General features: G+C 57.5%; 31 protein-coding genes across 43 annotated transcripts; 13 read left to right on the plus strand and 18 right to left on the minus strand.

Annotated features, from left to right (window-relative positions):
- Nucleotides 1-243: 243 nt before the first annotated feature.
- TMED3 (transmembrane p24 trafficking protein 3) lies at nt 244-2,955 on the plus strand. The gene is made up of 3 exons (XM_030457425.1): nt 244-453; nt 905-1,153; nt 1,823-2,955. The coding sequence occupies exons 1-3, from the start codon at nt 274-276 to the stop codon at nt 2,054-2,056; spliced, it is 663 nt and encodes a 220-aa protein (XP_030313285.1). The 5' UTR covers nt 244-273; the 3' UTR covers nt 2,057-2,955.
- Nucleotides 2,956-3,747: 792 nt separating this feature from the next.
- LOC103536011 (gonadotropin-releasing hormone II receptor-like) lies at nt 3,748-5,853 on the minus strand. Its single transcript, XM_030456667.1, has 4 exons — nt 5,811-5,853; nt 4,855-5,411; nt 4,351-4,555; nt 3,748-4,202 (listed from the first exon to the last, which is right to left on the minus strand). The coding sequence occupies exons 1-4, from the start codon at nt 5,851-5,853 to the stop codon at nt 3,748-3,750; spliced, it is 1,260 nt and encodes a 419-aa protein (XP_030312527.1).
- A 1,913-nt stretch (nt 5,854-7,766) lies between these two features.
- On the minus strand, nt 7,767-8,704 carry LOC115598806 (mesoderm posterior protein 1-like). The gene is made up of 2 exons (XM_030456668.1): nt 7,888-8,704; nt 7,767-7,801 (listed from the first exon to the last, which is right to left on the minus strand). The coding sequence occupies exons 1-2, from the start codon at nt 8,702-8,704 to the stop codon at nt 7,767-7,769; spliced, it is 852 nt and encodes a 283-aa protein (XP_030312528.1).
- Nucleotides 8,705-12,693: 3,989 nt separating this feature from the next.
- Nucleotides 12,694-21,061, minus strand: ANPEP (alanyl aminopeptidase, membrane). Of its 2 annotated transcripts, none has more exons than XM_030456936.1 (21): nt 20,920-21,061; nt 18,023-18,880; nt 17,665-17,810; nt 17,441-17,577; nt 17,230-17,356; nt 16,990-17,144; nt 16,801-16,914; nt 16,566-16,709; nt 16,427-16,492; nt 15,798-15,863; nt 15,477-15,649; nt 15,313-15,389; nt 15,074-15,207; nt 14,930-14,985; nt 14,699-14,846; nt 14,518-14,609; nt 14,290-14,400; nt 14,026-14,193; nt 13,799-13,939; nt 13,319-13,400; nt 12,694-13,215 (listed from the first exon to the last, which is right to left on the minus strand). In XM_030456936.1, exons 2-21 carry the CDS (start codon nt 18,613-18,615, stop codon nt 13,060-13,062), a joined length of 2,886 nt encoding a protein of 961 aa, XP_030312796.1. In that variant the 5' UTR covers nt 18,616-18,880; nt 20,920-21,061; the 3' UTR covers nt 12,694-13,059. The 2 variants fall into 2 exon arrangements, with proteins under 2 accessions (XP_030312796.1, XP_030312797.1); XM_030456937.1 differs by lacking the exon at nt 20,920-21,061 and adding an exon at nt 20,203-20,314.
- Nucleotides 21,062-22,668: 1,607 nt separating this feature from the next.
- On the minus strand, nt 22,669-27,639 carry LOC103536008 (adaptor related protein complex 3 subunit sigma 2). The gene is made up of 6 exons (XM_030457404.1): nt 27,493-27,639; nt 27,099-27,190; nt 26,888-26,999; nt 25,977-26,048; nt 23,468-23,575; nt 22,669-23,363 (listed from the first exon to the last, which is right to left on the minus strand). The coding sequence occupies exons 1-6, from the start codon at nt 27,559-27,561 to the stop codon at nt 23,235-23,237; spliced, it is 582 nt and encodes a 193-aa protein (XP_030313264.1). The 5' UTR covers nt 27,562-27,639; the 3' UTR covers nt 22,669-23,234.
- A 1,562-nt stretch (nt 27,640-29,201) lies between these two features.
- ZNF710 (zinc finger protein 710) lies at nt 29,202-46,733 on the plus strand. Its single transcript, XM_030456790.1, is given in 6 exon segments — nt 29,202-29,260; nt 42,849-44,292; nt 44,921-45,112; nt 45,492-45,666; nt 45,855-45,875; nt 45,878-46,733. Coding segments are annotated over 5 exon segments (1,953 nt in total). The 5' UTR covers nt 29,202-29,260; nt 42,849-42,876; the 3' UTR covers nt 46,027-46,733.
- A 583-nt stretch (nt 46,734-47,316) lies between these two features.
- On the minus strand, nt 47,317-51,302 carry IDH2 (isocitrate dehydrogenase (NADP(+)) 2). The gene is made up of 11 exons (XM_030456791.1): nt 51,181-51,302; nt 50,257-50,348; nt 49,719-49,884; nt 49,232-49,392; nt 49,004-49,147; nt 48,738-48,874; nt 48,471-48,622; nt 48,266-48,378; nt 48,101-48,198; nt 47,913-48,005; nt 47,317-47,658 (listed from the first exon to the last, which is right to left on the minus strand). Exons 1-11 carry the CDS (start codon nt 51,269-51,271, stop codon nt 47,574-47,576), a joined length of 1,332 nt encoding a protein of 443 aa, XP_030312651.1. The 5' UTR covers nt 51,272-51,302; the 3' UTR covers nt 47,317-47,573.
- A 6,352-nt stretch (nt 51,303-57,654) lies between these two features.
- SEMA4B (semaphorin 4B) lies at nt 57,655-64,669 on the plus strand. The gene is made up of 14 exons (XM_030457346.1): nt 57,655-57,848; nt 60,063-60,223; nt 60,367-60,429; nt 60,538-60,636; nt 60,734-60,845; nt 60,981-61,097; nt 61,193-61,350; nt 61,793-61,974; nt 62,050-62,200; nt 62,324-62,534; nt 62,622-62,737; nt 62,900-63,063; nt 63,152-63,246; nt 63,367-64,669. Exons 1-14 carry the CDS (start codon nt 57,746-57,748, stop codon nt 64,140-64,142), a joined length of 2,508 nt encoding a protein of 835 aa, XP_030313206.1. The 5' UTR covers nt 57,655-57,745; the 3' UTR covers nt 64,143-64,669.
- A 1,382-nt stretch (nt 64,670-66,051) lies between these two features.
- On the minus strand, nt 66,052-68,397 carry CIB1 (calcium and integrin binding 1). Its single transcript, XM_030457430.1, has 7 exons — nt 68,298-68,397; nt 68,118-68,152; nt 67,555-67,657; nt 67,148-67,295; nt 66,750-66,868; nt 66,574-66,662; nt 66,052-66,314 (listed from the first exon to the last, which is right to left on the minus strand). The coding sequence occupies exons 1-7, from the start codon at nt 68,382-68,384 to the stop codon at nt 66,293-66,295; spliced, it is 603 nt and encodes a 200-aa protein (XP_030313290.1). The 5' UTR covers nt 68,385-68,397; the 3' UTR covers nt 66,052-66,292.
- A 91-nt stretch (nt 68,398-68,488) lies between these two features.
- GDPGP1 (GDP-D-glucose phosphorylase 1) lies at nt 68,489-69,701 on the plus strand. Its single transcript, XM_030457048.1, has one exon. The coding sequence runs from the start codon at nt 68,503-68,505 to the stop codon at nt 69,571-69,573; it is 1,071 nt and encodes a 356-aa protein (XP_030312908.1). The 5' UTR covers nt 68,489-68,502; the 3' UTR covers nt 69,574-69,701.
- Nucleotides 69,702-71,332: 1,631 nt separating this feature from the next.
- On the plus strand, nt 71,333-78,895 carry TTLL6 (tubulin tyrosine ligase like 6). Its single transcript, XM_030457046.1, has 12 exons — nt 71,333-71,443; nt 71,910-72,040; nt 73,019-73,175; nt 73,403-73,546; nt 74,563-74,648; nt 74,765-74,990; nt 75,207-75,391; nt 76,501-76,689; nt 77,138-77,315; nt 77,639-77,830; nt 77,998-78,346; nt 78,782-78,895. Exons 1-12 carry the CDS (start codon nt 71,423-71,425, stop codon nt 78,868-78,870), a joined length of 1,947 nt encoding a protein of 648 aa, XP_030312906.1. The 5' UTR covers nt 71,333-71,422; the 3' UTR covers nt 78,871-78,895.
- A 279-nt stretch (nt 78,896-79,174) lies between these two features.
- Nucleotides 79,175-79,860, plus strand: NGRN (neugrin, neurite outgrowth associated). Its single transcript, XM_030457050.1, has 3 exons — nt 79,175-79,303; nt 79,376-79,486; nt 79,568-79,860. Exons 1-3 carry the CDS (start codon nt 79,179-79,181, stop codon nt 79,839-79,841), a joined length of 510 nt encoding a protein of 169 aa, XP_030312910.1. The 5' UTR covers nt 79,175-79,178; the 3' UTR covers nt 79,842-79,860.
- Nucleotides 79,836-81,403, plus strand: HDDC3 (HD domain containing 3). The gene is made up of 4 exons (XM_030457049.1): nt 79,836-80,008; nt 80,571-80,626; nt 80,695-80,935; nt 81,218-81,403. The coding sequence occupies exons 1-4, from the start codon at nt 79,897-79,899 to the stop codon at nt 81,346-81,348; spliced, it is 540 nt and encodes a 179-aa protein (XP_030312909.1). The 5' UTR covers nt 79,836-79,896; the 3' UTR covers nt 81,349-81,403.
- Nucleotides 81,404-81,482: 79 nt separating this feature from the next.
- On the plus strand, nt 81,483-87,124 carry VPS33B (VPS33B late endosome and lysosome associated). 2 transcript variants are annotated; one of them, XM_030457358.1, is made up of 23 exons: nt 81,483-81,636; nt 81,878-81,958; nt 82,035-82,093; nt 82,197-82,246; nt 82,420-82,487; nt 82,698-82,743; nt 83,030-83,124; nt 83,501-83,608; nt 83,680-83,776; nt 83,894-83,971; nt 84,181-84,254; nt 84,609-84,695; nt 84,772-84,862; nt 85,055-85,129; nt 85,546-85,610; nt 85,681-85,735; nt 85,805-85,851; nt 85,934-86,066; nt 86,222-86,295; nt 86,412-86,513; nt 86,615-86,690; nt 86,771-86,887; nt 86,985-87,124. In XM_030457358.1, the coding sequence occupies exons 1-23, from the start codon at nt 81,541-81,543 to the stop codon at nt 87,062-87,064; spliced, it is 1,854 nt and encodes a 617-aa protein (XP_030313218.1). In that variant the 5' UTR covers nt 81,483-81,540; the 3' UTR covers nt 87,065-87,124. The 2 variants fall into 2 exon arrangements, with proteins under 2 accessions (XP_030313218.1, XP_030313217.1); XM_030457357.1 differs by having other exon boundaries at nt 82,032-82,093; nt 86,985-87,123.
- Nucleotides 87,125-87,557: 433 nt separating this feature from the next.
- On the plus strand, nt 87,558-92,553 carry PRC1 (protein regulator of cytokinesis 1). The gene is given in 15 exon segments (XM_030457354.1): nt 87,558-87,616; nt 87,732-87,864; nt 88,086-88,208; nt 88,335-88,568; nt 88,649-88,819; nt 88,951-89,100; nt 89,284-89,374; nt 89,377-89,430; nt 89,512-89,648; nt 89,858-89,953; nt 90,092-90,238; nt 90,547-90,657; nt 90,912-91,022; nt 91,358-91,543; nt 92,250-92,553. Coding segments are annotated over 15 exon segments (1,833 nt in total). The 5' UTR covers nt 87,558-87,605; the 3' UTR covers nt 92,328-92,553.
- A 14-nt stretch (nt 92,554-92,567) lies between these two features.
- On the minus strand, nt 92,568-98,320 carry RCCD1 (RCC1 domain containing 1). Its single transcript, XM_030457355.1, has 7 exons — nt 98,129-98,320; nt 97,342-97,690; nt 94,638-94,759; nt 94,306-94,410; nt 94,051-94,200; nt 93,937-93,966; nt 92,568-93,786 (listed from the first exon to the last, which is right to left on the minus strand). The coding sequence occupies exons 1-7, from the start codon at nt 98,283-98,285 to the stop codon at nt 93,533-93,535; spliced, it is 1,167 nt and encodes a 388-aa protein (XP_030313215.1). The 5' UTR covers nt 98,286-98,320; the 3' UTR covers nt 92,568-93,532.
- Nucleotides 98,321-98,376: 56 nt separating this feature from the next.
- Nucleotides 98,377-104,862, minus strand: UNC45A (unc-45 myosin chaperone A). Of its 2 annotated transcripts, none has more exons than XM_030457352.1 (20): nt 104,791-104,862; nt 104,388-104,549; nt 103,879-103,915; nt 103,603-103,778; nt 103,405-103,497; nt 103,028-103,195; nt 102,638-102,806; nt 102,267-102,437; nt 101,985-102,156; nt 101,475-101,775; nt 101,246-101,340; nt 101,026-101,167; nt 100,713-100,853; nt 100,440-100,567; nt 100,183-100,249; nt 99,926-100,039; nt 99,654-99,769; nt 99,457-99,574; nt 99,224-99,379; nt 98,377-99,001 (listed from the first exon to the last, which is right to left on the minus strand). In XM_030457352.1, exons 1-20 carry the CDS (start codon nt 104,800-104,802, stop codon nt 98,741-98,743), a joined length of 2,799 nt encoding a protein of 932 aa, XP_030313212.1. In that variant the 5' UTR covers nt 104,803-104,862; the 3' UTR covers nt 98,377-98,740. The 2 variants fall into 2 exon arrangements, with proteins under 2 accessions (XP_030313212.1, XP_030313213.1); XM_030457353.1 differs by having other exon boundaries at nt 104,388-104,546; nt 104,791-104,822.
- A 404-nt stretch (nt 104,863-105,266) lies between these two features.
- Nucleotides 105,267-106,391, minus strand: LOC115598807 (protein shisa-like-1a). The gene is made up of 3 exons (XM_030456669.1): nt 106,328-106,391; nt 105,608-105,830; nt 105,267-105,492 (listed from the first exon to the last, which is right to left on the minus strand). Exons 1-3 carry the CDS (start codon nt 106,389-106,391, stop codon nt 105,267-105,269), a joined length of 513 nt encoding a protein of 170 aa, XP_030312529.1.
- Nucleotides 106,392-107,267: 876 nt separating this feature from the next.
- MAN2A2 (mannosidase alpha class 2A member 2) lies at nt 107,268-115,280 on the minus strand. 5 transcript variants are annotated; one of them, XM_030457348.1, is made up of 24 exons: nt 115,191-115,277; nt 114,646-114,800; nt 114,300-114,554; nt 114,004-114,148; nt 113,735-113,906; nt 113,211-113,338; nt 112,942-113,115; nt 112,470-112,656; nt 112,211-112,388; nt 111,872-112,074; nt 111,599-111,781; nt 111,292-111,406; nt 111,111-111,178; nt 110,785-110,950; nt 110,358-110,591; nt 110,144-110,266; nt 109,943-110,057; nt 109,721-109,854; nt 109,474-109,615; nt 109,173-109,306; nt 108,856-108,933; nt 108,389-108,583; nt 108,204-108,314; nt 107,356-107,811 (listed from the first exon to the last, which is right to left on the minus strand). In XM_030457348.1, exons 2-24 carry the CDS (start codon nt 114,775-114,777, stop codon nt 107,659-107,661), a joined length of 3,525 nt encoding a protein of 1,174 aa, XP_030313208.1. In that variant the 5' UTR covers nt 114,778-114,800; nt 115,191-115,277; the 3' UTR covers nt 107,356-107,658. The 5 variants fall into 5 exon arrangements, with proteins under 5 accessions (XP_030313211.1, XP_030313210.1, XP_030313208.1 ...); XM_030457347.1 differs by lacking the exon at nt 115,191-115,277 and adding an exon at nt 115,060-115,179; XM_030457349.1 differs by lacking the exon at nt 115,191-115,277 and adding an exon at nt 115,038-115,179.
- Nucleotides 115,281-115,489: 209 nt separating this feature from the next.
- FES (FES proto-oncogene, tyrosine kinase) lies at nt 115,490-121,441 on the minus strand. 3 transcript variants are annotated; one of them, XM_030457111.1, is made up of 19 exons: nt 121,369-121,441; nt 120,452-120,703; nt 120,204-120,377; nt 120,036-120,132; nt 119,724-119,907; nt 119,305-119,442; nt 119,102-119,221; nt 118,897-119,019; nt 118,642-118,828; nt 118,480-118,557; nt 118,101-118,256; nt 117,672-117,794; nt 117,385-117,438; nt 117,125-117,243; nt 116,856-116,950; nt 116,614-116,737; nt 116,326-116,483; nt 116,049-116,171; nt 115,490-115,928 (listed from the first exon to the last, which is right to left on the minus strand). In XM_030457111.1, exons 2-19 carry the CDS (start codon nt 120,674-120,676, stop codon nt 115,786-115,788), a joined length of 2,421 nt encoding a protein of 806 aa, XP_030312971.1. In that variant the 5' UTR covers nt 120,677-120,703; nt 121,369-121,441; the 3' UTR covers nt 115,490-115,785. The 3 variants fall into 3 exon arrangements, with proteins under 3 accessions (XP_030312971.1, XP_030312970.1, XP_030312969.1); XM_030457110.1 differs by having other exon boundaries at nt 118,101-118,310; XM_030457109.1 differs by having other exon boundaries at nt 118,101-118,325.
- A 1,536-nt stretch (nt 121,442-122,977) lies between these two features.
- On the minus strand, nt 122,978-135,050 carry FURIN (furin, paired basic amino acid cleaving enzyme). Of its 4 annotated transcripts, none has more exons than XM_030457114.1 (16): nt 134,917-135,050; nt 132,881-133,264; nt 129,952-130,050; nt 129,702-129,797; nt 129,254-129,382; nt 128,930-129,006; nt 128,499-128,587; nt 128,089-128,261; nt 127,200-127,412; nt 126,821-126,921; nt 126,630-126,733; nt 126,385-126,502; nt 125,553-125,732; nt 125,345-125,469; nt 124,795-124,911; nt 122,978-124,701 (listed from the first exon to the last, which is right to left on the minus strand). In XM_030457114.1, the coding sequence occupies exons 2-16, from the start codon at nt 133,058-133,060 to the stop codon at nt 124,133-124,135; spliced, it is 2,370 nt and encodes a 789-aa protein (XP_030312974.1). In that variant the 5' UTR covers nt 133,061-133,264; nt 134,917-135,050; the 3' UTR covers nt 122,978-124,132. The 4 variants fall into 4 exon arrangements, with proteins under 4 accessions (XP_030312974.1, XP_030312973.1, XP_030312972.1 ...); XM_030457113.1 differs by having other exon boundaries at nt 134,718-134,976; XM_030457112.1 differs by lacking the exon at nt 134,917-135,050 and adding an exon at nt 133,773-133,843.
- Nucleotides 133,577-137,811, plus strand: LOC115598808 (collagen alpha-1(I) chain-like). The gene is made up of 2 exons (XM_030456671.1): nt 133,577-134,870; nt 137,189-137,811. The coding sequence occupies exons 1-2, from the start codon at nt 133,577-133,579 to the stop codon at nt 137,809-137,811; spliced, it is 1,917 nt and encodes a 638-aa protein (XP_030312531.1).
- A 35-nt stretch (nt 137,812-137,846) lies between these two features.
- Nucleotides 137,847-140,903, plus strand: MFAP1 (microfibril associated protein 1). The gene is made up of 9 exons (XM_030457116.1): nt 137,847-138,079; nt 138,172-138,391; nt 138,662-138,791; nt 138,978-139,165; nt 139,472-139,580; nt 139,660-139,820; nt 139,958-140,117; nt 140,198-140,287; nt 140,368-140,903. Exons 1-9 carry the CDS (start codon nt 138,001-138,003, stop codon nt 140,548-140,550), a joined length of 1,320 nt encoding a protein of 439 aa, XP_030312976.1. The 5' UTR covers nt 137,847-138,000; the 3' UTR covers nt 140,551-140,903.
- A 153-nt stretch (nt 140,904-141,056) lies between these two features.
- HYPK (huntingtin interacting protein K) lies at nt 141,057-141,970 on the minus strand. Its single transcript, XM_008504553.2, has 4 exons — nt 141,764-141,970; nt 141,576-141,631; nt 141,431-141,482; nt 141,057-141,345 (listed from the first exon to the last, which is right to left on the minus strand). The coding sequence occupies exons 1-4, from the start codon at nt 141,947-141,949 to the stop codon at nt 141,250-141,252; spliced, it is 390 nt and encodes a 129-aa protein (XP_008502775.1). The 5' UTR covers nt 141,950-141,970; the 3' UTR covers nt 141,057-141,249.
- Nucleotides 141,971-142,739: 769 nt separating this feature from the next.
- Nucleotides 142,740-147,461, plus strand: SERINC4 (serine incorporator 4). Its single transcript, XM_030457399.1, has 11 exons — nt 142,740-142,799; nt 142,912-143,052; nt 143,416-143,594; nt 143,739-143,818; nt 143,901-143,994; nt 144,062-144,273; nt 144,514-144,609; nt 144,683-144,809; nt 145,088-145,160; nt 145,389-145,717; nt 146,134-147,461. The coding sequence occupies exons 1-11, from the start codon at nt 142,752-142,754 to the stop codon at nt 146,348-146,350; spliced, it is 1,596 nt and encodes a 531-aa protein (XP_030313259.1). The 5' UTR covers nt 142,740-142,751; the 3' UTR covers nt 146,351-147,461.
- Nucleotides 147,462-148,652: 1,191 nt separating this feature from the next.
- On the minus strand, nt 148,653-149,327 carry SERF2 (small EDRK-rich factor 2). Its single transcript, XM_030457398.1, has 3 exons — nt 149,244-149,327; nt 148,956-149,064; nt 148,653-148,849 (listed from the first exon to the last, which is right to left on the minus strand). The coding sequence occupies exons 1-3, from the start codon at nt 149,248-149,250 to the stop codon at nt 148,786-148,788; spliced, it is 180 nt and encodes a 59-aa protein (XP_030313258.1). The 5' UTR covers nt 149,251-149,327; the 3' UTR covers nt 148,653-148,785.
- A 101-nt stretch (nt 149,328-149,428) lies between these two features.
- On the minus strand, nt 149,429-151,601 carry LOC115598888 (peptidyl-prolyl cis-trans isomerase FKBP8-like). The gene is given in 8 exon segments (XM_030457397.1): nt 149,429-149,733; nt 149,850-149,953; nt 150,145-150,222; nt 150,300-150,472; nt 150,548-150,765; nt 150,910-151,004; nt 151,007-151,248; nt 151,367-151,601. Coding segments are annotated over 8 exon segments (1,182 nt in total). The 3' UTR covers nt 149,429-149,696.
- A 2,237-nt stretch (nt 151,602-153,838) lies between these two features.
- On the minus strand, nt 153,839-161,442 carry PDIA3 (protein disulfide isomerase family A member 3). The gene is given in 17 exon segments (XM_030456777.1): nt 153,839-154,249; nt 154,502-154,559; nt 154,766-154,845; nt 155,338-155,466; nt 156,198-156,306; nt 156,814-156,996; nt 157,489-157,523; nt 157,525-157,615; nt 157,740-157,856; nt 158,296-158,425; nt 159,131-159,188; nt 159,190-159,239; nt 159,619-159,760; nt 161,062-161,088; nt 161,090-161,141; nt 161,228-161,312; nt 161,315-161,442. Coding segments are annotated over 17 exon segments (1,533 nt in total). The 5' UTR covers nt 161,382-161,442; the 3' UTR covers nt 153,839-154,129.
- Nucleotides 161,443-163,313: 1,871 nt separating this feature from the next.
- Nucleotides 163,314-174,369, minus strand: LOC103538232 (creatine kinase U-type, mitochondrial). The gene is made up of 9 exons (XM_030456672.1): nt 173,876-174,369; nt 166,911-167,109; nt 166,458-166,553; nt 166,119-166,340; nt 165,533-165,618; nt 164,512-164,635; nt 164,232-164,366; nt 163,764-163,889; nt 163,314-163,563 (listed from the first exon to the last, which is right to left on the minus strand). Exons 1-9 carry the CDS (start codon nt 174,367-174,369, stop codon nt 163,447-163,449), a joined length of 1,599 nt encoding a protein of 532 aa, XP_030312532.1. The 3' UTR covers nt 163,314-163,446.
- On the plus strand, nt 173,554-215,990 carry PPIP5K1 (diphosphoinositol pentakisphosphate kinase 1). Its single transcript, XM_030456775.1, is given in 32 exon segments — nt 173,554-173,593; nt 178,039-178,208; nt 178,487-178,661; nt 180,211-180,406; nt 180,488-180,578; nt 181,159-181,244; nt 182,010-182,164; nt 182,957-183,058; nt 183,293-183,455; nt 184,272-184,357; nt 184,359-184,393; nt 184,837-184,938; nt 185,067-185,153; nt 185,600-185,675; nt 185,905-186,014; nt 186,856-186,941; nt 187,340-187,468; nt 187,974-188,095; nt 188,825-189,007; nt 189,618-189,759; nt 190,359-190,582; nt 191,442-191,569; nt 192,066-192,180; nt 193,323-193,430; nt 195,107-195,223; nt 195,431-195,595; nt 196,675-196,765; nt 201,386-201,508; nt 204,453-204,515; nt 213,122-213,259; nt 213,675-213,788; nt 214,269-215,990. Coding segments are annotated over 30 exon segments (4,173 nt in total). The 5' UTR covers nt 173,554-173,593; nt 178,039-178,208; nt 178,487-178,514; the 3' UTR covers nt 214,958-215,990.
- Nucleotides 215,991-221,055: 5,065 nt separating this feature from the next.
- MAP1A (microtubule associated protein 1A) lies at nt 221,056-232,128 on the minus strand. The gene is given in 4 exon segments (XM_030456778.1): nt 221,056-221,211; nt 222,164-222,396; nt 223,471-230,802; nt 230,805-232,128. Coding segments are annotated over 4 exon segments (9,030 nt in total). The 5' UTR covers nt 232,114-232,128.
- Nucleotides 232,129-264,198: the final 32,070 nt, after the last annotated feature.

Here is a 264,198-nt window from a genome sequence, read left to right on the forward strand (position 1 = left end):
CATGTAACAGCACGGAGGTTTGATGTCGTCACTGTTAATAAAGAGCTCATCGATGGCCGCAGAGCCGCAGTGGGGGAAACGCGGGGGCGGGGAGGGGGAAAGAGGGGGAGAGGGGGAAAGCAGGCACCGGGTTCGAGGGGGTCCGGTGCCGACCGGGGGAGGTCCCGGCGGGGGGAGGTCCCTGCGCGGGGCCGCCTTCAGCGGAAGCGCCGTCGGTGCGGGGCGGGCGCCACGTCAGGCGGGGCGGGGCCGGCGCGACGCGGGTTTGGCACGATGGTGAGGGTCGCGACGGTGCGGGTGTCGCTGGTGCGGGTCTCGCTGCGGGCTCTGGTGCTGTGGCTGTGCGCGCTGCGGGCCGGCTGCACCGAGCTGACTCTGGAGTTGCCCGACAGCGCTCGGCGCTGCTTCCACCAGGAGCTGGAGCGCGGCGTCAAGTTCACGCTGGACTACCAGGTACTGCCCTGCCTGTGCCCACCGCCCTCTGCCCCAGCCCCGTGCCCCTGCTCCCCCACCTGTGCCCCCCCCGCCGTGCCCCACAGGCAGGGCTGCAGCTGCACCCCTTCCGATCCCCGCCCCCCCAGCCCCCCCCACGCTGCACCGGGAGCTGTGCCCAGCGCTGGATTCATGCCCAGCAGTGCCCAGCTTAGAACCGGTACCTGCCCACAGCTGCCACAGGAGCCCCTGACCCATCCTTGATGGCTCTCAGCCTGTCCAGACCCCCAGCTCAGCTCCAGACACCCCCCCTCAGCTGTGGGCCCTATGGGGCACAGCTACCCTGACCCCCATCCTGGCCCCATGGCACGACACCAGCTGCGGGCAGGGCTGTGCACACACCGTGGGGCTGGGCAGAGCTCCTGGTCCAGAGGCTTTTGCCACGTAGTTTGGCCAGTGCCACCCTGTGCAGGTGATCAGTGGGGGACACTACGACGTGGACTGCTACGTGGAGGACCCCAATGGCCAGACCATCTACAAGGAGACCAAGAAGCAGTACGACAGCTTCCCACACCGCACTGAAGTTGAGGGCATCTACACCTTCTGCTTCAGCAACGAGTTCTCCACCTTCTCCCACAAAACTGTCTACTTCGACTTCCAGGTGGGCGACGAGCCCCCCATCCTGCCCGACATGAGCAACCGCGTCACTGCCCTGACACAGGTGGGTCACAGGAAGGTCCTGCCACAGCTCCTGCTAATGAAATTTAATTAAAGAATTGTTTGGGTTGGAAAAGACTTTTTAAATCATCCAGTGCAACCTCTAACCCAGCACTGCCAAAGCCACCACTGCCCCGTGTCCCTCAGCACCACATCTCCGAGGCTTGGAAACCCCTCCAGGGATGGGGATTCCACCTGGGCCAGGCCCTGACAACTCTTTCCAGGGGGAAATTGTCCCCAGGCTCCAACCTAAACCTCCCGTGGCACAACTTGAGGCCAGAAGTTCCTCTTGTGCCATCCCTTGTTCCTTGGGAGCAGAGCCCAACCTCCCCATCTCCAACCTCCTCTCAGGGGGTTGCAGAGAGCCACAAGGTCCCTCCTTCAAATGCAGAAGTGCCAACTGCCATCCAACCGTCCCACCACAGGCAGGGACAAGGGTGCTGATCTTGGGCTGAACCCCCACAGTTTCCTTTCCACATAGAGGAAGCACAACATAGCTTCCCCATCCTTCACCAGGGCTCTGAGTTGTTCACAGCTCCCTCCACCAACCCCAGCTCCAGCATTCAAGCAGAACCACTCTTGTGTGAGGGCTGGCAGAGTTCTCAGCTCCCCCAGGTAGCCATGGCCTGAGCTGTACTGGGTCAGAAGCAATGGGTCCTATATGTCCCCACAGATGGAGTCTGCCTGTGTCACCATCCACGAGGCTCTGAACACAGTGATCGACTCCCAGACTCACTACCGACTGCGGGAAGCGCAGGACCGGAGCAGAGCCGAGGACCTCAACGGCCGGGTCTCCTACTGGTCTCTGGGAGAAACCCTCATCCTCTTCGTGGTCAGCATCGGGCAAGTGATGCTGCTCAAGAGCTTCTTCACTGAGAAGAGACCCAGCAGTGCAGCTGCCACCTAGAGCCCCTCTGTGCCAGGGGGGGCCAGGCAGGAGGACATCTCGGGGTTCACGGCTCCCTCTGGTTTGCACAAGGAGCAGGGGGGGATGTGACACTGCTGAGCCGGACAGAAAATGGTCACCAAGCAGGGGCATCCCCAGCCAATCCCCTCCACATCACCCCCAGCTTTGCCTTCACTCACTGCACCTCCCTGCCCCCTCACCTGGCTGTTCTGTACCCACTTTCCAGCCCCCTGGGAAGCAGGTGGGCAGCTGGGGTCAGCTCCACACCCCAGACCCTCTGCTGCACCCTCAGCCTGGCATACAGGGAGGCTGGTGAGAGGACAGGTGATGTGGATCCCCCAGCACCCACCTGCCTGCCCTGATGTGGGGCAGAGCTGCCCAGTGCCTGTGGGCAGGGCAGGGGGCAGCATGGTTCCCACTTTGCCCAGGCTGGCAGCAGCGTCCCGGGAGCTGCTGACACAAAAACAGGGGTGAGGTTTCAGCAGGGGCTTTTTTGCTCAGTGTTTCCCTTTGCTTTGCCAGCCCCTATCCTCACAGTGAAGCATTTCCCCGGTGCTTGACCCCCACAGGAGCAGGCAGCATGCCCTGTACAAGGTGGTATTCTCATACTTACACAAGTCCCTGCCCAAGGTTTATGTCCCCCCCGCCATGTCCTGCCATGCCCAGCAGACCACGGGGGTGGGCACAGCTCTGCCCCAGCCCTGCTGAGGAAGCCCCATCCCCACCCTGGCAGCAGCAAAGGTGCTCCCTTTCCCTGGGACCACCAAGCAGAGACCCCCTCAAAAGCCCTTGGGAGACCACCCTGTGCAAGAGCCCAACAGCCCTGGGGTGGGCACGGGACCCCTCCTCCAGAGCCTGTTCTTACTTTGCCACTTGGTAATAAACCCCTGTGACCGTGGTGCCTGCCAACATCATTGGGCATCCCCATCCCACCACTGCCCAGCTGCCTGTCTCTGCCTCCTCGGGTGCCTGGTTTCCCCCTGGCATTGATCCAGGGGGGCTCAGCCCAGCTGCTCAGGGGCCCAGGCACCCACAACCCCGGCTGGGGGCTGCAGCAACCCCTTCCCCACCTCTTCACCTCTTCCCCACCCCCAGCAGCACTGGCCTTGGGGCAGTTGCCAGAGCAGCCAGGCCCCCATCCCTGTGCCTCACAACGACCTTGGGCTGGAGCCAAGAGCTCCCGTTTGGAGCAGGCAGTGCGGGCTGAGTGACACCAGCAGGGACATGGGCAGGACAGGAGGTGGCTCTCGGACACTTTATTTCTGTGCTGGGCTTGGCAGGCACAGAGAGGTGACAGAGGACCAGGGGGCACCCATGCCAACCCCACCATCCACAAAGGAACATGGTGCTGTGGGAAAATATGGATATTAGGAATCATTTTAGCCTCAAAAGGGTTTTCAGGCCCTGGCCCAGACTGCCCAGGGCAGGGGTAGAGTCCCCATCCCTGGACAGGTTTCCAAGCTATTGAGATGTGGTGCTGAGGGACACGGGGTAGTGGTGGCTTTGGCAGGGCTGGGTTAATGGACTGGATGATCTCAAAGGTGTTTTCCAACCCAAACGATTCTATGACTCTGCAAAAAGAGCAGCAGGACCCCACTATGGCAGTGACCCATACCCCTCCTGCCTTCCCAATTCTGCTACTGGTGCCCTCCCACCTGCAGCTCCAGTGCCCCCGGGTGTCCCTACCTGGCTCAGAGGGAGCTGCTCTGGCAGGACCAGTGCCCACGGGCAGCCCGCTCTCGGTGGTCTCCCACTGCCTCCGCCCCCCCGGGCCCCCTCTGCTTGGGTGGCAGGGAGGAGGAGGAGCAGTGGAAGGAGCCGGTGGCCGGGGAGGGCGGCTGGGGCTCGGGGGGGTGCCCACAAGGGCAGCCCCAGCCTCTCCGGAAGCGGATGGTGAAGAGCCCGTAGGTGATGGGGTCCAGGCAGGCGTTGAAGAGGCCGAAGATGAAGAGGATGTGGGAGAGGGCAGGCGAGACCCTCTTCTCCATGGCCCGCGGGCAGAACCAGTACCACAGCCCCAGCAGGTAGTAGGGGGTCCAGCAGAGGATGAAGGAGGAGACGATGACCAGGCTCATCTTCAGCGTACGCATCCGAGCCCGAGGGATGTTGTTCCTGGAGCACCGCAGCGACACATCCCGGGAGGAGACTGAGGGCGAGGGGGACACTTAGCTGGGGACAGGGTGTGCTGAGAGGGGGCTGGGGGGGCACTACACAGCCCCAGCCAGGGCTGTACTCTGCTGCTCCCATCCCAGGGTCCCTGCCAAGCCCCCTGGGGATGGGGTCGTGGCACTCACAGAAGCTGGAGCCCATGCGCCGGGAGATCTCCAGGAGGATGCGGGCATAACAGCAAACCATGATGAGCAGCGGCAGCAGGAAGAGGCAGGAGAAGCCCACCATGTTGTAGAGGGTCTCCTGCCAGGGCTGGGGGAAGCTGCCCTGAGTCGTGCACTGGGTGAAGTTGTGCGGGGCGGGGAGGGTGACCGTGCGGAAGAGGAACAGCTGGAGGCAGAGCAGAGGTGGGACAGCAGCCCCCTCCCCAGGGCCATGGGGTGACAGGGACCTCCCAAAGTGCTCCAAGCCATGGGGTCAGACCCTCCCCATGGGAGCAGGACCCACTGTGGCCCCTGTGCCACCACTCCCAGGAGACCCAGAGCTGGGCAGAGGGGGCTTCACTGCCAGCTCAGGTGCCCCCTCTGTGCCCTCTCCACCCCTGTCCCACTGTGGTGCCAGCCCTGGGAGCCACCCTGGGAGCTGTCACCAGGGCAGGGGGACAGTGAGGAGCCCCCGGGGACAGGTACCTGCGGCACCGAGAGCCCGGCGCTGAGGATCCAGGCGAGGTAGAGCAGGATGCGGTTCCTGCGGCGGGCACGGGCGATGGCCAGTGGGCGCAGGACGGCGGCCTGGCGGTCCAGGCTGATGACGACGGTGACGAAGGCCGAGGCGTACATGGCCACCAGCCGCAGGTACATGAGGAGGCGGCAGGCCAGGTCACCCGCCCGCCACTGCAGCGTGATGTTCCAGATGGCGTCCAGCGGCATCACCGCCACCGTCACCAGCAGGTCAGCGGCAGCGAGGTGCAGCAGCAGCAGGTGGATGTGGGAACGCCGTCCCGTACCCCCAGGCCCCCGCCGCGTCCCCGCCGCACGCAGCACGGCCAGGTTGCAGCCAGCCGAGATGGCAAAGAGGGTGAAGGTGATGGCCACGCGGGCCTGGGCAGCGGGGGAGAAGGTGGGCAGTAGAGGGGGCTCCTCAGCCCCCCTGGCCTGGGGGCTCCTGCAGCCCCACTCAGGGGGGGACAGACTTCCAGTGCTGATGTTCCCCATTGCAGGGCCTGGGTCCAGCTGTCCCCTTCCTGCTGTGACAGGCAGATGGGCAGTGCTAGCCTGCCTGGAACAGGCCTGGGGTGGGGGCTTGGAGCAGGGGGCAGGCCATGCTTGGAGTAGGAGACCCCATCCCCTGTATCCCTCCACCAGGACCCCCACCCAGCTCACTGTGTTTCTGTCTTCATCTGCTCTCTGCTGCCACACTGCTCCCCCAGGACTCCCCAGCCCCAGGGAGCTGCAGGTGGGCCTTGGCACCAGGCAGAGCAGGGAGGACACCATCGCAGCTGACCCCAACCCACTGCCTACCCCAGCCAGTCCTGTTGCCCACCCATCCCCTCGGGAGCATCCCCTGGTCCTGCACAGGGACCTTCTGAGCCCAACACTGGAGACCCATCGGGGGACCAGGCACCCACTCCCCCCACCCACCTCACCTCCAGCTGGGGTCTCCTGCCCAGCACCTCTCAGGGGGGCCATGCTGCCGGAGCTGTGTGCCGAGGGCTTCTGAATCCACACCGAGCCGGGGGTGGGAGGGAGGAGGGGTGGAGCAGGTACTGGGGGCCGGGGTGGGGCTCCCCTTCACACCAGCACCCACAGCCACCACCGCTGGCAGGGGCAGGTGGTGGGATGGATGCCCTTGGTGGATCAGGCTGGTCCTTGAGGCAGCTCGGAGCAGCTTCAGTCTTTACCCACCCACACACAGATGTAACCCTGCACCCTGCTCACTCAGACACCAAGCAGTGCTCCCTCCCCCCCCGCCACATACACGTAAGGGCACCCCGTGCTCACACACATTTTCCATCCCAAATCCCATCCCTAGCTGGCCTGACCCCTGCTCCAAACCCACCTCAATCCCCACGAGTGTCCCCACGTGTCCCCCGGTCCCTGGTGAGGCATGGGGGCTGCAGCTTAGGGTGGGCAGGGTGGGCTGCTTTGCATCTCAAAGGCTTCGCACCCCTCCCGGCAGAGGGAATTAACGTTATTAGCAAGTCATTTCACAGCTAAGTGGGGCTTATTAGCCATGCAGACCCCCTGCCCCCAGCTCCCCCGGGGGAAGAGCCCCTGGCCCTTAGCACCCGATTGCCAGGCCCCACCGGGGCTCCTATAAGGGACCATCCAGACCGGGCCGGCCTTGGGCTTCTTCCACCCCGTGGAGCCGGAGGGCAGAGGCGCCCCATCTGCAGCCCTACAATCCCGACCCTCTGCGGGCTCTCCAGACAGATGAGCTCCCCAGCCCCCCCAACAGAGCCCTTCCCCCGGACCCCAAATGCCCCTATTTAACCCTGCGCTGGTAAGAGGGTCTCACCTGAAACGGAGACGGGGGGGTGCGGGGCAAGCGATGCTCAGCTCACAGCGAGCGTCGGGGTCGGAGGGTGCTGGGGACCACCACCCTTCCCGGCCGGTGGACAGGCCCCGGACAGGGGATGTTTCTCCTGATGCCTCCTCCCCAGTCTCTTTCCCAGATATTCTCCAGACATTGCCCCACTCACACACACACACCCCCGAGCCGCGGCTCGGTGTCACTCCAGCTCCGGGATCCGTTCCCGAGCCTCGGCCCTTGGCTGACCCCTCTGAAGAGCGGGACTGTCCCTCTTGGCCACCCCCAGGTCCCAAACCTGTGCCCCAATCCTGTACCCCTGCCCTCCACCCCCTGCCCGCGGAAACTGACAGGCGGTGACACACACGGGGGCACAAGGGTTTATTTCTGTACAGCAGGTCCAGATCAGCTCCGGGCTCATGGGAAGAGGCGGAGGGCTGTCCCCCAAACCTCCCAATGTCCGAGAGGAACACACGCTTCCCCGTGGCTGCCGACATCCGGACGGCGCTTCGTGGGGCCGCGTGTCCCCGGGGGCTGCGGCGCAGGAGACGGGGGTCTGGTCGGGATCAGTCCCGGGGCTGCGGTGGAAGCAGAGCCTCCAAGAGAGAGAGCAGGTCCATGGAGAGGTCCTGGGGGAGCAGAAAGTGGGTGAGGCGGTGGGCAGGGGTCCGGGGGAAGCAGGAATGGGGACAGACAAACCCACTCACCCCGGCAGGGACAAGCAGGACCACGGCCTCACCTCTGTCCCAATAGACACGAGGAGGACGGGGCCACCGCTCCTTTCCCACCCCCACCCAAGGGTGTTGATACCCCAAAACCAGTCTCTACACCGAGCCAAGGGCTTGAGGGGCTCTGAGCGGGCCGGGAAGCAGAGCCCTGCTCCTTGCCAGCCCCGTGCTAGAGGCTCACGCACCCCCCACGCACCCCGCCCCGCAACGCACGTACCTGGGTGACTGTCCCGACATCCACTAACTCAGGCAGCAATAGCCCCGCGTCCAGGAGGGGGTCTCTAGGGGCGTCCTGGAGGGTCTCTGACCCTGCGTGTTGGGGAGGGGAGGGCCAGGAGAGCTCGTTAGAGGTGACAGCCCCGTGCAGCTCCAGAGGTGTCTCCGTTGCAGGGATGTAGGGGGACGACCCCCAGGCCGATTTTCCCATGTCGAGAATCACGTGAAGCTCATCGCCGGGGGTCCCACCAGTGGGGATGTAGGGCGGCGACCCCCAGGCCCCCATCTCCATGTCAAGAACTGCGTGCGGCTCTGTGGGGGTCGTCGCAGCGGGGCCATAGAGGGGTGACCCCCAGATCACCGTCTCCTTGTCGGGAACCCCAAGCATCTCCGGAGGGGTCCCCGCAGAGGAGCCGTAGGGCGGCGAACCCCAGGACGTCATCTCCGTGTCGGGAACCCCAAGCAGTTCCGGGGGGGTCCCCGCCACGTGAGGTGACCCCCAGGCCAGCGTGCCGGCGGGTGCAGCATCCCGCGGGGCTGGCGGGTGCAGGCGGGGGTCCGGGGACTGGCAGCAGCCCAGGCCCTGGGGACAGAGGGGGCAGTGGCGGGGGGCCGCCCCTCGCCGCCGGGCCAGCCCCCCCTGGCTGAGCCCCAGCAGGGCCGAGAGGTGGGCGATGTAGCGGATAGCGAGGCGCAGGGTCTCGATCTTGGTGAGGCTCTGCCCGGGGGGGGCCAGGGCGGGGGGCAGGTAATGCCGCAGCCGCAGCAGCGCCTGGGCCAGGCGCCGCATCCGCAGCTTCTCCCGCTCGCTGGCGCTCTGACGAGGGACCCCCGGACCCGGGCCGCGGATCCCCCTCCTGCCTCCATGGGCGCCCCGAAGGCGGGGAGCGGCGGGGCCGCGGTGGGGACCCCGGTCAGCGGCGGGGGGCGAGAGGCCGCAGGAGTCGGGCGAGGCGGGCGAGCTGCTGCTGCTGTAGCCCTCGGGGTCCGGGGGTCCACGGCAGCCCCAGCCCTGCGGCAGGGCCGAGGTGTGGAGCGGGAGGCCGGGGGCTGCTGAGTGGTCCATGGCTGTGGGGGCCGTGTGCTGGAGACCCCTGCCTTGCCCGGCTTTATGCGGGGCTGGAGGTGTGAAGTGGCACCTTCGTGGCCGGCATCAGCAGCACTTCAAAGACTCGGGGTGGGGGGGGGCGAGGGGGGCTGCGGGAAGGGGCTTTGAACAGGCGGGTGACAAATTTTACCCCAGCGGTGTGAGGCTGGTCTGTGCTGCCCAACCCCGGCCCGGACTTTAGGAAGGGTCTTGGGCCTCACGCGGGTGCTGTAATGGGGTCTGCAGGCAGCTGGGCGTTCGATCTGCCATGGGGTCCGCAAAGAGCTGGCGGTGGGGTCTATGCTGAGGTTTGCAATGGGGGCCGTGGTGGGGGTCTGCAGTGGGGTGTGCGATGTGCCAGCTCCGGGTGTACTTGTCCCCCATCATGCAGTCTGTCCCTAGCCGGGCACCCGGTGCCCAGGGTGGTTTTGTGGGACCCTAGATCCCGGTGCCGGGGGGATCCGACCCGCCCTCCCACCTCAGGTCCCCCGCAGCCCCCGCTAATGGCGTTTCACACGCTGACCCTAATGATCTCGGCGTGGAGCCGCGGCCAAGCCCGGTACCGGTGAGTGCTCGGGAGAGCGGCAGGGACTCCCCCGGGAGGGGCGGGTCTGGGAGGTCCCCCCCCGCCGCGTTCCCAGGCCCCGCAGGTGTCAGTGCTGGAGGGTGCGAAGGTTTCCAGGGAAACCCGGCTCAGCCGAGGGAAGGAAAATCCATCAGGGAGAGGGCGGGGGAGCAGGATCACCACCCCGGCACGGAGCCCCGGCAGCCTCGAGGTACGAGACCCCCACACAGCGCTGGGCACAGCACAAGGGGCACATAGGTGGGCACCAGACACACACCCCCTTCGCCCCCCCAACAGCGTGGGTGTGTGCTCAGCCCCGGGGCACAGTGGTACCAACGCACCCCTCGGCGCTGACCCGGCCCCCTCCTTTTCCCCACCCCCGGTTCGCAGCTTGCCCCCTGGGTCTCATTAGTTGATGAACTCCCGGTAATGAGTTCTGTGGCCCCGCTGCGCAGACGCTTCCCACCTCCCCCCGTGTTTAGACAAGTGCTGGAGTGCGGCTGGGCCGTGACAGCGCCGGCCGCGGGGTCAGAGCCCCCCGAGCGACAACCCGCAGCCCCTCACCCTTCGAGACAGACGGGGTCACCCGTATCATAGAGACATGGAATCGTTTGTGCTGGAAAAGACCTTTCAGATTATCCAGTCCAACCACTAACAGAGCAGCACTGCCAAGGCCACCACTACCCCATGTCCGTCAGCATCGCATCTCCACGGCTTTGAAACCCCTCCAGGCATCGTGGGGACTCCACCCGTGCCCTGGGCAAACTGGGCCAGGGCCTGACAACCCTTTGCAGGAAGAAATTGTCCCCAGTCTCCAATCTAAACCTCCCCTGGCACAACCTGAGGACGTTTCCTCTTCTGTCACTTGTCCCTTGGGCTGCAACCCACGGGGTCCAGGGACACCCTTAGGAAGGGAGCCCACTGGTCCCACCACCAGTGTCTCCCAGCCCAGTTGCCGCATCTCCCTGCCCCTCAAAGCAGTGGGTGGAGCTGGGACCCCCGGGTTGGGGACAGCTTGGATAGCGGGGACACCTCAAGGACTGGCTGCTCAGGGTCAAGTCCCTGCTGCCCCTTGGCAGAGCTGCTGTGCGGGGCTGAGGGGGCTCTGGCAGGGCTGGTGGGCGCATTAGCATCTCTCACGGCCGTGTGAATTGTTCTCCGCACACTTCCCAGCGCCGGGCAGCGCCAATTAAGGGTCGGAGGAGTCAGAATTCTCACCTCTGCAAATGGGACCAGCATTCCCAGGCTCCCGGCCGGTCCCAGCCCGGCTCTGTAGGTTTTGACACCTCCGGGCGGTCACAAAAGTGTCACCTCTCCCCTAGCCCCTCTTAAAGCCGGGGCTACCCGGGTACCCTCAGGCACGGGCGGCAGAACGGACCCCAGCCATGGCCGGACCCCCAGGCCCGCTCCCAATCCGGGGTCTCCGACCCGCGGCGGGCTCTGCCGTCCTCCAGGACGGGGTCCTGGCCAACGCAGTCTCCCCATCCCCTTCTGTGAAGCCCTCCGACACGTCCCCGATTCCCCCGCGGGGCCGGCGGGCAGGGTCCGGGGGGCGATGGGGCGGCCCAGGTCCGAGGGTCCCTCGTCAGAGCGCCAGCGAGCGGGAGAAGCTGCGGATGCGGCGCCTGGCCCAGGCGCTGCTGCGGCTGCGTCATTACCTGCCCCCCGCCCTGGCCCCCCCCGGGCAGAGCCTCACCAAGATCGAGACCCTGCGCCTCGCTATCCGCTACATCGCCCACCTCTCGGCCCTGCTGGGGCTCAGCCAGGGGGGGCTGGCCCGGCGGCGAGGGGCGGCCCCCCGCCACTGCCCCCTCTGTCCCCAGGGCCTGGGCTGCTGCCAGTCCCCGGACCCCCGCCTGCACCCGCCAGCCCCGCGGGATGCTGCACCCGCCGGCACGCTGGCCTGGGGGTCACCTCACGTGGCGGGGACCCCCCCGGAACTGCTCGGGGTTCCCGACACGGAGATGACGTCCTGGGGTTCGCCGCCCTACGGCTCCTCTGCGGGGACCCCTCCGGAGATGCTTGGGGTTCCCGACAAGGGGATGGGGGCCTGGCAATCGCACCGCTCCATCCCTGCGGCGGGGACCCCCCCGGAGCTGCACGGCACCCCTGGCTCAGTCCCAGGGTGCTGGTCATCACCACCCTGCAGCCTAAGAGCGAGGACCCCGCTGGAGCCCCCTCTGGAACTTGCCACGGCCACAGGCACTGGCACAGTCTCCTCCTGCTGTCTGGAGCATGAAGCTCCCCTAAAGCCCCCCGGGGCAAGACTGACGGACACAGGGACCCACGCGCGCAGCTGCCAACTGCCTGCACATCGCCAGGTACGCACGGACCCCTCCCCACCCACCTGCCCCGCACCCACCACCCCCGGGGGAAGCGAGGCTGGGGGAGAGCCGGGGATGGGTGGTCCTCGTGTGGTGCAACAGTGAAGCCACCTGCACGGTGTGGCTGGGGTCTCGGCATGGGCTGGAGGACACAGCACAATGGGTGTGGAGCTGGAGAGGGGGGTGGGGGGCACGAGGAGGGCTCACGGTGCCACCCCACGGCCACTCACCTGACACAACTCTTTCTGCACAGCTCGGCAGCCCAGCGGCCCTGGACAGGCTGGGGTCCCCGGCCGGCCGTGCAGCCCCCGTCCTACCCAGCTGCCCCCCAGCATGGCACTGGGGGTGGTGGAGCTGATCCTGCACCCCCGGCCGGAGAGAGAGCGGGAGATATGGCACGGAGCCGCGCGGGAGGGACACGGCGTATGGGCATCCCATTAAAGCTGCCGTGCTTCCCTGCCCCCAGACTCATTACTGCGGGACCCCCGAGGCTGGCACGCCCACCCACACAGGCAGCCCCCTCCCAGCTCATCCCGCAGCTAGGAGTGTGTCCCCAGAGCTGGGGTGAGGGAGGGACCCTTCACCCAGGGCCTTCCCTATCCCCACTGTCCCCTGGAAGCCCCCTCCCCTCCCTGGAGTCCCGTGCCTGAAGTCCCCTCCAGGATTTGGCATCGGGGCTGCGAGAAATGTCCTTACGCTTCTGGGACCGCCCAGTTCCGCCCCCTCGGGGACCCGAGTAGCCCTCATGGGACGGTCCCGGTGGTCGGGCTGCCAGTACCCCTCTTGCCACGACCCCGCAGAGGGATCCGGGGGAAATGGGGACGCCAGCCCCCCGCGCCGAGCTGGGGCCCAGCAGGAGAGCTCGCACGCAGCCGTCAGACGGAGGGGCCGGGGGGGCTGGCGTCGGCAAAGCCCCCAGAGCCACTTAGCACCAGGCTCCTAACGGCCCGGGGGGCTCTGCCCCCGGGGGCCCCCTGCCCACGGCGGGCTCCCAGGCGCTTCCTGCCCGGGCCCTGGTGCAGCTCCCCCTCCAAAAGGCCGACACCCCTCAGGATCCCCCAGGCATCCCCTCTGCGCCGTGCAGCTGGGGGCTGACGTGCAAACTTTTATTTACACCCCCAGATCTTGCACAAGCCCGCAGAGCCCAGCCCGCAGCCCAGGGCAGCCGGGACCCCCTCTTCAGCTCCCCGCCCCCGGTTCGCTGCCCATCATACAGGCACGGCCCCTGCCCCTCCCGAGCAGCGAAGGACCCGGGAAGGCCACGAGGAGGGAACGTCTGGGGCTGGGGACCGGAGATGATGGAGCGAGCGGAGCTGGGGAGCGGGTGAGGGTCCGGCTGCAGGACGGCGGGCTCAGCCCCCCCCCCACAGCCCACCCCACGCTCCCCGGCAGCTGGCTCGGGGGGAGGGCTGGAAGGAGAGTGGTCGGGGGCCGGAGTCTCCCGGTTAGTTGGAGAGGGCCCGGTTGAACCAGGTCAGCACCTTCTCTTGATTCTCCTTCACCCACACGATGTTGGCGCGGGTTCTCTCCAGCGCCTGCTCCAGCGCCCGTGTCCCCGAGCCAAAACCGATGTCCTGGTTGTCTTTCTTGAACTGCTCCAGCTGTTGGGGGACAAGAGGAGCTGGAGCCGCTGTGGGGCATCCCGGTAGCCTGCCGGGTCGAGGGTCCCTGGTAGCTGGTGTGTACCCCCCCCCCCGATCTCACCTGCTCCAGCTCAAATTGGGTGGAGAAGCGCTGGGTGGTGGAAAGGATCAGCCGGGAGAAGGAGAAGGAGCCACCCCCGTACCTGGGAGAGCAGAGGGGCGGCTGAGCAAGGGGGAGAGCAGAACAATACCGTGGGAGTGGGGAAGGGGGAGGAAGGGACGGTGCCATTCCCTAAGGGACACAAGGGGGGATGCTGTCCCCCCACAGCTGTCCTCCCACAGCTCCCTGCAGTCCCTATAGCTCCCCAGAGCTCCCTGCAGCCCCTGCAGACCCCACAGCCCTTTGCTGCTTCCCACTGCCCCCTGTAGCCTGACTACAGCCTCCCACAGCCCCCCCATAGAGCCTTACTGCCCTCCAAAGCCCATAACAGCCCCCAAAGCCCTCCAGAGCTTATCACAGCCTCCCTATATCCCCCTGCAGCCCATCACAGCTCCCCACAGGCCCACAAAGCCCCTCACAGCCCCTGCAGCCCCCTCTCACTGGCTGAAGAGCGTCCTCCAGTTGGCACGGATGAAGTCCCAGACCAGGGGCTGCCCCACCACATTCCCCACGATGCTGTTGATGGTGGAGGTCGCGTCCTGCTTGCGGATCTTGGTGGGGTCCAGGCTGTACTGCAGGTACCTGGGGAGGGGGCCACACTGACGAGGGGGGGCAGGGGCAGAAAAGGGCTGAGCCACAGCACCCACCACCCCAGACCCTGCACCCACCGGTTGAGGATCCAGGGGTGGGGGCTGCAGGAGAGCGCGGTGCGGAGCTTGTCGGCCTCAGACACCACTTTGGCCTCTTTGAACCTGGCCCAGAGGAAGTCCCAGGCCTCCTCCCCACCAGTGGCCACTATGCTGCAGTAGATGGCCGAGCGCAGGTTCTGGGGGATCCTGTGGGGCAGAAGGAGCCACATCAGCTGGGAAACCTCCCCCTGACACCGTGGTGCCCCCAGCCAGGCCACCCACTGTGGCACCCAGGGGACTCACGGGTTTTTGGAGGCATCTTGCTGCCACTGTCTGAAGTAGCTGGCAGCGAGTTGCAGGCAGTCAGGAACACTGTAGGAGCAGGCTGTGCTGATGGCATTGATCTGGTTGTACCTGGGGACAGAGGGGACCCGCGGGGCTGAGGACAACTGCAGCCCACTATACACTGGGTGACAATTGTGATGTGGACACCACAGGGGTCCAGCCCAACCCCAAGGTGGAGGCACTCACTGGTCCATCAGGCCACCGGAGATGTTTTGCCAGTTGTTGGTGATGTTCTTGTAGTGGCTGAGGAGTGGCGTCACCTGCTTCTGCATGTACCTCTGGGGGGGCAGGAAGGGAGGCAGTGCCCATCAGCCCTGGCAGCACCCCCCTGCCCATCTCGGGGCACAGCCCCTTGCCCCCTGCTCACCGTCATCACCCCGAAGACCTCACTGCGGTCAAACATCAGCCGGAAGTAGTTGAGGTTGTTGAGGGCTGCCTGCCAGGGCATGTAGGCTGTCTCCCGGCTCAGGAACAACGTCGTGTCCAAGGCCAAGGTCACACTGATGTGCTTGGCCCTGCCAGGGGTGAGGCCTGTGTCAGCCACTGCCCACCGCCCAGCCCCTGTCCCCCCATGCCCCAGCCCCGCAGCCCCCCTCACCGGGCCAGGTTAAAGGCATCATCGATGATCTGGGCACGGTTGATCACAGGGATGGCCTGGGAGAAGGTACAGTCAGCATCTCAGGGTGGCCCTGAGCCGGGTCAAGGGGCGTGAGGGTCCCCACACAGCCCCCCACCCACATACCTGGTGGTTGGTGGAGAGCTGATTGAGGAGCTGGTTCCAGTTCTCCTGGTTGTAGTTGACACGGAAGTAGCCGGTGACATCGATGTTCAGCAGGAGCCAGCTGGTGTTACTCACCTTGAACTGGTCAGTGGTTTCTGTGGGGGAGAGGAGGGTCTGCCAAAGCTGCTCCCTCTAGGGGACCCCCACCTTGGCCAGGGCAGGAGAGAGGGCAGCGAGACCCTGAGACCCTGGTCTCATACCTGAGACTTTGGTTAGCCAGTATCTGCCCTGAGCCTTCTCCTGTGTCATCCAGGTGATGGGGACAATCCAGGTGTAGCTGTGCCAGGGACAACCAGGCAGTGGGGACCATACCCTCTCCCTCCCCCAGCCCCCTGTGCTGCAGCCAGCCCCCCAGCCCACTCACTTGAAGACAGAGGGTCTCTCCACCACGGAGGTGGGGTCCAGCAGGAAGTGGCTCTGGGTGGCGGTGCCGGTGCGGGTGTCCACGGTCACCACGGGGTAACCCATCTGCAGCGTCCAGCGGTCCATGATGTTGCTGATGGAATCAGGCAGCGTGTTGTTGCTCTTATCAACAGCCTGCAGGGAGGGTCATGCCACAGGTCAAAGGAGCTGGAGGGTCTGGTGGGGTGGAGGGCTCAGGATGTCCCACTGGAAGCTCTCTGGAGCCTCCCAGGGAGGAGGCTGGGTTGGAGGAAGCAGCCAGGAGCTGCCATCCCCCTCCTACCTCTTGCAGATGAACCCAGAGGTCTGCATAGATGGTGTTGTTGTAGGCGAAGGTGTGGAGGTATGACTGTGGGAGAGCACCAGGAGAGATGGGTGGGCAAGGGCAGGACACAGAATCACAGAGGCACCAAGTCACAGAATTATGGAATCGTTTGGGTTGCAAAAGACCTTTTAGATTGTCCAGTCCAACCTCTAACCCAGCACTGCCAAAGCCACCACTGCCCCATGCTCTCAGCACCACATCTCCAGGGCTCTGAGACCCCTCCAGGGATGGGGACTCCCCCTGGGCCAGGCCCTGACAACCCTTTCCAGGGAGAAATTGTCCCCAAGCTCCAACCTAAACCTCCCCTGGCACAGCTTGAGGCCAAAAGTTCCTCTTGTCCCATCCCTTGCTCCTTGGGAGCAGAGCCCGACCCCCCCTGGCTCCAACCTCCTCTCAGGGGGTTGCAGAGAGCCACAAGGTCTCCCCTCAGCCTCCTCTGCTCCAGGATCAGCACCCCCAGGGCCCTCAGCTGCTCCTTGTAGGACTTGTAGTCCAAGGTCAGGGTGCAGGACACCCACAGAGCACCCTGTCCCAGGACACCCCCCTACACCAGGGCTTGGTGTCCCCCAGCACTGGCAGAGCCCCACCTGCAGCCCATCCTTGAAGACTGTCTCGTTGAGGAAGTCAGAGACCATCCGCAGCACCGAGGCTCCCTGTGGAGACAGAGAGTGAGACCCCAGGGGCACCCTGCAGCCACCCCCCGGCCCTGGGATCCCCCCGACCCACCTTGCTGTAGGCAATGCTGTCAAAGACCTCACTGATCTGGGCCGGGGTGTTGATCTCCTCCTCGCGGAATGAGAGGGGGTGGGAGGTGCTCAGGGCGTCCGTGGCCATCACCACGTGCACCTCGTTCAGCACCATCAGGTCCTTCTGCAGGGGGAAGGACCCAGCAGCCACCTCAGCCCTGCTGGGTTGGACCCGGGGCGGTCCAACAGGTCCTGCAGCGCTCCCCAGCACTTACAATGTTCCAGGAGGGCTCCGCCGAGTCAGCACCCAGGTACTCCACATAGGAGGCAAAGCCCTCGTTCAGCCACAGGTCATTCCACCAGCGCAGGGTCACCAGGTTCCCGAACCACTTTTTGGGGGCACACAGCACCCGTCAGGGGGGTCCAGCCAGCTGGCAGGGGCAGGCAGGGGAAAGAGTGGGTACCTGGTGGGCCAACTCGTGGCTGATGACGGTCACCACCCGCTCCTTGTTGCCAATGGAGGAGTAGGAAGGGTCAAAAAGCAGAGAGTTCTCCCTGTAGGTCACCAGACCCCAGTTCTCCATTGCACCCGCATTGAAGTCAGGGAGACCAACCTGGTCTGGGGGACAGAGGGGCCCTGTTAGTGCACTCCTGACAGGAGGGCAGACTGCCCAGCAGCTTCCCCTGTGGCCCCAGGCACCCACCAGACTTGGGGAGCGGGAACTTTTCGTCGTAGAGACTCTCATAGAAGTTGAGGATGGGGCCGGTGACATTGAGTGCATAGTCACCCTGGCCCTGGGCAATGGCCTCAGGGCGGCCCCAGATGCGAATCTGGAGGGGAGAGATTTGGGGCTCAGACCCTGCCTGGGGTCCAAATCCCCAGGCAGGCAGGCGTGCCCCACACCCCCAGCTCACCAGCACGTCCCCAGACATGCTGTGCACAGGTTGGAACTGGCTGACGATGAAGGCCAGCAGGTAGGTGGACATCCTGGGGGTTCTTTGGAACTCGGTGATGTTCCAGCTCTGCCCATCTATCTCCTGCCGTGAGGTGCCTGTGGGGAGCAAAAGGAAGTGGGTCAGCCTCCAGGTCCCCCTTCCTCCCCAGACCCCCCTGCCCAGGCTCCCCCCACCCCACTCACTCTTGACTGGCATGTTGGAAATGGCCTCGTGGTCGGAGGGGTGGATCAGTGTCACTGAGAAGTTGGCTTTCATGGCTGGCTCATCAAAGCAGGGAAAGGCTTTCCGGGCATCCGCTGCCTGCATCTGAGTGGTGGCCACCACCCTCCTGCAAGCCCACCCTGTCATCACCCAGAGGTCTTGGGGGAGACTGCCCCCCTGGGTCCTTCCTCTCACCGCACTCCCATCCTCCCTGGAGCAGCACATGGATGCAGGGGGTGCAGAGTCTCCCTGACACCCACCTCATTTGTAGAGGTGCCCCAACCTCATCCCATGCCCTCTGTCAGCCCCGCACCCCCCAGCCCCCTGCCCTCCACCTACTTGACACCCGACCCATCGACATATTCGCTGCGGTAGAAGCCAGCCAGGTCGTCAGCCAGCTCCCCCGTGAAGATGCTGACAAGTCGGTAGCGCTGGCCCTTCCGTAAGGGCCCCTCCAGCTGCACCACCAGGTACTGGGTGGGGGTCTCCAGCCAGGTTGTCTTGATGGCGGGTGCACTGGAGCCATCCACCCCCTCCAGCGAGGCGTGGAAGGACGCCTGCATGGTGTAGTTCAGCTTGTTGCTGTGGATGAGGATGAGGTCGGTATCCTCCACGCAGATGAAGACCACACTGCTGTTGCCCTTGAAGATGTACATGCCGCTGGGGTCAGGGGCCAGGAAGGGCTGCAGGGTCACCTGGTAGTACTCGGGCACCAGCGTGGCTGGCAGCCTCCACCGGTTCCAGGGGTTGTTGGGGGCGGCCGTGGTGGGGGGCGGCGCAGCCGTGGTGGTGTCATCTGTGCTGGGGTGCAAGTGCTTGTCCTTCTCCTGGGCATACACCACTGAGAGGGCAATGATGGTGGCCACAGCCCCCAGGCCCAGCATGATGGCCACGATGCCCACACTCTTGCTGATGAAGAAGCCGGCAGCCATGGCGAGGCTGTGGGAGCAGTGGTGGCAGAGGAGGCACTGCCAGCCTTTTAGCCTCTCGCTTCCACCAGGTTTATTGGTTCGAGTTAATTGGTGAAGGATTAAACGACCATCGGGCTCGGGAGGGGTGATGATCCCAGAGATGCGCTTCCCTCTCACCCCCCTCACAGCCTTGCCCCAGCTCTAACACCCGTGGGGTGGAAAATGGGCACTGGGGTCTTGCACCATGGGGGTGGGCATGGGGTCCCTGCCCAGCACCAGCCGGGCCCTGCAGAAAGAGGGACAGAGCAAGCAGTCACAGCTGGTGGCCATGTCCTCCCCCTCCCCATGGGGCCCAGCCACAGCATCGCTCCCGAGTTCACCTCCCAGTGCCAGGGTCTGAGGTGCTGCCAGGGGGTCCCTGCTGCCCCCCTGAGGGACGCACACCTCACCGGCTGCCCACGCACTGGGGGAAGAACCGTGGGGTCTGGGGTGTGTCCCGGGGGTCCGCAGGAAGGCTGGGACTGTGCCCGGGAGGGACCCACCCTGCCGAGTGCCCTCTCAAAGTCCAGGGTTGCAGCAGCGCCTGGCTCGCACTGGGAGGGCAAACTCCAGCCCACGGCAGCCCAGCCCCACCGGGCACGTGCCCAGGACCACCAGCCCTGGGGACAAGAGGAGCCCGCATGTGCCGCGGGACACACCCAACGCCCCCCGCCCCTTCCCCCCGGGCTGACCGACGAGCTGGGGGGGCTCGCCCCAAGAGAGTTTGTCCCTGGTTGGGGGGAAGCAGCCCAAGCCCCCCGCGTAGTTCGGGGGGGGACAGAACGGGCGCACAGAGATCCGCGGAGCGAAGTCCCCGGGCGGGGCGGGCGGCCGCTCCCCCGGGATTGGAAACTGCCCTTCCCGGGATCCCGGTGTCCGGCAGGAACGGGGCAGAGCCGGCCGGGAACGGCAGCCCCGGGAACGACCGAGTGGTGTCCGGGGGAACAGTGGCAAGTCCCGGGATGCTGCCGTGTCTCCGGCACTCCCCGGAGCCCTCCGCCCCTTGAAATCCCTGCTGATCCCTCCCGCTGCCCCGCACACACTGGCCCAGCGTTACCAGCACCCCCCCGAGCCCCCTCCCCAGGCTGCCCATACTGCCCCCCTGCTGCCGCACCACACCTTCTCCCCCAGCGCACACCGGCCCCTGGTCTCCTCGCTGCAAAGCCCCCACGGACACCTTCTACACGCGTGTTCCACGTCCCACACGCAGACACCCGCGGTACAGATATTGGTGTCACTGACGGGGACGCCCCCCTTCCTTGAACCCCCCCAAACCTATACCCTCCCGTGCACACAGCCCCGAGCCTTCCATAACCTCTTCCACCCCCACGGCTCCCCCACAGCACATCGGGCTCTATAACCCCTCCCTCACACGAACCTCATGCCCCCCCGCCTGCCCCACACCCACTGTCCTACACTCATAACCCCACACCGGCCCCACCCTGCACCCAACCCGTTCCTTTTCCCGCTCGGCCCAAGGACCCCCATTGCGGGGCCCCTCAGAACCCCTGGCTTGGGGTCTGCCCCCTCCCCCGGGGGGTCTGAGCAGCGGCATCGCTCCCCACTCACCTTCCTGGGTTCAGCTGCGGAGAGCGAGAGGCAGGGGGGCTCCGGCCCACCCCGTGCCCCTGGAGGCACCCAGGACTGCGCCCTGCCTGCTCCCCGCTCTCCGGCTCCAGCTCCGCTACGGCTCAGCCGCCCGCCGGAGGAAAAGTTTCCTCCTGAAGCTCTAAGGGAAGTCCCGAACCTCCTCGCCCCCTTAACCCCTGGGCTGCTGGCCGGACCGGGGGCGGGGGGGGCACAGCCTGAGGCAGCGGGCCAGGGCAGCGGGGGTGCAGGGAGGCGGCCCCCAGGCTGAGCACGGGGCATCCCATCCCATCACAGGGTGAGGGGTCTATGCTGGGCTATGGTGCCTGCAGCCCCAGGCAGAACAGGACTCCCCAGGACTGCGGGACCCCCCATCACCCCAGCTGGAGGCAGCCTGGGAACTGCAGTACCCCGCTACTGTGGACAAACTGCCCCTGCCCTCCCAGCCCCTACACCCCAGAACCCAACCCCCCCCCCTCCCCCCGAGGTGCTGCTGGGGGTCCTCTCTAACCAGCCTTGACCAGCACCCTGATCCCATGGGGGTGGCAGGACAGTGGATGAACCATCACCCAGCAGCAGCCAATCCAGGCTGTGCCCCCTCCCCAGAGCACCCAGAAACACGTGAAGTGGTGCCCCTTCCCCTTCTGAGGGGGACCCCCACTCAGCCCCCCAGCCCAGACCCCTGTGCCCCAGCCCTACCTGACACCCCCTGCCTGGGTAGCGGAGGGTTCAGGGATGTTCCAGTGGTCCTTATGGGCAAGCCGTGGGGTGGTGGTTGGGGTACAGAGGGTTTGTGGGGTGCAGCAGCACCCCGAGGCAGCCAGACCCAAGGGTCTCCCCATGCCGGGAGTGACCCAGCACTGCCAGGGCTCTCCCGGTGCTTGGCAGGGCGAGGGCAAACATTTGCCTATTGCAGGGCAGGTACCTGCGGGGGGGCTGGGTGGCTGCCAGGCTCCATTGCCAGCTCTCACCCCCCACCAGGCTGTGTGGGGGGGGAGAGCTGGAGTCGGGGGACAATCTCCAGCAAACCCTGGCTGAGGGGTTTCTTTCTCAACAAAATCCAGGAGCACCCACCCGTGCCAAGGCTCAGCCCGGCTGAGGAGGGGAAAGGGGCCACGCTCCAGCCCCATCTCCCATCTCCAGACCACGCAGGCAGCTGGGACAGAAGAGCCTCCGGGCAGCCCCTGCCCTGGCCTTCCCTGTACAGGCTGCGTCCCCCCAGCTCGCCCCGGGGTGTGGGAGGGGGCTGGTGGCCCAGTTACAGCCCTTTGGGGACACGGGGCTATTGCAGGGTACCCCAGCCCAGGGCAGGAACACTGCTGCCAGCAGCAGGAGCCACGTACCACCTTCAGTGGTGTCTGCTTTGCCAGGCCACTGAACAGTAGGACCAGGACATGGTGGCCCCATGGAGCCAAGGCTTGCAGGGCCACCTCTGCTCTGGCCAAAGCAACCACAACCTGATGGCTGCTGGGCTCAGGGCTGCAGCCCTGGGTGAGGAAATGGGGTGCAGACCAGCCCATCCCTATCATCGCTTCCACAGGGCCAAAGGGAAGGGGCACAGCTAGGAGCACCATGGGGCTCACCCTGCCCCGATGCCATCCCCAGCCTCCTGAAGACCCCTGGGGCTGGGGCAGGATGTGGGAAGGGGCAGCAAGGCAGGAGCTGCTGCTGGAGGCAGAGGTGCAACAAACATCTCCCCACTGCAGAAGGAAGCACGTGTGGCCAGCCACATCCTGCACTGGGAGCTGCTGGTGTGGGGCTTGACGTGGGCATGATCCATGGCAGCCAGGATCACCTGCCCCTGCCCCCCCTGGCACCCCGATGTCCTGGGTCTGGACTAGGGTGGGATGTGGGAACCACTCTGAGTTTCTCCCCATGGGGTAAGATGGGGTTTTCCCTTCCAACCACCCCCGTGCTTGCCAGACCCCATGTCCCAGCCCCAGCACACAGCCCGGACCACCTCTCCCCTGATCCCAACACCGCAGCCCACAGGAGGAGGAGATCTGGCAGAGAAGCAGCAGCAGGTTGCCCAGCTCCTTGACTTCCAGCAGCTGCCTTGGTGGCCCGTGGCCAGTGGGGGAAGAATTAAGCTGCAGGGAGGGGAAAAGGCAAGAAAATTCCTTCCAGGCAGAGTCAGTGTTTCCCTGCCAGTGGAAGTGCAGGCAGAGCCCGGGGAGCAGAGCTGGAGCAGGGAAAGGCAAGGAAGGGGCCCTGAGCCAGCCCCAAGGCTGGTGACCAGATGGAGCCATGGCAGAGCCAGGGCCACCCTGAACCCCCCCCAGGACAAGTGAGATCAAGGGCTCTGGGGCAGGGAGCAGGAAGGGGGGCTGCAGGTCACAGCCTGTCACCCCAATGTCCCAGGGCAGGGGACACCACTGTCACAGGCCCCCCAAAGTCCCTTCCCAGCACTCCCCAGGGCTGGGCTGGCAGCATCCACAGAGACACAGGTTCACAGAGTGGTTTATTAGGACACAAGGACAGGTTCCAGGATATGGGGACAGGTTCCAGGATATGGGGACAGGCTCCAGGGGATCCCAACCCCAGGAACTGGCAGCTCTTCTCCCTGCAGCTTTGGGCACAGGCTTGCCCATCCAGCAGAGGCACCTCTTGTCACCAGTGTCCCCCAGTCCATCCGTGCCACCAGTGGCCCCGGAGCAGCCCCGAGCAGGCTTGTACCAACCCCAGTGAGCAGGACCAGGAAGCTGTGGGGAACCAGGGACAGGGGACAGCCCGACACGGGGAGGACAGAGGGGAAAGCAGCTTCCAGCTGGCTCCAGGTGCATTTTTACAACCAGGAATGCCACAAAGTGCTGGGAGAGGCTCTTCCCCCCACAGCATGGGGAGGGGGGGAAAGGAAGGACCACTCTTGTTGTGAAGAGCTCAGGTCCAAGGTGAGAGATGAACAGACAACCCCCCCACTGTCCCCCCACCCCTCCAGGCCCCCCATGTGCCCGCTGGGCAGAGACCCAGCAGGGCAGGGGGAGCTCAGGGGGGGCTCAACTCCACTCCCAAGCTCACATGAACTGGGACAGGTTGGGCACTTTGATGTTGATGTCTCCGATGTTGATGTTGCGGGGGATCTCGGGCAGGTTGATGTTCTTCACCGCCGAGACGGCACGGGACGGAGCGGCCGAGAGACCTCCCTGTGAGCAGAGGGACCCGTGACCCCCCCAGAGCCCCCCCAGGCAGGCAGAAGTGGGATACACTGGGGATACTGGGGATTCACCAGCTCCAGCCCCCCGCTCACCTCTGCCTTCTCCAGCTTGCTCTGGGCCTCCACCTGTGCCACGATCTCGTTCATGTTGGTCTCCAGCACCATGCCTCCTATCACCACCTCCTGCAGGATGTGGTGAACCTGCAAGGGGGGGAGAGAAAAGGGAAGGGAGGGAAGGGAGCCCATGTAACCAGCTGCAGGGTCTGCTGGATGCTGAGGAAGCATGTTTGGGGCTGAGGGACACAAACCCAGCCCTGTCCTCCTGTCTTATCAGCCGCAGGGGTCTGGCAGCCAGCTCTAGAGGGCAGGACTAGGGGAGATGGAACAAACATCACCCACCAGACCACTGGGCCCCTCCAACACCTCCACTGGTTTGCTCTCTCCCTGAGTCACAGCTGGAAAGCGTGCTGGAGAGGGGCCCTGGGGCAGCTAAGACCCGGGATCCCCAAGGGCCACCAAGACCCCCAGGGCCCCCCAGACGCTGCTTCCCAGGACCACTTTCATGGATACCCAGCAAGCCAGGCCAGAGTCCAGCTCCCTTGCTTTCTCTTAAGAAAGATGAGACATGCACAAAAAAGAGCCCGAAGCTGCTCGGAGGTCCTGTTCCCTCCCCAGGGCCCCCCAGGATGAAGCTGGAGGCAGTGAGCATCACAGCTCAGGCTCACCCAGCCCCCCTGCACTGTCAGCAGCTTTATGGGTCTCTGGTTACTTCCCCGAAACAGCCTGTTCCTGGAGGATGGTTAAGTTATTACATCGTTTTATGGCTTCACAAGGGCAGGCTGTGCCTGTAAACACTGGGTGGCAGGTTCTGCTGGGGTGACAGGGCAAAAACAGAGCAAGAGGAGAGAACCTGCTTGGAGGGAAGGGACTGTCCTGGCCGGTGCTGGCAGCTCCCTGCAACAGGAGAGCATCTGGGCTGCAGGAAATGTTGTTCCTTCAAGATCTGGCTTAAGCCCAAGTTGGCCCAAAACCAACAGGGCAGAAATCCCAGGCCAGCTTTGTTTTGCAAAGTGAAGCACGGTGCTTCCTGAACAATCCCAGTCCCCACCGGGACCCTGCAGCTGCTCAGTGAAACTCCAAGGTAGAAAGCAGGAGGGCAGGAGCCTCCCCCTGAGCCTCCCCTCAACAAATGGGTCCCAGCACCTCTCAGGCTGCTGCTCCTGAAGATGACAGTCCAAGGGTGCTGGTGTCACCAGTGTCCCAGAACCACCCAAGCCCTGATGGCCCCACCGCCTCCCCAGGACTGGAAACTCAGAGCAGCTCATCTCCTGGGTGCTGTGCTGGGTAAGGTGTGTCCTAAGGTAAGAGCAGAAACCCACAGGACCCACAGTCCCAGCTGGAATCCCTGGGGTCAGGGACATTCACAGCCTCTGCTCAGCAAACCCATGCTTCCCCACTGCCATCAGCCTCGTTCCAGCAGGGACTCTGAGAGGCTGCGGGGCCATCGGCACCATCACAGCACTGAAACCCCAGCCCAGGCACCCAAGGGGCTGGACCTGGGGACCCACAGGAGACCCACACACATTCCCAGCCCCCTGAACACCCCCCGGCTCTGGGGAGCTTGGTCCCCACCATGTGCCCTGAGGTGACACGGGAGCTGCTCCTTCCCCACACTTCCTTCTGCCAGCAGTGATAAGGACACTGGTGCTGAGAAGCTTATCAGCTCAGTGACCTGCTGGGTGTTCACAGCTGGGCAGAGGAGGAACTCAGGCTCCTGCTTCACCAGAGGATGCAGATCCCCTCCGGGGAGGATTCAGTAACTCCATTCCTCTGCTGAAGTTCAGATGATGGAATTGCCCACAGAAAGGGAACATTTTACAGCCTAATTGACTTTTTTTTTTTTTTTTTTCCACTCCTCCCTGTTGCTGGCATGTCTTTTTCTTCAACAAAGCAAGACAAGCCTTATCAAGAGGCACAGGTCAGCCAAACCTCTCTGCTCCCTCAGCACAGTCCTGGCTATCTCCAGCCCCATCTCGGAGATGATCAAAGCCGACGGTTTCCGCCCAAAGCTTCTCTCCAGCTGAAGAGGAAGCACTGCAGGCTGTGGCCCAAACTCCCAAACTCGAGTTTACCAAACACACCATACACAGTCCAAACACTCTCATTGTTCCTTTTTTTTTTTTTCTTCCTGGAGCTCTGGTGGAACAGTAACAGGGCTCTGAGTGGCATGAGGCACATGAGCCAGAGCCCACACAGCTCCATCACCAGCCCCTGCTGAAGACCAAGAGCAAAGCCTTGGAACAGATCCCTGTATCTTGACTGCAGTGACACAGTGTTGGTGGCAATCATCAGCCCAACAACCCCCAGCACAGCCAGCACAAGGAGGGGTGCCAGCTGACCCAGGGAGGGCCCAGGACAGAGCTGAGCCACTCAGATCTCTTGGAAGACATAACTTCAGCAGCTTATGAAGACTCCATGCTGAAAACGTCCTACCCAGGATCTCCATTTTTCCCCAGAAAATGCCTCCTGACACACCAAAAGCTGCTCTGGGAGCACAGGCCCCGGGGAAGGAACTAGAGGAGCACATGGAGCCCAAACCCACCTTGTCCATGTGGAAGATGAGGTCCAGCTCACAGACATTCTCAAAGCACTTGTCCAGCGTCTCCACAAACACCTGGGGTGGCAGGAAAGGGAGGTCAGGACATGAGGCCACTGCAAAGAGCTTTCTGCATACACCCTCACCAGAAACTTGTCCCTAGGATGTTACCCTGAGCAGGGACAAAAACCTCTCAACAACCTTGTCACTCTTTGAGGGGCAGGAATTGCCTGTCCCCAGGCCAGCATGGACAGGACCAGCCCAGGATCCATCAGGGAGCTGGGGAAGGGCCTGGAGCAGAAGTCTGCCCAGGATCAGCTGAGGGCCCTGGGGGTGCTGATCCTGGAGCAGAGGAGGCTGAGGGGAGACCTTGTGGCTCTCTGCAACCCCCTGAGAGGAGGTTGGAGCCAGGGGGGGTCGGGCTCTGCTCCCAAGGAGCAAGGGATGGGACAAGAGGAACTTTTGGCACAACTCAAGTTGTGCCAGGGGAGGTTTAGGTTGGAGCTGGGGAACAATTTCTCCCTGGAAAGGGTTGTCAGGGCCTCCCTGACTCCGAGGTGAAGTCCCCATCCCTGGAGGGGGTGGTGGAGATGTGGTGCTGAGGGACATGGGTCAGTGGTGGCCTTGGCAGTGCTGGGTTAGAGGTTGGACCACATGATCCTAAAGATCTTTTCCAATCTGAACAAATCAATATTTTTTTTTTTAATAAATCCATTTAATAAATCCATTTACTTCCCCAGCTGCTCCCATGCAGAAGAGCTGGGATCAGCTCCCTCTCCCCACCGCAGCCCCTGAACAGCTTCTCAGCTGCTTCCAGGAGGTGCCAGAGACACAAAGTGCACCCAGAAGGTGTTGGGGGGCTACACTGCCCGCCTAGGTCCGCAGTTGGGGTGTGGGTACCCCGGTGTCAGACCCACCTGGATGAGGTCCAGGATGCCCAGCTCACTTTCTGAGGAGTCCACGCAGAAGACGAAGTACAAAGTGGCGTAGTGCCGGTAGATCAGCTTGTAGTCAGAGCCACCAAAGAGGCTGTGGGGACACGGGGAGAGGTGACAGGTCTGGGATGGGGGCGACAGAGACACCGGCCAGGCCGGGGAATGCCCCCCCTCATCAGGGTGCAGGGGTTACCTGCCACACTCCAAGAAGTTGCAGATGTGGTCATCCCGCTTGAGCACCAGGTGGAAAATCTCACGGATGATCTGCTGTTGGACCTCCTCTGCCTGCACCGAGACCGGGGTGCGATGGGTGGGGGGTCCCACATCCCCCGCACCCCCACAAAGGGATGCCAAAAGATGGGGGGCAGCCCCGGCCCCTCCACCTGCCTCGGGACCTAGGGGGGCAGCCTAGGGGTCATGGGGCATCCCGGGGAACCCAGCCGAGATCCCCGGGGGGGGATCCCCAGCCCCACCCCGGGCCCCGGTACCGGCTGGCCCCAGCCCCCCACCCCGGCCCCCCAGCCCCACACCGGGCCCCGGTACGGGCTGCCCGCAGCCCCCCCGGGCCCTCAGCCCCCCGCCCGCACCAGGTGCTGGTAGAAGCGGACGAGCCTTGGTTTGCCGTGGTTGTTGAACACCAGGATGGCGTTGATCATCCCGGCGCTGGAGCGGGGCCCGCCCGCGGCGTCCCCGGCAGCAACCCCCGGTCCGCCCCGGAAGCGGCGGAGGGCACGGGGCGGTGCTGCGGGCAGCGGGGGCTGGGCCGGGCGGGCCACGGGGAGCTGCTGGGTACGGATCGGGACGATACGGGGTGCGGGGTCTGCACCGGGCTCACTCCGAGCTCACACAGGAGCACGCACGGGGCTCACACCGGGCTCGCTCTGGGAACTGCATGGAGCTCATCCTGGGACTCGCTCCCGGCTCACATCGGGTCCGCACCGGGGTCACTCCGGACTCGCTCCGGGCGCACATCGGGTCCGCACCGGGCCCGCTCCGGGCTCGTTCCGATCTCCGCCACTGCCCCCGCAAGCCGCCAGGGGGCGCACCAGCCCAGGAGCGATGGCGGGAGGGGCGGGGCTCTGAGCAGGCCACGCCCCCTCTTAAGGGGACAGCGCCCCCCGGCCCCTGCCCCACCGCCGGGACCTCCGCGCTCCTCAGCTCCGATAGGCTGCGGGGCCGCCCGATCAGGCATCCTGATTGGGTGCACACTCGACTTCCCTCGTCCTGATTGGCTGAGTCACCTGCAGCCTTATGTCTCTTCATCCTGATTGGCTGGCGCCTCGTCTCTCCTCATCCTGATTGGCTGGCGCTCCTGTGAGGCCGCTGTGGGGCTGCCCCCCAACAGGTGGGTGGGCTGGGGGCTGCCCCCCAGCTTGGGCCACCCCAGCGCCCTCCAGCCGCAGCCGTGGCACCCGCCGGGCAAGCCCTGGCCCAGCCCCACTCTGGGGAGAGAAACTCCGGTTTTGGTCAATGCTTCCGTTGGCCAAGCCAGGCCAAGCTCCATCACAGCCATGGTCCGGCTGGGGCTTGGCCACTGCGCTGGGGACATCAGGAGCCACCAGGAACCAGCGGCGAGAAGGCAGTTTTTCACCCCAAAACACACCAAAAAATCTCCAAAATGGAGAACTGCATCTACCGTCACACAGCCCATCACTGTCACCCACCGCCCCAGGACCCGCCACCTTCTGCCACCACCCCTCTCCCCACCTTCACACAGCGTGGATGACCCCCCCCCCCAGAGCTACCAGATTCTGGCATCACCCCCAGTTTTGCTATTTTTTGGGGGGGAGCCACCAGCGGGTACAACATCACCCCTGAACCCCCAATTCCGCTCTTTTTTGTGAGTGGGTGACTACCAGCTGGTGCCACACCCCCATCATGGTCTTTTTTGGGGGGCTCTGGCCATGTTTCCCCATAGCCGTGCAGATACGGGGGTCCCACTGCCCATCACGGCCCCACCCCGAGCACCCCTAAAGCCAGGGAGGATGACCCCCCTAAACCTGGGGGGTGAAAGAAGCCCTGGAGGGGGGCTGTTGGGGCTCTTGTGTGGAGGAGCTGTGCATGGGAAGGGGGGGATTGGAGCCCCCCGCATTCCCAGCCCCCCCCCCGGCAGCTTTGTTCCCCGGGGGCGGTCCCGGCTTGTGGGGGGTGCGGGGAATCAGGGTGGGGGGGGGGGTCTGGGTGCTGCTGGAGGGGGAAGCGGGAGGGGTGTGGGGGAAATGAAGGGCGGCCGCGGGGCCGGGTGAGGAGGAGCCGGTTTTTACATCCCTTCACGTCAGCCCTTGCCTCATTCCCTCCTTCTCCTTCCTTCCTGCGCACCCAGCGCCGGGCCCGCCGCCGCCCCGGGAGCCATCGGTGAGTCCTGCCTGGGTGTGTGCCCCCCCCGGGAACGGGAGATCCCACACACCCCCCAAAAACACCATCAGTCCGCAGACGGGGCCATCGCCGTGACCCCCCCGCCCCCTTTCCCAGCCACGGAGACGGGAGCGATGGCGCCGGGAGGGACCCGGGGCCCTTGGGGGGGGGTCCCGCTCCGCACATGGATCCGAACCCCCCCCTTCCCCCTCTCGCCGTGTCGCCACTCGCAAACTTTCTCCGTGAGGCCGAAAAAGTTGGTTTTTATTTTATTTTGGGAGGGGGGTCCCGGCTCCCGGCCGCGGGGTCGGGACCTGTTGAGGGAGGGAGAGGCGGCGGCCCCCCCAAGGATGTGTCGCCCCCCGCCCCGGGTTGCGCTTTGCGCGGGCGGTCTCGGGGAACCGGGGGATCCCCCCTTGGGATAATGCGGCTTTGGGGGCGCCGAGAGTGGGTTGGGGGTCGGGGGGGTGGCCGAGCAGCACCCTGGGGCCCCCCTCCCCCACTGCCACCCGTCCTTCTCGCGGGGGGTGGGAGATAAGGGGGAAAAGCTGGGGGCGTCCTGCTTGCTCCCGAAGTCTGGGGACAGTTCGCAGGTGCTGGGGTCCGGCTTGGGGAGGTCTGTCCCGACTGTGCCCCCCGTATCCGTAGCGATGGAGGTTGAGTGCCACGGGGGGCGGCGGAGGAGGGGGCTGAAATGAACGGGGGAGGGGGTGACCTTGCGGGGAGGAAGTGACCCTGCGGGGACCGTCCTGGCCCGTCCGGCACCGGGCCGGGCCCGCTGGCGCGTTCCGTCCGGGATTTCCTGGTGTCGGGGCCGCTCGATGCCCCCGGCAGGGTCTGGGTCTGAGGACGCGGGACCGGGGGGGGAGAGGGGCTCACCCGGGACGGCCTGGCTGTGGCTCTCTTTTCATCAACAGGATGCGGCGGTTGAATTAGTCATAATTAATTAATTAGTCAATCATTAGTAGTTTCTTTGTAAGCAGCCCAGAGGAGGTGGAGTGGGGGGCAGCATCGCACAGCCCATCGCACCCAACCCCACCAGCTCTGGCCTCGGCTCGGTGTCCCCGGTGTCCCCAATTGGAACCAGCCTTACCCAGCTCCAGACACCCCCGTGTCCATCCCGTCTCCTCCAACCAGCGGGCCGGCCACAGCCATGGCACCAGTGTGTCCGAGGCTGGAGCAAGACCCCAGACCCATGTTGTTCCTGGGGTCAGGGCTCTCACTGTCCCCTTTGGTGGCTCTGGGGGTCACCAGCTCCTTCAGCTTTTGTGAAGGGACCCCCCTTCTGCCACCCCTGAGTGACAGTCCCCCACCTCTGTCCCAGGGTCATCACCCTCACCAGAGCCATCACAACAGGGTCCAGGTCACATCCCAGCCAGGCTGGGCTCCTCTTCAGTGAGGAGGCTCCATTAGCACTCTTTTTGAACAATCATCACGTTATATCCCTGAAACCTGGTAAATTAGATCACAGCAACTTGATCTCTGCTGCACCCTGGGGAACATTCCCAGCCCGCACCAGGGAGGGGTTTTGGGGGCTCTAATGTGGGTATCGGGTGGGAGGAGTAGGGACATCTTAGCCAGAGCCCAAGGAGCTGCACTCCTCTTGTTCCTTTGGGTATGGTTTAAGCACTGGGCAAGTGTCCATAGCTGGTTTTGTTGGACTGCAACACAAAAGGTTCTTCATTGATAAAGGAGTTCAGGACCCCCGGTGTGGGGAGGGGTGAGCTGGCTATGGGACCGGCAGCACGGGGGCTTTGTACCGCAGGGAACGGGAGCCAGGGTGCTGCCCACACTCCTTGTGTTTGTTTTACATTTATTCTTTGTTGAGAAGAGGGCCCTGGTTCCCCATCTGGGTGTCCTGTGGGGCCTCCCTGGTGTCCTGTGGGGCCAGGACCGGGGCAAGGGCTTTCCCCCCCCAAAAAACCCATTTCTGTTGAAATCAGGAGGCAGTGGGTGGAATGTGTGGGCCGGTGGGGCAGGGTGCTCTTGCTGGAGTGACCTGGAGAGAAGCATGATTATAAGTTTTCCTGGCCCTTTACTCCCAATGCCTGTCGGTCATCTGAGTGACAGTGAAGGGTTTCCAGTCAGAATAAAGAGAAGCAGCGTGCAAGCTTCTTGCCTAGAAATCTCTTTGTGGAGCTTGCAGCTTCCACTGTGCCCTTGTGCTGTCACCATCCTCTGAATGTTTGCAGAACAATCTCCACAACGTACCAGAGGTGTTTTGGTAAAGGAGGAGTGACCAGAGGGGTGAAGGCTCCTTGGTTTATAGATGCCAGGTCTCCAGGATCACTGGAACATTCCCAACTGGGAAGAAAAGCCTCATCTCCCACCCTTCCTTCCTTCCTTCCTTCCTTCCTTCCTTCCTTCCTTCCTTCCTTCCTTCCTTCCTTCCTTCCTTCCTTCCTTCCTTCCTTCCTTCCTTCCTTCCTTCCTTCCTTCCTTCCTTCCTTCCTTCCTTCCTTCCTTCCTTCCTTCCTTCCTTCCTCGGCCACCTCTAATCTCACAGCAGAGAACATGAGGGAGAGAGTCAGTGTCTGGATTGCTCTTCAGTGTAGGGAAAGAGAAACTTAGGGGAAGTTCATGTGAAACTCCACAGGCCTTGCTCCTGGGATAAAGGAGATCGCTGGGTGACGGGGAGCAGCAGGATCTGGGCAAGGGCAGTCAGATCAAGGTGTGTTCTGCAGCCCAGGGGCATCACAGTTATTGGCTTAAATAACCCAAGACATAATTCTTCATTTGAAACAGTCAATGTCCTCCTTGGGGCTGGGGTCTGCAAGGGTTCTGTGCAAGTCTGCAGCAGTGAGATGGGGAACAAGAGCTGAGGGGTCTTGTGGGCAGCAAGCTGGAGGGTCTGAGGTGGCAGGACCCAGGGGGGGTCCCGGGGCAGTGGCTGGCGGGGCAGGGGCTCTGGGGGATTGTCACTGGGATTAGTGATGCACAAATTGTACTGGAAGAGGTGAATGGGAAACCAGTGAGATTCTGGATTGCCCAAAAAGTGGCACTTGCTTTGCAGAAGCAGCACAGGGGAGGGGCAGGCCAGCACAGTGTTGGTGACATGTCCTGGGTGGCTGAGTAGGGACCTAGAAAGGAAGAAACACTGTGATTGTTCTTCACCTTACAAGGTTAAAAATTTACAGAATCAACCACAAATTGGACCTGAGCATTTCTGGGGCAAGGAGCTTTGGGACACAGTGCTGATGGGGGGGCTGCAGCTTCTGGTGGGGAGCAGGGGGGACAGTGCTGCTGGAGATGCCCCCAGGCAGGGGCTGAGGCAGGGGCTGTCACTGCATGAGCCATGGGGAGGGGTCCAACATGGGCATGGCAGCAGTTCAGGGTCCTCTGGCGAAGAGGAGAGGAGCTATAGGGAATGCTGGTGAGGACAGGGGTGGCAGCAGAGACGTGTTGGTGGAGAATGTTTAATAACGGGAACCCTCATGGCTTTTTTTTTTTGTTTTGATCTATTCCCGAGTGGGCCCAGGGGTTGGAGGCTCCAGTGCTACAGGGAGAGATGTGGCTCCCAGTGGGTGTTTAATGGATACAGACTGATGGAAAGGAGGAAACTTGACCCAAGTCAAACCTCTTCTTCACTCCTTCCCCTCTCCTTGTCGAGTCCCCCCAGCATGGGAGCAGGCGGGGAGTGGGGGCACAAAGGAGTTTGACTAAGAGGGAAATATCAGCCAGTCCTTTAAAGGCTTCATCTCAGCACAGCAGTTTGGGGAAGGACGTGTTTGAGCTGGGGGAGCAGCACGTGGACACGTTCATTGTTTTACTTCCACATCTTGGGTACACGGAGCCACGTTTCTGCTCAGCGCCGGACGGGCGTGCAGGGTGGTGGGAGCTGGAGGGGAATGTCATGGGGAGACCACCAAGAGCTGGAGCAGAGATCAACCTCTGGGGTCTGCTGATGTCCCTCCCTGGGAATGGCTGTGTCCCACAGCCAGCACGGTGGCAGGGCTGGGTTTGTCCCCTGGCTGGGGAAGAGCTGGGATTGCCCCAGCCAGGGAAAGCCCCCCAGGGCTGGAGCCCCCCCATGGGGCACCTGGCAAGAGGGAGGAAGGACAGGCAGGGCTGCGGGAGGAAGAGTGCTCAGCAGCTGACTCTAAATTTATCTTTCCTGTTTCTTTCAGCCTTGTCTTGTGTCCGTGCTGTGAGGGGCTGGGTCACTTCTCCCCTCCCTGCCCTTTCTGGTCACTGCTCCGTGCTCTCCAGCTCCTAACGAGCTCCCTGTCCTTCCCCTGCTTTTTCTGTCAAAGCTGTCATTCTGTCAGTGCTCCCTGGCCTCTGCTTTTCCCTTTCTTCACCCTTGGTCTGTTCTCCCAGCCCTGTGCCAATCCTGGGGTCTCAGGGCCCTTTCAGCAGGCTTGGGGACAGCCCCTGGCCGGGGGTGTCAGACGCTGGGCTGGGGCATCCCAATGTCCCCATGTATTCTGGTAGGTATTCCAGGAGCTGGATCCCATTCCTGCCAGGACACACACACACAGGGACTCTGGCACCCTCCTCCCTCAGGGAGGACTTTCCACTCTCCATGCTGACCCTTTGACCATCTGAAACAGGGGCACCACGAGATCTCAACTTTGACATCTCCCTGCCCTGTGCCAGTTGCAGTCTTGGGGGCTTTTTGAACCATCTGAGAGATGACATTTTCAGGCAGACACCAACCTCGCTCCTCAGTGTGCCCCTCAGATGTTGGTGTTCATTCTCCTGTGCTGTGCTCACCTCACTCTGGGTCCACCAGCTCATTGCCAGCTTCTGGTGCAGACCCAGGGCTGGGGTTTGTGGGGACAGGACAGGTGCTCTCCAGAGAAAAAACCCTTTCTAGAACACAGAACTGAAAGAGCTCTTTCTGCTGGTGGTGCTCAGCCTCTGTGCTGAATTTCCTCTCCTCCTTCCCCATTTCATGCCTTGGCCGTTCAGCTTGTGGAGCCCACTGGGGTAATTGGGGAACTCGTCTGCAGAGAGCCAGCCTTGATTTATGGGAGCTGGAGTGGTTTGGGTTCATTCTGTGATTATCAACAAGGGACACATATATAAGCAAATTATTTCAACAGCTGAATATTCTGTATATTTATAGGATTTTCTTGCTGTAAGAAGAAGGAGTAGACAGTACAGTGGACTGTGATGGAAAAGGGGACTGGGGTGGTGCCATCCATCCATTATCCCTCTGCCAGGGGCCTCCTGTGTGCAGATGTGTCCCACACCAGCTCGAGTGCCACTGCCCCAGCCACCTCCAGCCAGGTTCCCAGTCCAGGGATTTTTTTTTCCTTTAATGACAAATTTCAGTATTTTGGGCCAGACTTTGTGTTTCTGGGGCTCAGGACCAGGGCAGGGCACACAGAGGGAGTTCATGGTATGTGGGCACTGGGGGGCTAGAAACCTCTTTTAGCTGAGCTCTGAGGAGCTGAAAGCAAGGGAGCTGTCTGGGGGTGTCTGCTCCTTTCCTGACAGATCCCCAGGCACAACCTGAGCTGGGATTTCATCAAGAGTCCCTCCCATCCCAAACCACTTTGCAAACACATCTTGTTCAGCTGCTCAGAAGAGGATCTGAAACCCTCCTGGCTTGCAGAGCTGGAAGTACCATGGTGTTCACAGCTGCCAGGACTGCCCCTGAAAGGATGCCACACATCCAGGATCACTGTTAGGGCAAAAATCCTCCTTCCCCTCCAGCCTTGGACTTTTCCCTGCCAGTTGGGCTAAAGTTGGGGTCCATTGGTTACCCCTCCCCTGCACCAGGAGGGGTAACATCAGAGGGGGGGCTCGGAGGGGCATTTCCCAGCCCATTGTTGAAGGGAAGATTGAGTTTGTCAGCACCTCACTCCCAGCCCTCAGCTGCTGTTGGGGATTTCTGGCTGTGTGTGTACCCGGGCAGTCCCTGTTCCTCCACCCAGGCAGCCCCAGGGCTGCTCTCCTGCCCAGGCCTGGGCAACCTGCACATGGGAATATCAAACATAGATGAGAAGTGTTCCCAAGGATATGGGCAGCTTTCAGAAGGGAGACTGCCCTCCAGTTGCAGGCGGTCTTCCCTCCATCCTCCTACCCCAAGAGGTCACTTCACATCCCACCAGGCACCTCCTGTGCCCCTCACAGCTCCTGTTTATCACATTATTGGGTGTTTTCCCCCTTTTACAACCAGCCAGCAGGTTACACACACAAGGATGCTTGAGCTCCTGCTTGTTGGTTTATCTGACTTCCAGCCATTTTTATTGCTCAGTTTATCATTAACCCCCAGCACGGGGGATGCTGAGAGGGGGGCTGCTGAATGACTGTGGTCCAGGCTTGGGGTACTGAGGGGGTGAAGACCCTCAGCAAGGCCCCATCTGATGTCTCCTTACTGGGGGGTCTGTGGGTGCTGCAGTCAGAAAGGGGTTTGGGATTCACAGGGGGCTGTGCTGGGCACCTACCCATTCTTCACCCCCCCAGCACCCACCCACCCTTTGCTCAAAATCAGGCCCCAGTTTTGTGTCCATCACCACCATCCCTCATCTTTCTCTGCAGGGTTAAGGGGTGACCCACATCTCTGTTTGCCTTCCACGGCCACACTGGTTCCTTGCTCCCTGGTTTTTCCCTCAGCACAGCATGGTGGCTTTTCATCTGGGGGAGCTGATACCCAGGCTGGACTCTCCCAGAGCCACTTGGAGCAGAATTTAATTTACTTTTTTTTACATATCTGTGTGTGTGATCACTGGGAGAGGTATTTTTAAAAGTAACTCAGCGTCTCTTTCAGGGAGTTAGCAGAGAGCAGATTTATTTTCTGCTGTGCTGAGAATTAACTCCCCTTTTCTTCCTCTTCCCTCTGCCCCCGCTGGAAAGAGAGAGAATGCAGAAAAGAAGAAAGGATTTACATTGTGGTGGTGATTGGCACAGGCTGTGAATGAGAGGTCATTTCATCTGGCTGTTTCTTTTCAAGCGCTCTTTTTTCCATGCACACTGTATTCAGGCTGGGAGCATTCTTTCTTTTCAAAGCTTCTCTGTCTGTCTCTCTCTTCCCCCTCCTTTATTTTTCATCCCTTTTCTTTACTTTTGCTGTCCTTTCATTCTGTTTTTCTCCACCCCCTTGGGGCTCCATTTTTTTCTTTCCTCTTTCCTCTATTCAGTTCCTTTTTTTTTTTTTTCTTCTCACATCTTTTCTGAAAAGCTCTTCTATTTTGGGAGAGGAAAGGGAGTATGTTGGAGAGAAGTCGTTGCAGCAAGGAGGAACTTGAAAGTCTTTTTTTCCCCTGTTTATTTCACTTTAAAGCAAAAAAAAACTGTTTTCCAAGGGAGAGCTGGGTTTCTGTGCAGAGGCTTTGAGGGGTGGCTGGGCTGGGATTTCTCCCTGCTCCTCATCACAAACACCATCCATGCCAAACTGCCCAGAGCCCCATGAGGCGTGGGGAGCTCTGGAGTCAGGGGTGGTTTCAGTGGGGCTGTAGGAGCAGGAGCAGCCCCTCGTCTCAGTCTGGGCTCACCCCACACCTTTGGTCACCAGTTCCTTGTGTCTGGTCACTGTTTCTGTCACTGGGGCTCCTGTGTGAGTCAGCAGCAGCAGTTTGGGTCATGGCGTGACAATAAGGTCTGGAACAAGAGCCCAAGAGCCTGGTGACACTGGAAGGAGGATGGGGACAGAGAGGCCACACCTGGGTTATTTTGAGGGGGAATGTTATCCTTGAGTGGCCTCTGGGAAGGGTGGGATGTGCTGGGTCCCCAGGGTGCCTGCTGGCCATGGACAGGCACTGTGTCAGGTCTGGGGGATGTGGGGCTTTGGAGCACTGGAGGTCCCCATGGGTTCAGGTGGTCCCATGGCAGGAAGGGTCTCATACACATCCCAAAGTCCACAGTGACAGCAGCCAGGTCTCAAGGGAACATGCTGATCCCTGAGCTGTTGCTCCCCAGGTTTGGTGCCACCCTCGAGCAGAGCTGCCTGGGCACATGGGCTGCCAGCCAGCTCCAGGCTTGGGCTCTGTGGTCTCCTGAGTTGTGCTGAGGCTCCTGAGTGGTCCCTGGGTCCCCCGGGCAGTGACTGCCAGGGGTTTGCTCCAGGAGCTGAGGTCTGGTGAATCTCACCGTCTGGGCTGTGGCTCCGCTGGTCCATGGTCAGTGGTGTCCTGAGGAGCCTTCCCTGGTCCCCTGGCCCTGCATGGGAAAGTAGGGAGGGCCTTGCCAAAGTGCAGGAATGTCATCCTCAGGATGGTGACTGCAGGGCCAGGGCACGGGCAGGGATCCCAATCCCTCATTTGGGTGGCAGAGGGAGCGGAGGGGCCGGTGGCACATGGCATTCCTGAAGTCAGCGTTTTTTTATTTAAAGTGAGATTCAGATAATTGTAACCCCAAGACAGAGAAGGCATTGTAGAAGATGAAAAGGGAGAGAGAAAGAAAGGAAGCAAAGGACAGAGGTTTGGAACAGGGAGGGAGATTAGGAGATAGATGAAAGAGAGAGGAGAAAGATAAGAGGGAGAGAGGGGACAGATCTCCGGCGCGAGATGGGCGTTGCCAGGGAAACGGGGAGAATGAGGGAGCGAGGGAGGGATGGAGGAGGGATGGAGGAGCTGGGGGTGCTGGGGGCGGGGAGCAAGGGAGGGATGGAGGAGCAGAGGGATGGAGGAGTGGAGGAGCAGAGCAGTGGAGGGATGGAGGTGGGAAGTGTATTTTCAGCAGAGGGAGGAACAGGAGAGGGATGTCCTGGGTCAGCCTGTCTGCTGTGGCACCACAGCAGCACTGGGGTCACAGCTCTGTCCCCGCATGGTGACCAGCTCTGCCATCTGGGACAAGAACCTCCAACAGAAACATCTCCAGGGCAGGGCAGGGCTGAGGGTGCCACTCCTGCCCCATCAGCTGTCACATGGGCCTGAACTCGTCATTCTCCCCAGCTTGTTTTTCCACCTAATCTTACTAAAGAATGTAATCATTTTTAGTGTATTGTGCACTGCAGCGTGGTACAACATTTAATTCCTCCACCCAGAGCCCTCCACGCCGTGCACAGGGTGTCACATCTGTCTCTCCCTGTCGGGAAGCACATTAATTAGCTTACAGCAAGTGTTTTTTTCTGTTTTCCAGAGAAATCATTAACAAAAGTTTTCCTTAAAAAATGGAGTTAGATACTATCTAATACGGAGACACTGACTGAATGAATTTAGCAGTCGTTTTAGGCTTTTTCCAAACATGGCATTTCTTTGGCAGCAGCAGCACCCCAGCATCCTCTTTCCCTTTTTTTTTTCCCTTTCTTCCTGTTCTTCAGAACTTTGCCTCTTTCTTTAAAGCTTGGTTTATCCGTGTTGGATGTCAGTCTTGAGGACAAACACTCTGGATGGTTTTATGAATAATTTTAGTTGCTTGTTGTGATTTTCAGGGAAAACAATTTTTCTGTTTAGAATTTCTGTGGGGGCTTTGAGCAGCATTATGTGGAAACTTAAAAAAAAAAAAAAAAAAAAAAAAAGATGAAAGAACTGGTTTTCCCTTTATTAAATTTAAATGAAAGCTTCTTTTAAGAAAGGATAAAATAAAATCAAAGGTATTCTCACAAATATTACAGATATGGTGATAAGCCATTTTCTGTTGAAAACTGTTGAGAAGTTTTAACACCCCCCTCGCCCCCCTTTGCCCTCCCCCAAGGCCACCCCAACTTCACACCTCATCTTTGGCTCTGATCTAAGGTTGGGCTCAAGCCCAGAAAAGGAGCTTCCACAGTGGGGGTCCCAGCGTGGGGGTCTCAGAAAGGGAACGTGCAAAGGGGGTCTCACAAAGGGTCCCACAAGGGTGTCCAGCAGCCCCCCAGCCCTGGCAGTGCTGTCTATGGGGTGGGAGCCACCAGAGCTCCGGGGGGTTCTTCTCCCTGGCCGTGGCAGGGCAGGGATGTGGGTTAGGACCCTCAGCCCCCCGGGTTAGGACCCTCAGCCCGGGGTAGGACCCTCAGCCCCCCAGACTTGCCAAGGGGCAGGCGTGAAGCTGAGGAGCTCTGCAGGAGGTGCCGGGAGAGCCCTGTTGTGTGCTCAGGTTGCACCACTGGTTTTCTTTTGGGAGGGAACAAGTCCAGAAGGTCCTCCCAGGTGTCTGTTTGTTGGGTTTGTCCCACAGAGGGGTAGAGTTGGCTTGTCACACAGCTGTAAGGGGGTGGAGGTGAGCTGGAGGGGGTAAGGCTGCTGCTGGTGCCAGCTGAGCCTTGGCATTGCTCATGTGCTGACACTTGATGGGGCAGAGATAAGACCAGAGGAGGAGGTTCCTGGCAGGGGGTGCTGGTTCCTGCTGATGGTGCTGAAGGTAAATGTCAGATCCCACGGAGTTTGGGTGCCTTTGGCTCCCTTTCCTGTGGGAAGAGAGGGGAGAGGGAGGCACTGATTGTGAAATAGAGCCTGGTGGCAACAAAGGCCAGGTGGGACAGGGGGAGTGTGGCAATGGAGCTGGGTGAAACAAAAGAGTTCAGACAGGGAAAGGAAATGTGTCCCAAGAGGGACAGCTCTTAATATGGTGCAGTGGTATGGCTGCAAAACTTGAACTCCAAGAAGAAATGTTTTTTTTGAGGGGGGGGGTGAGGAGGACGTTGGGCAAATGCTGCTGAGGGGGCAAGGGGGTGTCTGGTGTAAGAGTCAGAGGCTAAGGACAAGAGGTGAATAGAAGTAAAATCACATGAGGATTTAAAAGCTATGTAAAAAAAAAAAAAAAATACTTATTTCAAGTTCCTAGGGACCTGGAGGTGAGTGAGGAGCTGGTGGAGGCTCTGAGAAGGTGGCCAGAGTGGGCAGAAGCCCCAGGGATGTGCCAAGGCAGAGCTGGGCTCTTCCCATCTGCATTGAGAAAGACAGGAGGAGAAGAGAGATCACACTGAGACAAAACCTCCCCAGAGTGGGAGGAGAAATGCTGAAAGAAAAATGAATTTCACAAGGGAGGGGAGCGGCTGCTGCCACCCTGGGTGTGTCCTGCCCACGAGTGCTGGAGATGGGACACAGGAGTGAAGGGACCAGGAGATGGGGATCAGGAGACCGGGAACATGGCTCAGGTGGCTTTTGGAGGGGATGCCAACAAGTGTGTGTGTGTAGCTCCACGTGAGGGAAAGGTGCAGCCGGGTGAGTGTCTGCATTGGCAAAGGAGCCAGAGAGAGCCTGACCCTGAGCCAGAGGGGTTGGGTGAAGCCAGGAAGGGTCTGGTCCCAGCCACAGCACGTGGCAGGGGCAGCTGAGTTTGGTGAGTGAGACCCTGTCCAGCAGAGCCATGGGAAGGATCTGGAGTCTTGAGACAGGGAGGAAGAGAAGTTGCTCTTGCATTACTGGTGAGACCAGTATTAAGGCACAAGCCTCTCAACAGTGACACAGCTCTTCCTCAGGAATGGATCTGGGTGTTGTGCACAGGGCGCAGGCATGGACTTTGCCCCCACGGAGGGGACAGATAGAGGGCAGGAGGGGAAGGGTGAGCAGAAGAGCACAAAGGCACACGTGCCTCGTGGTGCAGCTCCGTCACTGCCGGGGCCATGCGTGTACTCCAGGAGATTTGAAAGGATCAGTGTGGAAGCAGATTGTAGTGTATATATGGGGGGTTTTCTTCTTTTTTCTTTTCCCCTGAAAAGGCATGAATTTGTTGAAAATGGGGTGATGAAATGCAGCTGTTTGTCAGCAGCCAAGGAGAGATGTGATGAGGAAGGGCTGAAAAGGCGAGCAGCTCCTGGCTGGTGCAGAGCCCAGTGGTGGCAGGAGGGAGCAGAAGCTCCCTGGGGGTGTCAGGGTGTTTCTCTGGAGCTGATGACTTGGCCTGGCTTGGCAGCGAGTTGGGAAACAGCATTTCCAGGAAGCTGCACAGGGAAGCGAGAGTGAGATGTGGAACAGAAGCATCTGTCCTGTTCCCCATGCCCTCCCTGCCCTCCACGTGTCACGTACTGGAGTCTCTGCATTTGATGGAGAAAAGTGCAAACTATTTTGTTTAAGGCAAGGCTTTTATTTTCCTGCTGAGAGCCTGGGGGAGCGGAAGCCATGAGTTACTTTCTTCTAAAAGCCTTTGGTTTAGGGTGGTTGTTCTTAAAACACATCAGTGCTGGGGGCAGGAGCATGTTCTTTCAGCTCCCTTGTCTTCTGGTGCTTGTACCTGGGGGAAAGCACCCAGAGCTGGGCTGAGGGTGTCTGGCTGGCCCCTCCACATTGCTGGTGACTTGGGGGGAGCACTTGGGTCCCTTCTCCCCTCTCTGATCCTGGCAGCTGCTGCAGGACCCCCCATGCAGGATGGGTGTGGCTGCTTGTGGCAAAATCCCTGGGGAAAAATGAGAGCTGAACTGTGCAGGAAGGGACACGCAGTGCATGGGGACATGGGCACTGCCCCAAACCAGGGAGGAGAACCAACCCCAAGACCCAACCGAAAGGCTTTCCCTCTGCTCAGCCTCCTCCAGCTCCTCTCCCGGGCTGGGCAGCAGGATCCCAGCCTCTTCTTCCTCGCCATCCTTCCTCCCACCCCTCCTCCTCCTCCTCCTCCTCCCCCCGCCGCCCTCCCCCGCTCCTCGCTTTGTTCCGCTGCCTCCGCATTTTCCCTCCCCCCTCCCCATCCTTCTCCCTCTATCCACCTCCCCCCACTCTCTTCCTCCTCCTCCTCCTCCCATCCTCTTCCTCCTTCTCCTCCCCCATCCTCTTCTTCCTTCTCCTCCCCCACTCTCTTCCTCATCGTTCTCTTCCTCCCCACTCTCTTCCTCCTCTCCCTCCCCCCCATCCTCTTCCTCCTCCTCTCCTCCCCCATCCTCTTCCTCCTCCTCTCCTCCCCCCATCCTCTTCCTCCTCCTCTCCTCCCCCCATCCTCTTCCTCCTCCTCCCCATCTCCCTACTGTCCCGCAGGGCTCCGCACATGGGCTGCAGCTGAGCCCCTCCCCTCCATTCCTGGCCGCCCCCTCCCACACTCCCACAAGGGAAGGGATTGCCCAGGCAGGCAGGGACACTTGGCTTGGACCTTTCTCCCGCCTGGGCAAAGGCCGGAACCAGAGGCTCGAGGGTGCTGGGCTGAGTCCTTCTCCCCTTTCCCAGGGGGAGATGTCCCAGCAGTGTCCTGGTGTGGGCACAGGGAGGACATGGAGGCCACACTCCTTTCGGGGCCATCCAGCAGGAGCAGGCAGCTGCCTGTGCTCTGCCTGCAGCTGTATTTGCCGAGGTGCTCCAGCAGCTCCTGGGCACGGCGTGGGGCCATGTGGGTGCCGTGGTGAGGGGCAGATCCACTTGGTGACACTGCTGGTGACACGGGTTTCTCCTCGTAGGGAGCGGGTGTTGAGCCCACAGTCGCCTCTCACGCCGTGCAGGCGCTCCTGGGACTGCGACATAATCCGGTTTAGAGTTTATTCCTGTTTTACCTCCCCCATAGGATTCCTCTTTGTTGTAGCTGCAGCAATAATTATATTTAGGAGAACATCCTTCACCGCAGGAGGAAGCAGCAGCCTCCACGCTTGTGTCTGGTGGCAGCTCCCTGCCTGTCCTCACTGGGGCTGCTGGGGGACCCTCACTGCACCCCGACCATGGGGGAGTCCCGGGCAGGGGACCTGTGCTGTGCTCACCCCTTCGGTCTGGGGTTTGCTGGGGACGGCGGTCAGGAAAAGGGGTGCTGCTGGGGCGACCCTCGGCAGGGCAGGGGGGCTGATGCTGTCTCTCTCCCTCCCCAGCCATGGCAGCGTAGGCTGGCGGTGAGAGATGGATCGGTTCAGCGAGTGCGGGACGCAGACGGAGGCCGTGGTGGTGCTGTCCCTGGCACAGGCTGCTGTGCTTGGCCTGGTGTCTGACAATGAGCTGCTGGGGGCCACCATCAGCCCCGACGGGTTCTTCCCCAGGCTGGAGGGGGAATTGCCGGACACTGCCGGGGCCGAGCCCGGGGAGCCGGAGGGTGAGGGACCGGAGGACGAGGCCTTGGAGACAGAGTCCTCCCTGGAGAAGCACGCCCGGAGGAGGAAGCGCCCGCCAGTGAGGTTGGTGCCCAAGGTCAAGAGCGAGAAGACGGAGGAGGAGGAAGAGGAGGAGGAGGAGGTGACGGTGTACGAAGTGACCGTCCCCGGGGAGGAGGAGGAAGAGGAGGAGGAGGAGGGCAAGCAGGAGCATAGCCCCCCACCCCCTGCCCCAGACCCCAGCCCGGAGCAGGCAGTGCAGAGCAGCGCCCTGAGGATGATTGACCTGGGCACCTTCGGCAGGAAGCCCCGGCGGCTGCGGCACCTGCGCCGGCACACGCACCAGGAGCCGGAGGGCACCGAGCGCCGCCCCGGGGGCACCCCCCAGGCTCAGGGTGGCACGGTGGGGGCTCTGCGGACCCGGTGCCCCTTGGAGGTGGGTGCCCTATCCCCCGGCGAGGCCGAGGCCCCCGCACCGGCATCCCCGGAGCCGGTAAAGAGCGAGCAGGTCTCGGGCTGGCAGGAGGCGGGGGAGCTGGAGGCAGCGGGTGCCACCAGCGAGCGCAGCAAGAAGGCTCAGCTGGACCGTCTGGACATCAACGTGCAGATCGATGACTCCTACCTGGTGGAGGCCGGAGACCGGCAGAAGCGCTGGCAGTGCCGCATGTGCGAGAAGTCCTACACGTCCAAGTACAACCTGGTGACCCACATCCTGGGCCACAACGGCATCAAGCCCCACTCCTGCCCGCACTGCAACAAGCTCTTCAAGCAGCCCAGCCACCTGCAGACCCACCTGCTGACCCACCAGGGCACGCGGCCCCACAAGTGCGGGGTGTGCAGCAAAGCCTTCACCCAGACCAGCCACCTGAAGCGGCACATGCTGCTGCACACCGACATCAAGCCCTACAGCTGCCGCTTCTGCGGCCGCGGCTTCGCCTACCCCAGCGAGCTGAAGGCCCACGAGGTGAAGCACCAGAGCGACCGCTGCCACGTCTGCGTGGAGTGCGGGCTGGACTTCTCCACCCTCACCCAGCTGAAGCGGCACCTGGCCACGCACCAGGGCCCCACGCTCTACCAGTGCCTGGAGTGCAACAAGTCCTTCCACTACCGCAGCCAGCTGCAGAACCACATGCTGAAGCACCAGGACGTCCGACCCTTCGTCTGCACGGAGTGCGGGATGGAGTTCAGCCAGATCCACCACCTCAAGCAGCACTCGCTTACCCACAAGGTAGGAGATGGGGCACCCTGAGGGTGCTGCCTGTGCCCTGCCTGACAGAGATGTGCTGGCTGTGGATGCAGGCGCTGGTGGAGAGGGGTGGCCCAGTGCCCCGGGTCCTAGCCAGCCCTGGACCAGCTCAGGCAGGGCTCTCCATCGTGCTCCATGCTGGGCTGGCCTCTGCACGGCAGCCGGCCCGGTCCCCTGGGTGCTCTTTGCTCAGATGCTGCCGCAGCACTGACCCCATACTGGGGTTCTCCAGGAGTAGGAGTGTTTCCAGGGTGGGTGAAATGATGGCACCCAAGGTGAGGCAGGATCCTGCCTGCTGCAGGGGGAATGACCCCTGTGGCAGCACAGGGACGGCCCCAGGATCTCAGCAGTGCAGATGGAGCAGGGAGAGGGGAGCAGTAGGACAGCCACATCTCCCTCTAATCCCTGTGGCCCACCCCAATGACAGTCCCCTAACCTCACCTTAGCAAGGACTGTCTCCCTTAGGTCCCCGCTCCACACAGTGCCCAGCACCACTTGTGTGACCCTCACTCCAATGGGGTCCTTTCAGAGCCCCTGGCAGCACCATGCCCTGTGCCCCCAGCGCGGGGCTGGGCTCTGCCCCTGCCCACAGCTCTCAAACCCCTGGCAGGGTGTGAAGGAGTTCAAGTGCGAGGTGTGCGGGCGGGAGTTCACGCTGCAGGCCAACATGAAGCGGCACATGCTGATCCACACCAGCGTCCGGCCCTACCAGTGCCACATCTGCTTCAAGACCTTCGTGCAGAAGCAGACGCTCAAGACCCACATGATTGTGCACTCACCAGTGAAGCCCTTCAAATGCAAGGTACGGGCAGGGGCTCGGGGGGGGAGAGCAGACCCTGGGGGGTGATCACGGGCTGGGGTGTGCTGGGCTCCATAGACTTGGCTCGTCCTCCCTCGCATGCAGCACAGCAGTTTTGTGGTGCCTCCCTCTGTTCACATGGGCAAACAGCTCATCTGGGCTCCCTGGCACAGGGCAGGACAGACGGTTCCTCACAGCATCCCTGAGGCCTCCCAGGGCAGAGCAGGAGGAGGGAAGGGGCCCCACTGCTCTTGGGAGTTGTTGGGACCCCAGGAGCAAGGTTTGCCCTGGAAAAGCCATGTGCCCGTGGCAGCTCTGGCCACGGCAGGCAAGCAGCCAGCACTGCCCACCCTGTCTGATGGTGGGAACGGTCTGGTGGCAGGTCTGCAGCAAGTCCTTCAACCGCATGTACAACCTGCTGGGCCACATGCACCTGCACGCCGGCAGCAAGCCCTTCAAGTGTCCCTACTGCTCCAGCAAGTTCAACCTGAAGGGCAACCTCAGCCGGCACATGAAGGTCAAGCACGGGGTGATGGACATCAGCCTGGACAGCCAAGGTGGGTGCAGGTTGTGCTGCGGGATGAGTTCTTCCCCACCACGGTGGCTGCAGGAGCAGGGCTCTGCTGTGGCCCAGCAGAACTGCAGCTCCTGGGGGGCTTTGGGCTCTAAACCCAGGGAGGGGGTTGCTGCTGGCTCTGGACCTTAGTGCCAGTCTGTCATTGGGTGTCCCCATGCTGAACCGTAGATCCCATGATGGAGCTGTCTGGGCCGACCACACCGAGCTGGATGGGCAGCAGGAGATGGATGACTTCGAGGAGGAGAACTCTTACGGCTATGGGGGAGTGGGCAACCCCCCGGATGAGCATGCCCTGACCCAGCAGGCCATGAAGGAGATGGCGTACTACAACATGTTGTAGCTGAGGCTGGAGGGTGCTGCCGGGGGGCTGCTGCCCTTGGCGGGGTGAAGGAGCCGCTGCCGGGGGGCTGGCACCATCCCGGGAGGCTCCAGCCCGGCTTGGACGAGACAGGGATGGGTGGGGGGCAGAGGCAGGAGCTGGGTGGCACAGCAAGGCAGAGCCTGGAGAGCCCCAGCTGAGCTCTCGCCATCACCCAGCCCCTTCCCTCCTCCCAGGGAGCTCCGGTGGCTCCCCTGCCCCTTGCTCTGCCCCACGGCGGGGGGCAAGCTGGGACCCTTGCCCCTCCTGCAGCCCCCGCCAAGCTGCAGGCAGGGGAAGGTAGGTCCCAGGCTCCGAGGAGCATTACTGATTGTTCTACCTCCTGGTGCAGCCCGGTTCCCTGGGGGGCAGAAGCCCCCCTGCCTGCCGTGGGAGGGGGTTTGCCTTTCCCAGTGTCTCCGTCCCACCCTGGCACGGGCACAGTGGCTGCACGGGGCTGGGGGGGCACACACAGAACAGAATATTTTCTTACAAACTAGTGTCAAAGCTCAGCAGATGCAGGGGGCTCCAGGTGTGGAGCAGCTGCAGCGAGCGCAGTATTTAAAGGCCGGCAAACCCTGTTCACCTTGAGCAAATTATGGTATTTTGAAAGTAATTTATTTTTTTCAGACGTGCCGCGTGGTTGGATTTATCTTTTCACTGAGTTCAGTTTCCTTCAACCAATGTGCTTTGTAAACTTGTGTGATGTGTGTGGTCTGTGGGGTGGGCTGGGGACCCCCATGCTGGTTCCACACCTTCCCTGCCTCGGGGTGGGGACCGGGCAGGACCCACAGCATTGCTCTGGTGCCAGGCAGTACCCCAGTGGGCACTGGCACCTCTGTCCATCCCACCACACCAACCACCCCATCTCTGAAAGCCCCAGGCTGACTCTGAGGGGTGGCACCCCCAGCCTGGACATCACCTCCCTTCACAGGGCCTGAACCCCCTCAGTCCTGTTACCAAAAAGCTGGGACATGTGTCCTGAGCTGGGCGAGACCCCCAAACTGAGGGTCTTGGTTGCTGCAGGCAGCAGCCCTGGGTGGTGGGATGAGATAGGAGTCCTGGGACAGTGCCAGAGACATGGCCATGTCACCGCATTGTCCCCTTCTTGAGACACAGAGCCATCAGCAACCCCAGGAGTACAGCCCTGCTGTGTTTCAGTTGTTTTTCACCTCGGTTTGGAGCACTGTTCTGCAGCAATGCTAATAAATTCAATTTATTTAGCCCCTCCCATGCTGCCCTCCCCCCAAAAACCATGCTGCCACCATGTGCCCTGGGCCAGTGAGGTGTTTAATGGTTGCTGGCATGGCTTGTAGGGGGGTACATGGATCAGTACTGGACAAACACCCCCCAGATCCCACCCCCTACCCCAGCCCTACATATCCTGGCTAGGAAGGCTTTAAAAACATTTGATAGAAAACTGCTTATAAAAATTACTGGACTGTTCCTGAGCCCTTCTGGTGAGCTGGTGGCACCGGGTCCTGTCCCTTGGAGTGACACCGAGGCCAGGTGGCCCCCACACCCCCCCTCTACTTGCCCAGGGCTTTGTCCAGGTTGTTCTTGATGGCGTCCAGGAAGTCAGTGGTGTTCACAAAGTGCTCGTTCAGCTTCACACTGCAGGGGCAGAGAGGGGATGGAGGGGTCCTGTGGCCAGGGGGCCCCTGCCCACCCCCACTGCAGGCCTGGCTGTGGGGGCAGAGCCCCTCTGACAGCACAGGATGCAGCCCCTGTGTGGCTTCAAGCACGGCCAGACCCCATCAGCTGTAAACAGACACCATGAGTCCTCCCCTGGGACTAGCCAGTGGCCACCCACCATGGCCAGCTGGCCCTCATGGCCAGTGGCTGCTCCACCCCAGAGCCACACGTACTTATCAAGGCCGTGGATGCAGCTGGCGAGGTCCTTGGTCATCGTCCCGCTCTCCACCGTCTCCACACAGACCCTCTCCAGTGTCTGGGCAAACCTGGGGGAAGCAGCACGGGGCACAGCTCCAACACCCAGCGCTGCAGACCCCCCCTCACCCTCTGGGGTCCCTCCTGGTGCCCCCACCCTGCTCACTTGATGAGGTCGGGGTTGGAGTCCAGCTTGCCCCGGTGCTCCAGGCCCCGCGTCCAGGCGAAGATGCTGGCGATGGGGTTGGTGCTGGTGGGTCGGCCCTGTGGAGAGGGGGGCTCAGCAGGCAGCTCGCCACAGGACCCCCCGCCGTGGGCAGTGCCCACCCACCTTCTGGTGCTCCCGGTAGTGGCGGGTGACAGTGCCATGGGCTGCCTCTGCCTCGATGGTCTTCCCGTCCGGACACACCAGCACCGAGGTCATCAGCCCCAGGGAGCCAAAGCCTGCAGAAGGATGGGTGGGGGTCCTGGGTGGGCAACTGTGGGCAGCCCACCCCACAGTACCCCACACATCCCCAGCCTGCCCCACGCCACACCTTGGGCCAGGATGTCAGACTGCACGTCCCCATCGTAGTTCTTGCAGGCCCAGACGAAGCCGCCCGAGGACTTCAGCACCTGGGCCACCATGTCGTCAATGAGCCGGTGCTCATACCAAATCTTCAGCTTGCTGAACTCTGTCTTGTAGTGCCTGGGGGCCCGGGGTGGGTGTCAGCTGTGTCCTGCTCACACCCCTCGGCATTGGCCTCCCCAGGAGGGGCAGCCCCCCATAGCAGCTCTGCCCCCCAGCTACTTCCAGCCCATACTTATCAAAGATATCCTGGAAGATGTCCTTGAAGCGCCCATCGTAGGCCTTGAGGATGGTGTTCTTGGTGCTCATGTAGAGGGGCCACTTCTTCTGGATGGCATACTGGAAGCAGCTGTGTGCGAAGCCTGAGATGGACTGCAAGGGAAGGACACAGGCCCCCGTGGGACTCCCATCCCACCAGCCTGGGGACAGGTCCCCCTGCCAGGGATAGCAGGGCATGCTGGCCCACGGGAAACCCCCATGCAGCCCCCAAGCCCCCGTTACCTCATCCGTGTTGTACATGCCCATGCCCACACCTCCACCGGGGAAGCTGAACACCTCCCACTCCTTCACCCCGCTGCCGTCCTTTGGCGTGAAGATCATCTTGAAGGTCCCTGACTTGCTCACCACGAAGTCGGTGGCTTTGTACTGCGAGGGGCAGAGCGGAGCATCAGGCAGGGTCTGGCAGAAGCTACCAGAGCCCCCGTGCTGCAGCCCCTGTGCCGGGCTCACCTGGTCACCATGGGCATGCCTGCCGATGGTGATGGGCTTGGTCCAACCGGGCACCAGGCGTGGGATGTTCTTGCAGATGATGGGTTCCCGGAACACCGTGCCCCCCAGGATGTTTCGGATGGTGCCATTGGGGCTCTTCCACATCTTCTTCAGCTTAAACTCTGGGGTACACAGAGGTGAGGGACCCCGCCCACCTACTACCTCCAGCCCCCCCCTGCTCCTCTGTGTCATGGGCTAATGCCACAGCTCACTGCTGGGCAGCCAAGGAGGGACAGCCAGCATAGGCTTGTGACCAGAGAGCTCAGACTGTCCCCAGCCCCACACTCACAGGGTCTCCAGAGCTCCCCCAAGCCCCCCTGGGGTGTGGGGGGAGGCACAGTGTGCAGCTCCCAACCCTCCAAAGACCTGAGCCATTGAGGGGAGAATCACTGCTGACCAGGGGTCCAGGCACACACAGGGGGCTCAGAACCCCTTTCCCCCTGCCCACCTTCCACCCTGGCCTCATCTGGTGTGATGGTGGCACACTTGACAGCCACACTGTACTTCTGGGTGGCCAGCGCCGAGTCTATGGTGACCTGGTCATCCGTCTTGTCCCGGTGAGGAAGTCCCAGGTCAAAATACTTGAGTTGGACGTCCACGTTGGGCAGGATGAGCTGGGGGGCCCAGAGAGCGTCAGGGGGGGGACGGTGCAGGGTGCCCAGGGAGCAGCACAGCCAGCCCTGGCTCCCAGCCCCAGCTGCTGCCCTGGGACCATTCCCCTTGCCCTGGAGTGTCCTTCCTTTCTGAGACTGTCCCCCCTGCCCATCACAGTCCCCCCTGCCCAGGACGGTCCCCCCTGCTCAGGATGGTGCCCCCTGCCCAGGAACCCTTCACTTCCAGGTCCCTTTGGAAGCTGTTTCTGTTTTCACCACCTCCTTCCTGCAGACAGACGATGGAGAGAGGACAAACGGGTCGGACATGGCCTGCCCAGCCCCTGTCCAGCACCCACCTGCTCCACTGCTCCCCAAGCAGGCCCTCCCCATCACCTTGTCCTTGATGAAGGCCCAGATGATCCGTGTCATCTCATCTCCATCCATCTCCACCACTGGGTTGGCCACCTTGATCCGCTTGTTGGCATCTGGGGAGCAGTGGGACTGGGTTAGGGGTGCACACCCAGATCCACAGCTCATCACCTTTTTGGGGACAGGTGATGTCCCCTGGGGACCACGAGGACCTGCTTGGGTGCAGAAGGGGACAGGGACTAGGAGGAAACCCCCCCAGGGGTCAAACCCGGCTGTGGGTTAGGTTATAAAACCCCACGTGGGGCCGGGACCGGGGGCAAACCCCCACCCCCCCCGGGTGCAGCTGGGCTGGAGAACACGGTGGGAGTGGGATCAGAAGAAAAACCTCCTGGAGGCCAAATGTGGCCGAGGAGCCGGCGGGAAAAGCCTGCGTGGGACCGGGACTGGGGACAAACCCCTCTCGGGGCTAGACCCAGATTAACGTTGGGGTGCAAAACCTGCCGTGGAACTGGAACATGAGCAAAGACGGGGGTCAAACCTGGCTGCGTGTGGGGCTGCAAAACCATCGTGAGACCGGGAGCACAAGCACACTCCCCCCCAACCCCCTGGGACCAGACACGGCTGAAAACGCCCCCGTGGGACTTAGAGCAAATTTTTCTGGGGGTCAAATCTGGCTGCGAGTCGAGCTGCAAAACTCCTCGTGGAACCGGGACCAACCCACGCCCCCCTCCTGGACCAGACTGGGCTGCTAACCCCCCCCTGTGGTTGCAGCAGCCTGCAATAACCATAACCGGTTGCAATCCCCCCCCTTCGCCCCGGGCCCGGCTATAAGCGGGCATTACAGCCCTAGATGCAACCCCCCCACAAAACCCCTCTTGGCGGTCGGGGGGTCGCCCCCTCTGACACGGGTGGTTAACCCCCCCACACCTCCAAGACCACCCCACTCACAGTGTCGTCGCTGCCCCACGGCGGTGGCGGGGAGGGGGCAGTGGGGCAGGAGGCCGAGGGCGGGGGCGGCGCGGAGGTAGCGGGCGGCCATGGCGGGGCGCGACGGGGCGGACACGACGGGGGAGGTGGCAGCGGAGCGGGGACGCGGTTCGCTCCTCCCCGGGGCGGTGCAAGCCCTGACCACTCCGTGGGGCCCCGCGAGGGGCCTCACGGGGTGGTCTGGGCCATTGCTTCATCCCCTCCCCCATCACACAGGTTGGGGAGTGTCTCACAGCCCGCCTCGGGTGGGTGAAGTGGGGTAAGGAGGTGACACTTGGTGCTGGGCGCCAAGGCACGAGGTGATCAGTGAGGCAAGGATTATCTTTCAGCGGGGTCCTTGGGCAAGGGCGGGTGTCACGTGTGCCCCTCCCCTTCCCACCCCTCACATTTCATCATGTGCCCCCCCAAAGACTGGCGGGCATCCCACCACGTTATGTGTGCCCCCATAAACATTGTGGGTATCCCCCCTCGACATGTGTGCCGTCAAAAACACAGTGGACATGCCCATCTCTGCGTGGTGTGGGGTGCAAGGACTAAGGCGTCTGACGGTGGTCCCTGTTCCATATCTGGTGGGCCTGAGGGGGACACGCAGGTTGTTCCCACGGCTTGGAGAGGGTTCGTTTTTTCCCTACAGAGCATCGAGCGATGCCACATGCGGGCAGCGCGACCCGGGGACTGGCACTGCCACCATTCCCCCTGGGGCGACTTTCTCTGATCCCAGCACGGAGGAGATTGCGGGGGGTGAGGGGGGTGGGGGTCATGCACCCGAAAGAGAAGGCCGGGGGAAGCCAGGCGGCGTGCTGAGAGCCACTGGCCCCGGAGGTTCTGCTGTCCCTCTGGCACTGGCCAAGCCCAGGGCTTTTTTTAGCCTCGAGGGACAGTCAGATCCCGCTCTCGGAGGAAAAACAGCCCCGCCGGAGCTGGCAGCCCCCCGGCAGAGGGGCTGGGGGGAGCGGGGGGAGGGCCGGGCATTCTGACGTCTGCCTGGCTTTAACATTAACCAGAGCAGAAGCCGCGGGGCTGGGGGCTGGGCTGGCACCCACTGCTGCGGGGCGGGGCGGCAGGGTCCGGGGCGTCCCTGCTGCCCCCCCCGTGTCACCCTGCAGGACCGGGCAGTGTTGCCCCCCAGCAGGGCAGGGCCCGTGGGGGCTGCCCTCGCCCCCTTCCTTCGGTCAGAGCCGTCCGGTGGCCGCGGCTCCGGCAGGACGAGGTCAGGCCAGCGCGGCAGCTGTGACCCCCCCTGAGGAAAGTGGCCATGTGGCATCGGCCCAGGAACCGGCTGCCCTCGGACACAGCGGCCATCCCTGGCCCCAGAACAGTCCACACGCCCCAGGCCGTTGCCAAACCAGCTTCCCCCAGCGTTCTGGCCCCGCAGGGGGGGAATCCCAGATGGCTGGGGCCGAGCTCTGGAAAGTAGTATGTCCCGGGAAAGCTCTTGCTCCTGCGGGTTGGGGACACCGAGAGCCCCACCAGACCGTGAGCAGGGACCCGGAAAGGAGTGGGTTCTGTCCAGGCATGCACCCTGCAGGCAGTCCCACACCCTGTTTCCGTGTGTGACCCCCGAACACGGAGCTCCCCCCACGGGCACTGCTCTGAGCTGCTGGCCTGTAGGCTGGGGGGCTGCATGGTCCCCCGGGCAGCTCTCTGCCCCCCAGGGGCTGCCAGGCTCTGGTGTGGACGGGAGCAGGGGCACAGCCCTGCCACCACCCTCCCGCCAGGCCCTGGGGTGCAGGGAGCAGACAGCTGCCTGCTGCCACAGATCAGTGGCATGGCCAAGGGCTGCCTGTGCCGCAGAGGGCGAGGTGGCAGGGCTGCTCTGGGGACACGATGACACGTCGGGCCGAGCAGCCGGGAGCTGCGGGGGGGCTGCCCGGAGGGGCAGACGGCAGCGCTCGGGAGCAGGAGGAAGGATGGGAATAGCACAGCTGGGAAGGGTGATCCGGGAAGGGGACCGCAAGGCCACGGCTGGCTGGTCCTGGGACCCTGCCGGGACCCCTGCCAGGACCCCTGCCCGGCCCCCCACTCCGCTCACCCCTCTCTGCATGGCCACCTCCTGTCCTGCCCACCCCTGCCAGGGCCGTGGGCTCCTCTCACACCCCACGGGGGCAGCATGCCCACCCTCTGCTCTCTCTTCTCAGGCTCCAGAGCCGCTGTCACCCAGCCAGGAGCCTCCAACTCCCAGCGTGTCCCTGTGGGGACGCCTGGAGCCGTAGGCTACCCAAACCGGAGGAGAGCCGTGTGTCACCCCATCTGCCCCGAGCCTGGAGCCGCCCCAAGGCTCCTCGGGCAGAGTGTCCCTCACCCCCCGGCCACTCCTGGAGACACGTGCAGCCGCCCGGGGTGTCCCCGCAGCCACCCCACGGGACACTGTGCCCGCCCCCAAGGCCACGCTGGCTGTGCGGGGGTTGACCGGGTGGCACGCCGCCGGCCAGCTGGGGATGGGCCAGCAGTAGCCCAGGACCACCATCACCCCCTTATCCCTTGGTGCCCCCCTCCCCTGACGCTGAGCCACGCCTCCCCCCCTAGCTTCTGCACCCCTAAACTGGGGCTGACCCCCCCGAGCCAGGGCCAACCAACACCCCAGCCCCCGGACCCCCGCTGCTGGTGGCAGAGCGGAGCGGTGGGGGCGGTCGGGCGGAGCGGCCCTTCCCTTTGTTGCCCACGGCGGGCGGAGCAGCCGGAGCCGCCCGGAGCCGCCCCCGCTGCCGGCGGGTCCCGCCGCCGCCGAACGGTGAGAGGCAGGGGGGGAGTCTGGGCGGGGGTCAGCGGGCACGGGAGATGCGGGGGGTGCGGGCACGGGAAGAGGGAGTGGTGCGTGTGCAAGGGGCGGCTTCATACGAGTGGGGGGAGGATGTGTGCGGTGGACGCGGGGGGGGGCGGCGTGTGTGGGAGGGAGTGTGCTCGTGTACGGGGGGTCCCCGATGGAAGTGTGGGCGGGGGGGTGGCTGAGAGCCGGGGAGAGTGCGTGCCTGTGCATGTGTGTGAGTGTGCGTGTGTGCACGTGAATACGTGTGTGCACACCGGGTGCAGGCCCTCCCGGGGTGGGGGCGCACTGGAGCCCACCCCGCAGCGTAGGGCTCCCGTGGGGTGTTCCCAGCCGTGTGTTTGCCGCCTGGGGTGTGTGCAGCACGTCAGCTCCCTGCGTGTGTTTACACGCGTGTCGGGGCGCGTCATGCGGGGCTTGGGGTGCGCGAGGGCATGCAGGGAGCTCTGGACGCGTGTGCTCGAGGCCTTGTGTGCACACACAGGGTCAGGCATGGGGCACGCGTGTGCGCTGTGGACATGCCCTGGACCCTTGCAGGGGGCACACTGGGTGCGTGTCTCAGGAGTGCTGCCCGTGACCCCAGGGGTCACGTATTGCTGGGCCAGGACCCCCTGGTTCCTGCTCTCCAAGGGGGGGTGCTCGCTGTGTTGCCCAGTGCCAGCGGTGCCTGACAGCAGCAGAGGGGGCTGCAGTTTCTTGGGCATCGTTTGGACACAGACAGCATGTGGGTGCAGGCAGGCGCTGGCACATATGGGGGAGCTGAATCCTGGGGATACCCCGTGGTCTTCATAGCCCAGCTCTGAGGCAGGGCAGCAGTAGGAGCAATGGGATGGCTGGTTTTGTGCAGTCACCACCAGTCTGGGTCCAGGGGCTGTGGGAATGGCTGTGTGTTGCCCTCAAACAGGCACCTGGGGATCCTGGCAGTGGGGTCAGAGCTGGCTGGGGTGCATGGGGGCAGCCAGGCTTTGTGTGGAGGGGCAGAGAGCAGACCAAGGCCCATGAAAAGCCCTTGGCTCAGGCAGGGTTCCCATGGGATGGGGAGGATGCCCCAAGGTCCATGTGGGGAGCCCACAGGAGGCTCTGCAGTGGGGCCAGCACTGGGCTTTGCTTCCCATGTCCCAGCCCATGTTCCTTCCCCTCATCCCAAGCAGGACCATTCCTCTGCTGGGGTGCAGTGAAGCAGAGCTGGCGTGTCCACACTGCATCCCTGGCATGCTGGCCACGGCTGTGCCATCGACTCCAAGGGGACACACACACTCCAGAGGGACACACGGCCATTGCTGGGCTGCTGGTGCTGCACAGCTGGGCTGGGGGAGGCCTGCAGGGCTGCGGGTGTATGTGCAAGCATGGGCTCATGCGTTGTGCAGTGACTCGGGGGTTCGGTGCTGTCTGGCAGCCAGTGGGAGGGGGCCAGGCTGGGGGCAGGTGGGAGAGCCCTGCAGGGGAGTGGGGGAGATGTGGGTTGGCAGGGAGAGCCTGGGCGCGTGGGCTGTGTGCGAGCCAGAGCAGCTGTGAGCAGGGGATGTGCATGCACTGCTGCCTGCAGGCTGCGGGAGCAAGGTGTGAGCACTCAGCAGCAGCAGCAGCAGCAGCAGCAGCGGGGTGCAGGCAGCAGTAATGGGGTGCTGCTCCTTGCAGCAGCACTCGGCTCCGTGCCCGGTTTCCCAGGCCCCTGCGGGAGTGGGGCGGAGGGCGCTGGCGTGGGAATGGGGTGCAGGAGCTGCCGCCCCGCCTGCCCGGTGACCCCGGGCCATGGGTTTTGGTGCTGCCCGTGCCCGGCCCCCCCGAGCGGTTTCCCCATCCTGGGCGGGCGGGCCGGTACCGGTGCGTGCTGGTGCCTGCTGAGCGGTGCAGGGCAGGACGTGGGGCAGGGTGCTGTGGGTGCCCCCGGCGCCGCCCGCGCTGGCAGCTGCGTGGGCAGGGAGGGGAGGAACGGGGAGTTTGGCGTAAACAGCCGGGCTGCCAGCAGCCGTGGGGAGTGACACGCTTAAAGGCACAGGCCCTGGCCTGGCTGCTGCCTGCTGCCTGCCGCTGCCCTGCCTGGGCTCCTGCCTGCCTGCCCCCCTCTCTGCCCCCCCATGTGTGGGGGATTCATGCCATCGCACCAGCGTGTTGACATGACACTCCTACTGCGCAGGCAATGGCGAGTCCCCAGAGTCCCCCAGGGACACACAGGGTGCTGCAGGGCCGTGGCTGCGGGGCAGGCGTTTGCCCCCACCCCATTCAGAGTGACCAGCTGGTGACGTAGAGTGCCCTGTCCTGTCTGTGGCATTTCCCAGCCAAAGGGTGCTGATAAGGTGGGGTGGAGCTGTCGGGGCTGTCCTTGGCCCAGGAAGGAACGTCGGCCATGGAGTGGGGAGGGAGCTGAGCCCAGGGCAGAGCAGGGGCACTTCCACCACCCCTAGGTGCCAGGTACACCCCACAGAGCCAGTACCATCCCACCGTGCTGAGTGGTCAGAGCCCCCTGCGTGGGTGCAGCCATCCCAGCATTGTGAGGTGCCCTTGTGCCTGCTGGGGGGCTCATGGAGGGTCCTGTCAGCAGGCTGGTGATGGGCTCTGGGGCCAGGGCTGGCTGGGCAGGGTGGCCTGGGGCTCTGCTGCCTGTGGGGAGGGCAGTGATGTGGTGGTCCAGGCTCAGGATCACTGCTTGCTGGAAGAGAGACCCTTCCCCCTGTTGCCATGGCAAAATAAGCAGCTGTCATTAATAATGAGTTGCCATGGCAACTGCTGGACGAGCGGGTGATTCCCTGGGGTCTGCATGCACTTGTGCCAGGGGGCTGCAAGCCCCACCCATACCCAGCCAGGGTACAGAGCCCACCATGGGCCAGGGCAGAGGGTTCTGCCCAGCAGCTGTAAGCCCAATGCCATCCTGCGGCTCTTTCATGGCTGTGCTCATCCCACATCCTGGGCGACAGGCCGGTGGGACAGGCAGGGATACTTGTGCCCCTGGCTGCTGCCCGGTGTGGACACAGAGCTGGCGAGCGTGTCCTCGTGGGGTAGGCTAGCACCCACTGCCCGGCTTTGCCGTGTCCCCTGGGAGCCCTTCGTGCCCTGGGGAGGGCAGGGAGTGCTGGGCTGTGCTGGGGACGGGGACATGTCCCACACAGAGACCCTAGCCCGCTGCAGACAGGGCAGCTGGGAAAGCCCAAAGCTTGAGCCGAGGGGTTGTGGGAGCAGTGCTGGGAGCCACGGGCTCCGCCAGCAGCTTTGGGGCAGAGCTGTCTCCAGGACAGACACCCCGAGACAGTCACCCCTGGGACAGACCCTCCCCCCCTAGTTCTTCCCGCTGTAGGGACACGAGTGTAGGTGCGGGGGACCCCCACTAGCATAAAGCACTGGTCCCTCCGTACCGCACCCAACTGTTGCTGGAGGGGGTGGGGGGCAGGGGGTCGGGGGCACAGCCGGCAGCCCGGGCAGGTCGCGGGGGTGAAGCTCACGGCACCGCCGTGCCGCGGGAGCGGGTCTGCGGGGCGGGGCGGGGGCGGTGCCGGCGGGGAACCGGCCGCCTCCTCTTCCGAGCAGCCCGCCCCGCCCGGGGCTCGGTGTAGCCCGATCGGTACCGGGCGGTGGGGCTGGGTACGGCGGGGCGGGGAGCAGCCCCGGGGTGTCGGGCGGGAGGTACCCCCCGGGGCCGGGCCCCGCCGCTCAGCCTGTCTCTCCCCGCAGGTCTGCAGCGCCCGGGCGGCTCAGCGGGAGGTGGCGGAGGCCCGGCCCAACCCAACCCGGCCCGGCTCGGCTCTGCCCGGCTCTGCCCGGCCCGGGATGGCGGCGCGGCCGGCGCTGCCCGTCTTGGCCCAGTCGATGCTGGCGGCGGTTCTGCTCTCGGCGGCTCCGGAGCCGGTCCCGCGGGTCAGCCTGCCCTACGGTGAGTGTCTGCCCCGCGGGGCTGCGGCGGGCTCCCCCACTCCCACCCGGGGCGGCTGAGCACCCCCCGGAACTCCCCCAGTCCCCCCGGCTCCCCACGCCGCGGGACAGGGTGGCCCCGCGTGGGAACAGCGTGTGACACTGATGGTGCTGAGGCTGCACAACACCCGAAGAGGGGCTGGGGGGGACGGCTGGGGCACACAGCGACACCGGGGGACACACAGCAGTGGGGTGCAGGGACTTGGGCTTGTGGCTACACTCCCTGGGCACTTGGGGGACCACCGTGGCCCAGGGGCTGGGGTAACTGTGCTCTCTGGGGACACGGGGGGATGCAGGGCAGTGGGGTGCAGGAGCTGTGGCTGGTGGCTGTGCTCCCGGGGGGACACGGGGGCGACACGAAAAAGTGTGGTGCAGGGTCTGGGGGGTGGTGCTCCCTGGTGACATGGGGACCATGCTGTGCCCAGCCTCAGGCTGCTCCCGCACCTGCTGCAGCCCCCCAGGGCTTGGGGCTGCACTGGGGCTGGGAAGGAGAGGCCCTGTGGGGGGGGCCTGGCCTGCAGCCCCACCTTGCCCTGCAGAGCTCCCCAGCAGCAGGGGCAGCAGGGTGGGCTCCAGGGCAGCTTGGGCTCAGCATCAGCAGCTGCAGGCCACAGCTCCTTTGTCCAGCGCTGGGGCTGTGTTTGGCAGGGGCCGCCCACATGTGTCTGGGCTGGTGGCTAAATCCAGCTGCCAGTGGCCCATGGAGCCCATCCCGTGCTGGCTGCCGGCTGGGCGGCCCTGGAGGGTGCCGTGGTTTGGGCCGGGCCAGCGCTGGCAGCGTGGTGCAGCAGCTGGGTGGTTCTTCGTGGTTCTTTGGTGTGGACGTGGCCCCACCACGTGCCCCCCCCCACGTGCCCCGTGACCACCAGTGTAGTGGCACCAGCAGCTCTGGGACCCGCTGAGCTGGGCGGGAGCCCTGGGAGCCATCGGGACAGCCTGGCTCGGCATCGTGCCACACGGTGCCACATGGCGTCGAACTGCACTGCCTGGCCCTGCCTGCGTGGACCTGTCCTGGACGGGCACCGCCTGCGGGGGCCACAGCTCACAGGCCTGAACCGGGGGTCCCAACCCAGTCCCCAGCACTGCAGGGGGCACGGGTGCATTGGGGCTCATGGGTGTTGGGCAGGAGGAGCAGGGAGCTGCTCCCCTGGGAGCGCTGGCTGAGCCTCCAGCAGGTTTGTCTGGAAGAAGCAGGTCTTGTCCTGACAGGTCCCTGGCAGCCGGCACCGGTTCCCGTGGCTCCCCAGGCCAGGCCAGCTCTGCAGGGCCACCCCTGCCCCTTGGCTGTGCTCAGCATGGGCCTGGCACTGGGGGGCTGCATCCCCCCCCTCTGTGCAGCACAGGTGCTGAGCTGGGGTGAGCCGGGTCTCCCAGGACTGGGGATTTGCCACCATGTCCAGTGGCATCTGGGGCTGGTGGAGTGACAGGGCAGGGGGAGAGGAGCAGGGTTCTCAAGCCCTGGCAGTGATTTGGATTTCACGGGGCTGGCAGAAGCCCCAGGCCTGTCCTGGCAGGGTCCAGGAGCCAGAAGGGGGTCAAGGCAGGTGGAGGTGTCCCTGGTGTGCGGGGTTCAGGGAGTTGGCAGCGTGAGTCAGCCCGACGTGTCCCGCTGACACAGCCGTGCCCGTCTGATTCAGGGCAGCTGCGGGAGGAAAGGCTTCCTGGGCCCGGCCACCCCTGCAGGATGGGATGGGATCAGCACCCCGTGACTCACCTGGCAGCTCTGCCCTGGTGTCTGGCACTGGCAGCCGTGGGGACTGGGGTTGGTGTCCAGTCCTGGTACCCATCCCTCCCTTCTGTGAGCTCAGGGGTCCCACAGGGCTGAGCCCTGGGGGGTTTGGGCACATGAGAGCAGACCTGGCAGTGCCGTAGGCAGGGCGGCTGCAGCGGGACCTGGGGCTGTCTCTGGGGCTGGGAGGAGCCCGTGCTTTGTACCGCAGCAACACGGGTGCTGCCCACAGGCTCTGTTGTGGCCGCCAGGGGTTCTCAGCAGTGACCCTGTGGGCAGAGCCAGACCTGGTGCTGGTGGCTCCAGGTGGGCACGGTGTGAAGCCGGAGCAGCAGTGCCAAGCAGGGGGGCCAGGAGCAAGCCATGGCCTGAGAAGCCCAGGGCTCAGGTGTTGCCCACACGAGGCCGTTGTCCGTGGCTGACGTCGTGGCTCTCCCTTCTTCCCAGACTCGGCTGAGCGGGTGGTGCAGCGGTTCAGGATGCCCGGAGTCTCCAACTACACAGCCCTGCTGCTCAGCCCGGATGGTGGCACCCTGTACCTGGGGGCCCGTGAGCTGCTCCTTGCTGTCAACACCAGCCACTTCCATCCTGGAGCACCGGCACGCAGGGTGAGCCCAGGACTGCAGAGACCCCAGGGCTGGGCTGGGGCTGGGCTGCCTCGGGCAGTGGGTGCTCAGCTCCACTGAGGGGGGGAGGATGTTGATGCTAGGGCAATGTTGGGGGGCTCCCAGTGACTGTCCCCTCTCTGCAGCTGCCCTGGGGTGCGGATGAGGAAAAGAAGAGGCAATGTGTGTTCAAGGGCAAGGACCCTCAGGTGAGCCCAGCTGCTGGTGGGGGCCTGGGGGCTGCGGCAGGGGCTGGTAGTGCCCACACTGGGCACTGTGCAGGCAGGGGTGCTGAGCGGGTCCCCTCTCCCCTGCAGAGGGATTGTCACAACTATGTCAAGATGCTGCTGCAGCTGAACAGCACCCACCTCTACACCTGCGGGACCTGTGCCTTCAGCCCAGCCTGCACCTACATCGTGAGCACGGGGAGTGGGGCTGCGGGTGGTCCTGTGCAGTGGGGGGGGTTCCTGGGTGCTGGGGGAACTGCTGGCTCACAGCCTTGTCCTTTTGCAGAACGTCCAGCACTTCAGCCTGGAACGGGACAGGTCAGGGAAGGTGTTGCTGGAGGATGGGAAGGGACGCTGCCCCTTCGACCCCGAGTACCGCTCCACGGCCGTCATGGTCGGTAAGGACCCCCACCCCAGACCCTCGCCCACTGTAGTTCTGGATGCTCAGCCAGGCTGAGCCAGGGCTGTGCCAAACAGAGCCCGGCGTGTGCTGTGGCGTGTGCCGGATCCCAGCGGGAGCGTCTCTTTGGCAGATGGTGAGCTCTACGCTGGGACTGTCAGCAACTTCCAGGGCAACGAGCCCACCATCTCCCGCAGCCAGGAGAGCCGCATCGCCCTCAAGACCGAGAACTCCCTCAACTGGCTGCAGGGTGAGGGGGACAGGGTCAGGCTGGAGTCTCCACACCCCATGGGGATGGGGCCAGCTCCAGTGACCATGCCGTGCTGAGTGTCCCTGTGTCCCCAGACCCCGTCTTCGTGGGCTCAGCATACCTGCGTGAGAGCTTGCCCGCCGGCAACCCTGAGGGTGACGACGACAAAGTCTACTTCTTCTTCAGCGAGACTGGCAAGGAGTTCGATTACTTTGAGAACACCATTGTGTCCCGCATTGCACGCGTCTGTAAGGTGGGTGGCACAGGTGTGCATGGGGGGCCGAGCCCGAGGTGTCGCTCACTGCTGGGGTGGGGGGATGTAGGACCACCCTGCACAGCTCTGGCCCCTGGTTTCTGGGCCCAGCACCCGTGGGAGGCCCCTCTGGGGCAGTTACATCTGTGGAGTGCCCAGCCCAGGGCTGTGGCTCGAGTCCACTGCTCCCACTGGCCCCGCTGGTGGCAGTGACCTGTTCCCATCTCTTCTGACCCCTCTCTGGAAAGAACATGAACCCCGTTCTCCTCTTGGGTCCCATATTCCTTCTCCTGGGCACCCATCACCTGTGCCTCCCTAATACCGGGTCTGTTCCGCCGGGGTCTCACACTGCTGCACAGACAGACAGACAGACTCCTGCTCTGCTCACCTGGCCCTGTGGGGGTCCCCATGGCATCATACTGTGACCCTCTGCACCACTCAGGGGGACCAAGGTGGGGAGCGGGTGCTGCAGCGACGCTGGACCACGTTCCTGAAGGCACAGCTGCTCTGTTCCCACCCCGAGGATGGCTTCCCCTTCAACGTGCTGCAGGACATCTTCGTGCTCACCCCGGGGCAGCTGCACTGGAGGGACACCCTCTTCTATGGGGTCTTTACCTCGCAGTGGTGAGCAGCAGGCAGAGCTGGGGGCCTGGGGGGACTCATTGGACCCTGACACAGGCTTTGCTTCTCCCCTCCCAGGAATAAGGGTGGTCTGGGCAGCTCTGCTGTCTGTGCCTTCCCCATGCGCAGCGTGCAGCAAGCCTTCGCCGGGCTCTACAAGGAGGTGAACCGGGAGACACAGCAGTGGTACACAGACACCGGCCCTGTGCCGGAGCCCCGGCCAGGCACGGTATGTCCCTCCCCAAACACCTGCCTGGGCACAGGACGTGGCACAGCCCCTCCAGTCTCCTGGTCCTGAAAGCCACCGCTTGCCAGCTGTGCGCCCTGGTCGAGCCCCCTCCTCTCTCCCCAGTGCATCACCAGCCACACGCGGCACCTGAAGATCAACTCATCCCTGCAGATGCCGGACCGGGTGCTGAACTTCATCAAAGACCATTTCCTGATGGACAGCCCGGTGCGCAGCCAGCCCCTCCTCCTGCAGAGCCGCCTGCGCTACCACCAGATCGGCGTCCACCGCACGCAGGGCCTCCACGGCACCTATGATGTCCTCTTCCTGGGCACAGGTGGGTATTGCCGTGGGGTGCCGATGGCAGAGGTGCCAGCACACTGCCTGCCTCCCACCTCGCTCAGCACAGCCCTTGTGTTTGCAGATGATGGCCGCTTGCACAAGGCTGTGCGCGTGGACCACGGGGTGCACATCATCGAGGAGATCCGCCTCTTCCCCGCTGGCCAGCCTGTTCTCCAGCTGCTGCTGGACCAGGACAAGGCAGGAGCTGGGCACGGGCACACTGGGGTGACAGGGGGACGGTGTGGGCTCAGCCTGCATGGGGCAGGTCCCACTGGTGGGCACGGGGGTGCAGGAGCTAATCCCCCTGCACAGCTCAGGCCCCAGAGCTGCCTGTTGACTGCCCTGTGTCCCCTCCCACAGGGTCTGGTCTATGCAGCCACCTACACGGCAGTGGCTCAGGTGCCCTTTGCCAACTGCAGCCTGTACCGCAGCTGCGGTGAGTGTGTGCTGGCACGAGACCCCTTCTGCGCATGGAGCCGGGGCGCCTGCCGCAGTGTCACCTCGCACCCCCCGGCACACCCCCAGTAAGTGCTGCACCCCTTCCTTCCCCCTGATGCCCCTCTCTTTCCCCCTGCACCCTGCCACCACCCTGAGCCCTCTCTTTTATCCCAGGCTCTGGGCGCAGGACATCGAGGATGCCGACACGGAGCGGCTCTGCCAGCTGCCCAACGCTTCCCAGCCTCGTCCTCGCGTCCTTCTGCCCCCAGGTGAGGTTCTGCCCCTGCAGCTGAGGCTGCTATTAGCCCAGTGCATCCCGGGGTCCTCCCTGCTGTCCCCAGTGTCCCCCCAGCCTTGCTGACATTCTCTCGTGGGTTGTCTCCCTGCAGCCTCAGGTGCCCCGTGTCAGCGGATCCAGCTGCCACCCAACGCAGTGCAGCCGCTGCCGTGCCGGCTGCTCTCCAACCTGGCGTCGCGGCGCTGGCTGCACGACGGGGCCCCTGTCAACGCCTCCTACCTGGTGCTGCCTGACGGGGCCCTCATCCTGGTGGGCAGCCCTGAGCGGGCCGGCACCTACGAGTGCTGGTCGCTGGAGGAAGGTTTCCGCAAGCTGATGGCCAGCTACTGTGTGGGTGTGCAGGAACTGGCCCTTGGGCCACCAGACCCCAGCAGGAAGGTGGCTAGCGGCCGGGATGCCCTGGAAACTGTCAGCACATCCCGGAGCACCTCAGCGGTGGGCAGTGCGGCAGCACGGCTGGATGGCAAGACCTACTGGACCGAGTTTCTGGTGATGTGTGTGCTCTTCGTCACCACTGTCCTGGTGCTGGCCTTCTTCCTCCTGCACCGGCACCGCAATGGCATGAAAGCCCTGCTGGAGCCCGGAGACCCCAGCCGGCACCAGAAGCCACCCCGCAAACCAGTGGAGAGCCTGCCCCTGAACGGCAGCAGCCTGCCCAGCACTGTGCCTGAGCACAAGGGCTACCAGGCCCTGCAGGACAACTACATCGTCAGCACCCCGGTGCACGAGCCCCCGGGTCCCCCACGCGCCTTCTCTGAATCGGAGAAGAGGCCCCTCCATGTCCGGGACAGCTTTGTGGAGGTGTCTCCTGCCTGCCAAAGACCCCGGGTGCGTCTGGGCTCTGAGATCCAGGACTCGGTGGTGTGACGGGGGACAAGAGCCGAGCCCTCACCCACCACTGCCTCTGCTCTGCTGAGCCTCTCCGGACTGGCCGGGGCCCACGTTGTCTGTGTGTGCATGCCCAGAGCCCGTGGCAGGACTCGGCTCCCCCGGACCTCCCCGGCCTTCGCCTCAGCTGCCCGGAATGGTGCTGGCAGCTCCGGGTACGAGGGTGCTCCGTGCCTTCCAGGGATGAGCGGGACTGTTCCCCTGCCCGGTGTCCCCATCTTGGGGGTGGGTGCAGTGCCCAGCTCTATGCAGAGGGCAGGAGGGGGGGTGGCCACGGCCCCCCATGCCCTGACTCACTGTGATATCTGGCTGCAGGACTTGAAGCCGTGTGCTGCAACCCCGCGGCATGTGCCGTGTCTCTGTGCTTGGTTCGTTTTTTCATACGTTGAAAATGTGAATTGTGTCCCCGGGAGGGAGCTGGGAGCCGGGCTGGGCAGCCCCCACATCCCCACGTGTGTGTGCAGAAACGTCTGTGGTTTTTATATAAAGTCCAGGTGTCTCCTTTGGACATGTGTGTGCTGCATGTCCCCATCCTGGGGACCATCTTGGTGTCCCTGCAGAGAGGAATGGTGTCTGGCTCGGACTGGGGGCTGGGGAGAGGCTGCCCCTGGCAACCCCTTCTGTGACCGTGGTGTTGTGCTGCCAGCCTGGGGCACGGGCCTGTCCTTGACCCCCTGTGCCAGCAGGACCCGGCTGGGTGGTGGGTGATGGCTGCGCCCTGCCGTGAGCTCTCGTGCCTGGGAAGCGCTGGCATCGCGGGGCCCGTGAGAGCCCTGAGCTCCAGAGTCGGCGTGTCGGGGCTGGCTCCCCCCCCAGGAACCAGCACTGCCTGGCTCCCGGCTGGACCCAGCTTCCTGCCCAGCCTGTTCTGGGACATCAAAAAAGCCACCGGAGGCGTCGGTTGGTGCCACGCCAGCAGACGTGGCCCCCGGGGCCGCAGGGGCACAGATACCATCAGCACCGCGGGGTTACGGGGCTGGGGGGCAGACCCGCCGGGGAGAGGGGGGATGTGAGAGGTGAGGGGAGATGGGCTGGGGCTCCTGCAGAGCCAGCTGGACCCTCGGCACCGCACTGGCCTCCCCCTCCCCCCGGCACTGCACCAGTCCCTGGTACAACTCGGGGGGGTCTCATGGCAAAGCCCCGTCAGAGCCGTTGGCCACTGCTGGCCGCGGGCCAAGGCCCAGCCAGTGGATGAACAGACACAAAGGGTTCCGGCGGGGGCCGCGGCAAAGGTACCCGCTGGCCTGCCCTGGATTTCCCTTTGTGCAGAGCTCTTTGTGTGGCCAGGCTGAGAACAGGCTCCGGGTTTGGAGGAAGGAGGTGGCCCACGGAAAGGGCTGTCACCCAGCGGGACTTGGGAGCCGTCCCCTGGAGCTGCGCTGGCAGGAGACCGTGTCCCCAGCACCCTGGTGGCAGCCGTCCCGCAGCAGTGCTGCAGCAGCCCCTCTGTCCCTACAGCGAGACAAAGGCAGCACAGAGTGGGGGTGAAACCAGAGCCCTTTATTTGTGTCCTGCAGGAGCAGGGGGAGGAAGAGGCCAGGGCGGCAGAGCAGCTGCTGAGCTGAGAGGCAGAGGGAAGAAGAGGAACAAGCCCAGAGTGGGATGAGACGAGGAAGGGGGTCGTGCTGCTGTGGGGAGGCATTGGGATGGCACAGCCACAGAGCAGCTGGGTTACTGCTTGGAGAAATGGATTCAGGTTTGGGTTATTGCTTGGAAAAATTGATCCAGGTTTGGGTTATTGCTTGGAGAAATGGATCCTGGTTGCAGCAGGGAGCTGCCTCCCCAGGAGAGAGCTCGGCAGGGGGGGAGGCAGCTCCCTGCCTTCTAAAGGAAGGCACAAATTGGTACTGAGGGCAGAGAGGGGCTGTGCTGGGTATGCCCACAGCTGAGTGCTGCACAGGGTTTGTGTAAGGCACTAAAATCCAATCCTGGGAGAGCAGAGGGGCTGCAGACATGGCAGCTGCCCTGAGCCCACCTCTGTGAGGCCAGGGGCGTCCTGCCCAAGGCACTGCGGCACAGCCATGCTGGTGAGGAGTAGCAGCCTCTGCCATACTGCTGGAAGAGGAAATGTCTGAGACCACGAAGAGCTGCAGCAGCCAGAGCAGTTCTACCAGAGAGCTGCAGGACTCTCACAGGACAATCTTGAAGGAGCTGCAAGAGACACAACAGGTTCTGCACCTCCTCACTGGATCACATGCGAGTGGTTTGCCAGCACCCAGTGCTGCAGGGAAGAAGCATTGCCCTGCGTGGCAGAGGTCTCTGCAGAGTGAGGAGAGGGAACTGCATCCCATGCTTCCCTTGTGCAGGGAAGCCTTGCCCCATTGCCACCAAGAGCTCTGGTCCACCACTGGCACAGTAACCAAGGTGGGCAAACCATGAGGACAAGCTGTGGTGCTGAAGGCCACCGTACCCGGCAAAGTCTGGGGAGCGGGAGATGACATGCTGGAACTCGGAGAGGTTGATGGTGCCATCCTTGTCAATGTCAGACTCCTCCAGGATCTGTAGGAGAGGGTAAGGTACATGGTGAGCTCTGCATGGGCTCACAGTGGCTGTGCAGCAGCCCATGCCCCACCTGATGGTCCTCACATTTTGGATGAGCTGCTCCATCTCCTCATCACTCAGCCGGCACTCCTCGCCTTGCCCTGTCAGGCAGTTCACCAGTTTCTCCAGGTCCTTTCTGTCCAGAGTCCCATCGTCATCAAAGTCTGTGGGGAGAGGAAAGTTACATTTTGGCAGGGCCACAGTGGCCTCGAAAAGTCATGAGTGCCTGTGCTCAGTTCAGCTCTGAAGCCCCTGCAGGCTCCACACCTCAGCTCTTAGTGCATGGCATCATGCCAGCCCAGTGGTTCCACATGGAATTCCTACAGGCTCCATCCCTGTGCATGCTCTCAGGACATTGCTGGCCCTCAGAAACAAAGATTCATACCTTCCCACCCGCCTGACGTGTGGGAACCCCGGGACATGGCATCTGCCCCCAGCCTCACCAAAGATGCGGAAGGCATAGTGGGATTTGATGTCGGAGGTAGCAGAGTCACTGAAGACACTCAGCATGTCAAGGAAGTCTTCAAAGGACATACTGTCGTCGTCTGAAGTGGAGAACACCCGGCAGATCCTGTGCTGGAAGGGGTTTGCCTGCCAACACAGGTCTGTCACACATGGCAGCACCATCCCTGTCCCTGAGCAGCCGGGATCCCAGGGATCCTCCATGGCACAGCCGGGATCAGGAAGCTGCTTTTTGGCAGAACTGAGGTGTGGGAAGCGAAGAGCTTCCCCGGGGTGACTGCTGGGGCAGCAAGTCGAGGGTAGAGCCACGGCACCGCGGCGGGTAAACCGGGCCCTGCCCAAACTCGCCCGGACCCCTGGAGCCCCGGCTGCCTGCCAGGCTCCGTACCCGCAGCTCCGGCAGCGTCAGGATCTGGCTCTTGGGAACGCGTGCAGAAAAGGCATTCTCCCTCTCCTCCCTTGGCAGCAGTTCACGGAACCTCTTGTAGGCACTTGAAGAGGCAAGAACAAGAGCGGCTGTGTGGGGGGAGCGGGGCGGGGGGCAGCCCTGCGGGCACGGCTGGTGCGGGCCCCAGCGCTGCTTCCAGGCTGACGGCCCCGTTCCCACAGTTCCCTGCCAGCTGTGCCCCAAGGGTGGCCCCGCACTGGCTCCCGAGACCCAGGCGGTGAGGGAGAGGAGCCGGGCTGCTGCCTGCCCATCCCTACAGCTGGGGCTTGGGGAAGGAGCTGTCTCCAGGCCGGCCCCGCTGCCATCGCCCCGCTCCTTAGGGCGGCACCCCCAGACCTTTGCACCGGGCCGGCAGGGAGCGGCCCAACGGGCACCGGTACCACAGGGCAACGGCCCCACGGCGGAGGCGAAGCCCCCTGTGGGACCAGCACCCACCTGCAGGCAACGGTCCCGCTCCCTGCCCCACAGCGCTGCCCCGCTCCCTGCCCCACGGCCGTACTCACAGCACGATCTCCTGCTTGCTCAGGAACGTCAGCTCCTGCGGGGAGAGCCATGGTTCAGCGCGGTGCACCCTGGAACCGGGTCCCTTGGCCTCGCGTCCCCCATCCCGCTGGGATGATCCCCCCCCGGTGCCGGTGCCGGTGCCGGTGCCGGTGCCGGTGCCGGTGCCGGTTCCCCCGCACCTGGTACTCGCTCAGGGCCTCCCGTGGCAGCAGGCTGGCCGAGCCCCCCATGACTCCCGCGCTGCTTCCTCTTCGCCCGTCAATCATCCGCTACCATGGAAACGCCCCGCCCACCAACGGCTCGTAGCCCCGCCCCCACATGTCACTCAGCCGCTCCCGGGGCAACACGGCGGTCACGTGGCGCTGGCCCCGCCCCTCTCCCGTCATGGCGGCGGCGGGCGAGGGGCCGGAGCCCGAGGAGTTCGTGTACGGGGAAGAGGAGCTGGTGCTGCCGGCCGCGGGATGGGGGGACGACCCGGGCTCCGCTCCCTCCCGCTTCGATCGGGCGCTGCTGGCGGGCTGGAGTGACCGGATGGCGCGGGGCCTGTTCCGGTACCGGCTGGGCCCGCTGCCCACCCGCCTGCTGCCCGGCCCCATGCGGCTGGTGGCCCAGCTGAACGCCCAGCGCGGCACCGAGCGCCGCCCGCCCCAGCTCGTGTGCAGCCTCCGCCAGCCCTTCGACCCCCAGGACTTCAACTTCACTCGCATACGTCCCGCCGAGGGGCTGCTCCGCCTGCGCCGGGCCGGGGACGGCGGCCCCGCGGCCCCCGACCCGCTCCTGGTGGCCATCAACGTCAGCCCGCTGGAGCGGGGACACGTCCTGCTGCTGCCCGACCCGGCGCGGCGGCTGCCGCAGGCCCTCACCCCCGCCGGGCTGCACGGGGCGCTGGAGGCCGCCCTACTCAGCGCCCACCCCGGCTTCCGAGTGGGCTTCAACGGGCTGGGGGGCTGCGCCTCCGTCAACCACCTCCACTTCCACGGCCTCTACCTGCCCCGGCCGCTGCTCGTGGAGTCGGCGCCCGCCCAGCCCCTCCGCCCGCCGGGCCGCCTCTGCCTCCTGCACCACGTCCCGGCCCCCGCCTTCCTCTTCTACACCGCCAGCCCCGCCGAGCTGGGGGCGCTGGCACGGGACGTCTGCCGGGCGGCGGAGCACCTGGCCGACAGCGGCCTGGCCTGCAACCTCATGGCCACACGGGGGGACGCGCCGGCGGGGGCCGGTGCCGGGCGGGGTCTGCGGGTGCTGCTGTGGGCTCGCAGGCCCAGCTTCGGCGCCAAGGAGAGCGCGGCCTTCAACGTGGCGCTCTGCGAGCTGGCGGGGCACCTGCCGCTGCCGGCGGAGCCGCTGTACCGGGAGATCACCGAGGCCGAGGCCCTGCGTGTCATCCGCGAGCCCCTGCTGCCGGAGCCGGAGCTGCTGCGCCTGGCAGAGGACCTGGTGCGGCTGCTGCCGGGATGAGCGGAGCGGGGCCCGGCCCGGCCCGGCCGTCTGGGGTCGGTACCGATCCCGGTACCCGCGCCCCCCCGCAAGGGGGCGCTAAGCAGCAGCGGGGCTGCGCGGCTGCTGGCAACGTGACTGACGGGGAGGCGCTCTGGCCCCGCCCCTGCCGCTGCTGCCTCGTCGCCATGGCAACGGGGCGGACCCCGGCAGCGGGCACGATGCAGAAGGGCGGCGACGGGGGGGGCCCGGCCCCGGGACCCCCCCCGGAACCTCCCCCGCAACCCCCTTCGGAGCCCCCTCCGGGATCCTCCTCTGGCCAGCCCGCTGCCCTCCAGCCGCGAAGGAGGCAGAGGAAGCGCAGGTGGGCGGCGGGCAGCGGGCTGCCGAGCAGGCCGCAGCCCCCAACAGGGCCCGCAGCGGCTGGAGTGCGGTCCGGCCCGGCCCCGAATGGCGGTGTGCCGGTGTGCCGGTGTGCCCTCTGCTCCCCAGCCCCAGCGGCTTCCTAGGGCTCTTCCGACCCGGACAATAAACGCTCTTTCCCTCCACTTGTCCCAGTAATCCCAAGCGTGACACGTCCGGGGCTGGGCCCACGCTTGGTGCCCTTCTCACCCTGTGCCCGGCCCCTGGTGGCTCCAGATCAGACTTGCCCATTCGTCTTGTGGAGCACAAGCTGCCTCCCGCACACCCTGGAGAGGTTCTGGCTGATCACTGAGTAGCCACTGTTATGTTGTCTCTCACTTCCAGTGTCCCCACCATCAACCTGACCAGCTGCAGGTACGAGAGCGGTAAGTCCGAGGCGCTGCAAGGTCTCCCTTCGGATCAGCCCACCAACAACAGATCCCTTGGGTGCCCTGAGCCAGGGAGGAGAGCCAGTAACCAGTTCCCACACCACGGGTTTTTTTTGGTACATGCATTTACTGGTTCAATGAGGCCAAAAGTGCCACAGCAGTTCATGCCTGTGGCCACCCCGAGCACCTGCACTGTCCAGGTATGCAAAATAGGTGAGAAGGGTTAAGGGTGGTGTCAAGGCAGAGGTGCCTGTGCTTGGGAGGGCTGAAGTGAGAGCTCCAGCTGCTCAACGTGCAGGACTGGTGCCAGGAATTTCTCCCTTTGCCTTGTCTCCAGTGGTGAGCTCCAGGGAGCTCCTCTTTGCTGCATCATCACCAGGCAGACACTTGATGGATGTTATTAGCCAAGCTGCTGATGGCTGTCCTGGCAGTGCAGCCACACTGTTGAGGGTCACAGCCTGGCTGTCTGGGCAAGGCAGGCAGGGTTTGTTGGGCACTGCATGTTCCATGCTCAGGCAGTTTGGTGATGGAGGTGGTGTGGCACTGACCTCCATCATCTCCCCAGCCCAAACTCAGAACTGGCATTAATTACCATCCCAGCAGCAACCCTCTGCTCCCCAGCTGGTGTGTTCTGCTGACAAACGCATTCCAAAGAGGACACTCATACCTTCAGAAGACTTGATTCTGCCCAGCTGGGGTCTGACCCACGGGGCACTCGAGCCTGCTGTAGCTCAGGGGGGGCTCTGGGACCCCACAGTGTACAGACTGAACAGTGCTGGTGTCTCCCTGTACACCAGGGTGGGTTCAGCCAGGTACAGCTTCTGCTCTGACACCTCCTGAAGTCCTCTCAATGCCTCGTGTCTCAGAGAACCGCAGCCCGGGGAGCTTTGTTCCCCACTGTCCCTGGTTCCTCTGGGGATTTAACAGTCCCAGTGCCCGTGTCTCTGCCTGTCCCCTTGTCACCTGGTTGCCCCGGTGCAGTGCGGCGTGCGGCGCGGTGCTGCGGGCTGAAGGAGGCGGGAGAAGACGAGGAGTGGACGGTGTGTTGGACAGACTACTCAGTGTCCCTGGAGCGCCTCATGGAGATGAAGAGGTTCCAGGTAAGTGCCCCTGGGCAGGTCTGGGGTGGGGCTGGTGGTGGAACGACGTGTTGTGCAATGAAACAGAAGTGCCCAGACGAGCACCCGTGCCCCCTTTTCTCCGCACGGGTTCTGGAGGACACAGGTTCATGAGCCCTTACTTCTGTTCTGCCACTGGTGCGGGGCTTTGGCAGCCACTCCAAGCTGGGAAGCTGCCAGCCCCTTTCGTGGAGCATGAAATAAATTGTTCTTGATGACAAAGGGCTCCCTCTCCGGAGCTGTGGTACTCCAGGGTGGCAGAACTGAGATGGAATGAGCAGATAAATCACTGGTGAAGTTCAGATAAAGCAGTTGTGGTGCAATCTTCTCTCTCAGCAGACATTCAAGGCAACCACAGGTCCAGCTTCCCGTTTGGGCCATCATGGTTCTGGAGGAGGATCCCTGCTCTTCCTTCGCTGATCCTGGTTTCTGTCTTCACCTCTTTCAGAAAATCAACCATTTCCCAGGCATGATTGAGATCTGCCGTAAGGACTTGCTGGCTCGCAACCTCAACCGCATGCTCAGGCTCTTCCCCAAGGAGTACAACATATTTCCCCGGACGTGGTGCCTGCCTGCTGAGTGAGTGACACGTGTTGCTGCAGCTGAGAGCAGGGCTGTCAAATTAGGGACTGGGAGCCAAAAATATATCTGAGAGAGACCAAAGAGCAGTCAAAGTCTGCATGCTGGTAAGGGACACGATACCTGTTCTTGGCAGACTTTATTCTTACCATTTCCTGAAGACTTTAAAGTTGGGCTTGCTCCTGTTGCCTGTTCTGTACCTGCACTCTCCTCACAGTTAGAAAGATTTTGCTCATCTCTCCCCTGAAGTGTCTTTGCTGGGAGAGTCACACTTGCTACTTCTCCCATTCCACTGGCCTTGGGGGACAGAGGTGTGCTGGAGTTTGCCCAGGAAGGCTGCCACCCTGTCCTCCCATTTCTGGAGAGGGCAGACGTAGGTCTCTGCTCTTTCTTTCCAGATTGCATTTCCTGGCCTCTCATTTTTGTAGTGCTGGTTTCAGGAATTTATCCTCTTTGCCTCCCTAAATGCAGTGCCCACTGGAAGGATGGTGTTCCTCCATCTGCAGAAAATCAACTAATTGGCAGATGGGCTTGATTCCAGAGCACGTCTCCTCTTGGAGATCAGCCACATGACACCATGAGCCTCTGTGTCCTGCTCAGCATGCTGGCTGAGGCCTCCTGCCTGCTGGTGAGCAGCAGGAAAGGGGATGCAGAGACCTGTGACCTCCTCTTTTGCAGCCAGGGCTTGTTTATTTTCTCCTGCTCTCCCTGCAGCACCAGAACCAAAATCTCACTGGCCCCTGTGTGCCCTGTGGTGGCCACTTCCTACAACCCCTCCAGCAGAGGTGGAGATGTGTGCCAGCAAAAGGTGGCACTGGGAGAGCTTCATCAGGTCCAAGGACCAATTTGTCACTCATGTAGATGAGGAGTAGGTGTACTGCCTGCCCACAGCACCACAGTTTGAGTGACCAACTGTTATGAGAGCGTTCAGGGTTTGTTTTTTTGCAGTTTGTAACAGTCCCTCCTGTCCTTTCACAGCTATGGAGAGTTCCAGGCCTACCGACGTGCGAGGAGAGTGAGGACCTTCATCTGCAAGCCAGAGAGTGGCTGCCAGGGGAGAGGCATCTTCATCACACGCAACCCAGAGGAGATCAAACACGGCGAGCACATGATCTGCCAGCAGTACATCTCCAAGGTGAAGGGGACAGGCTGGAAGTGCAGGCAGAGGGCTGCAGCCCTCCCGCTCTCCCAGCACCCCAGGTCCTCCAGGCGTCCTTTGCTCTGCATCTTCTGCCACGGCAAAAGCTGGGCTCTGTCCTCCCTGCTGAGTGGTCCTTTTGCTGCAGAAGCTGTGCAGGCTGCACCCCAGCAGTGTGTGTTTCTCTCCCTCATGCTCACTCCTGTTCCTGTTTTTCCTCACAGCCTTTCCTTATTGACGGCTTTAAGTTTGACATGCGCATCTACGTGCTCGTCACATCTTGTGACCCACTGAGGATTTTTGTCTATGAGGAGGGTTTGGCCCGCTTTGCCACCATGAGGTACATCGATCCCAGCAGCAAAAACCTGGTAAAAAAAGAGAACTTTCCAAAAAAGCATAGTATCTGTAGGTGTTAGTCCCTAACTTGTCCTAGGGGCATTCCAGACCTTGAAAAAGCGGGAACTGGTGGGTTTCATGGGACCTGACTTTCTTCTCTCCTGCTCCCCCCTCCCCCAGTACCTCCTTCTCCTCACAGAAGGTATTTCAGGAATGTCTGAAATAGATCTACTCCCAGGCCCAACATCTGGGCTCTTTACTGGTGTTCTCACAGAATCATGGGGTTGGCTCACTTAGAAGGTTTCAAGTCCAAACTTCTGCTCAAAACCAGGTCAACAATAAACCCAGATCTGGTTTCTCAGGGTCCCCCTCAAGACAGGGCTTGCAAATCTGCAAGGACAGAGACCCCATGGCATCTCTGCAACACTCCTGCTGCTTCTTGCCCTCATGAGCGTTCTCAGGTCCCCACAATTCCTTGTCTGCTTCAGGTGGAAAAGAGGGACCTTGGAATTATCTGTTGGTACTGGAACAGTCTGGGAGAGGCAGGGCAGGGAACTAGGAAGGCACAGTGCAGAGTTTGGCTGTGCCCATCTCCAAGCAGGGGTCCAGCCTGTCAGATCCCAGCAGGACATTGCTGTGCCAGGAGATAGCCAGCTCTGGGCTGGCTGCCCACTCATCCCAGAGCAGTTTGGGTGGATGTCTTCCCTCGCTCCCTTACGTGTCTTGGAGAGCTCTTCTGCTCTGGGTCAGCAAAGGAGGAGTCTGCAGAAATTTCCTGCAGCTCCTGTCCTGAGGAGGCCCTTGTGCTTTAGTGAGGCCAGGGCCAACTCCTGTGCTCTCCTCCACATAAGGATAAGATTTTGAGAGGGCAGAACTCTGAGATCTCTAACTTCTGTCTGGAGGGAATTGGCAGCATGGTTAACCCCTTGCTGCAGGTCACCACCACAGAGAGGAGGCAGATGTGGGCAAAGCTAGTGGCAGGATTAGAGCTGATGGGGCTGGTTCTACTGATGCTCTGTGGTTGAGTCTCTTGTGGTTCCTCTCCCAGGGTGATATTTGCATGCATTTGACTAATTATGCTATCAACAAACACAATGAAAACTTCATCCAGGATGACACGACGGGCAGTAAGAGGTATAGTCCTGTGTAGGAAATGCAGCCCTGCAGGGAAGCTCTCTGGAAGACACTGATTTACTTCTGTCTTCCTTGGGGCAGATGAGCTCAGCTCATCACCTCCTGTCCCCACCCAGGAAACTGTCCACCCTGAATGCCTGGATGGCCGATCACAGCTACGACACAACAAAACTCTGGGCAGATATTGAAGATATTATTATAAAGACTCTTATTTCCATTCACCCTGTGGTAAAGCACAATTACCAAAGCTGCTTCCCCAACCACAGTGCTGGCTGTGCCTGCTTTGAGATTCTGGGCTTTGATATTCTGCTGGACAGGAAGCTGAAGCCCTGGCTGCTGGAGGTGAGGAGACACCTGGAAGCAGGAGGCAGCCAAGAGCTGCCTGCTGGGAATAGAGTCCAGAGCATAGGGTAGTGGGATGAACAGAAGTGATTAAAAAGGCCACATCCTCCACAAAATCAAACAAGCAGTGAGGACAAGCAGCCAGGAAACCTGCTGTAGGCTGTGTGGGAGGGGTGCAGTTGGAAGGGAAGGTGGGAGCAGCTCCTTGTTTGGCAGGTGAACCACTCTCCCAGCTTCACCACGGACTCACGCCTGGACCGGGAGGTGAAGGATGCTCTGCTCTGTGATACCATCAACCTGATCAACGTGCACGCCTGCAACAGAAGGAAAGTGCTGGAGGAGGACAAGCAGCGGGTGAAGGAGCGGCTCCTCCAGGGCCACCAGGCTCTCCGTGCAGCCAGGTATTGCTCTGCCCCACAGCACTGCAGGGCCCCAGCGAGATGAGGCGGGGCACAGATGAAATCAAGGCTGGGTGTTCCTAAATCCTAGCTCAAGAGGCCTAGAGATAGAGAGACCTCCTGAGCCATCTGCATCCTGCAAGGAAGAGCTCCGGGGACCAGAGCAGGGCACCTTTTTGCAGGGCTGGGGTTTCCCTCTTTGTCAGTCTGTCCTTTCCTGAGGCTGTGGAAGATGAGCCTGTTCTCCAGGCTGTGTCTGGCATGCTGCCTTAGCTTCCAGGGCAATGAGAGAACTCCAGGCTGGAGATGCTGAGCATGTTCACCCTGTGCTCTGCCTGTCCCTGAGGCCCCAGCTGCTCCCAGATTCCCAGTGATGCAGCTGGGGAAGGGCCTGGAGCAGAAGTCTGCCCAGGAGCAGCTGAGGGCCCTGGGGGTGCTGATCCTGGAGCAGAGGAGGCTGAGAGGAGACCTTGTGGCTCTCTGCAACCCCCTGAGAGGAGGTTGGAGCCAGGGGGGGTTGGGCTCTGCTCCCAAGGAGCAAGGGATGGGACAAGAGGAACTTTTGGCACAACTCAAGTTGTGCCAGGGGAGGTTTAGGTTGGAAACTGGAAGGAGTTTCTTCCCTGAAAAGTGTTGTCAGGCTGTGGCCCAGGCTGCTCAGATGGAATCCCCATCCCTGGAGGGGTTTCCAAGCTGTGGAGATGTGGTGCTGAGGGACATGTGTTAGTGGTGGCCTTGGCAGTGCTGGGTTAGTGGTTGGACTGGATGATCTTAAAGGTCTTTTCCAAACAGAATGATTCCATGATCCTATGGAAGGTCCCAGCAGCAGGCAGGGTGGCAGATAGACCGTGAGTGGGCACATTTTAATGACCTGCTGTTGTCACTGGGTTTGTTGGATGGTGGGCAGGTGTCAGAGGTCTGGAGATGCTTCACCAGCACTCTGCAGGTAGAGGATTGAGAAATGAGGGTTGTGAGGAGCCCCTGCAGTGCACCCCCGGGCTCCCACATGGGGAAAGATGGGGGAAGCACCAGCCAGGCTCTGTCCACCAGCCAGGAGAGCACCTGGAGCCTCCCACCCTGTCTCTCTGCCTGTGTTGTCTCCTGGTGTGCAGACGTGAGGAGCTGGAGAGCACCCAGGCTGCCCGGCTCTCCCAGGCAGAGCAGTATGAGGACTCCCACCTGGGTGGTTTCCGTCGCATTTACCCAGCACAGGGGACAGAGAGGTACGAGCCCTTCTTCCAGCAGAGCAGTTCCCTCTTCAAGGAAACAGCATCATCCAAGGCACGAGAGGAGTGTGCCAGGTACGCTGCCCCCACAGGACACCCACTGCCCACGGGCTGACACAGAGGCTGCTTGCCTCTGCTCCCTCCTTGGGGACATAGCAGGGGTACAAAAGGGGTGGGAGCCAGAGGGGAAGGCAGCTGCATGGGCTGTGTCACCAAGTCTTCCCCCCACCCTGGGCCCTTGAGAGGCACATGCCACATCCCAGTGACTTTTGGGCTCTGGACACACCTTGTTGCAGGTGTCCTCCACCCTCCTGGCAGGCACAGCCTCATCCAAGGGTATTTCTTGCATTGGGGAGTCTCTTTAAAGGAACTCCTGGTCCATTTCTTGGCATGCTTCAATAGCGATCTGTTCACTACAGAACTTATGACTGCAGTAAAATGTATCAGGTTGAAAGCTTCAAAATAGCCTTTGGCCGTTGTGGCTCTTACTGAACCAGTGACTAAGATGACTGTTCTGTGGCAGGCAGCAACTGGAAGAAATTCGCCTGAAAAAGGAAAAGTGGGAAGCTATTACCAGGAAGAAGAAAAAAGTGAGGAAAGATCAGCATGGAGAGTCAGCTGGAGACAAAGGCCAGATCCGTAATAGAGCCACAGCTCCTCCAACCCGCCTCGCCTACAGAGGCACCAGGATATGGGAGAGGGTACCTGGCTCTTGTCACTGGCTTACAGGGGGCTCTTGAAGGCAATAACGTGGCACTGGGATAGGTGCTGGGCTGTGGGTACTTCCCAAGGAACAGAAGTTTAAAGCTGCTTCATCAGGTCCAGAGAGCTGACAGCTTGTGCTGGGAGGCTCTTGTAGGCACCAGTGTTGTCCCTTCCCTGTTGTCTCCCACTGGGATCTTCATCCCACTCCACCCCAAAGCCTGTGACTCTCCTCAGGGCCTGGTGCAGTCTGGGGCTTTGCCTCTCTTGTGCCTTGCCACAGCCCCCACTCTGCTCTGACCCCAACCTTTCTTTTCCCTAGACACAACGCCCGCAGTACAACTCCATGCAACCTCAGGATATCCTGGAAAATGAGGAGAAGAGAAGAGTAAATGCTCTTGTGCAGCGTGAGAACCTTATCCGAGGGCTGGGCATCATTGACCAGCTCTGCCGGCTGCTCCCCACAGCCCACAAGCAAGCACCCCCCCAGGGATCCGGCATCTCCAGGATCCAGGTAATCGAGGGGATCTGCCCTGCCGGGCTGAGGCTGAGGCTGGGCTGCTCTCAGCTGAGCTGCAGCCACTCCCTTCCCTTCCCTTCCCTTCCCTTCCCTTCCCTTCCCTTCCCTTCCCTTCCCTTCCCTTCCTCCCTTCCCTTCCCTTCCCTTCCCTTCCCTTCCAGCCGCCGTTCCTCTGGGGTGCGCTCGGGAGCCAGGACAGCCACAGACTCATGATGCTCGTCCCGCTCTCGCTCCTGGGGGGTCCAGCCCGGCCTTTGGGACAGCAGCTCCTGCACAACCCCCGAGCTGAGGCCCCACGCCTGGGCAGAGATCCAGCAGCCATGGGAACCCTCTCCATTCGAGGCCTGAGCATCCCTCCCCGTGGGCAGCACAAGGTGCAGCAGCGGCTGGGGGGCCAGAACACGGGGTGGCTGCCTGGTCCAGCAGTGGTTCCCCAGCCCTGCACCAAACCCCAGGGCATGCTGGCCAGAGGTCATCAGCTCCCCAGCACCAGAGTCCAGGCTGAAAGCTGTGAGTCTGTGTTACCTTCCCTTGGCTCTGGGCATCAGCACTGTGCTGTCTGTGAGCAGAACCATAGGGGGAGGGTTGGGAGGTGTGGGTGCTCCTGGGTCTGTTGTGGTGGGAAGGGGGGTGAACTGGATGGGACTCAGAGTCCCTGGGGTGCCCAAACCCTGTGGAGAGGACACTGAGTTCTTTGGTAACTGGTGACCTCTGTGAGTCCCTGCCCAGGCCAGTAGTGCCCCATCTTTGTGGGCAAGGTTTCCCAGGACCAAGGGTTGATGTCAGGGGATGGGGAAGTGTGGGAAGCTTAGAGGGCTGGAGTCAGGGGTGTGCTCGCTGTGGGACATACAGAGAAGACACTTGTGGACACTGCCATGTCTACCTGCCTTCCCCATCTGTGCTCTTCCCGGATGAAGCTGGCAGTCTGTCCTTCTACACCAGCAGCGGTCACCCGGGGTCCCCAGCCAGCACCACGGGGACAGCCACAGGCAATGGCATCTTCAGTAGTGCCGCAGGACAGGAGCTGCCCTTAACCCCGCACCACGCTGCTGGGAGCAGCGCAGGTGAGGCAGCAGAGGGGGGAGCTCACGGGGGCTGCGGGATGGGGAGGGTCACCCCGGGCAGAGCCGGGGCCGGTTGCTGCACCCCCTGATCGGGTCCCCGGACAGCAGCTTCACCTCTGCCAGACCTCGGGCGAGTGCTTGCGCCCCTGCCTGCACACAGCTCATCCCCCTCTCGGGACCCCGGGGCGGGGGCTTCTCGCCGGATCCCCCGCGCCCCCCACCCCTCCGGGGCCGCCCCGCCGCCGGCCCCGCCCGGTTCTCGTTCCGCGTTCCCGGCCATGGCGGCCTTGCTGCGGCGCGGGCTGCGGGCGGCCGCACTCCTCACCGTGGCCCCGCGGCGGGCCCTGGCCGCCTGGTCAGGGGACACGGAGCCGGCGGACCCGGTGCTGGAGGAGGAGCAGAGGTGCGGGGCGGCGGGGCCTGGCCGGGGCGGCGGGGCGGGGGCCGGGGCCGTGTCTCACGTCTCTCCCCGCAGGGCCCGGCGGCGGCGGGCGGCAGCGCGGCTGCGGCGGCTGCGGCGGGAGCTGGGCGGGCAGCGCGGAGCCCCCGAGCGCACCCTGACCTGGGCGGCCATGGAGCAGATGCGGTGAGCGGGGTGCGGAGAACGGGCTGGGGAAGGGTTCCGGTGTGCCTGCCCGGGCCCCGGTGACCCTGCCCGGGCCCGCAGGTTCCTGTGGCAGGAGCTGCCCGAGGAGTGGCCGCCGGAGCGCCTGGCCCGGGGCTTCGGCGTCAGCCCCGAGGAGGTGCGGCGGGTACTGCGGAGCCGGGGCTGCCCCCCCCCGCACCGCCGCCTGCGGCAGGACGAGCGGGCGATCGCCAAGGCAGCGGCACCGAGACCGGCACCGGGACTGTCCGCCGGCGGGGAGGTGCGCGCCTCCGACGGGTCACTGCTATACCGGCTGCCGCGGGGTTGGGGCGGGCCTGGGGACAACGCGCAATAAACGACTAGACCGGACCCGCCTCCGCCCGCCCCGCGGCGCTTCATTCGCGCCGGATATGGGTTCCGAGGCGGCGGCACTGCTGGAGGCCGTGGACTTCGCCGCCAAGAAGCACAAGGGCCAGCGGCGGAAGGACCCCGAGGGCACCCCCTTCATCAACCACCCCATCGGTGCGGAGAACCCACCCGCACCCCCGCCCCGGGACACCCCCTCTTGTCCCGAGCACCGCCCGCCCCCGGGAAGGACACCCGTGCCCGCTCCTATTCCGGAGCGCTGCCCGCCCCCTGGAGCCACCCCCCGCCCTCTCCCTGCCGCTCCAGAGCGCTGTCCGCCTCTGTGATCCCTTCACCCCGGCCCCCGGAGGGTGCCCGCTCCCCTCTCCTGCCGCCCGACTCGGGTCTGAGTCCTCCGGACACTGCCCACCCCCCGGAGACAACCCTAGCCGCCCCCTCCCCGGGAGCTCTTTCTTCCTTCCCATGCCCTGGAGCTCCCCCACGCTCTTGCGCTGCCTTCGGGAGCTGCTGCCCCGCCCGGCCCAGTGATCCCCGGTCCCGCAGCCCCCTGCGCACCCTGCGGACAGCCAGCCCCCGGAGCCTGCCCCGGCTCAAAGCTTTCACCCCGCAGCGGGTGGAACCGGGCAGACCCTGGGGACCCCTCACTGCTCAGTGGTCCCCGGGAGCTGCCTGTCCCCCCGTCCCGCGCCCACTCCCCACTCTCGGGCTCTCCTCGCAGGCGTAGCCAGGATCCTGGCCCTCGAGGCCGGCGTGACGGACACGGTGGTGCTGCAGGTAACCCCCGACCTCCCCTGCCCGCGCCCGCCGCCCGGGACCCCCGACTATCCCCTTGCCCGTCCCAGGCTGCCCTCCTGCACGACACGGTGGAGGACACGGACACGACGTTCTCGGAGATCGAGGAGCGGTTCGGGACGGCGGTTCGGCGGGTGGTGGAGGAGGTGACAGATGACAAGGCGCTGCCCAAGGCCGAGCGCAAGCGGCTGCAGGTGGAGCGGGCGGCGGGCAGCAGCCCCCGCGCCAAGCTGGTCAAGTTGGCCGACAAGCTGGACAACCTGCGGGACCTCAACCGCTGCACCCCGCGAGGTACTGCGGGCACCGGGGGCCTCTCCGCACTCCGGGGCGAGCCTTCGGTCCCACCGAAGCTGCGGGGGAGGACGGGGAGAGGGGGAGAATCACGGTTGTTGGGGTAGGGGGAAGGTGGCGGGGGGAACGGGGACCCCAGCACCGTGAGCAGAGCACGGGCGGGGCTCGGGGAGCGCTCCCGCCGGCGGGGTGCCGGTCACGGCCCTCGCTCTGGCCGGTGGTGCCGGGGTCCCTCCGCGCCCCGGGAGCTGCCGGAGGTGACGGGGCTCGTGTCGCGTCCAGGCTGGTCGCCGGAGCGTGTGCAGGACTACTTCCGGTGGGCGGCGGAGGTGGTGACCGGTCTGCGCGGGACCAGTCCCCCGCTGGAGGCGGCCCTGGGGCGGCTCTTCGAGGAGCGCGGCCTCGCCCTGTGACCGCCGAGGCCGGTGTGGGGGGAAAGGCGCCGGTGGCGGCGACCAATAAAGCTGTACAGAACGGAGCGTCCCGCCTCCTCTCGTTGCCATGGTTACAGGCACTTCCGCCGCCGGGGTCCGACACCGGGGTCCGGCCGCCCCGACACCGCGTCCGGGCGTTCCGGGCGCCGCTCCCTCCCTCCCCGCCCCGCCATGGCCTTCGCCGGGCGCCGCGATGTGCCCGAGCCGCCAGACTTCGGTATCCTGAAGCGGCTGGCGCGGGACCAGCTCATCTACCTGCTAGAACAGGTCCGGGACGGCGGGCACCGACCGGAGTGCGGGCCGGGGCCGGCGGTGGGCCCGGGCGGGCGGCGGGAGGGCTCCCGCACCGGGAGTGGGGTTGGGAAGGAGCCGGGATCAGGGTCGGCTCCGGGCGGACGGGGATGTCGGCCCGCGAGGGGCCCGGTACCGGCAGGCCAGCGGGCTGGGCCCCGGGATCAGCCCCCGGGGCAGACGGCGATCGCCGGCCCCACGCCCTGCCTGCCCTCAGCTCCCCGGGAAGAAGGACCTGTTCATCGAGCCCGACCTGATGAGCCCCCTCGACCGCATCGCCAACGTCTCCATCCTGAAGGTACCGGGGGGTCCGGGGCGGGCGGGTGCCCGCGCTGCCCGCGCTGCCGTCCCACGCCCGGCTCCCCCCGCAGCAGCACGAAGTGGATAAACTGTACAAGGCGGAGACCCGACCCCCCCTCAGCGCCAGTGACCAGTGAGTCCCCCCCCCGCGGTGGTCCTGGGGCCGGCGGGCAGGAGCAGGGGGTCGGGCGGGGGGCAGGTGCCTCCCCCAGCCCCTCAGCGCCCTGACCCGGCAGGTTCTGCTTCCTCGTGCGCCCGCGGGTCCGGACCATGCGGTACATCGCTGGTGAGTGCGGGAGCGGGCAGGCCCCGCACCCGGGAGTTTTCTTTCTGCCTGGGGCGTTCTGGTTTCTGTGAGATGGGGAATCTGGGACGTGGTCCCACAAGAGGAGCGGTGCTGGTTCGGGGGGGGGGGGGGGCAGGCAGCCTGGGCAGGGTCTGTGTGGGTTCTGTCCACAGATATTGTCAACGCTGACAAGATGTCAGGGAGGACTAGGAAGTACAAGATCATCTTCAGCCCCCAAAAGGTCAGACAACCACACTGTGCTGCCAGTAACCCCCTTGCTCCATGTCTGCCCAACCTTCCACTCCTCTACGGGCACCAAAAGTTCTTCATTCCTCACCCAGGAATCTTTAATTAAAACCAAAATTGCTTTTTCCTGGCAATGAGCAGGTCCTCTCCACTGTCTGCCCTCTCAGAGCTGGCTGAGCCCTGAGGATTTTTCCTTCTCTTCCAGTTTTATGCTTGTGAGATGGTGCTGGAGGAGGAGGGAGTGTTTGGCGGTGAGTGGGGCTGTGGCACCTTCCTCCTCCCTAGGGCTGGCTCGGGGGGGCTCTGACACTGCAGAATCCTATCTGAACCCCAGTGCTGGGATCCCTCTGCTGGCAGGGACAGCCGCAGCATCAGTGCCTCTCCCCTGTCTCCTGGGAGGACAGAGCCACAAACCCCTGTGGAATGGCCCCATCTCTGTTCCCCACAGCCCTTTCTGGGGCTGTCCCAGCTCTTGGGGCTGTTTCTGCTGCAGGATGGGTGTCACCAGGCTGTCACCATCCCCTGTCCCAAACACAGATGTCACCTGTGACGAATGGTCCTTCTACCTGCTCCCCTTGGATGAAGACATCATCAGCATGGAGCTGCCCGAGTTCTTCCGTGACTACTTCTTGGTCAGTGAGATGGTGCTGCTGGGTTGCTGCCCTGTGGGCTGGCAACCGTGGCAACCGTCCCCTCGCTTGTCTGTCAGGCTGGGGACCAGAAAGCTTTCCTCAGGGAGAAGGTGTGGGACGTCCTGGGTCCCCTCCATGCTGGAGGCCCTTGTGTCACTTTTGCTGGGGGTGGCTGCTCTGATGTCTCCCCTCCACACACAGCCCCTGTGCTGCCCCCTGCTCTGCTGCCCCCAAGTCCCTTTGGGCCACCCCAGCACGTTCCTGTGCACATTTCCTGCTGGAAGCACCAGGCCCAGGGCTCGCTCTGTCCCCAGCCAAGCCCCTTGATGTGGCAGTTGTGTCCAGAGCGAGTCCCAACACCTCGTGCTCCCTGCAGGAGGGAGATCACCGCTGGATCACCTCGGTCGCTCGAGCCCTGCAGTTGCTGAACTCCCTGTATGGACCCTTTGGCAGAGCCTATGGGATGGCAGTGTGCCAAGGTATGGCTGGGCTATCCCGGGGCTGGGCTGGGGCCGGGGCTGCCCCCCGTGCCCTGGCACACTCTGCCACCTTCAGATGAGCCACGAGCTGTGGCGGGAGCTGGAGGAGGACGGTGAGAACGATGGGCAGGGCAGGAAGCCCGAGATCAGCAATGTCTTCCTCATGGACAGAGGTACCTGGAGCTCAGGGGGCAGCGGGTGGGGGCTGAAGAGCAGCTGGAGGGGGCTGCTCACCCCGGGGAGCAGTGGGGAGCAGGATGCACGGAGCCCAGCACTGGCTCTCCCTGCAGACACGGACTACGTGACAGCGCTGTGCTCCCAGGTGGTCTACGAGGGGCTGGTGGATGACACCTTCCGCATCAAGTGTGGTGGGTCCTGGGGGCTGCCAGGAGCTGGGCTTTGTGCTCAGCATCATCAGAACAGCGGTCTGGTGCTGTAGCCAACAGGGACAGTCCTGGTGTGGGGGTTGCTGGAGGCTGGGGGGACATCTCCTGTCGCTGCTGCCTCGTGCAGCAGGGTCAGCATACACAGGGATGTCACTTACTGGGGCAAAGCAGTTTCTCATCCTTCTCTGCAGGGAGCGTGGATTTTGGGCCAGATGTCACCTCTTCGGACAAGAGCATCAAGGTGCTCCTTAATGCCCAGGACAAGGTGAGCCCTCAGGGGACGAGGGCCCCACTGTGCTTCGTGCCCAGGTGACATGGGGGGAGACTGAGCAGGTGTCCTGGCTGGACCTGAGGGTGCAGGTTGGGATGGGTCAGGGCACAGAGACCAGAGAAACGTGGTTGAAAGCAGCTCAGCTCCTGCAGCTGGCAGAGTCCCTGCCTGCAGGGGTGTGTGGTGCCAGCTGGTGGGTCTTCTGGGGCACTGACCTCCCTGAGGGGACATCCCTGTGTCTCACTGCTGGCAAGTGCCATCCCCAGGTGCAGTGGCTGTCCCTGTGCTGGGCACTGTGCTGGCACAGGGGAGCTCGGGGTGGGTGCTGACTGCTGTTTCTCTTTGCAGGTCTTCAACCAGATTCGGAACGAGCACTTCTCCAGTGTGTTTGGCTTCCTGAGCCAGAAGTCACGTAACCTGCAGGCACAGTACGATGTGAGCATCCTCCTGTCCCTCAGGGCACTGTCCCTCCACAGCCAGATCACCTCCCCACAACCTCTCTCTTCCACAGAGGCGCCGGGGCATGGACATCAAACAGATGAAGAACTTTGTCTCCCAGGAACTGAAGGGACTGAAGCAAGAGCATCGTCTGCTGAGCCTGCGTAAGAATGGGGAGGGGAGGCCCTGTCTGCTGCAGTGGGCACCTGGGCTCTGGGGATGCTGGAGGGCACTGATGGTCCCCAGGAGGGGCAGGACTGAGCGGTGGGGAGGGGGCAGGGGCTGTGTGCTGGTACCAGTCTGCAGTGGGGCTGGGGGATGAGTGGAGATTGTCACCCCTCCTCTTGGCTCTGCAGATATTGGTGCCTGTGAGTCCATCATGAAGAAGAAAACCAAGCAGGACTTCCAGGAGATGATCAAGGCTGAACACTGTGAGTGCTGCTCCCTGCCCCACAGCTGTGGCTGCCCTGTCCCAGTCCAGTGCTCTCACCCACTCAGGAGCTGGGCAGCCTCACAACCAGGAACCACCTGTGTAGCCACAGTCCTTCCAGTTTGTATCAGGGTGGGTCTGGAATCAGAGAATCAGGGAATTGTTTGGGTTGGAAAAGACCTTTCAGATCATCCAGTACAGCTGGATGACATCACTGCCCAGGCTAACACTAACCCCTGTCCCCAAGACATGGAGATCCTAAATGGGGTCAAGCCGTGTCCCCAGAGGGCTGCTGTGTGGGGGGGTGAGGCTGCCCCGTCCCCTGGGGCTGGGGAGGGAGGCTGAGCCCAGGCTCCAGCTGGGTCATTGGTCAGAGCCCTGGAGTGGGTGAGGTGATGCTGCCCTGTCCCCCCGCAGCTTTGCTGGAGGGCTTCGACATCCGCGAGAGCACCAGCTTCATCGAGGAGCACATCGACCGCCAGGTGAGCCCTGCTGGGGGCAGGGGGGGCTGCAGGGCCGGGGGGCTGCAGCTGATCACCCCCTGCCCCCCAGGTCTCCCCGATCGAGAGCCTGCGCCTGATGTGCCTGCTGTCCATCACGGAGAACGGTGAGTGCGGGAGGTGCCGGTGGCACCGCGGCCCCGCCGGGCACCGCGCTCACCCCCTGCTCCTCACAGGCCTCGTCCCCAAGGATTACCGCTCCCTCAAAACCCAGTACCTGCAGGTGAGGGTCGGGGGCTCACGGTGCTCCCCACGAGTGCTCTCTGTGACAGAGCAGCTGACCCAGGGCCCCTTCCCTTCCCCAGAGCTACGGGCCCGAGCACCTCCTGACCTTCCACAACCTGAAGCGCGTGGGGCTGCTGACGGAGCAGTCGGCTGGAGAGACCTTGACGGCCGTGGAGAGCAGAGTCAGCAAGCTGGTGACAGACCGGGCTGCTGGTGAGAGCCACGCCGGCCCCGTGGCCTCACAGCGGGGACTTGACCCCTCGGAGACATCCCCAGGGGTGGTGCCGTGGGGCAGAACCTCTCCCTCTGCACAGCCTGGGCCCCTGCTCCACCCGGGGGGCTGAGCTGTTCCTCCTCATCTGTTCCAGGGAAGATCACCGATGCCTTTAGCTCTTTAGCGAGGAAGAGCAATTTCCGAGCCATAAGCAAGAAGCTGGGGTTGGTAGGTTTGTCTGGGGCTGCTGGCCTGCTGTTTTGCCCACCTGCATGCCAGGGCTACGGAGGGGTTCTGGGCGGTGGGGAGGGGTCCGGCACCCTGCGTGTCACCCGTCTCTGCAGATCCCCCGGGTGGACGGGGAATACAACCTGAAGGTGCCCCCGGACATGGCGTACGTCTTCAGCGGGGCCTACATCCCCCTGAGCTGCAAAATCATCGAGCAGGTAAGCCCCCCACACCCCCCTGAGACACAGGCTCCTCCTGGGGGTCTGTCGGGGGTCCCTGGGCTGCTGGTTTTACCCCCGACCCTGCCCCCTGTCTGCAGGTGCTGGAGCGCAGAGGCTGGCTGGGCCTGGAGGAGGTGGTGCGTCTGCTCAATGGCAACGAGTTTTCTGTCTCAGGTAGCCCTGGGCAAGGGAATCCAGGGGCTGTTGGGGGTCTGGGGGTCGGCGGGGGTCCCATCACATTCTGTACCATCCAGACAGCACCGGGGAGGAGACCCCCCCTGGGGAGTCCCAGCGCATCGTCCTCGCCATCTTCCTGGGGGGCTGTACCTTCTCCGAAATTGCTGCCCTGCGGTTCCTGGGGAAGGAGAGAGGTGGGAGCCACACGCTGAGGGGCCGGGGAGCAGCCGGGAGCCCCCCCGGCTCAGCCAGGGCTGGGGGGGCACTACCGAGACCTCTCTCACCCCCCAGGGTTGAAGTTCATCTTCCTGACCACAGCCATCACCAACAGCGCTCGCATGCTGGAGGCCATGATCGAGGCCAAGGCGTGAGGGTGGGGGGTTCGGGGGGGCCGAGCCCACCCCTGCGCCCCGCTTGTGATAATAAATGTTCCTGCTGGCACGGATCCCGATCTGGCTTGGCCTGGGGGGTCCCGTGGTGGCTGGGGGGGTCTGTGCTGTGAGGGCGGCTGGGGTTCTGTGTGGGGTCTCCCGGGGGCGATGTGGGATGACAACGGGGACACCCCCCTCCCGGAGCCCCCCCGCCCTCGGGGTGGTGGCGCATGCGCAGTCTCTCGGGCCCCGCCCGGGGGGGCGTTTCCCTCCCCAGATCACGTGGCTGCTGTCAAACGCCGAGCGCGCGCCTTGTGCTGTTGCGGCGGCGCCGGTCCGGCTTGTGATTGGCCAGAAGCGCCACATTCTTTGTGCTGCCATTGGCTGGCGGCCGGCTTGGGGCGGGGCCGGCCCCTGCCGCGACGCCGAGCGGCGGTTGTGGGCGGGGCTGGCTGGTGACGTTTGCGCCGAGCTCAGCCAATGAGAGCGCCCGGGAGGAGAGTTTGAATCTGCGGAGGGAGCGGTGGGCACAGCGGCGGCCATGAGGAAGAGGTGCGGGGGGACGGGGCGTGGGCAGCGGGAACCGGAGGGGAACGGGACCCGGCGGGGACCCGGGCTGGGGAGAGCGGGGGACGAGCCCGGCTCTTACGGCCCCCGGTTCTCTCAGTGAGGTGCTGGCGGCCGAGGCCGTGTCGTGCCTGAACCGAGCCATGGCGGCTCTGCGGGACATCTGGGAGGAGATCGGCATCCCCGAGGAGCAGCGCCTGGAGCGCACCGATGTTGTCAAGAAGCACATCAAGGTGAGGAGCGGCGGGGGTGTCCCCGGGCTGGGGTAGGGCGGGGGGGAGGCTCCACCGGGCCCGCAGTGCGGTCTCACACTCGCTGGCGGCAGTGAGAACGCCGGGGCGGCTCCCGAGCCCGGCCACACGGCGCCAGCCCGGTCTAGCGGGAGCACCCGCGGGTCCCAGCTGGTTGTGGTCCTTCTGGGCCCCCCTGGCCTCCAACCATGCCCGTGCTGCAGAGTCTCCTGGACATGATGGTGGCAGAGGAGGAGAGCCTGAAGGAGCGGCTCCTGAAGAGCATTGCAGTGTGTCGGAAGGAGCTGGACACCCTCTGCAGGGAGCTCCAGCTGGAGCCCTTTGAGGTACGAGGTTGCTTTGCACTCCAAGGGGCCTGCTGGCAATGACAACCTGCAGCTACCCGGTCTTTGCTTAAGAAGCCTTAAAAACGTGAGTCAGGTCTGTGAGAGCTGATGTCTGGCCTTTTCCAGGCAGAGGAGGAAAGCACCATTCTGCAGATGGAGAAGAATTTGCGCACCCGTGTGGAAGTGATGTTGAAGCAGAAAAGAGATAGGAAGCAGGAGCTGAAAACCCTGCAGGAGCAGGACCGGGACTTGTGTGACATCCTCTGCACGACCCCATTTGGCATTGACAGCAACGCTGTGCCCAGCCTGGAGGACCTGGATCGCTACCGTCACCACTTGGCTGCCCTGGCCGCAGAGAAGGTGAGTGTGGAGCGGGCTGGGAGCTGGCAGAGGGGGTCACGAGGTGCTGGCTGGTTTCTGACACCCCTTATCACCTCCAGGAGCAAAGGCGAGAAGAGTTTGTCAGCAGCAAGCGACAGATCATCCTCCTGATGGAGGAGCTGGACCACACTCCAGACACGAGCTTTGAGCGGGACGTGGTGTGTGAGGATGAGGAAGCCTTCTGCTTGTCCTTGGACAACATTGCTGCCCTGCAGAGCCTCCTGCAGCAGGTACTGGGGTGCTGCATCACCACATGCAGAGCAACTGCTGGGTGTTGGAACATCCTTTTGAGAGTTTTCCAAGGATCTGTTGGAAGATGAGCCCTTTGGGGCCAGGCTGACCCTGTGCTCCCCCCCTCCAGCTGGAAGCCCGGCGGTCCCTGAACGAAGCTGTGTGCACGGAGCTGCGCGCCAGGATCCTGGCACTCTGGGAGAGGCTGCAGGTCCCTGAGGAGGAGAGAGTGACTTCTGCTGTGCACATGGCCGGGTCCAGGGCCAAGACCAGGAAAGCTGTAAGGGCTCTCCTTGGGAGGAGGGCTGGGGGTGGCAGCCAAGGGTCTCATAGTCCTCAGGGTGGAGGAGCTGGGAGGTGATGCTGGCTATTGCCTCATCCTGGAAAGTGGCCCATGCAGAAGATAAATCCTGCTCTCCTTTCTTCTGCTGCCCTCTGAGTCTGTGCTCTCCTCACCTGACAGCTGCAGCTGGAAGTGGATCGTCTGGAGGAGCTGAAGCTGCAAAACATGAAGTCAGTGATCCAGGCAATCCGGGTAGAGCTGGCTGACCTCTGGATAAGTGCTTCTACAGCCAGGAGCAGAGGGAAGACTTCAGCCCCTATTACGATGGTGAGTAATGCAGGAGCTGAGGGCTGCCCACAGTGTGGGGATCCTGGCTATCTCCTGAACCTGCTGTCCTGTCCTCTCCAGAGGACTATACAGAAACCCTGCTTGAGCTCCACGATGCTGAGGTGGGGAAGGTGAAGATCTACTATGAAACACACAAAGATCTGTTTGAGGCTGTCCAGAAATGGGAGGAGAACTGGAAGCTGTTCCTGGAGCTGGAGGTACTGTCCAGGCAGGAAAGTTCTCTGCTGGGCTCAGTGCCCCTCTCTGCTCTTGTGGGCAAAGTGCTGCTGGGGAAGCCCAGGGAGCACCTGGGAATGGCAGTACGTGGGTGAGGGGGCTAGGGGCTGTGTTTTGGGGTGGGGGCTGTGCTTGCAGGGTCAGTACCTTCAGGGTGTGAGAGCAGTGGGTGTGTTTGGTTCTGTACCAGAGGAAAGCCACTGACCCCAGCCGCTTCACCAACCGTGGGGGGAACTTGCTGAAGGAGGAGAAGCAGCGAGCAAAGCTGCAGAAGACCCTTTCCAAGGTAGGTTCAGCCCTGGAGAAGAAGTAGTCCCTGAGTGGCCTGTTCAGAGCACTTGGAGCCAGCAAGAGCTCTTTTGGCATGGAGGGTTCCCCCCCCAAGGCAGGCAGCCTCTCCATGCTACCCTCATGTTCCCCTCAGCTGCAGGAGGAGCTGGAGAGCAGGGTGCAGGCCTGGGAGCAGGAGCATGGGGGGGCTTTCCTGGTGAAGGGGCAGCAGTTCCTGGAGTATGTGACAGAGCAGTGGCAGCTGTACCGCCTGGAGAAGGAGAAGGAGAAGCAGGAGCGGGTGAGTGCTGAGCTGAGCTGAGCCCCCTCCTCTGCTGCCTTAATGCCTGATGGGTCCCTGCCCCACACAGCCACTGCCCAGGGCTCTCTGTCTCCTTGCCCTGCCCCCCCGTGGCTCCACACACTGTCACCTCGTGGGCACTGGTCCTGCTGTCACTGCCAGTGGCTGTGCTGAGCCCTTTCTTGGTCCCAGCTGTGCCAGAGCTGCACCTTGGCTTGGGATACCCTAAATCCCTGGAATACCAGGAGCGGGGGCTGTGCCCCCTGTGGGAGCTTGGTGGGTCAGTGCCAATGCATCTTCCCCCCCAGCACCTGAAGAAAAGCCGCCAGATTGAGACGGAGATGATGTACGGGAGCACCCCCCGGACCCCCATCAAGCGACGGGTGCTTGGCCCACACACACCTGGCAAAGTAAGGAAGGTAAAACTATCTGTGCTGAGGGGCACTGTGGGACCCTGCTGCAGCTGGGAGGAAACCCTGCCCGGCCTGGCCCCAGCCCCCCGAGGGGTTGTAGGAGAGGCTGGGGGGCTGCAGCAGCATGATGGGAGCAGGGAAAGGGCCATGGGCACCTCTGTCCTCCCTGGGACAACAAACTGGTTGTGCTTTGATGCTTTGGGGGGCTCCATGGGACTGCTGGTCACCCCCAGTACAATCCTGATCTGCTCTTGCCTCAGCTGAACGGGACCTCCATCTCCAGTGCCACCCCCAACAGCACCGTTCGCTCGGCCTTCGGGGCAACCCTCTACCACTCGCCAACATCCCGGCTGCCGCCCACTGGAGGGAAGGTGAGGACCTCCTGATGTGCATCCCTGCCAAGTTCCTGGGGTGCAGAACCCTCCTGCAGTCCATGGCCTGCTGCACTCAGCTGCTGCCATCCTGGTGGGATGTTTCAGGGACATGAGGGAGGAGGAGGGCAATAGCAGCATTTGGGAAATCTTCCTCCAGCCCAGATTTTCAGTGTTCTTGGCACTGAGCCTTCAGCCCTTCCAACCCTGGGTGAAGTGCTGCACGGCTCCAGCTTGGAACTGGGCTCCTGGAGCTTGAGACTACTCTGGCACCACAGGGTGACCAGTTTCAGAGCCAGCACAGCTCCACTTGGTTCTTGTGTCCCCTCCCACAGCTTGGTCAGGCTCGGACCCCCAGCCGCGCAGCCGCAAAGCCCCCCCGTCCTGGACACCGGGAGAGGAACAAGGAGAACATCCTGCAGCTGAACGGGACCACCCTGAGCGGTGGGTGCACCCCCACAGCCCCTGCCCAGCGTACCCACAGCGTTAACTCTGTGGCCAGCACCTATTCTGAGTTTGCGGTAATTCACCTCTTCTAACCCCACCTCCCCTCGCCGGGCAGCACTGGGGCTGTGCAGGCCCCCCCTCTGTCCCCCCCCCAGCAGCTGCTCCTGTCAGTGCCCACAACAGCAGAGCTCTTCACTATGTGCCCAGACACCCAGAAACTAAAACAGGGTTGGTGCCTGCTGGCCCTGAGCAGCCCCTCGGGAACAGGCACAGAGCTCTCCTGAGGTTTTTCTGTCTCCATCAGAGTTCCCTCCCTACTCTGAGTCTCTTGGTGCAGGCAGGATGTCCTGGGCAGGGAGACATCTCTGTCTATACCCAGTCAGTGGGGGCTCGGGGGTCTCCTGCCCTTTTCCTCCTGCCTGCATGGACTCATCCCTTATGTGCTCACACCCTGAGCCTGCCAAGGAACACAGTGCCTGTCCCACTGTCCTGCTGATCCCTGTGGTGTGCCAGGCTGGGTGCTGCCCTGACTGCAGGATAAGATTTAAATTAGATCTTGGGAAGAAGATCAACAACTTCTGACCATAGACAGCCAAGGAGCATCCCTTACTGTGGCAGTGTCCCCTGTCCCTGGGGCTGTGCATGCGGAGACTCCAGGCTCTGATCCCAAGCCTGTGCACAGCCCCAGGGCAGGGAGGGACTGGCTTGGGATGAAGGAAGGTTCCTGCTCCCACCCCCCTCACTCCCCTCATCCCTCTCTCCTGCTTCCTCTTTCCACAGCGCGAACTTTCCAAGGCTTCCAGGTCTGACAATAGCTCCCGTGTCCTGAACTCCACCACCACCACTGCCTTCTGCTGAGGTGCTGCTGGCCCCACTCCAGACGCTTGTAGCTGTATTCAGTCATTGCTCCCGCAGAGCCCCCCAAGCCCCCTGTTCCCCAGGGTGAGGGCTCTGGCATCACTCCAGCCAGCCCAGTTCTCTGTGGGGCTGGGGGGGGGGGGAGTGCCACCTGCCAGGGGGTTTGGGTGCAAAAGGGACACTTTTAAAAACTTGCTTTTATTTAGGGAATTTTTGCAAATGTTTGTGATTAAAGGTTTGAGTTGGGGGTTGCATTAGGGTAGGGTGGGGTCTGGGGGCAGCCCAGCTGGGGCAGAGCTGTGGGGTTCTGCCTTCCAGGGTGCATGCTCTGGGACAGACAGGAGCTATTTTGAATAGCTTGTCTCCATACCCTTTGTCACCAGCTTTTATGGCCTGTTGCTGTTCACCAGCACCTTCCTTTCTCTATCACAGCAGGCTTGTTCCAGGGGGGCTGGCCTGAGTAGGGGGTTGGCTTTGCCTCAGCTTCCCTTACCTGCCTTTGCTTCAACACCCTCCCACTCCCCCCCAGCACTGGCCTCACCCCTGCTGCAGGGTCTCATCTTTCCCATCCCAGCTGTAAGTCCAGGAATCTGCGGGGAGGAGCACCAGGGCTGGGGGGCCCTTGGCAGAAGCAGTGAGGCATGAAGCCTGAGCCAGTGTCCTCCTGCAGCCCTGGTGGCTGAGCAGCTCCTGTCTGGAGCTTTGGAGAAGCCTGAGCATGAACGACAAGGCCATGAGATATAAGAGGATGAGGTTCCTTTCCCTGCCAGGGGGAGGGGGCAGCTTCTGTCTCCCCCCCCCCTCCATCCAGCACTGCCCTCCCCTCGGGCAGAGGCCAGGGAGGTAGCAGCCTCGGCACAGGGGGCCTCTTTGCACCTTTGTTAATGAAGCTCTGTGTGTCTGTCCCTGACCATGACTAATTTGCACTTGTTATCACTACAGTCCCCACTCACTGTTATTTATTCTCCAGGTTCTGTCCCCTTGCTCTGTAACTCTGTATATACTGTTGATGGGAATAATACCTGTATGTGTACATAGCTGCTGCTCTCTGTATATCTGTGGGGTGACCAATGGCTCCCCGGGTGTCCCCACCAGGCTCAGAGCCAGGTTTGGGTCCAGAGGGGCTGGGGGGAGCTGGGACCAGCCTCTGTGCAGCACAAAGCAACCCCACAGCTCTTAAAGAAAAATAGATGTAATAAAGTTGTTCAGTCCTTACAGTCTTGTCTTTGGCACTTGTGCAGCTGCAGCTCCGCAGTGCCTGTCCCAGGCAGAGCAGAGCTCGTCTGTGTCCCCATGGTGGGGGGGCTGTGGGGTCCTCCCAGCTCCTGCACACAGACATAGGTGGTCCAGGGCCCACACACCACCTCCTCTGCTCGCAGCCCCTCGGCCACCAGGAACTCCACGCGGCGTGGTCGGTCAGAGCTGGCCTTGTCCCCGTGTCCCAGCTGCCCGTATTTACCTGCAGGCACCAGAGTGAGGCCGTGGGGTGGCCCTGGCAGGTGATGGCTCACAGGTGTCTGAGGGGACCACCCCTCAGCTCATGGAACCGATCAAATAAAGGGTTACACTTGTCACAGCGGCCAAACCCCAGAGCAACGGTGTCACTTACCCCATCCCCAGGTGTAGAGCTCACCACTGCCTGCAAAGAGACATCACCCATCAGCCAGCACCCACACCAGGGCCCCCTCAGCCCCCCGGCAGGGCAGTTGCCTCCCCCACTCACGTGTGACCGCAGCCGTGTGCCGGGAGCCGCAGCTGACACCAGTAACCTCCAGGTCCTGTGGTAGATCCAGCAGGGCCGGGAACGCCTGGATGGATATGAACGCTACGTCCTCGGCCACTGGCTGCTCCTGGGGGAGCAGCGGGGAGTCCCCTGGGGAAGAACTGACCCTCAGCCCCCAGCAGCCACCACCGGGCCCCATCCAGGATGGGACCCGCCAGCCCTACACCAATGCAGCCGCACCAGCTGCACCATCACCTGCTCCTGTGTCCTTGGCCTGTGCCCGCTCCTCTGCCAGCGCCTTGGAGGGCAGAGCCAGCTGCCCCGACTCGTTCCAGCCCCACATGTACAGGTCTCCTGCCTCTGCAGGGTGTGGGGGTATCAGGGGTGGCCCCAGAGCTGAGCTGAGCCCCGAAGCCCCCTTTGCTGGTGGTGAGTGCTCTGGGGCACCGGCAGCGCATGTGGCACCACACCGTGCACCCCGACTCCCGGGAACAGGGACGTGGAGTAACCGGGCTGTGGGGGGGCTGCTGCCACCAGGGCTGAAGGCCGCCTGCCCCCCCCCCCCCGTGCACCGCACAACCCCTCACCACTGATGCTGCCTGAGTGCCACCCTCCAGCCGCCACCACCACCATCGGCACACCCGCCAGAGCCTCCACCAGCTGTGGATGCAGCTCCGACTCCAGCGTCCCATGGCCGAGCTGCCCGTGCCTGCGGGGAGACAGACACACAGACAGACAGACAGACAGACAGACAGACAGACAGACAGACAGACAGACACTTCCTGCACCCCTCAGCCCCTGTGGCCTCCCCTCTGTGCTGCTACCCCCCGGGACCCCCCACCCCAGGGGCACTCCCTGGGGGGTGCAGGGTGCCCCAGTGCCCTGGTGGCAGGCGGTGGGCACGGCCAGGGGGATGGGGGGGGGGTGTCCCAGTGTCTGGTGGGCTGCAGCAAACTGAGCTGTAAATCAGGAGCAGCTGCACCACAATTGAACCAAAGTGTTTGTGTTTGTGCAATCACCAGGCAGAGTAACTGCAAATTAACTAATGTGTTTACAGGCTGGTCCGTTGATCATCTAAATACCGGGGTGAGTTCTGTGGCTGTGCTGAGTCAGCAATCAGCACAAGAATGAACATTCGTGGATCCCATGAGTCTGGGCTTGGATTAGGAAAGTGTCAGAAGAGGACAAAAAAATACCAGTGCCAACGACTCTGGAAGGACTTTTCCCTTTCCTTCAGGAGATGATTTGCAGAAGATAAAGATAAGAAGAAGATAAAGAAGAGACAATCTAGCAGGGCTGGGAAGGGTTTGGGGCTCCAGGCACTCCCAGCCCCAGCAGCTGAAGGTGATTCTAGGCTTTGGTAGGGAAGGAGCTACCAGAGTTTGCATGGGAACAGCAACAACAACCAGCTGTGCAGAGGAGACAGAGGCCTCTCAGCCTTGTTGAATAACCAAAGCTTAACTACAGCATTTAGTTGTTAGGGTTTGCTTTTCTTTTTTTTAAATTAAATTAATCCTAAAATACACACTGTCGGTGCACAGGGGTGGGATCCTGCCCTCTGAGGGGAAAGCCAAGGCAAGCTAAGAGCAGCACATGTAAACTGCTGGCTTGACCCGAGTTTTATGCTCAGTATCAGCTGGCCAAGACCCCAGCCAGAACAACCAGAGAACCAGGAACAAAACACTCCTGAGCAGAACAGAAATGTGGAGGGATGGCCACATCACACAGCTCTGACCACAACCAAGAGTCTTTGGTGAGTTTTGTCTTCCATAAACAGTGGAATATACAATCCCTTCCACCTTATGGATACTAACAACTCATAGTGTTGCTAAAATCCTATGGTCACTCTTGAGCACACCACAGTACCCCAGAGTAGGAGAAAACTGGTATTTGTTGTTCTCCAGTGCAACTGCTGGCAGATGAACGCAGGACTCGGGGCTTAGACACTGCTCCCAAGGGGTCAGCTGTGCTCTGGTGGGGCTGTGTCAGTGGGATTGCACCTGACCACATTAATAGATGGGTGGTTTCTCCATCTCAGAAACAAAGGGGTCTTTCGTGGCAGGTGGGTGCCTTTGTGACATTAAGGAGGGGCAGGGACTGGGAGCTGATGTGAAGCAGCAAAGTGATGGAGGCAGGGCACAGACACAGTGCCCACTGCCACCAGCCCACAGGAAGGGAAAGTTTGTGCTGAGCTGATGGACCAAAAAACCTGAGCTGGGCCTTGGCCAGCCCCCCCATCACTGTCCCAAGGAGAGGTGTGAGAGTGCTGAACCAAGGCGGATGGACTAACACCAAGTAATGCTCTAGGGACTTGCACCCCCCCTACCACTGTGCCCACCCCCATCCCCAAGCCCCCCCCCCCGTCCAGCCCTGAGCAGTGTGAGGGGGACAGACACACCATAAGGCAGGCCCAGAATGGAGAAAGGGCTGTGACTCAACACCAGTTGTATGTAACCAAGATAACTTAAGACTTATTAGCTGCAGGTCACTAATTACGTGCAACACCATGAAGAATAACAGGATCAGAAAGTAATGAGTGGTGTGCTTATCCGTCAATTAGTTTACTGACTGTGTAACCACTTTATTAGATTTTAGCCTGTTGGTCAATCAATCAATCAAGGCTACAGGAACCTGGACCAGTTTATATTAAACCTGTGAGCTTAGAGGGGAGGCTCAGACCATTAAGCGACACCCCCCACCCCAGGTGTCCTCTCACCTGCATCCCAAATCACCTATGTGTTCCCACATCCCTATTGCAGCCCCAATCATCCATCATTCTTTCTGCATCCCCCTGAAACACTCAGCATCCACATGACCCCCTTGTGTCCTTAAACTCACCCCACCTGCGGCAGCCCCCCTGGCCATCCCCCCCCTTCTACTGCACCTCTCTGTGCCTCCTATGCCCCACACAGCCTTTGTACACCCTGTACCCCCCCTGCACTCCCACATCCCCCAATCTTCTTTGTACACCCTGTATCCTGTCCAGAGACCCCTCCTGTACCTCTCTGTCCTTCCTGCACCTCCATATTCCTCCATCCCCTTTGCACCCCTTCCCTGCACACCCCTATCCTCCCCATCCCCTTTGTACACGCTGTACCCCCTCCCCACAGCCCTCCTATACTCCACACCCTGCCATCCCCTTTACCACACCCTGCACCCCTCCTGCTCCCTTCTCTTGTGCCCCCACATTGCCCCCGTGCACCCAACCTGTCCCTTGCACCCCTTCTGCATAGCAGGTGCATCCCCCCCCGACCCCGTACACCCCGACCCCGTGCCCCCCCCGGGGCTCACCTGCCACCTCCCCAGGTATACACCTCCCCGCTGGTGGCGAGTGCCAGCGCGTGTTCGTGGCCCAGAGCCAGCTGTCGGGCCCGCACCCCCGCGGGCAGGGTCAGGGGGACGAAGAAGGGTGGGCGAGGGCGGGCGAAGCCGCCGGGCAGCAGCGGCAGCGGCGGGGGGCGGCGGCGGGACCGGGTCGGCAGTGCCCGGCTCCAGGCAGGGGGTCCCCGCAGCCCCCCCCGCGGCCAGGCCCGCGCTGCCGCCGGCCCCCGCAGCACCAGGTGGGTTTCGGAGGGCAGAGCCTCGGACCATCCCCGCAGCCGCTGCCGCAGCCCCGCACCCCGCAGTTCCAGCCCCGCGTCTGCGGAGGGACCGTCAGCCACGGGGAAACAGGGGAGCCCGGGGGGTGCGGGCATCCCGGGGGACGGGGACATCCCGGGAGAAACAGCTTTGGGAGGAGGGACGGGGACATCCCGGTGGGGCGGGGGGAAGAGGCTGGGGGGGGGGGATGAAGCATCGCGACAGGACGGGCACATCCCGGGGCTGCGGGACGACGACAGAACCCAGGGGAACCGTCAGCGCTGGGAGGGGCGTCCCGGGAAAACAACGCCAGGAAGGGGGACAGGGACACCCCGGGTCTGGGGGAGAACCGGGGGAGAACCAGCACCGAGAGGGCGGAAGGGGACAGGGACACATCGGGGGCCGGAGGCGAGAGGCGGAGGGAGCGGAGAGGCGAACCGGGCGGCACCGGCACCTCGTGGGAGGCGGGATCGGCAGCAGCAGGGTCCCGGGCGCTCACCGCTCTCCACAACCACGTAGCTCCAGGCGGGCCAGACGCGGCGGATCCGCTCGGGGTTCGGCTCCAGCCGCCGCGGAGCCGCTCCCGGTCCCGCTTCCCCCACGGCCTCCTCGGGGCTGAAGCCGAACACGAACCAGGACCGACGCGAAGCCGCCATGGCGGGCGAGGGGCGGGACCTGTGTTAGGGGCGGGCCCGGGGGTCTGGACCGACAAGACCGAGACGGACAGAATGACAGAGCCGGGCTGTGGTCCAAGAGCAGCTTTAGTGCGGTGTCACCGGGCGGGCCCGCCGCCTTGCCGGGCCCGGCCCGGTCCCCCCGGTTAAGGCAGTCGGTGGCAGAGGCAGCAGCGAGCTCCCTCCTCCTCGGGACACCGGGCGGAACCTCCAGCCCAGCCCCGGCCTCGCCGTGGCAGCAGCAGCAGCGTGATGGCTCCCGCGTGACGGCGCTTAGGGCACCCTCGTGTAGTGGGAGGGGTCCCTGCCCCTGTAGGGGTGGGACGAGGTGGGCTTTAAGGTCCCTTTCTCCTACCCCAACCAGTTGGGTTGTGCGATCCCAGCCGGGACCCCCACCCCCCGTGCAGCAGCATGTGCAGGACCCCCGGCCAGGCCCCTCACTCCTGGCCGGGGTTGGGCTTGATGAGACCGAAGGCCACAGCCTGTGCCAGGCTCTCCTTGGCAGCCTGGGCCACGCGGGGCTTGTCCTTGTCCTTGGCGAGCACGGAGAGGATCTCCAGCATCTCACTGGCAATGAGCTGCTCAGCCACCTCCCGCTCAGCTGCCATCATGTTCATCACCACCACAGCCCCACGGTGCTGCAGCTCAGTGCTGGGGCTCAGCAGCAGGGCCTGCAGGATCTCCAGCCAGTGCACCGTCTGCAGGGACAGCAGGGTCTCCCTCAGCACTGCCTCCCACCAGTGGGGCAGCTCCCCACCCTCCTGAGAGCCCCCAACACCCCCAGTGCAGCTGAGCTCAGCACGGGCTGCTCAGTCTCCCACTGGGAGACTCTAGGACACTACGGAAGGGAGCAGAGGGCACTGGGTGCTGTCCCAGGGGGGTCCTGGGTTTCCCCCTCCACCCCCCCACTGGGCACTCACCACCTGGGGGATCCGCTTGCAGATGAGGGGGTGCAGGGCAGTCAGCATGGCCAGGGTCCCCGAGGCTGCCCGCCGCAGCTTCTCATCCTCCTCCCCACTGTACAGGACCATCAGCTTCAGCCGGTCACTGCCCTCGGCCAGGAACAGCTCCTGCACCTGCAGGGGAGGTGGAGGGGGGTGTGGTGGGGGTGCTGGCAGCCCCCCACAGACCTCCAGCCCACCCCAGACCTCACCTCCTTGCTCATGGCCATGTTGCACATGCACTCTGTCGCAGCCAGACGGATCAGCTCGTGCTCCTCAAACATGTACCCCTCGATCATGGGCACAGCCTTCTCCTTCAGGATCTTCTGCCTGGGGTGGGGTAGGTGTGACAGTGAGGGCAGTGTGTCCCCGAGGACAGACAGAGACCCCCGCCCAGCCCAGCCCCTACCGCAGCCTCTCGCTGATGCCAGCCAGGTTGGTCAATGCCATCAGCCCCTCGAAGTTCTCCAGGCCTGTGCGCTGGAGGTGCAGGAGGCTCACCAGGGGTCGGACCACCTCGTAGATCTGTGGGGACAGCAGTGCAGGGCTGGAATTCTGAGCAAGAGGCAGGAAGGGGCTCTGCACCCCAAGGAAAAACCAAGGCAGCAAGTCTGTGCCCTGCCTGCCCCAGCTGCCCACCCAGGGCCCTGTCCCCCACCAGCCCACAGCAGTGACACTCACCCGCTCTCCAGGAAAGGCCATCTCAGGGTTGGAGGTGATGGTGATCTTTGCCAGGGCCTGAGCTGCCTTGGTCTGTCCCACCTCAGTGCCCTCCAGGGACAGAGGGATGAGAGCCTGCAGCCAGAAAGATGCAGCCAGAAAGATGTAGCCCCAGTCCCCCCAGATTTCATGGGGGAGGAGGTCAAAGCAGGCATGGTCACCCCCTGAGCCCCATGCTGTGGCACAGGCCAGCAGCACCGTGGGAACTGTCCTCTTACCTTGCCTCCTCCCTGTGCAACCACACCACCTCGGTCTTCTGCCTCCTCCACCAGTGCCAGGAACACCCTAGGGAGAGGGGAGGAGTTGGGGACCTCCCACAGAGGGTCCAACAGAGACCCAGAGACCTGCAGTGGGCTACGCCAGACTCCTGACACCACTGTCTTCTCCTAGGAGCTTGCATTTGTTGCAGGCACCCGAGTTCTCCAGCAGGACACCAGCAGCCTCAGAGCCTGGCTGCCTCCCAGCATGCCCATACCTGGAGATGAGCTCCCGGCAGGAGTTGGTGAGTGCTGGGTTCTCACTCTTCACCATGCAGGACAGAGCAGACACCACCCCTGCTGTCAGCAGCTTCCGCACTCGGCGCTTCACGAACTCCGGCTTGTCCTGTCCCAGGGGCAGGGTCACTGCTGAGCCTGGTGGCACAGCCATCTGCTGCCAGCTCCCTGGCCTCATGCCTGAGGGCCCCAAGGACAGCCTGTCCCCTCTGGGGACCCTGGGACTCTGTCCTCTCATGCAATGTCCCACTCACCTTGGGGTGCTGCTCCGGAATGTGCTGCTTGGCATACTTGGCCAGCTCCAACATCTGTGGGTCTGGCTCCTCGTGGTCGTAGCTGTTGGTGCAGTTCACCAGCGTGGAGGCAACAGCGTAGAGCACACTCCTGTCCTCTGACTGTGGTGATAACAGGGGACCCATCACACCCGCAATGGAGGGAACAGCCCACCCAGTATCACCAGCCCCTTCCCTGCACCTCAGCCCCAGAGTAAGAGCCCCACATCCCACTCTGGCTGGGGTGCCCACATCTTCTGGTGCTGGGGTGCCCACCGCAGTGCTCAACACCCACCTTGGCCAGACGGAACATTGCCTGCATGGCTGCCTTGTCCTCCACAAACTCCTCCTTGACATCAGCATCAAAGGTGAGGTAGGCCAGGCCCTCCACAGCCCAGCGCCGCGTGCCCGCGTCGATGGCCTCGTTGCAGAGCCACCTGGGAATGGGGGGGTGAGCCCTTGAGCCCAGCAGCAGGGGCCTCCCTGCCCGCCTCCCTCCACCCCCCAGCACTCACTTGCGGCACTGCTTGGCCAACTTCATGGTGGAGCCCTCAGCAAACTGCTTCATGCTGAAATCGGTGCCTCCGGCTGAGCCCAGCTTGCAGAGCCCCTGCGGGGGGAGCAGCGTTGGGCCAGGGTGGGCACACGGGTGACCAGGGAGGAGACGGTGTGGGGGACAGAAGGGGACGGTGCAGGGGACCTGCGGGCTGGGCAGGGCTGCTCCTCCCAGCCCAGCCTGCTCACCACCAGTGCTCGGATGCGGATGCTGTCCTTCTCGCTGTGCTTGTAGATCTCCTTGAGCAGGCTGACGCCGTTGGCTGTGATGAAGGAGGCTCGCTTGGCCTTGTCGGCCGCGTGGATCAGTGCCTCTACTGCCACCAGCTGGTGCGACTCCCGGACCGAGGCACAGAGGGACAGCACGCTGTCCATGATCCCCTCCAGCTCCAGAACCCGGTTCCCAGCATCTGAGGGTCCCTGCAGCAGGCAGGATACTGCCTGGATGGCTCGCAGCTTCCCGGCCAGCTCCTGCCCCTCAAACCAGCTCCTGCAGGGGAAGACCACCAGGAAGGATGAGGCTGCTCCCACCTGCAGCCCCACCTGCTGAGCCCTGGAACAGCAGCTCTCCAGAGGGTCCGTAACCTGCTTTTAACACCAAGAGCAAAAAGCTCTGGGATGGGATGGTGTGACCCCCCCAGATGGATACTGGCCATATGAGACTGAGCACCCCCAGCCCCCAGGGACAGCCCAGCTTACCTCACGTAGTCCTCACACAAGCAGTAGAAGTTCTCCCTCTCAGCATCACACTTCAGGTCATCATAAAGCTTGCTGAGCAACACCGAGGCGCTCATCCGGCTGTTCTCTGTTACAGGCAGACTGCCCGGTGTACCACACACTGTGCTGCCCACCTCCAGGATCTTCTTCAGGCCTAGGAGGACATGAAGGTCCAGAGAGGAGAAAAACAGGGAGGGCAGGGAAGCCAAGGTGTGGCACTCCAAGGCAGACATCCCAGCAGGATGCTGCAGGCTGTATGCTCACCCTGGTCGATCACCCAGAGGCTCAGGATGTTGTTGGTCTCCTTTGGTGACTTCCTGGGCACCACCTTGATGAGCAGGTTGAGCGCGTTGTCACGGCCATGGGCAGAGGCCCCTTCCAGCACCAGCAGCTCCAGGAGGTGCTTGATCAGCAGTTTCAGGTCCTTGGAAGAATCTTCCAGCAGGTCCAGTGCAGTCAGTGCCTGGGGCAGTGGCCTCACCCCCACCATGGCCAGGGAGATGCTGCTGTGGCCAGGGGGTCCTGCCTCTCCACCCCCCCCCCCCCATGCTCACCCCAGCTTTGTGGAAGGGAGAGGATGGCCAGCAGGAGCAGAACCCAGCACAGCTCAGCCCTGCCCACCCCAGGACACTCACCCAGCACCACAGCATCCTCCTTGCCACGGAAATCCCTCTGCATCCCCTCCTTCAGGGAGTCAAACACGGTGTGCAAAAGGTTGCAGGCAGCCAGGGAAACCTGTTCGTGCTCCACACCCAGCACCGCTGAGAGACGTGGGGTCCCCAGCTCTGCCAGGATGGCTGTGGTCTGGGGTGCAAGCACAAACCACCTGCTGCAGCCACTGGGGAAGCCTTGGTGCTCCTCAGACCCTCACCATGACATCCCCTGTCATGAGGCTCTCACAAATTCAGCTCTGGCCTGCTCATCCCAGCCAGTCTGCAGCCAGCCCAGCACCCATCCCCTGCCCCACACCCATTTCCCTGCACAGACCCTGTCCCACAGGAGAGCCAGGCTGTGGGGGGACCTACCCGGGAGCGGTGGCCAGAGCACAGCCCCACAAGGGTGCGCAGGGCTGCCAGCATCAGGTCAGCCTTGGCTGTGTCCAGCAGCTGTGTCAGCAGCCTCACACCATCGCTCTGGAAGATTTTATCTGCTCCAGCCTCCTCCCGTGCCAGCACGATCAGGTTCTGCGCAGCCTAGGGAAGGAGAGCAACCCCCAGCTCATCCACCTGGCAGAACGCAGCCCACCACGCACAGGACCTTTCACAGTGGCAGCCAGGGCAGCCCCCAAACCTCCAGTCTGTGGTGAGCCCATCCTGCCAACAATGCTGGTCAGGAAACATTGCCTCTCCCCTCCTTGCCTCCAGCCAAGCCCCATTGTCCCTCTACTCCCCAGAGCTCAGACCTTTTGCTTCTTGTCTGCATCTTTTTCTCCAGAATCCAGCAAGATCTGGAACATCTGTTCCACCTTCGAGTCCGTGCAGGACATGGTCTTCATCTGAGATGCAGCAGAAAGAGCAGCTCAGTCCTCACCAGCTCCCGGAGCCCAGCACACCCTGGGGGGGGGCACAGCAGCTCCCACTGCGTGTTGCCCCCCCCTCACCTTCTCATGCATGCTGCTGCCCAGGGCATGCAGGGCCTCCTGGAAGGCCTTGTTGCGTGGCTCCAGGCTGACGCAGCGCTGCAGGTCACCCACAGCCTGGTCCAGGTGTCCCAACTTCTGCAGGGCCTGGCTGCGGCGGAACAGAGCCTTCACATCCCGCCCGTTGGCTTCAATGGCTGCGGGGGGACAGGGGGTGGATTGCAGAGCCCCCAGACCCTGCCAGCCTGCCCACACGGGCAGTGCACAGAGCCTGGTCCCCTGCCAGCCATCACCAACCTTTAGATGCATCAGCCTCTGCCTTGACATAGTCCTCCTGTGGAGAGAGACAGTAAGAAGGCAGAGCTGGACAGGCTGCACAGCCAGCAGGGACACCTCGGAGGGAAGGGAAGGGAAGGGATGGGAACAGCATCTCTGAGGACAGCGAGCCAGAGCAGCAGGACATCAGGACCCCCTGATTACTTCTGAAGGCTGCTGGTCTACTGGAGCCCCTTTTGTTCCTTTCTGGCTCACAGATGTGGTGGGAAATCAGGGAGGCTGTGACCAGCTAGCTGTGACCCAGAGCACAGCCAGCCTAGATGTGGAGAGGGATGCCCTGCCCCAGCCCTGACAGCTGCCAGGCACATCGGGCCCCAGGAGGGTGAGGAGCCCCAGGGAAGGGTGAGCCGAGGAAATACCCGACAGCGTCCTGCCCGGGGACAGCCGTGCCCTCCCGGCACAGGCGCGGTGCAGAGCCCGGGTCAGTCGGGCAGGTTCTGGCAGCCCCGCGGTGCCGCCCCCGCGCTCACCAGTTTCAGGTGGCAGGCGGCCCGGTTGCGGTGCAGCACGGCTCTCTCCGGTCCCGCATCGCAGAGGCTCAGCGCCTGCGTGTACACGGCGAGGGCCGCGGCGTGGTCCCCGGCCTGGAAGAGCGCGTTGCCCTGCGCCCGCAGCTGCTCCGCCGTCACCTGCTGAGGGTCACCGGATGGCACGGGCGACCGGGGCGAGGGACCGACGGCCCCGGACTCCATCACGCAGGGCCCGGCGACAGCCACCCTGCCCTCCCCGGGTCGCCTCGCTTCGGCAGACCCCAGCCCGGTCTCGGCAACGCCCGCTCCGCCCCGCTCCGGTCCTCCCCCGTTCATCCGGCCCCCGCAGCCCCCTCCCCAGCCCCGGCAACCAAGCCCCTTCCCGGACCGCTCTCCCCCTCACCGCCTCCTCCATCCCGTCCCTCCGGCCACGCCCGTGACGTCACCGCGCATCGCCCGGGGAAACGGGACGCCACCCCCCGCGCACGTAACGGGGCGGGGCCTGAAAGGGGCGGGGTCGGACGGAGCCTCCAGCGCCCCCTGGCGGACCGGTGGTGCCGGCACTGGCCACGTGCCACGTCCTGTGCGTGGCTTCGTGTCACACCCACACCCGCACCCACACCCACACCCGCACCCGCACCCGCACCCGCACCCACACCCACACCCGCACCCACACCCGCACCCGCACCCCCCCCCTTGTAATCCCCCTCATGTGTGCCCCCAACGCGTGTGACCCTCCTGTGTGTCACCCCCCCCGTGTTTCAGTTTCACCCCCCCGTGTTTCATATGCCCCCCCATGCATCCCCCTCCCTCATGTGTCACCCCTCGTGTCACTCCCCGTGCCCCCCTTCCCTTAATCCCCCTGCTCTGCCCGCCCCCTCAGCAGCCACTGCTGGGGGTCACTGGGAGCTCCTCGGGGTCACGAGAGCTGTGGGTTGGGTGGGAGCGGGGCTGCGGACACCCCCCCGGGGGTCTGCAGGGTCTGCAGGGCAGGAGGCGGCCGAGGCAGCAGCGGTGGGTGCGGTAGAAGTGGAGGAGATCGACGGCCATGAGGACGAGGATGAGAAGCCCGTAGAGCGCCACGAAGGGCAGAGCCAGGGGGTTCCTGCAGGGGGGAACTCAGGAAGGGAGGTGGCTGTGGCTGGCACAATGGCACTGTCACAGGCTGGGGACACCGGGGCACACGGCAGCAACCGTCCCCCAGCCCTGCTGCCCCTCACCACGCCCACCGGAGGAGGTCAGGGGCGGCCATGCTGGAGAGGTTCACCCCAGTGAGGGCCTCCAGGGCCTGGTGGGAGCAGCAGGACTTGAGGGCGTGGGGGCCGGGGCGGCAGCAGAAGCGGTGCCCGGGAGGGTCACTCAGCCGCGGGCAGTAGAAGCCGGGGTGGAGGCGTCCGTCAGGGCCAGCGTAGCCCTCGCAGAGGTGCAGGTTCTGCCCCAAGGCTGTGGGCAGGAGCAGGCGCTTGGCCAGTGCCAGGGCTTGGCCCCCAGAGCCGGGTGTCGAGGTGAGGTGGTGCCAGGTGTGGGATGGTGGGACCATCGCAGGGACACTGCAGAGCTCCCCATGCCATGGCCATGCAGGATCTCACCACCACACCACCGGAGCCCCAGCTCAGCCCTGGGGGTGGGCTCAGCTCCAGTGGGCTGCATGCCAAGGTGGGCAGCACTGGCCCCGGTAAGAGCAAACCCAGGAGAGTGCGATGATGGTGGAGGGGAGGGGACAGACCCTCGACCAGCCCCATCACCCTGTGCTGAACCCCATCCCCACCACCCCACGGGGACTTGCCCCACAGCCATGCCACAGTGGGACCAGCCCCAGCACACCAGGGTCGCTGTCCCCAGCACGGACCACCAGCTTCTGGTGCAGACCCCTAGCTTGGGGGACCAGACTCTGAGGGATGGGGAGGATGGGTCCAAGGGCAGGAGGAGCGGGGCTGTACCTGTTCTGAGCCCAGGGCACAGCGCCGTGGCGAGGAGCAGCCGGAGCAGGAGCCCACCCAGCATCTTCCCAGCCAGCCCTAGGCAGAGGCAGCTCTGGCTGCGGCAGAGGCAGAAACCGCAGCCCCTCCTGCCCCCGCCCCTATCGCGGCCCATCAGGAGCTGCTCAGAGCCATTAGAACCTCCTGCACTCTGCCTGCTCCGCAGGGACCAGGGCAGGAGGAGGGAACGTCACTAATGAGCTGCTCTGGGCGAGTGTGGGGCCACAGTTGCCTTCCTCACCCTATAGTGGGGCACTGGGCTCTGTGGGGCACTTTGGCCCCTCTGGGGACCCTGGGTGTCATGGGCGATGACTGGGCTGAGGCTTGGAGCCAACGCCCAACCCGGGAACTGTGGGCAGGGGGAGAGACCCCCATAGCCACTTGGTAGCCCAGGGCCAGCAGCCTGGCCCCCGGCCAGCCTTGCCATCAGCCAGGCTCCAGCAGAGCCAGCGGTGACACAGGATGGCTGAGCCCATGGGCTGCATCATGTGCTGCAGGGGAAACCAAGACAGCCCAGCCAGCACCCCCTCCTCACCAGCCCTCCTTGCTGCCACCCCTTGGCACTAATTAGCCCCAAGAGGGCCAGGGAAGTGCAGCAGCAATCGAGATGATGCTCTTGGTGATGCAGCTTCCTGCAGCCCCTGGGGCACTGCAGGTGGGCTCTCTGATGTACCCCCATTCCCTCCCTGCTGGGTCAGACCCTCTTCCTGGGGTGTTAGGGGATCCCCAGAGACTGCCAGCACTTGCCTCTTGGCCCCTGGCAGCCCCAGTGGGGACCAAGCTGCCAGGCTGACACCAAAACTGGCCATGGCCACAGCACCAGGGTGCCACTATGGGGTGCTGCCTGTCCCCTCTGCCCAGCCCCACTCCCAAAGTGAGAGCCACGGACAGACACAGACCCTCTGAAACAGCCTCGTGTTTCCTACAAGCTCCAAGCAAGCTCAGTCTCCAGTCCACAGAGCCAGGGCTCCCAGCACCCCCATCCCTCCCCCGGGCACCCTCCCAGGCACAGAGCGCAGGCAGCAGGGCAGCAGTGCCCACCCTGCAGCTGTGGCAGAGCCAGGCTCATGCTCCCCATGCCCAGGCAGCGTCTGGCAGCTCCTGCACAGCCCCACCACAGAGGTTCACTTCTGAAATCTATCTGAGAACACAGGAAAATTAGAGTGCAGCAGCCTCTGCAAGTTCGGCAGCTCCTGCCCAGTGCCTGCCTGCCTGCCAGGGCCCGCTGGCCCAGCCTCTCCTGGCTGTGCTGGTGCTGCTCCCATGCTGCTTCTCTCCCACTCCAGGAGATGCTACCCCAGGCGGATGCGGAACGTGGCAATTTCCATGGGGTCCAGGTGGATGTTGGTGCTGTTGGAGGCTGTGCCCAGTGGGTACATCAAGGTCAGCGAGGTGGGCTGCAGGGAGCCCAGCTCCAGCCCCTGGAACAGGCTTCCGAGGGCCAGCTGGGGAGAGAGAAGGGAGAGTGGGCTGGGCAGCCTGGTGAGCAGGACATGGGGTACTTGCAGCACTGTGCACAGGGCAGCCCCATGGTTCACAGTCCCCCAGGGCACCCGGGGCACTCTGCTGACCCAGCCCAGGCTCTGCCTTTCCGCACTGGAGATGCAGGGCTCGTGCAGAGCTCTGGACCTACTTCGTGGGAAACAGGCACTGCCCAGCTTTGCCCAAGGAAGGGGCAGAGTGGGGCTGCAGGGTGCACCGTGGCACTCTTGACTAGTCACTGGTTCTCCCAGCCTCCAATCCCTGCTTGGCACAAGCACGGGAGCCAGCACCAGGTGTGCCAGGGGCTCAGCCTGGCTGTGACCTGGTGCTGGGTGAGGCAGTAGCCCTGTCCTACCTTGCCCTGGCTGGTGGTACAGTTGAAGCCCAGGTTCTTGGCCTCCAGGCTGCAGTCAAAGCCTTTGCGGTGCAGGATCAGAGCTGCCTCTGCTGAGGGTAGCGAATCATCCTGCCAGGAGAGGGGTGTGAGTGGCTGTGCTGGGGACAGACCCCCAGAGCTTCCCTGCCCTTAGTGGAGCTCACCTCAGCCTGCAGTGTCCGCAGGTTCAAGATGTGGAAGTCGCAAGGGAGGGTGCTGGAAAGCGGCACGAAAGAACGCAGGACTGGCAGGACCGGCTTCTCCTGGGCCACCAGCATCACCAGGGGCTCAGCGTTCAGGTGCATGGAGGTGATGTGGCTTAGCAGGGAGGGGAAGCTGATGGGGCGGCTGTCCTGCGCCTGTCCGAGAGCAGGAGAGTCAGCACCAGCCATGGTGACCTGTGGGACTTCTGGTCCTTGCTGCCCCTCCTGCAGCACCCACAGAACAGGCACCTGCCAGGACAGGGCACCTAGAACTGCCCCCTGACCCAGCACCCCCGATCCAGCACCCACAGGAGGGTCACCATGGGTACTGGCTAGCCCACAGTCAGACTACAGGGCCTGGGCTAGGCTAGTGGCTAGCAGCTAGTGCACGAGACAGGGACAGACAGTGGGGCCAGGCTGGCCATTACCTCTGGGCTGCCAGTCCTGGTGCCGGGGAAGCCCAAGGCTTTAAACATGGAGGCCAGTTTGGAAAAGAAGCCGGAGCTCTGAGTGGGTGACACAGCGCATGCAGCGAGGGGACGGGACAAGAACAGGGTGATTACGAGGGCAAGGCAGCTCTGCAGGGACTGACCCTGCTCCACAGTCCCACCCTCCCCACAGCCCCTGCTCCAGGCACGGGGGGCACCCGGCAGCCCACAGGCTTTCTGCAGATGCCTCCATTCTGCTCTGTCCCAGGGCAGGGCTGGGCTCTCAGGGCTCCAGTCCCACCCCGCAGCCCTCGCACCTTGCTGGAGGTGGCACGGCGCTCCAGGAGGAGACGGAATCGGTTGCAGGTCCGCTTGTTGTCCTTCAGCCCCTGGCCCAGGCCCCGGTTGTCATCCTGCATGAGGCGCCGGTCCAGGATCACCTCCAGCTGGCCTGGGGGGAGCGGGCCCCACACCGGGCTATGAGCACAGCCAGCCACCCCCCCACGCACCCGGGAGCCCTCAGGACGGCAGGACTGGGACGCCCTTGCACACCCCCAGCACCCCTGGCTCTGCGGCAGCCCCCACAGCACAGCCCCAGGGCCCCGGTGGTCCACTCACCACTGCCGAGGCTGGAGACCCCCAGGGCTTGGGCTGTGTGCAGGGTGAGGCGGCTCTGTGTGTCCTGGATGTAGGCCATGGCTGGCATGGGGTAGAAGTTGGCCTGCAGCGGCAGCTTCCGCTGGTACCTGCGGGGCTGGATCTGCCAAGGGACAGAGGTCAGAGGCAGGAGGTGGATCCCGCGGTGCTGGGCAGCAGGGCACTGCCCCCCAGGGCAACTGCTGTCCTTCCCCGGGGTGCTGGATACCTGGAAGCCGTTAAGGTCAGTGAAGAAAGTGTCATCGCTCTCAATGTCAGTGGTGAAGCGCAGCGCCAGCTCCTTGTTGACATGGTCACGGATGTCCACCAGGCAGGACACGTCCAGGGACAAGCCCTCCACCCCTGCAGGCAGACAGTGAGGGGCCAGGCCCCACAGGCAGCACAGCCCCTGGGCCAGCAGCCATCCCGGCACAGCCTCACTCTGTCCCACCTGGCACATTGTAAAGCCGCACCACAGTCTGGACGTGCTGGTAGTAGGTGGTGACCTCTGAGAAGAGGGGTCCCTCCATCACCCTCACCACTGGGGGGTCCTTGGGGGCATAGGGCTGTGGGAGAAGGAGGGCTGCAGCCAGCAGGACTGGCAGGCAGCCATGGGCACAGCTGCCAGCCAGCTCCTGGGTCAGTCGGGTACCTTGGCCTCGCCATCAGGTAAGAAAAGGTAGGCTCCACTTTTGTCCTTGGAGCTCCTGGTGCCATAGACAAGGAATTCACTGCTGACCTTCTGCTCCCGCTCCTCCCCAGCTCGGCGGATGCTCTGCAGGGCCAGCACAGCGGTCAGCACGCCTCGCACCGGGCAGCATGCAGCCCCCTCCCCTCCTGCACCGCCCCTGGGCCCCCACACTGACCTGCAGCAGGCCAGACCGTCCTGAGAAGCACGCCCGTAGGTGCTGGTTCTCCAGGCAGAAGTCGTCGGTGCTGCCCGGGAAGACGTGGATGGGAGCAGACTGCGGCTTGCGCAGGGGCAGGTCCCGGCCCTGCAGGTAGAGGCGTGTGGACACGGGAGCGGGGCGGCCGCTGGGGGAGCGGTGCAGCTGCAGGACACGCAGCCCCAGCGCGGGCAGCCGGGCCAGGATGGACACCTGTGGGGCACAGAGACCTGAGCTGGCCCCTCTGCAGGGGGTGGCTGGGACCTGCGGGCTGCCAGCAGGGTGAAGACACGGGCTGTGCTGGGATGCACGGACACCCGCTGCCTCCAAGGAGGGCACAGGGTGGTCTGTGAGGAGGGGAGGCTGGCACGTGTAGGGACAGGGTTGGAACCAGGGAACCCCACACCTGGTAGACATCGGGCACCACATCAGTGGAGGAGCTCCAGTGTGGGCTGAGCTGGGCAGGCAGGGGCTGCCCCTCCTCAGAGAGCACCCGCACATATGAGGAGTCCACCAGCACCGGCACCATGCTCAGCCGCTCCTGCTCCAGTGGGTTGAACACCACCAGGAACCTGTGGGGCAGGGGGATACAGCCATGGCCACCCCAGCCCCACAGCAGCCCAGTGCCCCCTGCCTCGCACCACCCATTCACTACTTCCCTGAATCCTAAGTCCCCCCTCAGCACCCCACAATGGCCCTCCAAACCCCCAGAGCAAGGCAAGGAGTCCATACCGGGGTGAGGTGTCCAGTTTGACCACTGTCTTCTCTGGGAGGGAGTCCTGGCTGGGGCGTGTGTCATCCTGGGGAGGGTGACAGTCAGAGCCAGGGTGTGCCAGGGTTAGCACTGTGCTCCAAGGGCACAGGACAGCTGCCCCTGCATGGTTTGGCATGCCAGGCACCAGGAGCTGCTCACCATGCTGAGGAAGGGTGCAGCGGCGTCACGGCCGTATGTGTCCTTGTCCCCTAGCACAAGGTACTGGGCAGCATTGATGATGACGTGGTTGAGGTTCGTGAGGGAGTGGAGCAGCCTGGGGCAGGGGCAGAGTGAGCCACCCAGGACTGTCCCCCTGTCCTGCCCCAGCATCCCCCAGCACCCTCTGCCTGTCCCTGAGAGAGGGGCCCTGCTAGACCCCACACCCAACCATGCTCCCAGCCCTTCTGCCCACCCATCCCAGCCCAAGACAGCCACCCTGTGCTGCACCCCAACCCCCCTCACACACCGGACTCCATAGTCAACCGCCACAGCCTCCTTGGCAGTGCCAGCGATGGCATCGTGGTGCTGGAAGAGCCCCAGGTTGCGGCGGGCATTAGTCAGCAGGGCGTAGTCGGAGAGCGGGTACCGGCTGTCGGCACCGGTGTGCCGGGCGTGGGCAAGTGCCAGGCTGAACAGGATCTCTGCCCCCCTACGCAGGAACGGTGTCATCAGGGGTCCCCACCAACCCCTGCCCATGCCCCCAGCACACACAACCCCTGCCTGGGGACTGTCCCCTCACCGGAGGTGGGCTTCCAGCACCCGGTTCAGGTTCTTGTAGAAGGGCCGGGAGGTGAAGTATCCAGTCCAGTAGTGATCCTCCCGGTCGGCATAGGAGAAGAAATCCCCGCTCAGCACCGGGAACCCGGGGGGCTTCATCCCTGGCACGATGCCCAGGCTCTTGTACAGGGCATCAAAGTAGTCAGAGAGCGTCCCAAACTGCGCCTGTGGGACAGCCATGAAGCCCTGAGCACTGCGGTACCTGCTGTAGCTCCCACCACCCTCCCAGCACTGCCCACCCTCTGCTTGGGCTCCACACGTGGGGCCCTGCTCCCCCTGGGCTCCAGCTCCCCACACCCACCTGGACGTGGAGGTTGGGCTGGGAGTTGAGGAAGTCAAAGATGCGCTGGTAGTTGAGGAACTGAGCATCCCACTCCTGCGGCTTGTCATAGCGGAAATCATCTCCCAGGGGCACCAGCAGCACCTTGCTGCGGTACAGCTTGGACTTCTTGCGGTACTGGTCCAGCAGCAGGTGGGCTCTGCCGGGGGGGCCAGGCCATCAGGATGGCTGCAGAGCCATGGGGCCCAGAGCCACTCTCCTCTGCCCCGGCAGCACTCACCGCTCCGCCACATTGGCGTCGTTGATGGCTCGGGGGGGCACCTTCCAGGGGCAGTTGATCCTTCCCCCTGGCAGGCGCTTGAAGTCGAACTGGCAGCAGATCTTGGGGTCTGGCCCACAGGTGTGGGGCACATCATAGCTGTAGAAGGGCATCATGTGGCAGAAGATGTCTGTGCTGGCATCTGTGTCTGCAGGGCCAAGGACAGATCAGCACCAGCAAGGACTGTCCCATGCTGTTCCCCAAGGAGGTGGGCAGGAGGATGGATGCTGGGGCAGAGCTGACTTGGCACACAGGCTCAGTGGCTAGGAGCCCAGAGAGCCCAGCAGCCTCCCCCAGCATGCTGGGGTGGTCGAGGAGTCACCACAGGTGTTTTCTTCCTGGAACTCAGCTCACCAGACATACAGGAAAGCAGCTGCTAGCTGTTCCCTGCTGCCACCCACCCTGGTGCAATCACCCCATAGCAGCCCCTTACCCCAGGTCTGTCTCCACATGAACTCCAGGTTTTGGGTGGCTGCGAAGTGCTTCTTGATGGCATAGTGCACACGCTGGATGAGCATGGCTGTCAGGTTGGAACGCTTCAGCAGGTACGGCATGGTGGAGCTGTACCCAAAGGGGTCAACAGCCCAGCCTGAGCGAGGCGTCACACCTGAGGACACAGAGAACCATCATCTCCTGTGAGCAGAAGACAGAATCCCCTGCCAGCACCCTGCCCCTCCTGCCCAGCATCCCGCCAGCTCTCACCAATGTTCTTCTCCAGCCACTGGTGCCCCTCAATCAGCTGGTCGATCATGGCAAAGTAGTGGGAATTGGCTTCATCAGTCATCACCCAGCCACCCGTCACCATCTCCAGCTGCCCATTGCCAACCAGCCTGCATGGGGGACATACGAGCTGAGACCAGCTCCAAGCAGAGCCCTGTGTCCAGGGCAGAGCCTTCCCCATCTTGAGCCACCTGGGTCCCATCACTACCTCTGCACCCCAGTGCCTCCCGTGTCCCCACACAGACAGACCCCCTGCAGGACTGCACTGGCTGGGACCCCAGCCAGAGCCCAGCCCTACACAGACCCCTCCACTGTGCCCTGCAGCCCATGTTGCCCCTCTCCTATGCTTCCAGCCTCCCCAGGGATCGGAGGCCATTCAAGGACACCCGCGGGTGAGCAGGCAGAGCCCACAGACACAGCCAGGGCAGCCCTCATCTTCCCAACATGCCCCATGGGCATAGCAGGCAAGGATCACGCCGGGCAGCAGGGCCAGGCAGACGCCATACCTCCTCACTGCAGCCCGCTTCTGGGTGCTGATGTTGTCCCACCACTTGGAAAAGAAGGAGATCTCAGACCAGATGAAGCGCCGGCGCGGGTCCTCCTGCATCTTCAGCACCATGCTGTTGAGGATGTGCTGCGTCTGGTCATAGTAGTACTTGTCAAAGGTCTTGATCCAGCCTGCCAGCACATGTGGGGGTCACTGCAGGGGTCCAGCCCTCCCTGCCAGAGTGTAAGGTGGCAAGGGCTGGGCTTGGCCTCCCCCTCCCCTGCTCACCTGGGTCGTTGTGGGAGTGCGGCACCACAAACACCTGCAGTGGCTCCGTGTCCCACTCATTGGGCTCATAGGTGATATCGAAGCCCTGCTTCCACACACCACCATCCTGGTTGTCAAAGGGCAGCAGGGAGTACACAGCCATCATCTGCCAGGGGAGAGACAGGGCTCAGGGGGCAGGCACCAGATTGAGAAACCCCCAGAGAAGCAGGGCCAGGCCCCCTGGAGATGCCTGGTAGGGACCCCTGGCACTGGCAGGGGTAGGGCCCGAGCAGCTGGGCTGGATGCTGGCTCTTCACCTGCAGGTCTGGGCTCTGGCCCTTGCCCCCCAGGGCAAACTGGCAGTCCTGCGGGGAGACGGAGAGGAAGCTGGGGCGACCCTCGGGAGGCAGCAACCAGGAGCCATTGGGCGTGTGGTGGGGCACCGCCGGCTGCCCCTTGGCATATGCCGTCAGCTCCAGCACCGAGTCCTTGATGTGGCTGATGATCTCGTGGTTCTCCTCCAGCAGCTGCTCCAGATGCTCGATGCGGTTCTGCAGCACCGAGATCTGGCTCTGGGGGACACAGAGGCCGTGGTGTCATCTGCTTCCCTTTGCCAGAAGCTGTGTCCCTCTGGCCCCCACTCGCCCCCTGGCAGCCACTCACCCGGGGGAAGTTGCCTCCACTCTGGTGGCGTGTGGGGTCGTGCTGCACCCGGTCCAGCATCAGGTAGAGGGAGAAGACGGCCACGCAGAAGATGGCAGCTCCGCAGACTGTCACCTGCTTCTTCAGCTTCATCCCGGAGGGCTGCAGGGATGGACCTGGACCGGGGCAAAGCGGTGACACTGATACTGCCCGCCGGGGCCAGGGCCAGGGGAGGTGCGGCCGGAGAGGACAGGGACGGACAGGACAGGAGGGGACAAGAGGGGAAATAGAGGACGGGGGCGTACGGGACAGGATAGGAGGGGACGGTGCCTCCCGGGCTGAGCCCTGCGGGGCCCCTGAATCGCGCAGCCCAGCCCGGCCCCTGACCACCCCCCAGCCCCGCTGCCCCTCACCACCGACCCCCCCGCGTCCTACTTCGCTTAATCCGGATCCGGGTATTTTACAGCCGGGTCGGGCCGGAAAAGGCCGCGGCAGCCGCAGCGAGCAGGGCGGACCGATGCTGTGCGCGGGGGGCACCGGGGGGGCCAGGACCGCGCTGCTCTTACCCGAGGCGGCTCCGCTGCCCAGCCCGGTTCCTCACACCGCCCGCCCCGGGCCCGCCGGCTGCCGCTGCCTTGGTGGGCCAAACCCCGCCCGCCGCCCCGCCCCAGGGCCGGACCGGGGGGCGGCTCGGCCGGGCAGCGCTGCAGGGCGGTACTGGGGGCGGCACCGGCAGACGTCACCCCCGAGCCCCCGGGGCCGAACGGGGCGGGACTGTATCCTCCTCTTCCAGGGGCTGGGTCGAGGTATCAGTGAGCCCTGTCGCGGTGAGCTCGGTCCCGGTGCGCCATCCCGGTGTGCCCTGTTCTGGTGCAGGACGGGTGCATTGTCCCTCTGGCCCACCCGGGGTCTGTGCCCCCTTTGCCCCACAGACACGGTGCTGCAAAGCTCATTTCTTTATTACACAGGACAAAGCCCGGCAGGAGCTGCGGGTGCTGCGTCCCCGGGGCGTGCAGGGGACTTAAGCGAAGTAGGACGGGGGTGGGGGGGTGAGGGGGCACAGCTGTACCCGGCCGCCCCACAGGCCCTGGGACAGTGACAGACGCCGGGAGGGATCCGGGGCTTGCGGAGCTACCCCTGAGCTCAGCCTGCCGCCCACCCTCACCGGTGCCTCTTGCGGATGGCGGTGAGGTCCTGGTGAATGGTGCCGAAGCTGGGCCGCTTGCGGGGGTCGTACTCCCAGCACCGCTGCATCAGCCGGTACACCTCCTCAGGGCACTGCTCAGGGGGGTCCAGCCGCACGCCTGGGGGGTGACAGGGAGGGGGACATGGCCGCCTGCCCCTCACAGCCCCATCCCATGTTCACGGTTCCACAGTGCTGGGCCCACCACCCTTGAGAGCCAGACCCCAGCCATGTCCCCTACCCTGCTCCACCGCCTCCCGTGTCTGCTGGTTGCTGAGGTTGGCGTAGGGGACACCACCCAGGCTGAAAGCTTCCCACAGCAGGATCCCGAAGCTCCAGACATCACTCTCGGAGCTGTAACGGCCTGGGAATATGGGGCAGGAGAGATGCTGGTGGCTGGGGATACCCATGGCACTGCTGCCCTGGCTGTGCCTACCCTCATGAGAGCCAGGGTGCCCTGGCGTCTCTGCCTCCCTGGACTCCTGGCTCCCTGCTGTGCCTCTAGTTCCATCCCATACCATAATTGAGTGCTTCAGGGGCAGTCCACTTGACAGGGATCTGCTTCATGCCCCCAGTGGAGGCATAGATGCCATCCTCCTCTTCCCGTGACATCCCAAAGTCACTGATCTTCAGGACATTCTTCTCCGTCACCAGGCAGTTACGAGCAGCCAGGTCCCTGGGACAGCCCAGAGCCATAAGCTGCACTCCTAGCTGTCCCCAGGGGCCTCCACCTGGCATAGGACAGGCGGCAGGAAAGGCGGGGGGGGGCTGACCCCAGCCTGGCACCTGCCCGTGCCAAAGCCCACCTGTGGATGCAGTGCTTGCTCTCCAGGTACTCCATGCCGGCAGCAGCATTCTCTGTCATCTTGATCAGCTCCTTCACCCGCAGATGGGGCCCCTCACAGCGCAGGAAGCTGAGGAAGTCGCCCCCTGCACCCAGGACAGAGGAGCTGGCTGGCGGCTGCCCTGGCAAGTCATGGCCAGCTCACACACCTTCACACTGCCCACCCTCCTGGTAAGGCCAGAGCTGCAGGATGGGGCTGCTCACCCTGCACCAGCTCCATGACAATGTAGATGGGCTGCTTCTGGGTGCAGACGCCAATCAGTCGGACAATATTTGGGTGGTTGTACTGCTTGAGGATCCTGCAGGAACATAGAAGGGCACTCTGAGCAAGGGACTACCTCCAGTACTCTCTGCCGGGCCATCCGGGGGACACGGCCCTCAGCACTAGGATGCTGCAGTCCAGCAGGGTTTGAGCAGCCCCAGGTCCTGAGAATGGACAGACAGGCTGGGATAAGCTCTGTGGATAAACAGACCTGGCTTCCTGCAGGAACTTGGCCTTGAGTTCAGGTGCAAGGGTTTCCCGGCAGGATTTCACAGCCACAGGGGTGTTGTCAGCACGCAGGCGGCCACTGAACACCTCCCCAAAGTTACCCTGCCAAAGAACAAGGGTGTGCTGGCCCAGCTTTCCTCAGCATGGCCTGAGGCAACCCCCCTCCTGCAGACCCTATGGGCAGCCCCGTGTGCCCCTGCTGCAGACCCCACGCTAAGAAGGACTTGAGCCCCCCCAACTCACCCGGCCAATGCGCTCCCCCAGCAGCACATCCTCATGGTTGAGCACCCATTTGTCCTGCAGTGGGCAGACATCGAGGGCAGTGAGCCAAACCCCAGTATCCCCAGGCCCACATACTCCTGCTCCTCACCTTCTCTCTCAGGGCACCCAGAAGGGGGTTCCCAGCCCCCGGGCCCCCCCCCCCCCCCCCCCCCGCAAGGGCTGAGCCGCCCCATCTGGCTGCAGAAGCTGCTTGCGGCAGGGCCCAGGCAGGGCTGGCCCCTGCGCAGGGAGCTTGTCCCCCTCCCCACCTTGGGCACAGCCCGAGCCAGGACAATGCCACTCTTGCGGGTGATGGGCTGCTGGTTCTGCAGGAGGTGCTCCACGAGCAGTGGGATGGTGGGCAAGCCTTCCCCCTCCAGCCGGTACATGCCCTGCAGAGAGGAGAGGCTGAAGGGTGTGCTCAGGGAGGCTGGTGGGCACACGTGGGTGAGTGTGGTTGCAGGCACATGGCACAGGACGTTCTGGCACATTGGGCAAAGGAAACTCAACACAAGCAGGTGCTCACACACACCACGCCAGGCTTGCACCCCAGGTTCCACACCTGCCCCGTGCAAGGACAGGCACACACGACCTCATGCTGCACTCACACGGCACCCCGTGGGCGCCCAGATGGAGCTGTGACCTGCACGGACCCCACAGGGTCACTCCCAGCCCTGTGCCCCCCCACTGTCACTCACGTCGGCAGCTTGGATGATGAAGTGGCGGGGCTGCCCATCCCACAGCACGCTGAGCACATACTCCTGCTTGCCCTGGCTCTCCCGCACCAAGAAATCCCCATTGCAGCTCAGCAGCTCCTGCACCTCCGAGCGCGGGATGGCCCCGTGGTACCAGACCTGCTGGCACAGCGGCTTCTGCACCTCCGGGATCAGGGGCACGGGCGGTGGCAGCTGGATGGAGACGGGCTGAGCACAGCCATGCCCTCCCCGTCATGTCGGCAGTGGGGGCAGCAGTGATACCCGGAGCAGAGGCTGGAGAGACTGGGGCACAGAGGGGAGGGGGCTTGGGCAAGGCAGCTAAGTGGAAGGGCAGGGTGGCTGGAGGTGCCCAGGAACTCACTGAGAACTTGGGGCTGAAGATGCCCGAGATGTGGTTCTTGAGGGTCTCCAGTGCAGTGGGCCCACTCCGCTCCTGCTCCTGGGGGGAGATGAGAGCTTGGCGCTGGGTGAGGGGCCACCACAGCCCACCATGGCCCCGCCCGGCGAGGAAGGCAGGACTCACCGTGGAGGACACAGACTGCCGGTCCTCAAGCAGAGGTAGGGTGGGCAGGGGTTCCCCAGCCCCTAGCTCTCCCAGCTTCCCGGCCAGCAGGTCCCGCTGTGCCCGCAGCTTGTCCTGAGCACAGAGGCAGCTCTCCAGTTGCTGGTGAGCCTCCTGCAGCTCCTGACGCTTGCCCAGCAAGTGCAGTCTGGTGAGAGGACAGGGCGGTCAGCCCCTGCCGCCCCCGGCCCTAGCCCCCCGCCCCCTGCTCCTCACCGCTCCCCGGGGCTCCGGCCCTGCTCCTCGCTCCGGATCTCCGCCTGCAGCTCCCGTACCCGCTGCTCCTTGCTGTTCACGGCCTCGGTGGCGGCTGACAGCTCCTCTTCGATGGACGTCAGGCTGCCGAAGACACGCGTGCCTGTGGGCACCGAGCCGTGCTGCCCGCAGCAGCAGCCCCTGCCCGCGGCCCGACCCCGCTCACGAGTGCTGGACGCTCTCGACAGTCAGTTCGTTCAGCTGCAGCTGCCCTGGCTCCAGGCTCTCCGTCTCCTCCAGCAAGCTCTCGTCAAACGACACAGCCGGTGGTACCTCGGAGCTGTACCTGCGGGCACCCAGCATGGCTCTGCCTCCCCCCTGCCCTGTGCCAGACACCAGCAGAGGGGCTGCGGCTGCGTGGGGCCATACCTGTGGCTCTGGATGAAGCCACTGTACTCGGTGGCCGGGTTGATGGCCTGGATGGCACTGGCAATTTCCTCATGCAGGGCTAGCACATCCTCCTGCACCAGGCTGCTGATGCTGTAGTACTCCTCGAGGATCTCCTTCCTGCAGGGATGCAGACGCTGGGGGCAGCTGGTCTCCCATGCCCAGGGTCCCCGAGGCTAGGTGCCACCACCCCTGCCTTGGCACTGCAGCCTGGGCTGGCCAATCCCCACATTTCTGGTGGCACTGTAGCACCATTGAGATGGCAGCAGGACATCACTGTGAAGGGTAAAGCTGATGGGGCAGAGACTTTGGCAGGAGGAGGGAGCACAGCAGCTATACCCAGGGATGAGCAGAGGGACAACAGGGCAGGCAGTGGGATGTGGGGCAGGCAGTGTTCTTACAGGATGAGGACCATCTCCTGCTGCAGGCTGTAGAGGGACTGGTGGAGGGTAGGCAGTGCCCGTTGGTAGTGGTGGTGGTGGTGGAGCGCGGCTGCCTGCACAGCAAGCACATACTGGTTGTGCAGGGCATAGAGCTTCCAAAGGCTGCGCACATACTTCTCCTTCGCCTTGTCCCGCTCCTTGTCTGGAGGGAGAGGCCATGGAAAAAAACACCCACCACCGCTGGTCCCATCACAGGGAAGGGGCTGGGGGCTGTCTGGGACAGGGTCCCAGGGCAGGGACACAGCAGGCAGGGGACAGGCTGGCAGGCACCTTTGCTGGCCTCCTGGTACTTGCGCTTGGCCTGGGCGCTGTCACGAGCCAGGCTGCGGTACTGTGCCTTTAGCTTCTCCATCTCCTGATGCGTGGTCTGGGGGAGTAGATGCTGTCAGGGAGGCCAGGCCAGGCTGGGCCCGCCGCTGCCCCCTGGCACCCACGTACCCGCGTGTACTCCTGGCTGAGCTGCTGCCACCGCTCGCTGAAGGCCTTGCGGAGCTGCTGCTTGTCACGGATGAGAAGGCTCAGCTTGGCCAGTGGCCCTGCGCTCAGCTCCTCAGCGTGTCGCCGCAGGATCTGGCTCAACAACTCGGTCCGGTTCGCCAGCACCCACCAGGACTGTGGGGACAGGGTGTCAGGGACAGCTGCCCCCACTACCACCCTGCACTGAGCTCACCCTGGGCCATCGCTACCTCCCCGATCTGGCTGCTGTAGTCGCCGGTGCGGAGCTGCCCATAGCCCTCTTGCTTCTCCAGCTGTGAGAACATGTGGTGTAGCATCCCTGCATACTCCCGGTCGCTCTTGGCACGCTGTGACATCCACTTCTTCATCAGCTCCAGCAGCCGCAGCTCCCCGTCCTGCAGCCGCAGCAGCGCGCTGTGCCCTTGCGGGCTCCACAGCTCTGGGCCAAAGCCCATGGCCCCACTGTCCTGGGCCGGGGGAGACTGTGGAGCGACAGCAGATCCTGAGTGGGGCTGCGTACCCTGCACCCTCCTGCCACATTGCCCCCTCAGCAGGACATGGTGCCCGGGTGGGGGGCACAGCCCTCCAAGCCCCACGCCTGCCGCAGCGCAGTAAAAGTAGCCAGTAGCCCCACGACAGCCAGGGCCCCTGGGGACTCTGCGTGGGAGGAGGAAGCCTAGGGTCAGAAACAGTGACAGCATCTTTGCCCACAGTGGGGCTGCCTCTGAGGGCATCACAGCCTCTCTGCCCCCCCATACTCCCCGGCCCAGGCACCATCCAGCAGCTCTGACCCTGTTCTACTCACTGGCAAGGTCAGCCAGGAACAGGGGTACTCCCAGGGCTACCACATGGGTGGGAAGCCGGCAGGAGGGGTACAGGGTGGTGAGCCTGGACAAGTCTCAGCACCCAGGACCCCAGCATGGCTGGTGGGGGCCAAACAGGCCCTGGCTGGGGTCACAGAGACCCCTCCCCACCTTGGCAAGGGTGCAGCAGGAGCAGGAGGGTGTTAGGGCACATCCCTGCAAAGGGCAAGATGGCCCCTGGCACAACCCGCAACCCCGCAGAGGGACAGGGCTGAGACCACCCCCAGGCCCACAAAGGTTCCCCTGCCCCTGCCAGGGCCTTGCTGGGGCACGGCCCCTCCAACCTGTGTCTGCTGCGAGGTTCCCACCACAGGGCTGGTGCTGGCGTCCTCCTGGGATCAAGGCTGGCGCAGTCTGGACCTGGTGCAACTCCGTCTCCTGGAGAGGAACAGGAAACCCGGTGCTGACCGTACAGCCATTGCGAGATTTCCTGCCCTTCCTCCCCTCCCTGCCAGTTCCCGTACTTGGGGCCGACGCCAGCACAAGGCCCTGCCTCCCATGGGCAGCCCCCAGCCCCACCAACCACCTCATTCAGAGTCCTGGCACCACCAGGATCCTCCTTGCCCTGGCTGTGTCCCACCCATCCCTGCAGGGGTTTCACCCGGCAAAGCCCCTACAGTTGTGCCCCGTCCTGCCTGTCCCCCACTTCTCTTTGTCCCTAAGAGGCTGCAAGAGCTGGGGTGGGGCCCTCAGTGGGTCCCGTAGGCTGCAAACAGCCCCACAGAAGGGGGCCATGCTGAGCCCCTGCTCTGTGGTCGGCAGCCCCCAGGGGCAACGGTCCCCTGTGGGACACAGCTGAGTTCATTCCACTTTTGGAGGAAGCTGAGGTAAGAAACCATGTCAAATGGAGTGCTGCTGATTTGCCTTCCCAGGGCTGAGAAATATTCGGGTGGTGACACCAAGGAGCAGCACAATGGCATGGCATGGCATGGCACAGCCAGGGTCTGCCACTGTGCCCTCTGTGCCCCATCCAGCTCCCCGGAGCCCTCGGTGCTGCTGAGGCTCCCTCGGAAAGGCGCTTTTCAGAGCTCATTAGCGGGTGGGGGCAGCTCCGCGCTGCAGATGCTCCCAGCAGCCCTCCGGCTGCACAGACACCTGCGGAATTGCCATGAGCTTAGCGAGGGGTTTGCAAGCCGGGCCGAAGGGCTCCTCTGCACCATCAGCATGCCTCCGACACCCCCAGCACCCCCAGGCAGCACAGGAGCCCTCCTGCCTGCTCCAGGCGCACCAGAGACACCGGGCACAGCTGGTGGGAGACATCCAAACCTGGGGCTGGGGCGTGGGGCGAGGGCTGCATCCCCCTGCAGTACCAGGACGGTCAGGACTGTGATGCGAAGCTTTGGACGAGCGCAGCTTAAATCCCCTTCCCTGGAAACCCCGAGCGCAGCCGGCAGCAGGAAGGTTGCGGCAGCCGCACCTCATCTCACCCAGTTTCACATCCTCTGTTCCCGTTCGGCAGCCAGCATTGCCCTCCGCCCGCTGCACAGCAGGACCCCACTCCCGCAGCCCGGCCCTGGACCCCTGTCGCAGCAGCTGCCAGCCCGGACCCACGGAGCCGAGGGGCGGCAGGGGCCCAGACCCACGAAAAAGGAAGATGCCGGCAAGAAGCGCCCGAGCAGCTTGCAGACTGCAGGGACCTCGGTCCTGACCGCAGAAAGCCACCATGGCCACCGCGCAGAGAGCAGCAGGAGCCAGCAGCACCCTCCTGGGGTCTGGCACCCTGCGGGGGGCTCGGGTGGGCTCTGCCAGAGCTGGCCGTGGCACGCAGGGGTTGTCCCAGTGCAATCCCAGGTCCGGTTCTGGCTGTAAGGGGGAGCTGGGGGGGGGGAGGTGGTCTGGTCCCGGATCCCCAGCAGATCCCGGCCGTGGGACACAGAGCACAGGCAGTGGAGCTGGTTTGCATAGTTCTGAACATTTAATAACTCAGTCTCTCTAGCGTTATATCCACATCCATTAAATTAAAAACAGGCTCAGGAGGCAGCTCCCGGCTGATTAAATTACGAGAAAAAATTACTGTGCACCAAAAAAAGTTATTATAGAAAAATAGTCCTGTGGCCCCCGGCCGGCAGCTCCGTCCTTAGTGGGCCAGAGCCAGCGCTGGCACGGGGCTGGTGGGTGCCCGTGCCACGGCCCCGGTATGCGGACGGCAAGGGGGCTGTGGCACCGGCCCCCAGCCCGCGGGAAGGGAGCGGCGAGGGCAGGAGCTCCAGCGGGGAGCAGAACGGATTGTCACCAAATGGGGGCAAGGCACGTCGGGGGGCTGGGGCCGCAGGGGCGCCGGGCTCTGCCCAGCACAGGCAGAACGGGCACGATCCCCCGGCCAGCAGCGGCACAGCCCTGCCGGGGGCAAGACGGGGGGTGGGAGAGCCGGGGCAGGGGTTGTGCGAGGGGGTCCCTGCCCGTGCCTGGGGCCGAATCTCGGGCGCAGGGGAAGGCGCTGCCCTGCCCCCCGCTCTGTGGGCAGCGGAGGCCCGGCCATTATTGCTGTTGAAGGGCACGGTGCAGGCAGACAGGGCCCCGGGGAGGCGGTGGGGACCCAGGACACTGGCAGAGCCTTGCGGGTGCCTCCATTGCAGAGGGTGGGCCATGCCAGGGGTGGACTCAGCCCCAGTGGGCAGAGCACGTCCCAGGCTCTGGGCAGAGTTGCCCCTGTCCTGGCCTGAGCAACCAGCACCCAGGGACTCCACGGGCTGCCTGCCCTGGGGAACTTGTGTGACCCCCAGCAGCCGCCTGCAGCAGAGATATGGCTGCCAGTGCAGGGGCAGTGAGTGCCAGGGCCCCGCTGCCATCAAACACCCCTTGGGGGGCACAGGATGGACGTGGGGGCCAAGAGAGATGGTGCAGGATGCAGGTTGTGGTGCTGGGGATGGTGCTGGCAGGGCTGTGCCCAGCAGCTGAGGCTGGGGCCAAGATATGGTGTTGGCTGGGGGGGAGCCCTCGGCTGCTGCGGTGTGGGAGGGGGACAGGGGCAGAGTCCGGGGCCCCTCGGCCTCACCTGCCCCGGGCCCACGGTGCTGGGCAGGGAGGAGGGAGGGGCAGGAGGGCTCATCAAAGGGCACTTTGGTCTCTGATGAAGGCAGTCCTCTCGCTGCGGGCTTCGTTCTCCTCACCATCCGACTCCGAGGGACCCTCCTCCTGCCAGATGTCAGAGGGGAGCCCCTTGTAGGAGATGATCCCACTGTCCAGGGCGTAGACCTTCACGCCCCGCAGGCTGAAGCCTGAGCGCGCCTGTAGCACCAGGAAGACAGTGACAAAGATGACCACGATGAGGACACAGCTGAGGCTGGCAATGAGGACGGGCAGGTTGGCTGAAGCAGGGGGCTCAGCCAGCCCCTCGCTGTCGGTCAGGGCAGGGGACGCGCGGCTGCTCTGCGTCTGGTGGGAGCAGGAGAGGTCTAGGCTGCTGAAGTGGGAGTGTGCGGGGCAGGTCAGGCACTGGTTGGGGCCGGGCCCAACACAGGTGGCACAGGAGGGGTGGCAGGGCAGGCAGAGGTGGGGTGTGATGGGCTCCACACTGTTCTCCAGGTTGTAGTGGGTGCTCTGGATGCCAGGTGCGAAGCCGGGAGGGCAGTGCTTCAGGCAGCTCTTCTGGTGCAGGTAGTACCCCTCCTCACAGACTGCAGGAAGGGCAGGGTCAGCATGGGCAGGGGGTTGGCATGGGCAGGGGGCTGCCTGTGCCCCCATCCCCACCCCACAAGCCCCACACTCACCCACGCAGGTCTGGCTGGGGGTCAGGGTCTTGCAGCCACTGCTCTCCAGCTGGTTGGAGAGGCTGGGGGAGTCGGTGGCCGTCCCATACAGCACGAGCGTGAACTTGGTCAGTGTGCCTGCAACCACACGGGGTGAGGACCACTGGGGGCACCACAGGGGTGAGGACCACAAGGGACACTGCCTGCACATGGGACAGGCACGGGGAGGGGGCTTGCACCACTCAGGGTTTTCAGGGGGCACTGGGGCTGTGCCCATTGCCTGGAGCCCCTGACATGGAACCATGGCCCCTGTAAAGGGCTGCCCACAGGGCAGGAGGGATTCAGTTCAGCTGGCAGGGAGGGCACCTGCTGCCCCAGACCCTGACCCTCACCCCCCCTGGAGCAGCCACATCCCCTCCCCACATGTCCAACTCCAGCCTCTCCCACAGCCAGGTCCAGCAAAGTACCCAAGGTGCCACCAGCCCCTTGGCCTGGGGAGGGGGATTCTGGGAGCCTGCACTGCTCCCACTCCCATGCAAGGCTCAGGGGTGCAAGGTCAGCCCAGCCCTACCATAGTTGTTGGCATCGCTGGTGTTCTCAATCTCCAGCACCCACTCCCCGGAGGGGTCCTCGTCCCACGAGTGTGTTGTCATGAAGGCCCAGTCATTAAAGCCATCAGCTGAGAAGTCATGGGGCCTGGGCAAGGAGGGGCAAGAGGTGGCTGCTGGTGTCCTGCAGACCCCCAGTGCCAGTCCAGCACCTCAGAGCCCGGCACCTACCTGGCAGCAAGCAGGGTGGAGCGGGTGCCCATGGGACTGACGAGGTGGATGGCCAAGTCCCCACGTCGGTTGTAGGACAGCGTCAGCCGTGCCTGTGCGTGCTCCAGACGGCTGATGTAGTTGGCTTTCCCCAGGCAGGCATCCACCTTCCGCCGCACCTCCAGGCGCTTCCCAATGTCCCTGCCAGCAGAGACAAGAGTGGGACTGCGCCCAGCCCAGGGACACATCTCCCCAGTGCTTCTCTGTGCCGGCCCTGAATGGGACCTTTCTTCACCCACCACAGAGCTGACTCCACCCTGCCTGGCATGACTGGGGACATTACAGGCTCAGCCATCCTTAATTTCACAAGAAGTGCCTGCCCTGGATGGGCAGGGCTGGTCCCAGGGGACAGTGGAGGTGCAGCAGGCAGAGCCTAGCCCCGGCCTTCTCTGTGCCCTGGGATGCTCCCACCCCCAGGGCCCCCAGGGAGCATCCCTGCTGCACATGAGACTCAGCACATGTTGTGTTGTGGTGGCAGCAGCCAAGCAGGAGAAAAAGGAGCTTCTGTCCACCCCTGAAAAACCCCTCTGTCCAGGATGACTTCTGCTGGTGGCTCCCAAACCACAGTGCCCAGCCCGGCCAGAGCCAGCAGGCTCAGCAGCTGACCTCAGTGCTAGATGGCTGACGGCAGCTCCCCCAGAGCTCTCCTGGGAGGATGGTCGGGCTCTTGGGGCGTCTCAGCACCCAAGATCCTTCCACTCCCTGCCTTGGACCCTAAGGCACTAGGGCTCCTGTGTGGGACCGTGCACAGGCAGCTACCGGGCAATGCCCTCCTCAGCTCACTGGCCCTTACTTTGGCTCCGTGAGGACATCAATGACACACTTCCGCTGAGGTCCCACTGTGGTCCAGTTCTTGGCCAGGTTCACCATGGCACCGGCATCCAGCAGGCCATAGCCGTAGGAGTGGCTGACTGTGGGCAGAGAGGTGGTCAGCACTGCTCCTGGGGCCACAGAACACCAGTGGGGATGTGTGCCTTTGCCCCCAGGGCTGCTGGCTGCTCCTCCCCAGCACCTAGCCTGTCCCTAGCCCCCCGGTACCTTTGCGGCCAACGCCATTGGTAACCCAGTCGTTGGCATTGAGGTGAGAGGGCTTCGAGGTCTGCACCACCAGGTGCTGCATGTCCCGCCAGGTCAGGTTCTTGCTGCAGGGAGATGCGGTGCTCAGGGAACGGCCCCAGGCGGGTCCCTGCCCTGTGCAGCTGCCCCAGCCCCACTCCCCAGGCCCTTACTTGGCTTCCAGGGCAAGGGCGATGATGCCGGCAGCCAGCGGCGCCGAGGCTGACGTCCCCGTGTGTGATTCGGTGCATTTCTGCCTAAGGTCAGTGGTCACCTGCAAGGAGGAGCACCAGGGTGGGTGCTGCAGGCACCAGCCATGTCCAGGAGCTGGCCTGGGGGCTCTTGATGTCCCCACAAAGGGCATGAGAGGTGAGGCAGAGCCACTGTTCTGGGGCCACTCATGATCTTCCCCTCAAACTCAAGCCCCAGGAGTGACCCGGGGGTGGCAGCCAGGACTAGCCCTGCTCCCAGCACCAGAGCAGCTCAGCTCTCAGAGGGATCCCCACAGGTCACAGAGCATCCTGTCCCCAGGGACCCACAGCCCCAACTCACAATCTGCTTCTCGTCCTGGTTGCCACTGCTGTAGGTGGTGGCCAGGGTGGAGGAGCAGGCCTCGCTGTACCAGGGCACGTTGCCGTACTGCGTGGTGCTGCTGATGGACAGGGTGTAGATGCTGTTGGTGTAACCGTCACAATTGCAGCTGTCGTGCTCGCGGCCCCCGTTCCCAGATGCCCAGACGAAGATGGAGCCCAATCCCCCTCGGCCCTGGTGACAGAGGCAGGGTGAGGGCTGGATCTGGAGACAAGCCAACAGTGCCAGCCCCGGGGCTCCTGTAGCTGGAGTGGGAAAGATGGAGCAGATGCAGCTGGGACACTGGGGGACAGGGACACCACCGGTCACAGCTGCCAGCCTGGGCACCCAGCACTGCCACTCCTCACCACTGCTGTGCCTACCGAGGGTGCCCAGACCCCTCTGCCAAAGCTACGGGGACTGCTCTGAGAGGTCAGTGTTGAGGGTAAGAGGAGGCCTCACTCAAGCGGGGCTTTCACCAGCCAATATCTTTCCCACTGGAGAGTCACCCAGGTTGACAGCCTGCATGGGACCTGCAGCACTGCAGGAGCTCAGCAGAACATCCCAACCAGTGACTTGGCCAAGGCTGACAGCAAGCAGGGACAGCACAGGGAGAAGGGGTAGGGCAATGGAGGGCCTGGCACAGAGCCAGGCAGGAGCACAGGTCTTTGGAAAGCAAGGAGAGAACAGGGATAAGCAGCAAAGGAGGAGCCCTGACTCAGAGCCACCCTGCAGGAAGAACAGGAAAAACCAACAGAGCCTGATCCTGGAGCTGGACTGGAAGACACTGTGGGAGTGCCAGGAGAGCAGCCAGGGCCAGCAGAGCAGGGGAAGGGGCCAGGAGCTCCACCTGAGCCACGGGTCAGCTCACCTGGTTGACCCCACGGAAGAAAGCCTCCTCTGCCAGCCGGGCAGGGCCATCCACTGTCTTGCCATCATCCTCAGGGCCCCAGCTGGCACTGTAGATGTGGATGTGGTTGGGATTGAGACCTAGTGAATGGGCCTCCACAGCATCAGTCACCTCCCCATCCAGCATGCGCACACCTAGGGCCAGAGAGCAGATGTCACGGGGCACGGTGGCCATAGGGCAGGGTGGCCATAGGGCAGGGTGGCCTCAGGGCAGCTGTGCCAATGGCAAGGGCCCTCTGGCCACCACAGCCACCCCATGCCACCAGCCACTGCAGGCCTGCCTTGGCCAGCAGCACTAAGACCCCCAGCACAGCCCACTCCTGCTGGCTACAGGGCACCCATACAGGCTGGCACAGGACAGGGGGCACCCACCTCCAATCCTGGCGTTGTAAGCCACGCCAACACCACAGATACCGTTGTTTGCCACCGCAGCAACTTCCCCAGCGCAGCGTGTGCCGTGTCTGCAGTTCAAACAGGACCAAGAGTGCTCAGACAGGGCATGAGTGTGGGGCTGGGCACCAGCCATAGCCATAGGGACCAGCACCCAGGCTGCCTCCCTTCCTTCCCACACCGAGAGAGGCCCCGTGGGGCTCCTCCATCCCTCCTCTGCTCCAGAGCTGGGGGGACTGAATGGCCCATGCTGGCATTGAGCAGTCCCAAAGGATGCTGATCTATCAGAACAGGAGGCAGGGGGTTGCTCCATGGGGCAGAAGTATGTTCCTGCTCCTCCAGCAATGCTGTGGGCTGGTGCTGCCACCCAATCTCTGCTGTGGCTGGGCTCTGCTGCTCTGAACTTGCCTCACCTGTTGTCATTCATCTGCGTGTAGCGGGGCTGTGGGTCTGGGTCCTGGTCATTGACGTCAAAGCTGGCCCCTGGATCCTGAAAGGCAGATCTGGCAGTCAGAGACCATCCACCAGGCTCACCAAGCCCCACCACCCTGGGGCCACGCCTGTGCTCCCTGCCCTGGGGCTGAGCTGAGCTGAGCAGGGGGAGCAGGCTCCAGATGCACCTCCACCACTTTCCTCCACATCCCACCAGGGCAGGCAGGAGCCCTGTGCCAGGCAGCTTCAGGGCAGCCCAGGCAGGTTTCTGTGGCACACTGCCCTGTAGCATCACCCACACTTACATAATTGGCCTCCAGGTCAGGGTGGTTCTTCTCAATTCCATCATCCAGGATGGAGACCACGATGCCCTTGCCCGTGTAGCCCTGCGCCCAGGCCTGGCGCACGTTCAGGTCCCGCTGGTTGGTATTGTACTGCAAAAAAAGTCCTGGCAATAGGAGCTGTGCCCATGTCTGGCACCACGGTGGGGTCTGCCCAGACACTTCCTGGCTGCCCCTCACCCTGCTCAGTGGGCCACAGGGACAAGAAGACCCCAGGGACTGGGCACAGAGAGCTGGGCATGGCCACCCGAGGAGCCACTCTGAAATGAGACAGAGCCCCAGGCTGTGCCTGGACCACATGCACACAGCTCCCTGCATGGAGATCAGGCTTGTGCCCAAGACACAGACAGGCAGGGGCATGGATCCCGTTCCTGTCACAACTCTGCAGCTCCCTGCCCTGCCTGGCACTCACCAGGTACCACTGCTGAGGGAACTTGGGGTCTGTGGGCTCCATGAAAACGTCTCTCTTGGTCCTGCGTTTTGCCACCTGCTGCTCCAGCCACTGCACCTGTGGACAGAGAGGTTGTGGAACTCTGGGGACAGAGAGGGCATGGCACAGAGCTCTGCCCAGCCATGGTTGCCCCAGGCCTGATGGTGAAGCCCCCCAGACTAGGGCCAGCCCACTGCAGATGGTAGGCAGGACACCCCCCCCCTGCACATACCTGTGGTTCCCAGGCCAAACGTCTGTGCCAGGACCGGTGGGGAGAGAGGGAACGCTTCACCACACCGCTGTGCCGAAAGTGGTAATAGTCACCAAAGATCTGCAGGGTAGAAGAAAGCAGGATGGCAGTGAGAGCCCAGTCTCCCCAATTTCCCATACCCCAGCTGCCATCCTGAGCCCCAGGGATGGTGGGGATCGTGTTTGGACACTCAGGGCAGGACCACTGGTGACAGACTGCAGCACTGGTGACAAGCTGGGGCTGTGGCAATGCAGCCTCTGCCCACCATGCTCCACTCAGAGGGGCATGCAGATGTCTGACCCTAGGGGACAGCAATGGTGCTGTCATGGCCCTGGCTTAGCCCCACAGACAGGGACAGCAGGAAGGGACTTCAGTGCAGCCTGGCTGGGCTGGGAGGACATCAGCCACCCAGCCATCCAGATGGTTATTTTAAAACCCTGAACCCTCTCCTATGCTGTCATTTCCTTATCCCCTCCATCACATCCCAGAGGCTGTCCTGCCTGTGGTGATCCCCACCACCCAGGGCCTGAAGCCCAGCAGCCTGCCTGGGCAGGGGAGAAGGGGCTGAGAGCCCACTCTGCCCCCCTGGAAGCCATGAGGCCATGGCAGCCACAGGATATGGCTTCAAGGGCTGCGAGAACATAAAGGAGAGGATGTTTCACCCCCACTGCCCCAGGCTGCTGCAACAGCTTGGTTGGAGTTAACAAAACCCCCCCCCCCAGCTTATCAGAGCCCTGCAGATGTGCCACAACACCACCGGGCAGAAGGGGAAAGGTGTCCCCACTGACTGGCACAGGCGAGGACTCCCGGCAGCTCTAGCACCCGGGGAGGTGCTGGGATGAGGCCACTGCACCGGGCTGGCAGAGGTGACAGCGAGCTGCAGGCTCACCACCCTCCCCCAGCACCTCCACCCCTCCGGGGGTAAGGACAGAGCCCTGATTGTTCCCGCTCTCAGGCTGCAGCTCTGCCTGGCTATCCGGCTGGATTAGGTCTGCAGGGACACCGTGGTGGCAGGCAGGGCCCACACGCTTCCCCCCTAATCCCCACAATACCTGTCCTCAGCAAAGGCACAGCTGCCCCCAGGCCCCTGCGTCCCCGACGGCCACCTCCCTGCTCCTGCCCCCCCCTCCTGCCACAGCTCATGGCCACCCCAGCCAGCTCTGCTCCCACCAGTGTCCCCTGGGAGCAGGGCAATGTACCAGCAAGGACCTGCACCCCAGGGGTGTAGGAGGTGAGAGTGCATGAACCACCACGCTCCCACCCCAATGCTGCACCCATCCCTCTTCTCTGTGAGGACGAGGGACCCTCACTGTGCTCTGCAGCCCCTGCAAGACCACCAGCAGCGGATGTGGGTCCCGGCAGAGCAGGGGGCTGCCCTGGGACGCATGCGGTGGAGGAGCAGGGTGTACACCAGGACAGCACGCCTGCGAGGACAGTGTCCAGACCCTGTGCTGAGGCCAGGATCCTCTCAGATAAGGACCCTGGGGGCCTCTCACGGGGCACCAGAAACGCCCTGTCCCATCCTCCCTGTCCCAACTGCACATCCTGTCCCAGTGGCACCCCACAGGAACAGCAGCCCAGGAACCCACTGGAGAAGCCTGGCTCCCCACAGCCCTGACACCAGGACAGGCTACAGAAGGGGAGAAACTGAACCCAGACCCGCAGGTCCTACACAACCCATGGGGCTCTGCCTGCATGTCCTGCCAGCCACGGAGCAGGCCAGGAGAGCTGGGAGGTGCCAGATCTGGCCACAGAGCCAACAGCATGAGGACAAGGTGGGCACAGAGCTGGCATGTAGCCTCCATGGCTTGTGAATACAGATCCCAGATGGGCCCGGGCTCCCTGCAGAGCCACAGGGCCTGACACAGCTGGTTCTCCATTGTACCACAGGGCCTGATGAGCACCCCTGGGCCAGGGGAGGCATGGCTATTGAGACCAGTGCCACTTGGCCCCGGCAGCTGGATCTGGGACCCAGCTCTGCAGCACAATGGGGAATGATGCTGGAGCCCAGCACCTCAGCCCCAATCCCACTCCCAGGGGTCCTGGCAGAGACTCAGACCAGTAGGGCACATCCCAGTCCCCTCTGCACAGCAGCAGCTCTGGCCCCACACATCCCTTGCCCTGACATTATTTCTCAGTCATCTCCATGCAGACAGCACCAGTATGAGGCTGCCTACAGCCCCTGCAGCATAGAGACCCTCAGTGGGACCTGCCCCCCTCCCCCCATAGCCCCTTTCTCAGGCATGAGCCCCTCAGGATTCGGGGCTCCCTCTCCCCAGCAGGGATCAGCTGAGGTGGCAGCCACCTTCCCCACCCACCATGGCTCCCAGAGCTGCTCCCAGAGAGGTCCTGACACCACAGCCATGAGTTGTGCAATTTCCTCTGGGATTTCACCCCTTGCTTCCTTCCCAGAGAGCCAGCCCAGCCCGGCACCACCCTGATCTAGGGGTAACAGACCCCCGCTGGGGGCTGGCAAAGCCACGTGGCAGCCCTTGCCAAAGACAGAGAGTCCAGAGTAATTGGGAGCTGCTGAGACACCTCCTGCCAAGGGCAGCTCAGGGTTGAGGACACATGGCTCTCCTCCTCCACCAGCACTAGGCACTCCCAATTTTTTCATGCTGGGATCAGTTTTCCTGGTTCCCCCTCTAGCAGGCAATGTGTGCTATGCCATGTTGTGCCATGATGTGCCACCAGACCATCCCACTGGCAGAAGGAGGCCCCAGCTCCATCCAGGTAATCACCACCCTCCAGTTAACACAGCGGGTGCTGGGAGGTAGCAGGGAAGGGGTGGACATGCAATGACCCCACTGCCAGACAGAGCAGCCCTGAAGTGAGCGCATTGCCCAAACAGACCTCAGCAGAGACAGCAGAGGACACTGATTCCAAAGGCAGAGGAAAGCTGGGAACCTACCGGGCCCAGGTTGAGGAATCCATGCTTCCTGGCCAGCCTGTCAGCCTCCTGGGGCCCCGCAGGGACGAGCACGGCCCAGGTGTTGGTGTAAACCCGCTGGGCCAGCACCTCCTGGGCTAGGAGAGCAAGGGCAACCACCAGTGTCTGGAGCAGGAGCAGCGAGCAGGGTCTCAGATCCATCAGAGAATCGGGGTTCCTCTGGCCAGGGAGCAGGAGGGTCCCGGGAGCAGGGGGTCCAGTGACCTCCCAGCCTCAGCACCCCGGGGCACACTGGCCTCTCTGCCCCGCTGGCCACTGCTCAGCCCGAGGGGGCATGGGGACAAGCCCGTGACAGCTGAGGTGGGGACAGCGGCAGGGACACACCGTCCGGGGCAGCAGCACGATCTGTGGAGAAAGGAAAGAGCCGTCAGAGCTTGGGAAAGGCACCGGACCGAGACCTGGCGTGGGGACAAGGGGCTTTGGGCACAGAGTGCCTGCTGTCACCGCGGCTCAGGCACACCGTGGTGGCTCTGTGCATGGCTTGTCCCGCCTGTTTACCTCCGCTGTTTACCTTCGCATTGCCCAATGTGTACTTAGACTCCGCGCTTCCAAACACGGAGGGTACGAAGCGGGAGGGGAGAGAGAAGGCAGAAGGCGAGGGAAGCCGTGCCGCCATGCTCTGCAGTGCCCAGAAAGCCCTTCCCCAGCCTATCCGGGATGCTAAACCCTCCTCGCCAGTCCCAACACATTCCCCGGGGGCACGGTCGAGCCGCCAGCCGTCCCCATGGCCACCTTCGTGCCGTGGGGACGGCTGGCGGCTCGGCCGTGGCCCCCGACCATGCCGGGAGGCGTCCTGACCCCTTCCTTCTCCCAAAATCCGGCTTCTCTCCCCGCCATGGGGCCGTTCCCTTACCGCGGCCTCTCCCGGTTCCGCTCCCGGTCCCGTCCCGCCGCCGGCCCGGCCCCAATGTCGGCGGCGCCGCCGCGTCACACCGCCCGCAGCGCCCGCCCCGGAGCCGGGCCCGGCCCAGGCAGGGGCGGCCGGGACGGCCGGCGGGGCCGCTTGTTTACCAGCCCCGCAGCTGTCAGGACCTCGTCCCGCCCCTCCCCGCGCCGACCGGCCCCGTTGCGCCGGGACCGCTCCGCCCGCCCACGGACCGGCACGGCCCGGCCCGGCCCCGCCGCTCCGCCGGGCGCTGCCGGATGCCGTCACCGACGACCGCCCCGCCCGCCCCGACACGGGGACGCGGACCCCCGGGCGCAGCGGGGACCGATACCCTCCCGCAGCACCGCAAAAAACCCGCCTGGGCCTGCGGACAACGGCCCTCCGCCCGCAACGGGCATGGCAGGGATACCACGGGGCTGACCCCGGACCGGTCCGCGGCCACTGGGGGCTGCCCATGCCCACCCGGGGCTGCCCACGTGCATTGGGGGATGCCCGTGCCCACCCGGTGCTGCCAGTGCCCACTCAGGACTGTCCACGTGCATTGGGGTCTTCCCGTGCCCTCTGGGGACAGCCGGTGCCCACCCGAGACTGCCGATGCCCACTGGGGACATTCAGTGCCCACTCGGATCCGCCCGTGCCCACCGGGGCCTGCCGGTGCCCACCAAGGACTTGCCCGTGCCCTCCGTGCAGTCGTCCTGGACCTGCCTCAAAGGGCCCAGACCCCCGTGGGTCCTGGGCACAGACCAGGGTGCTGGGTGCCCACAGATACGGGCCCTCAAAGACACCTTGTCCCACGTCCCTGCTCTGAGGGCTGGTGGGACACAAGCCCACCCAGGCCGACCCGTTTCAGCCCCAGCAGCTGCCAGAACACGGGGTTCCTCAACCGGGTCAACGGCACCGGCCTTCTCGTACCGCGGGGGCTGCACTCCCGACGGGGCTGTCCGGGAAGCGGCAACACCAGGAAAACGCAGGAGAGAGACTCGAGCCGCGGAGAGGTGCGGGGTGAGCTGCGGCTTCCAGAAACGCAGAGCGCTCCTGTCCCGGTGCGCGGGAGCGTGTCGAGAGGTGACAGCCGGGACCGAAGAGCCAAGGCAGCAGAACCCCAACTAACCTGGATCCTGGATCCTGCGGCGGGTCCAGGCAGGGGGAAGGGACTGGCTGGGTTGTCACCGAACAGCTCTTATCAGCGCTCAGATCGTGCGGCACTCACGATCGCACAGGAAGCAGTCACCGTGGTAACCGGGATGCCGAGAACAGCCCAGAAAATCTGGCACAGGGCAGATTTCTGTGAAACTGGGTTAGTTCCGCAGGACACCCCCGGCTGCAGCTTTCCCTGGGGCAGAGGCCCTGAGAGACACCGGGGACCCTGGGACCACCCTCCAGTGCCCCAGTCCCGGGGAATCCCCAGCATCCCAGGGCACACAGCAGTCACCCCACAACCCCACAGCCTGCTCAGGAGCCTGTTCCTGGTGTCCCGGGAGCACCCATGGGGATATATGGGGGGATCTGTGTGCCAGGGGCAGGTCCTGGGCTTGACCCCAGCCCAGCAGGGCCTCCCCCTGCCCCCACCACACCCGGGTGCTGGCTGTGCCCCAGCTGGTGACAAGCCGTGGCACCTGGGCAGAGGAGCTGACAAAGGGCCCTTGTACACTTATCTGTGTGCCGTGGGCAGGAGGAACTGCTCCTTTACACCAACTGTTGGTGTTGGCCCTGCACGCTGACCCTGCACCCCTGCCAAAGGCAACACCTGGCACCTGGACCACCGGGATGGGGCCGGAGAGGCCACCGGACCAGCAGCCCCCAGGGCCAGAGGGAGCACCAGAGGGAGCACAGGCCCAGGCCAGACCCAAACAGCTGCTCAGCATCCCCCTCCTCACAGGGGGGTCTGCCAGGAGCATGAGCCCCCATGCCCAGCACTGGGGAGTGACCCCCCTGCCCCCCGCACGCTGCGGCACGGCACGGCAGCACGCAGCAATTGACACAAACCCACTTCCATGGAAAAATCAGGTCAGTTTTAGGCTTTTGTCTGGCAGGGACTGCACAAGCCCTGACAGTGATGCAACTGCTCTGTGCCCCAGCTTGCCAGGGGGCAGGGCAGTGAGGTGGCTGCACCCCTACTCGGAGGGGCTCGGGGATGCAGTCAGGGGCCATGGCACTGCTCAGTAGCAGCCCAGGGAGCAGGAGCTGGTGGAGGAAGGGCCAAGGGCCCTCACAAGCAGCAGGAAAAAGCAGAGAGGCAGGCAGGGGACACCCAAGGGACCACATCTGGAGCACAGCAACCCGCTCTGCCCGTGCCCTTCTGCCCTTCCCCAGCCCCCCTGCGATCCCTCCTGAAGCTCCATCCACCTCCTCCTTTCCCCCAGTGCTCCCCCACCAATGGGCACTGCCTGGCTCCTGGGAAGGCCCCAGCACCAGCCAGGATCTGGGTTCTGCAGGGCCCCCCTCGCAGTGCCCAGGGCCACACTCCAGACACAACACCCGCTGCAGTCACAGGCGGGGACGCCGGGCCCTGCCCCCACGCCCTGTCCTTGCCCCGCAGACACCAACAGGGCTGAGTCTGGCTTTTCAGCCCCACCACCACCCTAACACCAACCCACAGCACCCACCCTGCCATCGCCTGCCCCCACAGCTATCCCTGTGCCTTCCCGTGAGGTGCCAGCAGCACTCGGGGGGTCCCACACCAGTGAACAGCAGCAGAACCCCAGCTCAGCCCCTCCACACGAGCCCTGCAGGGTTTGGTGAGCCAGGAGTGGGGATGTGGATAGTGTGGAGGAGCAGCCCCAGCCTGACACGTGTTCCTGACCCATGTTGAGCCACGTGTCAGGCTGGGGCTGCTCCTCCAGTGCCTGTGGTCACAGAGCCACCCTGGGCCATCAGAGTGCTTCCCTGTTTGCTGAGGTTTTCCCTTCTGCTTCACCTGCCCAGGACAGCCTGTGCCTTGTGTGCTGCCCCTGCCCCGGGGGACACACTGTCAGCACACACCAGACCCAGATCTCACCAGGTCACCAAACACTCCAATTATCATCCAGGTACCAAGGCCAGAATGAGCCCAGTGAGCTCTGGCTGCCCCTGGGCGAGGCTGGACGGGATCCTTCTGGGAGTAGAATCCTTTGGGGTTGCAGCCCAGCACTGACCCCACTGGAGAAGCACACCTGTCTTAGGGTGCTGAGATCCACGGCAGGGCGTCTGGTGTGAAACAACCCTCACACCCACCACAAGAGCAGAACTAGTGTTGTGTTGTGCTATAGCAGAGTCTCCACCTGTAAAGATGAGCACTGAGTTCATTTGCAGCAAGAAATCATTAATTGCAGAAACCCCGAGATCTCACCCTGAATTTAAGAGATTTTCTAGGGGTGACAATTAGGAAATAATTTTTTTAAAAGAGTGCGTTTTCAGTCAACGATTGCATAAACTGAGCGCCAGGACGTCCCGCTGGCCCCGCCAATACCGGAAGGGACCGGGGCTGCTTCGCGGCAGCCGGGAGGGGTTTCCCGCCGGCAGCCGGTGCTGCCTCAGGGCCCCCGGGGCTGCGGGGAAGACGCGAGGGCAGGGAGCCGCAGGGCAGAAGAATTCTCTGCAAATTGGGCAAAACTGCGTCAGGAGCAGCCGCAACCGCGCCGGCCGCCTTCCGGGCAGATGGAGAGGTTTGGGTTTCCGCGAAATCCCCGGCTGGGAGATCGGGGAGCAGGGAGGACACCACAGCCTCCTGCGCTGGGAGATCGGGGAGCAGGGAGGACACCACAGCCTCCTGCGCTGGGAGATCGGGGAGCAGGGAGGACACAGCCGGGCCCCAGCCCGGCCCCTGCGGAGCGGCCCGCGTTGGGGTTTTCCCGGAAAAGCAGCCCCGCTGCGTCAGGGGAAGGAAGCGGGGGCAGCCGCCCGCACCCTGCTCCCGCCCGGAGCTCCTCGACCCCGCCCAAGACGCCGCCTGCTCCGCGCAGGACGAGCCCGGCCCTGCCCAGGCCTCGCACCGGGGCCGCCACCGCCCGCCGCACGGCGGAAGTGACTCCCGCGCCTCTTTAGCGTCACTTCCGGTCACCCGGCAGCCGGTTCCGGCGGAAGCGGTCCCGCTGTTGCCGTTCCGGGTGCGCAGCTGCGCGGTGTCAGCGGCCGCCGCTCCGCTCCGCCCGGCCCGGTCTCGTCCCCGGCCTTGTCCCTGTCCCAGCCCCGGGCCCGGCCCGGCTCCGCCGCCGCCATGTCGGTCCCCAGCGCCCTGATGAAGCAGCCGCCGATCCAGTCCACGGCGGGCGCCGTGCCCGTCCGCAACGAGAAGGGTGAGTGGGGGGGCGGCGGCCGAGGCCGAGCCGGGCCGAGGGTCGGGGGGCTGTGGGCGCGGAGCCCCTGCTGACGGCCCGGGTGCCCGCAGGCGAGCTGTCCATGGAGAAGGTGAAGGTGAAGCGGTACGTGTCGGGGAAGCGGCCCGACTATGCGCCCATGGAGTCCTCGGAGGAGGAGGACGAGGAGTTCCAGTTCATCAAAAAGGCGAAGGAGCAGGAGGTGGAGCCCGAGGAGCAGGAGGAGGAGCTGGCCAACGATCCCCGGCTCCGCCGCCTCCAGAACCGCATCGCCGAGGATGTGGAGGAGCGGTGAGTGGGGGGCAGCAGGGACTCTGCTTCACCCTCACGGGGGGCCGGGCAGGCCGGGCTGGAGGCGGCTGCAGTGCAGCAGCACCTCTGGCTCCCCAGCTCTGCGCTGTGCCTTGGTGGGTGCAGGTAACAAGAGGCTCTGGAATAAGAGTCACTGCAGTGTGCTTAGGGAGGGCTGGTGGGAAGGGACAGTCTGACACGGAGCAGACAAACACAGTTCTGGCAGCCTCTCCCTGCACAGTGCTGTCAGGTAACTGGGGTCTGCTGCAGGCTGGCGAGACACCGCAAGATCGTGGAGCCTGAGGTGGTTGGAGAAAGTGACTCGGAGGTGGAGGGGGAGGCCTGGCGCCTGGAGCGGGAGGACACCAGCGAGGAGGAGGAGGAGGAGATCGATGATGAGGTGTGGAGCTGAGCAGCCAGCCCAGAGAAGCCCCCGAGTGGCACATCCTGCCCTTGGCACGGGTGTGACAGGAGGGGCCACCCCACGTCTGGAGGGAGAGGCAGCTTGTCCTGGAGCTGAGAGCCGGGGCAGGAGGCCAGCAGGGAGGCAGCGTCGGGGCAGGTCTGACCCCTGTGCCCCCCTCAGGAGATCGAGCGCCGGCGTGGGATGATGCGACAGCGAGCACAGGAGAGGAAAACAGAGGAGCTGGAGGTGATGGAGCTGGAGGATGAGGGTCGCTCTGGAGAGGAGTCTGAGTCAGAGTCTGAGTACGAGGAGTACACGGACAGCGAGGATGAGATGGAGCCACGCCTCAAGCCCGTCTTCATCCGCAAGTGGGTGCCCTGGGGACACGGGGTGGGGCAGAGGGACCCCAGGGGACCCTTAGGTGTGCTGGGGGGACGGACAGCAGCAGCCTCAGGGGGCTCTAGAGGTGATCCCAGCTCCTCGGCAGCTGAGGGGTCTGGCTGCAGGCTGAGGCTGAGGTCTGACTGGAACCCTTGTCCAGTCCTGAGGGCAGCGGTGGGGCCGAGTCCCCATCACCCACAGGCAGCCCCGGGCAGGGGGGAGGAGACGATGGCTGCAGAGTAGGGGGGGGTCTGTAGCAGCCACCAGAGTGGCTGAGGTGGTCTCGTGGGCAGGAAGGACCGGATCACGGTGCAGGAGCGCGAGGCAGAGGCCCTGAAGCAGAAGGAGCTGGAGCAGGAGGCCAAGAGGATGGCGGAGGAGAGGCGCAAGTACACGCTGAAGGTGTGGGGGCTGTGCGGGGAGGGGGCTGCGCGGGGAGGGGGCTGCGGGCACGGCCAGCTGAGCCCCCTCCCTGCTGCAGATCGTGGAGGAGGAGGCCAAGAAGGAGCTGGAGGAGAACAAGCGTTCTCTGGCGGCGCTGGACGCGCTGGACACGGACGACGAGAACGACGAGGAGGAGTACGAGGCCTGGAAGGTGCGGGAGCTGAAACGCATCAAGCGGGACCGCGAGGAGCGAGAGGCGTGAGTGTGCTCTGCCCTGCCATGGGGAGGGGTCCCACAAAGACCCTCCTGCCCCCCTCGGGAGGCCCAAGCTCCTCCCCTCTGCCGGCTGCCGCTCGGGAGGCGTGGGGAGGGTCTCAGGGGTCTCTCCTGCCTAGGATGGAGAAGGAGAAGGCGGAGATCGAGCGCATGAGGAACCTGACGGAGGAGGAGCGCCGCGCCGAGCTGCGGGCCAACGGCAAGGTCATCACCAACAAGGCAGTGAAGGGCAAGTACAAGTTCCTGCAGAAGTACTACCACCGAGGAGCCTTCTTCATGGTGAGTGGGACGGGCGCGGGGCTGGGACAGGAGCTGCCCACCCGAAGCCCCAGGCTGAGCAGGCCCTGTCCCTCCCATAGGACGAGGATGAGGAGGTTTACAAGAGGGACTTCAGCGCCCCCACCCTCGAGGACCACTTCAACAAGACCATCCTGCCCAAAGTCATGCAGGTGGGGGTCAGGGCTGAGGGCGCGGGGGGATGAAGGTCAGGGACCCTCCTGCACTGCTGAGAGGCTCTTCTGCTCCCCAGGTCAAGAACTTTGGACGCTCAGGGCGGACCAAATACACGCACCTGGTGGACCAGGACACCACCTCCTTTGACTCGGCCTGGGGCCAGGAGAGTGCCCAGAACACCAAGTTCTTCAAGCAGAAGGCAGCAGGCGTGCGGGATGTCTTCGAGAGACCCTCGGCCAAGAAGCGAAAAACCACCTAAGGGCAGGGGGGCTCCGTGCTTCCCGGGGACAGCAGGGACAGCAGGTGGCATGGGGACTCCTGGGGTGACCAACCTGCAGTGCCACGCCCCCCATGACACCGTGGGCTCCTGCCCCAGTGCTGCAGGGGATGGCGCCCGATGTGGCCCTACAGGCACCTGGGAACAGCCCCACCACTCACCATTCTGGAGGAGTTCATGGACTTTTGAACCCTGTCACATTGATCTGCCCTGGAGCTGGGGTCCCCTTTGGTGTGGGACAGCAGTGACCTCGTCCCCTCCCCATTTCCACAGGGCTTGGCTTTTACACCTGCGTGGGGTGGGGGAGTTTTGATTAAATCGTCCTTTTCTTAGGTGTTGTGGGTGTGTTTTGTGGGTGTGCCCTTGAGCCTCCCTCTGCCCTGATGTGCTGGTGCTGCCCAAGTGGGAGGAGCTGTCACCACACCCAGGTCACTGCTGCTCCTGGGGCTCCTGCCTGTCCCTCCCGGGAAGGGGCACAGACACCCCGGTGTGACACCTGCTCCCACCAGTGCCTTTATTGGGTTTGGTACCACTCCTAGTCCAGCTGCCCCGTGCCTGCTGCAGCAGAGCCAGTTCTGGCCCAGCACTCGGTGGTGAGGACGGTGCTGGGCCCGGTGCCCATCTGGCGGGGGCAATCCTGGGCCCGGTGTTCCGCTGGCGAGGGCGGTGCCAGGCTGGCACTCAGTTGGTGAGGGCGATGAGGGCCTCCACCACGTTCCCCATGTGCTCCCGCAGGCTGCGCTCAGCTGCCGCCCGGGAGATCTCCATCTCTGTCATCTGCCGGGGGATCGGCACCGGGGGATGCTCAGCCCGGCTCCCCCCCCCGCCGCGGGTGCTCCCCGCCCCGCGTCCCCCCACTCACGATCAGCTCCAGGTCCTCCTTCTTGATGGTCACCTTGGCCAGTTCCTTCTCCCTGCAGCCAGACACACACAAACGCCCGTGACCGACGGCCCCGCCCCTGCGGTGGCCCACAGCCTCCCCCGGTGACCGGCAGCCCCCCCGTTACCTCTCCTGCTTCGCCTTCTGCTCCCGGGACCTCCGGTCTCCTATCACCGACATCGCCTGCCGGGACGAGCACAGTCACAGCGCTGCCGGCACCGGAGGCAGCAGTCGCCCCGGTGCCGGTGCAGGCAGTCGCCCCGCAAGCAGCTCCCTCCCTCCCTCCCTCCTGCTCCGGTCCCGGTCCCGCCACACCGTCTCCAGGTTGGAGCTCTGAATCTCCTTCTCCTCCGCGTAGTCGGTGACGCGCTCCAGGTCCGCCGCCCCGCTGTCGTGCTTCCGTGGCTTCTCGGCCTGCCGCCCGCCCGCCCCATCGCCGCCGCCGCCCCCGCCGTTGGGCTCCGTCTCCAGCTCCAGCTCCACGTCCCCCTCCGCCGCCATCGCGCCGCCGGCACCCACTTCCGGTCACGTGCGCCGCATGGACTAGCAAGCGGCGCCGCCGCGGGGATAGAGCGGCGCTGGGGGCGGGGGCGGACAAGCCCTGCCCACTGCACCCCCCCTATCGCCCGTGGCTTCGCACCTGCCCGCTTTCCCCCCGCCCCATTCCCGGTTCTGGTTCCGGTCCCGGCCGAGGGGCTCCCGCGGGGGCTGCCGGGCCTCGGGGGAGGACGCAGTAGGGCCGCCCCCCCGGGCTCCCCACGGCCGGTCCGGCGCTAAGACGAGTAAGAGGGTTAGAGATCCCGATTTGGCTACCGCCGCCATCACACGCCTTTTGCACGCTCCGAGCCCCCGGACTGCGCTGGGCTGACCCTCAGCAGCCACGCACCCACCCGCAGCGGGACAGGGAGAGATCAGGAGCTGTAAAAGAGAAAATTCTCGTGAGTTCAGGACACTTCAACCTGTGAAGGAAAGAGGGAAAACACACCAAGCTCCTGCCCACAAAGGGGAGATCCCGCTCCCCACCTTCATGCCCACCCGTGTCTCTTGGGTGCCCTTGAGTACCCCCACTGTCCCCAACCACGGCCACGCAGGTGACAGCACCCCACAGACCCCCCAGGCCAGCCGGGGGACTCATCCTGACCAGTGACCCCGTGGCTGAGGTCACCGTTGGTCACTGGACCGGCTCCACATGGAGTGCCCCGGTGGCTGGAGGTGGCAGGGAGCAGATGGTGGGGTGGGCCGAGCTGACAATCCCCCTAATCCCATCAGGGCCGGGAGGGGCTGCGGGGAGCTGAGCTGGGCCATGGCGGGCACACGGGCACAGGGCCGCCTCCTGCATTCGCTCGGCCAGGTGGGACTGAGGGGACTACTGGGGCTCGGGGTGTGGAACTGGGGGGGGTGACAGCTCAGCCTGGGGTGCAGCTCGGGCCAGGGGGGGCCCTGCTTACCACGTTCCCCCCCAGCTGTGCTGTGGCTGCAGCCCCTGCCGCGGGCTCCGTGTCTCCACCGGCACCCGCATCCTCTACACCCTGCTGCACGTCCTGGCCTCTGCCGTGTGCTGCCTCATGCTATCCCGCACCGTGGCACAAGCCTTCCGGGAGCAGGTGACAGGGGGATCTGGGACACCTGGGGTGCCGGGACTGCCGGGGGTCCCGGGACTCCCAGGGGTACTGGGGATTCTGGGATGCTGGGCATCCCAGGGGCTCTCAGGGGTCCCAGGAACAACAAAGGTGCCAGGATCGCCCAGGGAGCTAGGAGTGCTGGGAATACTGGGATCACAGGGATACCAGGGGGAATCAGGCTGCCAGGAGTGCTGAGGGTGCTGGAAGTCCAAGGGGAGGGGTGACAGGGGGACCCAAGATGCAGGATTCTCCCTGTGAGTGGGGTGCTGAGGGTCCCAGACATCCTGGGGCTGAGGGGTGCTGGTCCCACCAGCAGCCCTGTCCTGCTGCTTGCTGTTCCTGCAGGTGCCCTTCTCAGCAGTGCTGTGTCAACACCTCCCCGGGGGCAGGGACTGCGAGTGGCTGGTGGGCTCTTCGGCCGTGTACCGGGTCTGCTTCGGCACCTCCTGCTTCCACCTGGCCCAGGCTGCCCTGCTCCTCAACGTGCGCTCCAGCACCGACTGCCGTGCCCAGCTCCACAATGGGTACAGGGATGGGGCTGCGCCAGGGGGCCCTTGGGTGGGGTGGGATGAGATGGAATGGGGGCGGCTGGGGGCCGCCAAGGGGTAAGGAGGGCTATGAAGGGGGCTGGTGGGGGCCCTGTCCCCCTGATGCTCACTATCCCACAGGTTCTGGCTCCTGAAGGTGCTGGTGCTGGTGGGGCTCTGTGCTGCCAGCTTTTTCATCCCTGAAGAAGGCTTCATGCAAGGTGGGTCCTCCATCCTGCCTAAGCTGGCATGCCCAGGCCCCCAGGTGTGCTGGGGTAGCCCCACGCTGCCCTCTCCCCACAGCCTGGCACTACACTGGAGTCTGCGGGGGCTTTGCCTTCATCCTCATCCAGCTGGTGCTGATCACGGCCTTCGCACACACCTGGAACAAGAACTGGTGAGTGCTGGGGGGCCGGGTGGGTGCTGCCCCCTGCCCCTGTCCCCTCTCACCCGCTCTCCCGCAGGCTGACGGGCGCCGCACAGGACAAGCGCTGGTACTTGGCCGTGCTGATGGCCACTGCCGCCTTCTACACCCTCGCCTCTGCCGCCTTCTCTTTCCTCTACAAGTTCTATACCCACCCAGCTGCCTGCAACCTCAACAAAGTGCTGCTGACCCTCAACGGGAGCCTCTGCGGGGTCATGTCCTTCATCTCCATCACCCCCTGTGTGCGGCTCAGTAAGTACTGCACGGCACGGTCCCCACGCTGGTGGGCTGGCTAGGGAGTGGATGTGGGGTCACAGCTTAGGGGAAGCCCTTGGGCACCTGGGGAGGGGATCCAGTTTTCCAGGGTGCCCTCCAGCCCCCCATATGCCCTAGCGCAGGGTGTATGGGGGGGGGAAGGGGCTGCTCACGGCACATCCACAGGCTCCTGGCACTCCCAGGGCCCCAGAGCTGCCTCTGACCCCATTCTTGCAGAGCAACCACGCTCAGGGCTGCTGCAGTCCTCCATCATCAGCTGCTATGTGATGTACCTCACCTTCTCTGCACTGTCCAGCCGTCCCCCAGAGAGAGGTGGGTGCCCCCACAGTGCTGTTGGCAGCCCCCCTCTAGGGTGGGAGCCCATCTCACCTCCACCTTCCCGCAGTGCTCTACAAGGGGCAGAACATCACCGTCTGCTTCCCAGGGGTTCGGCAGGATGAGCTGCAGGCCGAGGACACCACCGTGGCCATCCTAGGGGCTGCCATCATGTACGCCTGTGTGCTCTTTGCATGGTGCGTGTGCTGGGGGTGTGGGGCAGGCAGGGTGCCCGCAGCTCCATTCCTCTGGGCACAGCCACCCCGGCAGCTCTGCAGCAGGATCCCAACCCCAGCCCTGGGAGTGTCCCAAGGGGTGGCAGGGCTGGGCCTCTATGCTGGGCAGGGACAATGTGGTGACCCCAGGCAGGGCACAGTGGGAGCTCTGTGGCCATGTTGGTCTATGGGGAGGGCTGGGGGCCTGGTGCAGGTGGTGGGTGCCTGTGTTATGATTTCTGCCTCTCTCCTGGGTACAGCAATGAAGCCTCCTACCTCGCCGAGGTCTTCGGGCCTCTTTGGATGGTCAAAGTCTACAGGTTTGAGTTTAAAGTGAGTGCAGACACTGCCCCTGCCAGCAGTGCCACATGTGCTGTGTCCCCATGGGCACCCCAGCCCCGCTGCTCCAAGCCCTTCCTGAGTCCTCAGCACAGACCTGGGGAGTTTGTCCAGACCAACACAGAGGGTCCCATAGCACACCCCCCACCTATGCTGGTCCCTCAGAGCTGGCAGCCCTGCTGGCAGGCACGGCCCTGGTGACCATCACACCGCTCTCTACAGGAACCCTCCTGCTGCTTCTGTTGCCCTGACAAGATGGAGGAGGAGCTGAGAGGTGGGTGCCAGGGGGATTCAGGCACCACCTGTTGTAAGACACACTCAGAAGCCCATGCCCAGCGTGGGGGTGCTGGTGGGGAGGGGGTGCAGGAGCTGCTGAGCCCCTGCACCTTCCCAGGCACCCGGAAGACGTGTGAGCAAGTGGAAGAGATGGATGAGGGACAGTGGATGGTCCAGGATGAGCGAGACCGGGTGGTCTACAGCTACTCAGCCTTCCACTTTGTCTTCTTCCTTGCCTCACTCTATGTCATGATGACCCTCACCAACTGGTTCAGGTAGGGCCCCGTGCTGCTGCCCAGCCAGACCTGCAACATCACCACCTCCCCAGCATAGCTGCACCCCTCCCTAGGACTGTCACCCTGCTCAGCATGACTCCCTCCAGGATCACCACCTCCCCAGCTCTATCCCACCCCCTGCTCAGGCTGTAGCATTGCTCTCTTCTTTGTCCCCCTGCACTGGGGTCTGCCAGCGTCCCCGAGCTGTCACCTGCCAGGGAAGCACATGGCAGACCCACACTGCTTCGAGCAGCAGCCCCATCGAAGGCAGCATGAGCTAAATGGGGTCTGCAGGGCCGGGGGCTCTGTGGGATGTGCCCAGGGACATGCAGCTGCAGGCACAGGGGGTAACCTGGTGCTGGGACCCTCCATGTCAGCATCCCCCAGGCTCCTGACGCCAGCCCTTCTCCCGCCAGCTATGAGGACGCGGTGTTGGAGACCACCTTCACGCATGGCAGCTGGTCAACCTTCTGGGTGAAGGCGTCGTCGTGCTGGGCTTGCGTCCTGCTCTACCTGTGGCTACTGCTGAGCCCCTTCTGCCTCCACAGCTCCCCCCAGCAGCAACGCAACAGCCACTCCCTGCGTGTCCTGCGGCGACGTCGCGCCCCGCAGCGCATCAGCGTCTCCACGTAGCCCCTGCAGGGACGGACTGTGCCCGGCCCCAAGCGGCAGCTGCCGGGGATCGTCTCTGCCGCATCCTGGCCCTGGACCCTGTCCCAGGAGACGGCGGCACCAGAGAGGCCGGGGGTACTCAGGAGGTGGCTGCTCCCAGGACGCTTGTCTTGTGTGGGGCCAGAACCAGCTGAGAGGCCGGCTGGGTGGTGATGTACTTGTAAATAGCTCCTTCAATGCATTTTTACATAAAACTCTGAGCTGAGCCTCTGCCGTGGAGCTGGGCAGCGGGTTGTCCCAGTGACAGCCCCATCTATACAGCAGCCACGGCCACAGGCAGCTTTGGGGTGGCTCTGCTGGAGGAAGGGACAAGCAGGGGTGTCAGAGCAGGGATTGCTGGCATGGGGCTCCAGGAGGGCATTCAGCTCTTCACTGGTGCCCCAGCACAGACCTGGTGGAGCCCCTGGAGTGGCCAAATCCCACAACCCCTAGTACACAAGGATGGGTCCAGGACAACGCAGTGCTGGCTGCAGTGTTCTGAAAGATGCCCATGAGCCATCAGGGCACCAGCCTGGCCCAGCGGTGGGGACAGTGCAAGGACAGGGGCCTCAAACAAGCACCTGCCCAGGCAGCAGGGCCCAATGACCTGCCCTAGGACACCGGGAACAATGCCAGACCCTGGGGTCCTGTGGGCACCATACTGTGCTGCACTGCGCTGCCAGGCCCTTCAGCAAGAGGAAGCTGTCTGCCTTTGCACCAGAGGTAGCCAGCAACTCCCCATCCATTGCAAAGGGCCGGGAGGGGGCAGCCGGGGCTCCCCACACCCTGCATTGGCCCCCACAGCTGCTTGTCTCATACCAGGGGCCAAGAGAAGGACCCACAGCCACCTGCCCCGTATACTGTCTGGCGCTGGCAGGAGATGGGCACAGGGAAGTCCGGCTTCCTGCTGCAACTCTGCACCACCAAGTTCAGAGGAGACATCTCCAGCACTCTTGGTACCCCCAGCACCTTCCCCAGGCACCCAGGTGGGTCAGGGGCACTGGAGCAGCATCTGACTGTCCCTCCCAGCAAGGGTGGACTTCCCGATAAAGCAGATGCTGGTGGATGGAGAGCAAACCACACTACAGATCAAGGACACAGCTGGGCAGGAGAGGTGAGAGCGCATGGCATGAGGACTCCCATGCCTGTGCCAGGCAGTGTCCTGCTCCAGCAGCAGCCCCTAGGGCTGGTAGTCAGTGCCTCACAGCCCCCTGGCCCTGACACCCCTGAGCCCCAGCATCGTCCACTCCTACTTCCGCAAGGCCCGGAGATGCTGCTCCTCCATGACATCAGCTCCCCAAGCAGCTTCCTCAGCATCTGACAGTGGATTGACGACATCAAGGTAGAGGGAAGGGTCCTGCGATCCCCATAGAGAAGGCAGTGCCATGTCCCCCAGTCACTGGGGAGCATGAGGGGGCAGGAGCTGGGCTGCTCACCACCTCCAGGAGCAGCGCGAAGCGCTCCCCCATTTCCCAGGGCTTGTGTTGGGCCTGGAGCCACGCTCCACTCGGACGCTGGCGCTGGCAGGCAGCCAGCATGTGTTCTGCACAGCTGGAGGGCTGCCCGAGGGGGCCAGGGCTGTGGCTGGAGGCTACTGGCCCCACCGAGCCCTGAGCCACCCTCACCTCTGCAGGCCACTGCCCCTCATCCTGGCGGGCAACGAGACAGACCATGGCACTGGGCTGGACCTCAACGTCCCGCCAAGGGCAGCTCCATGCTGACGTTGGGCCTAGAGCAGCATCTGGCTAGCTCCTGGCTTCATGTCGCCTTCCAGTGACAATCCCCTGCTCCACCGTGCCCCAGCAGTGCGGCAGAGCAGGTAGCTCACCCCACTGTGCCTCCTGCACCTGCTCATCCCGTCGGCTGCAGGAGCAGCCCAGCCACCACCCCCTCCCCCTCAGCCCTCTGCCCCTCCCCACAGCCACCATGACCCCCCAGCCCTCCTCCCCACCCTCACTACAGCCCAGTCCTCATCCGCACTATCATCGCCTGCTGTCGTTCCTTCGGTTTCCAGCAATCCCATCCTCCCTGGGCATCTGCCTTCCACCTCCCCGAGCCTCGTCCCCGGGGTCCCCACAGCCCGAGGTTGCGGCAGCCTCGCAGGCCAGGCCCCACCTTTGCTCCTCACCGTTAAGATGCTGCCGCTCCACGCCGCAGCCACCGGGCCGGCTTCATCCCTCCGATTCACCACCGCGGACCGCGTCCCACCCGGTGAGAACAGCGATAGAGCCCACCCGCCTCCCCAGCCCCAACTCCCTGACGCACGGAGGGAGGACACGAGCCCTGCAGGGCTCCACAAGCTACTTTAATAGGAGTCGGGCCCAAGGTGGGCGCGGGGCACTGCTGGGGCCCCCGGCAGGGCGGCCCGGCCGTGGGGCTGCGCTGGGCATCCTGCCGGCGGTCGGCCCGGCCGTGGGCTACTTGGCGCCCTCCTTCTTCTCATCAGCCTTCTTCTGCTTTTGCTGCATTATCTCCGAGTCCCTGCGGGAGAGCGCGGTGCCGGGCTGGCAGCGGTACCGGCACCGGCACTACCACCGGGCGGGACCGGGGGCCGGGCGGGGGGCGACGGGGACGGCCCGGCACTCACCTCTGCTTGCGAGCGGCGGCCGAGAGCCCGTCGTCCCGCCGCTTGCCCTTGCCCGAGTCGCTCTGCTTCTTCAGGTTCTTCTGCCGCGCCAGTTCGCGCTGGTTCCCGCCTGTGACGGCGCCGTCGCCTCAGCACGGCCCAGCCCGGGGCCGGGCCCCAGGATCACGACCCAGCGCCGCGCCGGGCCCAGACCCGCGACCATGGGCCCAGCGCTGCCCCCGCCCCCGCCCCGACTGACCCCACCACTATTCCCCCCCGGTCCCACAGCCGGCCCCGGCCCGCACTCACGGGTCATGGCGCCGCTGCCTCCCCCTCCGCTCCGCCGCCACGTCCCGCACTGCCCCCCCGCGCTCCGCCCCGCACAGCGCTTTAACAGCGCCGGTCAGCCAATCACCGCGCTGAGCCCGCCCTTGCTGCCTTTCCATTGGTGCGCCGTCTGCACCTCTGCCCCGCCTGATTGGCCGCGGGCTACGAGCGCCGCTCCGCCGGCGGGGGCGAAAAGACGGAAGCTGCAGCGCACGCGCCGGAGCGGCGGGGCAGCGCCCACGCGCAGGGGGTGGGGCCAGGGGGGCACTGGGGGCAGTGCGGGGCAGTACCGGGGATGGTACCGGTGCGAGGGGAGGGGAGGGGAGGTATGGATGCGGATTCGGGGGTACCGATGCGGGCCCGTTCCCCGTCCCTCAGTCCATCCCCGCGGGGCGGATCCTCCGGGGGGACCTCCGAGGGATTCGGTAGGGACGCTCAGGCCGCTCCCTCCTCCGCGGGCGGTGTCGGGGCTCTGCGGGTAGAGGCTGCTGTCAGGGCCACCCACGCCGCCGGGCAACCGGACCCGGGACGGGTACATGTTCACGCCTCCCGACGGCCCGGTCCCGGTCCCTCGGCGGTGATACGCACCCAGGACTGGGCGGCGGCGGCGGGCTGTGGCGGGGCTCCTCGGGAGCGGCGCGGCCCAGGAGGCTCCGGCGCTTCACCAGCCGGGACAGCTCGGCGTGGATCACCTGCGGGCAGCGTGGCGGATACAGCGGGACCTCTGACGGGCCTGGTGCCCCTCGATCCGGGATCCTGTGGGACCCCTGTCCACCCAGCACTCCCGGTGCCCGTCTCCTGCGGACCCCCGACGGCCCCAGTGCCGGGTTCCTGCAGCCTCCCGCCCGCTCCATCGCTCCCGCCGCGCCCCGTTGGGCCGGACCTTGCTGGCCGGGTCCAGCTCCAGGGCTCTCTTCAGGTCGATCGCAGCCTCTGCGTCCCGGCCCTGCTGCGCCAGCAGCTACGGGAAGAGGAGCAGAGGGGTGGCGGGAGGCCGAGGCGGGGGGCGGGGGATGGGGCGGGAGGCGTGGGGCGCACCTGCCCCCGCCGGAGCAGCGCCCGGCCGTTGTCGGGGCTGATGCCCAGCACTTCCTCGCAGGCTGCCAGCGCCTCGTCCCCCCGCTCCAACTTCAGGGCGGCGGCCGCGCAGTTGTTGAGGCACTTGAGGCGCTGCTCCCGCAGCTCCTCTTCCTCCTGCGGTCCGGGCGGGACTGCGGGGCGAGAGCCGGCCTCAGCGCCCGGATCCCCTCTGCAGCTCCCCCTTCTCTCTCTGCGCCCGCTCTCACCGGCGGCGGGGCCGTCCAGGGCGCGCAGGGCCAGGCGGTACGAACGCAAGGCAGCCTCGAAGTCACCCCGGGCGAAGTGGAAGTTGCCCCGCTCCCGGCGCTGCGAGCCCAGGCGCAAGCGGGCACCAGGCGGCAGCGGCTGCGGGTCGGGGTCGTCCCGTACCTCCAGCAGCGTCACCTCGAACAGCAGCGACGCTTCGGGCGGCACGTCCGGCTCCCTGCGGGCACAGCGCCGGCTGTCCCTGCCCGGCCCCTGCCACTGGCTGCCCCTGACCTCCTGCCCGCCCGGTCCTACTGCCCCTGCCCTCCCCGCTTCTGCCCCTGATCTCCCCCCAGACTCCCTGGCCACCGACCCACCTTACCTGCCCGGGCGGCCGTAGCCGTAGGGGAAGGCGGCGAGGAAGAAGGAGACCTCGCCGGGCTGCATGGTGGGGACGCCCAGCTCCAGGGCCTGCGGGGACGGGCAGGGCGGGGCTGGCCGGGCGCGGTACCGAGCATCACTCAGCCCCTCACCGCGCCCCGGCCGGGGCTGACCTGCACGACGTCGCCGTGTCCCGGCACGAAGGTGAGCCGCTGGTCGCGTTCTACCAGCCCGCCGTCCTCCAGGGCGCCCAGCACCTTCACGGACACCTCCTGGCCTGGCTGCGGCCGCGGCCTGTCCCACCCGTCCCGCACTACACGCTTCCGCAGCAGCCGGTCCTCTGCGAGCGGGGGATGCACTGAGAGATGCCCCAGAACCTCTGGGCCCGGTTCTCCCCGAATCCCTCGGCTCAGCTGTTGCCGAGATCCCCACTCCCGGCTTTCACTCCGAGCCCTCACCTGTCAGGTCGCTCCAGCCGTCGGCCGCGAAGAGCGGCGCGAAGCCTCCGGTGCCCGGGCCCGCCACTTCCTCCAGCCGCTGGTAGAAGAGCTGCTCCTCATCGCGCTCCGACGGCAGCAGGATGGCGGTGTGGGGCAGGACGAACCGCACCCGCCTGCCCCCGCCGGACCTCCGCTGCCGCCCTTCGTCCCCCGACTCGAGATCCGGGGAACCGTCTGGAGAGTGTACCGGCATGTCCACCCCCGGCCCACCCTGCCGCTCGCCGCTACCAGCCGGCCTCGGTTCAGGCTCCCCCGGAGCTCGGCGGTGGGCGTCCGCAGCCCCCAGCCCGCACTGGCCGCGCCGCGACTGCCCAGGGCCGCCCTGGCCGGGGGCGCCGCCGAGCGCAACCCTCCGGGCCGTTACCTAACACCGGGAAGCCGCTCAGGAGATTAGCTGGGGCTGGCGGCAAAAATAGCCGGCTCAGGCCGAGCCCCGCAGCGGAGCTCCCGCCGCCGCCCCCCTCCTGCCCCCCGGGACCGCCCGCCCCACCCGCCACGGTCCCGCACTCCGGACCATGCCGCGACCGCAGGCGGAGCTGCGCGGGCGGCTCCGGTACCGGGCCTGTGGGCCGGGCCCTCGGCTCAGCCTCCTGCACGTGCGGCTCTCGGCGAAGGCGGCGCGAGCGGTGGGGGGCTGGTAGGACCGGGCAGGGCGGCGAGAGCCGGGCCCGGCGGGGACAGACTGGACTCATCTCCCCCCGCTATTGTTGCAGGGGGCGCCGGGATCCGTGATCGTCTTCCAGAGCAGCCAGGGGGGACTGGGGGCACTGTCGAAACCAGGAGAACGGGGGACACACAAGAGGACCCGGGGGCTTGAGGGTCACGAGGAACCGGGGTGACCCCAGAGCAGTGGGGGGCTGGTGGATTGGGGGGAGGGGAGGAACGGGGACAGGGAATGGAGGGGGGTGAGTGGGTCAGGGCACGGGGGAAATCGAAGGGCCGGGCCGCGGCGGTCCCGTTAGTGAGGGCAGGGGGCGACGCCAGGGGGTGGATCCGCGGAAGCTCGGGGGGATAACTTGGGGGGGCACTGACAGCCCGTCCCGCCGGCCGTGCTTGATGGTGCCGAGAGGTATCGGGGAGCCCCCGCAGGCCTTCGCTTTCTCCCTCTCCCGACGCATGGCGAGGAGGCAGACCAGCTACCCCCATCCCACCGGGAGCAAGGGCTCTGCTCTGCTGCAGAGGTCCCACAGGCCCAGGGAGACCCAGCTTCTCCTGCTCATGGCAGAACAACCAGACTGCTCGTCAGAGTACCGGTGCCTACGTGCCCGCGTTGGGAATGTGATCCAGAGATTCATCCATCTGGGAGCCAAAATGAGGACAGCAAAACAAGGAACGGAAGAACACAAGGCAAGCAGGAGACCGGTGTTGTGAGGGCACCATGCAGCCAAGGTTGGGTTCTGCTCACCCTCTTCTTTTGGGTTTTAGGCATTTGAAGCTACAATTTTGCATGAGTACAGGCCCATCAAGAAGGTGAGGCTGGGTACAGGGCAGGGTCTGGGTTCCCTGCCAGAGCTCATCCATGTGTTGTTTTTTTCTTTCCCCTTCAGACTTACCCCAGCTGCCAGCAGAAGAGTCCCTGCGAATACCTCCACCAGAAGCTGTCCCACATCAAGAGCCTGATTCTACAGTTTGAAAGAAGTGGGAGCTCCCAGCTGCTCCCCTGCTGCAATTTGTTTCCTTGCTTATCAGGATTTGCCCCTGAAGTGATGGAGGGAGCAGATCCAGAGAGTGCATTAGACTAAGGGTGAGGTTCAGAAATGTCCTCCTGCCACCAGGGCCTCCTTCCTCAGATGTGATTCATTAGCTGCATTTAGTTGCAAAACTCAGGAAAGGACACCTAGGCAGACACCATGTAGCTGGGGAAGAAATTCTTGTGCCTTGTAGCTGCTGTAGACAGAGAGCCCTATGCTGAGCACTGTGTACCTTGAGAATTCCAGCAGCAATAAATAATTGCTGCAAACCCTTTAGAGCTGTGGGGGAGGAATCCACAGAGAAAGCAAGACCAGCTCTTACCATGGTAACTGCTGCAACAGCAGCGCCTCGAGGCTGCTGCTCCTCACTCCAGCTCACAGGCAGCCCAAGAAACCCAGAGCCAGGGTAGTGACAGCCCATACCCTCTTCCTTCACCCACCCTCACTCCTGACCTTCTCCTCTGGGCCAAAGGGATGTCCGGATGCCCTGTTGTGCAGTCACAGCCCACACTGACTGCTACACAGAACCCTGCTCCTCTCTTAAACAGAAAGCCACAGCTACCAGCCCCCTTCCTACCAAGAGGTCTTACAATTGACTGGTCTTCCCTGTACTAACCACACTGCACATTGGGAAAGGACTTTAATTAGCCAAGGAAGAACATGCTAAAGGCTGACCTTAACATCTCTAAGAGCAGGATCCTGGTGCTCGGTTTGACAGGGCTGCACAGCGCAAGAACACTTGGTCTTAAGGGGGTTGTTTTATTGTGTTTCACTTCTCCAAATGTACAAAAAAAATTAGAAAATAACCCTACCCCCCACCCCCTCCCAAACCACAAAACAAACCAGTCTGGGGAGCCCCACAACAGTGCAGCTAAGAGACGGCAGAAAATGAAACAGAACTAGATACAGCAGCTGGGTCCCCTCAGCCCACATGGTCACTGGCTCTTCACAACCCAGAACTGGCCCCAGTCTGCCCAGTTCTTCCCCAATTCACACAGAGCTCATTCTGACAAGATGGTGAGTGGGTACTTTACAAGTCCTCCTTCACCTTCTTCTTGGATTTCTTGGGTTTATCTTCCTCCTGCAGCACAGGAGTGTTGGTGGCCTCCCGCTTCAAGTAGCTGATGAAGTCACTCACTTCTCTGCCACCCTGCAGGAAGCACAAGACAGTGATGCAGTGCCTAAACACCCCCACTGGGACTTGTCTTGGCTCAGGTGGGGGGGATCAGGTCCCAGAGAAGAGACCAGAGCTCTCCCTGTGGGCCTGCAGTACACACAGCACTCTCAGCAGGTACCACCAGTTGCGCTCCCAGGAAAACCATGGAAACACTCCAGAAAGGCTCAGCATCATTTGCACACATGGATGCTGCCTCACTTCTTTGTGACACAGTGGAAGACTCACCTCGTACTTCTTTGGAGACTGCTTCTTGCCAGCTGGAGCAAAATAGATGGTGGGGAAGCTGGCAAAAGAGAAGAGACATTTGAGCTCCCAATGTGCTCTTTTTCTCAGACCTTACTGAAGGGACTTGCACCCTGCATGTCTCCTGGGTCAACGTGGGAACAGCTTCAGCAGCTCCTGAGCTGTGGCCTCCAGAGGCCTGTGCCTGTCCACAGAACTGGCTGAGCTCACCCACTGACACAATGGTGTGACAACAGAAAGACCTACCCTCTGACTTCATATGGAGAAGGCACATCATTGGCTGTAGCATCCATTTTGGCAATGACAATATTGGGGTCTTTACTGAGCTGTTGGTAGAAAGACCTTATTAGTAAGCAAACCATAGTAGTTCACATCAGAAAATCATCAAGATAGTGATGTCAGCAGGCAGCACACACAGTATGATACAAGGGAAGAAAATGTCGTTTTCTTTTGCCTCAGGAGGGGCAGAGGGAACAAAGTGCTTTCAGAATCAGCTGCCTGGAGACACAACTCCAACAGTATCAGCTGAGCTGGTCTGATGCCTCACCAGACAGGGGTTATCATCATGCAGAGGGAAAGGACCCAAAAAGGGAATATGTATGTTCAGCAGCAAGAGCACAGGAAAAAAACATTTCAAGGGTGGTTGCTACCACATTCCAGATCCTGCTAATGTACTTCTGCATTCACAGGAGATGCCAGGACTCACAGTCCTCAGGAAGGCAGTTATGCCCCGTTACTACAGAGAGCCTGGACAGACAGAACCCATGTTTAGTGCTGCAAAATACTAGTTTGCATTTACAGCCATATCCCAGACCTACCTTCTCCCCCAACTCTTTGTATTTGGGCTCCAGATTCTTGCAATGGCCACACCAAGGTGCGTAGAACTCTATCAGGACATCTTTGTCTTCTGCATTTACAATTTCATCAAAGTTCTCAGCAACCACCACCTGATATTTGATCAAACAAGTCAGTTCTCCTGTCAGCAGTGGGTTTGTAACATGGCCCGAGACAGGCCAGCCCTCCTGCAGAAGTGACACTGCACCACCCAGCAAGCAGCAAAATGTCCCAGCACACCACTCTTCACTGAGCTGCAACATCCTTGAACTGCAGTAAAAACCTGTCAGAAGGCACTAGCATCACATGCAAGTGATCTGTGTATCTGGTACACCCACAGGATCATTAAATCATTAAATTTTAACCCCAGAAAGTTCTGGGGTGAGGGATCAGTTTAACAAGGCTGGCTGAGGCCATCCCCACCCACAACACACAGTGATTTTCACTCCCTCATTGTAAAGCCAGGCCATGGAATGCTATCCTTCAGGGCAGAATTTCCTTGGAGGGAGGAAAGACAGGAATTACACCATGCCCCAGTGATGAACCTCCTCAGAAACACTGCCCTGAGGACCCAGGGGAAGGCCAGGCCCTGAGGGAGCAGGAGCCTTCCCCAGATGGTCCCATGCTTGGGAGCTGAGCTCAGCACTGGTGTGGCTCAAGCAGTGCTTCCTGTGCTGAGAGAACAAACTGGAATTACAACTGCAAGCTGCATCCCTCCCTCAGCTCAGAAAACTGCAATACAACAGGGGAATGAATTCTTCCATCTGTCCCAGAAGGTCTTCTCCAGACACCACAGGACACAGGAGCTGCTGCTGGACACTGCTGGGCTGGGTGCAGCACTCACCTTCACAGGCCCATCGTTGCTCTCAGGGACAGGCTCTGATTTCAGATACTTTTTCAAGTTTCCATCGAAGTAATCCTGCAGGAACCTCTCTAGAGCCTTTCCATCACGGCTGAAAATGAAGTGACGTTTTACAGCCATCATCATACATGCAGGATGTGAGGGAAAAACTTTCAAGGCTGATTTAAGCTCCTTCCACCCACAGAACAGATGCCACTCCCTGAGTGCCAGCCACAGGCTGGTTTAGAAGACTCCAGAAAAGTGGAAAGATGCCCTCATGTTCTGACAGGAGGCTGCTTTCCAGCACTCTACAGTTCCTTTTTTTCAAGAAGGAAGCTTCTACTATTTCCTGTGCCCTTTAACACATCTTAGCTCCCAAACAGACCCTAAAATATCTTGAATTAATCTATCTGCTTCTGTGTAACAGGAGGGGCTACAAGTTCTCTGGAGGGCAGGAAAACACACCAGTAGGAGCTGTTCTGACCCAGAAATAATTTCTTCCAGCTGGAACATCCAGCTTTCCCATTTCCTCCAAGCTCACAAAGTCTACTCTGGTCAAGAGACCCCCAGGCCAAAGTCCTCCAAGTGAGAGGCAACACAGCCACTTTCATCAACTTACGAGAACTCTTCCTGCATGACATATTTATCTCCTTTGGCAGTTCTGATGGCAACAACTGGAGCCTCACCCACGCTGCTGTCTAGACCAAACTCTGACAGTTCATGGCCAAAGGTTTTCCGACTAGCGACAGCAAAGAACAGCTTGTGGCCTGCATCCAAGAACTTCTTTGCAACCATCATAACTCTGAGAGGAAAAAAACCCACAACAAAAAAACGCACTTGGAACGTTACCTCAACACCCTTCAGCTGAAGTGTGTGCTGGAGGAGGAATTCAGTGGTGTGTCCTGCACAGGTTAAGGCCTACAGATATGGTGCTGAGAAGCAGAGGAGTGAGCTTATGTCTGCTGTGAAGGAGGCCTGTGCAAACATTATGCATTAATTCTCCACCTGCCCACACAAGCACCAGGGAAAGGACAGAGCCCCACCCAACACCCCTAGGGAAGTTTGTGCCTTAAGGTCTAAGGACTTGGGATCCCAAAGGTAGCAGGTGGGGCATCGAAGGACACACACTGCAGCAGCCACCTCAATAGCTGCAGCTAGAAATTCATCTGGAAGGTTTCTGGGAGACAAGGATTCAGCTGTGAGCATCAGGAGAAGCTTTGTCAGCTGAGTTAGGGAAGAGCACGGGTGCTGAAACATGGGGGAGAGGGGCTGTTCACCACTGCCCACCCTGTACCTGTTGCGCCAGTAGTTGGATCCCTTCGCGTTCTTTCTCATAGTCCACATCATAGTATGCCACCAACAAGTCCTTGCCCTGTATCAAGTCCTTGTTGTCCTCAGTCATGTGTGGACAGATGCCAAAGCTGTCAATGAGACAGATGTTAACAGTCTCATCTCCACTGCTCAGAACCCATCACCTTCTTGGATGGGCTGGTGCAGCACACTTCCTGTTTCCCACCAAGAACATTCAATACCAAAGAAACTCACATGTTCTCCTGGATAAATTTCTTGATCTTCCCACTGGTGATTTTGTCTTCAGGGTACTTGACAGAGCTGTCCTCAAACTTGTTTGTCAAGCGTGGAGGTCGGAACAAGATTATGCCCCTGCAGGGAAGCAGGTATCATGGGTCAGTTTAACCACCCTGGGCTTCCAAGGACAGCAGCTGATGAGGTGAGCAGCCTGTCTCCAGTGCACACCCAGTCAGGGTTCAGAGCTTCAACAAGGCTGCCTGGTTTCCTGGTGGCACTGCTGTGTTAGACCTGCCTGTAAGACCCTTCTTTGTTATTCAGACAGGCCACAATGAGAAGAAAAGAACCTGTAACAAGCAAGTGGGAAGGCAAACACCTCTGCTGAGGACACCTCCCCTCCAGAGACAGCACTGACCCCCAGGGCCTGCAGCCACTTGTACCTTTCCATCTCAGTTCCAAAGAGAAGAGAGACATGGAACTGGCTGCTGGGGAAGAAACATGAGCTTAAGGTCTGTTCAGAATGGCTCTGATCCAGATGTTTCAAAACAAGAAATCCTGATGTTAAACAACTTACTCTCCATCTTCCTCATACTTCTGTACCAGTTGGTCCACACTGGTGTGTGCAAAACGGTAGTTATCTCTGAGGTTGTTGGCAGCTCTCATGAATTCTGAATAAGCATCACCAGATGCATCTCCAAAGAAGCCTGCAGCAGAGAGACAGATGGTGACCCCAAAGGGCCTCAGCAGCTGTCCCCACACAGCCCAGTCAGCTTTCCTCCGAGCACAGACACCTTTGTTATGACCATGTGGCACCACTGTTGGTGGAAACAGCCAGTGGTACTTCATGCCTGGGAGCACTCATCTGGCTGCACTTGTAAGACCAGACCTGACCAGCCTAAGGGGAAGCTGCTATTGCCACTTGTGAACCATGCAGGACGTGGACAGCCACTCATGTCACGGGACAGCACCCAAATGTGTCCCACTAGTGACACAGAGATACCTGTTGTCAGCCAGACAAAAAAGCAACAACTTTAAAAAAGTATACACCATGGTGCCAGGAGGTCTGACAGATAACCAGTCACAGGAAAGAAGAAGGAAAAAAAAAAAAAAGTTGGAAGGAATCCCCAGAGGTCACCAAGTTCAACCTCCTGCCCAGAGAAGGACCAGCTTCAGTCAGATCAGGTTGCTCTGAGCTTTGTCCAGCTGAGTTTGGACAATCTTCCCACTGAATGTCTCAAAATCTGACCTGAGCACACATTCCAGAGTTTTATTGTTCTCATCAAGACAAACTTCTTTGTTCATGTCCATTTGGAATTTCCCTGGGTACAGCCTATGACACTCACCCTGCAACAGCATATTCCCCAGTCATCCCCCAGAGACTGCTCCTTCCAGTGCCTGCCTCTACTCACCCACAACAGAAGCATCTTTATCACCAATGAATTTCTCAAAATCAGCCACAGAACTGAGGAGCCACCGAAGCAGGTCCTGCCTGTTTTCTTGAGGTACTGACAATCCCATCTTAAAAGAAAAGTGAGATGAACAGGATCAGTATTGAGCTCCACACAACATTTTTCAAGCCTCCTAAAACACGAGATGTTCCTGCAGAATCCAAATATCCCATGAGTCCACATGAATTAAGCAAGTGCTATCACCAACCTCACACAGGAACTTTCAAGATACTGCCCATCAAGGGTACAGGGAGTTAAAAATAGCAGAGGAAACCTTCACCTTTAAAGGAGAAACTTAAGGTATAAACAAGCATCAAGGGCTCTCGGGAAAGGGTGAGGGCAGGCGTGTGTGTGTAGGTGGAACCTTTCCTGTGTCCCTCAACCACACAGCAGCCCTGGCCACAAGTCTGTTACCTGTGGGCCTATCCTCCAGCACTGTGTTGGCACACCAGATGTTGCCAATGACCCTCTTACCTGCTGTCTGGGCCCATCCATAGGTTCCTGCTCTTCTCCATCTCGGAAAATCTTTAAGGTGGGATATCCACTGACCCCATACTTGTTGCAGGTGTTGGAGTTGGCTGTACAGTCAACCTAAAGGAAGAGAAACATTGCTGCTGAGTGACTCAGCTGCCTGTGAGCACAGAGAAGGCAGCTCTGCAGCTGCCCACGTTGCTGACTGCAAAGTCCAAGGGGGCTGACAGGTCTCCTGCCTCTCTAACTGAGGTTTGGTTTCCTCCACACAAAGTGTAAGCATCTGCAAAGCACTGATAAAGCCAAAAGCTGGAGAATCTCACTGAGGAAGGAGGTAGTGTGGCTCTAACAACAGACCCAGAAAATATTTACAAAATATTAGAAAGATTAAAGTTGTGATTTGCGCCAGACTACACACAAGAAAAAGAAGAGAAAGGGTCCAGTTCTCACACTTAGTGACAGACTTAGCAGTGAGCAATTGTTCTCAGCACATTCATCCATCCTACAGTTCCTAAAACGCCTGAATAGAACAGGCTGAGCTCAAACAACCAGGAGGCCACGGCACTTCCCAGAAAGGAAGACCCTGATTTGAGAAAAAGAAACCTCTGGGACACCAACCCTTACTTTTTAAGTCAAAGGCCAACACCATGAGGTACAGCACTGTGCTGGTTCTCAGAATAGGATTGCACAGCTTGGAGAAGGCTCCTTCCTCCAGCCTGGGGTGAGGCCTTCCACACACAGCACACCCACTGTGTGCTCACACACCATCTGCCTGGCTGCAGCCCTCCCAGGATTTGGCTTCTCGATTGTTGCCTGATGTCTACATCTTAGACTCATTGAATTGTTCAGGTTAGAACAGACCTTTAAAATAATTCAGTCCAACCATTAACCCAGCACTGCGAAGGCCACCACTAACACATGTCCCTCAGCACCACATCTCCATAGCCTGGAAGCCTCTCTAGGGATGGGGACTCCAGCCCTGCCCTGGGCAGCCTGGGCCAAGCCCTGACAACCCTTTCCAGGGAGAAATTGTTCCCCAGCTCCAACCTAAACCTCCCCTGGCACCACTTGAAGCCATTCCTCTTGTCCCACCTCTTGTTCCTTGGGAGCAGAGCCCGACCCCCCCTGGCTCCAACCTTCTCTCAGGGGGTTGCAGAGAGCCACAAGGTCTCCCCTCAGCCTCCTCTGCTCCAGGATCAGCACCCCCAGGGCCCTCAGCTGATCCTGGGCAGACTTCTGCTCCAGGCCCTTCCCCAGCTTTACACAGACAAGGCCTATAAGATCTCAAACAGCGTGGAAAGAGCTCGGCAGGCACCGGCCAGCACGCCCTGAACGGGCTGCGGCAGGGAATCTTCCACACGACCCCGGCTGCACCCGGGAGCCTCCCCTGGGACCCCTCCGCCACCGCGGCCCGTCCTCACCTTCACCAGCGGTACGATCCCTTTCAGCCCTGGTCGCCGCCGACTCGTACTCTGGCGCCAGCCGCTTGCAGTGCCCGCACCTAGAACAGCAGCGGGGGGAGTTAGGCCGTCCCGGAGCGTCCCTTCCCCGCCCGCAGGGCCCCGCTTCCCCCAGGCGGCCCCTCACCAGGGCGCGAAGAACTCCACCAGAACCAGCCCCGGGCGCTCGGCCAGGCCGCTCTCGAAGTCAGCATCGCTGAGCTCCACCACGCGGAGGCGCGGGCGGCGAGGGCGAGGAGCGGCAGCAGGAGAGCAGCGGGCAGCGGCCGCAGCCCGGACATGGCGGCGCGGGGATCCCTCGGCAGCGGCGGCGGCGGCTGAAGAGGCGCCGGGGGCGCAGGACGGAAGTCCCGCCCCCCCAGCCGGATCTGCCGTGGTGGCAGCTTCCCATTGGACGACGCGCCTCGAGTCACGCCAGCTCCGACCAATGAGATGTCGGCTTCAGAGGGCGGGCCAGCGGCAACCCTCCGCCCCTGCCGGCCCGGGCACGGGTCTGGGCGCATCTCGGGGCGGGAGCTGCAGCGGCTGTTGGGGCAGCGGCGATCGGGGTTCGGGTGCGGGGCCCCGCAGCCGCTTGCCGCTGCCCTGCCGCTTCCCGAGGGGTTTCATTGAGTTGTTCAGTCGTTGTTCAGCCGCCGCCGTGGCCGGGCCGAGGGGGTTGGACATGCTCCACTCGCACCGCCCCCCCAGCGCACGGCCCCTGGCCCTCGCAGACACCGGTCCCTCCCGGGCCGCTAGCCCCGGTGGCTCTGCGCCCGGGACCGGGTGTGCCACGTAGTGACCCCAGTGACCGGTGCTGCTCGCCAGAGTGCACCCCGCCGCCCATGTGTTACCCTCAGGAATGCGGAAAGACTCGAGAGAGGGTCCTTCAATGGCTGGGCTGAAAAAAAATCTCCAATCTGCCCTGCTGCAGAAACCACAATTATTCATCCGGATTGGTTTTTTTTTTTTGTTAATTTTTTTTTTCTGCTGAAGGATCCCAAACCAGAGCAGGCTTAGCAAATGTTTAGGAAGATGAAGAAAATAAAAATCAAAGAGGAAATAATCGATGAAGCGGCCTGAGAAGGCAAAAGAGTGATCTAGGAACAAAAGACAGGGAACAAGGGACCACGGTGCCAAGAACAGATGCCCGGCAGTGACACTGGAGCAATGGGTGGGAAAGTGCAGACCTTGGAGATGCCCACGGGCCGCTGCTCCAGCGGAGCTCAGAGCTCCGTTCTGCCCGTCATCTGAGCTGGCCTAGTTACTGCCAGAGGAGTCAGGGATCCCCCTGCTTGAATCCACAGCGTAACGTCAGGAATTCTGGGACTGACGACCCACAGCACCCTGACCCAGCACCTTGGGACCTTTGGGGAGCCGGTGACCGACGTGAAGACAAAGACCCGGGGGAAGCAGCTGCTCACCGGGATGCGGCCTTTTTTGGCCAGTTCACCTGAAGCAGCTGGACAGACAAATGCTGCCGCCAGATCAGGACCCCGGGTGCAGCTGACCCCCTGGCCGGCCTGTGCCCGGAGCAGCAGGCAGCACCGGCATTACTGGCACCACGCTGGCTCGGGTGGGGTGGGAGGAGCGGGTGCCGGGCAGGGCCTTTTCCCCGTGGTGACGGCGCCGAGGGCAGCCCCAGCCCCGCGCAGACACCTGACCGTGCCGCCCGACCCCCGGCACTGCAGGAGCAGGGCAGGGTTGGGCCGGATCGGCCCAGCTCAGCCACAAGTGTCGGGGAAACGGGGCTCCCGGGAAAAGGGGCTGACCGGTGGGTCCTCGCCCCTGCAGTGGTGGCAGAGCCCGGCGACGGGCTGGGCACCAGGACTGGCCCGAGACCATGGCCTGGGAAGTGCTGTCCGGCCCGCCGGGACCCCGGCGCCCGCCCCCGCCCCCCTTTAACGGGCAGTGCCAGCCCGGAGCCAGCAGGGGGCGCTGCCCTCCGCAAGGCACCGGAGGGTTACGGGAGGGCGGGTCCTGCTCCGGTCAGTGCCGCGGGGACCGCACCCGGCACTGCCCCCAGCCCCGATCCCTTGCATGCAGCAGTCCCTTGCAGACCCTCAGACTAGGGCAGCCCCAGCTGTCCCCCATCTCCCTCAGGGGAGCAGTGGCTCAGGAGAACCCGGGCCGGGCAGCTCAGGGAACCCAGACCCGGAAGGGTGTCCCTGGAAGGGCACGGGGCGCTATGGAGATGGGTGGGTGGTGGGCTAAGAAGGAGACAGAGCCATGGCTACAGCAGAACATGTTTACGGGGTCTGGCCTGGCGCGTTGCAGGTAACAGGACACAGCGACATGTTGGGCACAGAGATCACATAAGCTACGGGGCTGCTGGGTCCCGTGGGGCTGGTGCTGCCATGGTCCAGCTCAGTGCCGAAATTGCGGCACTGGTGAGGGGATACGGATATCCTGCCCTTTCTCCAGCCGCCGCTCACACTCGATCAGGTAGTTCACACCATCGATCACCAGCTGCACCAGCTCCACCTGCACCAGGAGCACACAAGGTCCTAACTCAAGGTGCCAGCCACGGCACTGTGGCCCCACTTCACAAAGGGCTGGCACTGCCACCCATCCCCACATGCTGCCCCAGCCCACGGGCCTGGAGATGTTTGGGTGCTGCAGACCTGTCATACAGACACGCTCCAGAACCACTCTCTCCAAGAGCAGCTCTTCCCAGCACCCACCTCTGACTTCCCCAGCCGGTCCAGGTTGGAGATGTCAAAAATGCCACCAGTAGCTGCGGTGTCCACACCACCTGTCCCACGCTTCTGTAGCCGGAGGTTCTCCAGGATCTTAGGGAAGCGGCTATCCTGGTGGCCACAGAAGGTGTCAGTACTCAGAGAGGCCATCAGCAAGGGAGCTGGGCCTCTGCAGCCAACTGCTTCCTGGGGCACCTTGACCCACCCATAGGGCCCATCAGCAGGCTCATGAGGAAGCCCTGCCCTGGGAAGATCAGGGTGACATGCAGGTCCCTAGTCCTTCCAGCTGCAAATGCAGGGGGGAGCTGGACCATATGTTTCCTGGGACAACTTGAGAGAGGTCCCGGTCTGGGTCCCGTGCAGCCCTGCACCTCTCACATGGATGGGCTCCCTGCACCCCATGGTTCTCTGCAGCCCTGTCTAGGCTACACACAGAACCAGCCATGGTCATACCTTGCTGAGCAGTGGCAGCTTTATGTGGACACCTGCTCGCAGCCCAGTGCCTAGGTTGGAGGGACAGGTCAGGATGTATCCCAGCCGCTCGTTCCACATGAATTCCCAGCCTCGCTCCTGGATTAGACGTTCCACCTGGGGCAGAGACACCAACAGCTGCTCAGTCCCTGGCATGGCATGCCTGCTTCTGGGTTGCTGCCCAGCCCAGCATAGGGGAACAGCCCTGCAGGGGTCCCTCTCCCTGTCTGTTTGTCTGTGGGGCTGGCTGGTGGGTGCTCACCTCCTTCAGGCCCCGACAGAAGCGCTCGAAGACACGCTTCATGTTGCCCCCCTTCTCCATGGAAATTACACGTGTGTGGTCCTCCTCATTGATCCAGATCAGGAATGTCTTCAGGTTGTTGTGCCTAGGGACAGGGCAATGTTCAGCTGTGCTGGCAGACAGCAGAGCCCCTATGCCCACCTGGCTACCCATAACCATGCCCCTTCTGCTCCTGTGACCATGCAGGGCAGCCAGGAGAAGCTCCTGGAGATGGGCCAGTGTTCATCCCTATATGCCACAGGCAGACAAATGGGTCCTGGGCTCTGGATCTGTGGAAGAAGGCGAGCTGAATGATGCCAGCGTGTTGACAACCCTCCCTGGCTTGGGGACAGCAGCACAGCTCCTGCACCATGCAGGCACCAGGAGGGGGCTGTGAGATGTGGGGTGTGCGTTGGGATGCTGGGTTCAGGGGTGGCTGGAGCTGGGGACCACGTGTGCCATGGAGGTTTTTTCCACAAGGCTGCCACCAAGCTGCTGTGCCAGCAAGGACCATGTGCTGGCTGACACTCCAGGGGGTCGTGGGCTGTTGTGTGGGGTGCTGTGTGGCTGAGCAGAGATGCTGGAGGGAGCAGTAAGGTGGCAGGGTAAGTTTAGGGGCAGGAAGAGTGTGTGGAGAGCCAGGAGGAGTGCTGGGGATGGCCAGGGGAGCAGAAGGCAGTTACAGGGTTTGAGCAGCTCAGCATGCAAGGTGCTGTGGGATGGTGAGAGGGGGCAGCACCAGCAGCAGCAGCCGGCTCTGAACTCTGACTTCTTAGGAGGACACTGTGGCTTGTGTTCAGAGTCTGGCTACTGGCTGCAGGGCACAAGGGGCTCCCAGGACAGGCACAAGCAGACAGAGCCCAGGGTCTGTCTGTGTCACCACAGAGCCTGGGGTGAGAGTGGCCCAGGGGAACATAGGGGGCTCCAGGAGCAGCCGCAGAGGGCAGCAGCATCCCCTGCCCTTCTGCCCTGCTGACTGCCTGATTCCAGGGCGGATCCTCACCAGATCCCTCGGGCGTCGGGCCAGTCCCGGGCCATTCCTGCTGCCGTCAGGAGTGGGGACACTGGCTTGTCGAAGAGGAAGTGGTCCTGGAGGGAGAGTGTGTGGGCTCACTGAGGATGCAAGGTGCCAGGGCACCTTGTCTCACCGGCCCCAGCTGCCCTGCAGGTGATGAACAGTGACTGCCCCAGGCAGGACAAGCTTTCCTCCTGTCCCCACCTGTGGGTAGGAGTCCCTGCCTCCCCGGCCAGGAAGACACAAGGCTGCTGGTGCACTGCCACCCCATACCAGGGGCTGGTGTGGCACCAGCCATGTGCCACATGACCACCTTCCCCTGGACATGGGCAGGGACATGAGGCAAGAACTACAAGGGGCTGTGAGCTGCTGCAGCTGTGTCCAGGGGGAGGGCTGAGCAGCATCATGAGCACCCTCTGCCGCATTGTGTGACTTTGACGGGGAAGGATGCCCTGATCCCACAGGACACTAGGGCTGGGAAAGGAGGACATGGCCTCCTGGAGAGGCAGTTCTGGGGAAAGGGTCCTGCCCTGTGGGCACCCGGGGTGGCTGGCTGGGAGCTGCATCCACTCACATCAATGAGCTGCTGTTGCTCCTTCTCTGTCATCTCACTGAGGCGGTAGTACCGGCCTGCCAGGTCTCCGGTGAGGCCGTTCAGTGCATCCACAGTCACCTTCTCCACCTCTCGCCGCTCAGCGCGGGTGCAGGCTGGCGGCAGGCTCAGCCCACGGATGCTGCGCCCAGTCCGGACCCGGGATGAGAGCACATAGCGCTCATCAAACTGTCCAAGCTTTATCTGGAACAGAGATGAGCCGGGGAGTGCTCATGGGGTGGCACTGATGCTGGTGGAAGCCCTGTCCTCCAAGACCCAGGGCAGGTCTCCAAGCATAGCACCACTGCCTGGCTCACACACCTTGCTGGCATCCAGGTCCGTGATGTGCTTCATGGTGCGGGGGTTGTACCCATTGTGACGCTCCTGAATCACGAGGTCAAACAGCTCTGCAAACACCTGGAAGCAAGCAGGAGGATCTGCAGCTCTGCCAAGAGCTCTGCACAAAGCCTCTGCCAAGAGTGCAGTCCCACTGCCAGTGTGGGGGACATGATGGTAGGGGACAGAGGGTGGCTACTGTGGCTACCAAACCCACACCAAACCCTGCAATGCAAGGGGCAACCCAGGCTGCCCAGGGAAGTGGGACTTGGGGCAAAGACAAGAAGATGGCACGGCTCTGAAGGAGCTCTGTGTCCCCAGGGGCTGACGAGGAGGAGGTGGGCAGTAACATCCCCAGCTGATGATGTGCCACAGGTACCAGATCTGCTCTGGCAGCCTGGAGAGCCTGAAGCCTGGCAGGGCTCCAGCAACACTCACCTCATAGGTTTCCTCATCGCCAGCCACTATGCCCACTGTCTTTATGAATGGGTGGCCAGGGTTGTCGACACCTGTCTGGATGCACTGGTCCAAGGTCCATCCATTTGGGGTTGCTTTATCACAGAGTTTGGCATAGAGGGCTGGTGTCAGGTTGCTGGCCATGCAGTTGTTGTGTTTCCGCAGGTCTGGGTACTCAGCGCTGCAGGAGGGGAGACTGATGAGTCCTTTGGGGCCAGGGGACAGCAGTGCTCCTGCCCTGGCCCCACAGAGACCCTCAGGGCAGGTGTGGGCATGGGAAGCTCTGAGGAGGAAGGTCAAGCTGCTCTGCTTGTCCCCACCAGCAAAGGCCAGCAGGGAGCGGGAAGGCAGCCACCAGCACCCCATGGGGAGGGCAGGGTGCAGGCCAAGCTGAGGGCTGACATTGCCACAAGGACAAGAGTCCACAAGCAGACCTGACCGATTGTTGGGGTGTGGCCCTTATCAGCCACACCGGGGGGCCCATGGCTGGGAGAGCTCAGCAGCTGAGTGGCGGGGCCATGTCAGCCACAGGTCCTCTGGGGCACTGGCAGCTGTTGGAGGACAAGCTGCCAGGGTGGCCTGGCCATGGAGGGGGTCTCACACACCTTCTCCCTGGGGCTGCCCAATGCTGCCCCAAAGGGAGGGTGCTGCCCCGCTGCCCCTCCTACTCCCGCCAGGTGCAGCCAGCAGGGCAGGCAGGGCACACAGCCTGTGGGAACCCCACCGGATACCCGCATGCTTGGGGACAGGAGATGGATTGGCCCCAATCCGCACCAGTGGAACCGCCCTGTTCTGGCATAGTTTATTGTATTAAGGAGACGCTTTCCTCTAATCAGCTTAGTGAGAGGCCGTCTCCTGACCTCATTCCCACTTTAGCCAGGCTTTTGTGCTTGTTCTGTGCTCAGGGGGATTGGTACGGCAGGACCCTGACAATACTCGCCTTGGCCAGACCCCTCCCTTCTAGGAGGTGGTGCCTCCACTCACCTCGGCAGGACAGAACTGCCCCTGCCAGCGCAGGCAACCTGGAGAATGGCTGGAGGGGTCCCGCAGCCTTGGGGAACAGTTACCTCTCCCAGGAGGGTGCTGCCTTGTGTGTGGGGGTGTCCATGGGGGAAAAGAGGATGTGGGGCTAGGGGCAGGTCCTGGCCGGTGTGAGCAGCAGGCAGCAGCACCCCCAGCAGTGAGCCCTTGGCACTCTCCCGGTCCTGCTGTGGGGTAGCAGCTCTGGCTGCAGCCCGTCCCGTGCTGCAATGCAGGGTGCTGCTGCCGCCTCCACCCTGGGTCTGCAGGCCAAGGAATGTGCGTTGGCCCTTCGCCTACTGCTTGGCTACTGCTGGTGGCTTCCTGCGCTTTGCAGAAAGCAAGGAGGTAGGGCTGACATTGTCTGCTCCGCACAAGGAAGGGCTGGCAGCTCCAGCCTGGGGCAGTGCCAGGAGGAGTTTGCTAAAGCAGGAGCTCGCCCCAGGCCGTGCAGGCCTGCGGGGGCTGCTCCCCAGCCACACACATCTGTGCTCTGTTCAGATGCTCCAGTTCAGAGGCTGACTTGTAACACGGGACGGAACAGCCTTGCCCCCAGACTCCCCCACTGCTCCTGCCCTGCCTCCCCAGGGAGAGATGCTCTGATATTTTGACGCATTTGCTGATCAGAATGGGACACTTGAACAAGTCCTCCCTGGCCTCCAGCTCAGCTGGTGCAGTCTGGCATGCCGGGCCCATAGCTTGCTGTGCTTCCAGCCTGGGGGCAGCAGACTACAGCCAGAGAGACAGCAAAAGTTGCTAAGGAAAGCAAGCTTACTCCAGTAAGCAGAAGACTGCTGAAGGTTTCAGCATGCTGCCTGCTGCGGGCAGTCTGTACCTTCACTGAGGTGTTCAGAGAACCCAAAACCCCGAGTCCCTCACCCCTGCCTGCAGCGTCTGTGCTTGCTGCAGTGTGGGTTTAGCTCCTGGTCTGAACGCATCCTCTCCAAGAACAGCCCTGAACCACAGCCAACAAATCTGGGAAATCTCTCTTCAGCCTTTCTAGAGCACCTGGACGAGGCTGGATGGTGCCAGGAGCAGCAGGCAGTGCAGGGATGGAGGTGCTGCAGGCTCAGCCCTGTGCTCACAAGCAGTGCCACACAGAGCCAGAGCAGCACTGCAGGGGACACAGCCCATTCCTTCAGCCAGCTGAATCCTGGCACTGTGCCCCCGCTGCATTCTCCTTGGTGTCCCATGTCCTCTGCTATAGGCATGAACGCAACACTGCATTTAGCCTTACTGGGGCTGCCTTGTCCCTTAGGTTTTGTACGCAAAGCTGGTCTGTGAATTAATGATCTTTCAGCACCATCTTTGCCTGTGAGGGTGGTGGACACTGGCCTAGGCTGCCCTGAGAAGCTGTGGCTGTCCCATCGTGCCTGGCAGTATTCAAGGCCATGTTGGATGGAGGCTTGAAAACAGCCCTGGTTTAATGCAAAGTGTCCCTGCCCATGAAGGGGGGTTGGGACAAAGATGAGCTTTAAGGTCTCTTTTGACCCAAGCCATCCATGATCTATGATTCTATGATCTTTTGTTCCCAGTGCCACGTGGCTGAGCAATGGGATGGGCTCTCCCCCTGGCTGCCAGCCACAAAGGCTGGAAGCGTCTCCAGTGGGAGGTGGGTGTCTGCCATGAGGGCAACTTGTCTTGGGCCCTTTGCTGCCACCGGTGCAGTCCTGCTGGGCTGCCCGGTGCTGCTGCCTTTATCTGTGACCCCAGGTAGCATCTCCCTACAGTTCCTGCCCTCTCTGCCCTTTGCCCGGAGGTGCTTCACACAGATGAGACCTGCTAAGCACCCAGCAGGTATTATTAGTCCACCTAATGGGCAGCACTTCCTGGAGTGGCACCTCCTGCATCTCTCTGCCCTTCCTTACGGCAGCTCCTCATGGCTAATCCAGCACCCTCCAGCACTCTCCCCAAGCCACCAGCTCGCCAGCAGTAGGAGCAGGAGCGGGGTGCTGTTAGGGTGCTGCAGACAGCCCAGCAGATCGCTCATTTCTGCCTTGAGGAGGGGGCTTTGGCTTTGGAAGGGAGCCCTGGAGTAACCATCTAAATGTGGAACCATGCCTGGTGTGGGACCTTGCCTGGCACTGGGCACATCCCTGCTCACATTGCTTCTTGGGGGTGTCCATGCCCCCTTGGTGTGGCCATTTGTACTGTGGCACCTTTGCTAAGCCACTGGAGCCAGTTCAGATCCCTCAAGGCCGTTATCAATGTCTCTGTAACTTAAAGACTAAAGGAATAAGCCCCCAGCTCGTTCACTCGCCCCCAACAAAACCATTCCCAAACAGACCCTCACAGAAAAAAACATAGAGCTTCTCAGCCACATCTCTTACCTTGATTTCATCCCCTCCTCCAGACTCACCTCAGATCCCTCCTTTGCCCAGACAGTGCCTGGCTGTTCCCCCAGCCCCTTCCTTGGTTTAAGCACCAGCATTCTGACCTGCTGCTTTTCCCCAGCCACCAAGCACAGCCAGCTTGGCCCCTGCCCCTAGCTACAACAAGGATACAGCTGATGCTTCGTGTGGGCAAGGGGACACTTGTGTGTCCAGGTTTGCAGGAGACACGTCAGCTCTCCCCAGCCCCAGTGCTCTGTTTGCAGGAGCAGGGCATGGGTGGGATGCCAGAAGGTCTCACAGGTTGTGGTGGTTTCCCTCACCCTCCTCAACTCAGTGAAGACCTGATGTCTGTGCCCTGCTGTGTGTTTCAGAAAACTTCAAAATATATCCCTCTGTGGAGGAGCATAGACAGTAACATGCAGCCTTCACCGTTCTTCAGATTCACTCCAATCTGCCTTCCCTATTTCCTGTGTCCGATGCCACATGTCCGAGGCCCCCGCGCACAGCTCTGCACAGGCCTCTCCGCCTGCAATGCAGCGCTGCTCGCTCACTGCATGGTGTTTTGGTGCAGGGATCACAGCAGCCGCATGTGTTTGGAGCAGGAACGTGCTGCCTCCTTCCCCACTCCTCTCCTTCACAGTGCACAGCCTCTGCCAGCATCAGGATGGCAAGGAAAACCCAATCCTCACTTTCCTGACCTGCCTCTGAGCTGTGCCAGCTGAGCAGCGCAGTGATTGGTGCAAGGCAAAAAGGAACAGGGTGGGTGGCCACCATATCCCTCTCCCTCCCAGTCCCACCCTGCCTGCTCCTGTGAGGCACAGGCAGCTCCTGCCCCAGCCCATCCTGTACCTGGGCTCTCCAATGCTGCTTGGGCCAGGCAACACAGACAGGACAGCCTTGGGGCTCCACGGACAGCCTGGGCCTCCTGAGGCCTGCCTAGGCTCTCCAGCCCACCTGAGGTAAGGGAGCAGTTTCAAAGCGGGCCTGACACAAGACCAGAGCTGCAGCTTGAACCTTGGCACTGCTCTGTAGCTCTGGCACTTATCTGGCTTAAGGATTAGGCACAGGTTGTGTAAATCGGCCAGCGGCTCCTGCAGAAGCCAGCATTACCCCAGAAGTACCCCTAAGCCAAGGCCACAGCCAAGTGTGCACCCACCTTGCCCTGCCCGGCCCCGTCCCACCGCCCAGGAGCCCTGGTTGCACACCTCGGGGCTCATCTTCACCCAGAGCTTTACCCGCAGGCTGGGCACCCGCGGGACCCTCAGGTCTCCCTTTTAAAAAACTGCCCCCGAGAGACGGAAGAGTGAGACCTGCCAGGAAACCTTTTCTTTTGGATAGAGAAAGTCCCTGTCCCTGGAGGCAGTCGCGTGGGAAGGCTGGTACATGCCAAATGGGGTGCGGCCAGGAGCTGTCGCCAGCCCCGGGGCTGCCCGGGAGCTTCTGTCCCTGCTCTGGCTCCAGCTCTCGCTGCCCGGGTGTTCTCGGGGTTTCTCCAGGAGGAGAAAAGGAGCCCTCTGCTGCGTCCTGTTCCCACCAGGACATTGGCAAGTCTTCCCTGACTCCCCCAACAATGGGGCCGAGCCCAGGCTAATGTCCCACCCTGGCCATGCTGCCCCGCCGGCTGACCCTCCTCCCCGGCAGTTCCCAGCCCTTGCCCCCTTCCCTGTCCCGGTGCTCCGTCACCGGCCAGGTAATGAGGCCGAGAGGAGACGCCCGGAGAGGCACCCACGGCCCCCGCCTCAGAGGGGGGTCCCACGACGGGGCCCCGTAGCAGCCCGGCCAGTGCGGGCGTGCCCAGACTGGCGAACAGGGCCCGGCGCAGCGCGGGGGGCCGCCAGCCGCTCGGGGAGGCCGGGCAGGGCGGCGGGGGACCCGCTGCGGAGGCGCCACTGCTCTGGGTGCGGGAACGGAGCCGTCCCGCCGAGGGCCACCGGTGCCGCGGGTCCCGGGGCCAGCGGGGGATCGCTTCCCGGGCGTCCTGGGCCCCAGCCTGCGGAGTAGCACCGTCCATCTCGCCACCCCCACAGGCCTCCCCGGGACCCCCTCCCTGGCCGAGGAGCTATGCGCCCTTCCCGGTGCCGCAGAGCCCGATCCCCGCCCGCCGCCCCCCATACGTGCGCCACCGCCGCGTGCGGCTGGTACCTGGGCGGGTAGCGCCGCCGCTGCCGGTCGCCCGCGCTGACCGAGTCCCGGGAAAGCAGGAAACCGGCGGCGAGGGAGCCGGCACCCACCATGGCCAGGAGGCCGGCAGAGCGGCGGGCGGAGAGGGCGCGACCGAAGGTGCTGGCCATCGCGGAGCAGCGGAGAGATTGTGGCGGGGCCGACGGGCGGGCGGACGGACGGACGTAATAATGGGAATGGGAACGGGGGCAGGAGGGGGGTGGGGGGCGGGGAACCGGCGGGGCATGAGGGGGGGGCGGTGGCACCGCCACCTGCTCGGGCGCCCCTCCCGCCCCGCCCCGCCCGCCGCCCCGGGGCCGCCGCCGCCTTCAGCACCGCGCGGCGGACAGCGCCGGGCCGGGCCCCACACCGAACCCACGCACGGGGCCTCGAACCGGACCCCGCACGGTGCGGGTGGGCAAGGCACGGCACAGCACAGCATAGCCCGCGGCGGCAAGGGCGCGGCCGCTGGAAGTCCGAACACCTGGAGACGGGAGCGGCGGACGCAGCTCTCCGGCGTTCCGGCGTCCCGAGACCTAGAGTGGTTCAGGGGCCGGCGGCCATTCTGGGCGGCACAGTCTGGGGCGGGCGGCGGCCACCGGCCTCCCGCCACGCTCCGCGCCACCATTCGGCGCCGGTTTCTCCCTCTGCCGTCCCCGCAGTCCGGGGCAGGACGCTCAGTCAGCGCACCCCTTGCCCGCGGCTCCGTCGGGGCCGCACCGGCGGGCTTTCACCGGAGGGGCTTGGAGCGCGCCCCTTTCTACCGCCGCAGACCGCGCGGGACGGGAGCGGCAGTGGGCGCTGGCCGGGAGCGCGATGCCCGGCTCCTCCGGCTCAGCGGGACCGGCGGCCCGGCAGAGTCACGGCCCTGCCCGGGGTCCCGCAGGGCGAGGAGGGCCCGCGCGGCGCCGTTGCCGTGGTAACGCGGGACCCGGCGGCGATGCCCGTGCCCAGCGCCGGGCCCGAGATCCACGTGCGCGCGGCACACTCGGACCGCAGCGCCCCTGCTGCCGCCGCCGCCGCCAGGGCCCGCCACGCCGCGCTCTCCTGGGGCCCGCCCCCCTCTCCGCCGATTGGCTGGCTACGGCCGTCAGCAGCCGCTGATTGGCTGACGCCTGCGCCGGCAGAGAAGGGTGCGCTCGGAGGCCGCAGGTGAGCGGAGGGAAATGGCGGCGGCTGGGGTGGCGCCCCCTGCTGCTGCCGCCGGCGGGGCCGGGATGAGCCCGGGGCTGGGGCGAGGGGCGGTGGCTGCGGGCTGGGCAAAGGGAGAGAAGCGAACGCGGGCGGGGGGCGGGCGGCCGTGCTGCCGCTGGGCCCGGCTCGCCGGCAGCTGTTGGGGAGCGCCGGGTAGGTCGCAGCTGCGGCCGGTCAAGGCCGAGCCGGAGGCCTGTGTCCCCCCGCGCGGGTCTCTCGGGCCCGGTGTGCCCGGCCTACCCCCGGGCCGAGAGATGTCCTTCGGCGGAGGGCGCAGCAGGCCGCTCCGCGCGCTGCAGCGGGCTCTGCCCGGGCGGGCCGGCGGGCGGGGCTGTGGACCGTCCCTGCCTCGTCTGAGCGGTCCCGCAGCCCCTCCCCGCCGCTGCGGGGTCTGGCTGGGAGCGGGGGGCCCTCTGGGATGCTGCGGCTAGGCCTGGCCGTGGTCGTGCCGGTGCCCTTGTCTGGGCGGCGCCGGTCCCGTCCCCTCGGCGTCGGGGCGGACCGCTGAGGTCGGCCGTGTCCCGGTGGCTGCCGAAGGGAAGGGTCCGGTCCGGTGTCCGGAGCGCCGGGCTGCGTGTATGCACCGGCCCCGTTCTTGGGCGGGAGAAGCCCTGCGGTCCGTTCGTTACTAAACCTTCATTAACAGTCTCGGAGAAATTCTGATGCTGTGAAGAATTTGTGCTGTTACACTTAACAATCTCGTAAATCTCGTTAAAAATTCTCATTAAAACCATCTTCTGTGACAGTAATTGATCATAGTGACACAGGAGCTCTGGGAACAGCATAACACTTGCTCAGATGCAGAAGCGATAAACAGGAGGTTTTTACTGAATCTGCAGGTGGTGTTGTTCTGCTCAGGGAACTGGATCGTTTTCCCTGTTGCTGTGTTGGGTTTGGAGGTACTGGTAGATTTGGAATTAATAAATATGCTGGTCGAGAAGGCTGAGCTTTACATTTAGAAGCATGACTTCAGCTTCCTAGTTGTGAAACACATTGAACTGTGTTCATAGAGCTTGGAGAGCTTTCTTGGCTACACCAAGTCCAAATAGCTTTTAATTATTAACTCTGGAATAGGCATTCTTCTGAAGTAATCAGGTGTCTGTGATAGGAGTACAACTTTCACCTTTTGAATCTGAGTATGTAATTAACCTGAATACCATAGCTCTTGTGACAATGGGGGTAGCTTTTTGGGCAAAGACACTTCACTGCGTGCATAGGTACTTTACTGATTGAGGCTCAAACTATCAGGTTTGGGGCTTTTTTGTTTGTTTGTGTTATCTGGTTGGTTTTAGTGCCCACAGCAGTTTCAGGCAGTTGAACAAGACATTGCCAGCATTAGTATTTTAAAATGTCAGGCACGTGTATTCGTAAAGGTTATGATCCTGCAGAGGCTTGTCCTGGTTTAAGTCAGGCTGTGGAAATCATCCTTGTAGCCTGTCTGCCTGCATTGGTGCCCTGTACCCCTCAGACCCCTACTGATGCTCCCCAGTGTGTGCAGACCCAGTCTCCCTGGAGCAGCCATCAGCTTCATTTGGTTCCTGCAGCCTTTGTCCTTCGGCCTTCTGCTGTAGGGGGTGTGCTTTCAAATTGTGCATCTGCACCTCGAGTGGGCTGTGTTTAAAAAAGAAACCAAAAAACAACACCCAAACCCACTCGCAGTGGCTAGTGCTACAGAAGTAGCAAAGTCAGTACAAGACCTGACCATACCTTCTTCTCTCTTGCATTTCTGGTACCTCAGAAGTGGGTAATAAAGAATAGGCCTCTTTATTCTGTGGACATCTGTATCTGAACAGAGCCAGAGTGATCTAATGTCTGCTAATGCATGGGAATCTTAAGGAGCTGAATTAGCCCCGGGGCACTTAGAGGCAGGATCTGTGTCTCAGTTTCAAGCTGTGTGTCAGCAGCTGCTGACTGTTGTGAGGTGATTAGGGCCTTTGTATGGTTGTGTAGCATATCGTAACTGCCCTTCCTGGAAAAGGTGTGCAAGAATGTCTTCAGCTGGCGTGGCTGGTGCCTGTGTACTTCCTTCTGTATCTGGGATGGGACTACCAGGCCTGGATATTCCCAATAAGCCAGAAGCATCTTTACTTCTTTGTGTGTGTGTGCCAGGGCTGTGTTAATGCTTTTGTTTCTCTTGGACAACACAGCCAGCAGCATGAATTCAACAAAATTTTCTTGCTGTGGTTAGTGAAAGGTGAGACCTGCAGATGTCTGACCTCTGGAAGCAGTGAGGATGATGCAGACCATTGACATCAGGCACTGTCAGTGCCTCTCTCAGCTGCAGGCTTGAAGAGAAGAGGTAACCATGTGGTGGTGTCATGGGCAGAGCACAGTATTGTTTCTCTAAGGGGAATTGCTAACTCCTGGCATAGAAACTCTTTGATAGCCTGTATGATGATGGTGGTGATAACCTAGATGATGATCACTAGAGCTGATGCAGGCATGCTGGGCACAACTTCCAATTGCTAGTTTTTGACATTAGAATAGAGGTGCATGTGCATGTTTCCCTTTAAAAGCAACAGTCTGCCTGAGTTTTAGATTATTTAGTTATGCCTGTAGCTAAAAGCTGTGTTTCGTCACAAGTCTGTAGGCTCTCTTGGTATAAATGTGGTCAGTTAAAGGATCTATTTTACAGAGAAACCTGAAAAAGGTTTTGATTATACCCTTCTCCTTTCCCCACACCAGAAACAACCTGAGATAACGAGGTTTTCCCTGTTAACACCAGGTAATGCCTGGTGCATCCTTGGTTGTCAGATTCAGCAAGGCTCTAGGTTTTGACCTGGTTCAAGTGTGGTGTCACAGCCTTTATCAACACTAAGAGCAAGGCAGAGACTTTTTTTTTTCTTGGATGGGTGCAGGAATGTAGAGAACCGTTGCTTTTTTAGATCTTAGGGCAAAGGTTTTCCTGCTGCTTGATCTGTTTTTTTCCAGGAGGGAGGGGAGAGTAAGGGATTGGAGAAACAACTCTCCTCCTCTTCTTGCATTGTTTACTTCATTAAGTCATAAGCTGTCAAGCTGGTGGTGTACTTGCTAGGGTCTTGTGCTGTGCTGGCATGCTGAGGCAGCAGGGCACAGGAATGAAAATGCATCCTGAGCATGCTGGGAATCTTATTCCAGTCGTCCTATGGAAATAGTAGGGCTATACAGAGCACACAGCAGAATTCCTGTGTAGCCTGGTCTGCTGACACTTGCTCCCGCCAGCAGAGCATAGGTGGGAATTACAGCTTGAGCTCTGTTGGAACACTCTGCTGTGCCTCAAGGTCTCTGTGGGAGCAGGCAACACCTGGCTTGGTGATCAAGCAGGAGACTGGCTGAGCTGGGAGTCAGGTGGAGCAGCTTGGAATCACCCTCAGCATGGTGGGTACAGAGTCCAGGCTCATTCTGTCTCCTCTGGTCTCAGCTGTGCTGGTGTTGGCTGCCTGGTAAATCTGGGTGGCTGACAGGCTGGCTGCCGAGCCAGCACTGGGCAGCATGATGTGGGACCTGCTCTGCTGCCCTCCTGCTCCTCTGGGGCCTCCCAGTGCTTACCCTGTCCTTCCCAGGAGCCTGCAGCCTGTCTGTGGGGAGCTGTGCTTTATTTCTACCCTTCTTTCCAAGGGATTTCCACAAGCAGCTAGGTTGCTCTCTGAGAGCTTGTTTCTTTTGCCTGTTCTCACCCTGCTCAAATGGATCAAGGCAACCTTCCTCCTTTGCTCTAGGTGAGGAGGTTCTCACCTGCAGCGGGACCATGTTGGCAGCTGTTGGTGGCATTGGGTGTGCCTCTGCTCTGTGGGAAGGAGCTGCCAGGGGACTGGGGATTGCCAGCTGTACATGACTGTACAGGCTCCTACAGTGCACTGGCTGTAAGGGAAAGCACGTTCAAATGAGGAGGAAACTCTGGGGAGAGGTGGAGATCACGTGAGAGCATGAGAACCAGTGGCAGAGAGAATCTTGTGTCAATTTTTAGGAAGCACTCGACATGAGGTGTTAAGAGCATTGTCTACTAAAGGTTGCACTTTATGCAGAAGGAATGCTTTTCACCTTTTTACAGTTGGGGAAAACACAGTGAAGGGCAGTGGCCTGAATGAAGGGCAGTGGGCTGACATTTTTGTGTGTGCAGCTATGGCCAGAGGTGAACAGCTGTGTACTTGGTGTGGACAGGTCTCATGTACTGTACCTCACCATTTCTGTGGCAGTCAGTGCCAGTGGAGGACACAGTCCTTTCCTGGTGTTCATGAAGCGTAGCTTGGATCCTGATAATCTGATTCCATGGTCACAGAGTAAATCAGAGCCAGCTTGCAAACCCAGGAGCCCCAACCTGCAACCCAAACTCTTTCTGCTGCTTCCTCTGTGTTCTATTTCTTTGCCAAAGGGTTGTCACTTCTCCATTTTCCCTGCTCAAATTGGTCTCTCTGTTACTGCAGGTCTTCTTGAGATGAAAGGATGAAAATTGGCAACTGGAAAGTCACTGGCACTGTCCTAAGCTTCATCCTAACTTCTGGAGTCTCAGTTGGTGCCTTTGGGTGTACAAGCCTGTGAGAGTGTCGGCTGTCCTCTTCCATCGTTTAGACAGTGGCTTGGACCATGCGTCACTGTAAGCTTCATGTGGTTTCAGCACTGGTGGTTGCACTATCCCTTTCCCAGTGGGTGCAAAGGGGTTCATTGCACAATGGAGCTGCCTCTCTAACATGAACCTGAGTCATGGATTCTCTCCCACCCCCAGGGTCTCCTGCTGGGTAGCATGTCCCTGGGCTCACTTATGCCAGATCAGTCCCTGCCCTCCCCACTGTCAACTTCATCCCTTAGCACAGCCAGCCCCGGGCTCACCCTGCCATGACCTTCTCTGTCCCTTTTTGTACCCTGTGATTCCAGAGCGGGATGGTTGGCCACCAAAGCTGCAATGTCGTCCCTGACGACCTCCAGTGAGGGAGAGAATTCTGCTCCCAGGTTTGTTGTCGGTTCCAGGGATGATGAGACAGACTTTCTGGGATCAAACATGAAGACAGATGAAACTGATTTCTTTGAAGATGAAGAAGAGGAGGAGTCGGTAAGGAGGTCTAGGCACTTGGGGTTGGGACAGCTGTGCAGGATTCCTGGGTCTCAGCCAGGGCTTGGGAGGTTGTGGCTGAGGCCGCAAGCAGTCAGGACTTCAGGCACCAGGATGTGGCACCGGGATGTGTGGCATGGCCCTGGGGAACAAGTGTCATTTCTGACAAGACATGTTGCACTGTCACACTGCCATGCTTGCTGCCTCACACTGATGTAGATCCCAGAGCAGCTGGCTGGTCTTCTTCAGGTATAATAGCAGATTTCTTTATCCTAGCTGCCTAACCCTCACACTGCTGTAAACCTTCCTGTTTAACCAGGGAAATCTTTAGGAAAACTGGGAACTGTGAAAAAGCCAAAGGTGTGTCTGCAAAAAGGAAACATTTATTGTTTTCTTTAACCTCCAGGGACAATATGCAGAAATGAGAATGATCTCCGTCTCCTGGCTGCTTTTGGTCCCCTTGCAATGCTATATTAGATGTTAGATATACTGTTCTGCATCTGGGACTTGGATGGTGCAGGATGCTGCTGCAGGCCACGTGCATTTCTGGGACTTTATGCCAGTGCAGTGGTGGTTTCTGTTGTCTCTGTACCTTCAGTTTCCATCACAAGTGGGTTGGAGACTTAGGAGCCTATATGGGCTTCCTTCAAACCCATGTGGTGTTATGTACTGTGATGCTCACTGAGAAACTTGTTTATCAGGTGTGGTGAACAATTTGAAACCCTTTCACTTCCCAGCTGTTGTTCTTGCAATGGAACCTTGGCTTTGCAAGTCAGTGCTGTAATTTCTAAAGTCTCAGGTTATGGTTTAAAGCCACAATTGTTTGTGCTGGGTAACCCACGGTCCTGTGTGTATCACTTCAGATGATCTCACTGCATCTAATCCTGCTTGGGCTATAATTAATCTATCAGGAAAACATCCAGTCTGGGGTTTCCTCACCCGTTCCTCCATTACACTTCCCTGTGCTTTTTGTATGCATACCTTCTCTTTTTACTTACTCAACTTAACTTTGTCCTACTGGATCTTGTACTTTTATCAGATATATGGAAGAAGACTTGTTACTATTTCTCTTTTACTTATAGCTACTTGCTGTTGTAATCTCCCCTTCATTTTTTCTCAGATAAGACAAAAATACCGAGCTCCTGAACTTTTTGCTATAAAACATTTGTGGCTCTTCTGTGAGCCTGCGTAAGTCCACCAGGTGTCTTGGTGAGTTATGAGCCAGAGAACATGGTGTGGGGTTCCAGTGCCTGCTGCTCGTTCAGGTGCCAGATATCTATTTCTGACCTTAACATTAGTGCCCAGTGAAAGGAGGAGGCACCTACTACCTGGCAAAGAAGAGGTTGTTTTGGGATGCTCCTTCATCATGTCCTTCAGTGAACTCTTAAGTGGGAGCTGGAAGTGTGTACAGGTTTGAGGCTAGCAGGACCTGTGAGAGCATAAGGTTGTAACAAAATCCCTTGTTCTGCATTGCTGCATTTCTACACTGATATAGCTTAAATTCAGTAAAGTACTTGACCCTGTACTAAATTGATCTGTTTTCCCTTAGCCACCTGAACGACAGATTGTGGTTGGAATTTGTGCTATGACCAAAAAGTCCAAGTCAAAGCCCATGACACAGATTCTGGAGCGTCTGTGCAAGTTTGAGTATATCACCGTGGTGATTATGGGGGAAGATGTTATTCTGAATGAACCAGTGGAGAACTGGCCCTCTTGTGACTGCCTGATATCATTCCACTCCAAAGGTAACAAGTCTGTGGCAGGCCTCAGCCTACTTGACATCAGACAAGGGAGCTCCTACTCATTCTTCCCCCCCTGTATTTCAGGATTCCCCCTGGATAAAGCAGTTGCTTATGCCAAGTTGTGCAAGCCATTTCTGATTAATGACCTTGATATGCAGTATTACATCCAGGACAGGTGGGTGTCTGGCCTCTCCGTAAAGCCCCCTCCTTCTTCCTTTGTGTGATTCTCCTCTGCAATATGCTGTGTAGAATTTGCCTTCCTGGCCACAAGCGGAGAAGTGAGGTGGGGAGGAAGGGGACCTTAGCAGTGGCTTTTGGGGTTGTTTCTCCAAAACAGGGAGGGGAATAGGTTTGGGGGTAAAACCATTGAGACTTGCCATGTTTGGTTTTCTGGTGCAGATGTCTTGTTAGGAATGGCTAGATGAAGTAGGAAGTGGAAGAGGTCTCACAGAATGGGAGTTTCCCAACTGACACAGGATGGAAAGAGTCCCTGCTGCACCTGCCTGGCCTGGGCATTGAGCAGCTTAGCGTGACAGGGCAGATCTGGCGTGGGTGGCATGTTCTAGGTGTCTGGAGTAGGACTGAGGCATGCCCCATAGCCTGTAGATCTTACCAGCAGAGCATGTGCTGAGAAGTATTTTCTCGCTGTCTTGAGGCTTTTTTGTGTTCCTCTGACTTTGTTCATCATCAGTGGGAGTGATGTGGCATGTGGAGGACCTTCTAGAGTCTTCTGACACTGTTTCTGTCCTCTGCAGGCGTGAAGTATATCGGATCCTTCAAGAAGAGGGAATAGACTTGCCTCGCTATGCTGTGCTTAATCGAGACCCTGACAGACCAGAAGGTTGGTGTCCAGGCTCTACTGAAAGCCATTTTCACATACTGTACTTGTCATGTCTTAGCAGTTTAGGTGGACTAAAAACCACAGGACAGAATTATTCTCTTATTACCCCCCGTCCACCCTTCCAAAGGGAAGATAAAAGGTGAATAAAGATGAAAGACTTAAAATTGGAAATGAAAAAAAACTGGAAACAGATTTACTAGAACAGGGGAAAGGCAGTAACAGAAGGGATAAAGAACAAAAATACAAATGTATACAGATATATGTGCAACCTGATCTCGATGCTGTCAGGGATGGGTGCTTGAGGGCACCTGCATCAGGGCTGACTCAGGAAAGGGCTACAGGGCTCTGCCCTGATGGATGTGGATTGTGAAGAACATGTGGAGAGCTGGTGGTAAAGGAGCACAGGGAACAGCAGGCAAGCATGGAGTGGTTGAAAGAGAGGAGGGGCTGATGGCATGACCTTGATGGAATATGGGCAGGGATGGGAGGGAATAGACCTCTCTGTGTGCTGCCCCTCTTAGAGTCTGAAAGCTCTCCTACTCTAGTTCCTCATGCTCAAACTCTTGACAGTAACATTTAAGATAACCTTCAGAGCACAGGTACAGAAAATCTTCTTGAAGAGGCCCGATTCACAGGTCTGTTGTTCTTTGTGGACAAAGGCCCTGCCAGCAAAGCTGTCTGAGTGGGCAGGACTGGAGGGCTTCACCTCTGCAGCAGAGCTGTCTCACCCTTTCCTAACACACTGCTGCTGTGCTTTGTCTTCAGAGTGCAACTTGGTGGAAGGAGAGGACCACGTGGAGGTAAATGGAGCTGTCTTCCCAAAGCCATTTGTAGAGAAGCCAGTCAGTGCTGAGGATCACAACGTGTACATTTACTACCCGACATCAGCAGGCGGCGGCAGCCAGCGCCTCTTCCGCAAGGTGAGGTGGGGGTCTCTGTCAGCTCAGACCTGTGGTTCTGAGACTCGTGTGGATTCAGGAGGGAATGTTGTGACAGATGAAGGGAAAAGGAAGTTTTTGTGTTGTCTAGACCTTGTTAGAACTTTTAGTCCAACCTTATCTACCTGGGAGTTGCAGGAAAACATGTTTTCATGGTGGTGCTGACTTGGCCTTCTCTATCCTCTGTTTTACCTGTGTCTTGTCCTGTCCCTTGCTGAATCACATGCTGTTTTTCCAGATCACTTCCTCAGTTTATAAAATAATTACTTAAAAAAAACCCCTTTATTTCATGCATCTACATATTATTTAAGATTATTTAAGATTAATAACCTTAAAATGATTGTTTCCTTAGCTGATGTGCAGGCATTCTGCTTGCTGCCTTACAAAAAATGGGAACATTGTCATGGTCTGTCCATGAGATCAGTCAGCTGTCCTAGAAGGAAGTTAAGTTGGTCTGATTTTCACCTGTCATTGTTTATTTTCATTTGCTTATTAGCTATGCTCCTTACTTCATAGGTCTTTATCCACTGTTTTTGTTCCGTGTATTTTATAGTGACTGAAGTCAGCTTAACACTCCATAACTTCTCTTTCAGGCCTGGAAAAGGACATATCTACTGCCTGTGTTTTGGAGTCTTTTTTCTTTTCCATAAATAAGTGTGCTGTAATAGCTGGGGGTTCTGAGAGGCAATCTGTTAATTCTCTGCACATTAGGCTTTTTGTTCTTCCATCTGAGAAAAGGAGCCCTCTTCCTTGAGGTGTTCGTTCTACTTTCAGATTGGTAGCCGGAGTAGTGTGTACTCCCCAGAGAGCAGTGTGAGGAAGACAGGCTCCTACATTTACGAGGAGTTCATGCCTACAGATGGCACGGATGTAAAGGTAAGGAGAAGCCTGGACCAGCCCCTTCTTCTCCAGGCCTGGAATAGCTGAAGGTTGGGTAGTCCTTCATAGTCCTACTTCAGCTCTGGAGTGTTTGCTTAAGCTGTGAGGTTCTGACTGCAGTTTGGATCCCACAGTGGGAAGTGAATGTTCTGCAGGGTGTTCAGAGTACATCTGATCTCTGTGTCTGCATTACCAGTCTGTCATGTCAGGCGTGACCGTTCCTCTCCCCAGGTGTACACTGTTGGGCCGGACTATGCCCATGCGGAGGCTCGCAAGTCACCAGCTTTGGATGGGAAGGTTGAACGGGACAGTGAAGGGAAGGAAATCCGATACCCAGTCATGCTGACTGCCATGGAAAAACTAGTTGCCCGGAAAGTCTGCGTAGCCTTTAAGGTCGGTGTTTCCTCTCCTCTGCAAGCAGGGTACTGCACAAATACCTGACTGGAATCTTGCCCAATGTTGAGGCTTGAGCTCTTGTTACCCTGGGGTGTCTCCAGTATGGCATCTCACATGCCTGCTGCCAGCTGCTGGCCATGGGAGTTTGTTGTCAGGGGCTGGCAGGGAAGCAGGAGACCACAGCGAATGTCTTCCATGCCTGGCAGTGGCTGGTATCCAGTGTAACATCTGAGCTTTAATGACAGAATGTGAGCATGCTGTGATCATGCTGACCCTGCACTCATCCTGCCTTTTTCTTTCTCTGTTTTTGCCCTGGCTTTGATGCATGTTTGTGCTCTGTTTCACAGGTCAGTAGAGGTGGGTGTGTGTCTACGTATGGTCAGAAGCAGCTTTTGGGCTGCTTGTTCCTGTTTCGCTGCACATTTCCCGCAGCCCCCCGCACCTCTGCCGATAGTTGTGCTTGTTTTGTAGCATTTCCATACTGTAAGGGTGTCTGTGCCTGCACCACTTACTGTCTGTGCTTGGAGGTCTGGCTGGATCTAGAGGGCAAGAGCAGGAGAGCCAGGAGCTGCTGTCTTAAGCCTTTAGAGCTCTGGGAGGTGGGGGAAGGGTCTGATGGGCTTAATCTGCACTTCTGGGTTGGGCCTTTGAGGGTAGCTGTCAAGGTCCCTCTACAAGCCCTGCTGCTGCTGGCTGTTGGCCCTGTTATCACACTGTCTCACAGTTCATGAGGTCAGGGAGTGGGGGCAGGTGTGCCCCATGGCTGGGGGCTCCCCACAGCCTGCCTTCTCTCCTCTGCTTCCTCCTCCCAGCAAACCCGTGTGTGGGTTTGACCTCCTGCGGGCCAATGGCCACTTCTTTGTTTGCGACGTGAATGGCTTCAGTTTTGTGAAGAACTCAAATGAAGTATTATGACGACTGTGCCAAAATCCTTGGGTATGTGAAATTCAAGTTTTGGTAGCAGGCAAGGTAGCACACACCAGTAAGATGAATGTGGAGTCCTGATCAGTGTGTCAGGGAAGTCTAAAGGTGGCTTCATATGAAACATTTGTTCAGCCAGTGAAAGCTTGGCTCTGGGAGAAATTATTTAATCACTTTTAGCCCCTGGAGCTCCTGCCTGCATTGGCATTAGCTGTCTATGTCTACAGCTAGATCTGTCTTGCAGGAGTTTTCATTGTATGCTAAGCCCACGTGCAGTATTGGTGATGTGAAGGCAATTGGTGTCCCTCTGGGGTGCTCTAACTAGCCCATGGTGAGATAGATGTCTCTGTGAGGAAAGGGAGGAGAAATTCTATGGCTCTATTCAAAACTTTCAGCTGAACTGCTAGGGAGGAGGCGGAATGGAATTTTCTTGTGAGTTTTGTATTAATTTCTCCCAGAAATATCATTATGCGGGAATTGGCTCCCCAGTTCCATATTCCCTGGTCCATCCCAACAGAGGCAGAAGACATTCCCATTGTCCCCACAACTTCAGGCACCATGTGAGTACCTGCTGTCTTCTCAAAAGAATATTGGTGAGGGCTACATGAGGGGCAAAGTGCAAACCCTGCCCAGGTGACAGACATCACCCAGCAGCTTGGCATTCTCCATTTGTTGTGTGTTTGCCCAGGATGGAGCTTCGTTGCGTTATTGCGGTCATCCGGCATGGAGATCGTACCCCAAAGCAGAAGATGAAGATGGAAGTTAAGCATCCCCGGTAAGAATCAAAGCAGGAAGATGCTTGCTGTGCTCCCAGGAAGTGGAGAGGGCACTTTCTCTGAATCCAGAGGCGGAAGCAGAAGGGCTGGGTGCGTGGAGGCAGGGCATTCCCTGGCTACTTCAAGCAAACGATTTCTGCTCAGGTGAGGGAGTGCCCTTTCCCCATTAGGATCCCGGCACCTTCTTTGTGAACACTGGAAGAAAAGGTCTGCTGGGTGCTGCAAAGGGAAGTGCCTCCCTAAATGAGAATTGAGTGTCTACTTCCTGTTCATACCTGTGGCTGGAAATGCTTGGGTTTTTTCAAAATTTCTGAAGCCCAAGAAGGAGGCAGCAGGCCTGCTGGTTCTCCCTGTGGAGCAGAGCATAGAAGCATGTGAAGGGATGACAGTGTTTGTAGCACTGAAATAACAGAAAATGAATCAGGGTTCTTTGTCCTCTGTTCAGGTTCTTTGAATTATTTGAGAAATATGATGGCTATAAGACAGGGAAGTTGAAGCTGAAGAAACCAGAGCAGCTACAGGTGAGGGGAATTCTCTCTGGGGTGACTCTCTGGGAGATGCATGTAACACAGATACCAGAATGAGGCAATTGTTTGGGAGGGTGGAAACACTGAAAGCACAGTGGTCTGTCACAAAAAGCCTGGCTCATTCCCTACCCTGTGCACACTCAGCAGGGTTCCTTGCAAGAGTACAGTGTTGGGTCTGAGGCAGAATTTCTGGGTGTGTGAGACAGTGCATGCTCTCCAACAGGAAGTGCTGGACATCGCACGAGAGCTTGTGGTGGAACTGGGAACCCACGGTGATTGTGAGATTGAGGAGAGGAAATCCAAACTGGAGCAGCTGAAGAGCGTTTTGGAGATGTAAGGGTTTTTATCTCAGGGTATTGTTTGTCTCAGAGCTGTGGGTCAGCATGCAGTGTACAAACAAGCTGTGCTGCAGATGTCCTGGCCACCTGGTTCCCAGAGGTCAGAGTCTCCTACATCCTTTGTTAGCAGCTGTTCATGAAAGGTGCCATGCTCACCATGCCATTGGAGCCAGTGCTGACTCTTGTTGCAAGTGTGTCTGGTTTTTGGCTAAACAGCTTCCTTTGCTACGGGAGTGGAACTGATGTCCTGTAGGGACCTCATGGATATGAGTGATTTTGATAAATTTGTAACAAAACCTTGTTTTAAATAAGGCTGTCCTGGTGTCAAAAGAAGGAGCTTGTGAAACATGTTTATGTGCTCTTACATGTTGTACGCAGGCACAAGCAGTGTCTGTGTTCAAGCCGTGCCTGCGGAGCACAGGGGGTGAATTTTTGCCATGGTCTCTTTCCCTGCTCTTTCTGCTCACTAGAGATGTGGTTATCCTCAGAGCAGCTGGAGATTTTTTTTTTTTTCTCTATGATCCCATTAATTCACTTGTTAAAGATGTAGATAGAAATTAACTAAAGTCGATTAAAGCCGCAGTGGGGTGTGAGAGCAGCTAAAGAGCAGGCAAGTAAGTGGATCTTTGATTTTCATTTGGGGGTTGTTTAGCTTCTTTTGGAAGTGTGTGCCAGATCACAGGTAGATAGCAAAAAAATTGTTCATGTTCCTTGGCCCTGGTTGCAGCAGAAAGTCTCTTACCTGTGCTATATTTTTTCTGCATGCTGCCCAGGGACCTCTGAGTGAAGTGTGAGTGGAGTTGATCTGTTTTCATTACCCCTCCTCCTCGTGACAGGTATGGACATTTCTCTGGCATCAACCGTAAGGTGCAGTTGACCTATCTGCCTCATGGACATCCAAAAGCTGCAAGTGAAGATGAAGGTAAAGAAACCTGCTGTTGCTGCCATGATCTTAAAGCCTGGTGTTCAAGAGTGTGTGCAGTCTTCCTACTCATTATCAACAGCTGGACATGCAAGCCAAATGAGTGGCCCATACCTTGCCTTTGCTCACATCCTATGGGGGGTGTGATGCATACTGTAATGCACCAGTACATGCGGGATGGTGCCATGGGGCTTGTGCTTCTGATTTCATGAAGGTCAGCCTATACCTTCAAAAAGTAGAAACTCTTAATTTTGTACTTGTTTGGTTCCTGAGGATTTTGCATCTGCTTTGGGTTGAGGATGCTCCTCAAGGCTCCAATGACAACCTCTTCTCCCCTTCTCTCCCCCTGCAAGCTCTGCTTTGAGATGTGTTGTTGTGAGTATCTCCTTGTCTTCTAGAAGCTCGTCGAGAATCTTCCCCATCTCTTCTCTTGGTGCTTAAGTGGGGTGGAGAGCTGACACCAGCAGGAAGAGTCCAGGCAGAGGAGCTGGGGCGAGCCTTTCGCTGTATGTACCCTGGTGGCCAAGGTAAGCTTTGTCCCTCCATCACTGGTCCTGTCCTGGCCCTGTGCCAGGCTACCCAGCCCAGCTGACTTATCTGCACCTAGGGGGTGCTCCAACATCTCTGGGATATAGGCAGCCTATGCTCAGGTCACTGTTTTTGTTCTGTGGAGTTGACCTGGTAGTGAAAGATAATTTGAGTTTTGCACTTGAAGATCCCAAAGCTGGCTAGAAGTGTTTGCTGCAGTGTTAAACTTTACTATGTCTTGGAGCATTATTTTAATTACTGTGCCAGTATTCAGAAAAGGGAAGCCATTCTAGTAAGATGCATTCTGATGCAGCAAATACAACTTAAAATTTAGGTATGATTGACAAGGAATTAAGTCAGATAAAGAGAACAGAGGAAATCTGTCTTGGCATACAGGTAATTCTCTACATAACTTTGTTACAACAGTAGAGTTCATTGTCTAAAGCAGTATATTCAGCTGATAGTTTTGCAGCTGTCAGAATGTTGAATTTGTTCTCTGCTCAGGTGATTATGCTGGTTTCCCTGGATGTGGCTTGCTCAGGCTGCACAGCACCTACCGTCATGATCTCAAGATCTATGCCTCAGATGAGGGACGAGTCCAGATGACAGCAGCAGCTTTTGCAAAGGTCTTTCCTCTCTTCTGGGCAGTAGTTTTGCTACGTTAGTCTTAAAATAAGCCAGTTATAAAGGAAAACCTCTAGTGATGAGGAGCTGTCCTAAGATCTTCCTCTGTGATACACTGTGCTCATAGCAAGTGTCTGGGACAATAATGGAGATCCAGTGTGGCTGCATGTGTGTGCTACCTTTAGTATCCTGTCCAGGACAGGTCTCTGACCAGAGAAGGAGTTATTTACGGGGTGTTGCTGGTTGATGTTAGAGTACCTGAGTTGCTGAGTATTAATTGCTTACCAAATGAGAGTTTCTTGGATGACAACCCAGTCAGAGAGGTTTTTCCCTGACTGCTGAATTTAAAAGGTGAATGAAATGCCTTTGGTGCAGTGTGGGATAAGGGTAGGGGAAAAGGCAGGTTCATCTGCAGTTAAAGCTTGAGCCAAGGTGAATCCTGTGGTGACCTTAGCTAAGCTTCAGGGCCTCTGCTGTATCAACATTTTCCAACAAACTGAGTTGGCTGCTCAACAGTTGCCTAGGCAAATCTGGGGCAGCTAGCCTTTCACCTCCAACAACTCTAGAAGCATGCCATGTAATTGGTGACTGTAGATTCTGTTGCTGTAAAAATGCTCTTAAAGAACAGATGAAATTTCACTCAAGGTGGTTAAAGGCTGGCTGTGAAACTACCAAAAATGTCTGTTGCTTGGGTTGCAAATAACTGAAATCTTGTTCTGTATTGCTTTTAGGGTTTGCTGGCCCTGGAAGGAGAGCTGACCCCCATCCTGGTGCAAATGGTGAAAAGTGCCAATATGAATGGTCTCCTGGACAGTGACAGTGATTCCCTTAGCAGCTGTCAACACAGAGTGAAGGCACGACTGCGTGAAATCATGCAGAAGGATGCAGAGTTCTGTGAAGAGGATTATGAAAAGGTAAAGCACCTGTGTGGCTTTATTACCCTCTGTATCTGGAAGGAAAAAGCAATGCTGCAGTTGTGTTATGTGAAGCCTGCTGAACAGCTTTGTGCATATGTGAACAGACCTTTTGGATACTAACCCTTCAGTGCTCATGTCAGTGTCTTGATAGCTGCAGAGTATAGAGCATGGGCTACCTCTAGCACAGTGACCAATAAAAGCACTATAGCTGCTTCTCTGACAGGTACCCGAAGTACTATTTTTTCCCAGACTCTGAGATCTGATTAGGAGTCTGAAATCCATTACCACTGAGGAGCACATTTATCACCTTGAAGAGCTACTAAAGACTTCTCTGAATCCGTTCTGCTCAAACACAGATGCAAAGTGAGACGACAGTGAATATTGTAGGTGTATCTGATGTGATAGGAGCAGTTTTTTACTCCCTTTGAGTTTGGACTTGAGGAAGTTTTTAAAACATGCCTAACTACCTCTAGGAACAGGCCAGATTATTATGCTCAGTTGGGAGCTCAACTTTTGTACCTAATCAGAAAGTGGCACAACAAAAAAGGCATTTTGTGTTCCCAGTTTGTAAAGATGCTGTCTAATCTCTGCTGGTGTCGTCTCTCAGCTAGCACCTACAGGAAGTGCTTCTCTGCTCAACTCCATGACATTTATCCAGAATCCAGTAGAGATCTGTAACCAGGTGTTCACCCTGATTGAGAATCTCACCTCACAGATACAAAAACGTCTGGAAGACCCAAAATCTGCAGGTGAGCATCAGAACTGAAAAGGGTCTGGAGCAGATTCATTCATCTTCAGAGCTCCCAAACACCACTGTGGTTTATGTTTGTGTTTGTAGCAAAGAAATTTTAAAGTTAAATGCTGTATCTGCTATTGGTGTAGAAGGCTCCACTTTCAACTACTGTTAGAGAGATATAATGTAAAGGTAATGGTATGTGCATCTTGAGTTTGGAGTGTCAACAGCAGTGGTATAGCCTGATTTTTTTCAAGCATTTCCTGGAGGGGAGCTCAAGAATATAAACAGCAAGTTTTCCAGTCACAAATTGCTTATCTCTGAAAAATATCCTAAGGGTGCTGCAGAAGTTTTAAAAAGTCTTCTGTGGGACATTTCACGTGATTTATGTCAGATATAAACCAACACAAGCAGTTTCTCATTTCTCAAATACTTCAAAACTAGCTTTTTGCTGTAGGTCAAAACTCTCTGTAACAGGTCCAATGGCATTTCCAGTCTGGGGTTCCTATGGGTGACATAGCAGTCAGAACCCTTCTCTGCAGGGAAAAGTCAGTCTACCTGAAGTCTACATAGAAGTAGTCAGGGTGTGACCATGGTTTGGTGTTCCCTGTTTAGACCTGCAGCTGTACCACAGTGAGACTTTAGAACTGATGCTGCAGCGCTGGAGTAAGCTGGAGCGAGATTTCCGCATGAAGAATGGACGTTATGACATCAGCAAGATCCCTGATATCTACGACTGCATCAAGTATGACGTGCAGCACAACTGTGCACTGAAACTGGAAGGCACAGCTGAGCTTTTCAAACTTTCCAAAGCCCTGGCAGATGTGATCATACCCCAGGTATGTGTGACGATGTCTGTGGTGTCAGTGTCTGACCCTTTCCCTCTCTGCCTTTTTTCAATTCTCATGCACATTAACTCCCAAGGCAGCATATCACAGGTATTTCTCAGATATATCTCTTAGTGTTTGTGTAAGTCCAAAACTAAGTTGTGGGAGGTCTTGCTTCCTGGATGAGGATTCTGACTGTCAGGGTAGTGAAGAGCTGACCCAAGCTTTTCCATGCTCTTCACAGTGTGTTACAGCACAGCTTTGAGCTGAGTGCATGTGCTGTAGTGGTATACCATTCTTCACGTTGTAGGGGAAAGAGAGATTTCTGTGTTAAAGCAAAGGCTTGTTCTATAGAGCAGGTTTGTTATTCATGTCAAACTAGAACTTGTTCAGTGTGCAAAGTTAGGTTTTGCAAAGTTAGCTTGCTTCTCAAAGTTCATACCCATGAACATGGGAGGGGGAAGGAGGGCCACATAGGCAGAAATGCTTTGTTTATATGGGGTGAGCTTCTGCCAGGAAGACCCGATTGCACTTATGCTCATGTGGAGCAGGAGTGATTGTCTGAATGTTTTCAAGTGTTCCTGATGAGATGCAATTTGGCTATTTCCAGCATAGCACTTCAGATTTTGACTTAGCAAATAGCCATCATGTCTAGACAGGCTGGGATTCTTGAAGGAGTCTCTATCTTTGTTACACTCTGCAGTAATGTAGGGGGAAAAAAAAAGGAAGGTGCTGAGTGATGTTTCCCTTTCTGTCCTTGCCTGGCTGTGGCGATGCTTGCAGACAGGTCAAGTCCAGCTTCTTCTCATGTGAGGATGTGGCAAAGAACCAGGGCTCAGGGATATCTATTGTGGGGTTTTTTTTTCTGCAGGAATATGGCATCAATAAAGAGGAGAAACTGGAGATTGCTATTGGCTTTTGTCTTCCTCTTATTAAAAAGATCCAGTTGGACCTACAGAGAACCCATGAAGATGAGTCTGTCAACAAACTACATCCCTTGTAAGGATTGTGCTGCATGCTGCTGATAGTGGGGAGGGCAGCTTTGGTGCAGTGTGTGGGGGCCACACCACAAGAGTGCTGGTGTGAAAGGATGCACTGAGCATGCACTGAAGGACACACAAAGAGGGAGGCACATTGATGCTTCTCGAACTGGAAGGAAAGTGGAAAAGCACAGTGAGACTGCTGAGTGAGAGCATGGTGCCACAGAAGCTTAAACCCATTGTAGTTGGATTGTGGTGCCTTCATCTCTGTCTCTGCAAGGGACAAGTGCTGGTATGATGAGGCCACTTCTGCCCCAACGTGTATCTGTTAGGGTGACAGACAAAACTTGCTGCTTCTGTGCCCAGTGCTCTCACTGCTTGGTCTGTCCTGCTGCTTTTTGACAGTTCCCAGTGCAGGGTTACTTTATTCTGTTGGGTGTGCAGAAATGCTTTTTTATGATAGATGGACATTCACTGTCAGGCTGTGAGTAACACTGAGCTGATTTTGGTTCAAGGTACTCAAGAGGAGTTCTGTCACCAGGTCGTCACGTTCGGACACGGCTCTACTTCACCAGTGAGAGCCATGTGCACTCTCTGCTCAGTATTTTCCGCTATGGGGGGCTCCTGGATGTAAGTGTCCCAGCAATGCTCACAGAGTAAGCTCCCCTGCTTTTTTTCAGTGGCCCATACCAAGGTGGACAGTGTGTGTAGGTTGCCTCTCTAGCCAGCTCCCCTAGTAGTGATGTGCACCAGTGGCCTCTGACCAGCCCTGTCTCTGCTGTGTTTGTGTGCTGAAGCTTCCCACCTCTCTGACATGTAGGAGGGTTGGTCCTCCTCAGTCCTGGCACTGTCTGCTGTGCTTGTACAGGGGCATGTTTTCTCCAAGAGCTGTCCTGCTGGTTTCTGTGTAGGCATACTGCTGTATGAGGCAATGTGGGTGAAGGAGTTTCTCTCTCCCTGCTTCCTTCAGCTTTTTATTTCAAGAGCTTGGTCCCTGTTACTTAGTGACTTTGTAATTCTAAATCAAGAAAATAGGTTTGCTTGCAGAGAAAGTGACCTGAGGTTGCAAATGCATAGGAGTGCTGTCCCGCTGCAGAGGGACAGATGACATGTTTTGAGGAGACTAACTCACCTGATCCCACCATCACTTGCTCCTATACCCTGCTCTCTGAAGGAACTGGCATGCAGACTCTGAGAAAAGCTCTGCTTTAGGTTCTTCGAGAGGCTTTCTGATTTATTTTCTCATTTTTAAGCATGGTGTTCTGAAATGCCTTGAGCGATTGGGTTTGCTTAGCAGGCATCTGTGGAAGCTCAGTGTGTCTGTAGGCAGTGATCATGATACTACTTTAATCCCTGACTTGGGTGGCAGGGGATGCTGTGTTGAGCCCTTGTTTAGCACAAATTTTTCCCTCATGCTTTTTTTGAGGTTTCTCTGAAAGACCCCATTCTGTAGGCTACTGTTTAGGGATGAGGGTGTCTGGGGGCCTGCTGTGGGTGATGCTTTCCCTGCATCCCTAGGGCAGGGGGCTGGCAGCTGGCTGTGTCTGCAGAGGTGGTGTGGGTGGCTGCATTATCCCTCTGTGCTGCTGCTCCTCACTGTCAGCACCCTCATTGCAAGGTCATCTCTCTTCATGCAAGTTAAGCAAGGTGTTTTCTGTCCTGACAATGTTGTTACCTTATGGAGAGACAAACTCTCTCAGAGTCATTTCATTGAATGCTTCAAAGTGTCTGCTGTTGCTTATCCCATGCGACTGTTTGTGTGTATATATCAGGAAAACAAAGACCAGCAGTGGAAGAGAGCCATGGACTATTTGAGTGCTATCTCAGAGCTGAACTACATGACCCAGATTGTTATCATGCTCTACGAGGACAACAACAAGGTGAGGGATATAGCAGTAGGATAAAATCCTTCCTGCCATGATGTAGAGCACAGTCCCTGAGATGAGTTCCACTGGGAAGTTTGTAACCTGATCTCTCTCCGCTTGTTACTAGACAGACACATTAATACAACTGATAGTTTTTGGTTTTAGGTGGAAGGCAGTAACCCAGTTAATGCTTCTTGCATAGAATCATAGAATCACAGAATCAGCCAGGTTGGAAAGGACCTCTGAGATCATCAAGTCCAACCCTTGATGCACTACCACTGTGGTTCCCAGACCATGGCACTGAGTGCCACATTCAGTCTCTTCTTAAAAACCTCCAGGGATGGAGAACCCACCACCTCCCTGGGCAGCCCATTCCAATGCCTGATCACCCTTTCTGTAAAGAATTTCTTCCTAATATCCAACCTAAACCTCCCCTGGCAGAGCTTAAGCCCATGGCCTCTTGTCCTACTGAGAGCTGCCTGGGAAAAGAGCCCAACCCCCCCTGGCTCCAGCCTCCTTTCAGGGAGTTGTAGAGAGTGGTGAGGTCTCCCCTGAGCCTCTTCTCCTCCAGACCAAAGAGCCCCAGCTCTCTGAGCCCTTCCTCACAGGACTTGTGCTTGAAGTCTGAATGTGAGCAGAATGCCACCCTGAGCAGTAATTCCAAGCTTAAGTAATCAATAATATCTATTTCAGGGCATTTCCTGACACAAAACAGTTTGCTGTTTCTTAATATTAATTGCAAATGAACAGTAGGAAAAAAACAACACAACAAAATACCCAAGCAAATTATGTTTGGCAGTTTTTTCCATAAATTTAGAAGAATGATTCTGAAATTCCACATTTTTTTTAATATACTTGATATAGTTAGGGAAGTATGTACTGATCTCATCAGGAAGGAAAGAGAATAATTTAGAAACCAGCTGGGATGTGGAAGCTGGTGGTGATGACTGTAGGCATGTTTGGCACCAAACTGCATGTACTAAGCTCCAGTTCCTGTGACCCTGGTCCTGCACTACAGACTGTTGTGTGAGGGGAGCAGTCCCTTTCCTCTGTGTGCTATAGAGCCAGAATCTTGTACTCACAGAACTGATGTGGGGTTATAATAGTAGAAGTGAAATATTTCCCAGTGCTGTTTGTCAAAAAAGAAAATCTGAATAGTACCCTGGAGAGTGTTGTAAATCTGTCGGTGCGTAGGGATGGTGAAACTTGTTTACATCATTAGTGCCACATACTGTAAAAGCTCTGACTTCCTTTAAAAAAATATGAAAAATTAAAGTTAGAGACAGTTACTTAAATCTTGGAACAACCTTACTAAAGGTCCATGAGGGAACCAGTCTCTCCCAGCCCCAGTATGTGCTGGTTTTGCAGCTGGAAGGAGTCAGGAAGGGGCTATATTTAGATTTGTGTGGATGTATACATCTATCCCAGCTCTGCTTTAGTCCTCTGGTGGCTGTTGTCACAAAATAACAGCAGTTTGAATGCCTCAGCTTTATGCTAACAAGGGATGTCCTTTCAGATGAGACAAACCAAGAGCCATTATGTTTGTGGTTTCTTGTTGCTTCCGCAAAGGATGCGCATGGGACACGTGCTGCACCAGCATGGCCGGGTGGCCCAGGTCCAGACCATGGCCTCTGCTGACAGTGGGACTGAGTTTTACTTATTTACACATTCCCTGTGCTTGACATTCACAGGACCCATCTTCAGAAGAACGTTTCCATGTGGAGCTGCATTTCAGCCCTGGCGTGAAAGGTTGTGAGGAAGAGCGGAATGTGCCCACGGGGTTTGGCTTCCGTCCTGCCTCAGCTGAGGTGAGCTACCGGGGATGTGGCCAACATGGGCCCAGCAGGCTCCTCCTGCTCCAGCAGCTCTGCTGCCCTCCTGTTCCCAGCAACTTGTGGGTTGGCCAGAGTGGTCTTTGGGAATCTCAGTGTCCTCTTGAGCTGGGGCACCCAAGGCTGGTTTCAATGATTGCCTGGGCCGCATGCCTGTAGATGTCAATGTTTCCACATTTGCAGAATGAGGACAAGAAAGCAGACCGAGGCAGCCTGGAGGACCTCTCCAAAGAGAAGGGTGTGGATGAGCCAGACCGTGCACAGCCCAGGTCTCCACAGTCATCTGAGCCAGTCAGCATTCAGCGAAGATCACCACTGATCAGGAACCGGAAAACAGGGTCCATGGAGGTAATGATGCTCTGGGCACTCTTGGTTGATATAATGTAAGTCTTTTGCTTGGTTTTGGTTTCCTGGTGCTCCTTTTAATGTTCCAGAGTCTGAGTTGATTCTGAGAAAGGATCTGCAGAAGTTAGGGAGATATTTTGGAAGGCAGACCTCCCAGGCTCCCCCTCATTGAGTAAGGACAGGGGAAACACAGGTCAGAGAAACTCACGAGGAAAAGAAAGGAAAGGCTTGAGAAACACAAGAATTACTTGGATTACACACAGTGTAGAGGCATCAGTGTAACCAGCTACAAAGTGGCATGGGACCTGATCACCTAGCCATGGTGACAGCTTTGCCTTCCCTTAGACTCCAGCCTCTCTTTCTCACAGTTCAGCTTCACATTTCTTGTTCGTGTTGCCCATCTAAGATCTCAGAGTTCCCTGCTAACTGGTGGGTTTATTACAGAGTGTTTAAGCTGCCAGGGTTTGGAATGGTCCTGTTCACTGATTTGCTAAAGTAACAAAATTAATTTTACTGTTCTTTCTCTCTCTCTTGGGGACATTTTGTGTCGTAAGGCTTCACTGTCAGCAGGTAGCTGGTGCCTTCAAAGTACTCTAGCAATTGCCCCCCTGTTTGGAGGGGTTTCACGGGCATTTTCGCACTCTGTTTTCTAAATCAGTGAAATCAGAGAGTTGGGGCATGAGATATTATCTGGTTTCCATCTCTGTGCCACGCATGATGCGATCATTGCATGCAGCCTCTTTGTGACAGGCACAGAGTAAGTTAAAGGAGGTGTACCTTCCTGCTGCTAAAGAAGGAAGTCTGTCCCAGTGATTCCAGCAAGAGTCTTGGGAGACAAGGAGTTCAGTACACGAGTCCCTTCACACTTTTGAAGTTTCCGCTGTTCATCAACCCAACACAAACTTGAAATTAAAATTAAGTATGCACTGTTACAGTTTTAACATGAGTCCCTTTATGCTTCTTGAAAATTGTGATTTTAATGAGTAGGCATACTTTTCTTTATCTTCAATTGATGTATTAAGGCTTTTGAGACCAGTGGGTAACTCAGAGCATGACACTGACTATACTGTCTGTCTTTGCAGGTGCTATCTGAATCTTCTTCCAAATCAGGAGGTTATCGCCTCTTCAGCACTTATTCCAGGCAGTCTTCTGAGATGAAGCAAAGTGGCTTAGGTACTGTACTTAACCTGTAACCAGCCTGCTCGCCTGTACCTCTGTGTTTCTTTGGGTATCTGTCTGTCCTCATTTACAGGCTTAAATTCCTCGTATATCTCTGTCTCTGTGTTTCGTCTTCTTTTAGCATTACTGTTTGGACCACTGCAGAGACTATCTTCCAGTATTACCTTTTATGTATGATCTTCTTCTTCACCTTCTAGCAACAGAAGATGCACATTTCATCCTTTATAGTATGGGAACATCAGATCAAGCTGTGTACCTATGGGTTGGCCTTCTGGTTCCACATTGCTATAGTTTGTAACACAATTTCTGAACTTGGTAGGAGGAGATATGTTACATGAGAACTAGCATGCTTTCTGTTCTGCAATACAGTAGCTTATGTGAAAAGGTGCTCTTCATGTAAGACTATCCTATTTCTACCTTTGTTTCATGAACATCTCTTGTACAGACCAAATCTGTTACCTGTGGCATTGTTAGGCAGTTCTCTAATTGAGCTGGAGTCCCTGGTTAGCCATTCTTTGCTTGGTAGCCAGCAGAGGAGGATATTTTCAGGCACTTGGTGTTCTCTGTGTGTCCTTGAGAGTACCATTCCCTGTCATCCTTACCTAAAATATGTCTTCATAGTTTAAATTATTCCTGAAATATTTCTCCTAAAGGAAGATCTATTTGGAAGCTAAATGCTGTCTTTGCTGTCATGAGTTTCAAGATGGCTGTGAACCTAGATCATGAAGATGACTAATAAACACCATGAGGTGGAAATGCCCATGTTAGGCCCACTTTCTTTTTCTTTAAAACCATTTTTGCATTATGACAGGTCTGTAGACTTGCAGCAGTTTTGACTCATCAGTTCTTCACTCTGTTGTGTGGACATCCTGCAGCCAAGAGGCTTGTGAACCATCTGATCATTCCTTTGTCACTTCTGAATGACCTGCTGCTTTGGAAGCTAATTCTTACCGAGTAAAGGAAATTTTCTCCAGAGTGGGCAGGAAGTGTCCCTGGAGTCTGACAGCTATGCTCCCATCCAATGGAGAAATCTAAGATGGAATGGCTGATACATATTAGTTTCATGAAGGCACAATAGCTTTGGCCATAGTGGGTTTTGAATGTGCTACTTTGTGTGGTGCATCTACTTCTGCCTTTCACAGACCACCTCCAGGACTCAGTAAGCTGTCAGTCTGCCTTGCATAGGCTTGGAGAAACCTGGGGTTATTCTATGAGTCCCTGTGAATCAGTGTGAGAATTTCTGAGATGGCACACTCAGGGAAGTACATTTGCTTGGACAGTTACTGAGTACATCAAAGGCTACACACAAACTGTCTTTACTATTTATATGTCTAGAGCACCAGAAGATGTGTGCTCTGGATAGCAGCTATTACAGCTGTTTACTGCAGCCCTTCCCAGGTTTCTGAGGAATTTTTTTTTTTGGCAAAAGAAGTCTCCTCTAGCCCTTGTACAGTGTTACTTTTCCATGACAATGACATCTGAAATGTGATCCCAGCAGGTTTAATTTCAGGTTCTTGCCTGACTTGGAAGCCTGTGCTGGTCACTTTCCCAGCTGTGAAGCTCAGCAGAGATTAAACTTTGAGAAGGACTTGATAGACCTGATCTGTGGCAGTAAAATCTCTAGCTGGATACTCAGTCCAACCATCATCCTTTTCTATATAGTCCTGCAGCTGTAGGCACAGAAGGGCTGAGCAGGAGATACCCATGATGCAATACTAGCTTGCACAATCCCTACTTACTAGGTTGTCTGTTTTTGTGAATGTCTCTTAACCTGAGAACTCTTCAGAATAATGGTGCCTCTCTACCTGTGACAGTCAAGCTCTTAAAGGAATCTTGCTGATTCCTTTCCTGCTTCTTTTGTAGAAATCTATTTTCTTCCCCTTTAGGATCTGAAATGAGCTCTCTCTGTAAGAAACGGTACAGAACTCACAGGAGCTTGAACTTTGGCTTTAGGACTTGTCTCAGCAGCTGTGCTATGAGGGGGTTCATTCAGGTACTACCTGCTGGTTCCAAGCTTTTCTTAAGCTGAACCTATCTCTTTTTGCCTGGCCTTGTAATGGCTGTCTTTTTCTCTGGTTCTTCAGGCACAACCTCAGGTGTTTAGCTCTGCTGCAATGGGGAGCAGGGCAGAGCTCCTCTAATAACCCTGCTGCCATACCTCCTTGAATTGTGTCTTAGTGTAATTTAAAAAGTGCCTTGACATGCTTGTTTGGAAAAGGAGTGGGCTGCAGCTTGCTTTGTCTGTGTAAAGGGATGCTTTGTAGTATACCATCTTTTACTGGGCAGCAGCAAGTGCATTATTGTGGATTATCTGCAATAGTGTTTGTGCTTCTAGTCTGAGAAGCCTAGAGAAGCTCCAGTATCTTTCTTTGCTCACAAGAACACTTCAGAGTGGGGTAAAATCACTCCTTGCTCTTCGAGCAATACAGGTGCTGTATTTGTGGTGGATGTGAAGCTTTGTGCTGAGGCTTCCATAGGGAAATAAGGGATGTCCATTTTTTAAACAAACAAAACATTGAATGTACATCTGCAAATTATATACACAAAAAAGGTCCAGCACATACAGTAGTTTCTAGCAAATGTTGCTACATCTTAAATCCAAATGGCTAGTTTTCCATTATGTTCTTTAGGGTGCATGTGTATGCGTGGTTACTTTGGCTGCAGTGGTCTCCTAGAGTTAACTGTAGACAATTGCTGTTGTCCACAAAGTCACTTTTGTAAATTCTCTTCTAGCTTAAGGGTGCTAACAAAATGCCTCTGTCTCCTGTAGGATGACAGAAACACTGGGCTTAATGAGTAGTGGCATGAGGTTGCCCAAGATAGAAAGTCATAAAAACGTTCTGTGCCATTTTTATCTGCCTGTAAATGAGTCTGTTTGGTTTGTTTGTTTGTTTGTTTGTTTGTTTTTAAGCCATGGAAGAACAATTAGGAGCATCAGCCTGGCTGCTGCTTGACAAAATTTGTCTTGCATTCTGCCAGATTCCAGTTCATGCCAAGTCAGCACTGAGCTTCAGTTTAAGGCATTAGGAGGAAAATTTTTAAGACTTGTGTATCAGTGGCTCTGCAGGCAAGAGTCCTTTGCCTGTTTGTCCAAGGACCCATATGTGCTGGCCTATCCTGTGGAAGGCCACCAGCAGTGTCACAGTGGTGGAGTAGCTTAAGTTCAGTGCACATGAGAACCCTTTTGGTCATCCCCTGCTGCAGACACTACCACCTTAGACTGAGTTTACCTGTGAATAGCTCAAAATTCAGAATCTGTGTGTTTTGTCCAGAGAAGCTCTGGCTAAAAAGGAGCCTTGCAGAGTGAGAGCTGAGGTCCTGAAGAGCATGGAGCAGACATGGGGCAACAGTGTGTCCTTACTCCAAAGAAGACCAACAGCACAGTTGGCTGGCTTAGCAGGATTACAGGTGCTGCTGTCCTGCCTGGGGCTCCCCAGGGCAGGGATGGTGTGGATGGGGGTGTCAGCATATGTTGGAGCAGTGGAGGTGGATGGGGACTAAAGCACATGGCCTGCGAGGAGATGCTGAGTGAGCGGGGCTGGTTCAGATCAAACGCTGTGGGGAGAACACCTCTCATTTAGGTGGTTGAGCAGCATTAAGGTCTCTGTTCCCCACAGCGTTTGATCTGAACCAGCAAATAAGGTAGAGCCTGCTTGTTTCTGGAAGCCTTTTGTATGTGGGAGTAATGTTGTTTTAGCAGTTGGTATTCTCAGCACAGAAAGCTGCATCAGGGCAGTTTAGCAGAGAATTTGTAGCCAGTCAGTAGCTTCATCTGGCCCATAAAAAGGTTTTGTCTCACGATTGTGTTCCTCAGTCAAAAGAAACCTGTTTCAAATGCCCCATGTTACCTAAATATCACATAAAATCAATTAACTTCTCAGAACCTGGTGCCTTGGAGAAGTAAATACCAGCATTTGCCAAGGTCACCAGTATCAGGTTGCCCTCCTTTGCATGAGACCCTCTTGCATGCCATATTCCTCACCATAGGGTAAGTGAGGCTTGTGCTGTGTGTGCATCTGGTGCTTTGCAAGGGTGGTTCATGGAACAGTTGGATCTGCTCTGTAGTTGCAAGATAGGACCAAGTGGATCTGGGCAGCAGCTCGTGAAAGGAAGCTCTGTGGTCTCGTTGTTTCCTTACTGATTGACGGAGTGATGAATCCCTGTTGGATGATTGGGCAGTCCTGTCTTCGTGGTGTCCTACAGAGAAAGGAGCTTTCCAAGGAGAAAGGGCAGAGGAGCAGAGAAATTAAACCTTGTGACATGAATATCATCATATCATCAAGCATCCTGGCTTTCCTGACATGACTGTGTTTATTTGCTGACTGAAGGGTGTCAGGGTGCTTCTCCTAGGTCAGAGCAAGAAAACCAAATGAAAGTAATCCCCTGGATGGAGTTAGGAACTTTCCTGGTGTTGAGTGTTAGGCTACCTGTTGTGCATTTGGCACTACTGTATTTAGGATGGGGAATACTGCCTCCCTCATGCTGTCTGGCGTATTTTTTCCCCTGAGATTGCCTGTGGAGTGGCCAGCTCATTCTTTATTCTTTGACTAACCCTGCTTTTCTGTGGTTGCATGCAGTAGAGATGTGATACTAACACCTTCCATGCCTTTCCAGGGTCACAATGCACCGGCCTGTTTAGCACCACTGTGCTGGGAGGCTCCTCCAGTGCCCCCAACCTCCAGGACTACGCACGCAGCCATGGCAAAAAGTTTGCTAGCAGCCTGACATACAAAGACGGTATGTGTGTTCCTGTGCAGCAGGTGGTTATTTTTGGACTTTGGTGTCTCAGGATGCCATTGAGACAAAGACTGAGACCCCTAAGAAGAGTGAGAGTTGGATATGCACATTCGTCGCATATCTGCAGCAATGCATTTTGTCATATCCTGAGAAATTGTGATCTTTGCTAGGACAAGGCAGGAGCTAACGTTGCGCCAGGAGTTTTATGCTAACATATGGTGTTGCTGGGCTCTGATTTGGCTCTGACATTTTAATACTCCTTGCTGTTGTGGAGGTGTATTTATTGGTCTAGATATCAAAAAATAATGAACCCTAGAACTGGTGGATTATGAGGTGGGGAGATTATTAAGGCAGTAGTTTGTGGTCTTTGGGGAAAAGAGGTTAGCTCACTTGGATTTTTGCCAAATTTTGTGGCAAAGAGAATGACCTAACAAACTAGGGTGGAGAGATACCATCTCAGACTTACTGTAACCTCAACAGTGCCATTGTATTGAGACCATTCATATACTGGCTTTCTGTGCTTCTTTTCACCATGTAAGAGAAAATTGTGTTGCTTCTCACCTCTCCAGGGAGCTCCCCAGCACACAACAAGCTGTGAGGGGTAGAGATGGGGGTGAACCGAAAGGAGCTCAAGCCCTGCTGTGCCAGGCTGAGCTGCTCATAGGTCCCAGGACAAGCTCATGGTGTTTGCCACCAGATGAGGGTGTGAACACCAGGAGAGCCCCTGAAAAGGCCAGCCAAGGCTCTGGCTGTGTTTCTTCTACAGCTCTGCAAGATGGCTCCAAGGCAGCACTGGTCCTAAGGGAGAAGAATCATGGGCTGCTTGCTCCATCCCCATCTGGAAGCAACACAGTGCTGCAGGGTCCTGGTGCTGTGCTGCCTTTGGGGGCTGTGCCTGCAGCTGCTGCTCATGCCTGAGCCCAGAGTCCTGCTGCATTAGACTTAGTGAGGAGGTCTCTGCCTGCCAAGATGCAGTTGTACCCTCAGATACCTGAAAGGCAGGCTTATTTAACTAGTGTGTGACTAACACAGTCCAGAATTATTCAACCTGATGTTATCCTTCTTTTTTAATGTCTCCTAGTGTGCTGTGGCTCCCTGTGATCTCAGTAGGAGCAGTTGCGAGGAATCAGTGGGGGGGCTTGGGAAAACAAGTAGGAGGCAGGAAGGCATTTAGCTTCTGGGGAACATAGAATGTGAAATACACCCTTGATATGTGTGTTCCTGTTTAAACCAAACATTACTAGAGCTGAATGCAGTAAGTGACAGGGCAGCTACCTCAGGCTCTGGGAGTACATTTTATCAAGGCCTTTTACTTGGTCATCAGGATAATAGAGTTTAAAAACCTTCAGATTCTGGAGCACATTTTTGCATGAACTCTGTTTTTTTTTCATGGCTGTGATGCTTCAAGGTGTGGTGCATGTCTTATAGCTCTTTAGCAAAGACTTGCTTGAGTGAAGTGAAAAGGGCCCTTATCTCTGCAGTCTTCTCTGCCTGGGGCTAGAAGAGGGCTAAGAAACACTTAAGAGGAAGGTTGTGTCCCAACCTCAGGTTGAGAGAAGCTCTGCTGGTGATGATGTTTTGAAGTTGGCTTATCTGAATGCAGGGATCCAGTAAGCTTTGTGGCAGTATCACTTAAATTAAAAAAGTTGCACTGTAAAGGCATGAGTGAGGCACTGGGTGGAGTGGAGGTGGCTACCAGCTGACTGCAGCTCCAGTACTTGGGCACTTCCACAGGATTGCATGTGTGGGGAAGATTGTCATGCTCTGTGTTGAGTTTAAAGAAAGAAAAATGTTTTTAGGGCTCTTATGCTGTCGAAGGAAATTGCATCATGTTTGAGAGTTGGTCTGTATGTATATTATTTTTCTAGGTTGGTGGGTGTAGCTAATGCAGCACGGTGGAGGTGTGGAGCATAAATTGATATGTGCACCTGTTAACCCTGGCATGTAGGGACAGGCATACAGGCCCTGCTGACTGGATAGAACAAAACATGAAAAATAAATTTTAAGAAATTCTAATATTTCCTAAAAGTTCCTACATAGTAGCAAGATTGGCTGGGATCACTCATCAAATCCTACGTACAGATGGTCTCAGCTAGGCCATTCATTCCCATGACAGCTGAGGAATTTCCAGGGTGGGAATAAACTGAAGTTCTCAGCCTTTTCCTTTTTTTTTTCGGAGCACATGGAGACTAATCCATGTGTTTTAAAGCTCATCTGTTTGCACCACATTAGGTTCCTGGAGTCTGCTCACTCTCTTTATGATGTGTGATTTCTACAGGAGAACTTGGCCTGGGACACAGCCAGGAGAGGCAGTCCCAGCTGCCCCAGTCTGACAGGTGTCTGTCCAAACCTCTTCTGTACTGAAATGCTTTGAGCATCAGAACTGCAGAGGCATGTCTTCAGGGTCTTCTATTTGCTCCCTAATTAGTTAATTTAGCATTAAACTTATAAATAGCTCTCTTTAGCTTGCACTAAGAGGATGCTCTGAGCTGCATTGACCTGTGCCAGGGCTCTTTAGTTCTTCTCCAGAGTGGTTGTGGTTTTCCTTGGGCAGAGGTGAGTTCTGAGACCTCCCTCAGTGGTTTTCCCCTTGCTTGGCCCGTGGCCCAGACTGAGCCTGGGTACTCTCCCGGTGGCTGCTGGGGAGGAACCAGGTGCTGCCCATGGCTGAGGGGCTGTTGCTGAGGTCTCTGTGGTGCTGGGGGAGACCCTGGCAGGGCAGCCGGAGAGGTGTGGGGATCTGACAGTGTGTGAGGGAGCCAGGAGGTTCTGTCATCCCCGCAGGCAGGGAGTGCCAGGGGAGCTGTGGCAGTGCCAGGGGAGCACGTCCTGTGGGGATTGAGAGGAAGGTGAACCTGGTGGAAGGGTAGCTGCAAGCACATGATGGTTGGGGGATCCATAGAAGCAGGCTGTTAACCGAGATGATCTGTTTTTATTTCCTCAGAGCTCTTGTCTATGCCAGCCGTAAAACGATTTTCTGTGTCGTTTGCAAAGCATCCGACTAATGGTACGTTTGCTTCCTTGATTTGACGTTCCCTCACACTTCTAACCCCATGCTCACATTCAGTTTTCTCTGCACATATTCTCCTCTCAGCCTTCCTGTGTTTTTTTGTGTCTGTTTACCTGGTGTCCAAACACACTTCACCTTCCCATATTGTCTCCTTGTGACTAACTGGTTCATTCATCCTGTTACTGCTCAGTGGTTTCTCTGCTATCCCCCAAGGCATTTGTGTCCCAGGTGATAAGAGCAAGAGCAGTGGCTCTGTAAATGGGCTCCAAAAGAGCCTTTAATTTTACTGCTAACATTTAAGGCCTTCTTTCACACTCCCTTTTCAAGAGTTGGGAACCTGGGGGAAGAATACCATTGAATTTGGAGAGGGAGGACATCCACTCTGTGTTCTATAAAACCATCAGCAGCTTAGGTCCTCAGTTTCTACAGTGCAGGTTTGCAGGACCAGAATAAGGATAGCCTGAGGCTGCCTGTTTGTCACCTGGAAAAGCACAGGCTAAGGCAGGAGAGGAGGTGCTCACAGCATTTCCTCTGCCCATGGTGTTCCTCTGCTCAGTTGTCTTAGGAGTCTTGGTAACTTTATGGCTTCCTATCTACAAACCTGTCTGCTAGGGTGGTCCCTGGGTGGTTGGTCCAAGCGTGGTGTTGTTGGTGGGACTAGGCTCACCTTTCCTGCAGATGTTATCCTGAGAACTTTCACTCATCTGCTGTGGTGGACAGTGCTGGCTTGGACGTGCCAGCTTCCTGGGGTAGGAGGGTATTGGCTCCATGTCACCCAGGTGATGTCATCTGTCATGCTGGTGGCTATGAAGAGGCTTGGTATAGGAGGGCACCTGGCAGTGCTTCTGTTGACTCACTCTCTGCTTTGTATGGCTTCTAACCTAACACCTGGACTGTGGGTCTTTTGAGGTTGAAGCTCTCTGCTAGCAGATGCCTTGAACTAGCCTTTATTACCCAAGCCTTACTCAGAAACCTTTGAAAAGGTTTGTTTCACAGCACCACTCATGGCTCCTGCTCTTGAGACAAGTTATAACCAAAGCAGATAACTGAAAGAAACCAGGTTAAGTATTTCTGTCTTATGTGATTTAGGCTGCTTTTGCAATCTTGTTGCTTTTGGTAAATGTGAAGAAATTCTGCTCTGCACAATCTACGAAGATGACAGGAGCCCAGAAGACTGGTATGAAGACCAAAGTTTTGGGAAACTTTGGGGCAGCTAAATGTGGCTTTAGTGTTTCCAGTATCTGAAAGGAGCCTATTTTCTGTGTTTGCTCAGTTTGTTTTGCCCAGAGTGGCCAGCTGCTCAATTTGTTTGTATGTCTGGATGCCATCTGAACTCATGTTGTGTATGTCAGTAGGATGTGTTGTTCTCTTTTGCCAGCAAAGCTTGCATCAAGCATCAGTCTTTCCTAAGCCCCACTATAAAGCAACTGCATCCGATGAATAATTCTAATAGCAAAGTGCTCGTTAATCAGGAAAAGAAAGACAAAGTTCCAGGAGGTGTGATCTTGAAGGCATATTTGGTCTAGTCTTGGCACTGGTTTTAGCAGGAAGGCTGTTCAGCCACATGAACCACTTGATTGAGGATGCAAAACCTATTCACAGCTTTGAATTTGGGTTTTGTTTCTGAAGAGCTGACTCTGTGTGGTGAAATGGTATGGATGGACCAAAGCAGTGGCCAAGCACAGCCTCAGGCCAGATCCTTTATGCTTTGGTCTCATTTGAGTCTTGGGAGTGCGACATGAGTCCTGAGGCTGTATATGTGGAGGGGAAGACATGCCTGCATGTTAGTATCATGTCTGACATGCAAGGAGATTATAGAAGATTGCACAGGGCTGTTCTGAGAGTCTAGAGAGGGGAGATTAGCACTTCTGTGCCTCCCCTGTTCTTCCACACTCCAGGCACTATGCTCTTGGGCAGACTGTGCTGTCCCCCATCGTCCCTTTCACAGCTGCTGCTCTTTTGACACCGGGTCCTTTGCTGTCCTCATGTGCTGAGGTGCCTGGCTGCTTTTGGATGCAGGACTGGAACACTCTGTTGGCAGTCTGGATTTCTTGTCTGAGCTGCAGGAGGGTGAGTGTGGGCCTGACCTTCTCATCTAGCCAAACCTGAACTGTATTGGACTTGAAATGTGTCCTAAAATTCCTTTGTTCGTTAGGCCATTGCTTACAAAAGTGAAGCTGCACTTGGCCAAGGCTGGGCCGGGTGGGCACTGCACCAGGCTGGCTGGGTCTGTAGATCTAAGGGTGTTCCTGCCCTGCTGGCTGCGGGGTGGGGGTGGGCTTCAGGGTGTGCTGTGGGTGTCTCCCATGCAGCAGCCCTGGTGCTGGCAGCACCATCCCCGCATCTCCACAGCTTCTCTGTCCCCAGCTGCTCCTGCCCCTCTCCTCTTACTCTGGCCCCTTTCCTCCAGATGTGTTTGAGCACCACCACGTTGCCCAGTTGCTGCGCTGTTTTTCCTCTGACTGTGCCACCAGCCGGAACATCTCTCTGGATGCCACTCTAGCCCATCACCTCCAGCAGTGCTCCTACCACCTGCGCCTCTTCAGGAGCTGGCTGATCTCAGGGCAGGAGGACTTGGAGTGTCTTTACGGTACTGCACGCTGCAGCTGCCTTGGTCCTGTGCTCTTATAGCTGAGCAGGGACCACTGTCTGCTTGAGAATGCAAAGTATGCTTTGCTTCTAAAAAGGAAAGCATTTCCCTCTCCGCACCCTTTAGGTCTCTGGGCCGCTGCTCCAGCGAGCTGTGTGGGCTGTTGCACCCAGCAGTGTTGGAGCCTTAGGCAGTTGCCTTTCCACATGGGGCCTTCGCTCTTTGTGTGCCTCTAACTATGCTCTTTCCATCTTTGGCAGTTGTTCCTTGACACCTTTCTACAGGCAGGGTAAGCCTTTAAGCTTCCTTCAAGTCAGATGCTGAGCTCCTACCAGGGCAATGCCCTGCTGACATGATGCACATCTCAGTGATGTGCCCTGAGGTGTCCCACTTTAATAGAGGAACCACAGTGAATAAATAGTAATAATATAGGAAGACAGAAGATTAAGGAGGTGCAGCATGCAGAGTGAACTTGCTGTGAAACTTTGGCAAAGTGAGTGCTTGTGGAAGTGTGCTGTTCCTAGAGAGACGGAGTCAAGACAGGATAGAAGCTGAGCTTCTGTGTGGCTGCATTGCATGGCCTTTGTGCTGCCTGGTAGGGCCTGTGCAGTCAGTCATGTCTGGTAAGAAGAGGCAGGCAATTTCAGTATTGAATCTAGATGTTATAAATCACAGCTTGCTGCTCTTTCTCTGTCCACCTCTGGCACAGATGGGAAATCTGATGCATTGGGGTCTTGGTGCTGCCAAGACCACTGGAAAGAAATGTTCCTCCTTGCGTGGGGCATCTGGCTGGTGGTTACTGTTCACCTTGCACCATAAAAACTGCTTGGTGCATGTGGCTTGCTGAGCTGTGTGGTGTGGTGCATGGGCCTCCTTTTTCATTCAGACTCGCAGGTCAAAGAGACAGTGTAGTTTTTCATGTATTGAAGCAACAGGATCAAGTGTTTCCAGAGCCTGGAAAAGAGATTTTTTTTTTCTTGCACAGTCTGCTTTTTTTCTTGATGGGGCCTTTTCTGTCAAGTAGGCAATTTGGACATGGCAGGTACTTTTCATATATAATTAGGACAATCTTTGGTCTCCTAGCAACAAATATTAAAGAGGAGAAAAACTGCTTGAAGGAAAGAGATGCTGGAGTGCAGCAGACTGCTCCAAAGCTGAGCTTGCCCTGCTGCAGTTCTTGGCCATCTCCTGTGAGCTCTGGGAGGGAGAGGAAATTAACTTGGTGCTTTGGGCGGCAGCATACCAAATAATTCAGCATGGTGCTGGGCTGTGCAGCCAGACCACAAGCTACATACCTCAGTGTAGCAGCCTTCCTGCATGGAAGTCAGAGCTCTGCAATCAGGGCGTTCTTTACTGGTGTTTTTCTCAGTCCATCAAGCCCACAGCTGATTAGAGTGTGTGGGATTCCTGCTGGGGGTCTTCCAGAGCAGACCAATTTCTCTGGTCTCTGTAGCTAACTGCCCAACATCTCCTCTTGTGAAAACTATGCACTCCTATCTTCTCTTTCTCAGCTTTCAAGCTTGCTTCTATCCACACAAATAAAATGTGAATTAAAAGATAGAATCAGGGAGTTAAAAGTATGCAGCTGACATCCCTAACTGGAAAGATAAGTGGTGGAGCCCTAAGGCAGTTTTCCTGGGGACCTGGGCTTATCTGTGTGGTGACAGCTGGGGAAAAAGAAGTGTGAAGTTAGTTTGTGTTGGGAATGAATTACAGTGGTGCTGAAACCAAAGGTCAGATGTGAAGAAATAGAGAATGAGCCTGTGGTAATGAGTGGGCAGTGAACAGGAGGTGGTGTTCAGCTCAAGTACGTTTAAATGACAAGGAGACACAGCTCCAAATTCATGTATCAAGTGGTGGGCTTTGATCTGGCTACCCTGACCTGGGACAATGTGGAAAGGGTAGAACTTTGCAGTCTGGGAGATATTTGTGAGAGTGATGGGAGCAGCCTGGAGAGGGCTGGCAGGGATCCAACAGCTGGATGTCTGTGCCAGGGCAGGAGCCAGGAGGCTTCTAACAGGATGAGTAGAGGCCTGACAGAAGTGATTTTTTTCCATGCAGAGTGAAGCTCCTCACCATGGTACATGGGGGTGTTAGGAGCTTAACTGAGTTCAAGTGGAGACTGAAGAATATGGAACGTCAGGTTCAGAGTAGTTCTGAGTCACAGGTTGCTGGAGTTTGGGGAACTGCCTGGGAAAAGAGTCACTACATGCTAGTCTTGCAGCTACTTCTGGCACTGTGCACAGAAGTGCTGAACTTCAGACTGGCTGTACAGGCTTAAGCTTAAAAAGGCCAATTAGCAAAAATCCTAGTTCTTAACAACTTGTGCATGCATATATAAACACATACAAATATACATGTGACATTGGAGTTCTCCCCATAAAATAAGGCTGGACTGACCCAAGGATGTTGGAACCTCCTAAATGTACTTTCTTTCTATGCTCTTTAGAATCTGGGCTGAGTCTGTGCTCCTTTACTCCAGAAGAGCTGGCATATGGACCTCTGGTGTTCAGACCTTTTGGGATGTGCCAGGTGCCTTTGGTCTGCTGTTGCTCTCAGGGTCTCTGTTAGGAAGGCGCAGGCACCCTGTCGCTCCAGTGTAGAGATGACAGCTGGAGAGCTGGGCAGTAACTTGGCAACATCTACCAACCAAATTGCATGTAGTAATGTTCAGACCTCTGAGGCAAAACCAAAATACACAAAAAGGATAGCTTTGGACCAAAAAGACCTCTCACCTGAGTCTTTCTTGGCCACTCGTCTTTGGCTGACAGCAGTTTGGCCGCTCACTGCTTGCCAGCTTGCTGCAGCAGCAAGTGCCTTCTCCCTTCTGCCACTCTGCCACAAACCCACTCTGCCAGTTGAGAAGCTTGCCTTACATGGGACCTTGTCTCGGTCTTAGTAAAGCTGAAGAACATGCCATCTGGACTACTTGAAGACTGCTCCTTGGCATGCCCACTAGCCAGGAAGTCTGCTGGCTTCCAGGTGATCTGCTGAATGGCCAGCTCTGAGGGATAATCACACCAGCACTGATTCATTACAGGGGGCGCCTGTGTCATGTGTAAGTTCAACTTTCTCAACTCATACTGCACAGTTAGCTTTTTTCTGATCTCTCTGGGACATATATAGAATTTAGGAACCTCTGTGTTTCCTTGATTCAAATGAGATGTTTCCTCTTAATGAAATGTTATTGATTTCCTTTCAAGGGACTCAAAGAACTGGGGCATATACTTCAGTAATTAGGAACATGAAAATGAATTCAAGATCTTGATTTCTCCCTGGTTCTTCCCTTTTCCGACTATAAGAAACTGCTTGGTTTAGTTCTGCTGCATACAGAATTTTAGAATCTTTTTGTTGAATTTCCTTTCAGGCCTCGAGGTGACTGAAGGAGATAGAGCTAAAGGTTGAGCTGCAGTTGAAGAGCAGCAGGGTAACAAGCATGTGTAATGTAATGTATTTGCTTGGCATTCAAGCCATGCGGTCATGAAGGAGGTGGTGACTATTTCAGAATTCGTCATTGTGTAGTCCAGGTAAAAAGGAGGCACTTGCTGACCCCTTCTTTGAGGTCATCTGCTAAGAGGTAGCTGATCACAAGAGTTGTGTCTCTGTGTTCTACTACCTGCTGGAGTCTCCTGGAAATCTGGGATTTTCTGGTTTAGATGGAAGATGTGAGAGAGGTGCAGGTCTGCATTTGCTTTATATGTACAGTTTGGGAGATGATCTCTGCAAGAGGATCCTTATAACCCAGATCCCTTTCTTAATACTCTTATGAAGTGGTGTCTGTCGGTGCTAGGCAGCTCTGAAGCAGTCTTACTCCCAGGAGAGAGTCAATCCCTCCTTGTGCTTTGCACTCATGCTTTGGTTTTGTTGCCTCTTCCCTTAATGCCAGTTCTTTGCTAAATGTGTGCAGGAGTGGTCAGAGAGTTTGCTGGAGACTCGGGCTGCTGTTGTGTTTCATATCAGGGTGATGGTGTGTAGCAGTAACTTCTGCTTTGGCTTTCCTGTGGTGGGATGGAACAGCAGCCCAGCAAGTTAGTGGAGGAGTGCAGCCAAATAGGCTACCATGTACAGATGAGAGAGATTTCTTGAAAATAGTAGTGATTCACCATGAGAAGGGAAACCTTTGACTTTTTCTCGACTTGCTTGGGCTGTTGAAGTGGCAAAGTGCTGAGTAGAGATGTGCAAGCAGGTATGTGGCACATTGGAGGTGTAGGTGTTTCATCTCTCATCAGTAGCACTGTCAGTGTTCCATGTTTCCTTTAACACTGGGCTTTACATTTCCTCTGTTTATCAGGGGAGTGCCTGAGCACTCAGATCTCCACCAGTGCCTTCAGTATATCTTGTAACTACATTGCTTTGCTCTGTGTTATTTTCAGACTTCTTCCCTTTTTCTTTGAGACCAACAACTTTGGCCCCTCGTAAACCAGATTCTGTTGTTCAGTGACGTCATCCTTACACTGTGCTGCTCCACAGCCATCTCCATGTGGCTGTTCACTAAGTTTTGCCCTCACCCTTTTTCTTTAGCTCTGTCTCCCGGGATGCCTATGAGAAAAACAATGAACAGACACTCCTCACTCAGCACTTCCACTCTAAGTATTTATCAGCAAAGGACAGAAGAATATGGTATTTTTCTGGTGTCTTACATGCCTCTGTCCTAGCTGAGGATTTGTTATCCTTCATGGCTTGAGTTGATGCTTGTGGCATAGGTAACCCCTCTGGACTGTCTGGAGGGTTTTATCTCTTGTAGCTGTTCTGGCAGTGAATGTCTTGCAGTACTGCAAACCAGTGGTGATCTGGTCTGCAGCCACCATGTTGCATGTGGATTCATTCTAAATACCATCTGCTGGCTGATGCTCCTTTCCTTTTGGGTTGGGTGAACAGACCAGAGCAGAGCCTGTCCTAGAAGTGGTTGGAACAATGGCTACACTTAGCAGATAATCCACATGTTTTAGGTCTTCTCCTTAGGTGCTGCCAAACTGCAGGGATTAACTTTAATTTGCCAGTGTGCTGGGCAGCAATCCTGACACAGCAGTGCATCAAGAGCTGTTACACATCTTGCATTTCAAAGTAATTTTCTTCCTCTGTAGAAACAAACCCAATTTCTTCTCAGTGTCTTTTTGAGCTCCTTTGAGGGAGCTAGGGAGTCACAGAAAGACAAGCCTAAGCTTAAGCAGTTTAGAGGCCTTTAAACTCAAGAGGTGCAGAGCAGGAGGAGGCCTAATTCCAAATTCCCAGAGACTCATTGATTTCTTTCTCACTCCTCTGACAGTTTCAGGTTGGTTTGGTGCCACAGGGCATTGCCAGGAAGCTTGGATGAAGAGGAAGATGCTTTGCTGTAATACTCTTGCTGGCTTGAGTAGCAAAGAACTTATTGTAAATGGTTGTCATGCAGCTTAACTCTAAGCGAATGTCTGTTAAATGTTGAGATGCCTATTACTACTAATTCTGGGTTTGCTGGCAGTGAAGTTGTGTTAAGGGAGGAAGCAAGGAGAGACCTTTCAGGCACACAGGTCGCCCAGGAGAGACCTTTCAGGCACACATGGCAGGTTCTCCTGTGGGAGGGGAGGTTCTGCTGCTCCCTGCATTTGTAGCATGTCCTGCCTTGCTGGTGGGGAGGGGGTGGGCTGCATCCCTGGCTGGGGCATCACTAGTGGTGGCAGCCCTTTCACAGAAATTCTGTTGATCTCACTCAAATTCTGTTAGGCCTCTATAGCATGTGAGGCACTGTGCCAAGCTCTCCATCTTAGCCATATATTTTAGCAAAAGAGTCACAGGCTTTGCAGCAAACATGGCTCCTCTTCCCCTCCTTCTGCGTGTGCCTGGGCTCTTGCTTTCAGGTCTCTTACTGCATGTGATTGCCTAGTGGTGATTTTCGTGGCCTGGAAGAGGTGACCTTAAGCCTGTATGTGTCTGTTGTTTGATTCCCAGACTGCACAGCTCCTTCAGCCATGAGTGGTCCTGTATGGATTTAGGTTGCTGTTTGCTCTATTAATTTTCTGATTGGATTTCTTTCCAGGTTTTGAAGGCTGCTCTATGGTTCCCACCATTTATCCCTTGGAGACCCTGCACAACTCCCTCTCTTTGCGACAGGTCAACGAGTTCCTGACATCTGTGTGCAGGAGCTGCAGTGAATCACAAGTCCAGTCTACTGCAGGTACTGGTGAGGTGGGCTTGCCTTTGGGTAAGACAGAGCAGAGTTGAAGCAAAGAGACTTCTTGGTCTTTCCATTATCAGGACAGACCAGCGTCACAGGACTGGCATTATGCACAGTCTCTGAAACCTGCTCTGGAGTGTTCTAGCCCAGGAGTGAGCTACAGGATCCAGATCAGAGCCATCCTAGGCCACTTGCTTGAGAGACTGGTAATTAGCCAGCTCTGTCTGTGGCAAATAAGTACACATGGATATAAACTCCAGCTTGGGAAATCTGAGACTCATACTCTCAAGAGCTGAGGGATAGGCATGGCTTTGAATTTGCACTGTTTCTGAGATCTTCCCAGAGAGGGTGCTGGGCTACAAACCATTCCTTACTGTCTGATATTGCTGATCTGTGTATTTTTTTGTCTTGGAAGATTTGTTTGATTCAATGATTGGCAGCCAGATAGCAGGAGACCCTTTTATGTCCCAGCGAATCCTATCATCCGCCTCTTTGCCACTGCGCCAGCGGTCGGATAAGCCCCCTTGGTGTGAGTGTGCTCCTTTTCTGATCAGGGGAATGTGATGGTGAGGGAGGGGAGTAAAGGATGCCAAATGCTGGAAGCCACATATTGGTGCTCAGGGTTTCTATGCTCTGCCCTTGGAGGAACAGAAAGGGGAAAGAGGTAAAAGGGAAAGCAGTTATATGCCCTGTGAAAAAGCTTCCAAAGGAAGATGCAAGAAGGGGCTTGCCATAGTTTTGTATGTCATGGGGCTATCTATTAATGGATGGCTGCTGTCTCTCCAGACATCCTCTGTAGGATGTAGGACTTGTAGGGGTTTGTGCTTGGGTTTCATCAGCGGAGCTGCCAGAAACACACCTAAGAATAGCTGGAAGCCCCTGCCAGGTGGCATGGGGTGTAGATAACCCTCTACCCATTGGCTGTGGGGTTCTGACAGCTTGGGTCTGCTCAGGCTTTGGGCTAGGGAAATATCAGCTAAAGATTCAAAATTGTTCTTCCCCTTTGCAGACAGCAGTGGCCCCTCCAGTACTGTCTCCAGTGCAGGCCCATCCTCCCCAACCTCTGTGGACAACTGTGCTCGCTTCAGCTTCACTGAGAAACTTTCTGTTAGTCCCCCAGGAAGTGAAGAGCAGCTGACAAGCCAGACCCCTGAGCAAGGAGAGAGACAGCCTCCAGGTGGAAGGCTTGAGATGGAGGTGGGGACGTGTGGGTTGTCCATGAAGGAGCTAAGTGCCCTGCCTTGGAATAAGGGCCCTGAGCTAGGCAGAGCCCTGGAGCTGTGCAAGAAGGAGCAGGCAGGGGAGGACTCTAACCCAGAGGAGAAGAGCATGGTGGAGCTGGATGAAGAAGAATCTGCTGGGGAAATGTTAGAGCCAAATAGCACGGAGAACCCCAAGTGTGATGCAGGGTCTGACATGAGGCTGGCTGGGGAGAGAGTGAAGCTAGTTGAGGGGTGTACAGGACGAACGACTGGCCTGGACCTGTCAGGGCTGTTCATGGAGATCTTGGAGCCCTGTGAAGAGGAACTGCTGGGAGAGGTATTGGACCCACAGCATATGGGCAAGGAGCTGCTGGAGGACAGTGGTCTGTCAGGCCAGCCTCTTTCTGGTCATCTGTGCCAGGGGGTGCCACTGTCTCCTGAGAAAAGCGTGGAGGAGCTGCAGCTGTTGTGTCAGGAGGATCAGCTCTCTGGATAGGACACGGAGCACTTTGAGCCCAGAGGCAGCCCAGCTTCCTGTGCAGCGGCACCTCATGCAGCTGGCTGTCCACAGCACAAGCCATGTCTGAAGGCCACAGGACTCTGGTGTGTGGAAGAGTCTGCTCTGCTCCTCTGCAAGCCAGCTCTTTGCCATTCAGCAAGGCACAACACCCCATCTGCCTTGTTAAATGAACAGCAAATGCAGTCTTGGTACTGGCATGACACCTTCATGGCGTGTATACTTGCTGGAACAGCACAGTTAGGGGATTGTTACAGCCAAGTTTTTTGGGGTGGTAAGTCCAAAGAGGAGAGATGCTCCCTTGAGATTTTTTGGCTCATAGTCTTCAGAGAGAGGCATTCGGGGCCCAAAGGAATCATCCATTACAACCACCAAACTCCTCTCTGTACCTTCCTTCTCCTGCTCTCAATTCCCACTACTGGCCACCAGAAAAAACAGTTCAATGGCAGAAAGACTAGAGGAAGCAGAAAACATTCTGAATGAGCATGGGAAAGAGAGTAAAGAGGGGGTAAGGTTCAAGATGGCCACTTTCAAGAATACATCTCTTTGGTGTGGACTTAAATGTTTTTCTGCTGCGGTGGAGCAGGCAGGCAGGAGCCTGTGGATCCAGCCTGAAAGAGGTGGGCAGGGAGGACACACACGGGTTGTTTTTTTTCTAGTCCCCAAGGGTCAGGCAGGATACAGCTCTGAAGTCTTGGTGACAGAAATTAAAACTGTTATTTGAACAAATCAGGATTACTAGAAATCAATAATAAGAAAAGTTTATTATATAAAATGAAAACTATTTAAATACATATTTATGTAAATTACTTATGAGCACAAGCCTAAGGGCAAGATTGACGCAGGTGTCCCTGCTGCATCTTGAGTGCAGGCCAGGGCTGTGCCTCCTGTATTTATGGACAAGTCTGCGTGCTCGTCTGTAGCTAGGATCTGTGTATTTGTGAAGCTGTGCCCAAAGATCTCCACACTGTGTTGTGATGATGTGTGTTCACAGTAAATCTATGCTGTGGGTTCGGTGTCTCTGTCTCTGATGCTGACTTGTATAGCAGTGTGTGTGTACCAGAGCTTGCAGGAACCTGGGACAGCAAGCCCTGCTGCTTCTCTCCTGTCTCTGAAGAAAAGGCTGAAGTCACAACTGAAGTGAGCGCTGGCGTGGGGCTTTGCCCAAGAAAGTCACATGCCTCTTTTTTCCCTCCACAGCAGAACTGGTCATACTGGAGAAGAGGTTCTGGCTTCCCAGGGCTGTTTGTGGGAGAACAGAGTCGCTGGAGAAGTATGTTTGTATGTATATGTTCCTTTCACTTGGTCCAGACCTCATCAGTTCCAAGGACATCCTGGGTACTGTGTCCTATTCCTCATGCCTCTTAACCTCTTGCTGCCAGCTTGGATATTCAGGAAAGGTCATGTTTACTTGCACTTCAAATGCAGCAGTACCAGAGCTGCCACGAGTGCAGTGCTGTGCCAGGAGGAAGCCCCTCAGCCACAGTGCCAGCGTGCTCTCATGGGTCTGGGACGGGGCGCTGCCTCTCTAGTGCTCGTTCAGCCCTGCAGTCACCACCTGAAGAGCCGACCCTCCCCTGTAGTGAAATGAGGCAACCAGGTGCCACTAATTGCCAGGTAGTGGGCGTGAGCTTGTGTCAAGCCCACCTGTGCCTGATGAGGGCAGGCCCCCACTGCCCATGAGCAGGACCAGGGGGCCAATAAAAGGTGAGGCTCAAACTCACAGGCTCAGCTCAGGCCTAAGCTAGCCAGCAGAGAGGCCAGTTGCTCTTGGAGCAACAGCACTGATCCTGGCTAGTCAACCCTGAGGGCTATAGGCTTAGAGCACTGCTTGTGAGTCTCTGCTGGAACACCTGGTTGGACCTTGAAGTGCCATTCCCTAAAAGAGGTTCATCTTGCTACACTCCCCAAGAGCTGCTGCGGGAAGGCGGGAGGCAGAGCAGCTCTGGAGCCTGCTTGCTCCCCTCAGCCAGGCTGTCCCTCGATCTGCTGCGCCTGCCAGCACCAGCCAGGATTTGCGTGTTTCTGCCTGGGGAAGGCAGAAGCGTGACACACGGCACAAGCTGTGGTGTGCTCTGTGGCTGCCATGGCCTCTGTCCTGAGGAATGCAGCCCAGTCCCTGCTTTCCTTTTCCCTTGCATTCAGGTGTGCGATTGTGTCTCCTGAGGACACCCAAGCAGGAGCAGAGCTGAGAGCTCCTGACTGCTCTCCAGCTGCTGTTCTCTGCTGAGAAGCTGAAAGAGTTCTGCAGAGGGACAAATGCCCAGGGCTGTGGTAGGGATGGGCAGTGTGTGCTGCCCCATCAGTGGCTGTGGGCCCCCTGCAAGCCCCTTGGCCCAGCTGCCAGACAGCTGCTGGCCCAGCAATACAGAGATGGCAATGTTCCCTCTAGGAACGCTGGCTCAAGAAGCACAGGGACAAGCAGAGGACCGTGATGGAGACCCTGATACAGGACTTGTGAGTAGCTGCATCATGGGCAGGCCGCGCTGTGCCCCTGCCTGTGGCCTGGGCGAGCACCACAAGGGCGGGAAAATCTCTGGAGGGGTAGCTGGAGAGAGGGTCTGCTGGGGCCAAGGATGGGCAGTGGGTGTCCTAGGCAGGCTCCATGCTTGATACCTATGTCCCTTTCCCAGGGGCCACAGGACATTTTGGCAGCTGCAAGTGCAGGTTTGGTGTGAGAGGAGAGGTGGGTGCTGTCCTGGATGCCATGGCCATGAGGCAGCTGGAGGGCAGGTATGGCAGGAGGGTCTGTGTGCCGCCTGCCTGTTCCATGGCCTCGCCCAAAAAACAGTTAGAAACAGCTGGAAGTGTTCTTGTTTGCAATTAATGTGGCTTTATTATTAATGTGTTGGGCTCCTCTCTTGACAGCAGTTAGTTACAGAGTGCTTCACATGGAAATGGGTAAAAGGACAACTCAAGGAACTAAAGTCAAATAGAAACATGATGCTGAAGAAAAGAATCAGGGTTCTGCTCTTTAAACATTTAGCATAGAAGAAGCTAGGAGCACAAGTTGCCATTTCCATACAGTTAAGATGATTACTTTTTAAATTACAGGTTTAAAATAGTATTTTGTACCTATTTAATACAGGAAGATTACGCGTTGTTGCCCACATGCAGAAACAAGCAAAAGCAGAGTTTAACTGTTTCTCTCTTTAGTGCTGAAGTACCTCTGGCTCTGGATGGGTTCTGCTGGCTCCTGCAGGATAAGCAGGGTCAGACTCTTTACAAATTGGCATTTTTACAAGTCCTTTTCCCCAAAGTTTTTTAAGACGGGGGGGAGCAGGGGGGCTAGTGGGAGGAAGAAAGAGGAGGACAAGGGGAGGAAGACAGGGAAGACAGAAGAGACTGCCACAAAAAAACCAAAACAAACAAAAAAACCGGTGTGGAGCCTTGAGGACAGGGAAGCAAACTGGTGTAGGGTAAAGCTGTTCAAACAGCATAGCTGCAGAGTGCAGGAGCACAGCAGGCAGAGGGCAGGTGTCTGTACTGGAACACATGCCAACGACCACACTCCTGCCTGGAAGATGCAGGCACCTTGCAAAGCCTCACTATTACTGCTGCTTAGTCAGAATTGCTTCAAGTTTAAAATTGAGAAAAACATTCATATGTGGGTCTATCTAAAGTTAGTGCATTAGCTTTTACACCTAGCTACGCTTAGGGATCCAGCGAGTCAGTCAGTGAGGGTCACATCTCCTCCAGTGCCTGGCATCCTGCTCCTGCACTGGCAGGTGAGACAGGATCTCCCCAAACCACTGAGGGCAAGCCCCCAGCCCTGTCTAGGGAGAGCAGGAGTGTCACTGCCTGCGATTGCTTGTAACCAACATGCATAGATGCTGACCCCATCAGGTTACGGAGAATTACGTTTATTCTGCTGGCAGACACACTGCAATTTAAAATGAATACAGTACAGGGCAGGGATTTGCTAAACCCCTGATAAGCTCACATGCTCATACCAAGGGCTGTGTCAAAAGGGCTGGCTGCTCCTAGGGGATGGGCTGCTAGCCTCAGACTTTGTCCTGCAGCTGCTGGGTTTTAGATGCAGCCCTGCAGACTGCAAGCAGGGATCCCTTTTGCTGCCAGCAAGTTCTCTATGGCCTTTTTATGTTGTTTAAATTGCAGCATCTAAGTATTTGTACTGAGAAACCTCTGAACTGACGCTAAGAGCACATGGTGTCATGTTAACAAGTATAAATTAAAATATTCACACAAAACACAACATCAAAAATAAATATATAAATTAAATGCAAAATAAACCATTTCCCTAGAAACTCCATTTTAGTCCTAGGAACAGGTTTCTAAGCAGCATTTTCTTTATGTCAGCTGCCAGAAAATAGCACTGAGACTGCAGTGTCCCAGACAAGCACAACACGGGGCCCTAGGATGCTCATTATGGAGTCAGACCTTGGCTCAGGGACCAGCAGAGTGGGTGACAGAGCAGATAGAAATACCTTTGAGTTGTAGTCAAACCTTGCAGCATTGCTTTCTGTCTCATCTCTATCTCATCCTTCTCCCAGAGAATACCCTCCTTCCACTCTCTTTGTCATACAGAAAGATAAAAGCTATCTTTGTGGTAGGAACCCCTTGCAATGTTCTCAGATGTGGCAAAGGCTCAGGATACCTGAGCTGCTCTCCTGCAGGGGCTGGGTAGGGTTGGCATGCCAGGGAGGCTCTGGGGGACTGCTCAGCAGCAATGATGCCCTCACCATACACATCTGCCTGGATGGCTGGAGAGTGAGGACATGGACCCATGGGCTGTGAGGTGTGCACAACACAAGTTTGACAGCAGCTCCCTCATCTATGCTGGCAACAAGAGGCTGTGTGTCCCTGCCACGTCTGTGGAGGAACTAAGAGCAACTGCACTTACTACACTACCTTTCCCCAAGTTTTTTTTCAATGGGGTTCTCTTTCCTCACACCACAGGTTCTGTTCCCCACATCTTGGATGCTCAGGGGAATAACAAAAAGCTTGAGCACAGCTAAAAGGCTTGGAACGCTGACACACGGGCAGTGAGGAAGCTGCAGCTGCTTGCAGAGTGGGCACACACCAGCTACCCTGGCTTGGTGCTGGCCTCTCATTATCTGAGCTCCTCAGTTACCTCACCACGATCCTTAAGAAAGCCTTTGGTTTACAAGGACAGGGAGGTTTCTCATACATCTTGGGCCAATAGCCGCCAGAGTTGTTCCAGCCCTGCTTCAGAGGGGGCTGCAGTTGTGCGTTTGTATATTTTTTTGTGTGTGTGACTGTTAAGGGCAATAGCCCCTTTGTGCCTCCTGCTGTCATACTGCTGATGTGCAGGAGCAAGTTGGCCGCTCTGCATGTGAACGGCTCAAGTTAGCAGGTTAGGAATGTGCTCTTTGTAGCAAAGAACAACAGGCGGAACCCCTCCCCTCCGACTGCTGCCCCCAGACAAATGTGCAGCATTCATCCTGGCTCCTTGAGCATAGTGAGCAGGTGTTGCAGGGTGCCACAGACCTGCAGAGCTGGCAAATGGTCATTCTGCCTAGTTGGAGTACAGGCTATCTTGCTCAGAACACCACCTGCATGTTCAGGATGGGAGATGAAGAATGACTTTCACTGTCATGTTACAGTTGGAGGGTTTTGCCTTCCCTCATCTCCTAGGTCTGTTTTCTTTGCAAATTAGTTTTCTTCTCTGCCCCCCCTGCCCTCCATGCACTCTCTACATGGCAGCAGCAGCGCTTCAGCCCTCACCAGAAAGATGAGGTTCGCAGTGCTACAAGTTAAATGGCGAGGCAGCCAGGTAGAACAAGCTCTCACAGCAGCAAGGCAGCCAAGATAGTCTACAGAAACAGTATGGGCAGCAGAATAAAGCAGGGAAAATGGAAGTGCCCCTGGCCTGCAACTGCTCTTGCACAAACTTAGCTCAGTCCAGAATATTACAGAGTGCTGCACTTCTTTCTTGTGGCATCCAGTGCTGAGCTAGATGGATACCCGATTGCCTGACAAATGGGAACCATGTAGAGGACTAAACCAGAGAAGAACTGGACTGTGATTAGATGGTGTCTCTGATGTTGCGTCGGTGATTGGAGAGTCAATGAATGAACAGAAGTGTGAGAGATTCAGAATTCGATCTTACAGGCTGGAAAAGATTCATCCTGCATCACAACAGTGCTGCTGCTTGCCAGTACCATGATGTTTAGCTCCTGCTGTTTCTCATGGGTCTGTTGGTACCATTCTCTTGTCACCTCAGTATCATGTGTTGGAATCAATGTCACCTGGGGAAAGAAAGCAGCAGGGATGATTGTTTTGAGAACAACCACAGTGACAAACAATGCCCATAGGAACTGAGGCTAAAATTTCCCTTTAATTTTGGAACACTGTACCCTTGGTACTGCTTGTTCTATTTAATGTCTTTCAGATGTCAGGTTCTCAAAGGCAGAACTGGTGCTTTATTTTATGCAGTACCAGCACAACAGTGCTCTGAGCTGGCTGCACCCTGGCAGTACTAACACCACAGTGATGAAAATGGCTGCAGTGCAGGAGAGAGCACCTCTCTGTGGAGCTCCAGAACCAGCCTTGGAAAGATCCCTCAGTGTGAGAGGGAACAATGCTGACAGTGTCACTGCTAGCAGCCTGATAATAGATTTTATGTGCCTACTGACCCCATGTACAATTGAGGGACCTTGAAATCTGATGCTGCTTCATCTGCATGAACATACACACTTCCTTGTACCCATCTTCAGAAAGAGTGCCCTGAAAGAGTGCCTGACTGTCTTGAAAACCCAGTTAAGCAAGAACTATGTGTAAAAGCACTCAGGTTTAAAAGCAGTACTAATAATGAGAAAGATCTTCAAGAAGCTAGATTAGCAATAAATCCACTGGGTGTGGGATACAGTGGTGAAAATATGGCCTGAGATGGTGCTTGTTCTCCCTTGAGGACAGGACAGCAGTCCTGCAGCAGATAAGCAGGAGTGTTTAATCTCTAAAAGTTTCGTCCCCTCAGAAGCGTGTGGAAAGGAGGGCATATCTGCTTCCACTCATACCATTTTGTGGGTGTCCTCTTTTTTTTGGGTACAGTTACTCTTCTAAGACTGCGTAGCAGAACATGCCTGGTCCCACTTTCTTCGTTTCAGCATACTCTCTCTGAGTGTGTTTGTGACACACACCTCCCCAGCACTTGTGACACAAGGAGCATCACACGGACTCTTTGGCATTTCCACGACCTACCTGCAGGTTCTCCCCCCATTGAGACTTCCCTTCCAGGAGTGCATCCAGCACTGTACGGCTTGGTTCTCCATTGGCTGCATCATTCCCACTCACAACATAGTATGATGCTCGAACCCGCTTGAAGAACTCTGGATCTGTGTTCTTTCCACTGCAGTGGTTGGGGATGTATGCCAAGTCCACATAAACAGGTGGACCCATGAGCACAGGCAAACTGCTCTTAGGACTATTGGAAGCTTAGGAAAAAAGAAAACAGAGGCCATCAAAACCCTTCTGGAAAGATCAACACTGAAATTAACACTGAAGGACGTGAATTCCAGAAAGGTTTTTTCCCTGCAGGTGCAGTAACAAAGTTAAGATTTATCCAGGTTCTACTGCTCAGAGGTGACCTGGGTATAGTTCTGGCCCAGTGCTGTCAAAGCTCTTGGGAGGGAGAGGGAGCTATGCTGTTGTCTGGAGAGGGACTGGACAGCTTTAGGCTCAGAGGCCTTTCCTGGGGAAGGGAATCAAAAATCAACAGTAATTACTTTTGCAGAGTTATTCCAGTCAATATTTAGTCTTGTTTTTTCTTATTTAATAACCTACATTTGCTAAAGAAACCTCTTCTTATGGCCTTAATGTGCTACCCTAGGGTATTACAGTAGTCTTTCTGGAAGCTCCATCCTGGCTTTCTGTCATCCCTGTGAATCACTGCTATTCCAAGGACTCTATTGCTCTTTCCCAGCAACCTTTTGTCTCTCTTTATCTGCTACTACTTACATCATGAGATGAGAGATGGTCAGACAAGAGTAGCTAAACTCACAACACAAATGCATATATATATATATATATATATATATGTATACACACACACAACCCACAGAAAGACTGTCCCTTCTGTCCCTCCTGCTCTCTGGGTCATCAGAATCGCCACAGTTGGGAAAGACCTCTAAGATCACTGAGTCCAACAGACATCTCAGTCTTCTTTTTCTTTCCTTAGACCATCTCTGTGATATCTCTTTTAGATATCACATCTATGTATATCTATATATCTATATATCTCTTATAGATATCTCTATCTCTTTTGTGAGCAGAAAGCCACTAACTACCAGCATGGGCAACTCCTTGTGCTGCCTAGCTGCTACACAAAAAAATCACTTCCTGTCTCAGCCAGTCTAGCCCTCATCCTAAATTTGCCAGCAAAGGATTAGTGCCTGCTCTGTGTCTTTAAAGTGGGAAGTCCTGCCCTCTATTCTGCTTCATGTAACCCAGTGCTGCTTCTCTCTGTTGTACCTAGAGAGAAAAGGCATGCTTAAGGAAGAATTCCTTACCAGGGTTTGTTTTAATGCCATTAATAAGGCTCTTGCCAGGGTTGCTGTGACTACTCCGGGATAACTCATCCTCTGTGTGAGGAGGCTGCACCAGTGCACTTCGTGGTCTGAGCTTCTCTCCTCCATCTCTTTCTTTTTTGGCAGTGACAGATTTTGGAGATTTGTCCAATGGCTGTTTCACAGGAGTGGGTGATCGTTTCCCTTTCGCATCTAATTTTCGGGCAGGTGAGGAAGATTTGGGTTTGCTCAAAGGTTTCCTCACACCTTTGTTCTTTTCTTTCATGTCTTTCTTGGAAATTTTATCAGTTCTGCTCATGCTTTGCTCATTTACCAGCATATCAGGGTCTACCATACAGACATCAGGGTGAGGAGGATGGGGATGGGGATCTACCATTGGAACAGGCTGAGGATCATGGCTGGACCTAGAAGTGGCATGGTGAGCATTCCCAACAGCTTTGTCCACTGGGAGGAAATCGGCATCTTCATCCGAGTCCATGTTGGCATCTGCTGTGATGGATGGACATTCTTCTGTCTCGGGTGGGACATCTGAGTCTGACTGTGAGGTTCCAGAATCACTCACTGATGTTGGAGGGGTTTCCTCCACTGTGGCACTTTGCATGGGGCTACTACCAGTGTGGGATGGTCTCCCTTGCACTGAGGGATGACCATCCTCCTGGGAGAGGTCACTATCCTCGGACAGCTCATGAGGACTTGGGTTGATGAACGAGGGAGAGAGCTCTCCCTTCTTGTGCTTGTATTCATAGGAGGAAAATTTCTGTCCACTATCAAAACTGCCTCCTAAATGGGGATCCACCTCATGGGAAGAATCTCCATGGTCCTCTCTTTTTCCACCCCTTTGTGCACCTGGGTAAAAGGGCTGGAAATTGTGTTCAGGGGACATCAGAGAGCAAGGGCGGCTCTGCCTCTCTGTGTCCTCTTTGCCTGCACATGGAGAAAAACTGCTGTCAGAATCAGGATGTGTTTTTTCATCTTTTGCCTCTGCTGCATGGTATGTAGTTTGGAAAGCCTGCAGACTGGTGCTCACCTCTGTTGGACCATTGGCTGTGGTTTCATATTCATGCTGCTGATGAGGAAATGATGTCAACACATTGGGGAGAGATGTCAGTGTCATTAGCTGCTCTACAAATGGGGCCTTCTGCTCTGGGCTGCTTACACAGGGTTGTCGTTTCTCTGTAGAGAAAGGTGTGGGCTGTGAACTCTGGCACTCCTTCTTGCATGGCAAAACGCTGTCACCCATGCCACTTGTGAACGGAGAACCACATTCTTCAGCAAACACAAAGTCTTTTATTTCACCTCTATGTGTTTTCATAGCGTTATCTGGAATCGGTGGAGACACATCCCAAACACTACTGGTACCTGATTCTGCTCCTGCACCCGTGTATGTGGAAAGCATATGGGAGTAGAAACTTTCTGCTGTAGCTGGTATTACAGGAGTAGTAGCTTCAGATGAAGGTTCCTCTGACAGACTGGAAGAGTCATCTTTCAGCTGCTGCTGGGTCACAGACTCTTTTTTCACAGCTTTGGAGAGCAGTTTATCTTCTTCATATGGACTCGGTGAGAATTTAGTAAAAGATGAGCCAAGGCTGCTGATCTTCTCAGAAACCTCCAGGTACTCATCTTTCTTCCCCTGGTCTGAGAGCAAAGCACAAGGAACCTTTAAAGGAAGACAGACATCCCCTAAATGGCTTGCTGAGGTTTGCTTGTGTCTGAACATGGTGTATGTTTCACTCTTTCCTAGCAGGGAGCATTCAAACCCAGCAGAGCTGTCCATGACCCTGCCCACCTCTTTTCCAGAAACAGATTTTGGGTACGTGGCTTTCTCTGGGCACTCCGAGACCACCACTGAGCTTGGATAATCTGTTACACAGACATGTGATTCTTTCATGGATTTTTCAGCAACCTGTCTCTTTTCTGAGGCATCTTGCCTTAAATGGCATGTTTCTGAAGCCTGCTCATTTCTGCCTATGTTTGGCAGGTCACTGTAACCAGCAGTGTATGTGCCCACAGCAGCAGGTGATGCAGTTTTCCTACCTCCATATTCCTCTCTCCACCCTGGATCAGAGGGTGAAGAGGAAGTAGAACTGGGTGAAGTGGACTCCTGACACTTGCTTTGCAGAAGGGATGCTGATCCCTGAAACTTGCCTGTTGCTGAGATGTGTGCATAAACAGTGTCTGCAGCTTCAACAGGGCTGTGCAGTTTAGACTCCTTCTCAGATTTCTCCTTAGCGCCTTTTTCTAACTCTGAGTCACTCGTGATTTCTTCCCCTCGACCTGCTTTCTCATAGTATGTATCTTTGGGATTTGGGCTTTCAGATTTCAGGAACAAAGATACCTGCTCCCGGCTAGAGAAAATGGTGTTCTCATCTGGACAAGCAGCATCAATATAGGCAACTGATTTTTCTTGGTAAAATGTGTCTGTCACACCTGTGGGAGAGGCAAACACTACACTGGCAGTTGATGGGTGCTGTTCAGAGTCCTTTTCTTCCAACAAAGCAGAAGACGCCTTCAGTTCTTCCTGTCCTTCAGACATCTTAGGCTTATCTCTTTCAGACAAGGGCAAGTATCTTTCATGGATGTTTGTATAGTCAAAGGCTGAATCTGCTTTATCTCTAGGGGATGCTGGAGATGACAGCTCCTTCTCAGCAGAGGTATAAAGGCAGGACTCTTCCTCCTTTGCAGAGACATGAAAATTTTGGCCTTTTTCAGAGATTGCTGCTGTTGCTGGCACCTTGTCAGGGTGACCTGGGCTGTCTGCACCCTTGCAGGGTGTGAAGGGGGAAGGTCCAACCCCAGACACAATTATCTTCTCATAGATGTCAGCATACTTGAAACTTCTTTCATCAGGATAGGGAGTTGGTTCTCTTTCTTCTTGCTCTTGTCTTCTAGAACTGTCATCACCTCTGGGTCTGCAAACCCCTTTTTCATAGGAATAAGGCTCAGGGGAGCTGCTGGAATAGGACTCTGGAGGAGATGGCACTCGGGTGTCAGAACCCACAAGCTCAGTATGTCCTTTGGCAGCACTGCTTCTTGGACAAGGGCCTTGTCCTAGGGGGGAGTGTGCACACTGCCTTGACACTGCAGCACTTTCTTCTGGGGAAGCTGCCATATATTCATATTCTGCTGGTGTTGTAGATTGCAACAGAGTAGGTGATGCTGCCATCTGCTCTTTTCTTCCTGTAGAATCATAAAAACCCTCAGTGGATTTGCAGACGTCCTCTTGCTTTCTGTCTGACTTGTGTTTACAGTCTATTTCCTGAGACAAACCCCTCGTGTCCATTTTTTTCTCTGTGTCCTTCGATGGCACTTCCACCTGTAAAGGTGGTTTGCACTGGTCTAACTTGTAAAGTCTTTCCATTTCTGGTGTGTCAATCTCCTGTTTCAGAGTGGTAGCTGTTCCAGACAGGGAAGATGCCATCAGTGCTTGGTCTAGTGATTTTGCATAGATATCTAGGACAGCTTTCTCCTCATACTCTAAGAAGGAGTAATCCTGTTTAGATGCCAGCAACAGTTCTTGCCCTTCTTTGTTTCCAGTTAACGCTTTGGCCTGATTTTCCTCATCAGAGATGTATTGAGAGGACAGAGGACAGGGAATTTTTGTTCTTTCTGGGAGAGGGATGCCATCAGGAACTACTTCTGCTTTCTTTTTTCCTGATATAGGTTTGGCAGCACTCTTCTGTGTGTCTTCCTTGTTATCATAGGATTCCATCTTTAAACTTTCATCTTTAAACATGAAGACATGTGTGTCTTCAGCATGGTGGAGATTCTCATCCTCCTCACTGGGTAACTGCCCTCTTCTAGTCTCTCGTCCATCCTGATGATGCCCATACGCAGAGCCCCACACTTCGCTTTCTGCTCTCTTCCATGAGTGATTGTCAGGCACTTCAGGAGACAGGATCTTCTCTCCCATCTTAGGAAGGAATTTTGTTTCATATTCTGTTGCCTCATCCAAGAATGTGCTCTCTCTCTCTTTATCATATCTTTGCCGCCTTTCCTGAGAAGGGATCTCCTCCTCTTCTTCTGGAAACCACACTTTCCTCTCATAACTTAAATCTTTCATGTAGAAGTCGTCTGTTTCTGGAGATTTTTCTTCTTGAGCTTCCTTGAACCTGCAAGATTTTACACTTTCAGCAGAAATGTGTGAAGATGTTTTATCATATGTTGGGATAGATTCAGTGAAGTGTAAGGCCTCTGCATCTGGAGACACTTCCTGAGAGTCCAGGCCTGCAGTTCTTCCCCTAAATGGGCCCTTTTCTGCTGCAGAAAATAAACTGTCATCCGGAGACATTTCTTCAGTTGAAGTATCTCTGGGTGATATGTCTTTAACTGAACTACTTTCTAGGCAAGGAAAGGATTTTGACACTTCTTTTGTGAGTTCTGTGGCAGAAATTTTCAGTGATTTTTCATGTGCACCTGGGCTGTGCTCTGTGAAATCCATGGATTTCCCAGGTCCTGAAGGGAATTTGTCTGGAAGATCAGATGCATCTTCTCCTTTTGCAGGGATCTCTTCTGTGAAACTAAGTGATTTGATGTCTTCTGGAGAGACTCCTTTAACAAAAAGGTCTGAAGAGATTTCCTTGCTGGAACTCTCAGTGAGAGATTTGGTCTCTTCTGGAGATATGTCTTTAATGGAAACATGCAAAGATTTTTCTTCTGTGGTGTCTCCTGTGAAATGCAGTTTTCCTCCTTCAGTAGTCACTACCTTAACAGCAGTGTCTGAGGATTTTTCTTTATGAATACCTTCTTCTTCAAAAGAAAGTGTTTTGATGTCAGCTGGTAAAAATTTTGAAGATTTCTCACTTTCAGATTTGCTTTGGCTTGTGAACTGTGGAGAAGTCATGTTTCCTAAAGATGTTTCTGTGGTAGAGAATGGCACAAAGGACGAGTGTTTTGAAAATCCTGTTAAACTTTCTGTCACAGTTTTAATTACTTGCTCTTTTTCTGGCTTCGAAAATACATCTGTGCCAGGATGGGGCAGCACAGGACATTCCTCCTCCTCCTCCCCTATCACCACTGTGTCCTGTTTGTGGTAGGAGAGCCAGGGCAGCTCCTCCTTCCTTAGTGATTCTGCCTGCACCTCTTTCCCAGGGGACACTGGAATGTCACTTCCCAAGTCCAGCTTGTGCTGTGCAGATCCAGACACTTCTTTTTCATGTTTGTATTTAGCTGCAGATACATCGTCTTCTCTGAGAGATTCACCCTTGGCTCCCCCCACCACAACAGAAGTTTGGCCTTCCAGTTTCTTTGCAACAGCACCTGTTTGTTTTTCAAATAGATCTGAATCTACTGTTTCTAGCTTTTCCTCCACTGGAGACTGGTGGAAAGGTGTGTGCCCTGCACTAGTGGGGCCAGATGGGGTGGGAGAGGCCATTTTGACTGTACTATCATCAGGACTCATGCATCGCTCTTCAGCCTCTGCAGAGTCAGTGTGGGAAAATGATGGTTCTTCAGTAGACAATAGCAGACCAGAAGTTTGCATCACCTCTATGGGAACACTGATTAACACATTATCAGGACAGCCTTGATGAGCAAACATGGGGGCACTGTAATGCCCTCTGAGTTTCTCAGGCATTTCAATATTTGGAGTCCCATCTTCTTCTTCCTCCTCATCTTCTTCCTCTTCATGGAGATCCTTTTTCTGAGCTTCCAGTTTTCTCTCTCCTTCTGCTAATGCATGGAAATCTTCTGGGGGTGGAGATTTAAAACATTTGTCTTCCTCTAAGGATGATGTGGGAGAGATTGTGCCAGCAGAGGGAACATAGTCAAGACCTTGTGTTGCTTCTGTCCGGGAGGAGGGCATGCTGTTTGCTGTGTCTAGAAGTAGAGAGCTTTTCCCAGTGTCTTCTGTTTGCGGTGCTGTTATAGATGCAACAGACTGATCTTCTGCTACTGAAGTTGCAAAAGATGAAAGCTTATCACATTCTGTAATGGAGGTAGCGGAGGATATATGTTCCTCCTCAGCCAGAGGTGCTGCCACAATGTTTGTAGGATATGCCAGGATTTCAGACTCCTGGCCAGCATAGCCCTTGGCTGAAAGGTCAGCAGTAGGCACAGCCTGTATTCCATGTATTGCTTCAAAAGAGCCTGGCTGGTCCGGAACAGAAATGTCATAGGCATTGACATCATACTTCAAGTGTGGGATCCTCTCTTCCTGTTCATCGTGTATTTCTTCATCAGAAATGGTCTGCTCTGTTTCTGAGTAGCCTGGGATAGTTTCATCTTGGATATATGAAATGTGTTCTGTTGTTGTTCCTGGTGGGACTGGCAGACTTCTCAGATAGGACTCTTCCTTTGTTACATCCTTCCCAAATAATTTGTTTTTCTCACCCATGTCCCTAAATTCTTTTTCCTTTTCTGTAGTGGTAAATATTTTGCCCTTCCTCTCTACCTGATTCAGATCGTAGATGTCTTTATTCTCTTCCACCCTCTGCTCTGCCTTCAAGTGCTGTTCTTCCTTTCCTTCCAGTTCTGCCTTTTCTATCACAGCTTCTCTCTTTTCCTTCTCACCCTCTTCCTGTGCCTCTGTCCCCTCAAAGTACTTTTCACAAGTCTTTGTTTCTGCTTCCCTTTGTTTTTTGTCCAAAGAGATTTTCTCCTCTTCCCCCTTTTCTTCCTCTCCAAGTGCTGATGACCAACCACCCTTTGCTAAGAGGCCCTTCTGCGATGGTACCTGTGTTTTGTCTGGAAACAGCTGAACTTCCTTTTCCTGCTCCACGTTTTCATCATGGCATATCATGTCAAGATTTTCATCTAATGTTTTTCTTTCATCCTCTATTTTTTCAGCATAACTTGCCTTTTCTTCTGCTGGTGATTCTTTTTCCATGTCAGTAGTAGTTATTCCATGTTCCGGAATGTTTGTTTTCATTATCAGGTCCACTTCAAGGCAATTCTGAGCAACCATGTCAGCAGAGTCTTTTATCTCTACTTTGGGTACACCCATAATGTTATCACTAACCTCAATATCAGATATTTCTTGAGTCACCTTCAAGGGCTCTTTCTCTTCATGCTTTAGTTCCTCAAAGTCTTTTGTAAGATCTTCTGGTGAAGACAGTACTAACCTTTGCTCAGCTATGGAAGTGTCTCCTGACTCCACGTGTGCAGGTGCCTTCTCCAGTGGGGACATCTTCAGGTCAGCAAGTACTTCCTTTTCAGGTTTAACTTTGATCTTCTCTGTTTTGAGTCTGCCTGGAACTTTTGCCTTGTATAATGTTTTCCTTACTTCTGGTGTAAATGGTTTTAAATCTGGTTTAGAAAGTTTTTTGGACTCTGGTTTGGTTTCTTTCTTTTTATCATCTTTCTTTGAATCTTTTTTTCCTCTTTCTTTCCATCATCTTTTTTAAGATCCCTTTTCTCCTTCTTAATCTCTTTCTTTTCTTTGTCTTTCTTCTCCTCCAGTTTAGATACTTTCTCTTTGAGATGCTTTTTTCCAACCTTGTCTTTTGCCATTTTTCTTTTCTCAGCTTTAAGAGCATCACTTGTTTCTGTCTTTATCTTTTCATGTTTAACAGGTTTCTCAGGAATTTTCTCTGAGTGTTCTTTAACTTTTTTATCAATTTTAGTGTCTTTTATGACTTCTGGTTTTATCTCCTTAATCCCCTCCTCAACTGCTTCTTCTTTCTTAGCTTGTTTTGTCACAGATGGCTTGGGGGAAGACTTAAGACTTTCTTTACTGTCAGTTCTTTGTTTAATTCTGGTCTGCTTCAGCACAGGTGGAGCGATTCCAGAAGTGATATCTTTCTGAGTAGCCACTGGGTACCTCAGAAAATCCAGGTGCTTGAGTTTCTCAAGACCTTCCAATATCTTGTTTTGAGGAGCATTTCCAGGAAACAAAACCCTTACAATTTTCTCTGCTGGGCTAGCTGGCAGCCATACCACTAGGGCTGTGATAGATGTGAGATATGGAACAGAAATTTCACCTTCTTTCCCATTTGCAAGAATTATGCCAGTCTTTGCTTTACTATTACCAGCCCATTTCTGCATTAGAAACTGCATTTCTTTACTGTCCTTGACAGGATTCAGTATATACATGTCCAGCTTACCCACTCCCATTTTGTGGAAAAGTGTGATGGGTTCAATGGTGCTGCTCACCACCCTGTAGAGAGGCTCTGCTTTGATGCCTAATCTGTTAAGATACTGCAGTGTCAGACAAGCTTCTTCGATGCTCCGCTTTACTTTCATGGATGATTCAGGCATCTTCAGTTTTTCAGGAACATTAAAAAAAACCACCCCTAGCTCAGGGGAAATCAGGTTCTTCATCCAGTCACTGTAGTTGGTAGAGCCCTGGGATTGTTCCTCTTCCTGCTCAGCAACTTTCCTCTGTAACAGCCCATTGATGCCAGGTAGGTTGTCTGCACCAATGTGGGTGAGCAGGATTGAGTCAATCCTATCCAGGTGTCTCACCAGCTTCCAGAAGCAAGATTTCCTGTCAGAGCCACCATCCACAAGGATGTTAAACCCATTGACAGCAAAGAGAGCAGAGTCACCTCGTCCTCCAGGGAATATGTAGCAGCAAGGTTTAGAAAGCTTCAAAAAGCCCCCTGAGGTGGGTGGCTCCAGGAGATCAAATGGAGATGGCACGTCAACTGTCTCAGAGACATATTCTGCAAACTCAGTCACACCATCCATTTCTGGCAGGACTGGATCAGGATTCAGTTTCAGATTAATGATTTCCTGAAACTGAGGATGCCCAAGGTTGCTCCAGTCTCCTTCTCCCAAACACGACACAGTAAGGGAGGCCTTGGTATCTGAATCAGTGTTGCTAAGAATCTGGGTGACCTAATGAGACAAGCACAGATCAAACAGCTCTGAGGTGCATTCAGCAATAAAAGCAAACAAACAAAAAAGCCACCTAATGCAAAATACTGAAGATGCCATGAGTGCTTTAGTGACATGAAACACTGGGATATATTAAATAATCCAAAAGCCTCTTCCAATTAATGCATGGGGCATATCCACACTTACCTCTGGGTCAGAAAGTATCTCAGCAAACTTCTGGTAAGTGAAGGTCCCTGACTGCAGGATTAAGTCTCCTTCCTGGTCTGAGCTCCTACCACAGAAGATCAGTAGTTTGTGGGCTGAAGAATCACACACCAGTGAGCGGACCTGTTACCACCAGACAGTGTTATGGTCACAGAGTTATCTCTGTTCCCCACCAGCACCCAGAAACCCAAGTACATGGACAGGTGATAGCATTATTCACAAACAGCCAAAACATAAGTTTTCTACATATAAAAGAGTGGCTTCTTGAAGAGGGAATACACTGCTACTGTCTGCCCAACAGCTCCATGTCACATCATCATTCACACTGAGAAAGTTGGTGAAGAGAAATGTTTGGTGTTACACTGCTGTGTAAGAGGTTGGCACATTTAGACTCTTGTGAAACTAGAATGCTCAAGGTTCAGAAGCCCTCCACCTACTTTGCTAGAAATCCCTAAAAAACAGGCAATTCTAAGGCACTAACTCTTCCAGGAAGCAGCTGGAGAAAACCTCCTGGCATCTGGTACTTACCTCAGACACGACGCTATCCACATTGGGGTTTACCAGGATCACTGTCTCCAGGGTATCACTACGGTGATGGAGAATTCTTTGGCCTGGGGAGGGGAAAGGGATTAGACAGGATGGGAGAAGCTGATCAGACAGTATCTGCCTTCAGTGTGGGTTTCATTGCAAGGCTTCCAGTTGCATTCTAGACCTAATTTAATACCTGGGTCTCACAGAAATAGGCAAACTCTTTTCAGTAATAAGGAAAATAAACCCTAATTCTGGATCAGCACAATTTGCAACTCAACTCTTACATGTTCTAAAGCCAGAATGCCAGGCAGCTGTGCCACATCAACACTGGCATAGAAGAATTCTCCTCTCCAGACAGAAGTACCTTGCTTGCCTCATTGCAGCTACCATGAAGTATCTCTGGATGTTGTCCAGGCCTTGGTCACCACAGAGCTATGGAGCTGGCTGGTGCGTACCAATTTACCCTGCTTTAGAGTGGTGCAGCACTAATAACGAAGCTCTCATCACTTTTATTATTTTTTTTTTCTCTTCAAAGTGTTTTTCTTTAATCCAAACATGCATTCCTGGAGTTAAACTGCTGCTATAGGAATCACCTTGATTATAAGAATGCTTGCTTTCTTGTCTCCCTCCTGCGAGAGTCACAAACAGGCACCCAGACAGGACTCTGCTCTATATATAAATTTAGGCAAAAAACAAAGAGCCAAAGAAGAGAAAGCAAGAGCCTGGTAGTGCAAACAAAGCAGTCTGTGTGCTCACCTTGACACAGGCATTACATAGATATTTGGCAAAATACTGCTGTAATGCCTGTCCCTTTTTAATTTATCCATAAGAAGAGTGGTCAGTGCCTGCCATGCTGAAGGGCGGGGCTAGAGCCATCACTGCACAGCCACGTCACTGCTGGGACATGGGATGGTGTGGGGACCTTCCTGCAGCATTTCCCCTGGCACTGCAGACAGCAAATAGTATTGTAGATTCTGGTCTTTGCAAATACCCACCTCTGGACATTACACCCCTCTACAAGCCCTGCAGGCACTTAGAACTTAACTGTTGGAATGTATCATTTATAGGGCTTAAATCTTTCATAGGCTTTAACTCCTGATACAGACTGAAAGTCAATACCTATATCCATTTCTGGTTTTCATCTTCCAGACAACAGTTAATCTCTGACAATGTTCTTTCACTCTCTCTATTCTACATCCTCTCATCAGCTCTCTTTCTAGGCAGATCGCAATGCCTCTAAACCAGCTTGATCAAACTGGTATTTCAAAGAAAGACACAAAAAGGACACAAAAAGAAGTCTGAGAAAGGCCAATACTCATTATAGATTAAATCAAACTTAGTTTAGTGGGATGTTTTACTCTGGCTGCCAGCAATTAAGTTTAAAACAAACAGATAAACCCAAAAGCCGACTTTCTGCTCAAACAAGATCAGCTTTAAGCTTTCAGCAGAACTGTTAATACTCTGCATCTCTAGCTGCTTTCTGAACTTGTGTTCTTTCAGTTTGTATAAAAATGGTCCCTCCAGACTCAAACAAACCATCACTGTGCAAAGGAAATGCTTGCACTGAGTACAGTGGCATTTCTGCCACTTGTTGTGGGACGTGGTGTATGGATCCCCATCCATAGAGAATGCTGGAAGTGACCCATGAGGGGTGGAGCAGGAGGGTGGCAGATGCTGCTGAGGAAAGCCCATAAAGTTTTCTGGGGCATACACTACAACCAAAAGAAGCAAAAACCCCATTTATCCTCGAGGCAATGGCAACAGTAAAAGCGTTGCTGCCTCAGCCTTTTTTAGATCCCAGCATCGAACACAAGCAGTACCTCCTTTCCTCATGGACAGTTTTCACACAGCTCACCCCACACTAAGACCTCCACTCAGAAGTGATCTGTTCTCATTTTTCAACAGTAGGTCTGGGACAAAGTGCAACCCATGCCATTGCCCAGGCTTCAACTTCTGCCACTTTGCTGCCTACACACCTCAGACAGGCTTTTTTGGAAGTTGTTACCCATGTTGCTTGGAGAGTACAGCCTGGCGTACAGAATCAACACCAGCAGTCTGCTCCTTGTGCCATGTGAAAGGAGGGATCTCGTACACTCTGTAGTGCTCAGCATGTGGGCATCCTTCCAGGCAGAGGCAATGCCAGCCCTCAGGGCTGCAATCTGGGCAGCACTCGGTGGGCAGTGCCAGCTGTAAGGGAGAGGGCCTGTCTGCAGCACTAACAGGCATGAAAATATTGGTGCTCTTTGCCATTTCTGTGGTTTGAGCCCAAGCATCTGAGCTGTTACTGCTGTCACTGGTACACAAAGCATGGCTGGTTAGCATTCTGCTCACATCGGCCCCCTGAAGGGGCTGTCTCCTTCCTCCTTGAAAGAAAAGGTGCAGGCTTCAGGACCAGCAGCTGCTGGCAGATAGGAGGTAGGAATGAAGGGCTGTGTCTTGTGAAGGGCTGTGAAGATGATAAAGAGACTGAAGCATTTTCATATAAGGCAAGGCTGAATATGCTAGAGACTGTTTAGGCTGGAAAAGAGAAGGGCTGGGGAGGGATCTTATCCATATGTAAAATACCTGATGGGAGGGAATGTACCAAAGGAAGTCAGGCTCTTTTCTCAGTTAAGTGCCCAGTGACAAGACAAATTAAGACACATGCAGTGCCATCTGAACACAAGAAAACACTTTTTTTTTCTATTTTTTTTTCTTTTTTTTTCTTTTTTTTTTTTTTTTTTTTTTACAGTGAGGGTGGTCAAACATTGGAATAGGTTGTACAGAGAGATTGTGGAGTATACATCCTCAGAGAAACAACACCACCTGGACCTGGACATAGTTCTGGGAAACCTGCTGACAGTTCTTGAGCAGATGGGACTAGATAATACAAAGATGTCTACTCCAACCTACTATTTGGTGATTGTGTGAGGCAGTGCAGCCCTCAGAGGTTTGCTCCTGACCTCAGGCAGATGCCCTTTCTTCAGTTGCAGCACTTGGTTCTCAGAAGGATACAGGAGCACAGACATGCCAAGATGCCATTTCCAATATTGCTGAGTCACTGCACACACATGTGCATGCCAAAGCCCAAAACTGTTCTTCATCTTAGAGACAGAATCACAGAATCACAGATTCATCATGGTTGGAAAGGAATTTCAGGACCATCAGGTCCAATTGTCAGCCCTACACCACCATAACCACTAAATCAACAGCACACCACTCCAGGCTGACCCAGCACAGGCTGTGGACTTGGAGGGTGAGTGCTGAGCTGCCAGCAGCTGCCTCTCCAGCTTCACAACAGCAGCACCAGCCTGAGGAGCCCTGTGCTGGCTGTTTTCTCTATATAGGTCTGCAGAGCAGCTGCATGGACAAAGGATTTAAACACAGACACTGGGGCATCCTCCTTCTTACTCATAAAAATCTACTGCAGCAGGAACAACTGTGAGCAATGTTGCAGACACAGTGATGGGAAGCACACTCTTCAGGCCATTACCAGGTATTTGTCCTTACTAGAGCCCTATCACAGTGAAATGCATGCCTGGAAATACTACTGCAAATGACAAAAGCCGTTCATTACCTTTATCAGTACACAGAATATCCAGGCTCCTGAGGACAGCTGTCTTCAACTTGCCTAGAACAAACATCTGAACATAGCCCTGTGACCACAGATCTACATATGCATTATGTGCACAGATCCCTGACCTGCTCAGCCCTCTCAAACTATGCTCACAAGCTGCTACATTAAATTAAATCTCTCTGCTAGTAACTGTGGGAGTGATCTTCATTAGCACTGAATTTCTCATTTTGTAAAAATCTTCACTTTGTGCATTCAGGCGCATTCTGGTATCTACCAGATGTGCACCATGCCTGTGCACATCCAGAGAATGTTTCTATCTACCATGTCCCCACCAAGGCAGAAAGCTCCCAGCCTTTACCATCTGTTCTTTAAGAGCAGAATTTCTCTAGTTCTTCGTAACCTCTATCACCCGTCCCAGAAACTCTTCTAGTTCCGCTATGGCCATAAGGATGAGTAAGAGTAGAAGTACACAAGGTGAGAAGAAACACAGAAGACTGGCATTATTTTATTTTCTGTATTATTCCCCATCCTATTTTTTTATGCATTAGAACATAACTAGACACTAGCTTGGCAACAAATAAGGATTTTCAGTTAGGTATCCACAGTGACATCCAAATTTCACCGTCATGACACTATTAATTGAACCTTTATAAGGAGTCTGGAAAGTTTAAGTTTTCTAGTGTGCTTGACTTTGCATTTTTTTGATGACTAATTTAATGGAACATCATGATGACCGTTAAATTTAGTTGCAGAAGTTCCTCACAGTCTTTCCTAGCTATAAGTAGCTGTCTCATCTACAAATTTATCTACCTCCATGTTCATTCCAACCTGTTTTCTCATCATTACCACATTGATCACCTTGATATATAGAAGGAAATCATGAAGCCCTCATATTTTATCTCTGGATGCTGCCCAAACTTGACCATTGATTTGTTTTCTAATTTGTTTTCTGTCTCAGGTAGTTTTTATTATTCTGTTGAACAGAACTGGAAGAATCATGGTTACAGCTCACCCTGCTGAAATAAGAGACCAACTAGCTAGTCAGTGGGACTCAGGTGCTCATCTTTAGGAAATGACCAGCTAGGCCAGAGCACTAAAGAGTCATCTTTTGATGGAAAAACAAAATATTAACAAAAATATCCTAGATATTTTTGTGGTTCACATATCCTAGATATGTGCTGTGGTTCAGCACATTTTGCTACACTTTAGCTAAGAGCTGAGATGTATTTCATAGTCTTCCTAATGCTCTGCTGAAAAAAGTCCACCTCTGTAGACAGACTAACCATGCATGAGAGTTCTCAGCATGTATTTGCATAATTAACATGAGCTAGTGCAAGCTGGAAGATTGCCATCTGCTTCATTGTGAAATGACATCATAACACCCAGATAGTAACTGACTCTCATTCTGTGGATGCAAAGTCTCCAACTGCAGCTTCTTCAGTGCCACTGGGAGAAAAAGGCTCCAGCCCCAAATGGTGTGCATTCAGAGGAAATGAAACAATGCATTCATTCGCTAACACTCCCGGATGGTACCAAGTACAGCAAGCTACAGCCTCTTGGGAAAGACATTATAAAGACCAGAGGAAAGGGAGGAAAGGTTCTGTACAGAATTCTGAGCAGGGTCCTGCCTCTCATCCCATCTGTGCAAATACACCTTCCTACCTCCTGCTGCAGGGTGGACACAGCCTTCTGCAAGGCCGAGGAAGCCCAGTGTGTGGTTTAGCACTGCCCTCACCAGAGGTGTGACTGTACCCTCACTGGAAGCAATGTCCTACACCAGCACCTGAAGGGCACACAGCTGCTGAGCTTCCTCCAGCATGCAAACCCAGCAGCGTACAGCTGGTACGACCAGCTCTGGCAGGTGGTGATGAGAGAGCTCTGCCAACTAGTCAGATGGGCTCAGGAATTAAAAGATAAACACAAAGATAGCTTTGGCAGCCAGTGCACAAGCCAGCAACTATGAATACACTGTTCAGATTCTTCATACCTACAGACTTGGGCATCTCAGCATCACCTCTTGCCTCTGCTGTACTGCAGGTGTGACAGCCCTGGCATGCTTCAGTGGCTCAGGGGGATGTACCTACCCTCAAGACACGTTTTGGTGATTTCACAGCTGTGTGCAATCAGTGAGCAACGGCAGCAGCATGAACCAGAATCTGCTGCAGGGCGGCACAAGCCCCGTGTGCCCAGAGCCTCCCGGCTGCCGGCAAGCACCAGCCACGCGAAGGGGGGCTGCGGCAAACAGCTCCAGCCGGTGGGATAACGAGGTTCTGAACGGTGTGTGGGCATTGTGGTGCGTTCTAGAATGAAAAGATCCTGGGCAAGCTCACTTTTACAAAACTGCCGTTCCCCGCTCGTGTCGGAGGGAGGCAGCGACCCAGCGCAGCACCTGAACGGGCCCGGTCCGGCCCGGCCCAGCGCGGCGCCAGCCCCGGGGAGCTGCTCCCGCCGCAGAGGCCGCACGGCTACACCTGACTGCATCTTAACCTTCAGAGGACAGACGGGAGCCCGGAACACACCAGCATCGGCCCCTTCTCTGGCGGAGGGCAACAGGCTGTCTCCACTGCTCGGAGCGTGGCCGTGCCGGGGCTGGCCGCCATCGCAGAGCCCGCCTGGCAGCAGAGTGCCCGGAGCCAGGCCAGGCCCAGCGGCTCGGGAGGAGAGGGCGACCCACAGGCTGCAAACGACATTCCAAACCCGATGTGCTTGTGTTGGCTGCCACAGTAAGTTGTTTTACTAACGAACTGTCCATGAAAATCGTATTATTTATTTCAAAGCAAAATAATAAGGTTTTTAGATTACAACAGAACACCTTTGCTAGAGTGAAATATCCTGTGTGGAAAGTGTGAGGTCTGCTCCAATGCCGGCTTCTCATGGGACCACAGAGAACCCTAAAGAAGAGTGGCCTGCTTACTGGTACCTTAGCTCTGGGGGATAGACAACTTCTGACTCTCTCCCTGCCAGAGACTGAGCTGGATTGTTCTCTTTTGTGTAGCTGAAACACCCACTAGCACAGAGATGTGAACAAGATCTTCATACATCTTCCTCACGACCACCAGACTGTATAGTGCCTGTCTTTGTTCCCTTTCCCAGCAGTTCTAAGGAATAATTAACTAATTAGGGAAGCCATAGCTACCTCAACAGGCAATACAAAACACACCCTTGGACTGGCAGTGCCCTGTGGTTAGAGAGGCATCTTTGCTTTGGTGCAATCCTAGATCTATGTGTTGGTTCCAGCTCAAAAATTCAAACTCGGATGTGTTTACCAGAGCAATTCCCATTCTACTGCTCCTTAGCTTTTAATAGTAGCATCATATCAATTAAGATGAGAGTTTAATATGAAAGTGGAGAAACACCAGGTGAGGACTACAACTACAGCTTGGTGTAAACTGCCTGGAGAAGACTGAGATACTTTGAGTGCCAGGTGTGAGGCTGCAGTGCAAGCTGGTGCTGATTGTTGGATACAGGCACCCCAAGAGATGCACTGATCCCAGCAGTTCTGGGCGCATCCAGGTCTTTATTTCTTTTCCATGGAGGAGGGCCACCTCTTGGAGGATTACTACAAAAGGTGAACCAGCAGGAGGGCAAGAAGAGGACATGAAATATTCTTTAAGGTATGAGAAGCTGTGGGCACATGCCACATCCCAGAAGATACTCCTCCTAACCATTTGCCTGTGTGTTCCTATCTTCCCTCCCCCCTGTGATATTTTCATACCATCTACAGCTCCTCTCCCAGGCATCTTCTATTTCTATACTGTGCCAACCATAGCAACCATCTCATTGCTTCCTGATTGCACATACTGTCTCACTTTTATGCTAAAGAGCAATTTGATAGCTCAGCCATTTTAGAACCACTAATTGAAGACACAGATGTTCACTTTGGAAACAACTGTATCTATTTCCAGAGGTTACTGTTCCTAAGTGTTCCTTAAATGCTCCTCACTGGTTAGAGGATAGGGTGAGCACTTGCTAGTTTGTCAGGTGCACTATTGGTCACAAAAGAGATTCTGTTCCCTGCAGCAGTTTTGCTGACTCAAGCTGCCCTTGCACCCTTTGCTGTGAAAGTGTGGCATTCACGGGAATCAGGACAGCTCTGCACAGGGGTAGTCAGAGCTGTGAGGACCTGTAACTTCTTAAACCTTTTTTAGCTAAACCCAGAAAACGAAATGCAAACACCCTTATCTGGTGCTCTCACTCCACCAGCCCTTGGCAGATTTATAGATGGTCCTTTTGGAAACCAAATTGATGTTTCATATTTTCCTTGTTAGTGGGACTCCAGCTGTGATTTGCTGCCAGTCCTGAACAGAGGCTCCCACAAATCTGTTCCTGTTGGCATGGAGGCAGATGAGCTGCTCCAGATTCCAGGATTGCAGGCTCCTGCAAGTTGCAAAGCTGGACTGTTTCTGGTTTCATAATGAGAATTGAGAATATGCATCACAGGATACATATTCTTCAACCAGAACATGGCACAGATTCAAGAAAACTCTGCATTTCTCCCTGGTTTTGAAGTATCTGGGTAATGCTGATTCTTGGAGGTATGGCTTGTAGGTACAGCTCATTATCTGTTCTATTTCTCTTTAATTTTATTTCATTTTTGACAACTGATCAATATGAAGTATGTAAGCAAGCTGCCTGAGGCAGAGAACCTAGCTGTATCAAGGAGGGGATGGCTGTCACAAATAAGGAGTTCTGAGATTTTTCTCCTGTTTGCCTATTGGGATGCCAAATTTCTGGCAAGAGGCTCCTGCCTCTGTTTTCTAGCATCTGTTTAGACTCCTCAAACATCCTTCCTATTCTTTACCATTAACAGTCTCATTCTAAGTAGCTTTTCTTCCCTCTAAACTGCTGATTTTGAAGATGACCTGCTGAATGTCATCTCCATTTAAGACACAGATGTTAAACCAGCTGTGGATTCTGTGTAGTTGTGGTGGTAGGGCACAGGAGGAGTGTATTCTGCCAGCCCTTGAGGAAAAGCAGCTGTCCTCTGTCAGCATCTTTCTTTGCTGCATTTTGACTTTTCACCCTTGGATCTAGTTGCCATTTGATACATCCTCTGCATGGTCTGGATTCCTGGTATGTGATTCACAGCATGAAGGACTGTGACAATGAATGGGATATAGAAAGTTATTTCAAACTGCAGAGCTTCCAGGACTCCTGTCCCTTCTACCAAATGCAGGCCTTGTCTGTGCAGCTACACTGTGCAATCAGGGACTGATCTTCCTGGCCAGTACTGACATTTCTGTCCAAGTACTGCCACTTACCTCACTTAAACCACTTTAAGAAGCTTTTCAGAACATAAATCTAGTCAACCAGAAAGTAAGTCGCGCTGGCTTCTTGCCTTCTTCTCTAAGACAGCTATTAGCACCTTGAGTACCTGATGGCAGACTGACATTCCTCAGGCAGCATTCAGAAGGGAGATACTAATGGCCTTTCCCTTCCACTTTTCTCCTTAATTATTTAAGAATTCAGCACTGGAACTTAATAGAGTGGCACAGGTAAGATGTTTGGATCCTATTGAAACAAAGGTTCGCTACAGCAAGCAGAAAGGCAGTTAACCTTTTAATTTGACAGTCAACAGAAAAAAACAAAGAATCCAGACTTGCCAGTTATGCTGCTATGCTTTTTTAGCACAATCTATTTGTAGCTATAGAATGTTGTGAAAAGCAGCACTAGGCTTTCATAGCCTTCATCTTTACACTGGAAACAGCTAAAAGGAGTTTTCTCAAGAGTACCAAAATACAAGAAAAGCAGAGCAAATTCTATTCCACCCATGCAGTGGCACTTCTGGACAAGTCTCTAGGCAAGAACTAAGGCTATGCCTTATGCTGCTTATGTCCTGACAGCTGGTATTTCTATTTTCTTACCATGACAACTATCCCAAGGGCAGGAATAGACTCTCCTTTCCAACTTTAAAACATCTACAAGAGTTTCAGGTCAGGTATTCTATGAAAACATTTAATAACAACAGTTTATTAAGACTGAGGCATTTAGCTGACTCCCAGTGGAGTCAGAAGAGGCTTATCCTCTTGCATAGCAGGTGTTTGAAAGTGAAAGTGTGTCTAAGATCTGTGATTTGTTTCCACCTTTGCTTCATGCTAAAGACAAGGAAATAGATGTTCATGTGACTACAGATGAATTCTCCTCCTGTTGCACCTTCTCCAGGATCTCAATAGTAGAAATTTACAAAAGATTTCTTGTTTTGCCAAATGCCAGAGACATAAAGAACCTTTACATACCTGATGGAACTGTGAACCCAGGGCCCTGAAGCAGGTTCTAGGATATTGCCAGAGATTTTTGTGCTTCACAAGAAGGCTCATGAACAACAATAATACGTGCAAAGAGACACACAAGTTATTCAGTAGGGCATACTGGTAAAAGACATGCATATGAATCCTATCCCCTCTAACTTACAGGCCTTCTGCCTTCTGGGATTCTCAGCCTTCATTCTCTTAGAGGAAATACCCAAGCCTTTACTTTCCAAAGCAAAGAAAGGGCTCACTTACTCTATCAAAACACAGAAACTGGGATGATTATGCTTTTCAGAAAGACAGAAGTGAATCAGAATTGCATGCCCCATTAAAAAAATTCCGAAGCCAGTTAGATTTGAGAGATCAGTCCAACAGGACTTAAGAACCTCGTGTCCAAGGACACCAGTGCTCAGTTCATTTGCAAATAAAGCCTTGCAAGGATGGAGCTTTCTTGACAAACTGGATGCACAACTGACTGTTCCATTTACTAACTCCTGAAATCCTGGAGAGGAGGGTACAAGAGGACAACTGATTTATAGCCACCAGTCAGCACATGTAGAAGCTTCTTTCCATTTCTTTAGTGTGAAGCAAAGGTGAAAACAAGCCACACAGCTTAGGCACAGCAAGGCATGGAATTAACAAAGACTGCTTCTTGTCTGACCACCCTGCGATGCAGTGATCCCAGCTTCCTCCATGCTCCCTGCAGTCCACTGCAATATCCTCAGTTCCTCTCGTGAGTCACAGCAACCAACTGGTCAAGTGGCAGAACTCTGAGATACAGAAGTGCACTGTATGGTGGCGGGTGTGTGAGTGGTGGCTGACCAGATGGCAGGGCAAAGAGAATGGTGCTGTCCCAGCAAAGGCTCTGATTCAGATGGCTCTCTTCTACTGCCCCACCACTTTTCACAAAACTGGTAGCAACTTGTTACTTTTCATGCTTTAGCAGAAAGGAAAGTGTTTACTCCAGACAGGCAGGAAGCATGTGTATTTGTAAGAGGAATTCAGACTACCTGACTGAGTACCTCTGAGGGGATGGAGGAAAAGCTAACACAAACTGAGAAGTTAGAAGTATTAACTCAATACTTTCTCTCATCTTTATTGTTACAAGGCTTGTGCTGGAGTTCAGGAAGACATAGCACTGTAGCTAATTCAGGATTTTTGAGGGGAAAAAAAACCCAAATCCTCCTTATCCACCTTGGTAAATCCTCCCTAGAATAATTTCCAAGCATTAGTTTACAGGTGACTTACTCTCTTTCCTCCCACACACAGTTACTGCGCTGAAGGACAGTCTCTATCATGTCCCTTTCTTCGCCAGGTACTTCTGCCTAATGAGCACTTTACAGGCTAGCAGATACACCCTGCATTTTGAGCTGCTTACTATTATCAGGTCCCTGGATGCTAACCAGGCAGTCTCATCTCCTTTGGCCTCCCATAGCATCTCCTTTCAAGGGCCTGGAGGTGTCTCTCTTCTACTCACCAGTCAGAAGTGGAAAGCCTATGAACATGCACTGTGGCCATGTGGCCAGAAGTAGCACCCACTAGAATCTCTCTGATCAGAGATCTGTCACAAAGGTAGCACAAGACCATGTCCCACAGAAGCTCATGCTGAGAAACTCCTCTTCCACCTCTTGCTTTAGAGTCCAGCCACACTCCTGTGAATGAAGCACACTGCACCTCTTATTCATGTGTGTACAGCTTCCTTGGTTTCACCAGAGAGCCTGTGCTGGCAACTGCTCACCATATTCCAGTCCTCAAGTCCATCACTCATTTACCACATCTGATGAGAATGTGACTTAGGTATTCCAACAACACAGACATGAGGAACAGTGGCAAAAAAGGGTGACAAGACGCTTGACAGTTTTGTCAGGAGAGAAACTACTTCAGAGCAGTACATCCCTGTCTGCAGAATGTGAGCGGGGCAGAGAATCTGACAGCCTGGCCTTGTCAGATCACAGAGAAAGGAAAAGCAGGGAGGAAAAAAAAGGGTCCCAGCCTGTATAAGATAGCATAAGCAGCCAACCAGTACAGAGCCAGCAAGGAGATAGAGAGGGTACTGACCTTATACAGCAAAAGGCCTGCTGCTCCATCAGGAAAAAGAGGAATCCCCATCATTCTGGAAGAGTGCCCAGCCTGCAGGGCTTTTCACAGTGGAACCAGAGCTACTTGGAACAGAAACAGCCTCGACTCTGAGATCAGAGATTTTAAACTGGAACTTGTTTTTTCTGCAGTCATAAGCCAGCAGGCACCAGCTGCAGAATTTGCCGCAGTGTGTGTGTGCGTGTGCGTGTTTCTGCCTCTGCGAGTGTGCAGCAGCCATGCTCCTCCCCTCCAAGCTCACTGTGAGATAAATGTGTCCAGCTCCCTCCTTCTTCCCTTCTCTACATCACTGACAGTCCCAGTATGACTGCTCTCAGGCCCCTCTCTTTTCTATATGAAGAAAGCTTCTGTTGGTATCCCTGCTGACTTCTTTTCGCTGCTCCCTTCCTGGTCACTGAGGTTTGCCTCCCCTCCCTCTCCCTCCTACCCAGAACAGCAGCATCTGACAGATATTCATGGTCACATACCCTGGTCTGTGCAATGTGCCAAACTCTGCTCCAGCTGGAGATAAAAGGCTGTATTTTTAAATACTTCAACACATTTTAGCATTAGCATACGTATGATTTAATGCTTTTAACAACGTTTGCTGGTGGCAACTGTAAAGGATGCCAGAGATACCCTATGAAAACAGAACCCCATATACCTGTGAACTATTGCCCTGTACCACTGGTGATGCAGAAAAGCTCATCATAAAGGGAGAAACAGGCCCCTTATACATCTGTGCTGCCTGGGAAATAGGGCAGGGCAAGGGATGACAAAGGATTGGGGCTAGGAAAAAGAAAACACTTTGCTATTCTCATTTCTAAAGCACGAAACTCCTCCCTGTAGCCTGCTATGACGAAAATCAGTTCCAAACCTGGCCACATCTCTCCCCACTGCTGCCCTAGAAAGGCTGCATCACTCACATTTTACAAGAACCTTTTTCCTCCCCCACTAACTAGACAGATTTGGATGCTTTTTGGCTTCCAGTAGTGGAAGAGTGTAGTGTTGAGCAGCTCAAAACTAGACTCCGGCTACTTCAAGACTAGTCATGTGTGTGGGTATGGACCACCAAAGGAGAGAGTCTGCAAAAGGGGCCTCTATCTCTCTTCCATCTTATCAGCAGGATGACAGTCCACCTTAACAACCCTCCCCCTCCTGACTGGCATTAGCCTTATTCCAGCATCAGCACTAAGCTGAACAGTGATACAGACATTAATACTGGCTTTCACCAAGCCTTGCCCAAAGGAGTGTCTGTGAGATGCCTTATCCCACCTCCTCCCTTCTCCAGCAGCCCACCATCTTCAGGGAAGAACACAGTGGGGTAAATCACAATGTCGCAGACTCCTCAGTCCCTGACAGGCAGAATGTCTTCTCCAGATTCTTATCTAGACCCATCCCCATAGATCCCTCTCTGTGTCTGAGCTATTGACACAAGTGCAACAAACAGCTGAGCAGCCAGGGAATTCGGTTTCTGTTCCTACACTTAGGACACAAGCAGCTGAGAAGGGGTGCGGTCCTCAGACAGATCATTAAAAAAAAGAAAAAAGTTCCACCTGCACCTTTCCCTCTTGTCACTGGTCCTTTTCTCCCTCAAGTACCAGTCACCCCACCCGAATCCCAACAGGATCCATTTCCAAGGAAAGAGAAACACATCTGCTCTGGTCCGATCCCAAAGATCTCACCTGCACCTCTGCAAGGGCATAGCAGACCCAGCAACTCTCTCCCTCAGACAAGGCAGAGGACGGCAAGAGAGTCTGGTCAGGGATAAATCCGTTTGCCAGAATTCAGTCACTTTGCCTGAAAAACCCGTCCGTCCCTGCCCGACCCGCTGTCTTCAGCATCGCAGCACGAACAAAGCAGCATCGCAGCTGGTTGCCTCAGACCCGCATCTCTCGCCCCGAACAGGCTTGCCCTTTCTGACGGAGCCCCCCTCCCCACCACCCGGCCCCCGCAGCCCCTGGGCCGGGCACGTACCATGGTGCGGCGGGCGCGGCCGTCAGAGCGGCCGCGGTTCGGTGGTGCGCAGGCACAGCCCGGCTGCGGCGGCGGCTGCGGAGCGGGGAGCGGGGGAGGAGCTGCCGCCCCCCGCCCTCCCGGCGGGGATTAACCCTCTGCGGGCCGCGCGGCCCGCACACCACGAAGGATGCTGCGGGCAGAGCTCCGGCAGCAGAGTCCACCAGGACCCCGGCCGGCACTCCCAAAGACATGGAATTGGACAAACTCCTGCAAACATGGGCTCCCGTTCTTATCGAACGTTTTTTTCCCCCCTACCCCCCGCAGTCAGGCTGCTTCTTGGCCCCGGAGGGACGCTCCCCATCGCATCTGAGCAGGGCTTTGGTTTAAGTTACTTTTAAACTGCAGAGCAGCTTCTCCGGCCGAAGCAAGGCACCACGCGGTGCCAGGACAGCGACAGAGCCGGGAGAGAGACAGCCGCCTGCCTTGGCACAACCCCGGCTTCGGGCTGGTAGTGAGCAGGGATGTGTCAAAGATCATCTGACATCCCACTGAGCAGAGAGCAGAATTTGAGTGAGCCATGCAACACCACCAGCAACCTGACCTCTGGAGACCTATTTCCAGCCCTGTTTTCAAACAAATGTTTAAATAATTTTCTAAGAACCTTGCTACTGATTTCATAACCAGTATAAGTGTCTGGCTCATTTAATCTCCCAGACACTTTACAAAGAAGCTTGCTTCCTTTTTCCTGGTTTGGTGGGCTCAGGCCCATCAGTCTAATGCTGGAATATGTAGATTATTCCAAGGCCCACTAATTGCCAATAGTGAGCTTTTTTCATAGCAAGCACTGAAACCACAACCAGATACCCTGCTTGCCTTACACAAGACCAGAGCTTACTATCACATTCCAGAGTTAATTTGTGAAAGCTGGAGATGTCCTGCCTGTCCTACAGCAAGTCTCTCTCTTCAGTGATCTTCTGAGGGTTGTTGGAGACAATGGAATGCTGAGGAATAAAAATATTACAGAATTCTGATGAGTTGAAAAATAAATTAGAACTTTCTCTTCTATGGCTTTCACATTATGCTAATCGGTGGCAAATATCTATGAACATCAGGAAAAATTAACACACTGAAATCAAACATCTTTGGTTTTTATATGTTTTGAAATGGTAACACATCCTCAACACCCTTTAAAGACCAACCATTAAAAAAACCATTAAAAAAATTCTGAAGTGACAAACTATTAAACTAAAATAGTTCCATTCTATGGGAGCTGCTGAACTGCTCCATTCCATCCAGTCTTATGCTGGACAGTTCCAACACACCAGCATGAACACCAGCTCCTCAGTGATGCTGTGGTGGATGGGAACCACTCACAACTGTCTGGAGCCCCTGTGGTGAGCACTGGGAGGGGATGGAGCCTTCTGGATTTCTGCTGTCACCTCCAGCACAAAAATCACTGCAGAGAGCAGCTCAATAGATCTGTACCCAGCCACCACTTGACAGTCAGATCGGACAACGGACAGATTGCAAAAGGATAGTTTTATTTCAGTCACCAGGATCATCAGTATATAACCTCCCAGGCACAGGAGGGACAGAGTTGTTAGGATGTTCTCTGTAGTTCTGCAGCAAGGCATACTGTCCCAGCAGTTCTCCACCCAAGGGTGCCCATTAAACAGAAGTGCTGGATCGCATCACTGCAGTTAGGCTCTAGTCACCAATACAAACACACTCAGGTAACTGGCAACAAGTATCAACTGAGGTGCTTAAAAAGGATTAATCTTTGGAAAGAAAATGAGGGTTCAGTCTGAAGACAGCTTTTTTGAGTGAGAAAGCTTGGGTTCTGAAAAGGACTGTAAGTTCCTTTGTCTTTGAAAGACAGCATCAGAGAGCTGAATTATCTGATTAGAGCTGATCTTTTTTCCATTTTGGTGGAAAGCTAAAGGTTTTTTTGAAATGTGTGCTACGTAATATGGAATGAGAATCTCTGGATTTATATTTAATTCAGAAACTACTTGATTGAACCTGCTGGATCCTACAAAGACTGGGGTTACAATGAAGAGCAGTTGTATACATGCTGAGGAAGAGGGCACAGTTGGATGGTTACAGCCACCCACTGTCACCAAGATCTTAACACTCAGTTCAGGATCTACTGGGCACTACATGTATGTTCATCATTGTCTGGTCATCATGGAATTCATGGATTCTGACAGTAGCCAGAGCTGAAGCAAATTATCAGAGATGTAGAAAAGCAAATCACTGCACAGACTGGATTGGGAGTGTCCCATCTCTGACTGCAGAAAGACTCAGCTCCCCACCAGACTGTCAATCAGATGTCTTTAGCTAAGCATTGAGATTGCTGTTATTCTGTAGAGCAAGCCCTTGATGGAGTGACCATTAGTAACTTCAAATCATTAGCCAGCTTTGTTATCTCAGCACTGACACTACACTCGAAATCATTTATGAACGTCAAACAGCACAGGCCCCACACAGATCCAGGGCATGTTAGGCTGGTAAGAGCCTCCCTCACCATGGTGAAGAACAGTATAAAGAACTTGACTTCTCAATATTTGACTTAACATCATCCACTTAAGTGTGAGAATGGATTTTCTTCTCAAGCATAGGGCAAAGACTTTAATGAAAATAGATTCTAATGAACAGTATATTAGCTTCTGAGAACTGCTGGGACAGAGAATAAACATGGCATGACCCAGCCTAGGCCTCAATATTAATTCAAGCTGTATGCTTTTATTAGGAAGGGCAGGTATTAATTTCTCCCTACCTCTGCATGGTAAGTACGCAGTTCTCAGTGCACAGATCTCAGGCCTCTCTGTTAGTCTGCATCCCAGACTTGTGATATCTTATTACATGAGACTATCAAAGTAATTACAAGAGAAGAGGTAGCAGCCTATCACCACAGCATGCTGTGCAGAGGACACTGCAGAGAAGTACAGGACTTGTTTGCATCCATCCTCTTAGATGATTTTCTTAGACTATCTAGTTGCTGACTTTTCACAGGCTATCTGCTTTCAGTAAATTGAAATAAAGTATTACTTGTTCAAGTCTTTGGCAATCCACTACTAAAATCCGCTTGGCTATCCTCCCCTCTGTCTAGATACAGCAATTTTTACCCTACAGGCTTTACTGGGGTGTTTTTAAAGGTTACGTGTTTGTGCCAAATATTTCTGCGTCTTTCTGTTCAACTATTTAATCAGTCTTCCCTACTTCCTATCACTTTTCTTATTTGCACATATTTGTACCGTTTTACTCTGTATGGTTGCTTAAATTCTGACTGAAGATTTGTTTCCCACTTAAGTCAAGCTTTCTTATTCTTTTAAATAACCATTTCTGAAGCTAAGTGACACATCATTAGTTGTTTGTATATTTCTATTTCAGGGAACCATTGATCCCTTACATAATTTATTTGTTGTACATCCAATACAGCTATGCATTAGGCTTCTCTTCCTTAATTTCAGAATAATCTTTTCATGTTTCTAGTACTCCAGGACCTAAGGAGTGCTTGGCTGAGCTATTGGGGATTAGCTTCTCTAAACTTGCTGTGTTATTTGACAAGTTTAGAGGTGGACAGAACAAGTCATCCATTCCATTTATTTCTTTATCATTTTCTTCACCAAGAAAGATTTTGCTTTCGTGTCAATAGCATCCCTAATGCAGGTCCAGAGGGACTGTCAGCACCTGTTACAAGCCTCTTTTCCAATTCCTACTTTAGATAGATTTGTCAGCCCTGTTTTGAGTTTTCTGTGGCACCAGTCTGGTCTCTCTCGTCCCAGAAAATAAGGTTTTAAAAATGATGATCCTAATTTAACTTAGCAACTCAAAAGCTTTTGGGAAAACAACAGAAGATGACCTGTCTAGAGCTCTCAGTGGAAAGGATAAAGAGGTTTATAAATTAAGGCTGAGAAACTGGAGCAAACATGAGCAGCACTAAAAGACCAGAAGGAACATGAAAAGAGGGATTGAGGCAAACCAGTTACAAGACATACAGAACAAAGGAGGAGGTACAAGCCAAGTCTGTTGAAGAAAGAAAGGAAAGGGAAAGGGAAAGGGAAAAGGAAAAGGAAAAGGAAAAGGAAAAGGAAAAGGAAAAGGAAAAGGAAAAGGAAAAGGAAAAGGAAAAGGAAAAGGAAAGGAAAGGGAAAGGGAAAGGGAAAGGGAAAGGGAAAGGGAAAGGGAAAGGGAAAGGGAAAGGGAAAGGGAAAGGGAAAGGGAAAGGGAAAGGGAAAGGGAAAGGGAAAGGAATGCAACCAAGACAACATGAGAGAAGCTACAAGCACCAAAATTTGGTGCAAGATTCCTCTTCCTGCAGATGTTATCTTCTAGACTTGGTTAGCTCTCTTAGATCACATTCTTTCTCTGAACCATCCAGTAATATCTTGTAAAAGACACCAGCTGCCTTGAGAAGGGCAGATTCTTGGGAACCTGCTGTTTTCACTCTGTCTCCAGGGCCTAGACAGAGGCAAAAAGTCTGCTAACATCCTTATGAGAGTGCCCATCCAGAGGCACCGATTCACTGGATGAAGTTACCCAGGTTACATATGTGCTGATGCTACACAGAGGGGACACCTGTGGGACAGTTCTGAAAAATACACAACATGATCTTAGGATCTAGGCAAGAAGCATTGGTGGCAACTGTGAAGGTGATGCAAGTGGAAGGCAGGGAGCAAAGCCTGACTGACAAAACAAAAGGAAGGCTGGGGAGAGGGTGGAGTAGGATTTAAAATTGGTAGCACAAGTAAAATTTCCCAGACAAAATACATTTGGGAAAGTTGAGAATACTCCGGATATACTGCCATGTTTATGTGATTCTGTACCAAAAATTGTAGAGGACTTGCTTTAGGAAAAAAAAAAAAAAAAAAGCACTACTGTTTTTATTAACTGATACCAGTCTCACTCCATTCTCCCCTCAGTACAATATTTAGAGTTGGAGATGTTGAAATGCAGGCATTTTTCTGTTAGCAGTGCAACTGCTACATTGCAGTTCTGCTACATTTCTTGAAGCTGGAGAACCCGTAACATGTCAGGTTCATGCATATTTAACCTGCAATGTATGGAGGATTCTCTCACCATGAATTTAAGTCTGAACACAAGCAAACTAACAACCACATGTGTTCTGCTACAACATGTGAAGACAAGACAGGAAATAATCACATGCTATGGTTACAGAGCAGGAACTGTTCTTCCAGGCGTATTTTAAATTTTAAGAGATAAAATGTTAGTCCACCCAAGCTAGCACTAGTAAATTGTATGCATGTTTGGGATATTACAGTCAACAGTCATTCTAAGGCTTACTAGTCAAGAAACAGGAAAACAGATGCAAAATAAGCAAATGTTCATTAGACATCAGTCAAATAGGGTGTCCATTTTAGGCACTATTCCCTCCAAGGTTTATGCCCTCCTGTAGGATGAGATCAGCACTGCACCACATGCTTTCTTACAAGGATGTAGCTCAAATGAAATCAGAGATGAAAAACAAATGGACTGCAGGAAAAAAAATAATTAAAAAAATCAATAAGCACTTTAAATTATTCATCTCATGAAACAAGAATATAAATGCAAGTAAATCCCATCTTTAGAACAGTAATCCCAGGAGAATTATCTTTAAAAGAGTCAAACTGTCTATTGCGGATTTTCCTGCAGAATCACTAGCACTCAGTGAAATTTCTGAGGCAAGCTGGTAGGATTAGGTCAAACTCGGAGCATTCACCTACCTGAAGGCAAAGCAACATTGCGAATAGCAATACCCAATTTCCACAATGGCTACTGTCAAAGTGAAGGCAGACAAAATACAGAACAGGCCACAGCTTACAAAAATGTGAGTAGAACTACTAAGAAATAGTAATCTGAAATAAAAATATGGCCTTGTCCTATTGTGTTGTTTGACAGCATTTTCCTGTCTTTTTTTTTTTAACATAAGACATTTAAGTCTCATCCAACTTGGCTGTCCTAGAAAGTTCTACAGATAAAGACCAATATCACTGAGGAAAAAGACACTGTTTCAAATGGATTAAAAATGTAGTTCAACAAATCCATTTAACAAAGGACTGAGAAATCAAAATCACTGAATTATTCCCAAGCTACTACTTCAAGGACAGACCAGTGTAGACTTACGTTTTTTTATAGAAAAAAACCCAAAAAACAAAACAAAGAAAACATCCACATCTACTAGGACACAAAGCACTAAAGAAACCAAAACAACAAAATATGCTTCTTTTACTCAGTGTCCTGAATAAAGGTCCAACCCTCCCCCAACCACGTCATAGTTCTTTTCCTTTTCTATCAAATTAAAGGGTTAATTTTCTCTCAAGATCTATTCAAACAGCCCCTGCCACAATTAACTTTTAGACAGGAAAGGCAGCAGAACTGGTTCAGCACAGGGGACTCACTATCTGCACTTTCCCTGAAGGATTCCAATGACTGTTCCAGGATAAACCCCCTGACTCTTCACTCTTTGCCTCCACACATGCTTCAAGAATTTGGATTCCATGAACTGCCAACAACATTTAACCACAATGTCTGGTTTTAGAAGCAAGAGTAATAATTTAGTAGGGCACATCCTAATTTTAGAAAAGCTACCCCTGAATTCATGACTGTGCTCATTTCAGCTCCAGGAACTTTGATCTAAGAAACTCACAAAACTGTGAAGTTAGTTATCTGTGGAGATAAAATGCAAAAACTTCACCAAGCATTATTTTTGCCCATGTTTTGTATGAGAACTAATTTTGAGTAGAAAATAATTTCTTTATAGTTAAAGAATAATTTATTTCTATTTAAATAACGCTATCAAGATAATCTGGTTTGTAGAGATTTACTTAGGACCAAATATTCCTGTGTCAGGTATTCTAGCACTAACACTGCACTGACAGCTTTGTGAGCAGGCTTCCCATGCACACAGGCAGACATGCACATAGTGGCTGGAAACCACACTAAAAAAAATTCAACCGAGAAGTGAGGCGCAGTTTTAACCACAGGTAATTAACCACTAAAACTAATTACCAATAGCTTATAGCATACTGTTTGCAATCTGATGCGCTCAAACGGAAAAAAAAACAACCTCATCCTAACAACACAAAACTGGTAACAGCCCCCGAAAAAACCCCAAACGCAAACAATAGTTAAAACATTTGTTTGGTGTAAAATAAAAACACCACACTGTCTTCAGGCAGTGAATTTATTTTCTTTATAGTGCTCTCCGCTTTCCAAAGCTTGAACTCAGGAATTGACTCATTTGTTCCATTACACTTTGTACAGGCTAGCAGGATAAAGCAAAAAGTAAAAAAAATATATAGCTGGAATAGGGATCTGGTTTAGATCCTCTGTAGTAACATGTTCACCATAGCAATAAATCAGGAAAAGCTGATTGCTTTAGCACACAATCCCCTGAAGTTTCCATATTGAGCAGCAAGGCATTCCATTGCACAGAACAGGCTGAAAACAAGTTGGTACTTCAAAAGAAAGATGTCGCTAGATTCGAGCCCTTAATGACCCCTGTTAACTCCACTTTAGGGTTCATGATTTTCTAGCACAAAGCCTATTACAATTTCTCAATATCAAGCAGAAATCATGTCATCTTAGACTTCAGGAAAAAAGCAATACCAGATCAGGAATGGAAAAGAGTGCCTCCAGTCAGCAATTTTAAGTTTTTAGAGAGGGAAGAAAAAGGCATACATTCTAGCAGTGCCATGGTTAATAGGCCAAGACAAAACCCTGGAACAGAGCCAGTCAAACTGAGTGACATCTGTTTTTTAAGGAGGCAGGATTTACGACATTAAAATTACAATAGCACATGACAACAATTATTCTCATGGCAAAACAGGATTAATAGGCTCCTTCCACACTGTCTTTCACTCTTCTGAGTCTGCACCTGGTGGAAGAAATGATTTCCTGAAAGAGCAACTAAGGTCCTAGATGTGCTTACTTCGGGAGACTCTGCTCAGTCCCTCTGCCCAGGCTGGATGCAGCAGAGCACCAGAGGCAGGGTCAGACCCCTCAGGCTGAGCATCTGCCACCATCTCAGGGTGGTGCACAGCACAGGGATCTGATGAGAAGCTCCTTTCACTTGCACTGAGCACACAATTGCTCTAATCTACACTGGGGCAGTGCGGCAGCACACGTTCACTGGCTCTGCACTTTGTGAAGGCATCCCAGGAAATGCTGCAGACAGACAGCCAAACCTTTCCAGATGTGCCCATGATCAGCTGGCTCGGCCCAGGGTTCTCAGCTCCAGCGTGGGGCTGGCACTGGAATACCCAAAGCCACACATGCACCTCTAGCTGTTCAAGTGCAAGGCTGTGGTCATCAGGAATTCAGCAGCTAGTGACTGATGCCCTCCTCAAGGCCATGCCAGAACTGGGTATTTTTTAAAGGCAAAGTAAGAGAGGTGGGGAACTGCATTCATGGGAAATGGAGGGAAAATGGACCAAGAAATCTGTCAAAAAATTACACACAGTTGTTGAAGCTGTCACACGATAAAGATTGTTTTCTGACTTAAATCTACTTCCCCTTTACTCATCTTGTTTGCCTTAGCAAGGTCCAGCTGACAAGGATTGGAAAAGCCTGCTCTGAGACATTGAAGCCACAGACACTGCAGGAGGAAAGTGTACAGAGCCACAGAAATAATGACACACTAACAGTATAGTATCAAGGCTTTTGTTACGAATGTCTAGATATAACTATGATAGAATCCCAGCAACACTCTTTAAAAAAAAAATCACCCAAAGCATGTAGTGAGACAGGACCAGGTGCCCTGAGTTATTGATGAGTGGGTGTGGGTTCACCTGTGTCTGGCCTCCCTCCTGAGCATGTGCAGGAGCAGGGGGCCAATAAGAGAGCAGCTGACACCCACGGAGGGGGCTCTCACTCTTCAGTGAGGATGGAGAAGCCCACAGCTCGAGGAGCCCCAGGAGCAGGCAAGAAAGGGTAGATCCCGAGGCCACAGGAACAGCCCTAGGACATCGTCCAGGAATGGGCTAAACCCTGAGGCCTCAGGATCAGCCCTAGGAGCAAGAAGGGCTCCTCCCGCTACATCTGGTGGAGAATGCGGGCAGCCTGCAGAAAACCTAGCTGGCACAGAAACTGCAAGAACGTTCTCCCTGTAAGGTATGATCAACAAGCTCTCTGGACAGGAAACCCCAGAGCAGAGGGGAAAATCCCATGAGGAAGGGTTAAATTCCGAGGCCCAGGAGAAAAGAAACCCTGGAACAGAGGGAAACCAAGCCAGAAGAGCAGATACAGGAGGGAGAATAATAACTAGAAGAACAACTTGCAGGGACTCTGTGAAAAGTGCCTGGTGCAACTTGCAGAGACTTTGTGAAATATGCCTAGGCTAAGCCCTTGAGCGGAGGGAAATCCCATGAGGAAGGGTTAAATCCCGAGGCCCATGAGGAGAGAAACCCCGGAACAGAGGGCAAGTGCCTGGGACAATTTACAGAGACTTTGTGAAGAGTGCTCAGACAACTTGCAGAGACTTTGCCAGAAAGGGGCTGACATCGAGTGAATATATGGGTATGCTTAATTCCCCTTAAAGAAAGAAGGTTGAAAGAAAGAAGGTCGAAAATTCTCCCCAAAATATGTGTAAGGGTTGAGAATTCTCCCTAAAAATATATGTAAATTGTGTGATGTTTAATTCCCCTTAGAGATGTAAATGTTTAAAGGTGATGTTTGTGATGTTTAAATGTTTAAAGGTGATGTTTGTGATGTTTAAATGTTTAAAGGTGATGTTTGTGATGTTTAAAGATGTAAATGTCTATGTAAATGTCTGTGTAAAAAAAAAAAAAAAAAAAAAAAAGGGGGAATGTAGTGAGACAGGACCAGGTGCCCTGAGTTATTGATGAGTGGGTGTGGGTTCACCTGTGTCTGGCCTCCCTCCTGAGCATGTGCAGGAGCAGGGGGCCAATAAGAGAGCAGCTGACACCCACGGAGAGGGCTCTCACTCTTCAGTGAGGATGGAGAAGCCCACAGCTCGAGGAGCCCCAGGAGCAGGCAAGAAAGGGTAGATCCCGAGGCCACAGGAACAGCCCTAGGACATCGTCCAGGAATGGGCTAAACCCCGAGGCCTCAGGATCAGCCCTAGGAGCAAGAAGGGCTCCTCCCGCTACACAAAGCATGTATTGGTTTGTAATAAGTATCTCTATTTTCAACATCTCTGGTAAATGCAGAACAACATGAGACTCCAGAAGTGTGTATGAGAACAAGTCTCACTGAAGAGGTCAGTCTGCCATTGCAGCTGCCATGCTTACAATGCATGTGGCCACCAAGAGAATGCTGCCTTTGTCAAGTAAAAGAAATGCCACTCTAACACTAAAAAAACCCCAACATCACAAAAACCCAACAAACAAAACCCAAAATGACAAACAAACCCCAAACTTCCCCCCCTCAAGTTATTCTGTGTGCAGCTGTCATGATGGACAACATGCAAGTTATCAGAGCACTGTTCTGCATCATACAGATCCTCCATGAACTGTTACCCAGTGACTGAAAGCTCCAAATTTTGTAAAGATGGAGAAATGGTGTCTTTAACAGCCCTTGTTTGTTGTTCTGCTGGCACTGAGTGGAAGCACATGAGCCCATGCCTCTTCTTTCACTCTTTTTTTCTTTTTTTTTCTTTTTTTTTCTTTTTTTTCTTTTTTTTTTTCTTTTCTTTTTTATTTTTCTTTTTTTTTTTTTCTTTTTCTTTTTTCTTTTTTTTTTCTTAGCTGACTCAACCAGGGCTAATGAACACTTGTTTAAAGGAAAAAAAAAAAAAGATAAACAGCTTATCAAAAAACCTAGAGATAAGAGAATAAAGACAGACCATCAATGAAAGAAAGAAAATGCTATTCTAGGCACACTAAAAGATGACAGGTGTTTGCTGAGGAAAAAACCCTACTTACGTAAGATACTAAAAACTGTCTGCAACCCTTGAATTGTCTTGAACCCTTGAAAAATAGAACTGGGTGCTCAGCAGAGTCCTGCCTGCTCAGATGCTAATTCCTAACAGCTTCCACTATTTCCACTTCAGCTTCCCAGCCAGACCTCAGCTTCTACAACCTGGACCAGCAGAGGCCTGAGCATAGAAGCCAAATCCCAAATCTGTTGGAGACCACTCAGATTCCCGCGGAAATCTGAAGTCTGGAGTGCAGGTAGGGGGTTTTATTTTGTGATTATATCACTCATGAACAATATCTGTGGATGAGAACTGGAAATCCTGTGTTTAGTTTTAAGTATTACAAGAAGCACCATAACCATAGATAGGGTCCATGATTATAGACAGGCAACAATATAAACTATTCATTAAAACAGGGAATCCAGTATTTTGCTGAAGTTCTTATGTAGTGGACCTTGTTCAAAGGTAATGTGCTTTTATGTTCTTTAGAAGTACAGCTTGCTGCAATCTGACTTAAATATATACAAACAGATAATTTCTGTACAGGATCTGAGAGGCTGGATTAAGAAGCTCTCAGCCTCCAATCTAAGCTCCAGTGCTCTGACATTTAAATCCTAGAAAGCTGGAAAACCCATCATCAGTAAAGATTCAAATAGAATACAAAGTTAATGCCAATCAGCATGGCATTACAGGAAATATGATCTTACTTCTTAATAAATGCCAAATAAGCTTGTCAAAATCTCAAAGGTTTTATTGACATAGTGTATTTATTATTTCATAAGGTGTGTCATATAAGCCTACCCCAGGATTTCTGCTGTTCATCATATTCATAAACAACCTGAAAAGGAGGAAAGCAGAGCTGATGGATAATACCAAGTTATTAGTATGGCTGAGGGAGACTTCACAATGCTCAGTTTCAGTTGCCATTTTATTTATCTTTATATATATACTCACACTAACTATTGCTGGTTAGAGCTAACTAGTAACACTAGGGACAGATTTTGAGGTTATGATGGTCGATGTTCTATTCAAGAGTCAGCTCATTGCTTAGTGGCAGTCATTGAATAGGTATGTTAGAAAACAGGGAAAAAAAGACAAAATACTGTGATGTGGTGTGAGTACATAGCTCTGCCTTACTCAGAGCACTACACACTTCTGATCCCAGCATCTCAAAGAGGTAGATCTGTAAGACAGTGGCAAAAGGAGAAAGATGAAAGGTACAGAACAGCTTCCCTATCAGGAGCCATTAGGCCTTTTCTGTCTGGAGAAATGAGAAGGCAAATATGTCAAACCTGTAATACAACTAGATTGGAGACAGGGATTTCCCAGCATAGGAAGATGCATCTAAATGAGACCAGACAGGAATGAGAATCCAAGGGAACAAGAAGAGGTTGCGAGTTTATTCCCACAAGAAGTCACTCAAATGCTGTACTCCTCGTCAAATTTATTACTTGTAGTAGGGAAAGACTGCAAAACACTGGAAGTGGAAGAATGCTGAGTGTCACTATACACACAGGAAACATACCTCTCTGTGAGGTAGAATAGTACAAGGAGGAAGCATACTGTGCACCCTGATTACACTCTTCCTCATGCATCCCGTTTTTGTCACTGTGCTGGCTGTACCTTTTGCTTGGGCCAGTTAGAATCATAGAATCATAGAATCATAGAATTGGCTGGGTTGGAAGGGACCTCAGAGATCATCGAGTCCAACCCTTGAACCACCGTTGCGGTTGCTAGACCATGGCACTGAGTGCCACATCCAGTCTTTTTTTAAATATCTCCAGGGACGGAGAATCCACCACTTCAGTGGGCAGCCCATTCCAATGACGGATCACTCTTTCCGTAAAGAAATTCTTTCTAATATCAAACCTAAACTTCCCCTGGCACAACTTAAGTCCATGCCCTCTTGTTTTGTTGAAAGTCGTTTGGTAAAAGAGCCCAACCCCCACCTGGCTACACCCTCCTTTCAGGTAGTTGTAGAGAGCGATGAGGTCTCCCCTGAGCTGCCTCTTCTTTAGGCTGAACAACCCCAGTTCTCTCAGCCTCTCCTCGTAGGGTCTATGCTCGAGTCCCTTCACCAGCCTGGTTGCCCTCCTTTGGACCTGCTCCAGGACCTCGATATCCTTCCTGAACTGGGGGGCCCAGAACTGGACACAGTACTCCAGGTGTGGCCTCACAAGGGCTGAGTACAGGGGCAGAATCACTTCCTTGGACCTGCTGGCAATGCTGTTCCGGATACAGGCCAGGATGCCATTGGCTTTCTTGGCCACCTGGGCACACTGCTGGCTCATGTTCAGCTTCTTGTCGATCCAGACTCCCAGGTCCTTTTCTGCCTGGCTGCTCTCCAGCCACTCTGTCCCCAGCCTGTAGCGCTGCATGGGGTTGTTGTGGCCAAAGTGCAGGACCCGGCACTTGGCCGTGTTAAACCTCATCCCGTTGGAATCAGCCCAACTCTCCAGTCTGTCCAGGTCCCTCTGCAGAGCCCTCCTGCCTTCTAGTTGATCAACACTCCCCCCCAGCTTAGTGTCGTCTGCGAATTTGCTGATGATGGACTCAATCCCCTCATCTAAATCATCAATGAAGATGTTGAACAGAACTGGGCCCAACACTGATCCCTGGGGGACACCACTAGTGACCGGCCGCCAACTGGATGCAGCCCCGTTCAGCACCACTCTCTGGGCCCGGCCCTCTAGCCAGTTCCTAACCCAGCACAGGGTGCTCCTGTCCAAGCCACGGGCTGATAGTTTTTTCAGGAGGATGCTGTGGGAGACGGTGTCAAAGGCTTTGCTGAAGTCTAGGTAGACCACATCCACAGCCTTCCCCTCATCCACCAGTCGGGTCACCTGATCATAAAAGGAGATCAGGTTGGTCAGGCATGACCTGCCCTTCCTAAAACCGTGCTGGCTGGGTCTGATCCCTTGCCCATCCTGCAGGTGCTGTGTGATTGCACCGAGGATGATCTGTTCCATGACCCTGCCAGGCACTGAGGTCAGGCTGACGGGCCTGTAGTTTCCTGGGTCCTCTTTCCGGCCCTTTTTGTGGATTGGCGTGACATTCGCCAATTTCCAATCATCTGGGATGTCCCCAGTGAGCCAGGACTGTTGATAGATGATAGCGAGAGGCTTGGCGAGCTCTTCTGCCAGCTCCTTCATTACCCTTGGGTGGATCCCATCTGGTCCCATAGACTTGTGGGGATCCAAGCATCGCAGTAGGTCACAGACTGTGTCCTTCAGGATTACAGGGGGGCTGTTTAGATTCATGTCATTTTCTATGAGCTCCAGAAGCCATCCATCTTCAGGGTAACCTGTCTTTCCGCTGAAAACTGAGGTAAAGAAGGTGTTAAATACCTCAGCCTTTTCTTCATCTTTAACAACTATATTCCCACTCGTGTCTAGTATAGAATGGATATTTTCCTTGCCCCTTCTTTTGCTGCTAATGTATCTGTAGAAGGACTTTTTGTTATCCTTCACAGAGGTGGCGAGATTCCGTTCGCATTGTGCTTTTGTGTCTCTGATTTTCTTTCGACATGACTTAACAATATTCCTAAATTCCTCCTCAGTAGTTATCCCTTTTTTCCATAATTGGTAGGCCCTCCTCTTAACCCTAATTTCTTTCAGAGTCTCCCAATTCAGCCAGGCCGGTCGTCTTCCCCGCCGGCTCGCTTTTCGGCATATTGGGACAGCTTGCTCCTGTGCTTTCAGAACTTGTTCCTTGAAGTACGACCAACCCTCCTGTACCCCTCTGTTTTCAAGGTCTGTTTCCCAGGGTATACTCCGAACAAGTCTTCTGAAGAGGTCAAAATCTGCCCTTCGGAAGTCCAGCGTAGAGGTCTTATTGACGACCCTCCTTGTATCCCTGAATATTGAAAACTTTATTATTTCATGGTCACTAAGTCCCAGGCGACCACCGACCACCACATCTCCCACCAGCTCCTCTCTGTTTGTGAAAAGAAGGTCAAGCGAGGCTCCATTCCTGGTGGGCTCATTTACTAGCTGGAGCAGGAAATTATCCTCTATACACTCCAGGAATCTTCTAGACTGCTTCGTCTCTGTGCTGTGGAGTTCCCAGCAGATGTCTGGTAGGTTAAAGTCGCCCACGAGAACAAGGGATGACGATTTGGAGACATCCACCAGTTGCCTGTAGAATACTTCATCATCCTCATCATCTTGATTGGGTGGTCTGTAACAGACTCCCATCACAATATCAGCCTTGTTGACCTTCCCCTTGATTCTGATCCACAGGCACTCCACCTTATTATTACAGACTTCAATTTCTACAGCGTCAAGGGACTCCCTAACATATAGGGCTACCCCTCCGCCTCTCCTACCCTGCCTGTCCCTTCTGAAAAGCCTGTAGCCACCTACAGTAGCACTCCAGTCATGGGAGTCATCCCACCACGTTTCCGTGATAGCGATTACATCATAGCTTTCCTGATGCATGATGGCTTCCAGCTCCTCTTGTTTGTTGCCCATGCTGCGTGCATTGGTGTACATGCACTTTAGCTGGGCTGCTGGTTTGTCTCGTACCTTGGGCAGACCACCCTTAGGCTCCTTTCTGGAGAGCCCAGTTTCAACCCCATCCCCCTTCAAACCTAGTTTAAAGCCCTCCTTATGAGCCTCTTCAACTTATACGCTAGAGTCCTTTTCCCCTTGTTAGTTAGGTGAAGTCCATCTGTTTTGAGTACAGTAGGTAGTACGGAAGTTGTCCCGTGGTCAAAAAACCCAAAGTTCCGCCGGTGGCACCAATCCCTCAGCCACCTATTGATCAGATTAGTTTTCCTAGTTCTCTCCTCATTTAAATCTTCTATTGCTGGAACCGAGGCGAACACCACCTGTGCTCCTGACCCATCAACTAAACGGCCCAGTGCCTTGAAGTCTTTTTTAATCACCTTTGTACTTCGTCCAGCAATGTCATCACTGCCAGCCTGGACTACCAACAGTGGATAATAGTCTGATGGCTGAATTAGTTGAGGGAGTCTCCTACTAATATCCCTCACCCGGGCACCGGGAAGGCAGCAGACCTCTCTGTGGGATGGGTCAGGTCGACATATAGGGCCCTCAGTTCCTCTCAGAAGGGAGTCACCAACTACAACTACCCTTCTTCTTTTCTTCGTGGCTGTGGTTGTAACCCGTCTGGTGGAGAGAGGGCAAGCAGGAGACCTTCCAGAGAGATCTTCCTCTTGTCTGGCCTCCGCCTCATTTTCTGAGTCCAGGGCCTCATATGTGTTCTTTAAGGACAGTTTGACTGCCTGCTCTGAGATATAGCATTTTTACAGAACAGGTATCCTTATAGAACACACAAATAACTGATTACACTGTATTTAACTGGTATCTAACTGGTGGTCCCTGTAAGCCCCACAGAGATACTCTTTACCAGTGCTCTGGGAGAAAAATCTAAAAGCAGTTTGTGACAGAAGTCAATTGAAAAGAGCAATGCTTGGCATTGCTGCAGCCACATGAATGTAGCAATGAGACACATGGCCTGCACTTAGAGCATGGGAAACTGTATTTTGGGAGACTGCAATTCATGGGATCTTTGAGGTTGTGCTCAGTGTGGTTGCTATGAAAGCAAATACAGCTCTCAAGCACATAAGGAAGAAGCACAGAAACTGACAAGTACTTGTTTTTATATTTCTCTGGTTAGAAGTATGGTGGCAGACAAATGGTGCAGGAAAGTTAATAGCTTGAGGACTATAAAGTTATAAAAATCCAAAGAATCATTATTGCATCTGTGGAGGGAATGTTTACCACTGGCTTTTCTATGACCTAAGCATGCAAATTTAGGACATATTAGTCCTTTTACTAGCAGCAAGAGCATCACTGGATGATCTACGTAACAGAAGTCTCTCTAGCAGGAGGCCACAGCTGTGGGGATCATACACTTTCACTGTAATATAATTTTCACTGATGTTTTGCCTCTTGACAAACACAGCTTTTGCTTGAACAGACAAAGATACAATTTGTCCTATCTGGGAGCTATAATTTGAACAAACAAGGCAGTATGGGTTTTTTTGTTTGTTTGTTTGTTGTTTTACTGTAATGCACTTGACATTCATCACTGGAAACTAACTAGACAGTGTAAGGGAAAAGAGTGTATAGCACAAGCTGACACTCAAAACCCATTTCAAGTCCAGTGAAGAAGATGAGTCACTTGTACAAGGTAAAAACATTACCCTATGAGATATTTGTTACTGTAAAAGGAGAACCAAATGTAAACTTTGAGAATAAGATGTGCATAGTGGACTTGTACATTTGCCTTTGCTTCTTCCCAGGTTTGTAACTTAACCCGATTTGTGCCATTAGTAAAACTTCTTGTCCTTTAACTGCAAAATTGAATTCATAGAGGCACAGAACAGCCCAGGCTGGAAGGAACCTCAGAAGATCATCTTTTCATGGGAAAAGTAACTTAGGGAACCTCAGAAGATCATCTTTTCATGGGAAAAGTAACTTAAGTTATATTATCTAATCTAGCACCCTGCCCAA

The sequence above is a fragment of the Calypte anna genome, chromosome 10 (genome assembly GCF_003957555.1).
Source record: "Calypte anna isolate BGI_N300 chromosome 10, bCalAnn1_v1.p, whole genome shotgun sequence".
NCBI lineage: Eukaryota > Metazoa > Chordata > Aves > Apodiformes > Trochilidae > Calypte > Calypte anna.

Excerpts from the sequence above, each read along its gene's own strand:
- IDH2 (XM_030456791.1), bottom strand. The coding sequence starts at position 51,271 with ATGGCCGCCCGCTACCTCCGCGCCGCCCCCGCCCTCGGCCTCCTGCCC. Across the intron at positions 48,875-49,003 it reads GCATGTACAACACGGATGAG|TCCATCTCAGGCTTCGCACA; the intron begins GTAACGGGGGCT and ends CTTCCCTTGCAG. Across the intron at positions 48,006-48,100 it reads TCCAACCCCGACCTCATCAA|GTTTGCCCAGACACTGGAGA; the intron begins GTGAGCAGGGTG and ends TGCTTCCCCCAG.
- GDPGP1 (XM_030457048.1), top strand. The coding sequence starts at position 68,503 with ATGGCGGCGGCGGGCGAGGGGCCGGAGCCCGAGGAGTTCGTGTACGGG.
- HDDC3 (XM_030457049.1), top strand. The coding sequence starts at position 79,897 with ATGGGTTCCGAGGCGGCGGCACTGCTGGAGGCCGTGGACTTCGCCGCC. Across the intron at positions 80,009-80,570 it reads CTTCATCAACCACCCCATCG|GCGTAGCCAGGATCCTGGCC; the intron begins GTGCGGAGAACC and ends CTCTCCTCGCAG. Across the intron at positions 80,936-81,217 it reads CAACCGCTGCACCCCGCGAG|GCTGGTCGCCGGAGCGTGTG; the intron begins GTACTGCGGGCA and ends TGTCGCGTCCAG.
- TMED3 (XM_030457425.1), top strand. The coding sequence starts at position 274 with ATGGTGAGGGTCGCGACGGTGCGGGTGTCGCTGGTGCGGGTCTCGCTG. Across the intron at positions 454-904 it reads AGTTCACGCTGGACTACCAG|GTGATCAGTGGGGGACACTA; the intron begins GTACTGCCCTGC and ends CACCCTGTGCAG. Across the intron at positions 1,154-1,822 it reads GCGTCACTGCCCTGACACAG|ATGGAGTCTGCCTGTGTCAC; the intron begins GTGGGTCACAGG and ends ATGTCCCCACAG.
- LOC103538232 (XM_030456672.1), bottom strand. The coding sequence starts at position 174,369 with ATGGTTTTAATGAGAATTTTTAACGAGATTTACGAGATTGTTAAGTGT. Across the intron at positions 166,554-166,910 it reads GCGATGAGGAAACCTATGAG|GTGTTTGCAGAGCTGTTTGA; the intron begins GTGAGTGTTGCT and ends GCTTGCTTCCAG. Across the intron at positions 163,890-164,231 it reads AGCTGCCACTGCTCAGCAAG|GATAGCCGCTTCCCTAAGAT; the intron begins GTATGACCATGG and ends TGTGGCCACCAG.
- NGRN (XM_030457050.1), top strand. The coding sequence starts at position 79,179 with ATGGCGGCCTTGCTGCGGCGCGGGCTGCGGGCGGCCGCACTCCTCACC. Across the intron at positions 79,304-79,375 it reads GTGCTGGAGGAGGAGCAGAG|GGCCCGGCGGCGGCGGGCGG; the intron begins GTGCGGGGCGGC and ends CTCTCCCCGCAG. Across the intron at positions 79,487-79,567 it reads GCGGCCATGGAGCAGATGCG|GTTCCTGTGGCAGGAGCTGC; the intron begins GTGAGCGGGGTG and ends CCGGGCCCGCAG.
- HYPK (XM_008504553.2), bottom strand. The coding sequence starts at position 141,949 with ATGGCGGCGGAGGGGGACGTGGAGCTGGAGCTGGAGACGGAGCCCAAC. Across the intron at positions 141,483-141,575 it reads CAGAAGGCGAAGCAGGAGAG|GGAGAAGGAACTGGCCAAGG; the intron begins GTAACGGGGGGG and ends GTCTGGCTGCAG. Across the intron at positions 141,346-141,430 it reads AGGAGGACCTGGAGCTGATC|ATGACAGAGATGGAGATCTC; the intron begins GTGAGTGGGGGG and ends ATCCCCCGGCAG.
- SEMA4B (XM_030457346.1), top strand. The coding sequence starts at position 57,746 with ATGGCGGCGCGGCCGGCGCTGCCCGTCTTGGCCCAGTCGATGCTGGCG. Across the intron at positions 61,098-61,192 it reads CTCCCTCAACTGGCTGCAGG|ACCCCGTCTTCGTGGGCTCA; the intron begins GTGAGGGGGACA and ends CTGTGTCCCCAG. Across the intron at positions 63,247-63,366 it reads TCGCGTCCTTCTGCCCCCAG|CCTCAGGTGCCCCGTGTCAG; the intron begins GTGAGGTTCTGC and ends GTCTCCCTGCAG.
- LOC115598808 (XM_030456671.1), top strand. The coding sequence starts at position 133,577 with ATGCTAAACCCTCCTCGCCAGTCCCAACACATTCCCCGGGGGCACGGT. Across the intron at positions 134,871-137,188 it reads GCGCGGGAGCGTGTCGAGAG|AGTGCGTTTTCAGTCAACGA; the intron begins GTGACAGCCGGG and ends TTTTTTTAAAAG.
- FES (XM_030457109.1), bottom strand. The coding sequence starts at position 120,676 with ATGGGCTTTGGCCCAGAGCTGTGGAGCCCGCAAGGGCACAGCGCGCTG. Across the intron at positions 119,908-120,035 it reads GTACCAGGAGGCCAGCAAAG|ACAAGGAGCGGGACAAGGCG; the intron begins GTGCCTGCCAGC and ends CTCTCCCTCCAG. Across the intron at positions 117,795-118,100 it reads TCATCATCCAAGCTGCCGAC|GGCATGTACCGGCTGGAGGG; the intron begins GTGAGTGACAGT and ends TCCTCTCTGCAG.
- LOC115598807 (XM_030456669.1), bottom strand. The coding sequence starts at position 106,391 with ATGCTGGGTGGGCTCCTGCTCCGGCTGCTCCTCGCCACGGCGCTGTGC. Across the intron at positions 105,831-106,327 it reads GTGCCCTGGGCTCAGAACAG|CCTTGGGGCAGAACCTGCAC; the intron begins GTACAGCCCCGC and ends TCCTGCCCACAG. Across the intron at positions 105,493-105,607 it reads GACCTCCTCCGGTGGGCGTG|GAACCCCCTGGCTCTGCCCT; the intron begins GTGAGGGGCAGC and ends TCCCCCCTGCAG.
- MFAP1 (XM_030457116.1), top strand. The coding sequence starts at position 138,001 with ATGTCGGTCCCCAGCGCCCTGATGAAGCAGCCGCCGATCCAGTCCACG. Across the intron at positions 138,392-138,661 it reads GCCGAGGATGTGGAGGAGCG|GCTGGCGAGACACCGCAAGA; the intron begins GTGAGTGGGGGG and ends GGTCTGCTGCAG. Across the intron at positions 139,581-139,659 it reads GGCGCAAGTACACGCTGAAG|ATCGTGGAGGAGGAGGCCAA; the intron begins GTGTGGGGGCTG and ends TCCCTGCTGCAG.
- LOC115598806 (XM_030456668.1), bottom strand. The coding sequence starts at position 8,704 with ATGGACCACTCAGCAGCCCCCGGCCTCCCGCTCCACACCTCGGCCCTG. Across the intron at positions 7,802-7,887 it reads GCCGCCCTACATCCCCACTG|ACACCTCTGGAGCTGCACGG; the intron begins GTGGGACCCCCG and ends CCTGCAACGGAG.
- LOC103536008 (XM_030457404.1), bottom strand. The coding sequence starts at position 27,561 with ATGATCAACGCCATCCTGGTGTTCAACAACCACGGCAAACCAAGGCTC. Across the intron at positions 26,049-26,887 it reads GCATCCTGGACCTCATCCAG|GTGTTTGTGGAGACGCTGGA; the intron begins GTGGGTCTGACA and ends CTGCCACCCCAG. Across the intron at positions 23,364-23,467 it reads GCAAGCTGGAGAAGGCAGAG|GGAGGTCTCTCGGCCGCTCC; the intron begins GTGAGCGGGGGG and ends CTCTGCTCACAG.
- SERINC4 (XM_030457399.1), top strand. The coding sequence starts at position 142,752 with ATGGCGGGCACACGGGCACAGGGCCGCCTCCTGCATTCGCTCGGCCAG. Across the intron at positions 143,995-144,061 it reads CACACCTGGAACAAGAACTG|GCTGACGGGCGCCGCACAGG; the intron begins GTGAGTGCTGGG and ends GCTCTCCCGCAG. Across the intron at positions 144,274-144,513 it reads CACCCCCTGTGTGCGGCTCA|AGCAACCACGCTCAGGGCTG; the intron begins GTAAGTACTGCA and ends CCATTCTTGCAG.
- ANPEP (XM_030456936.1), bottom strand. The coding sequence starts at position 18,615 with ATGGCTGCCGGCTTCTTCATCAGCAAGAGTGTGGGCATCGTGGCCATC. Across the intron at positions 15,864-16,426 it reads TCTTCAAGGATGGGCTGCAG|TCATACCTCCACACCTTCGC; the intron begins GTGGGGCTCTGC and ends GCTCTCCCACAG. Across the intron at positions 14,610-14,698 it reads AGGTCTTCGGGGTGATGACG|AGGTACATGCAGAAGCAGGT; the intron begins GTGAGCAGGGGG and ends CTGCCCCCCCAG.
- CIB1 (XM_030457430.1), bottom strand. The coding sequence starts at position 68,384 with ATGATTGACGGGCGAAGAGGAAGCAGCGCGGGAGTCATGGGGGGCTCG. Across the intron at positions 68,153-68,297 it reads AGGCCCTGAGCGAGTACCAG|GAGCTGACGTTCCTGAGCAA; the intron begins GTGCGGGGGAAC and ends CTCTCCCCGCAG. Across the intron at positions 66,663-66,749 it reads TGGAGCAGCTCATCCAAAAT|ATCCTGGAGGAGTCTGACAT; the intron begins GTGAGGACCATC and ends CCTCTCCTACAG.
- MAN2A2 (XM_030457348.1), bottom strand. The coding sequence starts at position 114,777 with ATGAAGCTGAAGAAGCAGGTGACAGTCTGCGGAGCTGCCATCTTCTGC. Across the intron at positions 110,058-110,143 it reads TACCTGATGGCGAGGCCAAG|CCCTATGCCCCCAAGGACCC; the intron begins GTACCCGACTGA and ends CTTCTCCCACAG. Across the intron at positions 108,315-108,388 it reads TGCGGACACTGCAGGCTGAG|GATGATTCGCTACCCTCAGC; the intron begins GTGAGCTCCACT and ends CTCTCCTGGCAG.
- SERF2 (XM_030457398.1), bottom strand. Across the intron at positions 148,850-148,955 it reads GCCGCCGCTCGCAAGCAGAG|GGACTCGGAGATAATGCAGC; the intron begins GTGAGTGCCGGG and ends GCTCTCCCGCAG.
- FURIN (XM_030457114.1), bottom strand. The coding sequence starts at position 133,060 with ATGGATCTGAGACCCTGCTCGCTGCTCCTGCTCCAGACACTGGTGGTT. Across the intron at positions 130,051-132,880 it reads GATTCCTCAACCTGGGCCCG|ATCTTTGGTGACTATTACCA; the intron begins GTAGGTTCCCAG and ends TCTACCCTGCAG. Across the intron at positions 128,588-128,929 it reads ACGCAGATGAATGACAACAG|ACACGGCACACGCTGCGCTG; the intron begins GTGAGGCAAGTT and ends TTTGAACTGCAG.
- TTLL6 (XM_030457046.1), top strand. The coding sequence starts at position 71,423 with ATGGAGATGAAGAGGTTCCAG. Across the intron at positions 73,547-74,562 it reads ATCCCAGCAGCAAAAACCTG|GGTGATATTTGCATGCATTT; the intron begins GTAAAAAAAGAG and ends TTCCTCTCCCAG. Across the intron at positions 77,831-77,997 it reads CCGGCATCTCCAGGATCCAG|CCGCCGTTCCTCTGGGGTGC; the intron begins GTAATCGAGGGG and ends CTTCCCTTCCAG.
- LOC103536011 (XM_030456667.1), bottom strand. The coding sequence starts at position 5,853 with ATGGCCCCCCTGAGAGGTGCTGGGCAGGAGACCCCAGCTGGAG. Across the intron at positions 4,556-4,854 it reads CCGGGCTCTCGGTGCCGCAG|CTGTTCCTCTTCCGCACGGT; the intron begins GTACCTGTCCCC and ends CTCTGCCTCCAG. Across the intron at positions 4,203-4,350 it reads GCGCATGGGCTCCAGCTTCT|TCTCCTCCCGGGATGTGTCG; the intron begins GTGAGTGCCACG and ends CCTCGCCCTCAG.
- UNC45A (XM_030457352.1), bottom strand. Across the intron at positions 103,916-104,387 it reads CCGCCTGCCACCTGAAACTG|GAGGACTATGTCAAGGCAGA; the intron begins GTGAGCGCGGGG and ends CTCTCTCCACAG. Across the intron at positions 99,380-99,456 it reads ACATGGCCATGAGCAAGGAG|GTGCAGGAGCTGTTCCTGGC; the intron begins GTGAGGTCTGGG and ends CCTCCCCTGCAG.
- RCCD1 (XM_030457355.1), bottom strand. The coding sequence starts at position 98,285 with ATGGCGGCTTCGCGTCGGTCCTGGTTCGTGTTCGGCTTCAGCCCCGAG. Across the intron at positions 94,201-94,305 it reads GGCCAAGGACACAGGAGCAG|GGGACTCCCCGCTGCTCCCC; the intron begins GTGATGGTGCAG and ends GTTCTTCCCCAG. Across the intron at positions 93,787-93,936 it reads GCTCTACACCTGGGGATGGG|GTAAATACGGGCAGCTGGGA; the intron begins GTAAGTGACACC and ends TGGTGCCTGCAG.
- VPS33B (XM_030457357.1), top strand. The coding sequence starts at position 81,541 with ATGGCCTTCGCCGGGCGCCGCGATGTGCCCGAGCCGCCAGACTTCGGT. Across the intron at positions 85,130-85,545 it reads GATGATCAAGGCTGAACACT|CTTTGCTGGAGGGCTTCGAC; the intron begins GTGAGTGCTGCT and ends GTCCCCCCGCAG. Across the intron at positions 86,888-86,984 it reads GTTCCTGGGGAAGGAGAGAG|GGTTGAAGTTCATCTTCCTG; the intron begins GTGGGAGCCACA and ends CTCACCCCCCAG.